The sequence below is a fragment of the Pseudopipra pipra genome, chromosome 5 (genome assembly GCF_036250125.1).
Source record: "Pseudopipra pipra isolate bDixPip1 chromosome 5, bDixPip1.hap1, whole genome shotgun sequence".
NCBI lineage: Eukaryota > Metazoa > Chordata > Aves > Passeriformes > Pipridae > Pseudopipra > Pseudopipra pipra.
In genome coordinates, this window is record NC_087553.1 from 42,101,872 (window position 1) to 42,390,229 (window position 288,358).

At 40.2% G+C, this 288,358-nt stretch overlaps 3 protein-coding genes across 5 annotated transcripts; 1 reads left to right on the forward strand and 2 right to left on the reverse strand.

The window, feature by feature from the left end:
• Positions 1-799: 799 nt before the first annotated feature.
• Positions 800-140,094, reverse strand: SRGAP1 (SLIT-ROBO Rho GTPase activating protein 1). Of its 3 annotated transcripts, none has more exons than XM_064655789.1 (22): positions 139,432-140,094; positions 70,179-70,374; positions 67,484-67,646; positions 61,238-61,300; positions 51,633-51,815; positions 51,115-51,243; positions 43,753-43,974; positions 42,875-42,976; positions 41,198-41,395; positions 40,994-41,078; positions 36,866-36,893; positions 34,380-34,482; positions 30,636-30,696; positions 30,408-30,485; positions 29,279-29,413; positions 20,356-20,461; positions 16,227-16,451; positions 15,058-15,137; positions 6,819-6,999; positions 6,126-6,260; positions 5,655-6,000; positions 800-3,876 (listed from the first exon to the last, which is right to left on the reverse strand). In XM_064655789.1, the coding sequence occupies exons 1-22, from the start codon at positions 139,496-139,498 to the stop codon at positions 3,499-3,501; spliced, it is 3,264 nt and encodes a 1,087-aa protein (XP_064511859.1). In that variant the 5' UTR covers positions 139,499-140,094; the 3' UTR covers positions 800-3,498. The 3 variants fall into 3 exon arrangements, with proteins under 3 accessions (XP_064511859.1, XP_064511860.1, XP_064511861.1); XM_064655790.1 differs by lacking the exon at positions 34,380-34,482 and adding an exon at positions 33,833-33,866 and having other exon boundaries at positions 139,432-140,093; XM_064655791.1 differs by lacking the exon at positions 139,432-140,094 and adding an exon at positions 138,763-138,779.
• A 38,338-nt stretch (positions 140,095-178,432) lies between these two features.
• On the reverse strand, positions 178,433-189,651 carry RXYLT1 (ribitol xylosyltransferase 1). The gene is made up of 6 exons (XM_064655798.1): positions 189,452-189,651; positions 188,946-189,122; positions 187,834-187,936; positions 182,293-182,607; positions 180,456-180,626; positions 178,433-179,361 (listed from the first exon to the last, which is right to left on the reverse strand). Exons 1-6 carry the CDS (start codon positions 189,594-189,596, stop codon positions 178,944-178,946), a joined length of 1,329 nt encoding a protein of 442 aa, XP_064511868.1. The 5' UTR covers positions 189,597-189,651; the 3' UTR covers positions 178,433-178,943.
• An 80,086-nt stretch (positions 189,652-269,737) lies between these two features.
• AVPR1A (arginine vasopressin receptor 1A) lies at positions 269,738-273,370 on the forward strand. The gene is made up of 2 exons (XM_064655811.1): positions 269,738-271,145; positions 272,871-273,370. The coding sequence occupies exons 1-2, from the start codon at positions 270,110-270,112 to the stop codon at positions 273,152-273,154; spliced, it is 1,320 nt and encodes a 439-aa protein (XP_064511881.1). The 5' UTR covers positions 269,738-270,109; the 3' UTR covers positions 273,155-273,370.
• The last annotated feature ends 14,988 nt before the right edge of the window (positions 273,371-288,358 follow it).

Genomic DNA, 288,358 nt, shown 5'->3' on the forward strand with positions numbered 1-288,358 from the left:
CAGATGGTGGCCCTCAACAACAACCAGAGATGACTTTTTTTTTTAAGCAAGGACTGGAAATGCATTTCCAAATAGCTCTTCTCCCCCTAAACACATGCAAGTTGGGGAGCACGGTGAGCCAGTCTGGGCAGCTGTAGTCCAAGCCCAGGAATAGTCCTTCCCAGCATCTGATCCATAAATGGCTGAACATCTCTTATGCATCCATCAGCCTGACACTCACAGACCCCCTGGTTCCTGGAGCCAGCTGGGAGGGTGTGTGTATATTGCAACCATTTCTTGGACATAAGGTCACTGAAGATAACCTTGACCTGCGGCACTCCCCTCTGACTCCACTGTGGCATCTCTTCTGCTGCCATAAGAAACGTCCCCAGGTAGACTTTTTCTATTATTTTCATTCTGTTTTTAAAATATGTAAGCTGGATTGGCTTTTGCACTCCATTTTTCCTGCAGGGAGCAGGAGGGGGAGTGGCAGGGTGCTGGCTAAGTGGGTGGCAGGGTGTTCCTGCAGCCAGTGGGAGTGGGATTGGCTGCTCTTGATGGGTGCTCAGGCAGAACTGTGAGGTTGGTGGCTCCTTGTGTGGGTTCTTCAGGTACAGAGGGACTTGAGTGAGCTTAAAGCAATGGTGTAGGAGCAACTTAAAGCAAATTAGGTAGGAGCCCATCTGGGAACAAATGCTTCTTCAGCCAAGAGCGTGATGGGACTTGATGCAGTGTGGGGTAGCTGGGGGTTGCTTTTGTCCCCTTGTGTGGGAGGTAAAGGTAGACAGGCAATCCATGTTGGAAGACATGGCAGCAAAACTACACAGACAGAACTATTTTCTTTATTATAAAGATACACTATGAGGAACAAACTTGAATGTATACTGAAGCTTGTAATGGTACATGCCAAAAATGTACAGTACTATACATAAAAGTGCATTGTCACAACAGATTAACAGTACATTTCTCTTTGAGAACTGTGATTTTTTCATGTTTTTATTTGTTCTTCAAGAGTGGAAGGAATGCAATGGGAATGCAGCCATACACAAACAGGAAAGGATGCAATGGAAATGCAACAGTACAAGAGCAAAGCTAAAGCTCCTCTAAAATTTAAAGGCACTTTCACATGTACATACTACAGATGTACATTGACACAAGTAGGTAACAGTCAACAAGCAGGAAGCTACCAGTACTGCAATTCATCAAACTTGACAGTAAAGGACAATACTGACTGGATTAGGTGTGCAGGAGTTACCCTTTAGTACGCCTGTAGTTGTAGCAGTCTCTCCTGTTACATATCCACTTACTATACTTTAAAGTATCTATAATAACCATCGAACTACACATTTAACTGTGTGAATGCACTAAGTGGATGCATTCACTAAATGCACTGTTTCTAATATTTTCTTTTGCTAAACAATTTCTAATATAAGCATTATGGAGTCCAGTATAGTTATTTAAACATACAAAATTCCCTATGCAATTTAAAGATACATGTATCCATCTCAATTGTGCCAGGTGGGTTAATTTAAAAATGCTAGACTAAAACTGCATGTAAATGAAAGCTGAAATTCCAGTTTTGTTCCACTGAGTCTAGTAAACTGGGAAAATACTTGAAAATATCTCTGGTCCTAACCAAGTGAGTAGACCCTACAGACTAGAGTGGTCTGCAGCTGGTCTGACTTAGGTTCTGGCCCTGGTGTTAGGACTGGGCAGTACAGTCGAGAAGGATGGAGGTTCACTGACTGATGCTGCACAGCCCTTTCTGGTGGCTTAAGACTTAGCCTTTAACCTAGATATGTGTGAAGTCTGGGTTGAAAAGGGTTTGCAAATACAAGCAGCAGTTTGAGACTCAGAGGTTCATGGGGTACTTTTCACACCTGGGACTTTGTATTGCATCATCTGTCTAGAGGGTGTAAATCAGAGCAGGAATAAGCTCCTCCTATATAACAACAGGAAATTACTCCTGTCACCTCAGCAATTATGTCTATCAAAGTTTGTCACTACTCTTCTCCCCCCAAACTCAATTGTTTATGTACAGTGAGTGGTACAACTTCAAGCTTTCCAACAGTGAGATCGTACAGAATATGTGGAAAGACAGATCTCAGTTACATTCAGTTGTACTCCTGTAGGTGGACCACATGTGATTTTTTTCCCCATTTTCTTCATTAGAACTTATTTTATGGATTGGATATTGGAAAATATATTCACAGAAATAATATTATGGCTTACTGTTGCAATGTGCAAAAGAGCTGTATGTTTAGTTCACGCTTTGTTAGGCGTGGGAAAGTTGACAGTTGTCACTCACACAGACATAAGAAAGGTATTGATTTCTGTCATTTAAGAAAGAGGGGAAGGGGAGGGGAAAGAGGTTATGGAAAACTTTAGTCAGCTTGAATCTAGGCAGTATAAACTCAGCTGTCCTGTGAGTGACCCCTGCACTACTGGCAGGATGTAGTCCCTCTTCAGGGTTCCTGCCTTGCTGCCATCAGCACAACTGAGCGTTTGCACCGTGCAAGGCAGTCAGTGCAGCTGGGTCAGCTCGAAACTCTGACTATTACAACTCAAATCGTGTCTTTAATTGGACATTGAGCAATAAAGTCAATGGGACAGTTTTCTGAATTACTGTGTAGTTGATCCTTTTAATCGCCTATCAGCCTGCCTAATGGACCAACAGGTTCGTGCACTCCCCAGAGCCTGGCTTGCTTAACTATGAACTTGAAATGAATTTAGCTTTCATGAAAAATGTGGTATCAGGGAATGAAGGTCTAGCTTCATGGGAAAAGGTATGCTATTACAGAGGGCAGCAAAAGTTATTTTCTAGATATATCCTGGAGATGTGCTTCAGCTGTGTCCTGAAATGCTGCTTTGTATCGGTGAGAGCCATGTGAACTCCAGCTCCATCCAGTGCTTGCCTCTAGTGAGACTGCCAACAAGAAAGCTAAAACTCGGTGCCAATTACGAGTTGTGAGGGTTTGGTGGTTTTTTTTTGTGGTGTGTCTTAAATTTAAGAAATGTGGCCTGAGATGACTTAGACATTCCATACAGACACTTAATCCTCACGTGCTAGATTTCAGTTCTTACTAACCTGCTTGAGATTTGGTGACCCAGAAATGAGAGGCCCCACCTCCCCTGAACCTCCCCCACCCCTTAGTTTTGTGCAGGATCTGTTATTATATAGCTACAGTAAGACTGTGAAGTACGGTACGACATGGCAAGCCGTTTGTGATCTGTGTTGGTTTTATTACAAATGGTGCAGCATCAAGTTTTCAAGTAAGTCTATGTTTGTTTTTTAAAACTATGCACAGTTGTCCAGTTTTTCTTTTAATTGAAACCATACAAAATACAAATGCCCATGTTAATGTAGCTACTTTCATACAGTACATTCAAAAACACTGAAAAACAAAGCCTCTCCAGTTACAAACATGAACAAATGAAGTTATGGAGCCCTGACTTCTATTGTTAATCCATCCTTTTCACTAGCATACCACAGCTGGGCACCATGGGTGGCTGAGCTGTCTACATTGTGCAAGATTTGTCAGCTGGACCCTGGGAAGGAGGGGAAGGTCCTATGCTAGGATTTGTTTTTGGAAGAACAATAGGTTTTGGCCTAAGAGCAGGAGGTTTCAGCTGCACTCCCATTCTAGGGGCCACCATGGGCTTGAAAGTACTCATGGTGTCACTGGAAGAACTAGTGCTACGGCGGATCTGAGGCTCGGAGCTCCTTAAAACAACGCTGTGGAGAGGGCTGAGCGACTCCGTAGAGGTGGCAGGGATGGGAGTGTTTTTCATTTGTTCCAAGGTGTCCAACACGACATCAGGGGCGTGTTTTGCTGAGCTCTGCCTCTCCAGCTCACGGAGCTCGTTCAGTGCCGTGTTCATCGTCTCCTCGATGTCCTGGGTCAGAGCACAGAGAGAGTGGCACATCATTCCAATTGCTACTGAATGCACAGCACCAGAGGAGCAAGGGGAGGGGGCAGAAAATGTATGAATTAATTTGCCAATCATCCTCTAATAATTATTACAGTGCTAAAACCAATTTCCACCAGACTTCTTTAAAAGACACTACAACTGATAAGATGGCAGCTTTAGCTGGACATTATAAATATTTAACCTGTTTACATGAAAGAATCAAAAAAAATACAAAAATCTGCAAGCCATTTTATTAAGTGACTGTCAGGGCAATGAATATTTGCTTAGCAGTGTTTTAGTGGTGAAGATTTCTGTCATCTCTTGGGTACTGACAACTGTAAAGATTCTAGTCCATTTGCTAACTCTTAGCTAACTGCTCCTCTCATCTAATGCTTCAGGTGTTCAGGATCTGTATTCTCTCACATGGATTATAAAACCTGGTTTTCTAAGAAAATAAAGCTTGTGTGCCTATCAGCTCTTGTCTCCTCTAGTTTCACCGAGTTAAATTTTAAACAGAAAAAACTTCAAGATATTGTTCAGTATGCATGCCTAAGAAAAACTATTTTTTTCATCAGGATTTCTGGCATTGAATGCTAAAAGAATGCACCAAGACACTGGTTTACTGCTTTTTGGTGGTACTGAGATACAACTAAGGTTAAAATATCTGGTGTTCCCTTTCTGCTCATGGTAACTTTCACACAGTTCAATCAAAGTTTGGGTTCTCTCACTGCTAAATAATCAGTAGTCTAGGCATAAAAAAATAGATAGTGTAAGACCAAACACCACTGTATGTACTTCCAGGAAAGTAAATAAATAACTTATAAGAAAATAAAATTATAGCAACATTTACAGTTTCTAACCCTAATACATGGTTCAGCTTTCTGACTAAGCATGACAGTTCCTTCTATTCCTTGCTGGAAGCAGAGTTTGAAAGCAAGAATTACCAGTACATTAAATTTTAAAACATGAGTGTCAGCGTTATTGTAAAATGTGTTTGCAATCATACTGCACCCTCACGGTGCCCCTAGTAATGTTATCCTGCCTAGACAAAATGTGAGTTCTGAAGACAGAGGTACCCATTTGCTCAAGAGCTGTCACTAGCTCAGTACAACAGACCAATGTGATGATTGGGGTCCTCCCTATTCTATCCTTCTCACCTCTCCACTGCCAGGAATAAGACTGGTAAGTGTTCACACAGGGATAAGATGGCCCATGATTTACGCAGGTGCAACATCTTGCATATTATGTTCTACTACAGGCACCAAAATAACATACAGTATGAACTATACATGACCTATATGAAAACCATGTAAAATCCACAGGAAGCTGGACAGTCAATCAGGGCTTTGAATGGTAATGGTTCACTACTAGCCAGTCAGAGCACTTTTCTCCTTACCACAATACTGAGAAAGAATTGAACACTAATTATATGCAAGTCAGAATAGGTCAGCCTTCAACAGCACACAGCAATCTACACAGCATTGTAATCATATACTGTCTTAGTATTCTGTGTGGCAGAGGTAATTTCATTACAGTATAATGGGAAACAATTTCTTTTTATTGCTTTTGCAATCTTTACTCCCCCTTGTGCTTCTTCTATTCAGGATCGCTTAATACATCTTCTTTCACACACACTCTGTTTTGAAAGCTAAGTAAGATATTCCCCTGCACACACCTTCCTACCAGTGCACGTGCTCTGTGTTACTCAATGAGATTTGCTTCTCAGAAAAGCAAGCAGTGATATAAAGAAAAAAGACACAAACCTGAGCTATTGACTCTGGGTCCAGTGGTTTATGGTCATTGAAACCTGTGTACTGACCAGATGATGTAGACCTTCTAATTGGAGGGCTATCGATCTTCTTCAGAGAATCGTGCCTGCTGATGTTGGTGAGACTGCCGTGTCCAGGCCTGCGCCGCCTTTCAGGGCTGTCGGCATTGAGGTTGCGATTTTGAAGGAGGGCTCTGGAACTGCAGTGAGCTGCCAGGTTGGGGGAACCCAGCTCCATGGCTGAGTTGGAGAGAGGGTGAGGTGGGTGTACTGGGCAGTGGCTGTCACTGCTCCTGCCCGGGCGTCTTAGAGGAGGTGGAGGTTCTGATCTCTTTCTTTGCCTGCACCAATGAAGAAGTGGTTATAGGACAATTTGTAGCGATCCACCATAAACATGTGGAGGAGCAATTACTGTGTTACCTGAGCCGTGAGCAATACTAGTGAAACATGTCATGCTGAAGCTTACCTTCCTAAATAAACATCAGAGTGACGGTCAGTAGGAGAGTTCATGTCCTTTGATGATGACTTATCCTCAGTTATGGGTCCACTACTGGCCTCACTGTCTGCTTTTTGGCTCAGTGTATCTGAGAAAGTATCATCCCTGAAGAGAAGACACATGATGAGGTGAGAAGTCAGTGACTGAAGTGGGACAGAGCACCTTGGTACTCCCAGCTTTTAAGTCCCTTAGGAAAGGCAGGCACGTTATAATGCACTAAGCCCTTGTATGTCTCCCAAAATTGCTTATAATCCTGTTTACTGAGCTCTTTACACATTGAGTGCAACCTTTCTGTGAAGAAGAACTTTGTCATCCTTGGCAAAACACATGCTTAATACTGTAAAACAAGAGTTCAGGGTTGCATTTCTCCAGTTTTTGCTATTCTGAAGTTAAAAGTCAGCAATTGCTACAAAGAGATACTCAAAATAAAATAGGTGCAGCAGCATCTCTCTTATACTGGGAACATATCCATAAAAGTAGCTTAGCCTAGTAGTAGTTTTTGATTGAGCTGTCAATTCAGGGCAATAAAGACAGAGGTATCTTGCCTAGAAGGCAAATGTTTAATCTGTCTGAGCCTTCACGCCACTGACCCACTTGGAAAACACTGCTAAATGCTTCAGATTTTACATACCACCAAGAACCCAGTCACCAGACATTACTTACATATCCTGCACCACTATGTACTGGTGAGGGACAAGACCATCAATTCCATTGTGCCTTCCTTCCCACCAGTCTTCAGATGCTCGGTGATAGAGCAGAAGGGAAGCTCCTTTCTTGAAAGAGAGTTCTCGCGCAGATCTTCCCACGTAGTCGAACTTGGCAATAGCTTCTATGGGCTCGCACTCTGTGTGGGGAGGGAAGAAGAACAGATACCAGATTTCACTGGTTTATCTGCTCATTTTGTTTTCATAAACCCAATTTTTTGCATTTTCTCAGTGCTCATTCTGAGCAGAGATGACAGAGATCAGCTGAACTAAGGCAGACTTCAGGCAGCAGTTATAATGTGCCCCTTACAAAGAAACATAATCAACCTGTGTCCCAAGTGAGAAACATCTGGCTTGCTTCACAAGCTGCAGAAAACATAACCGCATACTCAAATGTTACAACAACTGTTGCTGTGAGGGCTCCTGCATTGCTGGGGGGCGGGATGGAGGCCAGCCAATGAAGACCTCTGAAACTAAAATGAATAATCAAAGGTCCGAGGAACCAGTGTGATAAAGGAAAAGTAAGTAGGAGTGCCTTTAATATCTGCAGCGGCAAAGGAAGGAAGACAAAATTACCCTGTGCATGAGTAGGGATACTCTGTGTAACTGGGTTATGGGACTTCTTTTACGTGACAAATGAGCAGACCTAGGGAAAAGCTGATGTTTTACCCAACGCCGAAGCCTAGTGCTTTAATCTGCTTCCTTAAAGCCCTTTTTGAGCGAGACAGACGGCTCCAGACTACCTAAGGATGACCCCTCCACAGGGGCAGACCCTGTGTGGCCTCAAGTTGCTTAAAGCAGCTCTGCCTGCTCCAAAATCCCGAGCTGCCCTGGTTTCTGCAGGGGAGGCTGGTGTTTTCTGAAGCCAACCATTGGCTACAGCAGTCCTGGCTAATCTTCTGTCGGTATGTTGGTAAATTCAGCCCCACACTGGAAATGGACTCCACCCCATAACCTATGCCTGGGATGGAAACCTACTGGTGTCAGCACATGGCCCCTGTAGGTATCTTGAGAGCTGTGTGTGGGCATCAAGGAAACAGCCTTTAGTTTCTTCTACACAAAACCGAAAGCACCTGAGCTCAAACAGATTAAAATTTGTCTTCACAGTCTCAAACATAAAGAACCTGCAAAATACAGTTCTAAAAATCACACACTTTGATTATTCCAACAACTCAAGAGTCCCCTAAATGACTAATTTCTTTATGTAATTAGAGCAATATTTAGATGGAAATTAACATCTGGGCTAATGACTAGCATAGCAACTTTCTGTCTGGTGCAAATTAAAATCACTGAGGTTGTAATTCCCCAAAGAACCAGGCTGGTAATGAAAGTCACTGTCCCTTTAGGACAACATTTTGCACAGGAATGTCTTTTTAAAATTAACTTCATGCTGCAGCATGAAAACATAATGATAGCACCTTACTGAGGTTATAGTTTGCAGCTCATTTTTTTAATAACTTGTCGAGCCTGCGGAAGGCTATCTTGTGGTTTGCTGCTTCTGCAGTCACGTTAAGAGCTTCTGTCAGTAACAAACTGCAGAGTGTTTAGAAGTTACCAACTCAGAAACTTTCCAGAGATGGAACAGAGTGACATGGGGAATTCACTGTTAGAAACGCAAAAGTAATGTACGGTGGCAGAAATTACTTCAATTACATAAATACAAATAAGAACCTGCCACTAACAGTATTAATTTCTCAAAATGCATCCCTACTGGATACCCATGGAAGACCAGACCTAAGCATGTTTTGTCTCACATGTTCTGAGTATTGCTGCAGGAAAGGTGTGATCACAGGAAGGGCAGCACTGTGCTGAGCCAACTCCCTACTCCACCCCAAGACTCATGCTCAGTACCCCCCATCCAATTCATCCCCTGGAGAAGGGCAGGCTATGCACATGTGAACAAAACGCACAGAAGTCTAATTTACCTAGCAGGTTGCACCAGGTGAACTACAAAAGGGAGCAGATTGGGCCCCTTCGCTCTCTTTTTTTGTCTCTCTTTTCTCTGTCTCTTTTGTTTTCTTTTCTTGCTACCTCAGCTCTGGACCATCAATGCGGCAGCACCAGCGTGGGATCTGAGGACTGGTGATATTCTTTGTCTTCTTCCCTTGCTTTGCCTGGGCAAAGCACACCTATCATATCCTACCCCATACTCCATTTTGAAGTTTGTTGTGGGAGTGGGCAGCTTGTGGAGGTGTTTGTGGCTTATAAGCCAACACCCTTGAATATTGGTTTGTTGTGGCTTGTGAGTCAGCACCTTTGCTTGTGTGTTGTGGGAGCTGAGAACTTACTGAAGTGTACAGTACAAAATTAAAGGTTTGTTCACCTCCACTCTCGTGGAAGGAAGTCTATTGTAAAAAATTTAAGGGTATGTTAGCCAATACCTTTTGAGTCTAAATATTGGACTGGTTGCCAAAGCTATGGAGACTGTACAATAAAACAGTTCTCTGACATGTGTCTGGTGTCTCTTTTCAGCCTGATGAGAATTTATAATGAACATCATGGCTCCTACCAATGGGTCATCACAATGGCTTGCTGACAGGCATTCCTTGGTGGGTGGGTGGGGGCTGACAGGTTTCTTGGTTTTATGATTTTAAGCAAAGAAAATGTATTGACATAGAAAGAAACATTCTGGAAAACTAGGAAATCTTTAATGGTGGTATGATATTCTAATACGCTACCTTGTTGTCATTTCTAGATATGTCTACAGTCTACCTGAACAGACAAAGGGACTATAAACACAGAAAGACATTATTGCCAAATGAAAAGAAATAAAACCAAACATGCCTTTATCTTGCCTTATCTTTAAGAGGGCAATATGAAATCAAACAACAATAATTTAACACTGACCAAAGAACGCAGTTTTTACACATATCATGCGTATTGCTTATGGAATTTGTTATAACAAGGTATCACTGGAATCAGGTAAGATTGAAAAGGAGCAGACATTTGTATGAATCGTTCTCAGGCTGCAGCTAAGCTATGGGTTATGGTAGAGGGAGTCAAGAATTCAGAAACAAATCTTCCCAGGTTTCAGAGAGCCAGTCACTCACTAACGGGTAGTACTTTAAAATGAGAAAAAAAAAAATTCTACCGAACAAAAAAACTTTACAATAAGTCCTAAGATCCCAAATTTCCTGCACATATTTTCCTTTGACATTCTCCGAAGTTAGGTGGTAGTGGTCATGAGTACTGGATTGATTGATAAACCCCTACACAGAATAGCTATGGAATTTCCCATTTCTCTGCTGACTTCAACAGATCATACACTATCCCATATTTAAGTATACAAATCTTTTTATTTACAAATTAAGTTCTATCTCCCTCAGTGGAATTATGCTAATCTAAGTATCGTGTACAATGGGAATTGTATGCTTCCACTGCCTGAAAGACTCAAATACCTTTTCAGAGGTTGAAAGGAAGTTCTCCCACTAGAACCAGCTGTATGAACTGGTAATGTACCCAAAATGGATGTGACTTTTGAGATGTGTAGATCAGATTGCCTGGGTAACAAATCCCTCCTCCTCAGGAAGGAGTGCCCAGGAGATTTCACACAGATTTCTTAACAGGACAAAAAATAAATTCAGCCAGTTTTTACTATGTTGAAAGGGGCATTTTCTTTGCTTGAATGTTGCTTTTAGGCAGAAGAAACAGAGATAAAATTTCCTATAGCAAACAGTATTGAGACTGTACTTAAATAGTCATTCACCTTGCTACAAGTCAAGCCTTAATAGTGGAAATCAAAGTACCATGACAGTTATTCCGAGAAATAAATGCATTTTGGAAAGTTAAGCCACTTAATAACACGGTTACTGAATGACAGACAAGAATTTCCAAAAAGCTAAGGTGATGAAAGCTAAAATTGGGATCTGTAACTCAAATTCTGTGTGATACTGAGTATCTAACAGTAAAATTGACAGCTGAGAGGAAAGTGTAATTGCACTGCTCTGTCCATACCTGAGGGCATTCACCAGCAACAGCAAGAAGTATTTGATGACATACAGGATCTCACCAGCTATCATCTCTAGTGAATCAGACAATGCTATGGAAGTGAAAAATTAGGACAAACTGAAGAACTGTGGGAAAAACTTCCACTGCTTGGAAGAGCAGAAAGGACAGAAGAAACATAAGTGTTAATTTTAATTTTGGGATTGGAGTGCCAGATGTAGGACTAACCTCCCAACAGAAGTGACAGCACTAAAGTGGCACTTGGCTGCCTCTACACCTCAAGGCACAAGGAGAGAAAGGAGGGGAGACCATCTCCTGCACTTATTTTGGGGGGGTTGCTGTTGCTCTGCTCTGTATTTCCTCAGTTTTCCCAGGTGTACTCTGTGTGTCAGGAAAAAAGTATGTCTTTGAACATCCTGGGAAAATTGTATCCCCCAATGTCTTTATCCTCTTCTGCATCCCATCAGAGAATAGAGTGGCTTTGCAACTTCAGAGTCCTGTCCTCAGAACAGCAGTTCTCTCTCACTGGCAACAGCAACATCAAAGAAACATTGCAAGGTGTTGACAAAGCAGAATTTGGCAAAGTGTTGATGACAGCATGCACTACTGAAAAGCAAGAAAATGACTATGTGTTGGGGACACAAAAAGGACTTACAGTCTGACATGTCCCTGTAATTTTTGTTTTCAGCAGAACTACCATCTAAATTTTTACTCTACATTTATGACATATCTGTGAAGAGTATGATGTTAGTTGCATGTATGTTTTCCTAGGAGAACTCCATCGGTTTAACTTCCTCAGGAAATGCTTACTTCCTTTGAAAACAAATCTAGTCAGCCTTTTCCATGTGACTCCAATAAGAATAAAAAATTTCCAGCAATTTGAAGGTAAAGGAAATATGCTAAAAACTCGTTCAGCAAAACAATGTCCTTTGAATCTTTACTGTAGAGGCACTTTCAGGTAAAGGTTCGTCTGCAGCAAAATTACAGATCGATTTTTTTTTTTGTTTCTCAGCTTAAGTACAAATGTACTGAACTTCACAAATTAAATTCCATTTCCAGATTTAGGAGAAAGAAAAAACTCATGTGTTTTCCTTATGGGATACTTTCTGCACATATAAAAGAAGACTGAAAATACTACAGTAAAATGCATCTCCTTTTCCTTCCCTCTTCCCTTTCCAGTGATCAGCTGAAATATATGAACATCAGTAACCTTAGGGAAAAAAAAGGCAATTTATATGTTTAAAATAAAGCAGTTATGAAGTATTTATATGCTCAGTTATAAGTTCCAGCTCTCTTTCCCCCAATCTACCGTATTTTACCTCTGCACACATAATTTAATTTTCAATTTTCATAAAGTCTGGTTGTTTTCTAAATTATAATTAAACATTTCTAGCACTACTGCCACAGCCTCTAAAGATGGGTTTATTCTAGTAGGCACAGAAAGAGTCACTTGTAGTTTAACTTTAGAAAAACAGTAAGTAAAATAAATCCTTTCGCTTTTCACCATAGCCCCTGGATTATATTTCAATAACCCTGTAATTCCTGTGGGGTTAGCTGCTTGGTCTTCCATATGTATACATTTATACCTATCATTTTAGCATAAAACTAATCAGATTTTCAACACTGAAAAAAAATCCTTCATGTTTATAGAATCTGCTTCTTCCATGTCCTAACAGAGGGAAACGTGTGAGTAGCACATGTCAGATCGACACAGCAGCAATGCTGCACCTCCCTTTCTCTCTCTCCACATACAGCTGGTAGTGATGCATCCAGCATATAATCGATGAATCAATCACATTAAACCCCCAAAATACTCCAGACCTCTCAGCAAAAGCTTTTTTTTTTTTAATCCACCACATGTCAATCAGTGACTGACGAAGTTCAATATGCAAATTGAAAAATTCTCAGCTATTCTCATATCTGGAGTAAAAAATAGTTTTAAAAGGAATTGTCCAAAGCACAAACACATGAATGCATGTGCAAAGAGACGGTGAGTGCATTTAATTTAAAGTTTGTAACCTACATTAAAAATGTGCTATTACAATGGAAAGCCATATCCATGGAGCTTACAGGCTGGGAATCGAAGATCAACACTGTTTTGTATACAATGCAGGCTTGCCAATCTTTATCTTTGCAGCAGTATTTCCCAAGCTTACAAATATATTTGTGCTAACTATTATTTCTCTGTAAACACAAATGTCCGCTTCCTTTCAGCACTGAATTAATTAAAAAGGTGTGATGAGGCAACAAGAATTAAACTGCTGGCTGATCTGGTGAGCAAAAACCCATGTCTTGAGCAGGTAAATATTTTAACAGAACTCTGTCCTGTTAACAGCTATTCTCTTCAGGGTTTGTCTCCACCAGTGACACAGTTGTAACACAAGTAACGCTATGACGGGAATGTAAAACTGGTATTATAACAACACAGTGGTGGGGCAGAGCCCATGATGATCGAGGTACAGGTGATACACCATGTGTTGTCATGGTCCTGCTCCTCTGTATCCTGCTGATGTTTTCATCCTTCCTAGGCATGGCTTTGAAGTAACTGCTTTTGATTGCTGCTGAAAAGCTGCACTTGTCTCCATGCTTGCTTGCACCTTCATCTCTCAGTTTGGTCATGGGACCCTGAAGTTGGCTCCAAGATATTGAATTGTTGTGTCACCTGCATTTCACTACTTCACTTGTGCTCTAAATGACAGACAGACAGACTTCCTCATCTTCCACTCTTGCTTAATACCTCCAGTGGAAGAAGGAGCTCTTCTAAAGTAAAGCTATACTGTCTCAGAAAAATAAAGTGCAATTACGAGTTTGTCCACACTATTTAGCAGAGATGAGTTGTACAAAGATGATGGGTTTAGTCCTGCAGAGCTGGTCAAGAGGAACCCATGCACAGGCTGTCTTGTAGAGCTGTTGGTATTCCTGACTGTGGGCACAGCACGGCTATACACCCCAGGCAGAAGATTGATTTCTCTGCTATCCTCAGTTTTTCGCCCTTCTGTAATGCCTGCCTATACAACTTTCCCTCCTCTCCAAACAGCTGCATTGACAGACTCTGCCTGCCCCTCCTCACCTCGGCAAAGTGGAAGAGACAGACAATCTGTCACTGACAGCCTGTGTACGTGACAAAGCAGATGGGTACAGCTAGAGTGGAACTATTGCTTACATTGTTCTGTGTGCAATGGGACCACTGTAGCCAGGTTTCCTATAGATACATCTTCCGGTTCCCCTTCCCTATGGCAACCGTCCAGCTCCTAAACAGCATCCCTTATGACATTCTTTAAAAAAAAGAAAAAAAAATTCCTTCTCTGCTGTAACTGTTTTCCTCCCCTTTTGTCCCCTCTGTCTTTTCCTCTTCCTCCTTCCACACATCCTCTGAAATGGACAAAAAGCTTTTGTTTCTGCTGCTGCTAACTGCATGTGTGCTGGTTGCTCTGTCTGGGTTGCCTGCTGGCCTAATATGCAGTGAGCTCACACTGCAATATGCTGCTCGTCTCTACAGGGAGTGTTATTCTGAATCCTTCACCTCTAATGGGCTACTAATTCTCACAAAAATGGTAGTTATTTAACAATTTTGATATTTCTTTCTACCTGTTCAATTTGTTTGACACTAGGCAGAAGTTACTGTGAGTGACATCTGAAGGATGGTTCAACTGTCACAAACACACCTTCATGACATGTGGTTAAAAAGAATTAATATAATAGAGATGCATCAGTGTTTTCATGGATATCTACTGTACCCAGAACATATGTCAGAGCATATGTGACTGATATTTACAGAAAATTACTACTGTTTCGCAGTTTCACCGTGGGGGGTACACACATGTTTTTTGGTTGTCATAAATCCTTTAGACAGAGCAGCTTTTAAATTCATATAAAAATAGAGCCTGAATGGCAAATATCCCTTAGCTGAAATATTTAAAGGCAAGCTTTTGAGGAGTTTAGTTTTTGCAGACAAAGAGTCACTAAAAATGTAACATTATGTCAGAAAATAATATGTGCTGACTGAAATAGTTTCTCTCTTGCCCTTCCTGTGACTGGGCAAATCAAGAGAGAACAAGGAAACAGCTGGTCAAACACAGATGAATCAAGAGTGCAAAAGCACACAAACAAAGATTAAAGATTTACTACTGAACACCAAGACTGAAATTTCCTTCTTTCAAATGAGACACAATTAGGAAAGGAAGAAGGTCTCCTGCAATGGAACACCTGTAAAACTTACTCCCATCAAAAGCGCAGTAACGTAACAGACGTACCGTCTTCACTGGTGTGGGGCTCTGTACTGGCATCCTGGTCCACTTCCTCCAATGTACCATGTTCGCTGTATGGGCTGTCACTGAAGGGAAACAGAAAGTTGAGCAGAGAGTGAAACCACACACACCAAAAATATGTCACCCCCATGAGATTATTTAAAATTATTCTTATAATGTTACAAAGTTACGTGCAACATTATGGAAGAAGCCTACATACCCTTCCTTGAAACAAGATCTTCCGGTATTAACAAGTCCTCAGAACATTTGAATCCTTTATTTATAAAAAGTGTGTGTGTGTGCTGTCAAAGGAATGTCCCGGTTTTGGCTAGGATATAGTTAATTTTCTGCCTAGTAGATGGTTTTGCATTTAGGATGAGAATAAGGTTGGCAACACACTGATGTTTTAATTGTTGCTGAGCAGCGCTTACACTAAGTCAAGGACTTTTCAGCTTCTCGCTCCACCCCGTCAGTGAGTGGGCTGGGGGGCACAAGAAGCTGTGAGGAGACACAGCCAGGACAGCTGACCCCAGATGACCAAAGGGATATTCCAGACCATGTGGTGTCATGCTCAGTATATAAACTTGAGGCAAAGCTGATCAGGGGCTGCTGCTCCGGGACTGGCTAGGCATCAGTTAATGGATGGTGAGCAACTGCACTGTGCATCACTTGCTTTGTATATTCTAATTATTATTGCTATTTGCCCTTCCTTTTCTGTCCTATTAAACTGTCTTAATTTCAATCCATGAATTTTACTTTTCTCCCCCCAGTTCTCTCCCCCATCCCACTATGGGGGGAGTGAGCGAGTGGCTATGTGGTGTTTAGCTACTGGCCCAGTTAAACCATGACCGAGAAAAGGAGCAGGCATCCCAAGCTGAAATTTGATAAGGTGGTTCACAGCCAGAGTAACAAATTTCCTATCCGTCTGTGTGCTCTGCACAGTACACCTGGAATTCTGGCTGTGTCTGGCTGAACATATGCTGTAGGGAACCTCATCATAATTGACTTTGCTTCACTTTTTTATAGTTAACACTTTATTATGTGAACCTAAATGCTCTTCTCATTTATCTTCATAGTTCTATTGTGTGCAAAAATAATTCTGTATCACAGGAATTATCCAGACAACAGCCTAATGATTTTGTTAAGATGATAGGAAGGGCAATATTCTGCCTTACCAGTAGTCATCTCCAGCCATGCATTTTTCATATACAGGTCCATCAAGTTCCTTCACATCCGGAAAAATAGCCTCATGATGGATGATGATAGTTTTGATTATCTCATTCACATGCGCCTGACAAGACACTTGGTCTTGTATGTCTGGAACAGGCATCAGGGTTGGCCCAAAACAAATGGCCAGGTTGTATGGATCCATCATGTTTTCATCACTGTACTGTGAAAGGCTGTTATAACAGAAAAATCAAGAAAAATTGACTTTTCTACTGTGACTAACCTTAACCTGAAAACTGGAGGAAACTGTATGTTCGATCACAACTTAGAGATTTCCTGTTCTCACTGATAATCCTACATAAAGTAACAAAACAAAAAAAGATTTCTTCCATAGGCTATGCCCTTTATGAAGTGAGTTTATACCACATATATGTATGTAAATGTATGTGTTCCCACACTACCATGTTTAGTGTACACTGACTTAATAGGCTAACATAAAATGCATCAACTGGTGCTGTTTCTATCTCATCAGTGCTTATCCTTGGAGCTCCAAGTGAACTGGATGCAAAGTGGGTATACATTTCTCATCGGTGCTTGATGCACCGCTCCCTTCAGCTGGCTATGTAACTCAGGCAGACTGAATTGCCTTATGGGGGCAACTAATTTCCTGGATCTTGCAAATTCTCTTGTGACTTCAGGTTGCTGTTTTTACCATACAGCCTAAAACTCCTAAGGACCTTAACTTCTGCCAACAAACTTCTACAATAGTTTCATAATGGAAGTGTCCAAACAAAAGGCTTCGATTGTTCTTATTAATCTATCTTTGCAAATTCTCCGTTCTTCCAGAAAATGCAATGTTTTCAGTTTTGAATGAAGAGTTGCTATGCATTCCCTTTTTTAAAAGCATTGGCATTTCTAATGGAAATGTTAGTTTTTGAGTGGTTCTATGTGGGACCAGTCAAACAGAACCTGAAGTGCTCGGATGCCCTATACTGTGTTGTTCTGCACTCTGAAGCAGCATACGAATTCTGATGTTTGGTTCTGTTCAAATACAGCAACGTATTTCCCCTAGAAAGGGAATTTTAGAGAGTGGTTTCCACATACAAACTATACAGATGTATGAAGCAAACCTTCTAAATTACTTCCCTCATAACTACTTCGTAAAATTAATCATGTTCCCCCTTTTTAATGCCATTTTATCCTGTCCTGTATGTTAATTGGAGACATCTTGTTCTACCAATTTATAAGGTGATTCAGCCTTTAGATGTGTGCAAAATTGTGTAAAACATTATAACTATCATCATGAAATGTGAAGTTCTGCTGATGGCTGGCAATATGCAGGGCTCAATACTGGGGCTGATGCTATTTAACATCTTCATGAATGACTAGCCGAGGGGATGGAGTGCACACTCAGCCAGCTTACAGATTATGTCACACTGGAGAAGGTGCAGTAAATATAAAGGTCAGGATTACCATTTAGAAGGACCTTGACAAGACAGAGGAAGGGACAAACCGGAATTTCATCAAGCTCAAAAAGGATGAATGCAAAGTCCTGCCTACAGGATGGACTAATTCCACATACTGTTAGTCTGGAGCTGACTGTTGGTTAGCAGCTCCCAAGGAAAAGCATTGGGAAAAGCCCTTCTTGGACAAGAAGTTGGATGTGATTCAGCAATGCATCCTCCTGCAAAGAAGTCTATCTCAGGAAGAGAAAAGCCAACAGGTCAAGGGAGCTGATTATTCCTCTTCTACCTGATGCTCATGAAGCTGCACATGACACTTCTGTATCTAGTTCTGAGAGACTGGCAAATTGGTGCAAATCCAGAAAAGGACCACTAAGATAGCTGGGGAGCTGCAGCATACGGGTTATGAACTAAAGTGGAGAGAACTGGGTTTGTTCAGCCTTTGCAAGAAAAGGCTACTGGAGAATTTCGCTGCAATCACCTACTGTATACAAGATTATAAACAAGAGCGAGACAGACAGGTGCAAAGGGATGAAAGGCAACAGACACAGCAAGGGATACTCCAACTGAAAGCAGGAGAAAATTTCTTTACTGTGAGAGTGACCAAGTACTGGGACTGACTGCCTAGAGAAGTTATGGAGTCATTGCCCACTGAGGTTCTTGACTCCACAAAGCCTTGAGCAACTTATAGAATCATAGAATAGGTTGGGTTGGAAAAGACCTCCAAGATCATCAAGTCCAACCCCTGATCCAACTCCAATTCCTATATCATGGCACTAAGGGCCACGTCCAATCTCTTTTTAAAAACCTCCAGGGATGGTGAATCCACCACCTCTCTGGGTAGGCCGTTCCAATGCCTGATAACCCTCTCTGTAAAGAATGTCTTCCTAACATCTAACCTAAACCTCCCCTGGCAGAGCTTGAGCCCATGTCCCCTTGTCCTATTGTTGGTTGCCCGGGAGAAGAGACCAACCCCCACCTGGCTATAACCTCCCTTCAGGTAGTTGAAGAGAGTGATGAGGTCGCCTCTAAGCCTCCTCTTCTCCAGACTAAACAACCCCAGCTCCCTCAGCCTCTCCTCATAGGACTTGTGCTCAAGTCCCTTCACCAGCCTCGTTGCTCTTCTCTGGACCCGCTCCAGCACCTCAATATCCTTTCTGAACTGAGGGGCCCAGAACTGGACACAGTACTCCAGGTGTGGCCTCACCAACTTGATGTAACTTTAGAAGCTCTGAGAAGTAGGCTACAGGAGGTGAGGTCTGCCATGAGATCTGTAACTTCATGTGGCCAAGCAGGCATAACTGCATATGCAAAAAGCAGAATGAAATTTGCAGAAAGTCAAATCATGGGAATGTTTTTCCTCTGGATGCACGAGGAGCAATTTGGAGGCAGTAAGAAGGAAGTAAGTCTACTTCCCAAATTGCATTCCTGTGGAGAGCACAGATGTAGCAAACATGACTGTGTAACAAACACCACCCCATACAGCTCTGGTCAATCTGTATGTTTAAGCAGAGGAGAAGCTGTGATAAAAGCCCTTACAACATTTACATGGTGTCACTTTTGGGGGATGAATTCTGTTTCAAATGAATAGTTATTTTCATAAAACTTTAGATCTCTGCCCCTCTCTTCGATATTGCTTGAAAGCGGTTCAGAAACTGCTAGAAGAAAGGAAATGGGAACAGCTGTGAATACAGGCATGAACAAATAACCCAGCTGCAAAGACCCTGTTACTATAGGAACAGACAGGCTGGATGAAATGGGGAAGGTCGCAAAGACAGAATGAATCAGCAAAGGGCAAATTTAGGGAAAAAAAAGAGGAAAAAGGTGATATGAATACAGATCTAACAGGAAACAGACAATATGGCAGCAGAAAGAGAAAAGCTAGAATCAGGGCAAAATGCACATAAGCAAATTTTTCTGTGAAAACACTGGGGGTCAGCAAAAACCAGAGAGGGCTGTGCAAGAGTGGAGGGAAAAACAGTGCAATTTCCCAACTTGTCTTTTATTTTCTCTTCCAGAATGAAGAAGTTTTTTCTGGGATGATGAAGACATGAACACCACTTTCCCTTTCTCACACAACTCTTCTTCCAGCCTGTGTTTTGCAATGTGACAACAAAGCTCCTTCATATCAAAGCATACACAGGAGATGTATGTTCTTTATACTCATACCCCTGTTATAAGAAAATAGAAGCAGCCACAGGAAGTCTCACGCTGGCAGTGTCTAGCATTAAACAGGTAGTTTGTAGTGCCTTTGTTCCTTGAATATACTAGGGTTCTTTTTTCCCATCAGGAGATAAAAGTCAGCTTAAGATAAGGAAAAAAAATTTTTTAAATTGCATAAACTATTTTTAATGTAGTTACAGTAGTTTTGCCATTTTTCTTATCAGCTTATTTTGTTGTCAGCTTTAATGCTGTAGCCTGCACTTCCCATTTCAGACAAGATTTTAATCTGTCTAAGTATAACCTTGTTCAGTTTTGGACAAATGAAATTTTAATTTGAATGAAAACCAGTGTTTTCGTTCTATTTTCATTGCCAGTTAGAAGACCATCTTTCATGTTAAATGGCGCTTAAATGTAAATTCTACATAGAGTATGAGTAAACCCAAAGAACTTCAATACCAGGAAAGGAAGGCAGATAAAAATACGATACACTGGGTAATTATCAAGCACTTACTGATTGAGGAAGGCGAAGAGGTATCTCATCACTATAAGGACCGACCTGGGCAAAGTAAGAAGGAGTTTGCGGATGTGAAGAGCCCTCTCATAGAGATTGTCTATTCCTGCAAACAGAAGAAAATATTTTATGTTCCCTTGCATATGATTGTCTAAAATGATATTCAGTCAATTTACTCAATTTACTTTGACTCTTTATCATCACATGCCCCTAGTTAGTATTGTCTAATTTTGGCCAATTAGAAAAATAAGATCTAGAAGTTCTTCCCCCTCTCATTAAAACTGCACAGTTTAAAAGGTCTTTATAAGAAGGTACAAATCCGCCTAAGTCAAACCCTGGCCACTTGCTGAGCATGACAGCTCACAAAACCACTAAATCAGTACATAAATAAGCTGAGAGAACCAAGGAGAGATGTTTGTTATCTGTTTCAAATAGAGGTACATTCTCTTTATTTGAATGTTCACATCAGATATATAATCTTCCAATCACTGAGCTTCTGTATGAAGTTTTCTTCATCAAATGTGCAGCTATAACTCTCCTACTGGCAGAGTAGGAGAAAGGCCTCCTATTTTTCGGTAGGCAAGAAACACAAAGATCACATTTTTCCCAAACAATTTTATAGCACTCCACCAAAATTCTTCTGAAGTGGGAAAAACACAGTCAGCTAACAAAAGCATCAGTTCCTAATGTCTTGTACCATGGATGCACTATCTTCTGTGTTGGTCAGAAGGATTATGTGGCTGCAAGTAGGGCAATGATGGGATAAAAGCTTGAACTGTTTTTCAAAATCACTAATATCTCAATTTTTAACTCTGTGTGTTTTCTATGTAAACGACACTGTTGGAAACAACCTAAAATTTCAATAACATTTTTTTATGTCAGCCAAGAAAGAGTGCTGGAATTAACAACATCTAGGGGAAATCTTAGCTGACTACATGAGAAATCCTGTCCTGTGGCACTGAAATGGATGTTCAAAAATTTGGAAATCAGAAACAGAAGCTGATTCCAATAGCTGAAAAGCCAATTGTACCACAAAATGTTGTATTTAGGAGTACACAATTAAAATAATCACTTACATAAAAATGCAAGTGTAAATAAGAGTTACTGGTGTGTATTACTTATGTACTCTTTGGTATCGCTATTTTTACTGATCAGCATTTATCTGTAGATGCAAAACATGTGTTGACTTGTGTTTCTTAGAAGAACAATTGTGTCTAGCAACTAGTATTTTGGGACCAAGAACTAAGCATAAGCAGAGCATGTTGGCAGCAAGACTTCTGGTTACCATGCAGAAGTACTATAGTTCATTGGGAAATGCCAGTGTAGTAGATGGGTGTGACATCTGCTCCCACATCAGCGTTTATAGGAGATTCCACTGGCTCAGCACCACTAGTGTGCTGGGAACAGAAGATTCTGGGATGGGGTGAAACTGGGCTCCATGAGAGTTTCTGCAGGAGGAGAACAGTGCACCACTGCTTGCATGAAGGAAGTCCATTTGGATCGTGGTATCTACTGCAGGAACAGCACAGCAAAAACTCTGGCAGGAAGTAAAAACCTATTCCCCAGCACAGCCCCTGGAGGCCAGAACAGTGTCTCTTCTCTGGTGAGCTGCTGTAGAGCTGGTAGGGAAAAGGACTGCTGACAAGCTGGATAATTTATAGCCTACTGAGTCACTCTGAACCCAAATGCTAGACGAAAATCAGTTCAAGTTGTTACACTTTCTCAAGTGGAGCATGGGACTTGAAACTTATTTTTATGTTTCTGTTAAATGTGGACTGCATGAATCAAGAAGAATTATTTCTGGCTACTGGTTAAGAACTGCAGTCCATGGCAGGGATGTACTAAGTCCAGGAGCTGCCTGCACAGTAAGGATGCACAGAGCAACTACAGTTCTCCTTTCCCATTCCAGTGCAGACCACATCTTGGATGTCAATGCTGTACACCCTCACTTCTGCAATGCAGTGCCACACTGCTGTTCTGCACAGCCCACAGCCACCAGTTTTAGTGCAAGGCCTTTCTCCACCTGCCTCATCTAGCCACTCCAAGTGGAAGAAGCCTGCCCGTATCTTCAGTTCCCATTCCTTCAACAAAAACAGCTGTTGTTACAGCTAGGGTGCCTTGTGAGTCTCCAGTTCACCTGACTTTTCTCCTGACAAGCCTGTCTGTGAACCTCTCTATGCAGAGTTGGAGGTCTAGGTGGTTTTGTGCATGGGCACAGGTGGATTTTCTATGGAGTGGGGCTGAGGGAGGAAGGTCCAAAGGAACTTTGGTTACATCTTTCAACACTATCACCTCGGCAGCACCGTGTGCTGCATATGAGAAGCTGGAGAGAAGTTGTGATGCAACACCAGGACTCGTCTTCTGCATTACAGCCCTTCCTGGCTAATGGCTTGTGCTGCAGACCTGCCTCTTCCAGCCAATTCTGGAGACCAGCCCTGGGCCAGGTTCAGTCATTGCTGAATTCAAATCAGTCCTGAGAAATGCACTAGCTGGAACCCCAGGTGAGTCCAGCGGCTCCTTCTAGCAGTGTGCTGCCTATATGGATTCAACAGCTCTGTATAAATGAGTGAGCTAAAGCAGGCTGGGGCAGTCTTGAACACCAGCAGGTAGCTACAACTCAATAGTTATCATACTCTCCAATGTGCTTGTGGTCTGTGCCAACTATAACTCTTCCAAGCAGTTCCTACACATGGTTGACAGGATGCATGAGCCAGGAACTGGCTCCAGTAGGCAGCATGGACATGGCAGAGTAGGTACAGAGAGTTTGGCTGTATAGCCATGTGTTGAGCTATCCCAGCTGTCCTACTAAGAGCATGACCAGTATTAAGCATGTCATCTCTACTGAAGCAGTTACAAGTTATACGTACCTGAATGATGTATTTCCAATACCCTCCTGGTAACCCAGACCCAGTTTCTGTGAAAGTCCCTTTATTTAAAATCCAAACTACTGCCCAGTGGTAAATTCATGTGCTTTCCACACTATTTTGAAAGGCTTTTATTTCCCAGCACTGATTTGGTTTAAAGGAGCTAGGTAATTATGCATATTTGCAATATTTGCATACTGCTTTTAATGAAGAGCTGAATTTCATCGTTGCTTGCGTGTATGCAGTACATGAGTGTTTGGGAACATAGGAAAGATGGAATGAATACAGAACAATCTTTCTGCATCCAGGCAGAAAGAATTTGTGGCTCTGCTGCTTCCCATGCAGAGGAAAGAGAAAAGCATTGCTTGGCCTCTGCTGGCTTTGCTAAAGAGAGCCTTGGGGCAGAAGGGCCATCCAACCTACAAGCTGGTTGCTGCAAGGAACCACTGGCAATCCCAACACTAGAGAAAGCTGGCCATTTCCCCCTCTCCCAGTACTTCTGTTAGAGACCTTCTTTTCAGTACTCTGATTTTCAAGAACTGTAATTAGCCCTACCTGAGTACCCGATGAGGTATTACCCATTTTTCAGCTAAGAAAACAGAAGTGCTGATATTACATGACTTGTCCAAATAAGGCAATTAGCTGCCAAGCTGAAACAGAAATCAGGGGATTTGAAAACTGGTTCATTACTCTAATGATGAGACTCACATTCCCAAACACAAGCAAGAGGACAAGCCTCTGGCAAGGCCAAGCACACTGAGAACTATCATGATTTTTCTGACTGTGAAGAGAAAGGCAGCGAAGAGAGATCTCTGTGAAGGACACAGGAATATCAACTGCAAATCAAGACTTATGTCAGCTAAACATCACACAGTGAAATGGCTATTATTTTTTAGTTCCCAGTTCTCATAGCAGAGCAAAACTTTTGGAGCTCTGGTCTGACACACCTGCCTTCCAGACCTATCTCAGCCATGGGGGTCAAATCCACAGGAGTTTCCTGACAGCAAGATGAGAAGCTGTTTGGTGTGGGAACACTGTGCTTTTACCAAAGCAAAGCTGCAGTGCAGCCCAGAGCACAGAAGACATTTGTGGGGTGAATAGAGAAGGAAAAGAAGCCCAGTTCTGGGGTTTCATGACTACAGTATATTTTGGAAGAGTTGGGCACCTGTGCCCACAACTTTTAATGTATTTTCATCATACCATAGTGGAACAAAGTACCCTAATAATATAAGGAACTTCATTTTCTGTGTATTCATAAAATTAGGCATCTAAGTATCAGAGGTGTTTGAGATCTAAGGAACGTCCACCAGACACTACAAAAAATGAAAACCGGAGAGCTTGGAGGACTCTTCAGAGGTAATTTAAATGTCAGCCTCTGACTTCACTTTAATCACCTCTGAGAGGTGTCTGTTCAACTTATTCATAAAATCCTTCAAGGTGGCAGATCACAAGTTCCATAAGAAAATCCTGTATTGCTCTTGGAGAAGATTTTATTTATTGATCTCCCATGGACTTCCTCTGCAAACACTGCATGTCCTTGAACTGGATGAATGAATCCAGATGAGATTAATGTCATTGCATAAATGAAAGAATTACTTATCAGCTAGCTGCCTCTTTGTCAGCCATGCACTAAGGACTGGTTCTCAATAGCATGAGAGAGACATACATCCTAGGCACTCAAGCCTTAAAAGCTGTGATCTTCAGCTTCCAAGATCACTGGAACCTCTTCTGGAGAGGCAGCATCATCTTCGCTTACTGCAGAGACACACAGAAACAATGAATGTCTACTTTTCTCTTTCATGAGAAATAACACATTTTAACCACCTGGTCAGTCTTGATGAGGTTTTTGGAAAGGCAGACTCTAAAGTGAAACAGACAGAAGTGAACAATCTGCCTCAGAAGACTAAAGGAAACCTGAGAGGGGAGAAAACACAAAAGCCCCCAAACACAAATAAACCAAAACTAAATTACAAATGAATACAGGGATACATTCATCCTAAATAACATTAAGAAATGTAAATTAAAGTTTAATTAAGCAATAATCCTGAAACAGTGGAGCATATAAAAGGCAGTAAATATTCAAATATTTAGATGCAGTGACGGAGAACAAAAGACTTTTGCAAGAGAACAATTGCTGGTGGTTTTCAAGTATTTTGGGACAACTGGACAGCTGCATGCTACTCGGGTTTAGCTAAAAACGCTAAAGAAGCACTGTACTTTTCCTGGTCTCGGTCCTACACATGGCCTCTCCTACACTGGAGGTGAGACATGGTTACCAAACAAGAAGGGTTCAGGCTGGGAACAGAGCTCAGAAACATGAGTTCTGGATTGTCTATGTTCTACCACCCTCTGTTAGTAGCCAGCCTCCATGGCCCAATCTCAGTAGGAACAACAGGATTGCAAAGATTTGGCAAAGGGAAGATATTATTGATCAGAACATACAGAAGGAGAAACCTGGTGTCAGCAACTAATGAACTGTGCTACAACTAACACCCAGTGCTGTGCAAGGTGTAAGCATATTTCACAGGCAAGGGTAGCATAAAGGAGGAAGAAGAAAGCAAACAACAGTAATGTAAAATGTTTCTCTCCTTTTGGGACCACTGTTTTGAAGGTTAAAATCTAATGTGATATCTCTGTGTGGGGGTTACTTGCTACTTCCCCTCGGTGCAGTGCCTACTAGTAACAGCATGAATGCCTAACGCATATTTTACACACCCCGTGAATGTCAAATGGGACTGAGTTACACTCGCAGATGTAATTTTTACGGTCAATTTGCAGCTGACAAGTTATCTACATACATATGTGATAGTGCTGAAGTTAACAATTTGTGCCTCTTTTCGCTTTGGTAGATGAGTCCAATCCAGCTCAAAGATATGTATATATTAACTCAGCCATTACAGCTCCTTCAGATCTATTTAAGAAGGCGTTACAGGAGGACAAATTCAGCAGTCTCCACTGTCACCTAGGGAAGGAAACACTTCCTGTTTTGTTGAAACTTTTCCAGGAAGAGGTGATGATTCAGAATAGTTTTTTACTTTTTAAGTAATGGGCAATAGTTTGGAAAAACAATAAAATAATTTCCCTTTATAACATTTATGCCTTTAGGTAAATGGGCACTGCTGGCAGCAAGGGACTCGATAAAAATCAGAAGGAAAAAAGATGTAAGTTTTCATCCATCCTGCCGTCTTCATATATGAAATTTAAGGCAAGGGAGATGAAACCATGAAGAATTACAATGCTCTGCACAGGAGCTAAGCAGTCTGAATAGCTGAGGTGTGTCTGCTGCTGCAGGGCACAGCTATGTATGTAAAAGGGAGCTGTAAGTCACGTGTATAAGAGCTCACACCAGGAGAGGAACTGCAGTCCCCAGCAGCAAAGGTGAGTTACAGCCGCCCCTAAGCACAGCTTCAGCACCCTCTTACCCCATGTAATTCTTGTTACAAATACTTTGCTTGTCTTTGGCCCAACCTGTGACTAAAGGGCTTCTCTGCAGTGCAACTTCTCCACCTTTCCACTCCAGCCTTGGATTGCTCTCTAGATTACAGAATGCTGCTAGGACCAACCGTAGCCACTCCTTATGCTGAGAATGCAGAATTATGGCCCATAATCAGATGGATTCCTTACATTCTGTTTTATCTTTTATGCTTGCTCCCGCCCAAGCATATAATTTGGTCTAAATTTTATCTAAATCAGATCATAAGCCCAAACAGAATAACACTGTTCTCATGAGTCTAATTAATACAAATTGCCATAGAAGTCACAGTAATTTTGCATTGTTTCCACTGTATTTACAAAATGGAAAGCATTAACTCACAATACTCTATTTCATTTGGAAATATATGCATAAATGCAAAGGAATTCCTTGGTGGCTGTACTGAGGAAAGGTTCATTCTGCAGCTGTAGCCTCAATTATGCTTGACATCCATAAATAACCACTTCATTTTCAAGGGTTTTTTCATTGACGACATTACATTTCCATATAAAATGTGTGACATTCTGCCCTTTTACAGTTTTATGTGAACATTAACTTTATGAATTTGCTTTCTCCCTCCTCCCTATTGCAACAATTTCTGCCAAAGATTAAGAAAGCACACGGACATTTATCTTCAAAAACTATTTGAAAACAACATAATGTTTATTCCTTTCCTCATTGTTTTTCAGACAGTGAATGCAGTTTGAATTAAGAGCATTTAAACCCTTCTAATTAAAATGTCAAAGTTTTCTGGACTTTATGTATGTATCAATTGTGATCTAAAGAAGTTACAGCAACCTGTGTTCTCACAGAGGAAAGAGACTCTGGCCCTGCTCCCATTAACAGGAAAACCAAGATACATAGTAAGTGAGCACAGAAAAAAGAAACCAATGCAACTATGATTGGTTCAAAGTCTGAAATGGAAGAAAAATCTTGCCTAGGCTGCTTTACTTTTTGCAAGATATCCGAAGCATTAAGGTTAAAATATAGCAATGGAAATGGTATTTTTTACCAACAATTTATGACAGCACGTGCCATATAGGTGCTTTGTAAACTAAACTGTGACAGGTAGTATATTTTGAAATGCTTGCTGGATTTTTTGTTTTGTTTGTTGTTTTTCAAAAAAAGGCATCTTACTCCCTGGAAGTGATGCACCACTCAACAAAGCACATAGAACAGGTACACGGCTGTAAAAACACTCTGCCTCAGGCTTCTCAGATAATCAGAAGATGTAGAAACACAGCCTCCTGTTCCCAGCTGGTTCTGGGGCTGGCTTGGGTGCAAGGCACAAGAGTTGTTTCTTTCTTTCCTCATACCATATTCAAATTCCCCTCACTGTGAAAACACAAAGTAAACTCACTCCAGTGTGCTCAGAGAGAAAACCCGCTTTGTCTATCATGGTCTGCACTTACCTCTCCTCCCTCTGCTGAAAGCATTGACATGCCATTTCAGAGTGCCCCTAATGATAACCTTGTGAAAACCAAACCAAACAACAAAATCATCCTCCCCATGCTTCCTCCAAAACCTGCCAGAAAACAGATTTTGGACTCTTACAGTACATTATCAGGAAGAAAATCCTTTGCTTTCTTCTATAACAGCGATAGCAAACGTCAAACCAAGCAGAACTACTCAGTGATTATGCCTCATTTTGACAAATTGTCATAGAGATGATAAACCAGATTTATGACACCCTCGGAGAACACTCAGACTAAACCAGGATCAGAGGGCAACAACTCTTTCTCAATCAACATTTGAAAATGTTGCTGCCAAAAGCAGTGACTTTGTTCCAGGCTATTGGTTGTTACTGATTTCAGCTCTGCTGACCACTTCCAATGTACCCAGAGGGAACAGCAAGCCTACTGATGGTTGGCCTTGCCTCGCCCCTCCTCAACATCTGCAGGAATCCATAAACTGGAAGAGGTTTCGTGCATGTCAGAGCAATTCACTCACCCACTGAGTACTTCCCAAATTACCACAACCTCTCCGTATCTGGCTACAAACACCCACAGTGCACAGATCCATGCAATGCTCCTCCAAGGCCTTCCATTACAACTTGTGTGTGTGAAGGCAAACCAGCCTCTCCCACAGATAACACTCAGCTGCTCCCCTCCATCCCTGCGCTGAAGGGTTTTCCTGGTTGGACCATGGGTTTTAAGCTAAGCACAATAAAGGTCCAGAATCACACAATGTTGAGCAGCTGGTTACTTATTCACCAGTGCTGACTCCAAGCTGTGGGGCATGAAAACTTTTGTGAAAAGTAACACTCTCTTTGCAGGGTCATGGCTGCATCCCCTTCTGTCCGCTCCAGTGCACAGAGGAAAATAACAATGCATTTAAATTTAACTATCCCTTGTATACTGAAAGATATTCTTCCTGCCCTATTAAACAAAGAGTTGTACTGTACATTAATCCCAGTGGAAAAAGGGAACAACCACAGCTGCCAGTATGACTAATAACTGACCCAGACTGCTACAGATGGCAAAAAAATTGTCTCAGGAAAATGTGTGAAGTTAGCTCTTTCTTCAGGTTACTACTGTGTATCTAAAAGTAAAATTCTCTTGAGAAAGAAACAGAAATTTCTACTTACTGATACAAGAAATAAGATCATTAAATCTTTCCTTAGGAAAGACAGGATTTTCCAGCCCTCGGAAATAGAGCTTCAGTACTCCAGCAACTGAGTTAATGTCATGGTTACTTTGGTCATCTGCCAAAGGATTTTCACCTTAAAAAGTAAATAAAGTGAATGAAACACACATGCAGGAGCATTCTTGCATAGAACATTTTTATAAGTGAGTGACATTTTTTTTGTTTGTTTGTTTGTTTTGTTTTTAGTGCGTGGGAGGTGGCAATGCGAGCATTGAAGTAAGATAATAAACACTGATTTAGAAATCCCAGGCTATGATTAAACTAAAAATGGCAGCCTAAATAAAGCTTCCTTAAAATTACATAACCTAGTGATCTCTTAGGTCCTGAACTTCCAGCTAAGTATTTATGGACATGTTGTGATTTACAGTTAGTAAAATTAAAAAGCCAAATGTTTTTAACTGAATAGGATTTCTCAGACTTTTCTTTGGGACCTTACATAAAGCATATGGAGTTAGATCACCCTTTGAATTGGAAATGTGTCTTCATTCTGAAATATTAAAACATTCAGGAACATGTGCAACCATTTTGTTGAAACCCTAACTGAAGCTTCAGCCATGGTTGAACTATTTTATTTGTGCAATTTTAAAGACTTAATCTTTATTTTTAAACACTTTAAAATGTATGTATTTTCCAGGATAACACTACCTAGGAGTAGCAGTTAAGAATAAGGCAGATTTAAAAGCTGCAGAATGGAGGGATGTGACTTCAGCTGGCTAGTAAAAGCAGCTGCTTTACGTATCTTGTCAAAAACAAGATCAGGTTTAACAAGATATATAACAAATCCTGGGGAGAAAAATACTGTGCATATTTTTTCATGCTTTTAGTCACAAGACTTTTTGCTCAAAGGGTTTGTTTCATTAGCAGAGGATCTGCAAAAGTTTTTTTTATTTCCTGGAAATTAAAAAAACAGCTTTTAAGACTCAGGAAAAAAAAAACCTAAGATGTTTAAAAAAAATGTGCAGTACATAAAGTACATACAAACTGCTTAAACAGACAAGAAAATAACTAGAATTTAAAAGATTTTTAAATGTTAGATATTAAGGTGCTCGAGTAAATGAAAATGCAATTACCTCTCTCAAATGAATTTTTAATATCATTGACTTCCACCTGGGAACCAGACACTCTAAAAATTCCCTGATGCTGAAGACCTGCAGCAAAGATGGGAGACAGTGGTGAAAAATTAATATGTTTTTTAAAATACTTTAATCTCTATTTTAAAATCAAAGCTGTGGTGCTAAATGCATCCGACCAGAAAGTCGGGGCAATAATGAAATGACATAGTTTTTTTCAGAGCTTACCGTATAAATTTATAAATCTGATGCAGCTTTCCACAATAAGAGGAATGACTTGCCCTGAATCCTGCAAAAACGAGCAGAAAGAGTGAACTGCAGATCGGAAAGAGGAAACCTCCCTACTATGGTCTGAATGCAAAAATGCACTTTCTTGGTCAATCCAGATGGCCATACAGTGCTGGCAAAAAAACACCTAAGAAAAAACATCACTTCTAAGAGAACTCTCTTTCCATTTAGGGAGGAAGGGAAAGGAACAGATGAAGAGGAAGGATTATGGTTCTTAAAATCATTCAACTGGGAAATTCAGGCTTCATTCTCTACCTCTGCCACTGTATCTGGCTAACACTGTATGCAACATCTAAGCTCATGCATGCATTTTTGATTTTCGAAGCAAAATGAGTTAAAGCAGTGAATTTGCCTTTTAGAAAGCTTATTATTAAGAATAACAATTCATGATGAAGATGATCCCTCTGCATCCAATTAACTTACCTTTCTTTTCCTGGTGGAGAAAATCCTACATGGACCTAATTACACAGGACCTAATTCCTCAAGGTGGGTTTTGTTGTTTGGATGAGTTTGTTTTGTTCGTTTTTTTGGTAAAAAAAGTTTATTGCAAACAAAAGGCTTTTCTGAACTTGTTGGACTATAAGAAATGATCTTGGAGAAGAGCCACCAAATGACACTGCACAGGGGTACCAGAATGTCTCCCTCCTGACCTGAGAGTACCTCTGTGCACTCTGATGATTTGCATGTCCTAACATAGGGCAGATGATGGCCCGGCACACTGTTTCTGGCTGCTCTACATGGCTGTTAGGCCCTGGATAGTGAATTCCAGCTACTCTGAGCTAAGCATGTGGTTCAGCTGTCTCTTCTGTAGGCACAAAGTTACTGGGAAAGGGAGGTCACAGCCCATACGTTTCCACCTGCCACTGGCAGAGTTCAGGAATCATTGCTCCTCGTCTCAGCAATGATACAGGAGCAGGTCTGTACTACATTGTCAGTTACACAGAGATGTTTTAATAAAAGATATAAAACATTTTTGATGGGAGGGGGAGAAGATGATTATCCACTAATTTTCAGTGAGTTACTTGCCTTTTTCTTTTAAACCACCTTTTTCCAAAAGGCATCCTTCTGTTTTGGCATTTTGAAAAATGGATGTTTTAACCCAAGCATGTTAGTGACTACAAGTCATCAAATATCTATTAATGACATAAATCATATGATTAAAAATTATTTGGAAAAGTTGGTGCTTATGGTGGAAGAATTACTGCCTCATAAATAATTTTAAAATTTCTTGTCTTGGAAGCTATAATTTTTTTCCCAAATGAATTTCAAATACATAAGTGCTCAGAGAATTGACTAATTCATCTGCAAGTTTAGTATAAAATCAGTCTGTACTATAAAACCATGAATTCAAAAGCACCCTGCAACTCAGAATACACATTTCCTCTTACAAACTTGTCCTTCATTTTCATGCTGAATTACAGTAATGGGATGTTTATGAATTGAGCTCAAGTAGAATAAAAGCCAACTTCTAAAATAGTTTGAAAAATAACACAATGAAGCAATGAAACATTGCACTTCTAAGGTAACCTAACCCCCTGATCTTCTGTGTACTCCATGCTGTTTTAGTGGGGCTTACAAAAGACTGTGTCACTAATTATGCTATTTAAGTTGTGGCTTGTTTGTCTTTTAATTTAAAAGCTAGCAAAGACTGGCTAGCCAAGAACCAGTAATGTCTGGACAAGCATTATCTCTCTGACTTGTGTTCAGTAACAGCTAAACAAAAAAACCCATGGAACAGGTCAGTTACTAAACCCAGGAATGTTGTCATCTTCACCAATACTGAGCAGCCTGGCTGTCCAAAGAAGCAGAGTATTAGAAAACATGCACAACATGCACCCATATCTTCTGTTAGTACACTGGTTCATGCAAAGAATGTAAAGCCCAGGAAAAGATAGTGTTTGCAGTAAGAAATTATGAAAAAAAACCCAACCAACAAATTACTTTCATACCTGGTTTTGGAGAATCTGTTCAGAGCCACATAGAACTTTATACTTAAGTACTTCCTTGAAATAATCTAAACTAACAGCTTTGGCTTTTGGATCTAATGAAAGGAAAATAATTTGAAGTAACAATCTCTGTTGGTGAATGTCAAGAACAGTGAGCATACTGCTGCTGTGAATTTAATCTGATATGTGTAGTCAGTGAATGTATGTTTGGGACTAATTATAATTTCTTATGATGCAAAACTCTAACAAAAAGCAATTTGGTGAGATACTATATTTCACTAGCTGTAATCCTTTCGTGACTGTCAAAATGACTCATCCCTATCAGGAATTATATGGTCTTTGGGCAGAGATGCTGTCCTAGGGTAGCTCCCACACTGGCAAATCTGTCATAAGGCTACCAGCTTTCTTGACCTCTTCCATTTTGAAAGACTAATTATGTAGGACTCCCACTTGCAAATAAGCCCTGTCACCCACTCTGCCATGTATTATAACCTCTTTCTCTGTGAGGGAAAATTAGGGGGTACCATTTCTCCTGATTTGCTCTGTGCTTCTCTAATCCAGGGACTTTTGTTGTTGAGAATTTCTGCTTTTTTGCTTACTCTTATCCTTGAGCAAGAATCTGTTCATGATACTCATCTCTTTCATCATGTGATGATTTCTGAAAGTCTTCGCACTTCACAGTACCTCCTGCATAACAATAATAATAGTTTTCCCTATAGTTGTATTGAAGATGGCTGAAAGCTTGATTCAAAGACAGCTAAACTGGTATGGTGCCACTGAGCACAGAATTTGTTCTGCAAAACGTTTGCCAATAGCTATATTGAACAAGAAGGAAAAAAAAATCCCCGTAACATTCAAACCCAATTCACAGAGCTTGCAGTCAGGAATTTTATTCACTGCATTTATAAATGTATTTTTATATTTTTTTTAAAGATTTCCTTAGCAGTGTCAGCTACTGTCCAGAGGCACTAATTGGGCAGGTGCTTGAAAATGAATAAGCAAATATCCATCATTTAAGACTACAATCCCTCCAAGTGTTGTGCTCTGATTTAGTTTTGCCTGCTGTACTCATATACTCATTTCTTAATGCAAACTTCTCCCTCCAGGTCTTTGAAAGAACTAATTTAGAGCCAGGCATGAATGCAACCCGAAAGCGAGGCAGAGCTGGTTCTCTTGTCACCAGAACTATACCTGATGTCTTGTGTGAGAGTTCCTTCGGCCTCGGCTAGAAGCATTATTAGAAATAAAAGTATGAGAAAGAGGAAGATAGTAAATACAGCAAAGATACAAGATCCAGAACAGCCGTGGTCACAATTTCACACAATATAATAAATTCCTAAAGTCACAGGAAATCAAAAGCTGGATATCAAACCCAGGGTAAAACTGCTTCTCCCTTTTCCACAGACTTTGAACACTGAATGTAGTGAAAGTGGCAAGTAGGAAATTGTGCTAAGTTGTGAGATGCACCACATCCTATCTTCTGCATGATGCTATGTTTCCTAATAAAAGCAGGCTGCCAATACTATTCCTACTTGATTTACAAAACCGTGGGGAGGCTAACATGAGAAACGAATCCCCTTCTTTCCCTTGACTTCAGGAAGTATTATATTGATCAACCGGGAAAGAAAAGAGCCCCAGGACAGACTTAAACATAATGATCTGCCTCAGCTTCTGTGAGGTGGTGACCATTATAGTAAGAAGTGTTGATATCAGCCACTGGGGTGGCTGGTGCCAGTACCTTGATGAACGACTCCAAATCACCATTAAACAACTTAGCACTATAATGTGATCGGGGTCTGGGCTTCCTGTGTTTCTGGGGCTTAGGGGGAAGATTTGGAGGCCTAAGGGAAGGGAATATGATTACTGAGCAAGGCAGAATTAAGTCACACAATAAAATTAAATGTCTGTAAGCTCATGGCAAAACAACAGAACATTATAAAGGGAGAAATAAACACAGTACGTATCAAATAAAGACTTTCCATCAAATTTAAGTGTAACAGTGATTAAAGAGTGGAGAACTCCCCCATTAAAAATGCATTACTTATGGATAAATAATGACATTCTTTATGAATCCCTGTTTTGTGGTTTTACCACATACATTTATTCCAAACACTGCACAATTGGAATGGCCTTTTTTGTTGTGGTCATTCATAAAATGTGCAGCAACCACTGGAATTCATCCTGCCAGCCGTGGCAGAACAAAGGCCACTCAAAGAACCTCTTATCAAGCTGAAAAGTTGCTTCATGCTGAAAAAACTTCAAATGCAAATTAAAGCTGCTCATCACACTCCTAAGATGCTTCAAAACCAAACTGTCTGCATTTTCAAGTAGAGCCAGGAAGGTTAAAAGCTTTAGTCCTCCACGTCCAACCATCAACAACTTCACACACGAAAAAAACCACCTTGCTAATTAGCTAAAGGAATTAAAAGAATATCAACTTGAAACAAATAAATAAAAGCAGCATAACACAAAAATAAAAAGAAATGGAAGAACACACAAAACTTTGGTCTGCAAAATGTTTATCTAGTGTGTTACACATGTTATGACTACAACTGAAAGAGATTACATGAAATAAATATTGTTCTCTAGGTCACAAACTATTTTGTGAATGTCATGCCAGCAGCTTACTTAGTTCCTATGCACCAGCAGTCCAGTGTTTCTATAGTTTTTTTGGGAATTAGCAAAAAATCAAATGTTTTTGGAGAACCAGTGAGGAACAATAAGGCACAGGGCATTCAGTGGTGGAACTTTGGTCTGTTGGAGTACTATCTGCTGTTTTAAATTCATCTTTAAAGATATCTCTTCCCTTCTACAATTTAACTTTGACCTTGAACATTTCTGTTTGCATGTCTCACATACTGGAAACTTAACTGAACCTTGGGGCAATAGGCAGGTCCCAGCCAGAGCCCAGGAGCTGGTGCTGAGGAATGGACTGGCAGCCTCTACTCCTCAGAATTTATTTCTCTAAATGACCAGCTGTCATTTAGAGAAGATATGACGTAAGATGGATTCAAGCTGCTCCCCCATTTAACTAAGATAAAATCATTGCCTAAGTCCTCCATCTTCTTTCAGCTGCTTGCACAGTAGGGAATTTAGGATGATGTGAGTCTGATGAATCGCCTGCTTTGGAGTCAAGAAATAAGGTTTTTCTTATTAGACATAAATTTGTTGATTTCCGTGCATTCCTGGAATGGTAGCATCTGGGAGCAGAGTTACAGTTGTCATAATTAATGCCAGCAATTGGGAAGAATGCTCTGATTTGTTACTGCTTTTCAACTGATGTCATGTAATGAAAGTAGGTGAGCGAGTCCAACTTTACAGAGCTAGAAAACATCATGGAGTGGTGGGAGAAAACCTTGCGTAAAGTCTGTAGGGATGCCCCCAGGAACATGGGGACCAGACAAGATGGTTCTTGTCCAGGAAGCAAAAAGGAGAAAGAGAAGGCATTGGGCAAGGCATGGAAAGGGAAGGGAGGAGTGGGACCAAGAAAGCTGGGCTGGATGTTCCTGCTATCACCTGGACACACTGCCTGTAGCAGTGATACATACAACTGGCAGCTGCAAATCCAAACAGTTGCCACGGCCCCCCACAGTCTCATACCCTGAGGGCTGCAGTGCTCATCTGGGTTTGTATCTGGAGGTGGCTTTAAAGGTATGGCATTACACAACTGAAAAAGTATGTGCAGCACAAAGCAGGGAGATCTAACACTGTATCTATTCTCTTCTGTGAATATACAGACCCATTTAAGCATCAAACACATGGATGCTGGGGGAGGCAGGTATTCGTGCCCAGAGCTAGGTTACCAAAGACATAGCCTATTGCCTAAACTGATCTTCCTATCAGGTTCTTCTGAACTGTGCATCCTGACCAAGTGAATCACAAACTGTGAGAGGCAAGGATCTCTGACAACTGGCACCAAAGTGCCCCCTGCAGCTTCCAAATTTGACGTGTGATTCACAATTATTTTTAAGGATCTCTCAGCTTGTCACACCCTTGACACTGGCCTAAGCTGCTCACAAGACTGAGGAAGATGAACAGTCTGGTCCTTTATCCATCAGCATGCTGAAACAGGAATGCCGAAAGTTAAAACACACATGGTCTGTACATAATTTATGTAACAAGAGCAACAATGTTATAAACCCTTACAAAGTTAGTCTAATATCTGTAATTTCTAGATTTTACCTTATTTTTAACCCTAAACCAAGTCAGATAAAAATATCTTACCTTGTTGTCATGTATTCAGCTCTGTGACCTAGAAAAGTTCAATAAACAGGAAACAATCATTTGTACATTTTAGGGAGAAATTTTTATATCTAAATTACACTTAGGTAATTATTTTTGACCCTAACTTTCATGTTACCAGCAAAAGATATACGATTACATAACAAACAGTTATCTACTATCTCCACAGTTCCATTTTAAATACAAACACAACCCATGTTATGGAACAACTTTTAAGAAGCCTGCCCACAGATTAAAGAGTCACTTGATACTGTAAATAATTTCAAGTAAAATTCCAAACAATGCCTATTGTTCGTGCTCATGTGTTTTAGTGGCTAAATCAGTATGGAAATAGAGCTGCGCCAAGATTAGATAACATCTGCCCCTGTGTCTTGTGCCTAAACCTGGTCAGTGCTGAAAATACAGGGCTCTAGATACCAGTAGCTATTGAAAAGTCTCTCCTCTCTTTTGTCTGTGCATTGCAGGAAAAAAGTACAACGTTACCACTGAGAAACACCACAGAGAAGAACTGCAGGGAATTGTAAAGAAGCAAATACCATATTCCAGAAAGGTTCCTGCATAACCTTTGCAGATCAACAGACCAGTAAGTCAGGCATATGCATCGTGTCAATTCATCATAATGAAAAGCAAAATAATGAAACAGAACAAAGGCCATGGCATGATGAGTTCCAATGAGCCCAGTTTTGCCAAAGGGAGATTGTGCCCTATTAATTTATTAGAAATCTTTGAACATGACAGTAAAATACTGGATAAAGGAGAATCAGTTCAATTAATTTACTTAGACTTTGAAAGGTCCCTGATAACTTTCTTCCCAAGAGGTGACTAAAGCAACTAAACAACCATGGATCAAGTGGCAAGATATTCTCACTGATCAAAAACCAGGGAAGAAAAGGGAAACTGAGTGTACTTAAATGGTCTCTTTTCATCATGGCAAAAAATGTAACAGCCATTTACTCATTAGGACCACTTATGCAGTCCGTGAGGCATTTATTAATGTCTTGGAGAAATCATAAGGAGGCAGAACATTGTGCAGATGATTGAAACACTTCAGTAACAAGTCTTGGCAAAACTGTGAAGCCCTTCAAAAGACTTAAAGACTACAAAGTGGCAAATGAAATTCACTATTAACAGGTTCAAGTAAGGTATTAGGGAAGAATTAAACACCTATGTAGTGAACAGAACTACAGATATGACTCTGAAAATCACTCTGAGCATCACTTGGGCTAGGTCTAAGTACACTGCTGAATTCAAAAGTAACACCAGAAAAAGCTTGTCAGACTCCAGAAAGAATGAAAACCGGTGATATGAAAAACATTATATTATGTGCAAACGTCCAGATGCACCAAAGTACTGCACAGTACTGAAAACCCTAATTTGAAAATATATTTTGCAGTACCAGAAGAGTGTGGATCCCATGAAGGTGGCACAAAGAATAAGCTCTGGGAAAAATCTCTGATATTAAGACATGTAAATCTTGTTGCCATCCATTTTAAATAGGTGAAAAAGAGAGATGAAAGAAGAGTATGAAATATAACCTATCATAGAAAAAGAGTAAAAAAAGTATCTGGGCCACAGAGGCAATTTCTTTTACAACTCATTGTTTTCTTTCTTGCATTTCCCTTTGCTTTGTTAATTTGTTCTTTCAATAGATGAGGGTTAGGGTTAGGATTAATAAGAGTATCAGTGTGCTTCCTATGTTTAGTATCAATTTCATTTGAGCGTTTCTCATTTACTTTCCAAGTTTGTAGATGCAGACTCAGCACAGAGCATTCCATCTATCTCTGCTGTGCAGATCACGAATATATATCTGCTGTGTCCATAAACAGCAGCAGACTGTAGCAGGCAGGTGATAAACTGGAACAGAAGCCAAATGCTATCAATGTTGTGGACACCAGATGGGAATCTGGATTTATTCAGCCTATGTCCTTATACTGTATAGGTTTGAATAAAAGCAAGAAAGGGTGCCAAAGGAAAACTTAACAGTTCAGACAATCTTCTCCTTCTCCCCCCATTCTCCCCTGCATTATTTAACACAGCACACTCTGTTATTTGTCTGCAGTCTTGCTGACATGAAAATTCCCAGAAAAGGCAGTTTGAGGGGAGCAGGGGAGCAGTTCACTTCCAACAAATTCATTTCTATATTAGCTAAAGCAATAACATTCCTAATATCACTATAATTTGATCCTTTCAATCATCCACATTCAAGGAACTTTCAGAATCCAAGTCCTCCTTCCCAGGCATGTGCACTGTAATGCAGGACATGCCTCAACTGAAGGGAGTACTTGAACTTTTTCACCTGCAAAAATGATGGTTTTTGCTCCAAATATCAACTTTGAATGTAAATGTGTATGTTTGGGGTACTATTTGTATGTGCTATGCAATGATGATGGGACAACAAATATGTGCCAAAACACTGTGGGCAACATGGATTGACTACTTGGGGGTTACAGCTGGTGGGTAGAAGGGATCTCTTCAAACACAACTATCCAAGCATGCCTGAGCATGGCAGAATAGCCCAAACCCTAATGGCAATCTATCATTTAGATCACCCTGCTGAGAAGTTTTTCTTTAGTTTCCTTTCAAATAATTCTTTCTTTATTTTTTTCCAACATGTATTAGGCAACAGATTGTTTCCTTTGATCTTTCTCCCTTTCACTTTCTTTTCACAAATACATTTTCTATGAGCTTTCAGAGGAAAAATTTCCCCTTTTTTTGACTGACGTCAGCTGCACATTGTTTTGTATAAATAAACTGCTCAATGCACACATTCAAAATAAAAATCCTATTAAACGAAAACTTCCATGAGAAAGAAGATAACGTAATTAGTTGTCTAAAACCAGCTACCATCTTCTACAGTCCAGCCTTGCAAGAAAATGCCGCTTATTTTCTACCCCTAACCTCAGTCACTCTCTGGACAAGGGCTTTGTTTGGGCCACAGCCACTGAACTGCTAATAGCTCTTTAGGCACCTCCACAACTGGATTTGTGAACTAGGCTTTTGCATTAAAAGCAAGAAGAGATGTGATTAACAACAGATGCGTTGCAGTAAAAAGAAAATAAATGGATACATCTTTTAGAGACACTCTCTAGAGGACAGGTCTCCTTTCTTGAGTTTAAACTTTAAATTACAGTCCTTAACCTTCAGGAGAGGATTTTTACTCTTTGTGGTGTGATCTCACTTCCTCTCAAGTCTGTAACACTGTGGGGCTAGCCCTCAAGGCTTGTACTGCAATTCCCCTTTTCCCTTTGGTCCAAGAGGAAGTGCCTGTTGGGAGGGCTGGAGCTGTGCATAGTGCCTGATTACTGCCCTAATTCAGCTTTATTTCATTTGAACGTGGACGTCTGCTGACTTGGTTTAAATTTTAAGATGTATTTTTAAAAACTGTGGAGAGTGTTCAGGACAATGGATAATTCTCTGCTATCGTAATTTGTAATGCAATAATTTTATATGCAGTAATGATAATCAGCAGGTATAGAGCTATTCAGTTAGTTTTCATTCATTTCAGTTTACAATATGCAAATACTCGGTAGAAAATCAACATTAAGTCCACAAGAATCTCCCTTCTGACATCAGTGAGATCAGGATTTCACTTTTATCTTTCATAAATGTTCCACTGAGTTTTTAGGTTGCAAGGACATTCATGTCCATGTGTTAGAAATGCTGCATTAGAGCGTCCATTTTAAGTGATGCATCCTGGATAATTCTGTACGCTTAAAAAATATCATTGTCCCCCAACTCTTAAAAAAACCCCAAGTCAACAGAAATCGTTAGGACGCAGAAGTACATTTTTCACAGCTCTTAAATCAGCCTGCAGAGACTGTGTCAGTTCTCATTTCAGACACGAGATTTTTCATTCAACAGTTCTGTTTCCAAATACACTCACTTGTCTAAACATCTGTGCAGCGGAAATAAGTATCTGCTGAAGAAATAAAACCAATTTCTTGTGTGTACTCTTACCACTGCACCAAAACTATGACTAGTAAAAATCAAATCTATGTTTACTGGACAATTAAACTTTAAGTTCTGTAATTCTTTTCCTGCGTACCTTTAGCATTTCAGTGGGCACTGTATAGTCTGGAATCACTTTACAGTTTATTGTGTGATATTTACCTTCTCCGAGTGTTCTCTGCAGCAAGTCATGTTTTGCCTGAAGTTTTGTGATGAGATTACTACCTTCCAGATATTCTCTGAATTTCTGTAGAGATGCAGATAAATCTATTACTATGTATGACACATATATTCTGGGAACTTCTGCATAATGTTTACTTCAGGTGTTTGGTCTGTATCACATGAATGAGGAAGCAACCAACATACCATGAAATAGAATTGCTCTGTTTCCTGCTGGTTAGCTCTTCTTTTTGCAATGCTAGGCTTACTCAAGTATGTCTCAGAGACTGTTGACTTCACAGACTCTGTTGAGCGACTGTGCTGGAAACACTCTGACACATCATAATCTTCAATGGTGACCATATCTTGTATTGTCTGAAGGGTAGCCTCTGTTGTTTTCTTAACCTGGTATTAAAAAGCACAATTTGCCAAATGCAATATAAATATATATAGAACAGCTTAGAAGATAAATATATATAAGGAGCAGCTTAGAAGGGAAGCTTATTACTCATGGTAATTCTCTGGCACATTCCCTTCAAACAAACTGGTGTGTAAATGTGAAAAGTCACTATAACAGCTATCTAAGTAACAGAAGAATGACATGATTAGGTTTCCTGTCTAGTTCTCTGTTTTGCCATGGTCCCACAAATATAAACATATACTTGTGTTGGCTTTGTAGTGCACTCAAACATTTGTTTCCTGAAATTGGAATTGAAACCTGACATGATTTGATTATGAACCCTAATCTGGGAGGCAATAGAGACAACACAGAACTTTGGAGGGTCAGCTCTCCTAAATGTGGTGAATGTGTTATATTGAATGTGTACATTCAGGGATCTGGCTGCCAGAACAACACATTCTTCCAAGAAAAAAAAAATCTGTTACCCTATTCTGTGAAGTGCTATCATGAGGAGCACAGCAATGTTTAGACTGCATAAGTGGAATACATAGCTGAAAGACAGTGCTGGAGCAAGAACAATTTACACCAGCCTCACAGCACTTCCTATGACCTGTGGAGCACCCCTATGCCCTTGCACTTCATTGAAAGAAATAATCTTTCTCCTTCCTTTTGTCTTCGTTACCTTGAGATACTTTCTGAATGCAGGTGTTTTTTTTTAAAGACTACTGTACATGTGTCATGGACATTAACACTTTGTTACAGACATTCAACATATAATCTAAAATGAGAAAAACTGGCATCTTGAAAACTTATCAGTAAAGTACATGAAGAAATTAAATTAGTCCTACGTTTTCGTTTAGGAACATAATTAAACTGAAGAACTTCAACATTGCCTTAACTATGCTAAAAGTGTGGTTTATTCCCACTGGGAGGCCTTTCTTTGTTGTCAGAGCAGGAGAAAGAGAACAGCACGATTTTTTCGTATTTTACAAAAAAAAAGCATTTTATTTTGCCAGGTGAGCTGTTCCCATCACAGGCATTCATTACTTGTGTTTATAAATAGCTGTAGCTGAGAGCATAAGAGATCTTGACTCAGCTACCACAAAAGACAGTTCAAATTCCTTTGTACTACAGAAGTAGCAATTTGAGGACTGGACAGAGAGCGGTCCCAGAAGACAATAACTGTCCTCAGTGGCTTTCTGCCACAAGAACTAAAAAATATGTGCTCTAACAAGTTTACACTGAAGCATCTGCAAAACACAGAACTCAGTAATGTGAATGTATGGACAGGTAAAAAATGAAATTTTCGAACCTCTATAAAATCTACCTTAGCATATTTGTCAGTATTTAATTTTTAAAAATAAAACTGCTTATACAGATTAGAGCTATTTCAGGGTCATTTATGCGCTTCTGACAAGGTAGAAAACACCACACCTTCCTGAAAATGGTGTTCAATGCTTAGCTCTTGTAGACATAGGTCTTACCTCCTCATTTTCGATTTTGAGTGTAGCCAATCGTGACTGTAGTTGTTGATACCTAAGCATAAGCTCTGCTTGCACAGGTTGCTGGGCAGTGACTTGGCAAACCTAACAAAGAATCAAAAAGAGGTGTAAGATGCAAGTAATTAAAAAAACCAGTCAATAGTCTTTGGTTGCTCTCCTTAAAACAAGGTGGATTCCTACTGAAGCTATTAAAACTTCATAAAGTAGACAAAACGTGTCCATCTAAATTTAAAGTATTTGTGTGTTACAAGGTGTGGAACTACATACCACATCTTATGACTACAGAGCACAGCCTTGTTGTACGGCTGTTCTGTATCACTTCTCTATCACACAGAAATGCAAATCCTGGAGTTACCTTCAGAAAAAAAGATGTACACAGGTGATTCTGCATTCTACTTTGCTACAGGCCTTTGGTGTAGCAGACAGGGCACAGCTGGGGTACTCTGTATGCTTGAGATCTCCAGATGATAAAATGGGGGAGGAAGAAGGGGAAAAAGGCTGCATTGCAGCATGAATAATTTGCAGCAGCTCTGCAGCTGCTCTCAAATAGCACCCACAAACTCTGTTCTGAGTGAGGCAGGTAGTAAAGTCATAAAGTCACTCCTTACACTGCTGCTGGCTGAGCAGTGGTTCACCAGGAAATTCACATCCATGTTATTATGTGTGATACAGAATATAATAACATAGCAGTTTTTACATGAGAACTTTGAAGAAACAGACAGTGCTGCCAGTTTTGCAAAATGTTATTGCTGATCCACTGGCTTTTGGGTAGCAATAACAGCTTTTTGTTATGTGTAAAAGGGGATAAATTCTCTATCCTGGTATACAGTCACCGTGGGGATATTTGTCAGTGTACAGACCTCATCACCCATATGAGACTGGAACTCAAATTTCATTGGTGGACAAAAAGCAGTGGGGTACATTTCCATGAATCTCTGCTTGTCACTTCGTGGCTCCAAGCTGTCAACTGCATTTTCAATGATGTCTAATCCCTCATGCCTGGAAGTTTCAAGGTTATACTCTGCAGAAAGGTATGTTCTTAGGGCTCTGTTCAGACTAGCGTGGTATCCAAGATCGCAACACTAAAAAAAAAAAACAAAAAAAAAACAATAAAAGGAAAAGAAAACAAATTTAAAAGGAGGAACACCATTCCAATATCCCAATCCTGAAATTATCATTAAAATTTTCTGTCCTAAAATTTTTCTGTCTCTGAAGTATTTAACAAAATATCTTCTAAATTAAAATACACTATGGGGGTCAAGACAGTAAGTATTTAGTATCTTCATTCTGTTGCAAAGATTGAAGAACAGTTTTAGAAAAGAGATCAAGTGTACATGTATGACAGTTTCCTTATCAGATACAGACATGTAGGTACTGTATTTACATGGAAAAGGTCTGGGACTCCACACACAAGTGGACTTTTTAGTATTAATATAATTTGTAAGCCTCAAATCATATATTTAAACTCACCCCGGCATAACTCTATCATCTAAGTTAATGCGAGCACCAAACTGAACACAAAGCAACTCCTGCTTACCATGTCTTTGTCCAAACAAAAAACTCCACAAATGACTTGAGGATAAGCAATCCATCTAAAATGCTTTCTGATGCAACAAGAATGGTTTTATATCCTTTCCCCTGATAGTGAACATGCATTTAATGTAAACATGCTATTTCCCATGCTCATACAGAGCCAGCAATGTACATCACATTACTAAATGCAGGAAGTCATAATTTATGTCTTTCTTTTTTTCTACAAAATGGAATGTAATTGAAACCTAACTAGTAAAACTTGAAGTTGTGTTTGTTCTTGAATTTTAAACATCCTCAGTTTGCATTATTCATGTTTGGTTAATATTTTAGAGAACAGCTGAATATATTTTAAAAATGTCACATCAGTAGCAAATCAACGGATTGTTTCCTTAATGTTTCCCAACATCACACAGTAAATATCCTCAGTGTCTGCTCAGTGAGCCTCCAGGTAAGGGAATATGTATTGCAAACCTCTCTGACACCTCAACAATGGCAATGTCAGTCTGCTAAGAGTTGCATACAAAGTAATGCTCTTTATTTGGTGGACAAGTGAGTTTTGTCCCAGAGGCCAGTGCCTGGCCAGGGCAGTCAGAGAGCACTCTGCTTTAGGGCATCCCTCAGCCCCCAGCCACTCATCCTGGGTGTCCACCCGCAGGCTGAAATCATCTGTCCCTGCAGGACTCACAAGTTAACATATGGAGTTGGGTAAAGAAGCAATTTGAATTCAGTCCACTGTATGTATATATGCACTGTTTATATGAGTACCTCCCTCACAGCTATCACAAACCCTTAGGAGTCGTGGGATCACATCCCCTCTCTTTCTTGTTACTTATTTGAAAAAGGAGAGAAAAAGATAGAGAGGGAGACAGAGACACAGAGGTACACACTGCATGGGAAAGAGCTTTCAATCTATTTACCATACCAAAACCCGTGTGCAGAAGGGAAAGAAACCCTTCACACCTTGCCTTAGGTGCCATAATGACTAGTGATCAAACTGCTCTCTGAAATCCAACAATAGAAAGCTGTTTTATTCAAACAAAGCTTCCAGAAAGACTAAGCTTTCAGTCCTAGCAAGTACTCCAGGTAGTGACTGCAGATGGGGCAGTGGATCTCCAAAAATCAGTTGCTGAAAATGAACAAAAGATGTCATGTTCAATCAAACACACATATGTTAACCTCTCTCTTTTGCACTTATACACTGGAAATTTGTGTTACATTTACTAAAACAGCCACCCAACTTTTATACTAAAGTGCATCCAAATTTCAAAGACCTCCAGCCTAAAAATATGGTTTCTAAAAGGAAAAGTCCCTTGGTGTTTTTCTCTTGTTCTATGTCAAATCAGATCTCATATCTAATTCACTATCATGGATGAAAAAGACAGACTAAAAGTGCTGATAAGAAAGTGAATTGGGACAGCTGTTTCATTTCATGTGCATTACTTTCAGAGAAACCTCATGGAAGATTAAACTGAAAGGAAATTAGAAATAGAGGGCAATGCCAGGTTTAGCATTGCCAACTATCCATGTGTTACAAAACCATAGCCTGAATTTTGGCTCTAGTGGATTAATCTGAGTATTACTAGAAAGCTTATTGATTTACAATTAGAGCTGTGTGGGTTTCTGATGCAGCTTTTTTGCAAGCTGGAATATAATATTGCAGCCTTTATGCTGTGACTTAACTTCATTGTTTAACTCTTAAGATACTCAGTCACTATCACCACGATCATCTTTGGCAAGTGATGATAGCTGAACAGGGTAACAAATACAGCCTCTCAGACAATAAGAAGGATTCTTCAAGAGAAGCATAGCATCCTGCCAGACTAAGGCGTTTTCTTGCAATGCCAGTGCCAGCAGAGCAAACAAGAATGAAATGCAGAACCTGAACTAGTGCTATGTGACCAGTGGCTCTTTGAATGGAATTAAAAACATATGAATTTGGAATTTTGCTTCAATGACTTCTGTAAAAATAGAATTTGTATGAGTAAAGTTATTTTTAAAAGCAAAACTAAACACTCAGACATCACAACTCTTACTTCTGCCAGACTGTAGTCCACTTTCTCCAAAGTCTGAAGGTGAAGATCATTTTAACAGGGGAATGGCTCTGTCACAGTATCAACTCAGAGCTATGCAGAACAAAACATACTGTTTTAATCTGCTAGTACTAGTGACGGTTTAGAAAGAGACTTGTCTATAATGGAAACAGCACATTACTGAGGCTAAAAATTTAAGGTACTGCCACTAAACTGCCACCCTCACCATCCTCTCTGACCATGCTTGGAAAAATTAATCACCAACCTTTCTGCAAAAAAGTATGTTTGTATGCATACTCACACACAGATATGCATGCAAATTTACATGATTTTCAGGAAAAATCTGTAGATTTGTAAAGCTCAAGTGAGCAACCACACCGTTAGCCAAAATGAATATGTCTTAGAGGTTCACTAATCAGCACACCAAGGGTAGAGCCAGGATGGCTAACGAGATCTGCTGTCTATCTATGGGCTAGAGATATGAGATGTCAGTTGCGCAGTATGACATGAAGATGAAAAATAAGAGAATGAAGTCATGGACTATGAGTTTGATTGCATTTCTGGATTCGTAAAGAGCCTTGGTTGGGCGAAGTGGAGGGAGATGAGTGATACATTCGGGATATGTATGAAAAATTAATTTTGGAATTTGCATTTTATTCGTATTTAGAATTAAATCGGAAGCAGTCTCAAGAGCATTTCCTGCCTTTATTGCACCCCAGAGTATATTTAGGCTTGAACAAAACAAACTGCAGTGCTTAGCACAGAGCTTCAACCAAACCAAGCTGCTCTTCATTTAATTTCAATTCATTTCAGGAATAGTAATAAAATTCTAATGCCAATGGAGAAAAGAACTCATAAAAAAAACCTTAACCCCTGAATAAGTCACTTTCTAAGCACCCTGTTACACAGACGTCCACATTCAAATCAAAGGGCTCTGGCTGTACATAACATATTTATGAGGACTTATGTAATAAAGATAGTGAGCTGCACACACTCTATCCTAGTTTTAAACTTGGTTCTATGAATGATTAATATAGAACCTTTACAGAATAAATTAAGTTCACAATAGCTAAATGTTCCCTAACTTCTTTGCCATCCAAAGCATGCAGACTGCAATTAGAGATTCAGAAACTCCATTTTAAGAAAGACCAACACATGAATATTTTATTTATTCCAGCAGCTGAACTACAGTCAAATTGTTTTGATCACTATTTCCTAGCATCTATCTCCAGATCATACAAGTGTATGGTAAGTCTGAAAAAATGTCTCTACCTTCCTCTTATACCCAGATAAATTTAACGAACTCACTTACATGGAAATCTTCAAGTAAATGAATAAAAGCATGTGCCATATGGACAGATGCTGGTACTAACAACCAGATTAGCAGCAGTGTGTACTCTGTCACGCCTCAGAAACTCCAAGTCTTAGAAAAAAAGCCACATACTAGGTAAAGCTTATTTAATTTAGCTAAAAAGTAATCTTTACTGCTTTTCACAAGATACAAATGAAAGAAACAACTCATTCTGTCCTCCACTTGAACTAGATACCAATCTAGAGAAGAAATACTCAACAGAAAATTCAAATTCCTCAGTACAACATGCAGAGGACAGAAACACTGTGCATATCAAATCCTGTTTATGTCTCTACTTCTTCACAAATGCCAATTTCACCCCTTAACTCACTAAATGCACTAAATCATCCAGTTAAGACTCCAACAATATTTTTATATTGCTTTTACCACAAGAGGTTAAGATGAGCAATGCTTCATCATTTTAAGTCAAAAGCCCTGAGCTTTGTTGATGAAATGAAGGAGTTGAATAGTTCAGACTGAGTTCAGATGAGGAACTGCAATTTAGGATTTTCCACATCAGTCTCATAAGTGGAAAATGGAGTGGAAGTCAAATGAAAAAGTGGTATTCTTTGGTAAAAAAGAATAGTTCCACAAGCCTCCCCAATCTTGGTACAAAAAAATGTACTGCATTCCTTCATATATTTATCCCATTTTTATTAGATGTATTTTTCAGTAACATAGGAAAACATTCAGTTTCATTTATGGGCAACACCAACAGCTCTGGGAGATCTAAATTCTTTCCATGTTAACTGGAACGCCGACACAGAGGAGAGGTAATCCCCTTCTGTACAGGCAAAGAGAGTTCAGGGAAGCATGGAAAATCAGGCAGGCAAAGGAGGACAAAATAGAGAGGGCAAAGAATGAAATTGCCATCACTGCTCTGAAAACTCCAAATCGTACCACGACATTAAGAGATTTACAGAATGAGATAGTCTGGACTATTGCAACATATGGCCACTGGGAAGCATGTCTCACATTCCAATGATATAACTCCAAAATCTTGCCAAGACTCTTGCATTTACAAAAACTTTCCTTTGTCAAGTAGCAAACATGCTGTCTAAATACCAACGCTTTCACAGCATATTCTGCTTAAATACAAATGTCTGAAAGACACTTCATTTAAATAAGCTCACAACTGGATTAAATTGGCTCTGAAGCAAATTCTGCTTGCACATTTACAGCCTACTCTTACAAAACAGTGATGTAAAGGGCAGCTAGATTTTCTAATTTACTCTAAAAGAGTAATTTCTAAAGCCATTTCGCCAAAAGAATTATTGTGTACATTGGTCCATGGCTTTGAAAAAGCCATGCAAACTAGATATAATTTTCCTGCATTACTAAATATTGTAGAATGTCTGTTTTTATTAAAAACTAACAGTTAGGAAGCTTTAGTCTTCATGGTTGTGTAAATACCTTTAGATACACTAACTTCAAAGAGTGCTGTCTTTGCATGTGTATGCACAGAGAGCTTCACTTCTTCTCCCCTCACAACTCTTTGTAAAGCTCCAGGCCCATGGTTCCTCCCCTCAGCTTTCACTGCTACAGCAACCTCTATGGACATCGATGAAATGGTTAAGAATCAGATGTGTTTTCCAACCTGATATGGTTTTGACCAGGTAGAAACACACATTGAAGACATTCACTGAGAAATGTGAGCTCTGAAAGGGAAGGCAGGAGAGATGACAAAATGAGCATCTTTCCATCTTCTGAAGGGGTGCGGGTGCTGGGAACAAAATCAAAGGGACCTTTCCTTTCTTCCAGCAGACAAGAAGAACTCGTAAAGTTTAAGCAGGCCAAAAATGCATCATCCTTTAAGCACTGGCAGGAAAATCATCCATTAGGTAGGGTAAACTTCTCAATTGGGTGGTACCCTAGCAGGCACACTGCTTGTCCTTAGTTTTTTGCCCTGATCATCAGGATCTTGGTAAATGTTTTCATTGCCTGGGCAGGCTAGATGGGTGGAGCAGGTTGTGCAAGTGGATGCAGATTAGACAAGGACAGGACACAGAAGAATAAAGCAGAAGAAATCAGAAGAGATAAAACACGCAGTAGCGACTAGGAAAGGAATAAAAGAGATGTTGAGATAGAGACACCAAAACCCACTGAAAACACAAAAAACATTCATTGCCATCTTTTATAGGAAAGCAAGAAAGAAATGAAGCAAAGGTAGGAAAAAAAGTTGAAAGGGAAAAGGAAAAAGTTCTAACAAAATCAGGTAAGATTTTATAAAATACAGAAAACCCAGAAATGACAAAGAAAACTATCAGTATTTAGGTGACATATAATAAAACACACACATGCAGCTATTTTAGTCTGTTCATCTCACAAAAAACATTTTTCCCTTTCTCTATGAAGCTTTCTTCCCCAGTCAGTAGAAATGACAAACCTTGCCAAATCCTGCATTAATTTATGCTATATTAGAAACCAGAGGTGTATGTAAATGTTGTTTGCTATTGTAAGTAACATACATTACTGTTGCAGTAGAAAGCGTATTCAAATATCTAGGATTTCATATGGGCCACAGGGCCGTACTCATTAACCTAGTTAACCCCACATTGCTAGTGAATGAATACTCTTGAGCTTGCGTTTTTTGTCTCCATATTTTTTCTATCACATATGAAGTCAGCCTATGAGGAAGGTGGGACATGATACAGTGCAGGATGCCCCCTCCGCATCATGTAAAAATGTCACTAATACAGGTTCTGGAGACCAAATGCTGGCACAAGTCAACATCAGTGTATAAAATCATTCTTCTAGGATGTTCTCACAGGAATAACTTAATGAAAATCAGTAACAAGATTGCTGACAGTATAGATCACAGGACTGATTGTGTCTGTTCTTCAAACTACATGAAATAAGAAGCCACTGTATATATGATTCAGTGACTCAATGAATGTAACTAAACAATTTTGAAAACATGGAAGAAATGGCTTCTTTGGACTTAAATACCACTAGATGCTCACTTAAGAAGCTTATTAATAAATAAAAAAATATTTATAGCCCAGAAATTCTTTAATAGTACAAAATGAAAATGTCTATTTTTTCATGGTGTTCCTGTCATATTTTCTATTGACATATGGGGAGAAAACACAATGTTCTAACTTTAAAGGTATGAGTTCAGCATCTTATTGGCATTTTATTTTGTGAAACATAAAAGTTGAAGGGAAAATCTACTGATTATATCATACAATATTATAAATAATAAGCGTACTATAGGCAACCCATATGACTAGTGTATTCCCTTTAAAAATGAAAAAAGTATTATTTCTGAACAGAATGAACATAAAACCAAATGTGACAATACTTACATCAATTAAATCCGAAAGGTCATGAATATAATACTTGAAAACAGAAGCATTGGTTGCTTCAAGGGTGAGCAGGTATTCATTACGGGCCTTAATAGATTTCAGCTTGTTTTCAGAATATTTTGCTTGACGCTAGGAAAGATATTGCATATTAATGTATTTTAATTACTTCATTTTTGGTATGCAGAAAAAATGGCAACAATTCAAGCACACATTCCTACTAACAAGAAAGAATCTTAATTGCCAGCCTGTTACACATGTAACAAATGCAATACAAAGTGAAAACTTAGTATTTTGTTTCAAATGTGACAAAACATATAGTAAGAATTACACTGGGAATAAAGAATTCCCCTCTTTGAACTGCAATTATGTCAAGTTATCTATAAGCCACTGATAGTTTATTATGTGCATCTTATTTAATTTTATTTCCCAGCTGGACTTCTCTGTCTCATACCATGCTAAAGAATGTCAGAAACGCACTGAATTTACTTCAAATGAAGCTAAATAAAAGGACTATTTACTTTTTCCTTCATTTTTTCAATCTTTTTCACAGAGCTCCGTCTCTGGTGCCTTTCCTCTAGTCGAATATGAAAAACAGGGTCTCCTGACCTCCCAATCTGTTTTTCTTCTTGCTTCTCTGCCTCCTTCAGTTTGCTTTCTGCACTGATGCTCTCTGCATGATACATGTGGTATGTTTTCATGACCTGCAAAAGACAAGAGTCAAAGGAAAGTCAGAGAAAATGAAAATATAAAGGTATCTACAGAAAAATCACAGGGTCTTTACGCAAGATGTTGTCTTATAAACTTTAGGAAAATTTCCTTGCCAACAGAGATTGAGGACTTCTGGTTACATTTTTCTTTTCTGATCTATTTAATAGTATTCCAATAGGCATTTTTTCTTTCATTGCGGATAGGAAAGACCAAAAATCATTCTTATTAAACTTTAGAATTCTTGTCTTTCAATGAAAATCTGAAATAATGAACAAAAAGCCCTAAATCTATATCAGTGCCATATCTATCTCATATAATACTATCTTCAGGACTAAGTTAACAGCTTGGCTGTGGACACTGAATGCTTGAAAGCAGAAGGATCCCTTCAGCACTGGGGAAAGGGGAATAAACCAGAGGAAACAGGAAGCTTCGGTCTGGGAGCACACCCACAGCTAGCTGGATGGCACATCTACAGCTAGCTCCAAGGCCTGGAAATAAGTGGATGCCAACTGCAGAGCCAGCAGATTAGGTGCAACATAAAACCAGATGAAAGCTGAAGAAGGAGCTCCCTGATAAATAATTTGTGAAGATGTTTTCATCACAGCCCTACAGTTAATACCATTATCTTCCCTCTACACACATGCTGGCTCTGCAGACAAGAGAGCTTTGGCTGCCAGCATGCAAATACATGCTTGCACAGACCACCAAGAGGGACATGGACTTGTTTAGCCCAGTCCTCCTTCCTTCTTGAAGCAAGAAAAACCTCAACTTGAATGTTGTGTAGTGGGTAGCAAGCAACCACAATGCCCCCACCTCTGCTGGGAGGGCTGTCTGTCCACTTTCAGTAAAGAAAGCTTCTTTCCACCTTTCCCAGCTCTTTTTTGTTGTTGTTTTTTTGTCTTATTTTCAGTCTTAAGTTTCAAGCACTGAACAAAGCAGGAAGGCATCTTCAGGCAGCTGGTGGCCGCCACTCTTCTTCACAGGGTGCCAGAGCTCCAGCCAGCAGATGTTATCTTTGGGTGGAGGCCATGCAAATCATTCACATCTCCTCCAAGAAGCACAGCCAGGGAGGAATCAAAAGGGTTGTTTGCGTGACCCATGGAGGAGACAGATTGGTTTGGGAAGCTGCATTGAAATATTCCCTTGGGAGAGGCGTACTTTTTGTGACTAAGTAGTTAGGCCAGGCTAAGGAGCATGCAACATAGGGAACACTAAAGTTAGATATTGCAAATTCACTGCAGCATGTCTTAGCATGGATAGACACAAACCAACTGCACCATGTCAGTGGGTGGCTGAACTGATGTGTATTTGAAGTCTGGTGCAATAGAAAGACAACACACTTTTAGAGAGCTGCAATATTGCGTAACCCATGGATGTTATACACCTAACTGTGTATGCCACTACTTAATACTGAAGCCATGCTGCTGATAAAAACTGAAATAGCATTGGTATTAAAAATGAAACAGGCAACTCTTCACTAACTTCCTGTAGTAAGGTAAAATGGTTGGAGACGGACATTAAAAAGTGGCCCTGTTTTTATTTTTAGAAACGTATGTTTACAGCTCTGTGGTGAAAAAACCCAAACTGCCAGGAGCACAACTTAATGCTATTGCTGGTGCTCCTTTATAGCACAGTTGTGCTCCAAGGCCTGACCAGAGTGCAGAGCTCCCTGCCTGAACACTGCCTACACCCACTGGGAACAGCTGCTGCCCCAGCAGCTCACAGTCCGCATGGATGACGCAAAAACCCAAAGACAGACAAAGCTGGGCTAGGAAGAGAAGGCAAGCCTACAGAGCCAAGGGCTGCAAGGTTCCCAGCTTAACCAAACAGCACGTTCAGTCTCCTATATCCTGCACTGTTCCAAAGGCACTTGCTCCTAAAGTTGTCAATAATCAATGCCCAGGGAATCTAACTCATATGGCCACATGGAAACAAGAGTTACTGCAAAGAGAAGAAATGCACTTCTTAAAGAAATGGTTTATAGAATAAAACAGAGAAGCACAGAAAGTGATATGGCTCTGATTAAAAATGATGGGGAGAGGAAATTAAAAGCAAGGTTGTGCCCTTCTCTTCTGGTATTTCTATTAAATTTTTAAGTGTTTCTTTACATAAGGCCATAGGTATTTGCTTTTATTTTTTATCTTTTGTCCTGTGTCAGCTCTAGAGACTTTGTAGTTCGTGGGAGAAGGCTAACTCACATATCTTACCATCTAGAAAAGTTATTTTCTTTTATACTCTGCCTGCAGATGGAACAATAATATCTCAGAGTTTTCTAACTGCATCTCAAAGCACATAAGTGGTGAAACAAGCAGAAAGCATAGAAGATTTTTAAACAATTTCTCTAAGTTCTTAGTGGACTAGGCATAAATGTCCTTCTGCAGTGGCTCTGACATTTCAGCCTGCTTCCTTGTTGGAGGAAGTATTCCTTGAAGGAGTACAAGTGTATCACTACCTGTTCTCACCAATGTCTCCACGCTGACTCCAGTAACTTCACTGAAGAGTATTTCTTCCTCTCACTGCTTGCTTACAGCACAAGATACCAAATCCAGGTGTCTCACTCTACACTGATTGAATGGCAAGTTTTGTGGGAAAACTACATGGAACTCATGTCTACTTGAAATCCATACTCCCACAACACACTCTACACGAGTTATTGGTACAAATGATTCCCTAGATAACTAAAATTGAAAAAGCAGCCCTCTCTTTAGCAATACTCAGGCTGGACAGCAGTTAGTCTGTCCTACCTGAGACACACTGGCTTAGAAATCAACACAGACACTCTACAGAGCAGTGATCAGCCCATGCATTTGACTCCTGTCCAGTTTGTTATATTCATAGCACTGCTTATCTCATGCACTAGTGACATCATTATTTTGCAAGCCTCTGGGGAAAGCTTTTTCATGATTTGTCAGTCTTTTTCATGATTTGTCAATGTTGATTTTTTAAGAGCTGATATTTCAGCAGCAAAACTTTACTTGAGAAAGCATCAGAGAGACACGTATGGAAAAATAAATGGGAACAAGCTAAGGAGTTGGCTTCCAAGTATTTCAGGGCATACTTCCTCAACAAATTAGCTTAGAATTTGCATGATAAGTTGCATATATGATTCTTTCCCTTAACACTATACCATCTTTTCACCTTGGAGTTTTTAAGACTGTTAGATATTGTTAAACACAGTAACAGGCTTGCCTAATTCTTGTAAATAGACTTATTATATTAGTATCTGTGAGTATCCAAGAGATCCATAGATCTGTTATTCAAACCACAAATAACCTGATGAAATAAGCAATAATGCTTCTCAAATGTCCACCAAACTGTTGAACTGATAGACTATCCTGTGAGAGTATCCATCACTGAACTGACTTTAATTAGTCCCCAAAGTGCTTATTGATCAGCCATCAAGTATGCACTGAAAAGAGAGAGCGAGGTTGTAATTTTGCAGATGCTGAACTGTCATCATGACATATGCTGCACTTCTCTGCTGTAGTGAACAAGCATTGTTAAATGCTTACTAGTACCTTTCTAAAATTAAACTTCAAGGTTTATATCCTAATAATTTTGCAGGTTTATTCTGCAGATCTAGTGATGTAAAACACAGATTTCTGTCAGATGACTGTGTCAGACTACAAGCAGATGAAAAAGATTATGCTGCCCTAACTATGTACTCTTGCACCTGTAGGTGACAGACTGTTCACTCAGTGGTATAAACATCTCGTTTTGCGTGCCAAAGTATCAGCATCATTCGGGAGAGCTCAGCAAGCAGGCTTAGGGCAGAAGATAGCACTCATCACAGGGAAGGGCACATCAGAGTACAACCTTAGGTAATTATTTTATTTAAACCAATGATTGTTATCTGGACAAATCCATCAAAAAGTCAGTAATTAGCGCTGTACTTCTGTGAACTTCAAGAGAGGAATGTGCCCATAGCAAGGCACTGGTTTTCTTTTTCTACATGCATACTTCTTTCCTAGAGAACTTCTTAACCCAACGTAAGACTGAATGCTATGAAGTTAAAAAATACTGGAATTACCATGTGTTTCCATGTGCTTTACTTTTATAATACAACTGCAAAATTAGGAGCTTTTTAATAGTGTTTCTCAGGAAACACGCATTCCCGGAACAGTAGCTCATGCCTGGTGCAATTACCATGTTTGAATTGTTTCAGAATTGTCTCTGCTAAGCCGTTAGTTCTTATCAGAAGGTGGAGTCACAAGGGTTTCACTAAATTGGGTTACTCAGTACTCTACACAAGAAATAAGTAAAATCTTACGCCAATTTTACCACATCAGTGGCCTCTAGCAGTTAAGTAGGCTCAGTGTCAGCTGCTGTCAGCATCCTGTTCCCTTCCAAGCCAAATTCTGATGTAGTTTTAGGAACTGTCACTGATATATTACTACCAAGAGAAAATTACTGATTTCACCTTCTCAGATCTCTGATGTACTACAGTAAACTAAACTTTACTTTTCTACAGACAATCCAGACTCTGTGTTACTTCAGGAAACAAAAAGGAAAATCTGGCAGCAACTACTTTGAGAAATTAAACAGCCAAGATTTTTAAAAAGTAAGATAAAGCAGTGGAAAATGTAAGTGGCACAGCAACCCTGTCCTATTTAATATTAAATTTGCTTTGGACTGTCCCTACTTTTTCATTTTTCTGAGACTTTTACATTTGTGTTGCTTGTGAAAAGTGTGATGCCAGTAGGATTAAATTGGAAAGCCAAGTGGGAGACATGAAGATGTATTTTTATGATGTGCATCACTTTTCTCCGCCATTTTCCCTCAGCCTTATTACCGGAACAGCTCCGTATTTTTAGCAAACTTGCGACCTCCCTGACTCTTTTAGAGGACGTTTATGAATATGTCCTAACCCCTAAATGAATCCAGTGGAGACCCCCCTCCAATACAAGAAAAGAGTCTGCCTACCTTCTGTTTCCTACCATTTCCAATCACTCAGATGCTATTGCTATATTCCAGTACCTGATCTGACAATGCAAGGTGTTCTAGCTTTCCAGAGAAATAAGAGTTTGACTGGGGAGCTTTCTCTGTTGCAAAGATGATCTATTGTAAAATCAATAATCCGTTGCCTCTTTAAGTCAACATGTAAGAAGATTTCTAAGTCAGTCAGTTCACAGAAAACACCAACCCAAACCTCCTATAGCTTTCAGTTTGACCATCTTTTCTTGCTATAATTGCCAGGAAAAACTCTGATCTGTGATTCCACACAACTAACTGGGCTCCTCTTTCCCCATCTACCCTCACTCAAAAATACACCTCACTGCAGTTTCAATAGCTTATATCCTTATGTGAAACATGGGACTAATTACTAGCCTACACTGGCTGAAAGCGTAGTAGGGAGAGGAGTAAGACAGGAGTGCAGCTGCTGGGAATTGGGAATGTTGCAGATCTGAAAATACTGACTGGTTGGTTCAGCCAGGGAGAAGCCATGCATAATTAAAAAGTGCTTGCCACTCATAGTTTACTGAACTTGCAAAGATACAGAATAAAGCTTAGCTATTCAGTTGTTTTTAGCATGACGTTTTCAGTTATAATTTTAAAATCAGTGCATAAAATATTGAGAATTGAAAATACAGAGTCTTAAAATCCATTTTCCCTAGTCATAAAACATTTAGAAAACATACAAATATGTAATGTAACATTTAAGAAAACCTTTACATAAAAGAGACGGAAAATGAAAAATTGTGGTTTCCCTTACACAATTCTGACTATTCCACCAAAATAAGCCTGCTTTGCTCATAGGTTCTAAGAATATCTTCTGAAGTTGTGGTTCACCTGCTTCTGTTCTTATTTTTTCAACAATCATGTACATGATGTGTAGTTTTAATAAGGATGTCACAGGCCAAAGTCAACAAAAGCTAAGCTACTCCGAGGAGTAAATGAAGACTTATGGTACAAATTTCCAATTTCCATGATAACTCCTAGTAGCAAAATGGGAAAAGAAACTAATTTATATAAAGTGTAAGCAAGGAGAAAGGTCTCTTATTAGTGTGCATTTTTAAAGTACAATAGGTATTTAATACTGCAAATTACTGATTTTTTTTGACACTTCATTGCAGCTGTGAGTCTTTCTACATTAAATAAATAGCCAAAATTTCTAGTCTCTTTCTCAAAAGGCAGAGGGTCATACTTTCACAAGTGAAAAAATATCTTTGAGCAGAAAGTCTTTTTAATTGAAAATCTTCATAATGCACTCAGTGGAAGTTGGCATGTCTCTTAAACTTCTCAGCAATTTCTTGTTTTCTTCTCTTCGAGCAGTTTTTTCTTTGCAAAGTCTACAGCACTGCTTATTGACTACTTTGATTTAAACCCTGTCAAAATCAATGGACATAACTCCCTAACTATAGCACGTTTTAGATCTGGCCCTATGAACAGCTTAAAAAGGATTTTCTGAGGCAAAAGTGCAATGCTAGATATTCAGAGATCGGTCCCAAAGCCATCTGTTTTTTTCTGGCACTTGCTATAATACAGAAGATTAGGACACTTAATAAAACATTTTCACAGAAGAAAAGTCAGTTACTACTGATACTTGGTAGCTTACATTTGAACTTATCTGTTAAAAATATTTGGACTAAATCGGTGGCAATTCCTTTAAATATCTCATTTATTCCAGATCATTCTAGATAAACTGGTTTTGAGATATCTGGTGCTTAAGAAGTCTGCAAGTAGGTTTGTTGAGGCCTCAGATCTGACTGGCATGCTAGAGATGGGAGGCATGGTAGAAGCGGGAGGTAGAGCTTTTCATCACTTGGGTTTGAAACAAGCATTTAATTCAGCCCTTCGTCCCATAGCATTAGAGAAATCCAGGCATATAACCTCTGAATATGTGTGCCTAATGGGCACAATCTTTAACTGAGAAATTCAAGAAGTAACAAATAAAATGTGCAATTTCTTTACACTGACCACATACCTGTGCCTCAGAACAAGCACCTACAGAACCAAGTAGTAGGGAGAGATTTCACTATTAGTATATTACTTGCAGGCTTGAAATTAATTTGCCTTTTTTTTTTGAACATAAAGATTTATTTCACAATAGTAAGACTGAATTCTTTTACTTTTTTCCCCTCTATAAATCATGAGGCTAACAAGAAGATGATGTCTCTGTTTTGTAAGTGACTGAAAAATGTGCCTGCTGGAGATTAGAAGTGTAGATACTAGTTTTGGTAAGGTCACTATGATCTTGCCCTGTACACAGTTAATGTCATACACAATTAAAAATCTGTGCATGGGGTTTCCATTCGTCTAGATATTGTTCTATCTTTATGTACATGAGCAGATATAATACACAGATATGCTGATGAACATTCTAAACATGCAAGTGGTGAAACAGATGCTACTCTGTACCATATTGTCACTTTACTATGTGGGTTGTGTCTAGCTAAATGGGGACATGCACAGTTGACCAAGTCCTTTGCAATCTATGAAAAGCTGGACAATGGAGTTAACAATATAGATCATTTAATCTGAAACAGATTCTTGCATCTGACTAAAGGGGTCTTATCTCCCCATATTAGATCTCCAGTGACTATAACTGGAACCCAGATAGCAAGCTAAGATATTTGTATCTATACTGCAGGTGTCTGAAAATCAGGTGAAGTAAATTCCATCCCAAGAAACCATCTTGCAACAGTAGCCTGACTCAAATTGTGCACAAGTTCGGAATTTTTATTAACATCAAAAATATTCCCATTTTAAAACATCTTAAATTTTGAGGAAGGAATTAGCATTCACTGGAAGCCGTAATGTGGAAGTTAATACCTGAACAAATCTGTAACCATCAGTGGGAAGATGTAGCACTAGTGTGAAGAAAAAGAGTGAAAATATTGAAGTCCAGTCCTGAAGATTTTCAATAGCGATTCAGAAAAGTATTTCAGCACATGCCTCACTGTTTCCCTACCCGGGGAGCACAGACACTAATCCCAAGTCTCATCAGGCATCTGTTTAACTGAAACAAGATTGTATCTTCAGGGCCTATTCACTGCTGAAGACCCACTTGTGCAATGGCTCCTACAGTTGCTGATCCACAGCAGTTGTGTGAATTTGTCTGTGGCTATTGCTACTTTGCAGAAGCTGATCCCAGCATACTTCACTGACCACAGGCCTGAGCCAACAGGGTTTTGCAGTATTGCACCCTACAAAATCAGTGGTGGTTTCAGACAAAAAAGCCCCATAGAAAATCCCTCAGAAAAAAAAAAAAAGTGGTGGTTTAGGTAGGCTTTAGGAATCTGTGTCCGTAACTACAACTCAAAAGAACTCAAGGCAGTAGGACAAGACTACTTTTCTTTGGATCTCCTTTTTGCCGCCTAAGTTGCTCTTGAGTTCAAATGTTCTTCAACCCATCTACTGATGGGTGCACAATTTTCCCTAGGTCAAAAGAAAAACTGTCAAGATGCACAAAAGTAATGTTTGAGCTCTGCCTGTGGAGTTCCTAAACTTCCTTAAGGTCACAAACTGTTCCTTGATATAAATATTGTGAGTTCTTTTTACAGTCCTTCAAATCTTGAGGATGGAAAAGGGAGCAGTCTAGAGGTTGTTATGCAGGGTACTGAGGACCATGTTTCAAGCTCTTCCAAAAGAGAATCTGCATGCACAACTTCCTCAAACAGCAGGAATTAACATGCTTTAATATGAGGTGGATATCATCAGTTCCTCTTCATTCTAAAGCTATGTTTAAAAAAAAAAAGGTACCTCTTGCTTTTTTTCTTTCTCAGAACATGTCCCCTCAAAAAATAAATGGGGAAATAGTTATTAGGTAGACAAAACATCATTTTGCAGTAACAAGTTGTGTAGATTGGTTTCAAACAAGAAAACAGGTCCAGACCTAAGTTCTCTCAGATTTTTCTGTGGGTTAGCAGCAGCTTGCCAGAATGCTTACAGTGGTTTTTTTCTTGACCTCTCTAAATAGTACGGAATGCCTATAAACCCCTCTGTTTTTCTTTTCATTATTTACTTATCCCAGTCAAGGACGGGGGAGGGCACATAAGTAACATTTAGACAGCACAGCACTGGATCTGCAAACACCTATGATTTTTTACTGACTGTAGTCCACGAGTCAAACCAAGCAGATGGCAGCATGGACAAAAACAAGGCAGAAAAGAAGCTTTGCTCTGGTAACCTCTGAGTAGAAATGTCTCATTAATAATCAACAAAACTTAAACTGGTTTAGCAGAGTCTGGGTAGAAAAAAGGGTTGAAAGTAAAGAGTAATCCTGAAAGCGTTAGCATAGGTATTCTAAACAAGTGAGTAGTCTTCCCAAAAATATAGTTTAGACTTGTGTAAAAGACAAAAATAAACATCTCCACTGGGGGTTAACTTACTCGATAAAAGGCCACTTAAAGCTTACAGAAGTAGTTTGATATGTCATTTTTATAAGATAAGCTAAGTAAGTAATTGTACTTACTGTGTAAAGCTCATTAAGTACTTTCATTAAGTCTTCATGAAGCTGAAATGAAATCTCTTTGCTCTGTAATTAAAAAAAAAATTAGAAAAAGTCACATAAAAACTGCAGCATACATTTGTTTCTTGATATTTGTACTCATCATTCATCCTAGACAGTGAATGCAATTTTGCTCACAAAGACCATTCTGACAGAATTACAGTGCCCTAAAAAGAGTGATTCAGAGATGCAGAGGTAGACAGATAATATCTGGACAGAGGCTAAAAGGAAACCCACAAGTAATTTGAGATGTTTTTCCCATAAAGCATCAGGAAATTAGGTGCCAGCAGAAAGGGTAAAGTTCAAGATTAATGTTTTTAATGGAAGAAACTGTGTACTGTTTTATAACTGCTATGATACATACAAATCCTAAACCATTCAGAATGTGATATTCTAGAAGGACATCCCGCCCAATTTTACATCTAGGATAGTCTTTGTTTCTCAGTACATGCAACTATCTAAATATTTATGCAAGAAATAATTGTGGCTCCTCTTTGAAACAGATATCCATCTGCACAATATTCCACAGAGTGGGTTGCTGAACCAGCTTTGTTTAGCTTTTCTGGACTGTGTCTTTATTTTCATTCTGACCCAGAAAAAAAAGAAGAAATATTTAGCAGTAGTTATTAACAAAGCAAATATGTCAAAATAAGAGTATTTAATTGGAGTCTCATTCAAATATATTCCCTTGTTAGTTGTCCACAGCAGTTCAATCTGATGAAAATTGTGGCAATTGTGCAAGAGTTGAAGACATTTGTATCATAGCCTTTGGAAAACAGTTATAGAACAGAGCTACAGGACTTGGCAAACAGCCTGGCTACATTTTTTCTGTTATGCTCAGCATTGTAACATCCATGATGAAAACATCAGACTTTTTTTTCTGTGAATGAATTGATAATTAGTCTGGCTTCTAAAAACTCCAACTCCATGATAGACAATGGCCTTAGCTATGAGAAATATTTTGCATTTGCACAGAAGCCAAAGGAAAATCCTCAGGGACAACTCATCTCCAAAGCCGCTAACACATACTTGGCCATCACTAAAACACCTGCAGGAATAATGGTTTCTGAATGAGAATTTCCAGCACAACGCCCACGCACGAGGAAGAATCACACCACACATCCCACCCACTGTGTCTTCCAGCAGGATGAAACAGACACATACAGTAGCTCGAACAGAAAATTTTGTGGTTTTTTTTCCTCCTATTTCTACTGACATATTCTAACTTTGGGCAGTATTTTAAGGCACCTGTCATATCACTTAGCAGTATTCACTCAATCCTTATATGCAAGATGATTTTTCACTGACAAGAAGCTAGGAATACAATCTAAAAAACACTTCAATGAAATTCTTGTATTCCCAAGGGCATTCGCTGTAGTAGCTAAGGCACAGTAAGGCAGTTGATCTGAAGCTGAGTTACATGGAATTACTATGAAACTTTCCTTATTGCTTATACTTTTCAAAGTCTGGTATTCTTCATGAGGTATGCATTACTACTGAAGGCTTACTGAACAAAAGGCTTACTACTTCCATTTCTTTGCGTATATCAGATTATTTTAATCTAATATTAAGCACAAAACTTCATATAAGTAACAGCACACAGAGTGCTTGTGAAGAATTGGAAAAGGACTGCAGATTTGCAAGCTGCTGTAGGGAAATGCACTAAAAGCTTTAGCAAAAATTCTGAATTGCTTTTCATTACTTTACATTGACACCCTGCCTCTAAAAGTCAGCAGCACAGCTCTAACACAGCTTACACACCTCCTCAAAGCTCCAAGTAGAGGCCACCTGCTTTTTCTTGGATAGCTGCTTCTATAGTGCCGAGTATGAGTGGTCTGTTTTTTAAATTACTTTAGAAGAAAGAAGGGCAAAACATACAAATAAGATGTTTGACATTAAGATGAAAGCATACACGTGTGGGAGGAAACTCTAGATGAACTCTAGCTTCAATCAATTTATCCCTTTCAACTGTTGGTCACATCCATCTCGAGGTTGTGAGAAGTCAAGCCCCAAATAAGTAACAGTGATTCTAAGGCAGGATGCTTTAACCTGGTAGTGCAAAAGTCTGAGAAGGTGAGACAAAAAACACCAAACCAGTTTTCTCTTTATCCCTTGCAAATTTTGTTGTAAGCAAAGCACAAAGCAGTTTACTGGAGGATGCACCCTCCTTTTCTGCTCTTAATGCAGTTACACCTTAATGCAAATAGACACCAGATGAGTTGAGGATTTAGTGAATGATCACTATTTAGTAGGGCCTGTTTCTTCTCTTTGCTCCTTTAGAGCTTTGTCCAGCACTGAAACACAAGCGGTCCAGCCCTCAGTTTGCTCAGGATTTACTGGCCAACATGCACACATGGACTTTTCCAGGGCAACACAGTGATCAATTATTAATTTGAAAGTGAACAGAATAGATCACTGTAGAGAAAGAGGAAGATGCTTTAGAAAAGGACAATAGGCTTTAAAATGGGAAGCAAAAAGAGGGGGGAGGTGATCAGCAAAAAGAGTAAAAGTTGAAAAGAGACAGCCTAGCAATGTCACGCAATCATAGAAGAAACATCCTTTCACCAGTTCATCAGTGGACTCCAACCTACAGAGGGTGTCTGTAGTGACAGATAACACGTCAGTTGTTGCATTTTTCTGATGAAAGATTTTGTAGTCAAAAAAAATCAGGAAATTTGGTTAACCTCAGCAGTATAAAAGGGATTAATTTTCAAGAACCAACACATTTTACATTAGCATTTAAGATAAAGAAAAACTGACTTGAGGGGCAAGCGATACAGGTTTTAGTGTGTAATATACAGTGTGTTAGAGCACCAGATAAGAAGTGCATTTATTTTCAGTGGTTAATGACTCTCCTATTTCTTTTTTATGCTACCTATTCCCTGCAGTAGTTCAGCATGTCTGAATGGCGTGCTCCTCTAGGAGCCTGTACTCAGGGTAGCCAAACAACAGAATGTAAGATGCAGCACTCATTTTCCTGGCGCTGAGTTGATAACTCTAATCAGGCTATTAAAACCTGACAATCAATCACTGAGGTGCTTCTTTATTCACTATGTCCTAGAGAAATGGGTGAGCACCTATTAAACAAAAGAACAAAGAACATAAAAACGTTAGAGCACATGCAAATTCCTGCTAAAAATATTATATATGCTACTAATCTGGTTCAAGGGCATTAAAAGACAGTAGTGTATTTTTTTCCCTGATTGCAGCCATGCAACAGACAAGTAAGTGCATCTAAACCCCCCTTTCAGTATGTGCTCAACTTTCTGCACATCAGTGGTCCTACTGATGTTATTGAGATTTATATGTCTGAGAAACTTAAATTTTTATTCCACATTAATACATTTTCATTGAAGTCTGCTAGAATTTTTCCATCCATTTCAGTTAGAGCATAATTTGGCACTCAAACTTTACTCCCTTGTCTATTTTAACTAAAATTTAAGAGTCAGTTCAGTTCTTCCTGGAACTCTTTAGTGTCTGTATTTAGTATGCATAATGCTAATCCCAGTTACATCATTTAGGGAAAATATTCTGTGACTATTGCTTTTAAATGAGTCTGCTACTGGTCTCTAGTCGAAGTGAGAACCCTTCTTTTGAGGAGTTTTCATAAGCTGACAATGACAATGACGGAACCAACTCGTAGCAAAATTTTGTCCCAGATTTGCCAGTCGATAGCAACAAACAGCTCTGTTATCCTTTAAACATTCAAATGTTTAAGAAAATGAAGTAAAAAATCTCTCTGTATGCCACAATCTTTATAATATCAAATAGAGGTAGCAGGTAGTCATATTCCTTGTTAATAGGCAGATTATGGAACTAAAATATTTATTGCGCTTGGCTTCTCCAACATCTTTAACTGCAAAGATTGGAAGATATGTTCATCTTGGCTCATTTAGATTTCTGTCCAAAGAAAATACATGTTTATAAATTATAAATATACAAATCTGCTCAAGGATTTTGTGGGTATGTGTTTATACAGTTGATTATTAATGCTGGGGTAACCAGAATCACTGCACGAAATGTTCTGCATAATACTTTTCCCTTCTGCTTGACATTTTTCCTTATTACTTTATTCTTTAATTGTCCCCATGAGGCCAGCTACCCCATCTGCCTGAAGAAACACACAAGCATGCAAGGTTTGAACTCTGCTACTTTATTTTTGTAATTCTATGTGCAGCATGAAGGCCAGGCATGAACAGCAATATGTACTGCTTTTATATGCCAGCAACTAAAATGAAGAAGAGCTTAAGTACCTATCTGAAAGTACGAGACCTGACATAATGTCTTCATAGAAATGCTAAAAAATCCCTGAACTAGATCCTATCTTTGTCCTACATTTAGTACATTTAAACAGATGCCAGTTCCTGACCCCTGGAAAAAAAGAATGACAAATAGCTCCTGGGAGAACAAAAATAATGACTATCTACATGTTAAGTAGGCCAGACTAGACAGCAAAGCCCTGTACAATCAGGTATCTGAATACAACATATCCTGTCTCATCAGAACATGTAAGCTAGAACCAGTAGAGACCATTTCCCCAAAGGAATCCAAATGTTGAGACAGAGGTACAGATGCACACAAAAGGAAGAACCAGAATGAGGAAGAACAGAGAGCGAGACAAGGAAAAGGTACAAAGACTAAGGGGCACAGACACCCTATCACTACATTTCATAGAGACCATCATTGGGTACTGCACACACCTTTTACAGGAGTAGAGAAAGGGGTTGCTACAGACTTATGACTTGTGCTATATCCCACATAGGAGAGGGAACAAAACAATACTCTAGTGGTAAGCATGGCCAGGAAATGAGGAAATTGTTTGATTTTTTTCACTACTACAATTCAAGCCGGAGCCAATCTCAAGACAGAATTCAAGCTACATCCCTCTAGAAAATGTTGTGGTCACTTCATGGAAAAGTTTCATTTGAGAACAAACATGCGCCACCAGCAAGATGGAAAAAGCCAGTAACAGTTAACACTGAGAAGCAGAATGTGAAGTCTCATGCTCCTGGATTTCCAGTGACAAAGAACTGAACTACACTGAAAGCAAACAGGCTAATGTAATAATGCACACCTAGTGAAGAAGATATTTCTGAGCTAGGAACATAAGTGATTGAAAAACTATTCCAGATTCAATATCAAAAAAACCTCTACTGGTTTGCAACTCTGAGATCTCTCTACATAGACAGTACTGCAATACGTTCAAATCACTTTTCCCATTATCTGTTCAACTTCTACAATAATCTTTCACATTACTAAGTTTAGTGGTTAGTGAATTATAGTTATATGTATTATATGAACATATGACATATTATATGAACAGACCACTACTGATTGAGAAACTATAAACTTCAACCAGTTCCCTCTTTTGAAAACATTAACATGATACCTTTGCTATCATTTAGTAACACACTTTATGTTTTTTAACTTTTATTCTTTTTGAACTCTTCTGTATGACACTTGCTTACCGGCATCCAACCGTGACTAATGGATCTGCATTTATAATCTATTTTTTCTTTCTGAATAGTATAACAACAATGACTGCAAATACATTATGTAGATCTCGAGCTAAGGTTGCCTAGAGTGCTTGCTTAGCACATGAGGGATTTACACATTGTATGTGCCATGAAAATATATAACAGGCATGGACAAGGACAAACATGTACAGAAACAATGCTTTAATGACCTAATAGAAGTAGTTATGTTATCAAAAGTGTATGTCCATATTTACTACTAGGAAGGAAAGGGAACACTCTTAGGAGAATTGCAGCATATGCTACCATCTTTATGTCAAAGCACTACACGGCAAACCCTTGCTCTGGCTTCAATCTGTTTCAGTCACAATGAAATACTGTTTTTACAAATAATTCATTAATACAGCATTACTATTTTGGGAGTCCTAAGTGAAAACTGTTTCCTTTCTGCATGGGTAGGCAAGTGTGCTTTTGAGAGAAAGACAGGCTTTTTTCCCTGCCTTTTGGATATTTGTGATTCAGCTCTTAAGGTCACCAGCATATACAGCAGGATCCCAGGCATTTTAGTGCTAAGGATTTGGTTCGTGAGAACAGTCATGAAGAATTTATATGTATGCTAAAACAGATTTTATGCTATGTGTGCTGAATCTTCTCCTCAAAGGCTACCTATTAGGACACTTTTGCCTCCCTCACGCATCTTACAAGTCTGCATGGAGGACTGCAGGAGAGACATTACCTTCTTGAACATTCTGGTGGAATCTTCACTTATCTGCATGAACCTCATGATCACGTTGTTCAGGTAGATATCGCTCAACGTTGCATGGTCTTTGCTTTCTCTTCTCACTTGGTTCAGGAGTAAGTACCAGCAATTCACTGGTGACAAGAGGTTCTGGTCTTTCCTAAGAAAGGAGATACACACATGCATTATGTATAGAAATGAGAAAGTTACATTATTAATACAAACATCTCACTGACATTTACAGTCATAACTTGTTATGTAAAAATAGCTGCTTCTGAACAGTCAATCAATTTTTGGAATAACTCAGGTTAGGTAAGCCTCAGATTACTTTTAAAATGCATTCTACAAGTCTCATGAGGCATGGATGCAAAAACATAGAAAAAGTATAAGAATTTAGAACACTGCAAGCCACCCGAAAGTATAAAAATATCTTGCCACAAAGCTTACAGTTGTTTACAGATGAACTCCATGTAAATATTCAAAATCAATAAAGGTCACTGCCAAAAGAGTAACAGTAATTAATTTTTGACATTAGAAATAAACAAGCACTGGATAGCACATCCCAAATCCTTCATGAGCAAAACTGCAGGTGTAGCTGTTTCCCTACACTGGATTTGTATAACTGCTGTAAAAGTAGAAGAACATGTCACAAGTATCCATATTCTGTGATCAGCATTCATAAATACACTGCTACCACTAGCCCTAGAGGGGTCAATTACAAGACAAACAGCAGGACTGGACTTTTTCCACAGTGATCCAGTTCTGAATTCCTGTGACAGACTTTTTGCAATGTAGGCCCACTCCAAGCTTTCATACAGTGAAAAGTGAAATCACAGATGACTTCTCATTTCTTTCACACAAAGGAGAATAAAAATACAGGGAGTTCAACAACTGTTTCATGGACAACAAAAAACTATTTGTAACATGTCTTATGATTTCCTGAAATTTTATTATTAAGCTTGCCTTTCAACTAACTGCTCTAGAAACTTGCTCCTCTTTTTTTTTCCTTCTTATATAGGGATTATCCTATAGTCAAAACTATCGAGCATATGAAGATAAAAGGTGGTGATGAACTGAAACTCCTTCAACTCTTGGTAAATTGTTCTAATAATTAACTATTCTCACTATTAGAAATATGTCCTTAAATTCCTATCTAATTGTCTACTTTTAGCTCTCACCCTCAGAATCAAAGCAGCAACGAATAATTAACAGACAGAAGTCTTTTCTTAATCATTAGTGTTTTCTTTGCTATCAATCAGAAGTGAGTTAAGGAAACATCCTCAATTTGAGATGGACATCTTAACAGTGTTAATCACAGCAAGGAGCTTCAGGGTTTTATCAGCCAGGTCAGCCAACATGAGCACTCCCGAAGGAGCATGCTGATATTACTTGGTCCTTATTGCTTCTGCATGTCCCAAAGCCAATTCCACAGACCTGATTCTTCTGGAGGGAATGGTGGGAACAGCTCTGGGGACCAACAGCTAAAGTGATTTTTGCAGTAACCTCTTCTCAAAGCAGAGAATTGCAGAACAAAGCCAAAGGCAGGACTCCAGTCATAACCCCCGTGTACAAATGCCAGTCTGGATTTAACATGTTTAAGAACAAGTAAAGATGTTCGTATGTACCAGGAAAAAAGATTTTGCCACAAGCAGAACGGAAGCCAGGGCCCTCTCTGAAAGTGGTGACTTATGCACTTGTTGGCTATTTCAGAGAATCATTGAGTCACTTAAATGAATTTTAAGAAATACATGTTAATGCTCTTTGAACTGTACAAGCTGTATCTGGATTAACCTTTCCTTTGCCAGATGTATTCAGAAAAGACTTTTGTCCTGAAACAACAGCTCTATCTCTAGCACAGCACTGAGTGAACAGTGGAAAAAGGTACTTATTTTTCAATTTTACAAACAGTAAAATATTGTTTTATACCCCTAAGCGTAACAGGGCCAGACAAATGCATTCAGTAATCAGTCTCATCTGGTTATTTTCCTGACTTGAGCTATGTCAGCAAGTAATGCTTGAAATACTTCAGAAAACATACTGTATACAGGTTTAGCCAGATACTACCTGACCACTTCTGTTATGCACAAAAGATACTATGCCATGAAAGGGGATACATTAAATCATAAGCAAGGCATAAAATTCACACCATCCTAATTTCCATCAATCAGAGGTCAAGAGGCAGCAAAGTTCACATGCATTAACAAATCAAAACAGTTTTCTTTATTAATGCCTTTTTTGGCCAAAATCATCTTCTTTTGTTGCAATGTTGACTGACCTTCATTTAGACACTTTAAAATCTTATCAACTCCAGTACAGATCAGTACACAGCTTTCAAGCACTTTTGGGGCTCTGCATCTCTTCTAGATATTGGCTGTATTTTGGGTGGTTTAAAATCCATATGGTAGGTTAGAGATAATATATGTGCAACTTACTTTTTAACAAACTGAAATCATTTGTCAGAAGCATTATAATGAATAACTGCAAAGGGCCAAATCAACAACAGTATTTAGGCACTCATCTAGCTTTGACTGCAGTGAGAACTGCTACACTGCTAAACACGGGTGGGAATTTTAAACAGGCCTTTGAACCTGGGCTCAAACCCAGCAGTAGTCCAAACCAGTGGAAGCAAAGAGTGGTGCAGCACTGTAGCAACAGCTAACATGGGGGCGACAGGGAAGCAAATCTCTCTTACTTGTACTGCTGATGATCCTTTGTACTTCTTGTTTTTGCCATGAACCTCTCTGCCAGTTTTTCCAGGTTTCGGGAGTACTCCATCTCTATTTCTGACTTCTTGCGGAAGAAATCCTGCAGATCCTGAAGAAGTTGCACTCTCATTTCAGTCTGCTGCTCCAGGCATTTCTGCTGCTCAACAAGTTGAGCTCGGATCTCTAATGAAAGAAACACAGAACCAGTCAGGTCAGTGAAAGCAAATGAGAATTGAGAGTTACCAACCAAAATTACAAATGCTCCAGCACACTTCAGCCTCACAGCTACACCAGCTGGATATGGATTTCAGGTCCTGTGGTAGAACGCAGCAGTGGCAGCTCTCACTTCTGCCACCACATGCTTATGCCCAGCATCCTCCACTTGCTGTCTGTCTCACAAATAGCTATGGCAGGGGCTCAGGACTCCGCTGGGCTCAGGTGAGCAGAAGACCGGCTCCACCTTCCATCTTCTTCCAGACCTCTGGCATTAGCACAACATTCAGCTGGGAGTGATCTCCTTGCAGGAGGTGGTGTGCAACCATTTGAGTAGCAGCTCCTTATACTGCCCTGATAAATGGGAGAATAAAGATGCACTGTTTGGGCTAGGATCAGCTTGCTGACTGCCAGGTGGACCGTGCTTCTTGGTATCATCATGCACACCATGGAAACAACCCTGTGATAAACTCTGGAGCCATTATCCACTGTAACTCTGCACAAGTGAGCTTCCATATCTGCCCCATCTCTGCCAGGGAGGGAACTGATATAGTATACATTAATTCACCAATATTTTATAGCAAATACAGAGGAAAAAGTGTAATTATATTTGGAGATAACTACTTGAAAATTTGCACAAGGTCCCAGAGACCACGGTATATTTTTTAACATTAAAAAACTCAGATAATTTAGAAGAGAATATATGCTCACAGTTCTCTGCTGGACCAACAGGGAAAAGCCTCCAGATTTCTTACCACTGTTGACCAAATGCACAATTACTATGTGGTACGGGTTTTATTTTGGGGTTTTGTTTTTGTTATTAGCACTTTTATTTCCTGAGTGCTAAGCAGTTAATCTCATTTTGAGAACACTCAGTCTAGAAACATTCCTGCAGATTTTTAGGGTTCATTACAGTTTTGTCAGCTGTTCAGTAAACATGGGAATACACATTTTGTGGCAATAATGTATGTATATATTTTAAACAGTTTAATACTATAACAAGGACCTATTGATAGTAAACCAACCAGAAGTAATGTCCAAGTAAATGCAAAACTGTTGTCAACTTTTACTTGAGTCTTAATGATGTAACCATGCTGGTGGGCTAGAATATGGTAGAAATCTTAGATGCCCACACCACAGTTTGAAATAGAAGAGTGTTCTAGAAATCATGCTAACATCATATGGAACTGCCAACCAGTAAGTAGTAATAACATTGCCAAAAATGGTCTGATGCAACTAGGATGTAATGCATCCTTACTGATCTTAAAACAGGTATGAAGGCAGAGATCCACCCTGCTGGGATTCAAATGTGTATACCGAAATAAGGTAATACGAGCACAGAAAACTGTTACGCCAACATATTTACTGGAGGAGAGAGACACTGCAGTATTTTCTTCCAGATCTCCTTTGAGCTACCAGCTGCTGTGTTAATCATTAATGAGACCATCCATTTTTATAGTCTGGGAGGGGAACCAAAAAATTCAGGTTTGGTTTTCACTTCATTTCCAATCAGTTTGTTGGAAGAGAAACCATGCCTCCAGCAAGGATGAGCCACTGTAATACAACACTGTATCAATGACATTCTTCCACATGGAGAGGGAAACCACACTGGAGCTGGAAGGTTAACAACAGAAACAAAAACTCAATACCACCTTTTTGGGTGTCAACTACTGTTAATATTGCAATCATCGAAAACTCCTCGTATGGGAAACCAATTGTACAAATTCACTGATCAAAAGCAGCAATTTTGTCCATAAGCTGGAGTTTTTACTAAGATCCATGTACGTGGTCCCTATACTTTGGCCATCTCCCTTTCCAACTAAAGATTTTCCAGCAGTTACTTCGAAAGCAAAGCTCTATATGGAACAACTATGTTCTGATTATTTTGTAGGTCAGTGTATCTTGCTGCTATAATTCTTCTTTTTTAGGCAGGCTTTTACCATAGCAACAGGAATTAGAAAGATTTTAGAAACAGGAATATATGAATAGAAATATAAGAAACAATGAACAAGGGACAAGAGATAAAATAAGAGAAACTGAATTAGGTTTTTGATGCTGTCAGGATTTCCAGTGGACAACAGTGGCTTCCTTCAAACTTGTGTATTAGAAAACAAAATTGAAGCATGATCTCTGAAAGCTGATAGAGATGTACAAGCTCTGAGTAAGGTGGTAAACTGGGGTATAGGGGGACTCCAGCTTTATGAAAAAAGATTTAAAATTTCTGGCTATTTGAATCTTGGCAAAGATGAAGAACATTTTGGTTCCAACAGGCTGAGCCTCTGGCCTCCTGCTGGAGGAGAAAAAGGGGAGATGCATGTTCCACTCATGCCAGCTGACCACAGTCAGTCCAGAAGTGACTTCAATAGCAGTTCTCCTTCTAGTCTTTCAGGTCATTCTGCTCCTGCACTTTCTAATTCTTCTTTTACTAGTAATGTGTAATGCCATACTGGCAGGCTGAGGAGATGGCAATGAATAAGAAATCAGATCAACAAATGTTGTGATTTCCATTTTCTGATAAGAGAGAGCCATGGATTTAAAAAAACCCCAGCAACCATCAAAACCCCCCAACAAACATTGGCAAAATATTCAGGCAGCCTGAGTAGCTGTGTATGGCAAAATCACAACTGTCCAAGCACTACTGACTAACATAGACTACCCATTACCCACTGCTATTGCAAAATGTATTGAGTTCACATGTGTGATTTCCCTAGGGCTACAAAGAATGGCATGGAAAATTGCTGCACTATAGTCAAAGAAACAAATACCCAATACAAGAAGGTACCAAGTTATAAAGCAGTAGACTCTGAACTCCATAGATACAGAGACGAGTGCAGCAGGCAACAGAAGGGTGCCTATCTTTATTCTATTTTGCTGGCACATTTAAATTCAAAATTGAATTGGTATCAGCTGTAATGGACAATGACATTGTCCTTTTCTGTTCTGTGGGGTGGCTGATGTCAAATTGCCAGGCTATTTTGTGCCAGGAACAGGCCCATTTAAACCCTGGATGAGTTAACACCTTCTTCATCCTTTTAGCAGCTTTGAGTCATACTCACTGCTTTTCTGGCCAGGGGCTGGCTCAGAAGGAATCCCATCCATTTATACTGCACCTTGAACAGAGTGAAATCACATCAAGTGGAAAAAGCCCACTCAGACCCTTTGCCCAAGATTTAAACACAAGACCAAAGCAAGAAAGCAGTTAAAGTGACTGCATTTAAATCAATAAACTCTGAGTAAAGTTTTATCTAAAGATTTTCATGTTAAAAATTATTTCAGTTATGCCCTCATTTACACTATCCTCCAGAATTACTGCATTAAGTGTCAAATTAGGTTTTGTTTGTACCAGTCTTGAAGATGTAAATCTAACCTTTCAATAAATCTTTATTTTCTTCTGACAAGAGATTAAATCCATGCACCATGGAAAGCAAAATGAGATAAGATTATAGCTGTTTAGAAAGTTAAGTCAAGGCGGATGAAGCTGAACTATTGACATCACCCAAATCATAACCAGAAATAACTCATCAAGGTTACCTCTTTGCACACAGTACAGTATCACAAATAATGACTTACATAGCACTGCAGTAATGCACCATATTACCCTGGAGAAGATATGTGTAACCACTTATAGGCTAGTGCCTCACCTGAAGGAACCTGTGGGGAGATACATTACCATGTGACACACAATGATGCTGGGTACACACCCACACGGAACAAAGTTCTTCACCTTCACTTCCACACACACAAAAGCACCAGGCTCCATCAAGCATTCCAAAAAGTCACAGGAAAACCCCTCCTGACCTCAGCAACAGCACAACTCATAAATGCACACAATAATTAACAGTATTAACTAAAGTAACCCATTGACAGACCAACCCCTGGCATGCAGACAGCCACCCCACTGCAGAACTCCCCACTGCAAGGCCCACTGGCATCCCTGCCCTGCGGTACTGCAGTGCTCCGGCCATGCTGCACTAGGGTATGCCTTGTCTTTCAGACCTTGGAGACTTTTCAGAACTCTCATTACCAACTCTTGAGCAAAGCAACTCTAATGAATGCTTCATGGTGCTTGCCTGCTGCAAGATGCTTCCTGCCCAAGCCCCAACATAAGCTGTTGTAGCCCTGTCACCCTTAGCTCCCATTTAAGTGGAACTAACTTTTGTGCTTGCAAAGCAGCCCTGGCATGGGTTTTGGTCTTTGCTGAAAGCTCTGGAAGGTGCCACAGAGCTGGATGCATCTCCCTGGTCACCCCCTCGGCTGTACTGCAAGCCTCCCACCTGCTGCCTCATTCTGCCTGGCAAGGAGCTATATTTAAGTCATGATTACAATATACAAACTATGCAGACACATTAATCTAGTAGTATTACTGTAATAATACAAACAGCCTCAGCGCCTCACTCTGCAAAACATTACAAAAGCAAGCAACTCATCAGAACTATTTGAGAGCACAAAGAGGCTCTCCCAAGGCATAGTTATGTTTGCAGGTTTTGTCTGCTCAGGTAACCAGACAAAGCTGTATCATCTCCTATCTCTCTTCAAATACCTCCTTCACAAAAAATTAAAAAAAAATTAGTTTTAAAACACTCAAAAATGTCTCACCAAATGCACTAAAAACAAAACATGGTCTCTTAGACTTTGTATTTCCAAACCATTAGACTTAGTAGGGTTTTTTTACCCCAGTGAGCTATCAACACACATGTCCCTCATTGTCATGCTTATGATATTCGGATCATATTTCATACAAAAAAATTCGGACCTCAAATTCAGCCTAGATATCATCTGGTGACTGACGTGCATTCGTAATTAAGCAGCTACTGGAGCATTAATCATCTTGCAGTTCCTTCTTGAAGACACTTGAGTTTTACATGCCTCTCATTGAGCCTCAGTTATTTAGCATTAATAACTGCTCATGTCTGCGCCTGCTGCTAGAAGCTGGGGTGCTGCATGGGGGGACTGATCATTTCCATTTCATCACGGTCATTGCCTTTATGCAGACTTGCTTTTTTTTCCTCTGCCAAGATGAGCAGAGCTTTGGTCCAGCTGCATGCAGCTGGCCAACATCTGCAGTTTAGGTTTTGTTTCAGGAAAGCACTTATGTCCAGCCCACCAGGGATGCTGCCAGCAGAGAAACCGCATCAGGAATCACTGAGAGGGGACTGGAGGTGTTCCTGTGCGCAGCTAGTAATTCTTAATGCCATGTCACCCCTAAGATCACTGCTCCCACACCTCCCAGGGACATTATCCTTCCTCTCAACAGATAAGAAGATAAAGATGATGAGAGGTATCAGACCCATGGTGGGTGCTGAGTCCCAGGTGTCAATACTTCTCTCTGAGATACACAACCTAAAGGTACTAGTGCTGAGCAAGTCTTTATTTTTCTCACAGCCATGGCTAGAAAGCTTTTTAAATATTTCTATGACAAATGGTGAGGGAAGCTCTGTGGTCGGTATGGGGTTTGGCTCACGCTCTCTCCCAGGTCCTTGCTGCCATCTTCCTTGACCACAAGCAGGAAAATCCACTTCAAAAGCCAGGAAATTCCACCAGACTGACAGCAGAAAGAAGATGTGAGATGCCGGGGTGACGATCTCACAGGCTGCTGCAGAAATGCCTTTAAATAGATCATGAGCATGTACCACAACATTAACCTTCTATGACAGACTAGTGAAAATCACTTCCCTGTGTTCAGCATGCTAGAAGTGTGGCTGCAGAGACAGTGATGCCCTTCAGCTACCAAAGGCAGGGCTTTTATGGACTTTTTTCTAGCCTGACCTCTGACAATTTCACTTAGTACATGGAGCATAAAGCTTTATACATGTCCTCACTTAAAGTGTGACCTCTGCAATGCACATTCCAGCACTAAAGTTAATGTTTGACTTTGTGCTATTTCCCAGAGAATTAGTTTCAGATTTTTTGTTTGTTTGGGGGTTTTAGAGTATGTGGTTGAGGTTGCCTATGACAGAACATGTCTTCAGGCTGTAGCGTAGAAATAGATGGGGAGTGAGAATCATGCCCAGTACGTGAAGGGCTGTTCAGGAATCTGAAGCCTCTGTTGACATCTGTCAACCCCTTTAAAATCTGTAAACCACGTTCATTCAAGCACTTTGGCATGCTTTAAGATAAAAACGGCCCTTGTGCAGCCATTAGCAGGAAATCTCATGTACAAGCCATTTGCAGGAAGCAGACAATTGTTTACAGGTCACTTCAGTTGTCGTGCTGAAATAAAGAGAGCACAGAAACAACAAGCTCTCTCCTTGCAGCTGCAAATTTCATTCTACACCTTCAAGCAAAGAAACTCCTATCTACTGCAGTCACAGATGAGCAACATGTCCCCAAACAGAATCTGTAACTGGGGGATCCCTGTGGACAGGATTCAAAAGGGGCAGCTGCATTAGGGAATCTTCCACCTTCCAGCTCCCTTTGAAATGGGAAGACATGTCTGGAAGAGCCAAGAAAACCTCTAGATATAGCTGAAGAAACTTTTCTTCTTGTTGTTCTTGGACTAACGCCCTCCTGCTATTCACAGCCACAGCTGCTGGTCACTTGGCTGCCTACAGTCCAAGTCTAAATGGAGGGCAGTGCGCCAGCTCGTGACTTGGCACGACACTTTTGCCACAGTGTCACTGCCAAGCGACTGTGGATTTAAGCAGGCAGTCTGCCTGCACCACATTTTGAGTGCCACTGCTTTTGCGGCAACTGCTCCTTTGCACACGTAACTAAGTGCTGGCACTATGTCCTACCAAATATTGAGCACTGCCTACTCTGCCCCTGGGGTCACAGGAGCTAGGACTCTGAGGACAAAAACTTCTGTCCCTCAGAGGAGAGAGAACTTTGTTGTGCCCACCAGTGAAACCTCAGCTCATCTCACAACAGCACTAACCAGAAGAGCAGAGAGCAAAGGGCAAGATGCCTCCTCTGCCTCAATGCTCTGATGTAAGGTCTTCCACCAGCATGACCCAGCCCTCTCCTCCTGCTGCTGGAGCAGATACAATGGCCTGAGCTCTACATGAGCAAATTAGCTCTGCAAACCACCAGCACACAATAAATAAGCTCCAGAACACATGTAGGAACAAAAGAAAGCAGAAACCACCCCAACTGTGGTGTTCATGGCAAAGGTCTGTATCCTGTCATAGGAAATAAAAGGAGAGGGAGAGAGAGAGGGCATCCATACATCTCTGTCTTCCAAGAAGACAGGTGATCATTAAGTAGGTGTCTAAAAATCCATTTAGGGTATCTAAACTGTCAAGACCTATGTGAAAACTTACTCTGAAGCTTACGAAGATCTTCGATCATCCCTTTTTTTTATGTTTGTTAAAGATACCATGAACCTTTCCTTGCAGACTTAAATTTTCAGCATGTGAGAAAATGAAAAAGAAACTCAGTATGCCCAAATCTTTCTTGTCTTCTCACCAGTGAGGTATCTGCCAGTAGAACAGAAAAATGACTCATGGTTCTCCTCTGAATCATTCTTTGCAAAATATCTGGAATGCTGGGTTGACATGAGCACTCTACGAGAAAATCAAAAACCCAACCAGGGTGTCTAGTAGGGAAGAAAACCCATTTTGTCACAATCTGAACAGGAACCACAGTGGCTCATCTCCAATCTCCCTGCTCAAGCAGGGTCATCCTAGACCACACTGCATGACTGCATCCAGACCAGCACCATTTCATTTTGTTAAGCTCTGTCACAATAAAACCCTTCCTTCCTTCTTAATATTGCAGGTGTCTACCTGCGATACCAGCTGACAAGTGTCTGAAGGCTTTTTGTAGAAATTAAGTCTTGAGAAATGTGTCTTGTCTTGACAAAAATTTAATTATTCTGAACCTCTGGCAGGTGACATAGCTCTTAAAACGAGAGTTATGCTGGCAGTAGGGCAGGGCAGGAACTCCTGAGCAGCAGAATGAGAAGAAAGCCATCAGTCAGATACGGCATCTCCTGTTGATGATTATCATTGCAATAAGACTCAGGAATTAATAACTAGAGAAAATACCCTCCCTACGTCCTGTGAAAATGTTTCTCCATGCATGGCACATCATTAAGAGGTCAAGAAAACATTTTTAGGACACACACACCCTGCTGCATGTCATAAATAAGAGCATGCATTTGACCCAGCCACGACTTTCAATGACAGCTCTTTAAGTCCCAAGGTGACGTAACAGTCCAGTTAAAGACAAAAAGGAAAGTGTAATCTATGCTGTGTGCCAGGATTTTACACACATACAGTAAAACGCCATCACTATTGCTCATTTAGCTTCGACACATTTAACTCCTAAACCCCACAAACTTAATATATTGAGCACCTTTGTGTTTTTCCTCTTAAACAAATTTGTATTTTTTTTTGCTGCAACAGATCCATCCAGATGCCTCTCTTTTTCACTGAGACAAACAACTATGCCACTGAGATATGCCATTAACACCAGTTTTAAAACTTTGTGTCCACATCCCATGCTAATTACTCACCTGAGGACATTCACATAGTTACTTAAGGTCCTGTCGACCCTAGCCAATCAAGGGGGCAAAGACACTGTCTTGGGCAACACACCAGAGCTGCGGTGTGGTTTGGTCACTGTCACACTTCTGGGCAGAGCATTACTCCCTGCCCATAAGCATCCTCCTTGCCAGCAGCACAGACCAGGGACTGTCCCCATCACCCTGCATTGGTGAGGTATCCCTGTGGCAGTGGGGGATTAGAGCTCCTCCGTCACTCAGAAGCGTGGTGTCTAGCACACAGCAAATATTTGAACTAAATCATATCACCACGCTTCATACGTCTTGTAAAGATTTAACTGTAAAAATGCCAGTCTTGCTGGGGAATATGTCTGTCAGACCAGATGGACCTTGATCTGCATAATTTTTCAGCAGAGACTTGACCGAGTCTGCAAAACTCCCAGTGTGGGATTACTGGTCTTCTGAGCATGACTGACATTATCAAAAAATAAATCTCAGTGTCTTGTCTCATTTTCAATAGCAAATAATACCGAATTTGACTAAATAGATGATTTAAGAAACAGGACAACATTGCATTCTGGGAATGGGAAAAAAAATGTCTGTATGCCAAACTTTGCGCAGTAGAAGTTTGTATTTTTAATAATTAAACAAGAGAATAACCCTTATAATGATGGGATAACTTTTTCCATCTGTGGGAGTCCTAATAAATGTAAAAAAGATAATCACCCTGGTGGTTGATTATAACTATAAAACGAGTAGCTGTAACAGACAGGTGTTCTTATATAGCACGTAACTAATAAGATGATATAAATTCTTCCACGCTTCAAATACATGTATGTATTTGAATGTATTTTAATACATGTAGTGATCTGATTTTGTAAAAGGTGTAATTTCTAAGTGAGAAAATAAAATGCCTACCTCAAAGGAAGGTTTTCTGACAAATTTGAACCCAATTACTCAGAGCCTCAAATTCCACTAGCAGCATCTGGGAAAAAAACCAAATCCTTCAGTGTCACAGAGCAGATTCTTCCTGCTACGAGAAAGTATAAATTTAGTTGTGGACCACATTTAATTAAATTGATCTTCAGATTGTTACAGGAGAAGAAAGCTCTCACCACCCAAGGTTCCTGGTAATGGGAATAGCAAAAAACATACCCTGTGAGACTGTAGGTAACTGTTGCTCACTCACTCAATAGTAAGATGAAGAATAGTGTCTGCTGGTAAATGAACTTTTGGACTAAAATAATTTGTATGTTTCCTGGTCCCCTGGAAACAGTCTTCAATCTGTTAGTTTTACAAAAAAGAAAAAAACCACATTTCTTTAATGAAATGAAATATCAGAACCAAGAAAATTTGAAGTTGATGATTTGTAGAACCCAGTATCTGCATTGTCTTCCTATATTAATTCCCTACTTTGTCTATTCTGCAAATGTTTCTCTCCAACAGACACAAGGGTGGTTAGGGTTTCCAGCAGGGCTCTGATGTCTGCTCTATGGAAGCAAAGACATCAAAAACAGCTGTAGGAAACAGATGTGCCACTTAAGGCACCTTCACTGAATGGCAAAGGGACGAATGCTTTACATGCTAATACTTAGTTCAGGATTCCTTTATAGAATAAGCCCATAAAAATCCTATTATTGCCTATGTTTTTAGCCTAGCTCCACTTGGAAGCAGACATTCTTGTAGCAAAAGCCCTGCTGGAGTGAGTAAAGAAGAAGAGTTGCAATGGGCAGGGCAGGATCTGTAGCTCCTAGGCCCCTTGCAGCACTAAACTGAAATTGAATCTTGATTTTTGTAAGTATAAAGTGCTAGCTCTGAGAAGCACATCAGCAGCCACAGCAGCTGGATGGCAAAGTGGTAACCTGAAGAAATAGTTATTCATTATTCTGGGAAAAAACATGGGTAATTCACAGAAAGTGGTGCGCAACTCAGTGAAGAAATCAAAGTTGGGACATCTACAATGGAGTAATCTCCATCCTGTAAGTAGCCCATCCTCCAGAAATAAGCAAAATACTAGGGAAACTTTTTGAAAAGAATAAATGCAGTAAACACAGATACCAATCAGGGAAAAAAGCAAGGGTAGTCAGATGGACAAACCAGACACGCCAGCAAACAATACAAGTTTCATAAGCTTCTGACAATTTGCTAAAGGGGGTTTTATCCTCAGGTTTTCTTAATCAGGAATACTCTAAATACTCCTGATACCGGTTTTTACAATGGTGCTAAATTTCCAGATGTTTACCTTAGGGGTGCTCTTTTCTTTTAAAACAAAGATGAGTTAGAGTTACTCAGGAGTACTGGGAAAAGAGTTGAAACAGAAAGATTATCTAAGATTAACTGATCGCGAGGCGTGGGCAGCGCACACCTACTCAGCCTGGATGAAGCCAGGGGTGCAGTGGCCAAACTGCCACTACAGAATATATTCCCTCTCCCTGAAAGTGACCAAAGAACTGGAGGAGAATCTTTCCTCCTGGAAAGGCTGAAGGGGAGCAGAGAGAGATGCCAGTGTGTTCTAGGTAAGCAAATTGCTATTTCTGCATCAAGTAAATTGCTGAAACTCTCATCAGAAATATTTATAAAACAAAACCAGGTAGAGAGATAAGGAGAAACTAGGGCAGTTCCTGGAAAAGAAAACTGTACAGTGGCAAGCCATTAGAATTACTTGAGCTCATCAACAGATAGTGGATAACTTAAACTCAGCTGACCTTCAGTTTCAAGTTACCTGCAGTCCTTTGTCTCAAATTATTCTATTCCTGTTCCATTTCAAATCTATCAACAAACCTTAAAGGGTACAAAAATACAGATAAACCAGTTAAAAAGCATTTAATCTTTCCAGTTTTGGCAAAACCTGCATTTCGGCCGCAGCTTCCGTCCTGTACCTAATCTGTCAGTACAGAGAGTGTTTACTGAAGTATCAGCCCTGTCCTCTCTACCTGGACATACATTTTCATCTTAGTGCTAATCTACTGCTTTGTCACTTTGGTGGTAATCTGTCATAACTCTGTCATGTGAACATAACAAAGAAACAACGACTACATTCACACGAAGTTCAAGTCGTCCTGGCTGACTCAGTTGAAAACTGTAGATTATCATGTCCAAACTGGGTATTATCTGAAAGACCTCCTCTGTGGCTTCTCTATCCAACAACAACCATTTCACAACTAGCTGCACCTTCCTCAGGACAGCTTCTACATCCAACTTACTGTATGCCCATTCAGTGCTGAACAAAGTGCCAAACTCAGATGAGACTGTAGGCAGAAATACAGCACATATCAAATACTAATGGTGAAACCATGGTGGTCTGTAGTTGCCAGGTGCCATGACCTGTTTGGGAGCATGTGCACCAATACTGCTCAGAATGGTACAAGACTATTACAGTAAATTTTGTTCTACCTTCACGCAGGGCTGGAAACTGTATGATCCTGGTGTCACGCTGTATTTCTAAACACTATCCTACTGCAAATAGCAAGGTCCAAATGACTGAAGTCAAAAGGCAAGTTACAAATTCTAAACAAGTAGTGTAATCAAAAAGCTTGGAGATGTATTTTTACTTGTTTACACAGATGTTCAGGTTATGAGGAACAAGAGTAAGACAGTCAGGAGATTCTGTGAAAGGGTTTTGAGTATCATTTGCTTTTATCTACTTTGAAGGAACAAAATGCTGATAGGAGGAAAAAAAAAAGAAAGAACTTTTTACCTAGGATGAAAAGCAAAGAAGTATTAAAGTGTTCTGCAAGTCAAGTCTTGCTGACATGGTGTTCCAGGTAATGGGTCTTTCGTTGCCCATAAAACCCAGTTTCACCTCAAATTAGCACTGGTTTTGACCAATGAGGTAAAATTTTGAGAAAATAAAGAACTTCAGCTGTGACAAAAGGCTCGTCAGAAAACCCAACAGAATGTAATACCCAGATCCTGCTGCAGATGAGCACAGTTAACCTCACCACGAACCTCCTCTCTTAATTTCCAAACAACAGTGAACCTGCTTGGAGAACAACCAATCCTGCCCAAAACTGTGTCAATCCCATTGAAACTGCTTGTAAATATAACAGAAGTCTAATGAGAAATTATAACTAGGCATATTTTTCCCCCTCGATCCATATTTACAAGATTGCTTGAGAGACACAAGTTGGCAAAAGCCTCCCTTGGTCTGGAATATCACTGCACACAACATCCAGACAGGCTGTTGAGCTCAGCCTCCTTTTCCCACTGAGCCAAGCAAGCTTTTCTCACTTTCCATAGAGAGAGTCCCCTAACCACACAGGTATATAGCACTCTTGACGGAGAGATTCAGATCAGAAAAGCCAGCAGCCTGAACAGAAAAAGCTGGTTGTAAGCCGGCTTCCTAGGAAGAAGTTTGCCAGCAGGCCTACAGGCAGTTCACATTCAAGCCAAAGAAGCTGCTTGAGCTCCACAGAGGAGGCAAAAAAGCCACCCAGAATTAGTGTAGTCTCTGACATAAGCAACATGAGGAGATGGCAACTGGAGACCTATCTCTCATTCTTGAGTGAGAAGTACATCTGCAACATTTTAACTCTTCTGAATAATTACTTCTTTCTTGCATCACCATTAAGGCTAGACATAAAAACTGCATTTTGATAGAAATGCACCAGATTTCAATTTCAGGGTAGGACACTTAAAACTTCCAAAAAAAGATCCTTCCTCTCAAAAAAACCTTCTCATTGCTGTCCTATCAAGGGTGTCACTGACCTTGACCTGCCTCCGTCCCTCAGGTGTTTTGCTAGGAACGCCAAGATGGAGATCCTGACTTCTGGGCTCTGCCTGCACAGTGCTCACTTCTGCAGACAGTATCATTGCCAGAGCTGCAGACCCACCAGGGTTGTGAAAGAACAGGAAAGATACTTTCAAAGCATATCTCAACCCATGAGGATGCATGGACAGTGCAGACAGAGGTGATTTAAAAAAATCTAAACAAATGAGGAAAGCCCTTAAGCACTCCTATTTAATGAAGGAGAACAAACACATTTCAATTCTAAAGCACCTAATGATTTTAATTAAAATTTCTCTCCTCTGCAAAGTTTCAGTCTTTTGATTTATTAAAACCTTGTAATTATAATGTGAACTAAAGTTCCAAACATTCCCATTTCCTGCAGGAGGGAAATTCTGATTATTTTTTTTAACATGTCAGTATGATTTAGATAGAAATTTTATGATTTAAATCTCCAAGTAAAAAGACCTAAACAACTGCTGCCAAAGGAAATTTAAGGCAAGAAATGAAAGCTTCCAATGACATAACAATACCAGATGCAGGAGAATAAGGAGCCTTGCAGAGGCTGCATCTGGAAGTGGAATACTTGACAAGCATTCTCTTGAGTGCCAGACTTTTTCCAATTTGCACCTTCAGATCTACGCATTTCTTCACTGAAATATAGTAAGAAAAAGTGCTGTCCTTGTTCCTTGTGCTGCCATGCAGTGCATACTCCATTAGCTCAGCACAGTCTGGCCTGTCTCAGGCACTTGGTCTTATTAGAAACCTGTACTCATTAGCTATGCAAGAGAACACACTGTCTGGCCAGTCACTGCTTGTATAATGCCAAATACATCTGCCTCTGGGCAGATTTGGGCTGGATTCACCACCACCTACATCCTTCCTCTGAACTCCTCTGTGCATGGATGTCTTCAGGATGGTGCTCCCAAGCAAGTGAATCCAATATCACCTTGGTAACAGTTTCAGGTCTCCTTTTGAAAATGGGTTTTTGGATGCCTTCACTATGTTCTCCCAGCCCTATACGGACATCCCAATACCTTCCGCCATCGCTCAGGAGCCTCTGTTGATGCTCTCTGAATGTGGGGAGGGAGAAATAGCAGGAATCTTAATTGTTTGAGGGCAAAATGAAATACTTTCATTATCTTTTTACACAGGCACTAGACAGCCACGTACAACACTCTGTTTTGCAGGATGCTACTCTCTATTTACCAAGATGTTTTACTTAGCAGGCATATGCTCCCTCTGTATTCCCCACATGCTTTTGCGGATTTTAAAAAATAAATTCAGAGAAGCAGAATCATTTGCTCCATTGCAGACAGCTTAAATGGGAAACATTTGGATAATAAGAAGAGGATAGATAACTCTATGTGATGACTACATGAGATTTTTAACTGAAAGACTGACAAACTCTTCTGCAAAAATACAGAACAAAGTTTTGTGACATTAATGGCATTCCTTATTAAAGACTATAGACATAAACATCTGAACAGAGGTATGCTATTTAAGAAAAAAATACAGTAAAGATCAGGTCAGCTCAGAAAACTGTACCTTTTCTGCATAAAAATATAGAATATTACACTCTCTTCAATATAAGACATCTATTGTTAAGGTCTGGTCTAGGAAGCCATTTACAGCTCTCAACAGCAGCTGTATTCAACAACTGAACGTATGCGCAGTCGTGCTCACTCTGCGCGGTACAGAATGGTGACCTTTCTATCAACCATGTCCATCTAAATCTCAAACCACTGTAAATGCTGCACATACAGGAACAATGTGTTTTTCATGTGGCATTAAGTATCCCATGCCAGAACCCATGCACAAAAGACAGAAGCTGCCTGGATGATGGTGAAGACGATACACAAACACAACACCTGGGAAATGGGGATTTTATTCTCAGCTTTCACTAAATTCTTGTGTGATCTAAGGAGAAGATGTTTGGTCTTATTTTCTTCTGGGACTGAATTCACAGTGGCCCTGTAATTTATCCATCCTTTTCAATTTTTTTTTGTACTCTCAATTTTTAAATTTCTTAAAAAAAAGAAACTGAAAAAAAAAGAAGTGAGTTGTTTGGTGTTTTTAAGTCAGAAGGGCATTTCAGTACAAAGTCTGATTGTTACAAAGAACCTAAAGTACTTTTTTAAAAAAGCAATTTTAAATGAAGGAGTATTAGCTCAAGATGAAGGCATCTAAGATTGGTCATTGTGAATAAAAGTAAAACCCTTCAGTTTGACAGGACTGTATTTGGCCATGCTTTCTCTACTATGGGCCACTTAAAATCCAGCTGACCTCAGACAGCAGCAGGGAGGCAAACCCAAGCTCTGACATTCAGAGAAAGTAATGAAGGGGAAGGATGAGTTCACCTTTGTGTTCTAGAAACAAGACCTATGTGATTCTTTGAGGAAAAAAGGAAATCCATCAGAACAAAAATCCAGCAGCCATCCTATTTGCCATAGGCACTATCAAAAGCAGAACTGTTAGTAATATTATAGCAAATTTGGTTTTATGAGAGGTGAAACCTTACTGCCTATTTTTGCACTTGCTCTTAAACAACAATCTCCATCTGACTTTCCTTTGCACACTGCAGTGGTGCAACTTAAGCTGACCTAAGCTGGATCTAGAGCAGCGCATCTGTGCTAACATGTGTTAGGGTGTTGATCTCGCTAAAAATTAACGAGGTAAAAAAGATTATCCTTCATATCAGCTCTCAATACCACTGTGAGATGAAGCAAAAGGCAAGAACATATGACGGGCTAAGAAGGCTACTGCAAACCAAATCAGTCATAGACCTAAAGTGCAGATGGACTGAAGCTCTGGTTGATCTCTGTTAGCTGATTGATTATAGGTTGTTAAGGAAATATATGGGCCCACCTTCCCTTCTCTCCATGGTTGCTCACCCCCTTCTCTTTCCTTCTAGACCCTCCAGAGATAAGACACATGTGGGCTGCATGATCTGTCAGATCAAGACCTGAATGCAACCAGAAAAAAAATCAGGTGAGGGTATTGAAGGTAAGGTTTGTTTTCCATCCATGCGGCTTCCCTTATAAAAGGGTTACATTTTCATTCTGTCCTAGAATAGTTCATCTTTCACCCTGCTTCTCTTTCAGCCACTGATTCAGAGCAGCAGCCAAGTACCATGTGCTCTGGTCTGCTCTGCTCTCCTCTTTCCATTGAGGACTGAGGGAACCCAGAGAAACCAGCCCCTTTCCAAAAAAGATTTGATGTCTACAAACCACTAGTCTCCATACAATCCATTTTTTTGCATCAGGAAATAGCACCTGAAACAGCAAGTGGCAGCCCCCCATACCAGTGAGTCAGGGAGGGGCAGAAAGAACAACTGAACATAGGCACAGCAGCATACAGATGAAAATTACCCAAATTATTCAGATATGCAGTTGCATGTCAGAAAAAAAGGGTCAAGAATAGTCCTCTTTGCCCTGCACGATACACTGTCATTTGATCATGTGCTCTGCCATTTCTGGCAGTGCCTGGCACAGGCACTGTCTTACCTGTCAGGTGTGTATTAGACACCTCAATGAAGTACTTGCAAGGATGCATTTCCCTACAAGTGACACTCCAATGCCTTGGCAAGAATACTGGCACTAATGCCAAGGGCTCACTGTCTTCCAGTCCAAATCCTACAGCACAGGGGCGATTTCTACTACTGTCAGCCATAAAGTACAATGGTACTCAAGTACAAGCACTTGAGTAAAAATACCCGTGTAAAGCATTAACATGAAGGATGATACAGCTTCCTCTTTGATAAATGGCTCTCTTGCCTAAAGCCTTCATCAGGCAGAACCACATATTTCACCTTACTTACTGTGGAAGAATTTCCTTTTGGTTTTGTGGATCAGACCATCATTTAGCTCACCCACCTTGCTATTCGGTTTGCAGCGGTACAGAGCAGCAATCCACAGGATGCTGTGCCTCAAAAAGGAAAGCACCTGTGTTAAGTATCTAAGATAGCAGTGCTTAGTTCAGGAATGCAATTAATTATTCCTCATGCAGTCAACTATGAAAGAAATCCTCCTCCAGGAAATTCAGAGCAGGTACAATGCCCAGAGTGAATACCTCCTCCACCACCTTTCTGCATGTTACCAGTCCTGAGGGTCTTGGGACGCCTGTGACAAGGGACACGTCAATCAGTGCTGAGAGGACATGGGAATGTGAAAAAATTGCATCATGGAAGCCAGGGAGGAAATGGTCTGTCATATAATTGCTTCTTCATGTGTGCATTAAGCCTGAGGCATGGAAGTATCAGGATGTTATTCAGTGTCAGGAAAAGGAAATAACTTTATCCTGTACGTCTAGTTATTTCTATTGGAGAGGGAGAAAAGACTCCCATTACACGAGCTGGCTCTCTGAAACAGCTAGTCCCAGAGAGGTAGGACATTGATTTATACCATTGCTCGGGGCATCTCCCTCTAGTGAACAGCTGGGTACATGATTATCAATGTATGAAAAGGACAGATTTGTCAAGCAGGAGCTTTGCTAGGTCATCAGCTGGATAACAGACATGCTAGACAGGGACACATACTGATCTTTTCTGAAGAAGTAGAAACATGCCTCCTTGCTGTGTGCCAAAGCACACTGACTTGAGACAACTTCTCCCACACCAGTGGGATACTTTTTTTAACTACAGTGACACTTCCCTTATTGCTACTGGTCCTTCCAAATCTTTTTTTTCCCCTCTGTAAGGAAGACAGAAGGCAATATTTGATGTCCCAAGGCAACTGCTTAAGTAAGAGCTCCATGGTAGATGACAGCCAGCACTTATTATGGATCAGAGGCACTTATCAAAGACCTCTAAGTCCAGATGTTGGAATGTTAACACAAAAGAAGTTACGAATGCCTACAAACATACCAGCCAGGAAAGAGTGTAACTATGGCAATTAAATAAGGAACAAAACCAAGTATCTCTTTGTTCAAAGGGACTTAAAACTATAAAACAAATATATCAGAAAGGAATTGCTGTGGCAAAAAAACATCCACAAGAACAAAACAAGGAGCTGTCTCAGGAGAAAGGAATTACAATTATTATGTCACATCAAATGCAACAGATAACTTACTTTCACAAACAGACATATTTGAGGGAATTCTACATGGAACTGAATTGTGTGTTAATGCTTTCCAGGTGTAAGAGGATAGCTAGAAAACCACAGTAATAACAAGACCCTAACTATGGCAGAGTAAGGAGCTCTAATGGACTGATAATCTTCCCAGAATTGCCTCGACGCAGAGCTCAGCTGGCCTGGCTTGATTTCCTTCATCATTTCCAATCTTAAAGGAACACCACCAACTTCAACTCAGTCAACCTCCAAGCCATCAGAAGGAGTCACCCAGGCTAAGATCTGTGACTTGAACTTTATGGGTTTTTTGGGTTTTTGCTGACATGTTAAAAACATACTCCCCCCAAAAAATGAAAAAACTCCTGGAGAATCAATGCTATAAATGAAAAGAGAAAACTAACTAGGTGTGAAATGCACAGGGATCAAAAGCCAAGAGACTGAAAAGCATTGCACCCTCCAACCTCCTGAGCTAACTGTTTCCCTTGAGGATTCACTGCTGCTGTTTCTGGGTGTCTGTCATGACCTTGCACCAGCTGCTGGTCAACAAAGCAGAGCATGTAATGGACCCCTGGCTCAGAGCTACCATATTACACACAGCCAAGTGCCAGGCAGTGTTACACCACTGTTTTCAAGTGTTACTCTTCCTGTCCCTCATGTCCTCTCCTTTTTGTGGTCCAAAGACACGGTTGTCTATCTTGAAAGCTCATGTTCAGTCCCTTATGCTTCTGTCCCCTTAATTTTTTCCTCGGCTTTTCTCATGCTACTGGACATGGAGAGCGTGTGGGAGAAGGCTCACACATCTCATCTCTTCCTCTCTGCCTGCTGCCAGGGAGCAAAAAAGAGATGACACAGTCTCTTTCCTCTTGCTGCCATCATATACTGAGGACGAAAGAGTGTTTTTGTCACTCCATACACACTGCAGTAGAGGAGAAAAGGTGTTGAGATGATCAGAGTATTTTGTTTCCTTGTCCTGACCTTAATGAAGTTGGGCAGAAGGGACATAAGAGCTACAGAGATCACGGTGCATCTCACTGTCAGAGTTTGCAATCAATTCCCCTTCATCAGCTGCTCCCCTCCACCAGGACTCTATTCTAGTCTCCTGCGGTTAACACGAGCCTCCAAGCTACAGGTGCTCATCTGCTGTGACTCACAGAGGCAGCCCTTATTAAAACAACATACAATTAATATCACAGTAAACTTCTGCACCGTCTTTAACAAAGCACTGTATAAAGTGAGGCAGCTATTGGTATGCTGGCGCAGTGCCTGGGGAACTAAGGCAGCCATGGGCAAGAGGACTTGTCTGATGTCCCACCAGAGGAACTGAGGGCACAACAATGAAGAAATAGCTGAGCAGCAGCACAAGAAGCTGTGAATGAGAGCAGTTCTGACACCAAACCCACCTTCTCCTGCCAACTACAGGCTTGGCCCCATAGCATGCTGACAGACATACTGCCTGGCATTGACAGCAAAAGAAATCCAGGAGGAGCGAACAATTTGGTTAAGAGAGAGAATATGAGACATGTTTACCTGCATACTAGTACTTCTGAAACATCTCACTTGAAAGCTCTAATGGGGGTTTGAATACTAATAACTTCCTCCTGCTTCTTAAGGAAAACATTTTGTTCTGGGTGTCAAGAAGCCCATTTCTACAATTCAAATATGCAGACATCTGCAGGATGAAGAGAGGAAATTGTGTGCAATGCTGCCTTCAGTGTAGAAAGCAAACATCTGCATAGTCACAAGCAGTTTATTGTCCAAGTTCAAAGGCAGGAGAGCCCTACAGCTCTGTACACCTCTACTTTCAGCAGCTGGGGCTACAAGAGGAAATAAGTGCTACCGTTAAGGAGAGTGCAAGACGTTCCAGCACAGATGACAAATAGCATGAAAACAAGAAAGGAATAAATAAAGGAAAAAAGGGAACTACACAACTAGACAACAGTCATTTAAAAATATCCTCAGTAAATTGTGAGGCAACATTTCAACCAATCTACACTTACAATATGATTTGCTCATAACTCAGAACTTTACTCATCTTTGAAGGCTCCAAAACAAAGTTGTAGTTACTCTCTATTGTCTTGGGTGCAAGTCTAAAATGCTAACTAGAAATTTAAATTGTGCTTTTGAATAGTAAGAAGTTGCCTTACCATTTTCTGCTTCCTGTCTGAAAAATACTATCTGATCTGGAAAGGAATTGATGCATATGTTAGTGAAATGAAAAGTGGCAGTTAAAGACAAATCTGATCTACAAATAAAATTTATTATTAAACTGTCCTCCTGAAGGTTTTCAATTTGATTGAAGAAACTCAGCCAGGTGACTGCATTTTTCAGAGCAGAGAAGGTATTGTGGAAAATTCCCAAGTTAAAAGTTCAAATCCTTAGACTTACAGAAATAAAGCCTTCTGTGACTCTCAATCAAAATGCACATCTAAAATGTACAGTGATATTCTCACTGCCTCCTATAGAGGAAAAAACATATTTGCTTCAAAAGCAAAATGATGTTTTTCTGATTACAAGCCTGCCTGGTGACTTGCACTGTAGCAGGCAGCAGAGCTGCAGGGTTAGCTCCTAGGCCTCTGTGCCTCTTAGTAAGAGTGTCATTGAACAAATAACATTCCTGTTCACTTACTTGCAAGTCCATTGCATCTCTAATCCTAATTTTCCCAATTTTTTGCATTAATATCCTAATGTATTTTTCCAACAATCAAGATAATCAGCAAGAAATATTACCATAAAAGCATAATCCCATCTTAGAAATTTTACTTTTATCAAGAGATCCAGAATTTAAGGCTAGTCCAAGCTCAGCAGGAGTGTCAGAGCAACAGAAAAAAACAAAGCAATTCAAAAGACATTGAAATAAATTTTCTCTTAGAAAATCTTGACCTCACTAAACACAACACAGGAGAAGGCTGTTTCAGTCAGAACTTTTTAAAAGACATTATCAAAATATTCGTCCTGATTTTAAACCGTTCAAATGTTATGCTGAATTTTGACCAACTATACAAAGATCTTGTTTAATACACTACAAGGCAGAATTTCTGATTTTCCTGCAGTGTGGATATTAATTTCTATAGATGCTGACATGATGAATAAGAAGGAGAAAACACAGGATCCCAGACTCCAGATTTGTAGTAAAACTCTGAAAACATCCAGACTTGCAGTAAAACTAGGATCTCAATTTTTAGAGGCATCGCACTGAATAAATTCAACATCTTTTAGGAGTTACATCATCTACAGCTGCATATGTGACATCCAAATCTATCAGTCTTGAACATCGTTAGGGGCACATGCACCTTAACATGCACCTATGCAGAGCAAGGCAGCACTGCTCTTACTCTTGATAATTTCAAAAGGAGAAGAGTCATGTTCATTCCAACTTCTCTTAAAGGAAGGTGCCCTGAATATTCTGAATGAGAATCAATCAGATTATATCTTTTACCATATGGCCTAGACACAAGGACATGAAGATTTACTTATAAATTTCCCCTTCCAAAAATAGTAATGTTCATCATCGGACTGAGACACTTCCTCCCCTTTACTCTTCTTCCTCCACAGAAGAGGTAAAAGCTTTTCCATAAATTTTTTGCAAATAAATGTTGTGAAGCACCTTTGAATTATTCACTGTGAAAGCTATTACATTGTGCTCTGACAGATGTCTTCAGGAAAAGTAAAGCCAGAAAGCACCACCGATGTTGTGGAATCACATGAGTTTTATGGATACACAGTGTGTAAAAACTAGATGCTTTATTATCTTTAGTCAACATATGTTCACATGCCTAATATACAGAGTGCTGAAAACGACAGTGGCAGAAGACGGTTAACACGGAGTAAGGATTCTGATTTAGCTCATTATCAGCACTTCCTAGGAGGCTGGAGAAAGTGTGATGGGAAACATCTAATTAAGAGGCTGAAGAACACCTACTTAACTATCAGTCAGCTGGGAAGAATTAAATAGCTAATGCTATCAGAAAAGAGGCAATAATGGATGGCACAAGTGCTTTTCAGATAGGCTTGCGAGCAGCAGTCTGGTGCTCAAACTTCTGTCAGGTTCCCAGTGCACAGCAAGTCTGGCTGGAAATCCTGAGGTGCAAAAGAAGGTCATTCTTTTCTATGACTTCTGTTTATTTGGTTTTGCAATCCTTGAATCACACAGATGAAGTTTCAGAAGGTTTTCACTTCTGCAATGCAAACTGGAACCATCTAAACTTAAAATGTAACCTCTGAATTTCTTTCTTAACGGTAGTAGAAATTTTGGGAGTAGCAAGGCCACCCAACACTGACTTCGACAGCTGTCCCAAATGTCCTGGGTGCCCAGTCACTCCTGGAGACTTCTAGAGTTGCAGGGAAGCACTGCGGGCTAGGCTGTAGTGTAACAAGACAGTTTTAGGTGATTTTTTTCAGGAAGTAGATGCTACAGAAGACATCTGACAACCCTCAGAAGCAGAGCCAGGATTTAAATTAAAAACCTTTGGGCCTTTCACCCCAAAAACAGTCCAAACTCTGCATTATCAGCATTTTACTAACAGCATTTCCGTTGGAGGATCCTGTTGGTGGAACAATGCAATTAACCTGAGAGTAAAAACGTAAAATCTATTTTTCAAAACAAGAAAAGCAGGAATCAGTAAATGCAAACTTGCTGAAAGCCACCCATCTGCAGTGGAGTATTTGCTGGTGTGTAACCTAATGTTCTACAATAATACACTTACAAAAGTTAAGATCTATTTTTATGCTGCTACTCTTGCAACAAGACTGTAACAGCTACATCAGAAACACACAGTTCAGCATAGAAGAAAATTAGTTTTTCAATGAACTAAAGCTGTAGCCAAACGTAAACCACCACATTTCCTAGAAACCATTAAATATCCCTATGCATTGTTAATATATTGCACCTGGAAGTAACAGTCTTGGCCCTAAATTTTCATTTTTCCCAGTCATGCGAAAATAATATACAGTTACTGCTACAATAACAGGTCTAATCATTTCCTTAGGCTGTCTCCATTCTCCGTATGTCAGCTGTGCATAATTCATAGGATGTGCCATATGTTGTCTGAAGCAAGTGTCCTATAAGTGTTTGTGGTTCTACTCGAAGGCATGTCTTCATAAATTACGTTGTGATATATTTGACATTAAAAAAAAAAAACAAACAGGGAAAACAATCAGTGTAACATAATCTGGTTAAAGTTTACCACTTAGCCATTTGTTGAACATTCAAGCGATTAGCTCACCGAAGTACATCTTTTTCTCAGCGTGCACAGACTGCTCCTGCTGGCACCAGTTTCAAAGGCAAGAAACAATTGATCTGCCTTTCAAAATAAGGACTTGGTCCAGCAACTCTTTACAAACACAGATAGCTTCTGTTGACTTCTCAGAGCCTGAGCACTCTAGGATTAGTCACTTGACTAAAGGATGGCAGGATTAGACTTTCCACTGGTTGCAGCCTTGCAGCAGAGAACCCCCACAGTGCAACTTGGGTTTCCTGTTTCCTGACAGACCTCACAGCTCCGATGGCTTTTCTGACTCCCAGCTGGTTTCCCTGCAGCATCTTCAATAATTTTTAGGTAAGCAAAGTTCAAAAGATAAGCAGCTGTGGAGCGAAGACAAGACTATTGTCAAAATAACAGGATGACAAACAACAGGATCTCCCATGAGAGCAGCATTGTTCGGAGAGGGGAAATAAACAGCAAAAAGTATAGGCAAGGGCAGAGGAAAAGGAAAAATAAGAGCAGAAGTGATGTAACCTGTTTGCTTCTGTCTCCTGATAGCTAATGAAAGATGAGCTAATTAGCACACCCCTCAGCTGGAACAGGAATAAAACCTCCCTCCTACAGACAGCTATGCATACTGCAAAAGCTCTAAGGAGCATCCTGTCTCTCAGACTGCTGACCCTCTGACCCATCTGCCCACAAGCTGAAAAGGCACTGGAGAGAGAAGGCCAGCAAGCCAGAAGGATGGACACAGCAGGATCTCATGGTACCTATTTTCTTGGGAAAATGTTAAAAATCTGAAGGATAAAGGAATACAAACAGGCAAGTTCCTCTTATACTAAGAGAAAACAAATCATCATCTGAAGCTTGTAAGAGGAAAATGGAAACTGGCTTTAAGAGAGGTAAACTGAAATGCTGATGGTTAGCTTTGCATATTTAAAAACTGAAAATTTTAAGAGAGCTTCTCAAAATGCCAGCATAATTGTGTTTGTATAATTCCAGTATATTGAGGAAGTCAGAAAAGCAAGTATGAATTTAAACTCCAAAGTGATCCACATTTTCTAAACCATAATTTACTTCTGATGCTCATAGCAATAGTGTCATCAAAATCCACTGGCAGTTACCACACAAAAACTTTCACACATAATATAAAAATTTCTTACACAGCCATGACCCTGTGAAGAACCATACATTTACAGCATGAATAACACAACTATGTTGGCACCAGTGGGGCTACAGGCACATGCAGGGAAACATATGCTCACTGTTCAGTTGGTCAATGACTCAGGAAAGTCTGACCCCCACAAAAATTTGCTCCCCAAATCCAGTGCAAGAAGTGGGTGCTCCAGACTGCAAATAGAAATATTTGTGTTTTAACAGATTTAACTAGTTTGTCAGTATGATGCAACGAGAGCAGAAAGATCCACACTTTCAAGTGCCCCAGGCAGCACTATGTTTACATTCTTACATTAAAAAAAAGAGTAAATAAAACAAGAATAATAAAATTATAATGGTTTATGTTATTGAAAGTTTACCTTTAGGAAATTTTTCCATGCATTGGAATTTAGTTAATCCCACATAGATCACCTAAGCATCTCAGTTTTCATGTATGCAGAAACACATTTAAGATTCAAGACAAGCAATTCAGAGACAAAACACAGTCTTGCAGAGGCACCACTGACAGTTCAGTACAAATCCAGTGCACAGTTCCTTCAGTATTTCAAGGATGGTTCTCACTGTGTTTTGATGCTTTTTTTTGAACAGTTCTATGAATTAATATGAATTAGAACTTAAAAATTTCCAGTTCAGAAAACAATGAAAACTAAAGCCAAGACAAACACAGAAGAATGAAGAGACTACTGTTCACTTAAGATACAGTTTTGCATCAATGAAACCAAAGCAAGTTCTACTGCTGCCTCTGCTGAAGGAGGCATCAAGTCCCCACTCACGGTTCCTCATCTTCACATCTTGTAGCGATACAAATTTAAAGTCTAGTAACACCCAGAACTAGGTCTTGCCTCTGGCCATCAACACAACAATCATCATTACCTTTCTTTTTCCTAGACAAAAAGTAACAAGAAAGGAGATCCAGAATTACAGATGTGAACACACCAGTTACTATCAACCAACAGTATGCTCTTTGAAACTTTTTAGAAGACAGAATACACTTTACACCTGAACATTTGCCATCTAATAAATGAGAGTTGAACTGTTTAAATTTGTCATCTCTTATCAGCAGCTGGAAAAAAAATCATATAAACAACAGCCCTATTCCTGTGGCTACTACCTCACAAATGAGGAAGCAGCACAGCCACAGGCACCTCAGGGACAACTGCTGAATACAATCAGAGATATTAAAACCGGAAGGAGGCTCAGATGGCTTCTGGATGTCACAGGGGCTCAGGGCTGCTCAGAGCTGGAGAGCTTCAGGAAGAAGTTTGTGCATAAACAGCCTGTTGCCAACAGAGTAATTTATGTAGCTGCCTCCCAGTGGCTGTTTTTCCTGAGTGTCCTGTGGTTATTGGCAGTTTTCATGGAAATGTGTTCCTCATCACCTTCTTTCCCGAAGCATGCATGGTTCCTTTATCTTCTGTATCATCATGACACTAGAAGTAGTTCAGGTCAGAGGGTGTTCAAGCACTGTAGCAAGCTCCACAAGGAAACGGTCATGGCCTCAGGCCTGTCAGTGGTCAAGAAGCATTTGGACAATGCACTGAGATAAATGGTTTAACCTTTAGGTTGCCCTGTGTGGAATCTTGAGTTAGACTCAGTGATCCTCATGGGTCCCTTCCAACTCATAATATTCTGTGATTCTATAAATGGCAATGCTGCACAAGGACCATCTTCATTTTTGTTACATGATGGAGACAGAGTTGGTTGCTTTTATTGGAGTAGCTAATCCAACCTGCACTATGCTCCCAGCGTGATTCTTAGAAAGCAGGTAGAAGAGAATATACCACAGCAACCTCATGAAGAAGATAGGGGACTTCTGCTGTACTGTGCAACACACCAGCTTGATATCCCATTATTACACACAAGCAGAACTGGGTTTTTTTGATGCAAATCAGCAAGAGGTTTTTTCTAGAGGATGTTGATACTTACATGAGAAGCTTGATTTCACTCTAATCCCCTGGAAGATTTCTACTGCACTCTGTAATTAGAAGTTTTTGCCCAGTTCTGTCAATTGGAAAAAACTACAGCTCACCTGATTAGTCAGTGCCCCCTGCAAAGAACATCTTCAGTGTGAATACTCTTGAAATGCACTGATACTGGCATCGTCTTGATATATTTTTTTAATGAGATTTATGAATATCATTTAATAGCCTCTTTCCAAATTAGAGGACTACAAACTCTTTCTTTCAAAGAAGGTTTTGAGTGTAAAAGATTTGGTGGGATATTTCCATTCAAGGATAATGTTCTTCAGTATCTAGTGTATATTTAAATAAGCTAAGTGTATTAAGTTTTTTTGCATGGCACAAGAAAAGCTAGCTGTCATCTTAATTTTTTTGAAGATGTGCATGGTTTAATAATTGAAGTAAATAAAATTATTTTATGCCTTTAGCATAAAAGCTCCCAGAAACTCCAGCTGAGAAGAAACACCACTGTACTAAACAACGCACTAATAGAGAGTAACACATGACATTCTCCCAAAGTTTACCATCAACAAAAGGCAAAGAAAGTACCATCCGTACTTCATATTGTTCAAGCCGTGCAGGTAAGCTGAGAAAGAAATCCACATCTACAGAGACCTGATACAATGAATTTAACCACAATCTCCAGCCACGGTCAGGATGAAACTGAGGTCTTCCCTCAGTGAGTGCTCTAGCAACTCTCACAAAGTATGACCTCCTTTGCCCCTTTTCACCTTGTATTGCCAGCTTGCCAGCCCACTTTCCTCTTTCCCCCCCGCCCCTGCCATACTTATGATTAACATACACATTTCACTGCGATTTTGTCATTTTCTGTTCTAGTTGCAACTGTTTAAGCTTTTGTTCTGGGTAGCTTATTGTAATGATTACTAATGTCCATTTTTATTGGAGATGATGAAAGCAGTTTACCAGCAGAGATAGGTCTCAATAAATTCCAGTAGATGCAGGGCAGAGATCAGTCTTCACTTTTATAAAGACAGAAGTACGACACATTTTGCAAACTAGTTATAAAGAAAAACATATTGTGTTGTTTGAGTCCAGCACACTTATTAGAAATGTCATGACAGAATCATATTCTGCCCCTGAAGTAACAAATGTATCAGTTAATCGGCCATGATTCAAATGAGGGATGACACAAACTGTGAAACAGAACTGATACACAATATAGCTAAGAATACACAACAAAGCTATGTGTACTAAGAAAGCTGCTATGCAAAAAAATTGTTAAGGCATTGCACCGTAAGTCAGTTGTTGAGACTCCCTTAACTCAGCAGAGTCTAATAGAGCAGTTATTGTATGTCTTAAATGCTGAAATTCAATGGGGCTGTGGGAAGAACAAACATGGAAGCAATACAATGGGTTCCTTTAAGTGTGCTCCTGGCCAAGCTGCTTCAAGGAATTCATTTTCTGTCTCCAATTAGGTGTAAATGTTGCTTGGGAAGAGCTGGCATCAGCAGACCAAAGGCTTACCCTATAGGATAAACAGCACCTTTGCTGCAAAGACTGGATGAGTTGCCAGGGGTTCCCAAAGGTGTCAGCCCTCCAAGAAACAAGGTAGCAAAGAGGGGAGCTCCAACGAAGGATCTGAGTTCATCCAGTGCTGGCTAAACATTTACTAAACATGCACTGCATTTTAACAATTTTACTCTTTTTGAAGCCAAAGCTTATTTTGTACAGGTTTTGTTCTAAATCCGGTGTGTCCTTGCTCCAAAAAGAACAAAATTACACAGTCTAGGGAATAAATTAGGCTTGCTGAGGAAACCAGAACCTATCATTGAAGGACTGAAATGAAGGGTCCTGCCTAAACGTGGGAGAGTTGTAGGCTTCCTCCTGGAGATGGGGAGGGTTCAAGGTCTCCTGCTCAGACAGGGCACAACTGGAGATGCCAGGAAGTCACAGGCAGGCTGTTGCCCACCCAGCAATCAAGATTTTTTACGATGTGTGTTTTGTGGTGGTCTCTGCACCATATAGTATCATTTGAGGCAAGCAAAATGAGCATTCAACAGGAATGAAGTCTGCTATGAATATGTGTGCAGGTGAACCAACTAGCAAGACTCAGTGTAAACCCACATGAAGAAGAATGTTTGAGATGCAGTTTATAAATCCAAACTAAAGCAATCCTCTGTCATTAGAATTGGGAACACATAAATCATCTATGCAATTAATTTAGTAATTTATAATGATTATAAATTAACCAATAACGTGACAGTGCCAGCTCAGTCCTTTTTAATTACAGAATTATCATGTTCTCCCCATTAAGAATCAAGGCAGAAAACAATCAAACACTTAAAAGGCAAAGTTAACAAACCAACTCAATTCACGGAATCTTATAACCCTGACAAGCAAACTGATGATGGCTTATGAGCAAGTTAGTGAAATGCAAGATTTATTTTCCTATGTTCTTCGAGAAGACTGTAATCTATCTCAAAGAACATACTTCCACCATCACCATCAGTAAAATAAAAAATGTCTTTTAAGTCACAAGCACTTCCTCTCATTACTGAGAACAAACAACATACTCTTATGCAACTATGCATTCTTTTCATGAGCATTTTGTTATAAAGCTAAAATATTAAATGGTACAAGATGTATTTCTCAGCAAATGTCATGATATTTCTTTGATTAGAATGGGCAGGTATACCATTAAAAAAGGCATACTATAGGCATTTATAGAAGTCTAATAAAAAGCTATATCCTACTCCTCTGTTTTGCTCTTCTACTATGAATATCCAAGGTGAACCACACAATCCATCCCCTTCAACGAAACCCCAAAGCTTTGCAAATGACATAAGAGGTACTAAAATTCAGATTTTTTTTTCTTTTTTGTTTTACATAAATAAAAAATTAAGGTCAAGTCAGCTTGTTCTTTCATGCAGCAGGAAAGATCAGTATTAAAAATATTTCCATTTCTGCAACAAAATCAATTCTTTCCTTGAAAACTTTACAATCCCTTGAATTAAGGTGTATATGTAAGAGCATCATTAACTTCAATGAGAAGTTTCAACCTTTTTCTAAGCTGAAACGAAGATCAGTACAAAGGCAGCTGGAGATATCACATAACACAATTACGATGGTGGCCCCTGAAAGTCACCTGAGTTTTAAGGCATAATTTAAAATATCAGGGATAGTTTGACTAAGACATCCCTTGTAGACATTTATAGCTCTGAACTATACTGAGTTTTTTGTACACCAAAGTTGAATGATTTAGAAGTATAAGCACATTAAATCTAGTGGAAAGTGCCATAAATCCTTTGGTATTTACCCTGCAACCACAGGCATAAAAATATCTCTAGTGTTACACTTCATCCTGACACTGGAAACTGATACAACACTAAGACATCGGATCTAGTCCATTCTATAAGAATGCATTCTGCTTTCCTTCTATGTTTTCTTCTTACAACCACCATCCCAAGGAAAGCAGATCTATCCCAGCCCTTTAGGAACACAGCACAGGTAGTCACCTGTTCCTACACAGGCCTTCACTTGTTTTGCCTTCCATTCGCCAGCCTCACCAGTGTTCCTGCCTGGGTTGGCCTCACTCGGACAGGTGACCCCTGCACAAAGCACTAAGTCCCCACATGGAGAGGCCCGCTCTCCATGTCTGCCCTGGGTTCAGCTGGGCTGCAGCAGCAGAGCCGCTCGGCAGCTGCTCCCCAAAAACTGCAAAACCCTGTCAGCTTCTCAGGGCATTTATGGGGGATCAGGAAGGCAGCAGCAGAAGGGCATCGGCATTCAAATAGCATGCTCTGCAACCTCTTATTAACAGTGGCATAGGTCATCTCGAAGACCCTCTTAGCAAAAACTTAAATACAGCAGTCACTACAGTGAGATCTGATTTATTCCTGAATGGAAAGGATACCCCCACCACAGAACAAATTGCAATGACTTTTCTACTTGTTTGTTTTCCATAGAGCTCATCAGGCCACAGATCCGTGAAACCAGTGACAACACTAACAGCTGCCACGTCTTTCCACTACTGCTAAGTTTCATCAATACAGGCCAGACCGACTGATCCAGGCTGCAGCCCAAAGAGACTCATTTGGCAAGGTTATGTAAGAAATGAGCTGCTGGCTCGGCTGCTTCATTTTTGTTTATCCACACAAATTAAAAAGTGTGGTCATGCGTAAGTTAATCAATAGCAGAAAAGAGCTATCCCCACTTTTTTTGCCAGTTGGCCTATTTATTGCTCTCAATTTAAAAAGCAGCAATAAAAAGGCCACAAAACAGAAGATGTGTTGGATGAGTGGAGGATGGCGACCAGCTGGAGAATGAGCCAGAGTATGACGTCCATTGCTGTGCATTTCCCGGAACTCAAGTATAAAATTGGCAAAAGCTACAGATAAACCTCAAGTCAGCAATATACATTAAGACTTTTTGCAATGAAATAGAGTGAAACCCTGGACAAAGCAAAATAAACTTTAAAAAAAGAAGGCAACTAAAAAGTATGAAGAAAAATGTGCAAAGGCACTCTCTTTCAAGAATGTACCAAAAGAAAATAAAAATCTCTGACAATACCACCAAGAATGTCATACACACTGTTTAAAAGTTTACAGAGAAAAAGGGCATTTGGATCTAGCAGTCATCCTTTCAAAAATCATGAAAAAATGGTCTCAGAATTTGCCAATTACACATTTTGAATTTCTAACATAATTTCTTACTTAATATTCATGAGAGTGTTGTGGAATACTTCCTCCTAATTTACAAGCTAAGATTAAAACAAACACAAACAACAAATTCTTCAGCATATCTCCAGGCTTTTCATTTAACAACTCTGTGTCATGGTACCCAAAACAGAAATTTGCCGATGCTACTTAAAATTTCCCAATAAGTTTAAAAAAAAAAAAAAAAAAGTCAGTGCCTGCAGGAGATGGCCATTATATGTTAAAAAAGAAGCTGCAGGTTGTTATACTGTGGACTCATGCCTAATATGCATTAACTATGTCCATTACAGCTAATTTTCACAGCCATTTGGTATCCTGACAGCTTACTCTGAAGTCTGAGATCATTACGATGCCAGCCCCATGCTAGCCTTACGTAATACTGTCTGTATCTGTGTAACCTTTTCCAGCAATGAAGAATTACTTTATTCTAAGGCACAGTGTTCTTCAACCATTTAAAAAAAACATTGAAATGGGGGGGAAAGGGATTGTTTGGTCCAAAGCCCAGTTAATCAAGATGGAATGTCTCTTGGTGCTCGCATCTGACCTCAGGGTTTTTCAGGATTTCACTGGTCTCCCTGGTGATAGTTGCTATGAGCACTTTCAGTGTGTGTCATGAGAAATACTTGAAAAGAAATTTTCACTGCTTTCACACAGTCCTTTTAACCTTAGCTGTATTTACTTTTATCAATGTTATTACCCATAAAAAATAAGTTGTAAAATTCTTCTAATGTTTGCTCTCATTCCTTTGGGAATCCAAGCACTGGACAGCATTTGCCTCCTCCTGCCACATTGAGTCATTTTAAAACCTTTCAAGATGAAAAGACTTGCACTCCATGGAATGAGCTTGAGAAGATGAAAGTGTCTTCTCCTCTTAAAAGGCTCAAACCAGGTAAAACACAACTAGGTGTGATGCAAAGTAAACTAAAGCCATAAAGCCATGTTCATCAGCCTCAAATACTGGGCCCTAAGAATCTTATTATATTTTATGAATATGAACAAGTTGAATTTCACTGTGTGAGGGACCACAATAAATCATATTGGATTCTCTTTCCTTTTACTCATTTGAAATACCAGCATTTTCTATGTTTTAAGTCATATAGTCATCCAACATGCAAACGAAATGTTTCTTTATAAACTTTAGAAGATAAAACCATCTTATTTAATGTTTGCTCTGTAATACCAAGGCGGTCAGGTCCTGTTGTCGAAGTAGTGCAGGGTGTATATTTATGCATGGTACGTTTTGAGCAGTTAAACCTGTTTGAATCCATTTGACAAAAACAAACACTGCAGTTCAATATAACAACTTCCCCTTCCTTTTTGTTTTGCTTTATCTCCTGAATATTCTAAAGAAAGTTCAAGTTTAACACTTGAAAAGCACACAAAAACTACACTCATTTATGCTTCTTGGTGTGCTAGTAAAGAAAAATTAGCTGGTTATTAAAAACAGTCAACAACTGCAACCTAATCAAAATTGGTTGGAACATCAGAAACTGACGCAAATACACAAAAGATGAACTTTCAGAGGGCTTGGGAAACATGATTAAGATCATAATGTTCAAAAAACACTAGGGTACAATTCCTCTGGCAGCAGTAGAAATGCATTCAGCTGTATTAAGATGCATTAGACGTGCTTAAAAGCTTCCTGGCAAACTTAAGTCAAAACCAAATTTTATATTGAGTGGCAAAGCTCAAGTTTTTCCTATAAAAGATTGGTTTAAATGCAATCTTCTTTGTTGGAAGAGAGCCTGAATAAAATCTGACACTTCAAGCTGAAAATATCTGGATTGAAAATGGAACTGTAATTCTCAAGGAACTGTAATTCAAGTGCTTTATGCTTTCCACCACTGTCTAATGGACAACTTCAACTGGGATACACTTCAATTCCTACAGGAAAACCAAATGGCAACTTGAATATTTTTTCACTTTCACACTGCAGACTAGAAAACAAGGGAAAACACTAGTGTTATCCTCAGCTGCCTAATGGGAAGGCATACATACAGAAGGCAGGCTCTGGTATTCCCAGAGGTGCAGAGTGATGGGGGAGAGCCAGTAGATACAAACTACATGACAGAAAATTCTGATTAGCTGCAAGGAAAAAGTTTTCTCTGTGATGGTGGTCAAACAAGGGAACAGGTTGCTTAGAGAGATAGTGAACTCTCCATTCTTGGACATCTGCAAAGCTCAAGTGCAAACAGCCTTGAGCAATCTCATCTAAGGGGCTTCTAGGAACATGCAAGATTAGATGGCCTCCAGACGTAGCTCCCAACCTAAATTATACCACAATTCTATACAGGGACTGAGAAATAGACTGCCTGTTCACAAGCAAAGTGTACACACAACTTCTCCACATACACCTACTTCTCAATAAATAATTTTGCTACACAATCACAGTCAAAATAAAATTAACTGGACTGAACTCTTCCTTGGATTGTAGATAGTGTCCTAGACAAGTAAGAATTTTGTTCAAATGAACAAAATCATATACTAAACTCATTTGGAAAGAACAAAAATAATTCTCCAAATAAAAATGCTCAATATTGTTGTGCACACGATTTGCCCATATCAGGAGGACACCTAGACCTCCCTGAGAGTTCTGTAAAGGCAGTGACTGTTAACTATGCTTACTTGAAAGGCACTGGGGCAGATTAAAAGCTTTTTTGAACATTTTTAATATTGACAAGGTCATCAGCCACCGACTCATGCTGCTACGTGTATTACACTTTCGAAGAAGTGTTATCCAAAAACACAAGCACAATCAGATCAGCCTAACAAAACTCAAGGTAAAAATCTTTGCCTCTGTTCACGTAAAAATGTTTGTGCAGGAACATAGGACAGTTTTAGGATTTAGGAAGAAAATTCTTCCAGAATAAAAACGTGAATGTATTCATATTAAAGTAATATGTATTCTAAGTTTTACTATTCCAGTATGTAATCAACATACTGCAAATACCAGCAAAATTACTTAATGGGAGGCCAATTTAGAGGAAAAAAAAGTTAAAAGGAAAGCCCAACTGCTCCCTGAAGATCTATCCAAAGAGGTCCTTCCCATTTCTATTATAAAGCAGTATTTTCAGGCAATTTGGTCAAATGCTAAGAACACCAAGAAAAGTCGTTTTAAGAAACCTGTCAAGCAAGTGACCTTACTGAAGTACAGAAACACTGAGAAAACATGCTCTCTTGAAAAAAATTAAAATTTAGCTTTTGAATTGGTGGCATTTTTCACAGTAAAAGGCTTTCTAGCATTTCAAATACCTGTTTTCATCCTTGAACTGAACATTCTCTTCCTAGTAAGGAATTAAATGTAGCACGTCAGAACTATATAACATTGACAGGGCACACACATTTTTTTCAGTTGGTGGGTGAAGACCTTGCGAGTTGGCAGATGCTTCCCATGTTACAGATCGCCACTGTTCACACTGGACACTTCTAACGAGGGCTAATAATTGTCTAATTCCCTCCGAATCCCATGCATGCTCCATACTTAAAATGTCCAGGAAGAATGGACGCCACTTCAGTCATTCCTTTTACACGATCTCAATTGCTGACTTCAGCTACACACACTTTCCCATTTCCCTCCCCAGCCACTTGTTCCCAGGTTATCTAGAATCACCTTCACACCAAAGTGATTCCACTTCTTTTGTACAGTTTCAGTTATGCCATCTTCATTATGAGATAGACTACAATCACATACAGTGTTCAAGAAGTTCTGCACCGTGGTTTATATAGCAAACTCTTTCTGATATGTAGCATACTATTAAACCTGGAACACTTACAGAAAACACATTAAACCAGAGCCATAGTTTAACAGCATAATCCATGGTTTAATTCATAGTCTATTATGTATTTTACCCTTTCCGTTGCTCCTTTTAATATGCCTTTGATTGTTTCCTCATTTTTATCTACTTCCTTTCTGAAATATTATAGTGGGAAATGAGGGGTTTTTTGGGAGGCCTTTTCATTTTTTAATGAGAAAACTGAATTAAAACACATTACGTCATCTATTACAACTCTTCAGCATATAAATTGTGAATGAATGAATGAAGCCCCAGGACAAAATCAGAATTTTTCTTGTGGGTTCTCCAATGAAATCACTGATATTTGACTATTATTTCCACATCATACCCTTTTTAACTTCTTCCTAATACGTGGAGAAGTAACTGAATTCTCTGGACATTATTGTTTTCTAACGTCACAGCAATCCTCACTTTCCTCCATATTCTGCATCATGATCACCATTCTGTGTTACAACTGCTGGTATATTTCCAGGATAATTGCTATATATTCACTCAACTTCTATCCACGTGGACTGAGTCACCTGTTGGTGACATTTGGCTTACTAATGCTATCCAGTTTCATTGTCCTTAAAAGCACAATGACATCGAGTCTCTTCAGCTGGAGGCAACAATAACCATGCCCACATTTGCTACATTTGTGATTAAAACTAATTGCACTTCTGAACTAAAAACACACAGAACTTTTGTGAACTCTTGCAATGTGTAGAATGAATAAAATAGTTTACCAATAGTTCCTTCTCAAGTGCAAAGAACATGTATTTATCTCCTATGATTTGATTCAAAAAGCAAAGCCAGTTATTTTGAAGACTGTCATTAGGGTTTTATAGTCTTCATCAAAAAACAGAGAACATAATTTCCATTCTATCTTAGTGTTAAAAATAATAAATAATAGTATGCAATGATATTTTAGTAACATGAGTTAAGGCAAAATTCCAAGTTCAGTAAGTCCTCTTCACCTTTCTGATCTATTAAAGTTCCTACCACTGTTTTGTTTGGGGTTCCTCTTTTTAATCCTGATTCTGTTTATTCGAGAGACTGTATTCCTAATTTTAAAGATGAGAAACTAGACCAGAGTCTAAAGGCCAAATAAAAAGAATTCAAGGCTGGAAGACATTAAAAACCTGTGATAGGTTTGTATATATATATAAAATATATACATTACCTACATTTTTATATATATATATGAAATTTAAACATGATACTGAAATAGCTTCTGTGACTTCTGTTCTTTGAAGTTTCTTAAAAATTGAGGTAGCTACAAGTAATGTATAATGAAAGAAAATGAACACTTGTATAACAATAATTTTCTTTTCCATAGAATCATAAAATCATTAAGGTTGGAAAAAACCTCTAAGATCATCAAGTCCAACCATTAATCCAGCACTGCCATATTCACCACTAAAGCATGCCCTCAAGTGCCACATCCACGTATTTTTTGAACACTTCCAGGCATGGCAATTCCACTGCTTCCCCAAGAAGCCTGTTCCAACACTTGAAAATCCTTTTGGTGGTGAAAGTTTTCCTGATATCCAGTCTAAACCTCCCCTGGCGCAACTTGAAGCCATTTCCTCTTGTCCTATTGCCTGTTACTTGGGAGAAGCGACTGACCTCTGCCTTGCTACATCCTCCTGTCAGGTAGTTGTAGGGAAATATAAGGTTCCCTCTGAGCCTCCTTTTCCCCAGGCTAAACAACCCCCGTTCCCCCACCCACTCTTCATAATACTTATGCTCCAGACTCTTCACCAGCTTTGTTGCTGTTCTCTGGACACACTTCAGGACCTCAATGTCCTTCTTGTAGCAAAGGGCCCAGAACTGAACACAGGATTCGAGGTGCAGCCTCACCAGTGCCAAGTCCAGAGGGACGATCACTGCCCTAGTCCAGCTGGCCACACTACTTCTGGTATGTTTCCAGGATACCTCCAACTTTTTGCCTATAGCAGTGGCGCTCTAGATATTCCTCCAGTAGAGAAAACCTTCTGGAGGAAGAAGTGTTAAGTTCCATAGCTTGCAGGCATTCCTGTACCCAGGAGGTTGCAGGAGGTGCAGTCGGGCATACAACTGGATGTTGCTTGTAATTACCATCTGCCCAAGTGCAGGTGTCTCGCACATATATCTGCCTCTGTGACAGGATGCGTGTTTGGCACATGATGGCAGAGCCTTAGCATTCTGGTGGCAGCAGAAGGGAAACACGTCCCTTGGGACAGAAGGAACCACAGTGTCATCTGTGACAACTAACTGGCCTGCCGCCTACCCTCCCTCCTGGTCCAAAAGAGAAGGTGAAAGATGCAAGCTGTGGACTCTGGGAATTATTGCTTTGGTAAAATGACAACTCCTAATCCAGAGCATTTCTAGAAGAAAGTTTTGCATCTCTTTTAACCAAGCAATCTACCAGAAGATGTTGTCCTCCCTGAATATAATTAAAACTTTCTCTTCTCCAAGGAGTCCACATGTACCTTGTGACTCCAGCCTGCCAAAGATGTTTTGGCACCTGACAGGCACCAGTTCCCTGGGGAGACACAGGAAACACTTTACTCCATGTCATGGCTTCAACATAACACCATCAATCTGACCAGAAAGACAAATCTGGTAACATCTGTGACCAGTTGCACCTGCCATTTGTTATTTATCGAAGTGTGTGTGTGTGTAGGACCTTGTAGAATTTACTGGGGCACCCAACAGTGAAATTGGAAATGGGTATAAGAGGATGATCCTGGTCTACTTAAAAAAAAAAAATCAAAATGAAACTACTGACTCTCTAGGGCTGATTAGCAATTGTCTTCATTGACAGTAGCAATAACAATTCAGTAAAAATGCAAAGAAAATTATCCCAAAGAAGCAATGAAATCCTTATCAGGTGCTCCCACAAAGATTTCCTGCTCAGTAATACATATTTTCCTATTCTGCATGTGCACAACACACATATCATGGTGAATACACAAAAATACTTCTCCTTCCTCACTTCATCTATTATTCAACAAAATATTCTCCAGTTTTAATTTTGGCAGTGTGTCCTTACTAATCCCTATATGGCAACACAGGGATATTTTCTTGTCTTCCACTTATCATATGTAAGTACCTGCAGAAAACACAAATGCAACTGCTAATAGACTGACATGTTTATTAATTTTTCTGTTTACAAGCAACATGAACCAATCATTGCCACTACAAAGTACAAATAATGATTTTACATTTTCAAATTGAAAAGGCTTAAAATTAAATTTAAAATATTTATTGTCTTCTTTCCACTGTGTCTATTCTACAGTGTTGATAAGTGCCTCTTTCCTTTGCAGATAACTGTGCTAGTGTACCTTTCCCAGATGGGCAACAGTGATAAACTGTTTAACAAGCAAGCAGACAAGTCACTGTCAGACCGGCTTCTTGGGCTTCCACCAAGATTTATTCTGTCTTCAAACAAGTGAGGAAAAAATACAAAGAAAGGTGAGCTGGAATAATATTCAGTATCTGCCCTTCAGCATCTTCACAGCAAACATTAAACATAATTGCCCAGTAACAGTTGGTCTGATACCCAGAAAGGCCAGTACATGTCCCACCTTCCCCTTCACAGCCTTTGGGCATGCAGCCTTCAGCAGGCATCCACACAAATGATGTCAAGAAAATGCTGATACAGCAGGCTTACCATATGAATCCCAAGTACACTAGATTATTTTTTTAACTGTTTTTCTGGGCTACCACAAACATAGTAAAAGAAAACCATATGTTTAAAATGCCATCATCGTACTATAAATCTCATATATATATATATAAATATATATATATATATATATATATATAAAATCACACACACAAAGGAATATATGTATTAAGTATCAAAAGAAATTGTGGGTACTGTTCCTGAGCAACCAAATGCCACACAGGAAGGCCACCATGGTAATATGGAATCCAATGTTTAATTCACAATCTGCAGATGCAAAGCCATTCTTCACAACTCATTCATTAAGCAGTACTGAAAGAAAGGCCAACAACCAGCATAATAAGTGCTGATGTTATACACAAATTCAGTGCATGTGGTAAACTGTAAATAGCAGAGCTTCCCTTTAAGCCAGTAGGACACACACAGACTTATACACACTGTGTAGTTTCAGATATCTCACTTAAGGTCATGGAGTTGATAAAACCTGATCTCATTGTTGCTAATGGCAAATTGTCACTTTAAAACTACTTTAATTCCTTAAAGGCAGGTACAGAGCAAATTATCACACTATTTTAGTACACAGTTGCAAAACTTTACACTAAAGTCAAATTGTAATTCAGATAAGAGTATGCCAAGCTGTGCCTGGCACTGCTTCCAGAATTTCAAAAGAATTGTCAGTCGGAAGCCCAGGAGCTGTAAATGGAAACAGGCTACTTGTATCTTCTGAGCACAGCTAAGTTTTAGTTAAATGGAAAGGTTCAGAAAACACAGCATACGTGCACTAGGTGCTTTCTCACAGACCGGGTACAACCTGTTGCTCAGATTTAGCTGCGATATTATAAGTGACTGGCAAGTAAGAGAAATTGTAGCCTGAGATAAGCAGTGCTTGGCAGACTCATAAATACTGGATTTTAGTTTTGGTTGTGCTGTGCAAATCGATAAATACTGTTTAGAAGAGGTTATTCACCTGGTGAACAGACATGTCTAGAGACCAAAGAAACAGGAAGCATGGAAATGGTACCCAAGCTAGTAAGACCCTTGGAAAGGTTGAGAAAACTTTATTCCTCTCAATGAAGTACTTCTAGGACTTACCATAAGTTGTCAAACAATTCCTGCTGGGCCAACACACCTACAGTCTTGATAAATAGTGTATGCTACTATCCTCACCCAGAGTACAACGTGCAGTATGATATGAAAACCAAAGGTGAAAAATCCTTTAGAGGAAAAGTTGAAAGACATAACCTCTATTCTTAAATGTGCTGCAAGATATACAGTACTTTTAAGTTGTTGTCACTTTAAAAGCCTGTGACACCTTGTGTTCCAAGTAAGATATATTTTTAAAATCTATACTACTTTTCTCTATGCAACTCCAAATAGCTGCATATGTGTATATCTATGTATATATCTATGTTATAGTGAACTCAAAAGAGATAAAATTCCCTCTGCAACTACCCAACTCCAGTAATAAGTAGAACACTTTTCCAAATGATTATCCAGGGACAATCTGAGGATTGTGGAAAGAGAGAGCGAGAGTGAGCAAGAGAGCGCAAGAGGAAAAACTGTATCACATTTTGTTTAGAAGTGCCTTTAAATTCTGCCTTATTTAACAGATCATTCAATTCAGTGGAAACGTTGTTGGCTACAAGTTCTATTTGCTTCTGCAAACTGTTTACAGACCCATCTGTCTGTAGTGACTCCAGAATACTGTTCTATTTTTTCAAGATAAGTACACAATTGAAATATATGTAAAGCAGCACAGAAGGAAGTCCTCATGTAAAACATACAGAAAAATTCCTTAATGGTTTGCCTCTTATGATTTTGCTTTAATATTAAAATATTCAATCAATTAAATGAGACATATGAGATCCAAGTATCCCCTCAGTAACATACAAATGAAAATCCCAACTCAAGTAAAGACTGAACTGCAGAGACATCATATAGAAACAGCTGATGTGATAGGTTGGTATGTGTAACACGAAAACATGGCAAAAGGGTGTGCGCTAAAAAGCAGGTTGAGTCCATCCATACAGGCCTTTTGCATATACCATCTGTTGGCTCTCATGATGCTGGGGGCCTGCAGTACTAGGCTATGAATACTCTGGAAGAAAATGAAGCACACCGACTCTACCAAGCAGAACTGCTGTAGGTGTGCCATGAGATGACTTCTTCTCCTTTGAAAAAGAGCTCTTTAAGCTATGGTGTCTCAGAATTGCCAGAGAGAAGCAGAACTATTCCAGGTGTAAAAAAACTTTTGCTTCTTAGACAAAAAAAAAATATGCATGGGCATGAGCCCAAGCAAATCCAAATGACAGTAAAGTAATACAAATAATATCACTTGGAGTAAAAGTAAAAACTATAGAGGAATTAATCACTCTCCATTGTGAACACTGTAGTTGAGCAGAAGACTTACAGAGAGTACACACCAGCAACCTGAGTCAGTAAACACACTCTTACCCATATTTCATGATGACAGCAGACCACAATTTGGACTAAAGGAAGAACAAAAAGGTGTTAACAACTTAAAAGCACTGAACCCAAGCCAAGAAGTACCAAGGAGGCCTGGGTTTGACCATAGTCAGAAGGTTGCTTGGTCAGCTTGGCTCTGGAGAAAAGCAAGCCTGCATGGTGCCACGACACAGGGTGAGCACATCTGGATGACTTGCCATTAAGTACAGGCAGGACATGAGGAAAAGGTACAGGCTGTTAGCTCAGTCTCTGAAGATCTACTGTAACGTTCGGTGATTATATTTTAACTAGGAGTAAAAATATATGCACTCTATCCTAATAAAATCCATAGCATAATTCCAACCTTCACTGCAGTTATGGCAGGAAGCTCTGATTTTACCAGTCAAACCCAATAAAACACTACCACGAAGATAATGTTGCAAATGAGTAGCAGACAAGAAAAACACTGGGAATTTTATTTAACTAAAGTGTTATAAAATGAAGCTAAATTTAAGGAAAAATAAATATTTTCAATCCTCTTCAGATTCAGCCATGTTTTTAGAGGCAAAATCCAAGTGTTGTTCCGTGTCTTTCCAAACTCATCATCTATTAATTCTGAATCAAGCAAAAAGCCTACAACCAAAAGTCACTAAAGTCTAATTCAATATATGTATTATTTTTCTCACCTTCAGTAAGGTGGAATTTTTAATTGCACAACTCTTCTTTTATGAGAGTTTAAAAGTGTAACCAGGTTATGTATAGGCCTTATTGTGTTAAAGGGAAAAAAATTTGCCTTGCAGTCGTCGTGGCATCACAATGTATCCATTAGCAATTGATGATTTTAGCTTTTAGCAGTCACTATAGCCATAGCAATTCATGACGCTGACCTCTGTTTTTCTGAATGAATTAAGAGGAAGAGAAAAATGTGGCTTCCACTAAGCTTCCATTCCAGCACAGGAAATTCTGTGTGGTTAGATACAGTATGTGTCGTGCTCAGAGATTTCATTCTACTCCCCTTTAAAAAGCCAACATGAGCAGCATGTCACAGGAAATTCTTCCTTATTTTGAGTAGTTCATAGGATAAGGCTTCTTTGGAAACAAGGTCAGCATGAATAGAGCATTGCTCCCTTATCGCTGCTAAGCAGCTGCGTTGAGGATGCGAGACACAACGCTGCACCCTGTCCCTGAATACCTCTTTTCATAAACTTTAAGCATATGCAGCTCAAGCAGTTAGAAGTTCCTTTGTGCTTTTTCATTTTGAGATTTTTATATCACACACTTTCAAAAAATATTTTTAAAAAAAATGTACTGAGCAACTTTAAACTCCACCGTAAAAAAAAAATTAAAAAAATTAAACTTCCAACTACTTTCAAACAGCACCACACAGCAAGGCTGACAAAATTAAAGCACAGAGGTTTGGTTATCTCTTCAGGAAGCGTGGGGCTCAATTCCAGTTCCCATTGCAATGTACCACTTTCAAGGTGCAATGTATTGCTTTCAAGGTATTACTGTAAGTTTCTTACTCTCCACAACTCCTCAGTTTTATGTAAAGCTCCAGCTGTAATTAATCATTTAACTTAATAAGCAATTTATGCAGGAATTACATGCCTCAAGAGTGAAAGCAAATTCCAGTTTTTCCTGATATAAACCACTCATAAAACATGCATTTTTCCCCTGTGCCAGCAAGACTACTGTCAAGCACACTGATGAATAAGGTGTTGCTAATTTCCCTCAGGAGAATGCCTTGAAAGGTTTGCATTGCTAACAACAACAGTACCTGAAAGATTTGCATTTATTTTTTGCATATTTTTGAAAGGAAGTCAAGGGATGGAGGGAAAACAGGTTTAAAAGTAGCAGCAGTTTGTCACACAGAACTGTCTAACCAGTGATAACCAAGAGCAGACACCCCAAAAACACAGGAAGACATTTAAAACTAAGACACTTAACCCCTCCGTGGCCAAAGAGACAGAGTGGGCATCGTCCATTCATGTTAACTCAGTGCTCTTGGCATAAGAGACGCAGAGACAGCATGCTTGCTCTCACGCTGCAGACTCTTTGATTAAGGATTTGGATGGAGGAGTTCAGAGGTGAGATTCTGCCAGCATTCCTCAGGCAAAAGGGTAGCAACAGCCACCTCTGAGACACAGCATGCAGAAGGAGTGAACATAAAAGAAAGGAAGCATCACAGAACAGTGAGAAATGGTCCTAGCAGTTAAAATATATTCTAGGCTGAGGCATGCAGAAATATGCAGCACCTTGGCCGCACTGCATTTCAGTCCCATTTGAGCTGAGCAACTCCACAAGTATTTTGCAGAAAAGGTACATAAAAACAGCAAATATAAACCCGTCATCAACAGCTTTGTCTTCCTAGTTTTCTGGTTGCAGATCCCCTTAAAAGTAGTTCATGAAGTCCCAAGTGTCCTCACATTGAAAGCGCTCATGTAGCAACAGCCCCAAGCTGATGAAGTCTAGGATCTTGTATTTTCCTGCTAGGCTGGAATGCTAAACATCCCTCAGGTTCCTAGACAGTATGAAAATGGTCTGGGTGAACGCAATTACCTGGAGTACAATCTCTCCTTTCCCTCCGAAGAAAAGTCATAATGCAGGATAGGTTAATGGAAATCGGTGTCTTGAAGGAAATGACACTGGTAATAATCAGCAGACAGAACACTTAACAGACATTTTAAATCTGTTGTAGAACGTAATATCTCTCCAAAGGTGCTGCAGGGGCTTTAGCTATGTCATCAGATAAAAAATCCTATACCGTTCTGGGGTTTGTGAACATCCAGAAGCCATTTTACAATCTACAAAAAAGTTACCATAGAGTCTGCTGTATGCGGAATCGCAAACTTGATTTTACAAGTAACTCCTAAAAGAAATGGCACAGGATAAGAAAATAACATTTTAATAAAACCCACTAGAACAGTAAGGAAGTGCAAACATAATCTCTTTGAGCATTTAAGTAGGTAATTGGTAGAATATTCCTATGACACTGGGACAATGTAAACATGCTTAATTTTGCAGTGTGAACAGCAACACATTGGTTTTGCTCTAAAAGCAGAGTAGTAATTCCTCACAAAGGAGGAAGAGTTCTCTTCAGGTATCCAAACCTTAACCCTCTTTTTTTTTTTTTCTAAGATACTGCTGTTCTCTTAAACCTCAATATAATTTATGCAGCTAGTACAATTTAATACCTTAACATCTGTGAGATAACTAATAGGATAGGTTTTCCTCTATTGCAATGTAAGGCTAAAAAGAAAATACGATGACCCAAACCCCACCTAACCCCTTAGATCTTTTAAAAGTTTATTTGGATTTGCTGTTCCATCTAACTTACAGCTGTATTGGAAACCAGACACAGAAGGCACAACCGGTCCAGATGCAGCAGAACTATTCCTTCACCAGAGCATACCGTACTCCAGAGTTTTTTGTTTATTCTTAGAAATCTGACTCTGTGTGCAAAGCCAAAAAACAACATCTTGAAATGAAATGCAGTAAGTACTTGTGTTGGTGCAACTCATGGACTGAGGCTGAAAAGGCAGGCTGAAGTGCCATTTCTGTTCTGACAGTGACTACAAAATATCCAAACCAGTTCTTTTTCAGTATTACTCAAACTAGTAATTAAACCTGACCAGTTCACTGACAGATTGTTTATCCATACCTGGTAGGGTCCCAGAACAAAGAACCAACTGGAGTCAGAAAAGCCCTTTCACATATCAGGTACGTGCAGGAGGTGGGCACAGGGGCTGCTGAAGCAGCTACAGCTGGTTCCAGCTTGCTTTGGAGGGGCCAGGCTCTGGGATCACATCACCCAAGTGTCATACCTAGCATTGCCCGCTCCCATCCCTCAGAGCTCTGCAGTCCACGGCCTGCAGAGGCGGACTTGTTTTTGCACACAGCTTTCAATTTGTGAAGTCTGTACTGTTTGGCTCAAGCACATTTATGGCTTATTCTACCAGCACCTGTTACATCAGAAACAATAGGAAAAATACACAGCATAAGCTACACCGACATCCTAATAAACACATACTAGCTATGAGAAAGGAAACCACAAGCCTAGAAACCACCCCTCCAACAGGACACAGCTTCCAGGAAGTCCTATTGAGAAATTCTAATAATTTACATCACGTTTGTTTAAGGAATTATTTGCAGGCAGTATACTGTATGGCAGAAATGAGAAAATAATACCAGAGCTGGGAGCAAGCAAGGCAGCAGAAAGCATGATCATAGATGCGAGGACATATTGACCAAAGTCATTAAGAAGGACTAGTTACACAAGTGACTCAGTTTAAGGTCAGTGTCAAATTCCTTTCAGTTCTTACAAAATCTGAACATCATCAGTATTCATCCCTTTCCTGGCAAGAAGTCTCATTCTTTACATTACCTTGTTAACAGAATAATCAAGGCAGAAGAAAGCTGAAAGTTTCTTTCTGGAACAGTCAAATCAATCTCTGTGCAGATGATTTTCATCTTATGGAAAAAATATTCCTATTTTTCAGTTCCATCTTCGGCACAGAAGTATTTCATTCTAGTGACTGTAAACTGAAGTACATTACCAGGTTCATTACCTCTCACATGCAGAAATATACTCTTCTGTAACTTATACCTGTCTGGCTAAGGCATTTCATGTCGCTACAGACTGCCAGGCCAGAGGAAGGGACACGACCAACCAACCGAACATTCATGTACTCATAGAGCTATGAAATTCCTGGGGCAACAGGCCACTCAGAAATTACTAAGGGCCTTGGGAGGTTGAGGAGGCAGCCAGTGGGCAGCCAGTGGGCAGCTTCAGTGGAATATGGGGGGGAGGACCAAAACAAACAAAACCCACCCAAACCCCCCATACCCTAATAATTAAAGTACAATTTCTAAACTTTATGGGGTGAATAATTCAACTGGTCTCCACAGAGGCTTGATATTTCGCATTCAAGAACAAACATCCATTTCATCACTGTGGCTGTTTGAATTTTAAGAGTTCCTTTGCCAGTGGTAAAAGGATCCCATAAAATAGGAAGCAGTTTTATTGCTTTTTATTGTTCTTTCAGGCAAGAACTATTTTAATCTCACCAGAACTTTCTGTAGGCTGTTAACAAACAGGCGGGTCATTTGTGCAGAGCCTTTCACCTCATCGTACCAGAAAAGAAAGAAAATGATACTTAGAAAATGGTAGTAGGAAAATGGAAAAAGCAGTTCTGTTTAAAGAAAAACAAAACAAAGAGCACATTCACATTGCCAATAAGAAAGACTTGGAAGATTCACTTCCTAGCTCCAAAACCTTACATTTTTATAACATGAAAAGCAAGATGTTTGGTACTTGGTTAACCAAGTTACATAACTCAGAGTGACAACTGGCCAAGCTTCTTTAATCTGTGTAAGGATACTAACATTTGAGGATTGAAAACAGAAATGTAGCAATTAAGGCTTCCGACATTTTTAACAGTGTACAATCAAAGAGATTTTCTTCTAATGGAATTACAAATCAGAAGTGTGTCTTCTTTAGGCATATTAACAAGCTTGCATTTACTGCTGTCAGCATTAGACCTCCCAGTACAGCCATCATACAAATAATCAATGAAAATAGTTTGCAAAATGCCAGTCCGATATTAGTCAGAGTTTAGCAAGGAAAGATCTCTAAGTTCAGCGAACAAGAGTAGCATTTTTCAGCAAGGAAACTGGTTTGTCAACAACCACTCTTCTCCCACACAAAACCTCTGGCAATGCTGGCTCAGAGCAATGCTAGCTTCATCTACTGGCGGGAAAAAAGGCGTCCCTTTGTACCATCACTTTTGTGCCCTTTCAATAGCAGCTCTGGCGGTAGATTAGTGTGGACAATCACAGTGACCATCTGCAACTATGAGACAGTTCGATAATTGCAAGACTAACTTAGGTTCAGCATCACCACATCTTGCCCCGCTGAGTCTTTCATATGGCTTTGAAAAACTTAATGAAAATGGATACATTCAAAGCTGAATAAAAAGAGGTCTCAACAGGCTTGACCCTCAACCTAAACAATGGAACTGTAATGCTGGCACCATTGTAGCAACACGACAGATGTAGGTCGTGTTAGCTTTCATCCATAGCTGTGACTGATAGCTTGCAATTTGCTGACAAGACGTCTAGTTTCCATTTTCATTTAGTTTGTAGGCATGAATTTCAAGGGTTCAATTAAGATGGAAGATGCACATTCTTTTTCCCCCAGTTGTTCGTAAATTCTTGCAAAGACTATAATCAGCATGTGTCACTGACCTAGGAACATTCTTATACTAAATGCACCCTGAAGAATTTATTCTAAAATTACTCAGTGCAAGGTTGGTTTAAAAAGTTTAGGGAGAAATATTACTGCTTGAACAAAAGGTTAATTCACAAAATCTTTAGTATCAGTGCAGTATATAGCTTTAATAGCTATATACTAGTATTTTCCTGTTTGATTTAATCATGTAATCTAAGTTGTATGAAATTTTGTTAATTAGCTGCATAAATCCATCCATCATAAGCACACATTCACTGCCAGTACATCCTCACCATGTGATCTGTCCTATTTGGATCAAGGTGAGAAACTGCTTTATATTGGAGCTGGGGAAAAACAGGCAAACAAACAAAATCTCCTAATCTACACAGATACTTGAAGAGCAGTCACAAGACCCACCTGGGTCAGGGCAACCCCCAGTATCAATACACGCCAGGGGATGAACAGATCGAGGGCAGTGCTGCCAAGAAGGCTTGGGGTGCTGGTGAATGAGAGGATGGACATAAGCCAGCAATGTCTGCCTGCTGCCCAGAAAGCCAGTGGTATTCTGGGCTGCATCTAAAGCAGCAGGTGGCCAGAAGGTCAAGTGAGGGGATTCAGCCTCTACTCCACTCTGACGAGACCCCATCTGGAGGACTGCATCCAGCTCTGGGGTCCTCAGCACAAGAAGGACATCAGCCTGTTGGAGCGAGTCCAGGGGATGGCCACCAGAGGGATGGAGCACCTCTCCTATGAGGGAAGGCTAAAATTACTGGGATTGCTCATCCTGGAGAATTAAAAGCTTCAAGATGACCTTACTGCAACCTTCCACTACCTGAAGGGAGCCTACAAGGAAGATGGAGAGAGACTTGCTACAAGGTAGTGACGGGACAAGGTGCAATGGCTTCCAACTGAAAGAATGTAGGTTTAGAGTAGATATAAGGAAGAAATTCTTTACTGTGAAGATACTGAGGCACAGGTTGCCCAGAGAAGTTGTGGCTGCCCCATCCCTGGAAGTGTTCAAGGTCAGTGTCTAGGTTTGAGACAATCTGGAGAGGTGGAGACCTTGGACAGAAGTCTCCTCCCTTGGATACAGTACCCTTGGTTTCTCCAATAGAGAGACCAAATAAGCCCAGATGAAACTGAAAAAATAATTTTTTACCAAGAAGAATGCCAATAACAATACTGAAAAACCTGGGTTAAACCGACCAATGAGAGGGAACTTCCCAAGTTCTATCCACTGGGATAGAACAAACTGAGATGGCAGCTGGAAAAAACACATGTGGCCACAGGACAGACAAGATGGCCACCCTTCAACATAGTTTGCCTCCCCCATGCTTGGAAAACCTGGCAAGAATAGTTGGAGAGTCAGCACTTTGGAGCTCTGAAGAGTCAATGGTTGGAGTGAGGCTGCGGTGCTAGTACAGGCAGCTGGAAGGGTGCAATCCAGGAGGTCTGTGGACCACCTGGATAACAACCTCCTGACATGGGTGATCAAGGGGCCAATTAATGGGAGATGCTGTGTTTGACTTCATACTTTCAAATCAGAAAAAACTGGTCAGGAACGTGAAGGCTGGAGTGGTCATGGCTGCAATGATCATGAGGTGATGGAGTTCAGGATCATATGATGAGGGAACGAGACAAATAGCAGGACAACAGCCCTGGACCTCAGTAGAGTAGACTTTGGTCTGTTCAGGGACCTGCTACCAGCTCACAGAACACTGTCCTGGAGAGAAGAGGGTCTAGGACAGCTGCTTGGTTTTCAAGGATCACCTTGTCCAAGCTCAAGAATGGTCTGCCCTGATGAGCAGAAAGTCAAGCAAGAGTGGCAGGAGGCCTAAACAGATGAATAAGGAGCTCTTGTCAAAACTTGTCAAAACTCAAATGTAAGAAGGCATATGAGGGGAGGCAACAGGGACAGGTGATCCAGGAAGAATACAAAGACACCATCCAAGCATGCAAGGAGGAAGTTAAGAAAGCCAAAGCCTGTCTGGTGTTGCATCTTGCTAGGGACATGAAGGACAACAAGAAGGGCTTCTGCAAGTGTATCAACAACAAAAAGAAGATGAGGCAAAAATGTGAGGCCACTGCTGAATGGAGCAGTAAACATGGCGACAAAGGACAGAGAAAACACGGAGATGTTTGATGACATCTTTACTTCAGATTTGAGTGGGAAGATTTCCCTTTGGCATTCTCAGGTTCCTGAGACCTAAGGGAAAGTCAGGAGCAACCAAGACTTACCCTTGGTACGAGTGAATTAGTCTAGCAAACACGCAAACTGGATGTACCTAAATCCACCAGACCTGATGGGCCACACCCATGAATGCTGAAAGCTGGTTAATGCCACTACAAGGCAACTCTTGATTATCTTCGAAAGGTCACAGCTATTGAGAGAGGTTACTCAGGACTAGAAAAAAAGCAAATGCAACTCCTAACCTCAAGAAGGAAAAGGAGAAAGATCCATGAACTACAGTTCTGCCAGTTTCAACAGGATACCAAGGAAGGTGAAGGAGAAAGTAATTCTGGAAATAGTTTCCAAACATATTAAGGACATGAAGGTGATTTCGAATAGTCAGTATGCAATTGTGAAAGAAAATCAGGCTTGACTAAACTGATAACATTCTACAATGAGATTACTGCCTAGGCAGATGAGGGAAGAACAGTGGATACTGTCTATCTTGACTTTATTAAGGCTTTCAGCACTGTTCTCCTACAATAACCTCATGGAAAAACAGACAGAAGTATGGGCTAGATGAACAAATACTGGGGTGGACTGAAAACAGATTGAACTGTCAGCCTCAAAGGTTTATGATCAGCAGTATGAAGTCCAGCTGCAGGCCAGTGATCAGTGGCATACTCCAGCGGCTGATACTGGGGCCAGTACTCTATAACATCTTCATTAATAACCTGGATGACTGGTCAGAGTGCATCCTCAGCAAGCCTACTGATAACACAAAACTGAGAAGAGCAAGTTGATACACCATATGGTTGTGCTGTCACTAGGAAGGCACTGCCAGCAGGTTGAGGAAGGTGATTTTTTGTCTCTACTCAGAACTGCTGAGATCTTATCTGCAGTGCTGTGTCCAATTCTGGGATTCCCAGTACAGTGGGCACGCGAGAGCGAGTTCAGCAAAGGATCACAAAAATGATTAAAGCACTAGACCATTATTCATTCTGAAGAAAAGGTTCCAGATGGATCTTAACCATAAGCAAAAACAGATAGTGGGGGACAGAGGGAAGGGAGAGAGAAGATGGAGCCAAACAATTCTCAGTGATGCCTATGGAAAGAACAAGATGCAACATGCACTAATTGATATTTGGGGAAAAAAAAGACCTTTTTAATTTGCACTCTTAAGTTACTAATATCTCCCTTACATGAGGTTACTGTACCAATCCTTGTGACAAACAAGAACCAGCCATGATCAAGTCAGGCAACAGGAAGAGCCATTTAGTCGCACATTCTATAAATGCAACACAATGTCCCTGCCTCTCCTTCCTGGTAAAGAATCCCACATGCCAGCTGAGGTTGTTCCAAGGGAAGACAATAGCTTTCTTTGACAAATATATTACTCATTTGGGATGCAGTAAAGGGGATGCAAGATGTGGGTCAGAGCAGGAGATTTAAATAAGTTTCAAGTACACTGCTACTATGAAGTATCCTTTACACCTCTGCAACTAAGATGCACTGTGTTCTGCGCTTAAATGGAGTTTGCTGCTCACACCGTAAAAATGGAATGTTATATTTCTAGAACAGTCCACAAAATAAAGTTTTGAGCAACAAAGATCACATCAGTTATTTAACATAAAAGGCTATGCCCTTCTTTTTCAAAAGCCTGACCAGAAGTCCAACGAAATCAATAACTGCTTTCTTCTGAATTTAGGAGTTTTGTTAGGTCCTTTAAAGGGACATGAATTTTGCTCTGGAAAGTACTCTCTTGATAGGAAAGAGCAGAAGGCAGTAAAACACCCAGAGATAGATGATTAGGGAAATGGACTATCTCAAGCCATGTCCGAGAGCTCTTCTACCCAAACAAGGAGTAGAATCAATCGTTTCCCAGACAACAGCAGTCTTTTGTCATTGTTGGATTTGGTGTTTAAACTGCAGAGGACAGGCATAGGACAGATGGCCAATGCTTAAGCACAACCATCTTTTTGAGGTGTTCCTTTAAAGAACTCATTTAAGACAGGAGATTACTCAATTGTCTCATCACACATAATAAGCCAGTAAACGTTAGATAAGCCAGTGCAAAAGAAAATCAGCTTCAAATCTGCTAGGCTTCCTCCTACCAGTATCTGTTGAGAAGTGGAGACTATAGTTCAGGTTTTTTGCTGAAGGTAATTTCGTAGACAAATTAAGAAACCCTTGAAGCTACTACGTATTATTCCTTAAAGGTGCCAGTTTTATAATTTATTGCTCACTGGCAACTTGCTGAGACTGTACAGAAGGTTATTGACTTCAAGACCTCAACAAAACAGAGCAATGTATACCCCAGAACACACCAGAAAAGATTTATTGTCATTCTTCATATTTAAAGGAAATACTGCATTGTATTTAGATTACATAAACTAAGTATAAAGATGAGCAATGGAAGAATGCAATTACAATGTATGTGACAACCTAAACCCAAAATATTATAAGTTTAAACACTCCTATTAATTTCACATTGCAATAAAGGTATTTCCTACATGAAAAATTAAAGCGAGCAAGAAAACTCCAAGCCAAAACACTGAATAAGTTGAAAAACATTGTAAAATACCTTGACTCAGATGCTCAGGATGGGGACAAGGTAAATCTTATTTTAAGAGCTTCCCAAGTAAAAATTACTGGTTTATTGTAAACTCAGCACTTAACTTTGTAAACAGACTTGCTTCTTTCAAACTTCCTTCACCCCATCCATTGTTTTATTTATCCGATTTAACACAAGTTTCTCTTACACAAAGCAAAAAAGAATGCAATTGAAACTCCTGTCCTAATTAAAGGCTTCCTTTTTCTATTATGAACCTTACTTGACTGTTCAATACTATTGCCCAGAAGAACAATACATATTTAAATCTCTAATCCCCACAAGGGAAGAGAGTCCATTTGGAGTTCTGCAGTAACTATAACAACCTTGCTTGGGGACAAAATACTATTAAAAAATGTGTTAATCTAAACTTTCTTCCCAACTCTAACACTCCACACCCACTGATCTTTACATTTCTAAGATTTTGTACACTTACAGCCATGTGCAGCTGCCTCCTGTACCAGCTTGCGAGGTTTGAACTGTGGAGAGGGTGGACGTACAGACGATTATGAGACAGAGTTACCCAGAATTAGACACATGTCAGTGTTAGAACACACCACAGGATTTGCACTACCACCCACGAGACTTTCGGAAACAAAAGGGACCTCCGCAAACAGCTGCATATCTCAAACTCTAGCCCTGGCAATCAGTAGCAAGACATTTAGGACAGCAGCTTTCAGACAGGCTATAGATTTTGCACTCAAAGATAAAAGAGACCAAAAAGTTCACACCACTCAAAAGAAATGCAAACCTTACTTTCCCAGCTCTGCTTTTCGTAGGCAACCTGCAAATATGAGCCTGCAGCTAACTGAGCTATTTAGCCTGCAGGATGATAAAGAACCACAATATCAATACCACTCATAAATTCCATAGGTGGGAGCCACTGACCACAACAGTGTCGACCCGCTGAACACATCTTGTTAGAAATTTGCAGATGACTACTGAAATGGTGGTGTTCAGTTCTGTTTGGAGACATAATATAATCTAAGAGGCTCCCAAGGGAAATGCCTTACAGCTCCTCATTCATCTCTTGACCAAGCATATTACCTTCCTACATGTAATTCCAAGTTTGATCATGATATAGGCAAGTGCACATTCAGTAGTGGAACAGCATCTGTAACCAGTCCCAACCACCTAATGTGGTGCACACATGCCTCAATTACGTGATATGCATCTCAGGTCACAAGACAACAGTAAAGGTAGTTGTAACAGAAGGAAGGCATGTAGGTTTGTGAGGAACTGTGGCAGACAAAGTAAGAATCTGGTTACACAAAAACAACAACAAAAAAACCAAGCTAACAAAACAAACAAAACAACCACAACCACCCCCCCCACACACACACATTGTAATAATAAGTTGGTCCACAGCTTGCCCCAGAATCCTACCCAGAGCAGCTCTCTGGATGGAGGTGATTCTGATAGCCTGGATCTGGTCTAGGTTGGCTATGTTTGTTCAAGGCTACAGAGTAGCATCACTATGGATTCAAGGTCTTGCATTACAAGTAAAAAAAATCATCACTTTCTGTTTAGTGTTATGTATTTTATACACAGACAATGTTCAGCAACATAATCCTGTCACCAAAACACTTTTCCTATGACAATGTTTAGAAAAATAAATAATTTAGGGAATTAATGATACACCTGTAAAGCAACTCAGCAAACTTATTTGAAATACAAACTCAAAGCTGTTTAATATTAACACAACTTTTGTTCAGGAAACAAAAATAGTTCTTGTCCAATATTCTATGGAACATCCATTCCATCAATATTGCAATTTCAGAGCTAAACATATTAATAGGGTCATAAATATTCAGATTATGTAATAAAGACAGTGAAAGCAGATGATAAAATGCTGTTAACATTCATTTACAGCAGCTGGGAAAGCCCTGCCAAATGTTGCTTTACATAACAGGTCGTGATGCTCTGACTGCATTAAGCTTTCAGATCACTCTTCCTTTATCTGCTATGATTTTGAACACAATATGAGACAGAGCAGACTAACCAAGGGATTTAGAAGCCCTTTCAAGCACACCAACATTTCAAAGGTTTAAAAGATTAAAACATCAAAAAGGGCCTTGTGGTTACTACATTTGTGCTTTTGCATTTCATAGTGCAGACATGAAAGGGACATTCACATCTTTCTCCACTACCTCCACAATTCAGTGCTGCCAATAAATTTTAAAAGCAAGTTTATTTTATTAAACCATGCTTTAGTTAAGCTATATGCAAAAAGGAAGTAAGGGTCAGTAAACTGAAAACATCACCACTACAGTTTTCACAAGGCATATTGAGTACTACTGAAATGTTCTATAATGTCTGCACAATCCTGTCCACTACTTACACTGATTTTATCTTGGAAGTTGCATCTGAGTCAAGTGATAGTTCTTGCTTTGCTCCAGTATATTCTGCATTACATTTCCTTTGTTTCAGAATAATCTCTGCTGCAATTAAGAAGTCAGGATTTCCAAAGCATGGGTCAGATCCAACAAGCTCTCAAGAAAGGGTCAGCCACACACATCAACTGTGGGACTAGGTCTGAATGTTTTACTGTAAAAAATGATGACTCATAGTTCATTTGTTTTTGCATATTCCCACCACAAAATTAAGCCCAATTCTGCAGACATTATGGAGATTAGTAGCCCTAGGAAGGTTAAGAGCTCTAGTGAGGTCAATAAATTCATGTATGTGAAGTAAACAAGGCTATGCATAACAGGACACACAGCAGCTACTATTCTGCTTGTAAAAGCAGTACCACTTCATTCGTCCCTCCAGTCCTACATTAGTTAGCAACTATTCAGAGCACTGAATACATTCAAAGCCTAATGCTTTAACTGACTGAAATTTTACTGCAGTGGGTCTCAAGCTTTTCCTGTAGCCCAGGCTCAACAGAGAACGCTGACATGTTTATACACAATTAAGAAGTCTCCTCAGCACTTAAGGGCTCCGGCTCCACCTCATCTATGTGGAGCACTGCTTCAGCAAGGCCCACCTCATCACTTGGAAAACCACCTAAATATCAGATGCTGGCAAAAATCTTAGCCATCACAGGAAAAATAAAATTCACAAAGAAAAACATCAGTTTCATCAATACTCATTTAATGTTGTGAAGTCTGTATCAAATTACAAGGAACTTGGTACTCATTTTTTGATGCAAGTACATCTACCTTCAACCAACTTAAGGAGACTCTTGTCGGTCCATTCAGTCCCCTGAAATTAATATGTCTCTTTAAATTAAGTCCTCTTGCTCAAGTTAGATCAGAGTCTGACTTAGAAGAGACCAAAGATGTTTGGGGGTTTTTTTCCCCTAAGTCAGGTCTGTTTGCACAAGAACTACAGAAAAGGTATGTTCTCCTAAAATCACAGACTCTTAAGATGAGATTCAAAGGGGTAATTCCAAGGTTATAAACACACTGTAATAGGAACAATGGCTCATATGATCCTAGTAACAGGTCTGAATCCCCACTGCACTACACAATGTTCAAGCTGCAACCTAAAAAGCTCTTTCTCAGAGTATCTTGCAAACAGACCTACAAGCAAGGCGGAGTTTTCAGTGATCATAGCTAATCCCATGATCTCACATACTACTGGTATCTTACAAACTAAGAAAAAAACTAATTACAGAGACATAATAAAAAAGTATTTAAATTAACTTTCAAATATCCTAACATAAGCAATGCTAACCAAAAATGAAGCTGCCTAATGTAAACAGCATGTCTCTGCAAGCCAGATATTACAACTGAAAAGACGACAGATTACATGTAAATACTTAGAGATCTGAAGTTTCTATTAAGTCTTCATGTATATGTTATCTCCTTATTTACAGTATCTCTGAAGCTTATAAGCATACTCTTATCCAGTAGGAACTACTTCTGATTCAGGATGCATCAGCTATTCATTTAATCCAACAGTCAATCATAATTTTTTAAAAAAAAAAAGTCATCAAATGAATAGTGAGATAAATTATTGGATAACCAAGTGAAGTGCAGAACAGAAATAAGAACAAATTGTTCTTTCCAATGCAAAACATGCCAGTGTACAAGTTCAGAAGAATACCTGAAGGGTCGTCTTAAATCCCCTTTTAAATGAGGTTAAAAAGAATTTGGACATTTCCATCATTTCCATCTTCTTGCCTGATTCTTAGCTACAGTACTTTGCATACGGCTGTTCACACGACCTGACTTCACCACATACAGCTGCAGCAGTACAAGTAAAGAACAGGCATGTTAATACACTCAAGTAAAGCCCCAAATCAATAACAAGTACCTTGGCTTCTTGAAGGACTGTCTGCTGCCCTACAATACAGTTCTGCAAAGGAAATAACCTGATCAACTGTCATGACTGGTAAAGAGTTCTTCAGTTGTTCTTCACAGTTCCTCCTTACAGCTATATTAATGTACTGTAAACATTCACCTCTAGTCTCTAAACCCCAAAACATTCACTGCTATTTGACTAACAACTGCAGAATTGCCTCAGTAATATTTGCAGACCCACTGCCCTTCTTTCCTCCTTAAACATCAGTTGAGGCAATTTTTCTGCCTTCAAAAAAACCCCTAAACAAATTCCTGCTCTTCACAGATATGAAGTAACTCAGGAATATTTGCAGAGTAAGTTTCTGTTGGCTGCAAAAAAAGCTGTTTGTGAATCTGCAACTCAGGTACCTGGGGAGCAGAACTGCCATAGGACAGAGGACTGACTATGCTGTATGGGGAATGTTGCAGGAAGAGTCATTGAAGCAAAGGTTCAAGCAAACAGACATTCACTTGTGAACCTTTCAAACAACTCTGATCAAACGTTTTCTTCACAGATTGTCAGCAAAACTAGAGACAATCTGCCAAAAATTACCATAAATGCTGGTAGGGCATTAAGATTAAAAATCATTACATAGGAAAGGGTTGGGGTTTTTTTCTGTATACTGTATACCACATGCGATGAATAAATAAGGTACCCGCTGAATAGTTCCCCCTCCAGGTTAATAAAGTATTCTTAAATTAGAATGGTCACATAAATATCTCAATTCCACAGTCCTCCTCCTTTTTCATTTCTTTAAAAAAACAAGTAGAACAGGAACGCACTCTGGCTGGAATACATAGCAAGACCCATATCTCTCAGGTGACTGCTTTAACTACCAGGCAATGGATTCATAATCACTCTGTAAATAATTAAATATTCATTAAGTCTGGGAAAAAGCAGAAGAGCTTAAACAAACAAGAAATCAGGGAGACTTGTACCAGAATACTCAGTTCCTTAGTTCTCAGACCAACCATCTGCAGAGTGAGTGAGCTGTGTTCAAAACTCAGTTTTGAGTAAGATGAAGGTGTGAATAATGTTTGAGTAAGATAAAGATGTGAAACCAAACTCCTCATGCAAATGCTCTCTGATCACTAGGAAGGATGAACTCCTCAGATTCCTGATTCCTCAATTTCATACAAATTTTCACATGGTTCAACAGAAGATAACATTTTTAGGTCTGCTCTGGTGGCAACTCAGATGACATCAGCATGGATGAGGCTGGCACTTTTGTCTCTGCCAGCTGGAGGCAAGGCAGTTTCTGGTCTATAAATAAGGGAACAATGTTAGAGATGCGGTGTGTCAAATTATACTGCAGAATAAACATGTAGGCCAGTATATGCAGTCACATAAACATACCCACAGACACCTCCAAAGTGAGGCAGCAGCCAAAGGGGAACTAAATGTGGCATCTGAAAGGCAAAGACAGGAGCTAGAGTTCTTTTGTGTATTTAATTCCATGGAATATTTTTCACCCTAAGCCTCTTTCAGCCCTCATCAAAGACTGAAAACTGCTACTGTAGCCTGAAAGTCTGTCCTCTTAAGCCTGAGCAGAGATCTCCCCTGTGTACAGAGTCCATCCCAAAACCACAAGGAAACAACATAGAGCTATACTGAACTGCCCAGAAGTTGCTTTGCACTAGCAAAGCATGTGCTTAGAATCTCCTTGAGCCAACCATCTGACAATCCATCCCCTCTCACCAGTAACCCACTACTTTGCTAGTCAGGGTGGTATATATATTGGAGGAATTATACTTTGGCTCTTATTTTCATTAATTTTTACCCTTTTTATATGCAAAAGAGGGTATGTCTTGCTTAAGAAAAATGTTTTTGCAGGTGTCAGGGTCTATCAGTGCTGGTCACTTTTTAAACATCACCTCCCAAGGGCACAGGATCAGGCAATTCCCAAATGTCGTATGTCAATCAGGTAAGGCAGAAGGCTGGCTTGGCTGAACAGGAATCTTCTCTTGAAGATAAGGCAAAAAAAGGAAGGTGTATGCCCAGTGGAAGTAAGGTCAAGAACATGGGAAGAATTCACAGATGCTGCTTGCTGCTGTAGGGAGAATGTTTGTGTGGCCAAAGCTCAACTGGAGTTGAAGTTAGCCAGAAATATGGGGGACAATACAAAGAGTTTTTTCAAATACATTAATGGCTGAAGGAAGTATAGAAATATCACTGGCCTGTTCCAGATAGGGCTTTAAGCAACCTGGTCTACTGCAAGGTATCACTGCCCATGACATAGGTCAGAACTAGATGATCATTTAAGGTCCCTTCCAGTCCAAAGCATTCTATGTTCTGAAAGACAGGCAAAAGCTGCAAAGCAAATTTTACGCACATTAACTACTTGGTCTTTGGTAGTTAAGAGTTATCCTTGTTCTTTCATCAGGCTCTCAGTACTGCATGCCTCATTGCAGCCCAGTCTAATATACACCAGGTATTTTTAGACATAAACATAGTGTCATAAGGAAAATGTGTTACAATTTTCTGTATGTACGTACAGTCAGCCGAAGCCACACATAATTCAGTATTCACCTCCCTGTGTTCTGATATGTTAGCAGGTAGATGCAGCACTAGATTCCTGCTCAAATACAGACTATTTGTCTTGTCCACAGTTTTTCCATTAACATTTTCATATTTTTCTTTACTTAAAGTACCAGAGACATCTCCAAAAAGCCAGATATCATACCTTCCTCAGGTGCCTTTATTCAGAATGGTTATGATAGTGCATTAAAACCTTAGCAGAAGACACCTGAAGTGGGAAGAAGTCTCACAGGAGGGTTGTAGGGAAAACAGTAAAATCCCAAATTCTCATACCCTATAACCTCTCAGACCCCAAAGAAACATCAAAAAGTAAAGTTTTATTCCATATTCCCAATTTATATGTTCTAGCTTAAGCAAGTTTGTTGATGGTTGTCTGTCTAGATTGCAATAAGCTACAAGAAACAGTATGTTCCTGGCTGCTTTTTATCTCATTAAGGCCACATGATCAAGTTCACGAGGTGTGGTGTATTTTACCATCCCACAGGCAAAGTTAAAGATGGCAGTAGGAATACTGCTTAAGAAGCAGGGGATTTGACCCACAACTACAATATCATGTCATCAGAAGTGGCTGGCAATTAACGGATTACAATACACTCAACGATAATCCGATGAGCTCAGCTGCAGATGCACATAGACTGCTCATCACAGGCTGCCAGGGAAGAAGTGATAGCACTCGCTGTCACCGGGCCCCTCCATGGCACCCTGGGAGGAGAGGAGCCTCTAACAGGTGAGGACCTGCTTCCTTCACTGGGCTCCCTCATCTCTCATCATTCTGCACAGGGGAACCTTCTCCCACTCTGCATGTGGTTGTGACTTCAATGCAAAGGTATTAACACTTTGGTTCTATTTTCTGTCATGACATTAAGAATCTCACTAATTTTATGCACTGTTACTTGAAAATTAGGAAAGCACAAATACATGAAGGCAACCTTAAAATAAGGCACGTAATGCACACAACCCTATTACATTGGTCTTCTCCTCAAATAGTCCGCTGGACAGCAAAACCAGCAGAGTTGTCAAGTTCTTAAACTTCAGTCAAATTCTTACACATATCAGTTATCCATTTGCAACACAACACACACAAAAGCTAGTTTTCTGTTACACAGTTGGAATTAGCATTATTTATGCCAATTTGCCATATATACAAGGCACCTATGAACAAGAATTTATCCACTTTTATTTCTATTCATCATCAAATTAGTGATTTGCAAGAGGTAGAGCTTGCTGTATTGTCTAAGCACTTGTAACAACCTTGGTGTGTTAAGTATCCTACAATAAGAGTAAAAACTTTTTTTCTTTTTAGTATACCTTTGGAATGCCTGCATAAATACTGTCAAAGGAATAAGAGTAAGTTTATGCCTAGCAACTTAGTCACAGCCTGTTTTGGTACCCAGGCTCATAGTGAAGTGTATGATGAAAGGCTAAAGTGTGGGTTGGTGGTTTTTTTTTTAGTAGATAGCAGATAATCTTACTCTATAATATAAAATAAAATATAATATAAAAACTTCAGTTAAGTGGCTGGTAATAGTTTCAGTTGCTCTGTTATTGTATAAAACAGTAACTTAATTGTTGAGTTAGAAAGTTTCAGTTCAGATGCCTGCTTATTTTGGTACTGAATGAACACTTATTTTATCTTGCCTCTGACCTGATGCTTTAGATGCTGTTTATCCTCTCTTCTCTTAAAAAAAGAGTCAGAGGGGAAAAGCAGAGAACAGCAAGGCTTGAAAGAAGACAGGTTGTTGAAAGAACAGAGCCATACAAGAGCTATCACTGAATCTTATTAGACTTCTGCTGTACTCTGTGGTTTGTAAACATGAGCAGATTCCTCTGATTTTCAGAAAGCAGACACTCTGGAACTGGGTAGAACAGTAGAGACTGGTTTCTTTTACAATATGAAATAATGTACACTGGAAAGTGAAAGGGGATCAGCATGTCTCCTTATTTAGTTTAACATACAGAGAAAAGCCAAAGGTGTGCACCGTCCCACTTCTGAAACCCTAAGAGAAACAAGCAGCATCTTGAAGACTCCCCACGTAAGACAGGACCAACAAACTGCTAACGGATTCTACACACAGTGTAATTCAGATGAGTAAGCACTGAGTCAGTTAAGGAGTCTGGATAGTTTATATGAATCTGCAGTAGTCAGTTACGTTTCCCACAACAGCTAATTATGTAAAGGGTTACAATCATTATTTCCTGGAAGTCATCATCCGGTAAGCCAGCTGCATTTGTTTTTTATTCCCAATATAGCTAATAAGAAATACCGTACTATGTTCTAATTATACTTTTTGTAACTTCTATTTCACAATTAAAAAACCCTTATGTCTAGTGTATTTTGAGAATGTTTTGGTTAATATGCTAATACATTTCCCTTGTCAGCTCTAGTACATCTATAACAGGAAGTCTCGGGAGGTCACAACTGAAACTCAAACAGGTCTTTTATCGGTCAATAATAGATAACATAACAAAGTTAACAGAAGTATTCTAACTGATGAATCCATGATCACACTTTTAAGCAAGTTCTACTGAAACTTCTTCTAGATAAATAGACAAAGAATTTTTTTTCACCCTTCTCACCACTCTAATTAAAATCAACCCCCCAGATGCTATGATCAAGGTAAACACAGGTAAAGAACCCACATGCCTTAGGAGGGACTTCATTAAAGTCGGATCAACTGCACTGTCCTGCACTGGATAGAGTTTGAAGTAAATGACACAGGTCACCTTCAACTCATTTCACAGATACGATTATTACAGACTCAAATCATAATCACAGACTTTCTCCACAACATTTTGTGAGAGCATTTAGTGGTTTTTCCCTTCCTACTTGCAACACCTACCTCATAAATGGGCACCTAAAGCCAGGATTATTTTATTGTGCCAACCATGAACTAAAAACAAGCATGTAACCCTTCTAGAGAAGACAAACTGTTCATTATAATGTCTGCATTCACTGACTACGAGAGAGTAATATGAAGTCATGGTCATGCCCATATACAAACTAATTCTTACAGTTCTTAGAAACAGAACATTAGATTTGCTTGGGGTTATTTCCAAAACACTCGTCATTTTCCATAATGAGATTGCATCTCAATCTCAGGATTTATCAAACAGTAAGCTCAGGTAAAATCGAGGTCCAGCGGGTTGTATGATGCAAGACTGAATACTGCATCTTGAAATTCATATAGATATATGTCTGAGAAACAGTGACATGAACAGAGGGGACAGAAGAAGTTCTGGAAGAGATTTTCCTTGATCAGTTACTAAGCTAAAGCTAACAGAAAATGGCTCAAGAATATGAGTGCTTTGTCTGGACAGGATGAATTAGCAGGTAGAGCATAGGTAAAATGTAATACACTACCTTTAGCCTACCAGGTGGCTGTAACTGACTTGTGACACACTTAGGATAACTTCAACAAGCTGCAGAAAACACTAGATTCCAGAGGAAGTAGTGCCTCAGGATTATGGCTCCAGTACAACAGATCAAAGTGAATTTTTTGTTTTAGAGCACTCCCATAGGACCAAGCCACCACACAAATGGCCAGAACAGTCTGCAGTTGTTTAAGTCTTGGAAACAAAGGAAAAAGCCGCGATAACCAACTCCTTTGGATTTGGTGCCAGATATAGCCTTGGTAATGTAAAAGACACGCAGCAAGCAGTCTTCCTGTGCAGACAGCTCTGCGTCTTACCCAAGAGACGGTCCCGTGCTCTCAGCTATGGTCCTCTGTGCTTCATCCTATCTGGCATTGCTTAGGCCACCAGCCTCATCCCTGTTAGTGGTACACAAGCAGTGATGTCAGTCACTGCACCTTCAATCACTGCCTCCAGTTTTCAGCTGTTGCTCTTCTTCCACATGCATACATATGTACAGACACACATACCCCCACAATCTCTTGAACCTCAGGGTGTGTGGCATTGTGCCTGAGAAACAAAGAGTGGGGAAGGAAAAGACAAAATCATTTCAGGCACAACAGGCCATTCATGACTCATAGCTCCCAGGCTGACCAGCATAGAGCAAGGTCAGCCAGACTTGCCTCAGAGACGGTCAGCACTTGTTCACATCAGCCCAGATAGCTCAGAGCGGAGAGCACACGGCAGAACCCTGGAAAGGGTTGGGTCAGTACGTGGCAAGGTGGGAGAAGCCAGTCACAGAGGAAATGCTGCCACGAGGCAAAAACCTGCAGGAAGCAGAGGGGGCAGCACCCAGAACACAGGAAGCCCTGGTACACATTTAGCCTAGTCACTCACACACTAAAACAAACCTCCACACTCCAAAGCCTATTTTACTCTGTGAAAGCCAAGCAGTAAGAGTAGATTAGACTCTAATAGGGATTAATACAGGCTAAAGTAGCAGCGGTTTCCACCAGGGAGACCAGAAAGGTTAGATGTGGGATAGTATGACAGGTAGATATAACAAGGGCTTGAAAAAAAAAGATAAAAGGAAGAACAAGCACCATAGGATCTTTCACTGACACCTGCCTGGCTCCGTTTGAGCTCTCCCCCACGTCCATCCCTGTCCAAAACAGAGATTACACAGGCTGCGCTGTCAAGTCATGGTCAGTGATTTCTAACAGGCTGTGTAATGGTCAGCAGGGGATTTCTTATCCAGTCTCAACAGCACTGACCCACTTTTTTCCAGCACTACCATCCATCACCTCTGACTGACAAGAAGAACAGTTTTCACAAAAGGCAAAACCTAACCCAAGTGAAATCTGAGGCAGAGAATGGGAAGAAATTTGGATCCCATTCTGCCTTACTGCAACCACTTCAAAGTTATAAGTTTAATTTTATTAGCAACTTCAGTTCATAAAAAAGTGACCAATAGAAGATAATGCAGGAAATTCAATGAACCTTTGCGTGATTTAGAGCATCACTCTGCAACAGCAAAACTGCACTGGAAGTACATTTGGAAAGGAAAAATAAAGCCTCAGAGAAGTGATCCTAAAAAGTTTCCAAACTGCTTCAGAGTCAGAAGTGAATTAAAACTTTCTTAGAGACTAACAAAAATATGCAAATATGCACAAAACATACACATTGAGTATGCATTAGGATTGCCATACTGCCAGAAAGAAACACTCTTCAGACAATCCATTCAGTGCTTACCTTTTCACGTGTGCTATAGCCATCAAGACTTCATTCACCTTTAAACTGAAGTAAAACAATACATGCGGCTTCACTGTGGTGCAGGGACATACCAGCTGTGTGGTCAAACCAGGAAAAAGAAAGTGTACTTTCCTGACTCTTAGCCATATTTTCAAATGGTATCAAGAAAAGGCATTTTCTTCTTTAATTATACAGAAAGACTACGAAACCAAAACATCTCAAGTTCCTCAATCATGACCTTCGGGAAGCAGGCTTTTTGTAGGGCTCCCCCATGCTCTAAATAATTTGGTGCACAGTGTTGTACTAAACCAAGTTTCTTAGCTTCCATTCCAAGAAAGCTGTGAGAATAATAAGAGTACTGAAGATGCTGGTTAACAAAAAAAAAACAAAACAACTCAAACTCCAACCCAATCAACCAGAGAAACCCCCTGGTTGGTTTACGACTGAACTACCTAAAATTACAGATAACCCTTTCTGCTACATAGTCAACTGCAAACTCATTAACATTTACCTAGACAACTGAAGTCTGTACTCTGCAAGGAAGGATCAGAGAGCAGGAAGAATGGCTGAAAAAGGTAAAGAACTAGCCTTCATTACACAGTATGTAACTCCAATTGAAAAACAGCATAGAGAACAATATCTTTTCTGTATCAGACAAAGTTCTGTGTGTGGTCAAGATCTTGGACCAGAAAAATTTCTACTAAACCACACGATAAACTTGAACTTTGGAAACTGGCATCTATTCACCAGATTCTTTTTGAAATAAACCTCAAGAATTCTGACATTGTCCAAGGTACCAAATGTTTCATTACAAAGATTTTTTTCAAAATAGCTATCAGTTTACTAAAATGACAACCCAATTTGTACTTCAGAACTCAGCATTTTCTCAGAGAAGCTTCTAGTGTTGTTTTTAATGTGAAGCTGAAATTCGGTTCACAATTCAGAATTTTCATTTTCCACAAAAATTAATTAGGCAATGTAATACAGACTGCTATCAAGTTGTTTCTGGTGGAAAAACAGGAGTATTTTGTTCCGAAGAAGACTATAAAAATATTGATTTTAAGGAAACGTCTTCTTTTCCAAACTGCTTTTGGGCTTGTATTTACAAGCCAATTCCAAGTAAAAAATGAAGGCGGAAAAAGGAAGCATCTAAGTAGCTCTTCCCTCAGCCCACTGCAGTTGGAGATCCTGTTGCATAAGAAGGCCAAAAGACTGTTAAACTCCAAAGATTCTCAACAGTTCAAACCATACAGAGGATCTCACTGAATAGACACGCCCCGATAATTAGTCAGTACGATGTTTGCCTATTCAAAGAACATTTCTCCTGTGCATGGAAGGTCAGTTACAAGTCTTAAGAAGGTAATGTCAGTTTAATGCTTGAATGATCATAAGGCTATGAAGCAGTACATTCCCAATCCTCCACTACTACAACAGATTTCTTCTTCAGAGGGATAAATTTGTGAAGTGAGACAGGTATTCAAGATCTCGCTAACACACCCTTTACCATACTCAAGACACCCACACAGCCATCAGAGGATGCTCTAGTATCTCTTCACTGCTGTGGACTGCTCAGTAACTTTATCAACAACTGCTCAGTAACTTTATCAACAGACACAACTTGACATTATCAGTGGTACCAAGGAGCAGGTGGTTGTCAGAATACAAAACATAAAATAATAGGCTACTATAGTCAATTGAGCTTAGAGTTAAGGAATGCTGTGTATTAATCTAAGCAGGGTCATATAGCAAAAAGTTAATAGTTGGCTCAGAACTATACTACCAGTCTGTTGCTCATCTAAAAAGTATCTGTCCACCTTCTAGCTCTAGTTCCATCACCCACCCCAGTTGCAAGGTTGCTAAAACTACCTCTAATGACTTTAGAGGGCCTATAAAATTATCACATCCTTCAGAAAAACAAACAGATACAACTGATACTTTGGATGATCAGGGATACTTTATTAATTATTTTACTTCCCAGGCACCTTTATGTCTACAAAGTAAGGTACCTATGGCACCATAATATTCTTACATCCCCCAAAACAATAGGTATAAGTATTCAGCTAGACAGATCTAACTTCAGTATTAAGACATCCATAAGAAATACCCTGCTTTCGATATGATGTGCAGGGAAGTGAACACAATTACCTTACCGCTACAATTGGGATAGTTCTTGACAGAAGTTAGGCTGAAGAACAGGGATGTTGCAAAAAATATGTATTAAAATGTTCTGCCCAGCAAGTCAGAAGTACTTTGTCCACTTCGGCTTGACAAACAGGTAACATTTGCAGGCTTTCTACTGCTCCTGTATGACCTCCACTAAAGCAAGAGCCAATCTAGTGATACTGCTAAAAATCCAAAGAGAAGATATCAGTTTACACCACTCAGGAACCAGGCAGAACAATTAACATCTGTTACTGCTTCCTATTTGAGGGGTTAAGAACAGAAGAGCTATGTGAAGAATGGGAATGTTAAATCCTCATTTCCAAATATGGCACCATATACATACCCTATAGGCCATATATGTTATGGCCTCCTCTTCCTCCAGTATCAATATTCAGATATCTTAGGACGGGATTTACAAATGCACACATCAGTGTCAGTTTCTGAATCCATCAGGCTGATGATCAGCAAGCTGAGCTCAATGCACTCCCACAACAAGGTAAGGGATACATGTGGTGTTACACTGCTCTGTGCACGCCTGTCCAGAGGACCTCAAATGGCCAGTTTGCTGACCAATTGTGCACATCCTTCAGGCAACTAAACACATCAGCAGTGAGAAATCAGCTAGGCATTGTAAGCACCATAAATCACAAGCAGCACAAGCTGTTTGGCCACACCCTCTCTCCTATCTTAATATACGAAATTCCAAGCAGTATACAGGGATCTGACTTTCCTGCATTTACATTCCCTTAAAGTTACCTTGCTGGCTGATTAGGACTGATTCCTTAGCCCTTGAACCCCTCAATATAAAAAATATTTTCAAGGTATCACGCAGTGGTATCACTACTTTTTTACAGTATCACTGTAAAAGACATTTCTCAAGCAGACATGTCTTAGTACAAACAGTTCATACCATGTGAAATACAATTGCTGTGATGCTGGTTAAAGAAAAATCATCTCTGGCTACAGTTGCAAGCCCAGCATACTTTTTCAAACAGCTGCTAATCAACAACTCAGGTGAACACACCCCAGACCACCACAAAGGAGCAAAGCAAGTTAAAATTTCTACTAAACTACAATTACAACCACCACCTCCCTCTGCAATTATGATGGGGGACCATGACACCAAAGGAGAGCCAAGTTATCAAAGGTACTTTATACGTTAATCTTCAATGTCTTTTGAAATGATCTATGTAGCTGAAGGGATGGTATTTTTTCTTCATTATTCAAAAGAGAAGAATGACTTACATAGCAACTGGCTGCAGAAAATAAAGGCTCAGCCTGCAACAATCAAGTTAGGAGGAGGCAAAGAACAGTCTGCACATCTGCAACGAGCTTAAGATCTTGAACATTTTTTCTGATCAGTGATGAAGACAAATCTGCACCATCTCCACAGAGAGGCAAAAGCACCAATCCTCCAAGGGCTCGATGGCAGTGAATCCACCAGCTATGCCGGAGCTGTCTTGGTCTTGCCCGTATCAGATAGACACTTGAAGCATGGCCTCCCCGCCAGCTCAGAGAAGACCCCTCACTGCCCACCTGTCTGGTAGGTCTCGTATTTCAAGCCTAGATCCTTTCCTGGACCCAAAACGACAGGTGACAGGTATTTTTCACAAAAAGTTAAGCTTCAGAAGAAAAAAAACCCTCAAAATTACCTCTTTCCTTTTAAGAGGAAAAACCCCAACAAAACTCCAAGAATTGTCTTTAAAAATTCATCTCATAGGATCAAGTAAGAGGAAAAAATATTGTGCAATTATACAAAGTCAATAAACATTTGAACAGCTGAGGAGTGGTCCCTCCCATACTGTTTCAGATGCCTCGCTTAGAAGCCCTTTGCCCACATGGCGCACGAAGGCTGTTTCCGAAGCCCATGGACCTGCGTGAGGGCACGCTCTATCTCTGCACATTGCAGACCGTGGGAAGCATCAAGGAGGAAACACCCTATGTGACCAGCACACCCGCATCATTTTAATAAACAGAGCTCAGGTGTAGCATAGCTTTTTAAACACTGCATTTAAGGTTTGCATGCATCCTCGGATTTACTGCAATTTGTGTATTATGCAATATTTTCCCCGAGAGCACCCAGAAAAAAAGGACGCACACCAAGAGACACACACCCCACTGCCCATGTCGCTACTTCCCCAATCTCTGTTTCGCCCAAGCCACCGGCAGAGGGAAAACGATAGGCGAGGAAACTCGAGGCTCTGGAAGCGCCGGTAGTTCAAGCCAGGATCTACCGACGCTGTCCTTGGCACAATAGTTGGACGCAATACAGCCGGGAGATGCGAGGCTGAAATACTTCCTGGGATGGCTGAATGGGTTCATTCAATAATCAAGGATAATTCTTTATTAGCCATCTTACAGGCCAGCACAGAAACTACAGCCCTGAGGGGAGGGTGGGGGACACCAGCCATGTGCCTCAAGAAAGGGGTATGGCTTACTATTGTCTCTCGCTTCAGTAATTGCCAAGCCTTTTTTTTTTTTTTTTGTCCTTCCCCCTTCCCCCCACCCCCGTGTTACCGAAGTCGGTGGAGGAAGAGAAGGTACTCGGCCGGGGCTGGGCAGCGGACAAGCCGCCGCCGCTGCCGCCCGGCCCCTCGCACCCACCGGCGGCGCTCGCAGGGCAGCGCCCGCCGCCCCCTCCTCGCTTCCTTCCGCCACGAAGTTCGGGCAGCTGGGACCGGCCGCCCGAGCAGCGCTGGGGGCTCGGCTGGCTGCCCGGGGAAGGGGCTGGCACAGGACGCCCCACTCCCGCGGGGGCTCTCCCGCCGCCGCCCCGCGCTTACCTTTCACTTGACTTTCATACTCCGCTATAATCTCTTTGTCCTTTTTGAATCTGCTCGGTGTTGACATTATCCACTCGCTTCTTCTGCTTCTTCCCTTGTTTTAAATTATTATTATCACTAATTACTCTTGCTTTTCTGGAGGAGCTCCCAAGTTGGGTCAGACGGCCGCAAGCCCGAGGAGCGCGGCCGGGGCGGCGGCGGGCGCTGGCCTCGCGGGAGCGCCGCCGGCACCGGAGGCGGCGAGGCGGGGAGCGGCGATCAGACTAACCCCGGCGCGGGCACCATCGCCTCCCGGCAGCGCCGCCGGCAGCAACGCGGTCCGCGACCCGGGGCCGCCGCAGGGCGGGGCGGCGGAGCAGTTGCCGCGGGGCACCAGCTTCCACTAGGCGAGGGCGGGGGCCCGGCGGCTGCGCCCCACCATTGTTATCTCTCCTCGCGCGCCCGGGAGAGGGGAAGGGAAGCAGGGAGAGGGCGGTGGGCGGGAGGCGGCCGCGCTCGGTCCGTACGCCAGAGGCACTAGTTACTGCTGCCGCCGCGCTGGCCTGGGTGGGAATTCGGGACCGGCACCCTGCCGTGACTAACCCCGGCCGGCAGCGCCGCGGCGCATGTCCCAAGCCCACGGACCGAGCAGCCGCCTACTCGGGAAGACTCCGCCGCCGCGCCCTGGAGAGGTGTCTCCGGGAATAAACTTCTCCCCGCCCTCACGCCGTTGTCTCCTCCCTTCCTGCCTGCCCGCCCGCCTCCGCTCCTCGCTCGCTGTGTCCGCCCGCTCCGCCTCCCCCGCGTTGGCGGCCGTCGGGCGCCGCGGGCGGGCCCCGCGGGCTCAGCGCCTGCCTGCCCTGGCCGGTCCGCGGCGGGAGGCCCGGGGGCTCGGGCTCGGGCGGGAGGAGGGAGATCCCCGCCCCGCCACCCGCATTGGACATATGGTGGCCGGGCCCCCTCAGGGAACGGGGGTGTAAGGTCGCGGTACGGTGACAGAAGGCCTTTGATGCGGCGTGGAAAGTTGAAGTCCCCTGCTGCCTTCAGCTCCAAACCGCGCGGGGAGGGGGGAGGCCGGAGGGGACATGTGTCCTTTGGGGACCCCGTATTCTTCCCCGGTGTCTCCGGAGGCAGGGCATGGCTGTGCTGGGCGGGAGGGACCGCGGCTGCACCGGCGTGCCTGAGGACCAGGACCCAGCGGGACCAGGGCATAGCAGCACCGAGGGGAGGTCTGCGCCCTCAGCACAGCCGCCTCCACCGTCCTTGATCGCATGGAGCTCCCCTTCGCACGCAGCTTGTTCTCGAGGGCAGGAGTGCCAGCGTGCCTATGTGGTGCATTCCCCACAAGCTCCTATGGGAAACAAGCAAAGCAAGACGGGAGGCCACCCAAAATGCTGTTCCGCTGAACTGTTGTGGATGGCACCCATCAAGGCTGGCCCTGTCTGACAGGGCATTAGAAGGACTCCAGCCCAGCAAGGGATGGTGTGCAGCCCTTGCTACAAAGCTGGGGCTGTGAAAAAGGAAGAAGGTGGTCCTGAAGGACAGGAATAGCTGAAAATGGGAGCATGGGGCAAGTTGCCAAAAGGCATAGGTGACCCAGGCATGCCCTTTCTCCTGAGTGCCTCCAGCAGTGGTGGGGACAGCCTCCTCTGCCTGCAGAGCTGGAACTTGGCTCAGACCTTGGAAGCTGCAGACGATGAGAACTGGCTGCCAGCTCTGCAGGTGCAGTTGAGGCCATGCGTGCCAGGAGTCGAGCACAGTGGTTCACAGGGATGGTAGCCACACTTCTCCAAGGTCCCTGGCTGTAAGCTTGGGAATCCCATGCAAAAGGGATCAGATGTGACTCAGATTGCACAAGCCGTAGCCAGAGAAGAGTTTTCTAAAAAAAAACATTGAAAAAGCAGAGTGATGGACACTGCTGGCTTGTGATGAGCAAAGAATGTGGCTGTCACTCATGGGTCAAAGCCAAAAACCAAGCCCCGAGGCCGCAGCTGCAGACTTTGGGCTGCAGGGAGGTCAGCTCTGAGGATGTTAAAGGCAGGCAGTGGACTTTCTGGAGGCACAGAGAGCTTCACTGATGTCAGGTATGTCTAGGAGTGATTAAGCAAAATTGCACACTATTCATAAGGAGTTTCCGAAGATAACTGCTGTATGATTTGTGTGGTGAAAATGCCCAGAGATCCTATCCTGGACAGCTAGTCCTAGCACTGCCAGGACCTGAGTCTTCAAGACAAACAAGAGGGAATGGTGGGATCATCTGCTACTGGGAAAGTTCAAGCCAGCTACCCAGTAATTTGGCTGGGGACCTGGCACTTGGAGGGCAATGGCACAGTTAACTGTACTCATGCAGACATTCTTGCTTCTGTTTATATTTAATTCTTATAAACACATTGACTTGGTGTTACAGTCACTCACTTTCACACCTCTGCATTTCAGCAGTAAGTGTACATCTGTACTTTAAAGCTCGTCTTTCCGTTTTATTAGGTATCATGCTCTCCCTGCTACAGGATCAGGGTAACAGGATTCCTGTTCCCCTTTCCCTCTTCATGTGGTGTTCTCTGTAGTTTTATTACATTTCTTCCTCTTGCCCTCCCAGCACAATCTTTTTCCAGCAATGATCCCAGTTCAGACCACCTAAAGCAATCTTAGTACAGGGGGTTATTGTCTGAAACCAATTTAACTCCCAAGTTGGATGGTCAAATTACATCCCTTGAATAAAAGGCCCAGCCTCAAAAGAGCAGTTATCTCTGTAATCCCAACCACTCTCATTTTCATCTCAACCTTTGATGCCAACATCTTGCGTCTTGGATGTTCCAGTCCATCTGTTTGGCTGGGGACTGGCTGATTTGCAAGACAGTAGGACATGGTCCCTGGAGACATGTTGCACTAACTGCAGGTTAGCTGTAAGTCTTGCCTGGTCTGTCAGAGCACAGTGTTTTTGCAAACAGTGAAGACAGGGAACAGTGGTCAGGTCCCTGCATGAGGCTGTGCAGGCTGACACCTGCAGCCAGGCCAGTCCCTTTCTCCTTTGCTCAGGACCTGCATGTAAACCATGCCCAAGATGTGGCTGGATGTGTAGACCACCCTCCTCCTCTCCTGGGCACTGAAGGACACAGCCCCCTCTTGCCACTGAGCCTATGCTGGGAAAGACTGCCCAGGAGAAGGGTGCAGAGGAAGGCTGAACACCAATGCCTACACCATGATCATGTAGCCAGAGGATGGGCCTAGCTCCACAGAGCCAAACCCGAGGCTGCAGATGGAGCAATTCTGTTACTCTGCAAAGGCAATTGCCCGTGAAGATGCAGAAATCATCTTTTGGCTCTGCAGATTGATCACCCTGCATTCAGTTGCTTGGCTCAGGGCTGTGTCCATGGCAGGACCGCCAAGCAAGGATGGACCAGTGACCCAGGCTTGCATGTGCGGGGCTCAAAGCTGCACAGATCCCGGATCCCTGAGTTAGAGTTGGACTCCAGGACAACCAGGATTGAGCTGGCTGAGAAATCTGATTCCGGCCCCCTGTCCCTATTCTCCCCCCACCCCTCCCCTTCCACCCCCCATCCTTCTTTAGGGATTGGCAAAGGATTGTGCATTATTACATGCGTGTAATCTTCTTTTAAGATGTTCATGGCAGCTCAAGTCTCCAGACTCAATTCCGCACTGATTTACACAGCCTGCAATCCCATTGTGAGAATGGTGATTGCACAGGAACAGACCCTGCCTGGGCTCTGCAATGCCATGTTTGAGGTGACTTACAGGACACAGAATATTATTATAGAAATGCTTGTCATTTGAGACCTGTTCCTAAAGAGGTCCCCACGGAGTTCCCATCAATTTCAAGAGCAGCCAGTGCTAGAGCTGTGGAACAGTCTTGTTATGTGAACCCCTTTGCACTCTTGGCTAATGCTTGAGAAGTCATGTTTATCCAGTGTTGTTCTGTGAACTCTAACTTATTTCTTGTAGAGCATATTCAGGTCTTGGCAGGGAGGATGTGATAGACATTTAAAAAGTATTAAGATAAAGCTGATTGAGGGCACATATATTCTGGCAAGAGACAGAGTTGTATCAATAATGCAGTGTAGTACAGTACTGTTGTGATACAGTACTGGTGCAGGGTTTGTGGACCGTACCTCAGTGTATGGAGTTAGATAATCTACTCCATTGGGGAACTGGAAAACCTGAATTATGTATGATAGAACAGAGATGTATTTATACAGAGAGCAGTTCCTGCAGTACTTCATACACTTAGTGCAAAAAGGGAATAACGCGGGCATTCTGCTTGCTTGAGAACTTCACTATTACATTTCATTTACACAGCCTGATGAGCTGTGCAGTATTTGCTTTCTTGTGCTGCTAATAAAAATAGTCCATACAGCTGGCTGCTGGAATATCACCGAGCTGTTCTCTGTGAGCAGGTAATGAAATGCACAAACCCCCTTAAACAATAAAACCCTACACCAATTTTTTTTAGTCTGAAGACAAGACAGAAATAATTCATCTTTCTTTATAATTGTAGTCAATTAGTAATTTTAAAATTGGACAGTAAGTCTCTAAGTGAAAGACCAAGCTTTAATTGAAACAATGGAACATTTGATTATTATTGAAACATCAGTTAGAGGCATCATTGAAAGGGCTTGTTCAAATGTTTGTCACTGATAAGATGCATTTCTATAGAAGCAAAACTATTTTCTTTGGAATGAGATTATTTTAGCAAATACAGTTGCTTATCTGCAATGTAAAAACCAGTGAGGCTTTTTTTCTCTCCCCTACCCCCAACCAGTGCGGCACTTAATGCTGCTCTATGCTTATAAACTCCTGAAACATGGAGATGAAATCTGGGCTTATGGGGTTTGTCACAGGCTGCAGAAGAGCCGGGACCTCACCCTGGCTGACCTGAAAGTGAGTGGCTCTAAAGCATTCAGATGGACCTTCACAGCAATGAAATGAGGATCAAAAGCTGCCCAAACTTCAGTAGTTCAGGAGAGATGTTTCCCTCACCTGTGTTTCTCTGTGAGCCTAAGCTGTCACTCACCTTTAATTTCCAGGAATAGTACTCTGACCACTGACTGTCCTAGTTAGAACAGCTGGGACCAGTTCATCACTGTGTGGGTGTAACCTAAACTGTATATTCTACACCCTCTGTGTCATTTCCCAGAAACACTTAACAATAGACCATTTGCAGCAGCTGCCCAGAGCACACCTGACCCCTCAGGCTATATGCTGGGTGTTAAGAGGCCTGTGAGATAGGAGGATGTTCCTGTCCTCACACCCATGACCCACAATCACCCACTGTGGAACTCCCTGCCCTGGGGGAGGTACTGGGCATTCCTGCCTGAACCTGAGGGTATACAATCTTGGGGTCTTGGGACTTCTGGTACCACTTGTAGGATCCAGAGGAGGACCAGAACCTTGACCAGACTGCGACCACTACTGTCAACCGGACTGTGACCACCACTCTCAACTGGACTGTGACCACCACTCTCAACTGGACTGCGACCATCACTCGCACCAACGGGTTTTTTCCTCTCCTTTTACTTTTGGACTCAGGGGACCATGTGGGGCTCAGCATGGGGGCCAATGAACAACATTCTGTTCATGCCCCAAGGTGCTGGGTTATACATCTGGGTTTTTGTGGGCTAAAACCAATTGTTCATCTGTATAATTGTATTTATTGCATTATTTTTATTAAATTGGAATTCTGACTTATAATCTCTTTTGAGTTGGGTTCATTTCTCCTGCCGGTTTACCTTTACACCAGCACACTGACACAGGTGTATTGATTGTAAGGACACATGAACACAATTTCTTCCAGAAGCAGAATAAAGGAAGAGAAGGCATTCTTACTTCACAGTAAGAGTGTCTACAGGTGGAGTATGTAGAATTGATAATATGCTTTAAATTCATGCTATGCCAGAGTCCATGACCATTTTCAAGCCATAGACTTTACTATGTACCCCTCAGGTTGCTTTTTTTTGTCTGTTGAACTGAGTTTCTTTTGGACATAATTACACACCTTAATTTAGGCAACTGAAGTCATATGCCCAATTCAAATGAGGGCTCCTCAGTAGACAAGAGCCATGAAGCTCCTGGAGCGAGTCCAGTGGAGGGCTACAAAGACAGTTAGGGGACTGGAGCATCTCTTTTACAAGGAGAAGCTGAGAGAGTTAGGCCTGTTAAGCCTCAAGGAGAGACAACTGAGAGGAGACCTCATCAATGTGTATATAAGTATCTGAAGGGAGAATGCCAAGAGGATGGAGCCAGGCTCTTTTCAATAGTGCCCAGCAATAGGACAAGAGTTAACAGACAGAAACTGATGCACAGGAAGTTCCACCTGAGTAGGAGGAAGAACTTCTTTACTGTGAGAGTGACTGAGCCGTGGAACAGGTTGCCCAGAGAGGTTGTGCAGTCTCTTTCTCTGGAGATATTCAAAAACTAGCTGTCTGGACACAATCCTCAGTAACATGTTCTAGGGGACCCTCCTTGAACAAGGAGGTTGGACTAGATGCCCTTCAGTGGTCTCTTCCAATCTTACCCATCCTGTGATTCTGTGATTTAACTAAGTCATTTAACCTCCTTCAAGAGAAGTGGGCATTTGAAATTCACTTATTTTAGACACTTTGTTTAGAATGGATTTTGTTCCCATTTTCCTTACTATCATAACCAGGGGTCATATAAGACAGGGATTATATCCTCTTCATAAAACCTGAATGTAATATGCTGAATGTTAACAACTGTCTTTTAGGAATATTTGTAGTCCTTTGAATAAAATGCACAGCTAAGAGTATGCAGACTGCATTTGGTCATTTACTAATTGCAGTTATGTAGGAAAGTAATCCTGTTGGCCTGTGATCTGAAGGAGGATTCAGGAAAACAACCACTTGGTAACCTTTTTTATATATGTGTGTGCATTCATGTGTGTATACAGCCAGTTTGCCACATTCACAGAATATTCTTAGTTGGGAGGAACCCACAAGGATCATCAAGTCCAACTATTAAGTGACTGGCCCCTACAGGGATTGAACCCACAACCTTGACGTTATTAGCACCATGCTCTAATCAACTGAGCTAATCTCAGGGCTCAAATGCATGTAATAGCTCTCTCAGCATGAAATACATATGAATCCAGTGGAGAATTGTTCAAATCACAGGAAAAAAAGAATCTTCCAAGTGAAATCACTGACTTGAAATGCTAAGAGATCCTTCTGGCTCAATAAGGTAAGATTTCGGCCCTGGAGGACTGAGAGAGTCTGGAACATGAACAAGCATTGTGTTTCTTCTAAAGCAGAAAGAAAAGCACTAAACCCAAACCTTCTCACATTAGTCTAATTGCTATTTTGTTTGAAGAAATTAATAATTGATATGTCAATATTTAGTCCTTTAGCTTTACAGTTGCAAAGTGCATTTAATGTTTCCTCGTTAACTTGTTCATTCTGAGCAATGCTAGTAGGACTAATGACACAACTAACATATAGAAAGTGATGAGGCTACTTTACATCCTCTACTGTTAAGAATGTTATCCTTTCTTTATATGGTGTTGCTATTCACTTCCCAATTAGTAATTACAAAGCGTAATGAATTCCGAGTACTAACTCTCTCACTTAATGAGTAGAGACCGAGGCAGTCTTGCCATTTTGAAGGAGAAGAAATATACAAGTCATTACATCCTCACTGCAGGGTTTGTGTTCTTTGTGGGCCTACTTTTGTTCTGTTGGTAGCCTTTGAAACTCTAGTATTCTGCTTCTGAACATAATATGCTGAATGCTTAATTTGTAAGCTTCACACACCTAAATTTAGGCAGTGGTATGTGCCTTACACCTGCCACTTTACATGCACTAGCATTATTCTGGATCTTTATCTTACTCTTAAGAGCTATATTGTCCAGAGAAGCATTAAGATTAGTTTTGATTTGGGTTTTCTTTCCAAGCCTGGTGAGGCAACACCAGTGAGTCGGCAACACGGACTCTTCAAAGTGAACCTAAGGGTCTATGTTAGTGGTATTTAAAGTCTTTGATGAGCAGATAATTGCAACTCTGATAAACAGCTTTTAGTTTCAAAACTTGGATTTAGTTTTCCACTTGCATTGTTTGTGTTTGTTCCATCCGTTCTCATCCAAAATCAAAATACTTCTGCTACTTCATTACTCCTGACCTTCTCATGCTAATGGCTTTGAATGGAGAACATTAGAAGCTGGGTTCAGTTTAAAAGGAGAAGAAATTGCTTGAAGCAGCATCAGATAATTAAGAACATCACATTTTTAAAAATCAGTCCTATGTACTTCATCAGGCTGCTGTTATCTGATTTTAATTGGAATGCTTCTATGAATAAAGGCTGCTGGATTTTACCCTTGGGACTTAGATAGGGCAATGCAACTCCTGGTCTTGCTATCCTTTTATGGGCTTCATGGGCCATCCAGATTTCCCATCCAGGAATCTCAGCTTTCTGGGCTACTTTCAGTCTGTGCCAGTAGTTTAAAGGTTGTGAATTGCCCTCATTTATCTCAAAAGGGCATTAATTTTGAAGCCCAGCAATGACACTTCAAATGTCAGCCTTGTTCTTTTTCTCAGAAGCATCCAGATAGTCTGCTTATTCATTAATGTGGCTAGAGGGGTGGAAACAGCTGCAGCCTATCTGGCTAAAAAAGTGCCTGGCTATTAATGGTCTACCCAGCACACTGCCATTTCTCTGATTCAGTCCCTTGGTCTACCCTCTGGCTGATCCCTTACCAGAGAGAAGGGCATATGTGGAGAGGAGCAAGAGTGGAAAAAGATGCTATTTCTGTAGCATCTTATCTTTTGATTATTGACAGTAGCGTGATGCTGCTTTCCTGAGTTCTTTTTTTCCCTCTGCTACTTTTGCCTTCTCAGTGGCAAAAAGACAAACCAGACTTATGCAGGAGGGGTGCCAGACAGCTAAAGATGGTGATACCTCGGCAAATAGAGGTAGGAAGGGATACAGGCACTAAACTGAGCCTGAGGAGGCCCAGTATTTCTACATTTTGCTTAATACCAGTTTAACTTTACTCAAAATCCCATCTGCTAGCATGGCCCAAGAACGCTCCAGGGTGAGCTGGGTGGTGTCAGCTGGAAAGATTTCAGGCTGCTGAAGGAATTGAATCCAGACCTGCTTCTTGGCCTGCTGTCCCCCTCTATTAAAAGACATACCAATGTCTTTCTCCTGCCACTGGATTTTTAAAAGACAAGGATTAACATGAAAGTTGTTCTTTTAAAGATTCGGTGCTAGTGTGATTCTATACAGGGAAGGCACTCCTTGCTGCAGTCTTCCTCTCCAGTTGAATCTTGAGGTGCCAATGATTCCTGGAGTCACCGGGGGCTGGGAGGCAGGCAATACTGGGGGTACCCATGTCCATTGTTACATCTGGCTTTCTGTCATATCCTCAAGTTGCAGCAGACCCTCTCTGCACACTTGGGCTGCTGGCTCTCATCAACAGGAGACACACAGTAGTTCAAAAGTAAAATATAATGGTCTCAGCCTCACAACTGTGGCTTCAAAGTGAAGCTTTTAAGCTTTTGTTCCAGTGTCCAAGAATATGTGCCCCACACAGAAGAAAATCAGTAAGGAGTTCAAGAGCAATTTTTCTTTCATTTTTGGCATGTGATTGAATGTTTCTTAGTCATAGCTTCCTTTTGTTATTTCTGTTCAGCAACCCAATGTCACAATAATTGGATGGGCAAATATCGCAAACTACACACGGATGCTTGTTTCCAAATGAATAATTATTTTTACAGAATCTGTTTCTCAGACACATGCATATAACAAAAAGCTTTCTGTTAACACCGACTACTTCAAAAGTTCATTTTGACCAAAGATAATATCTGTTGAAGGTGATTTATAGTTTTAAAAAGTGTGTAAGACAAAAGATGTGTAGAAAATCCTTCCTGGGGGCCTCCGGGGCAGTTTCCTGCCGAGGCTGTTGATGTATTTCAGATGTCACAGCTCCCTCCAGCGGGAAGAAGTGGGCAGAGGGCTACTGCCACTGCAGGCACCAACCCAAAGCTTCCAAACCTCAAACAGAAAATATTCATACAACTTTTTTTTTTAAAATTTAATTTTATTTTCCCCCCTGAATGCAGTACCTGATTCTCTCTTCTCTCTTCACAGTGTAAAAATATTTGAAGCAAAGATTTGTATAAAATCTGAGAAAATTAACATACATGGATCAGATTTTCATGAAGACTCAAACCAATTATTTCCTGTTGACTGCCATGTAAATACAGTTGTTCGTATGGAGTAGGGTGGCATGGCCTATGAAATCACAATGCCCGAGATGTAATAAGATAAGGAGTGTTGCCTATATTTACATCCTGCAAGTATTATTCTCCAACATCAAACAACTGCAACAAATCCAACACAAATGACATGTCATTCATTTGAACCTATGTAACTCAATGTAGGTTTGCTTTCATAACATGGATTACTGGTATTTTTGAACCTTTACAGGAGCTGATGCCTTCTTTTATGAGTTCTCAAGTGTGACAGTGGATGAAGTCATGTCCATGTGAATGACAAAGTCTAGCCCAAGCTAACAGATCAGAATGGAAATGTGTTCTTTCTTTCCAAGAAACCTGAAAACACAGAACAATTATTTTGAGAGATCTGGGTGTCATTTTTTGTGTGATTTTCATATCCCATGAATCTGGCTTCTGGGAAGATGATGGGTTGTGATATGAGCATTTAAAAAATATTTTAATTTTCACAAATACAATAAACCCCACCACCTATATTAATAATTTTTGGATGGATAATTTCATATTAAAAGAAAAGTAATGAAAGGAGTTTAATGCAGTTCATTACTGCTCCATCCCAATCAACTTCTGTTCACATTACTGACTGTTCAGCAGTGATTCAAGCTGTAGGTTTACAAATGGGCTTTACAAATGGGTGGATGGTGCTGGCAAACCAAGGAATAGTTTCAGCATGACAGTTATAGACAGGTGGTGGCTGAGCCTATGAGAATCTGCATTAGATACAATTGTATCAGCATCTGGAGACACAGCAGCAGCACTAAATAAATCATGTGCAGTGTTATATGTTCTCAGGGCATATAATATGTTGCCTGGCAACTACATGTCTCTCAGCTTGGCAAAGTAACTGTTTTTACTTATGTCCCTGTGATACTGTATGACCGTAGAATTAAGAACACTGGCTCTGCCTGATTGCTTTTAAAATTACATTTATTAAAAAATAAAGCTCCTTTTCCCAATCATCAATATGCCTTGCCTCAATCAAGCATTTTGTGCTTCTGGTATTGTTCCTAAATACAGATTACAGTATTGCAGTTCAAGAATAATTATGCAGAAGCTGTTTTCTTTTCTCTGAATATTTCAGGATTTATAGAATTTATAAAGCATCCTTCATGTAGTCATGGAATACCATTCCTTCTTTTTTCTCTATCAGTATATTCTTACATCTCTCTACTCACAGAGACAAGAAAGTGGGGCTATTTTGCTCTCATATGGCTTGGACTTTACCTTGTGTAAGGAAAGCCACTAATATGCAGACCATCTTGGCACATATCAGTAGTTTACAATACCCTTCATCTAGATTTAGATGATCACAATTTCACATCTCTGTTTTGTGGACTCTGCTTATTTTAGGGCCTTAAATAGACTCTGAGACAGCCATTTGGACTGACCTCTTAAGATACTTAAAGAGATGCTTGGTTGCTTATAGGCAAGAAATCCCAGATGAATGGGAAAATCCATGGCTAGGCTTCGTGAACTTGGGAATCACTTCGTGATTTGGGAAGGGCTCTACCCATGTTTGTTACAAGCGTGCTGGTGGCTAAAAAGGCCACCAGCCACTTGTCTGCGAGACAGACAAGTCCGGTTGCAAAAGGCACAGCAGAAGTACTCCTTAGGTGGTATATTCAGCAAGACACGATTCTTTCTGCATTGTCTTTTCTCCTCAAGAGTGATCCTGCGTGCGTTCTCAAAGGAAGCAGCAGTGTTATAGACAGTTTGTCTCCAGGCCTCCTGACTGAAGGCCAGAGTAGACCAGTGATGTTGATCAATATGGCCAAGGCTGAGATGTGGTTTCAGGGAGTCCTTGTATCTTCTCTTTGGGGCTCCTCTCTTGCAGCAGCCGGTGGCAAGTTCACCATAAAGCAAGGTCTTAGGGAGGCGGTGGTCCTTCATCCTGGAGACATGTCCTGCCCAATGCAGCTGTGTTCTCAGCAACATGGCCTCAATACTTGTAACTGCTGCTTGTTCTAGAACAGATGTATTAGTCTCATAATCTGACCGGTGGATATTTAGGATTGTGTGGAGACAGCGTTGATGGAAGTGTTCTAAGAGTTGCAGGTGGTGGTGGTAAATGACCCATGATTCGGATCCATATAAAAGAGTAGACAGCACTATGGCTCTGTAAACACTGATCTTTGTACTTCTCTTCAGGTGTTTATTTCGCCAAACTCTTTTATGGAGTCTTCCAAAAGCACTGTATGCCTTTGCTAACCTGTTCTCTATCTCTCCGTCAATCTTACCATCCAAGGAGATGAGGCTACCTAGGTAATTAAACTGCTGGACTGATCTGAGCTCTGATTGGCCAATGGTGATACAGGGATGATGGAAGACTTCCTGAGGTGCCGGTTGATAGAGAACTTCTGTCTTCTTTAAGCTGACTTCCAGCCCAAAGAGCTCAACAGCGTCTGCAAAGCAGGATGTTAAACGCTGCAGAGCTACTGCTGTGTGAGCAATGAGGGCGTTGTTGTCAGCGTAAAGCAGCTCCCAGATAAGATGATTTAAGGTCTTAGTATGGGCCTTCAGTCACCTTAGGTTGAAGAGGCTTCCATCAATATGATATCGAATGTAGATACCAACCTGATCATTGAGGTCTGCCGTGGCCCTTTGGAGCATCATGCTGAAAAAGATTGTGAATACGGTTGGTGCGAGAACACAGCCTTGTTTCACACCATTGGTTATTAGAAAGGGCTCAGAAAGTGCATCGTCATATCTGACTTGGCCATGCTGATCCTCATGAAGTGAGATGATCATTTTAAGGGACTTGGAGGGACATCCTAAACGTTCCAAAATCTGCCATAGACCTTTTCTGCTCACAGTATCGAAAGCCTTGGTGAGATCAACAAAGGTTACATAGAGACCTTTGTTCTGTTCCCTACACTTCTCTTGCAGTTGTCTGAGAACAAATACCATGTCTGTGGTACTCCTATTGGCTCTGAAACCACATTGGCTTTCAGGTAGAATTCCTTCTGCTATAATGGGAAAATAGAGCTACACCAAACAAAAATTGTCAAGGTCCATGGGCAGGTTGCTAGTGAAGCCAGGTGCCTTCAGGATTACTAACCAGCTGCTGCAGTGTTCTTTGAATTGAGTTCTTGGATATAGGTATTCAGTTCTACCCTATTTCTATATTTTATCAAAACCCTATTTTATTTTGTTAATTTATTTTATATATGGGCCCAAGTACCTATTGAGACTGTGCTCTTTTGAGTTTTTACACCTAATTGTCTATTAAGAAACCTTTGAGAAATAACTGAGCAGTAGATCACTCCTTCTAAAAAAATAACCCTGGGAAATCATCTAAGAGAGGATGGAATTAAGAGTACTCTCTCAAATCATACTCGGTTCTGTACAGCTTTTTCACTGTATGGTAACATAAGAACAAAGACCAGATTTTGTGAGACACTATTGCTTCTCAGTCAGAATATTGAACACTAATTTCATATTACTTTTTGGGTTTTTTTTATTCTATGTGGATGTAGTCCTCACCTAATTTTATAAAGTGTAGGAAATGCACTAAACTTAGTATAAATATGAACATATACTTTATTAAACTCAGCACTGGCACAGGTTGCCCAGGGAGGTTGTGGAGTCTCCATCCTTAGAGATAATAAGAAAATGTTTGGACATGGTCCTGAGTGAAACCAAACAAGAGTTCTGAGATGCTGGAATTCTATTCTCAGGGGATGTTACAGACCCTCTCTCTGAGGAATGCAACATTAATGTTAAGGGACAAGTGGTACCCTGTTCCAGAGCTCTGCCTACGTATGTTCTGTACTATTGAAAAGATAACAGAAAGGACAACTTAGTAGTCATGAATTAGATAGAATGGACATCCGGGGAGATAAGCGAGCTGAATCGGGGGGGTTTTGCAAGCTCCCGGTGTGTAGTCAGGAAAAGTTGATGACAAAGAGGACCCTCTTGAGGCTGAAGGACCGGAAAGACCACCAGAGGACTCCCCTAAAAGGACAGCTCCGTCTCAAGCTCTGCCTAGACTCCACCTATTATGAATATGATAATTAGATTGTGAAATTAAATGAATATGCATGTATAGATGTTGTAATCATTCATAAAAACTGTATAAATTACCTGGCTTTTCACTGAGAACTTCGGAGCTAGTTTGTCCAGTGCGAGCTGGCTGGTTCCCCAATGTTGCTCAAAATAAATACCTTTGCTGCTTAAAGACTCAAAACTGCCTCTGAGCAGTCTCATTTCTGCCAATTTTGGCATCATGAGCAACCAGCTGTAGGTGTCCCTGCTTGAGCAGGGGGGTTGGACCAGATGATTCCAGAGGTCCCTTAGAACCTCAACCATTCTGTTTTTCTCTGAAACATCTAGTGAAGGGAATCTGATCAGAAGACCCCGTTACTATCTGCCTCTTTCTCTCCCTTCCTCCCAAACCTTCTAAGCTAACTTGAAAGTACTTACAGAGAAAAAAGGAATCAATCTCAAAACCCAAACCCATGACAATAGGACATGACATGGCAAGTTCAGTCTGCGGAGAAGAGCAAAGAGCCAGTTCTTAAATCCAGAGCCTTCTGGGCAGGTCCCAAAGTCACACTGAGCTGGGGGACTAGCAGCTGATGCATCCCTGAGCAGTCAGGACAGAGCAAGATAGAACCACCTAGCACAAGATTATTTTTTTTGTTGTCGGAAAATTTCTTGCTTTGGTTTGAAATTGTGTTAGACTAGGAGGACTTTATATCTCTTTTCATAAAGAAAACTATGAAGCATAGATACAAGATTATCAGCACACTTCAGAAGTTGTCTTTCATATATGTCAGATTGGCCCAGTGTAAGATTTTATTCCCTACAACACAAGCACTGCAGTGTCTAATGCCAAATGCAGTCCTAGTGGTTCACTCCCCTTTCATAGTGTGTGGGGAGAAGTGACTGCCCAGAAAATCCTGTGTGCTATGTGGGAGCTGCCTTGTGTAGGCCAGAAGACGTAGGCATGGGAGTAAGCCTGGAATCCCTCCTCAGCTCTCCAGCATGGGAGTGCGAGTACTCCCTTAGAAAGCATACCTGCCATAACCTGGGGGAGTCACGGGCACATTTCTTACTGCCCAAGAAAGTAACTAGAAACACCAGACTGTAGGCAATTGTGTCCAGGGAAGTAGCCTCTGGTGCACCTGTTAAAGTTGTGGGGCTGCTCAGACAGGATAATAAGATTCACTGAAGAAGAAACTGGCAGGACCACAAGAGAAAGAAAATGAGAGCAAGCATTACTCTGCAGCAAGTCTGGTGAGAAATTGAGGTGGAGGAGTCACATCTGCTCTATAAAGATATACGGAGATGAAGTAGAGAAGAGATTATCTGATTAAATATGTCTCCAGTGCTGAGGACTTGGAGGGCTTTCAAGGTTTAACTTTGAAAATAAGTGTCCTGTTTTGTACCTATAACTTGTTTTTGCAGCAGCAGCAGCAACAGCTAAAGGGAAACTTGATGAGCTTTCTATTATTTTGTAGGAGTAAAAATACAGGCTCTTATCATCCAGGGCTGACTGAACTGCTCACTTCCTGAAAATAGATCGCAGTGAGAATCTGCACTAATTAGGAAAAGCTGGCAAAAACAATCATTGCAAGTTAAAAATGTGTGTCATATCCATTTTACTTGCATAGTTGAGCTGGAGGTGATGTAATGAAAAGGTTTTGTACCAAAGCTGGACATACTTAACAGTATGACTCAATTCTGGGAGCCACAGGGAATGAGTTAAATCAGGTTCATTTTGCAGAGCTTCAGCTTTTGCTGATCACTCAAGAACATCAGCAACTGCAGCTGCATCTTCCCCAAAGGCCCCACAGCATATTGACATTTTTCCATGCAGCTAAAATTTTCCTTTTCTTCTAAAGTCCAATTTTCTGTTTGATGGATTTAAACTGCTACTTCCTTCGGCTGAATTCAAGAGAGGACTTGAGTGCTGCTGAGTCAGATAATGTACTGGCCTTGAAGTATTTGGGGTGCAAAACAGGCTTGTGACAGGCATCTCCCAAGTTTGTATGAACACATGTATGAAGCTATGCAGTGTCTATGCAGAATGAATTATATCAGGCTGGAGAGCTATAAAACCAGTGCGTGAGTAGGACAACATAGTAGTAGCCAGTAGGAAATGGGATGTCTGACTAACTCTGAGCATTCAATATGAAGCTGTAGTAGAGGCTCCTGGACTCTGTTTTGGGGCCCAGACATCCAACACTAAGCCCCGCAGTGCATAAGTTTGAACTCATTGTATAAATTGTAGACATTAAACCTTCTGTTTCTTCTTCTTCTTTCTCTGAGTAAGCAGCCTGTATTTTCTGGATCTGTTTTATTACAGGTCCAGAACACTCGTTTTGCTGCTCAAATGAGTCTAATGCTCTGTGTGTCCAAAAGCAGGAATGAAAGGGACTGTTAGGTCAGGCAGATGAGTGTGTATGCAGCAAGGTTAAGTGTCTGACCAATTGTTTAATCCTCTTCTAGGACAGGACTCTGTCCAGATTGGAATTTAGAGGTAGGCTGTCTCTTTTTCTGAATTTTCATTATTTTGCTAATGAAAAACAGGAGTGATTAATTTATCTTTAGTGTTAAATAAGTATTTTACTTTCCTTTTGCTAGAACAATGTCCTGGATAAGTAATCACACAAAGCAGGTACCAACATGGAAGGAAAATTTGAATTGTCTTTATATGTGTATTCCAAAGCTGCTGAACTAATTTAAAATAATTTTACTGACTTCAAGAGGCTGTAGGATTCTGTATCTTGGTGAGTATCTGGATGACAAGAGAAGATGCATTTCTTTTTTAAACTCCCAGCATTATTTCATTACATGAATCATTTCAGTACGCAAAGCTGTCATGAAAATTTACAAGCCTAGGCACACAGTCCAACTCACCCTATATTTACTATGATGAAAAAAAATAATCATACCTTACTCACACATCAAAAAAGCTGACTGCCTCAGGCAAACAGAATTTCCACCAGCTTATTTCCATTAGCTCTTTTAAAAAAACAGAGATAGTGAGAAAACCTTCTGTCACTTTTCTTTTTAGCAGTTTCTATGTTAAGATATCTTGAGTCAACCCAAAAATTCTCTGAAAGTGTGGCTACAACTTGAACTGAGAAGAAAAGGCTTGATACTAGTTTTTAGAAAGGAATACAATAAGTCTATATCTAATGTTTAGAAAGCATTTTATCCAAGATGCTTCTTTCACTGCCAGAAATCTCATTAACATTTTTGAACGTGGCAACTGAAATTGTAACATGAGTGTGAAATAACTACACTGAAAATGAACATTTTGGAGTTCCTATATTGCACAGCTCAAACTGTTGTTGACTTTTGCCAAGGGAGTATGAAGCTATTGCCTTTTACAGAAAGCAGGCTCAAAGGTGAAGAGAAAATTACACTCTGGTGAGAGCAGTTCTCTATTTGTCAATATTCTCTATTCTCTTTGCTGGGAAAAGCATATTTCCATCTTCAGCTATGCCATCAGTAGCTCATACACTAAGATATTAAATGAGACATTAAATAGTAATCACAACATCCCAGCCAAACCTCACTGTCAGAACAGAGCAAGGGAACTGCAGTGCCTGCGTGAGGTGGCTTTGCTGGATCAGGGCCCTTGTTCCATTTAGCTTCAGTTCAGTTACCTGAGACCTCATCTCATTCTCAATCGCTGTATCCTGTCACAACACTACAGCTTTCACATTGCTCTTCAGAATTGTTCAAATCTTTTCAAAGTCCAATTCTTATATGCCAGCCAGAAAGTATATTTTCTTTCATCTTATATCAGACTAAGTAGTAAGCCTTTTTAATCCTTGTTTTTCAAGATGACTGAATTTCTGGTGAGTAAGACAAAATGAGAAGTAGGACACAGGTTCCTGTCTTCCCAGCACTGCACTTCCTCACTGGAGATGGCTCCTAGGGTGACCAGGAAGAGAAGGCAGGAGGTAGCTCTCATAACTCTGATCCTTCTCTCTTCTTGCCCCCAACACTACCCTCTCAGGAGAAGAGCCCATAAGTGAGATTTCTACCAGCCTTGGCACTAGCATTCTGCCTCTTTGAGAGAGAGTGTTCCATCCCCACTTTGCTGCACCTCTAGGGCTTTTGCAAATGTCACATTACCTTTAAACCTTCCTGTCACACTGTACCCCCAAGAAATTACCCCATCACCAAGCCAGAGTCAACCTCTCTATCCCTCTGGATTCCTGCCTGTAGTCTGTCACACAGACACACTGCATTCACAGACCCCTCTTCCCTCAAATCATCCAGGGACAGGGCTCTTGCATGTTTGGGTGCTGGAAAAACAAGGGGCTGGATGCCAAATGGCTGGATTCCAGCTGGAGACATCAGGAAGCTCCATTGCCTGAGCAGCCACCTCACACATAAGGATAGGGGGGGTGTGTGGGAGAAGGTATGTCATGGAGGCCCAGGTCAAAATACTGTGCTGTCTGAAGTGTTGCAGTGCCATAGTGGCTGAGATGATGAAAACTGGAAGTCCTTTATTACTGAAAGTAATAAGAAAAAGTTAAAAAATACCAGATCCTGTGATTTCGTTCCTTTTTTTTCTTAGTCCTCAAAAAGAGGAAACTAGAGTTGGCTTTGAAAAGAAAGCAAAGAATAAAGGTTGTACTGCCCAGGCACTTGAACTGAACTTGGGCATGTGAGGCATTAAATGGGAAGTAAAGTCACTTTAAAAAATCTACTCTGCATAATATATGACCAAAACCAAGCAATGTGATTCAGCATGGTTACTAACTTTAATAAAAAAGAAAACACATATGCTTTAAAGAAGGAATTTCTCAAGGTATAAAAATAATTAAAGAGAGGCAGTTTTACTCATAGCCCTATGTAAAAACTTTTAAGGATTATTGCATGTCATATTTAGTCCACTATACCCTGTAATCTTCTCAAGCAAGATAAAAGCTGTCTGATGATAAAAAGATGAAGTAGATGAGGAATAAGGTCTTGCAATATGATTTAGAAAAAGAGAGAGCCATGACTGTTTCTGAGTTGTTGATATTCTGGGCTTTATGTACAGATGCACAGCAAAGTCTCCAATGTGCTTTTGTATAAGCCCACTGAAAGTCTTCATGCACAAGTCTTAAATGAACTTTTTGAAATGAATATTTATTATTTTCCTTGCTTCTCCATGATCCTTGGGGAACAAGTAATGAAGGAGCACGTAGGAGAAAAAGGTAACTTTATTCTGAGTTACTGAAAGACCCTCATAAATGGCTTCAAAGCAATATGAAAATGCTTAGTACTCAGCCACCAATAAGTTTAGCACCACTGTGTTCAAAAAGATCCTTCTGCAAGTTAAGCTTTAGCTCACAGAGGGGGAAAAAGTCTCATTCTATGTGGGCGCCATTAATAATGGCAAACACCAAATAATCTCCTTTTTAGTAGATGAATCATACTGGGAGGACAAATAAGATCATTTTCCTCAGAGTACCAGGTAAGCAGAAGAGACTGCTGTGCCTTAGCTAAAAGTTGATTAGGATATTGGTGTAGATTTTTTAAATTGAGCGCACACTGATGTATGTGCTTTATCCCAGCATCTTTTCATATTTTAATAACTTCCTTCTGTAGTGGGAGCAATTAAAGAAAAAACCCTTTGAGGAGAGGCTCTAGTGTTAGATGAATAATAATTCCTCTTCATCTGAAGAATCTGTTTCACTTTTCTTCTGTCCTACCCTCTCTTCTGTTTATTTTCCCTTTTATGGGTATTTGTGCCTCCATGGGCACACACCTGCCATTTTACCTCTCCAGGTATGTGGTAAGCCCAAGTCACCAGGTCTGTAAAGTCAGTTCAATCCCTCTTCTGACCTTTTCTGGCCTGTATATTACCCACAACGCACCTACCTTGTCCTCTTCATTCACTGGGTGTTACAAAGGACCATCCTCCCCTGGGAGGGAAAGAAGCATGTTCCACTTTCTAGAGGCACATGAGGTTTCCTGCTAATTGCACTAAGTGGTACCCATCACCGAAACAGCTGCCATTACTGCCTCAGCAGTGCAGGAGCAGCGAGCAGGGCAACATGTCTTGCTTTACCAGGCTGGCTAGTATGGTGGGCAGAGGCTCAGCCAGCTCTGACAGGTACAAACCGTCAGAATTGGGGGCATCCACCCATCCAGGGGGTTGAATACACCCTTGGGCCAGTGCCACTCTCTGCTGGGCTACCTGAGTTGCATGGAGGGTTGCAGCAGACGATTGGCTTTCACCAGACAATGGCACAGAGTGAAGCAGAGCATGGTAGGAAGCAGGGAGTTTGGCTGGCTACAGGCTGATGCTCTGAGCTAAGATGACAATGCAGATATACCCAAAGCATCCCCTAAGTGTCTGGCTAGGAATTACAAGCCTTGGGGCACAGTGGCACAGGCTTTGCTATCAGAGAGCGGAGCAGGTAGCACACACCCATCCCTCTTTACTGATCAAGGATGGCGCTAACCAGGTGATTAAAGCAAATTGCACATTCAAGAAAACAGTTCAGAGGAAGCAACAAACCTTTGAATATAAGGAGCAATGGAGGTACTTCGTGTCTGTGGTACTTACACAGCCATTACCACAGCACCTCTTGAGCATCTGAAGCTCTTTCAGTGGCAGTCCTTGCCAAGGCCTGGTGAGGAGAGACAAGTTCTGCAGTGCTCCATTTAGGAACAGCGATCAGAGACACAGAAGTCATGTCTTCTGTTTAGTTAGTGCTTTGGCCTCAGGAAGACACCAAGCTGTCACTATGTGCTTTCTGTCCGGACCGAGGACCTGTCAGCCTGGCTGTAACGTCTTTGCTGTACTCAAAGCTGAGCGTGGGTCAAATGATTTACTAGCCTGTACTGTACCAGGCACAGCTGGAGCTGGCTGCATGCATGCTATGAGGATACCTTTGTCCTGCACTGATGTTTGGCTTTTCCTTCATGACGAACTTGGAGACAGGCTGAATCAGTCATGTTGCACACTCGCATGTGAATAACGGCTTAGTCTCCACGCATGCAGTCTAATTCGCATTTCAGTCTCAAGATATACCATAATCTGGATCCCTTTCCCCCCATGGCGTGGGGCGGCCCAGTTATAGTTCCATTTCCATCTGAGGAACCATTTCCAACGGCTTGAGGTGGATAGGGAAAGGGAACTCCAGCACCAGGGGTTTCTTCAGGTCCTGGGCCTGGAGGGGAGAGGTGCTCTCCCCTCCCCCCACCCACAGAGACAGCACACCGGGCGTGGAGAGGAGGCAAGAGAGAGTTTATTGTTGGGGGGTTACATTTATAGGGTTTAGGAGGATTCACAGGGTAACCAATTACAGGTCGCAGGAAGGGGTTAACAGCCAATAGGAAGGGGTTAAAAGGGGCCAATGAGAACACCTCAGGATATCTTCTCAGGACATTCCTGCATGGGATAACACTTGTCGTGGGGGGTGTTTGGAAGAAGAAGCATGTGTTTGCAAAGAGACCACAAAAAGCCATTTTAAGACATGTTTAAACAACAGTTTTCCCATATAATGCAGGTTTACTGCTACACCATAACATATGGCCATTTCCAGCTTGCCTTCTAGAACTTGAGCTTCCAGCAAGAAAACTGACCTATTGCTCATGATGAGCAATCTGCAGTGGGTTGTACAGGTGTGGTGCTAAGCAGGAACATCTCCCAGCCATGCAGTGGTCATCTAAAAGTCAAAGTTGGAAGCCAGGATTTAGTAAACAAAATGTTCCACCAATTTTCCTTTCCCAGCTTCTAAAAGATGCAGATCTTGTTTCCAGTGATTTTCCAGAGCCCACTGATTTAACCAAGACCTATTGCCACCTACTGTCTTCTGGTTTCCATCATTCAAAAGGGATCATGAACTTGGAAAGGTTATCCTCTTTCAAGATCTCCTTTCCATGGATGGACTTGTAAATTCTCTGCTGATACACAGCAGCTCAGCATTCATTTTCAATATTCAAGAATGAAAATTCACTGAGGAAGAAAAGGAAGAACAGAGAGGTTTCCTCTCCTTTTAGATCACCCAGAGCATCTTGCTCTCAGTGGTCTCACCTTGCCCATGATCTTGAGGAAGGCAATATAATCATATTTTAAGAGATGTAAGAGGAACAGGAAGGAAGGATGAATTTTAATCAGCTTCAGAACTAATTGTCTGAAACAGTTAGGAATGCTGGTCTAGTGTTCAAGCTGTGAATTCCTTTTTCCTTTCTTCTTGGCAGGACTTGTTTTGATCACCTAGCCTGAGTGAAGAACTGCATACGTTAATTAGGAACAAAATGTCATCTCACTAGAACAAAATGTCATCTTACTAGAAAACCACCTGCCATGTGGAAAGTTGTGCCGTGAAACAACATCTATAGTGTAAATGCAAATTTAGCTGTCTTGAAAAAGGAAGCTGAGAGAGAGCTGGCACAATTGAGCAGCTACAGCAAGCCAGCTCAGGCTTGGATTAACAGTGTAGCTGTACTTAATACATGTAAGTTATGGAGACCCTTTGGCAGAACTACAAACTGTCATCAGATCTGGGTCTCTCTCCACCATCCCAGTTGTTTTCATAAAGTGATATGAGACCCTTCCCTGTGCTTAATTTGACCTTGTGTTTCTGAAACAAAAAAGTCTCCATTGCCAAAAGGCTTAAACTTCTGCAAACGCCGATTAAGGTTGGGGCTTTGCCTTCCACTTCAGTGGGGGCAGATTTCAGCCCTTGAGCACTGAGCTGTGAGGGAGTGATCAGGATGATCAAAGAAAAACAAACTTGGTTCTTGATATGCCCAAGGCTGGAGGCCAAAGACTTTTAAGCATTGAGGTGTGTCAGTGGTAGATTACAGATATCCTGTCACAATTTACAGTGGGGTTAGAGCATTAATCTCTAAAGAATACACATGAGGAATATTTGTAAGATGAGGAAATCTACTACATTTCTCTGTTTATATCAGATAAATAAAACTGTTTTTTAAATTCATACAGCTGAAAAATAGCAACGATTAACTGACTTTTCAGCTGTCTTTTTTCTCTGAAGAGTTCTAACAGCAAGGTACTGCAGTGGTTCCTCAGTGGCTGAGAGTGATGTGCTGTGAGCACCGCTGCTGGGCTAGAGATGCTAAGGGAAGCATCCTTTTCCTCCAGATGCCTATGCCTAGTCTGCTGTCATCCATTAAGTCCAGTAAGTAACCAGCAGAACACAAGATTAAAAAATAAAAATAAATTAGAAATAAAACAAAAATAAAATCAGTGCATTGTTAAGTATACTATTGCTAAGATACATGAAATGCTTCTGAAGAGTGTTTCTCCCAGAAAAGACATAATCTGTTTTCTTCCACTTCAGGGTGACTTGACTTTTCCTCCCATGAATGTAATTTAAGAGACCCTGCTAAGCAAGAATAGAGTCTGAATACTATTCAGCGCTTTCTTAAAGCTCACTTTCTTTATATCGTTATCAACATGGTCCTCCTTATTTCAAAATGGCTCAAACTGGATGTTTTATATAAAATTTTATGTTAATTTTTCCTGTGACTGATTAAAATAAAAATGCATTAGAAAGTATAGTTGATGAGAAATATAGAATATGTTGTTTTTACAAGGTCAAGGCAGTATTTCTGACGTCACTGAGCAGTGTAATAGTATCTTCTAAAAGAATGGTTCAAAAGTTACAGACTAATAAAAGACCATTTGGAGTTTTGACTAGCTGATCTGGTCGATTGATAGACAAAGGACCCTGTTTTGCCAGCTCTACTAATCTTTCAAGCTCCTTTTGGTATTCATCTGTAACAGTAAAGCTCACATGTTGTTGATTTAATGATATTCTATAAAATCTAGGTATCTCAATGCTAAACTAGAGTGTAACTAGTTCATCCTCACAATGCTGAACCTACAATGTCAGACTAAAGTTGTTTGATTTTTTTAAGAGTGCATAGTTTCTAAATATTTGGTTAAAGCTCTGGGGACCTGACATTTTGTCTTGCCTAGGTATAAAAAAGTTAAAGCTGTCAAAAGAAGACAATGAAAAGCAAGTGACAGATGAGTGTAGGTTCTAGAGTGGCTTGACACTGTACTGGTTCCTCCTTTATTTTTGTAAACATGCTGGCTCATGGTCCTTGGGGATTACTTATCAATAGAGTATTGACTCCCTGGATGATAATTCCCTTCTTTAGTCTTACTTGTATGAAAACAATTCTCATTATACTTGCCATGATACTTCACATCATCTGGGTGTTAGAAAAGACTTCTAATCTCTGTCCAAGTAATATATAGCCTATATAGCAAAATGTAAACTGAGCCCCTCCTACTAAAGGCAAAGGTTTATAAAGAATCTCAAACATTACAATTAAACTGCATTTGTAAAGTTTAGTTTATAGTGTTTCCACTGAGAATATAAAGTGCTCGGGCATATGGCATCACCAGTAAATTATGACACTTGCCTACATTAATGCTCATAGTTATTAAGTCTGAGTTACTAAGAAGTCACCATGGATCTCCTGGGCTGATCTGCTGCATTATAAAGAGCATGAGATTTCAGGAATTAATGGCTGCTTCAGGTCCAGTAGTTCAGACTGGAACAGAACATATTTTTCACAAAAGGCTCCAATCTTGGTTTAAATATTTGCAGTGCTGGAACACCCCCAAACCCAGACAGAGTTTTTTTCTGGGGGGCAATCACCAAAGTCTGCAGGGTTGAGATTCTGCTCCACAGCAAACAGGCTGTTTATGGCCAAAACACTGTCAGTGTAACCTAAACAACTATTGCTTTTTTGTTGTACAGTCTTTTTTCCTCTCTTTTGCAGGATGAAGTTTTTACAAGACTAGAATCCCCTGATAGTGGTTGCAGTATTTTGCTAGTTAGCAAATCATCATTTACAATGCTGAAGAATTTCAAGGATATTTCATTCTGGCTTTATGAGTCTTTTGTTTATATTACTCATACTGAAATCCCTCACAGTAATGCTGGTTTTTCTCCCTGCATCTTACAGTTGTTTATGTGATGGTGGTTGTGTTTACCAAAGTGATATGATGGTCTGTGGCAAATACCAACATACAAGGCTCTTTCTGTCTTCACAGAGCACCAATCCAGTGTAACCATGGCAATTTATTTTCAAGCTGTTAGTGACTTTGAGAGAAATGGTGACATGTCCTCAGGCACATTGTATGACTCTTGGGAGTGTCCTGTGTATAGGGCTAAGAGTTGGACTCAGTGATCCTTGTGGGTCCCTTCCAACTCAGCACATTCTGTGATTCTATGTCAGACACAGAGACCTACTCCATTTTTCCCTTTTGCCTTCTCTGTATTTCTTTAGCAGGCTGTAAGATGTTGTTTTAATACTCTAATCGTCTGAATCATCCTACAGGGTCTCAAAAGCACCAAGGAGCCAGAATTTATCTTCTTAGAGGAACAGCTCTAATTCCTCTTGCAATTTATTTCTTTCTTTCCTTTATATTCTGTAGTACCTACATCAGTTCTTGTTCTTGACATCCTGAGTTCAGGTGAAATGGGTGCTCATTTTTATGTTTTTGAGAGGATGCAGTGGGAACTGGGGCAGGAGAGTCAGAAGTCAGGAGTGTCCCTGGCACTGGCTGTGCCTGCACCAACAATTTCCATCACATTGGGAGTGCCTACAAAAGAACTTAATCTTCTTCTGACTACAGAGGCACAGAGGAAGCTTCAAAGTGGTCTCAATATTCCTCTGCTTTCCATGTTTCTCTGAGGGCCTGGGCTGTGCAGGAGGCCATGGCACATGGCCACCAGCGCAGCCTCACTTTCTCAGCTCAAAATGCATTCAGCCCTGCCTCAGCCAGCTCCAGGAACCCCTCAGCACCCTCCTGCTATCTGCTCATCCCATATGAGATGATCTGCTTTGCTCTTTCTAGCAGAACACATACCCCAGGAGAGCTCTCCTGCTTGACTGGCAGCTGCTCTCAGACAAGCCTCACAGAGGATGTCCTGCTCCACTATCCATGCTGGACATCCCGTGTGCATCTGGCAAGGCAGATCCTCTGCTCTCCTCTCACCGTGGCTCATTATGTCCCACTTCATGAGTGTACCTGGTCAACAGTACAGCCAGTGTCCAGCCTTACTGTTGTTTGGTTTAATCTAACAGGTATGAAGGGTAATCTCGGGCCTTATTGAGACACCCATCAGATCTGCTATATTTGGTCTGCACAGGTCTTTTTATTCCACTGTGTGGATGAGTCAATATCTGCGAGAGCCTTCAGCTATTTATTCAGCCATTTATTAGCTGAAATAAACAGCTTGAATTTGTTATGTAAATAAGCATTAGATAAATGAGATTTACACCAAAATATGTAGGGAGAGAGGATTTCCAGAAAAAGACACATAAAATTTCTGTTGAAAAGTGCCATGTCATAAAGTGCTATTTCCCTCTGGAGAAAAGGTGTTGTATGAAAACTGGCCTGGCTACACACAATTTTGCTAAATAGGCATCATGGAAATGCTCTATTTGCAAATTTGGGGATAAAAAGAAACCCAGAGCAACTTCAATGTTCCCAATTGGTACCAGCATTTTTTTCTGTAACATCTGAAAGGATGTCTTTTCTACTTATGCCACATATAAAAACCTGTATTTCAATATCCTAGCAGTTATGGGGATTCCCAAAAAGACAAGGATAGCACAAAAAAATCCTCTCCTGGTGTGTATTTCATAATCTTTATAGATACTATTCATAAAACAGTTCTTAAAATATTCCTCGTGAACTAGAGTGGTTCCAGGAGTAAGCCAACTGGCAGGGCTGCATCTGTTTCTGTTCCTTAAAAAAATGAAGGCAGAGAACATATCTCCCAATGTTTCGCGGAGCACTCTTAATACACAAGCATGTGTCTCATTAGCTTCCCAGGAGTTAGACATCAGTAAATGTGATTATCAGAGGAAAATTACAACCTGAGTAAATGGTTCCAGCCAGACAGAGGACATCTTGCTGCGTAGAAGCAGCTCATACATGTCCGCCCTAGGGGATCAGGAGCTGAAGAGAGCTGAGCAAAGGAGGGTTGGAGAAATAGTTCTGTAACTACACAGAATAGTAGATCAGAATTGCCAAGTGCTCTTTGCAATACTCTTCCACACTGCTGCAATTTATTATCTTGCACAGCTAACTTACTGGGATGAGGTGACGAAGGAGAATAGATGCTCCCAGACAGATGATGCCAGCTCCATGTCTTCTTGTATAAAATCCCCATGGGCATTTTTCAGAGGGAACTGGGAAAGCTAAATCTAAATGGACTTCTTTAAATTGAGAACTCTGCTATTTTCAGGAGATAATAGTGGTTCTGCAAGATAAACTAGATATATTTACCTGATTGTTCCTTTCTTGACAAATGTAGCTCTTCTTGGAATACAAGGGTTCTACCAGACCATTAAACCACATAGTTGTCTCAAACTTCCTTTAATTAAGGATTGCAGTATTGCTTTTTTTATTGCTTAAATTAAAGCTCTGCTCTCTGCAATTTGTTTTTATTCAGTTTCTCGAGCAAAGCAGTTCTTTCTGTGAAAAGTCTGTAGGGAAAAAAAGGGTGAGCAAGAGTTCATCTACTCTCAATTAAAGGAATTAAGTGTGACTTTAAACAAGAAACCTCTGAGAATTTTTTCCTCATTCCTGATTCAGCTTTTATCAGGAGAAGCACAAACCAGAATTACCAGCCATAAGTACAACAAGAACAACAAGCTTGGATGATAAACAGGGAATGGATGTAGGAGCACAGCTGGTATCTTCTTCGAGTTCACATTGCTCCCTCAGATACTTGCTGTGAAGGACAGGCAAGCATGTAGTGTCTATGGTGCTGCCCATGTGACAAACCATCTATCTGTTCGATGTACCTACTGATAATCTGGACTGGTTAGTTTGGAGTCCACAAAGATCTCATGCTGTGAAATGTCCAACTTTTCCTTTGTTGTTCCAAGTGTTGTTTGTCCTTCTTGTGGTTGCCAGGGATGTTTAAACTGTAAAAGACTTAGTAGTGGGCCTGTGATGTGGAAGCACTTCTTGATGAGTTGAGTCAAAGGCATTTGTACATGGGGTATTAAGATAAGTTAGTAATGCTTGTTCTGGATCACTGGCCTTCTGTAAATACCATTATGTTCACTGCAGCCTCAGTGGACTCAGTTTTCAGTGAACAGCAAGGGATGACTTCATAAAACTAGTCTTTTGCTACTGCAATGAATAGAGAAACTTTTGTAATTATTCCAATATGGCTTCTCTCCAAAGTCTCCTGGAAATCACATTTGGCAGAGGTCTTTGACTTCCTCCACCTGATTTTACATGAATAGCAGTTAGCCATGAAAAGCTACCAGTGATCATTTTAGGAAAGGAGAATGCTCAGGGAAGACAGACAGCAGAAGATATTGTACTGGCTCTGGCTGGGATAAGTTAACATTCCGCATAGCAGCCCCTGTGGTGCTGTGGTTTGGGTTTGCAACTAAACCAGAGTTGACACTACCCACATTTTGTCTGTTACTGAGCAGTGCTTGCACAGGGTTGATGCCATCTCTCTTTCTTGCTCTGTCCCCTCCCCTGCAGTGAGTAGGATGGGGGTGGGTAAGAAATCTGGTCCCACACCTGACCCAAACTGGCCATAAAGATACTTCCTTTGAGATGATGCCATTCTCAGCACTGAAAAATGGGGCATTTTTCTTCCAAAGCAGCTGTTGCTCTGAGACTGGCCCAGTATTGGTCAGCTTGTAGGAGGCAGTAAATGAATGCTGTTGCATTACTTGATTTTTTCTCCTTTCTTCACTTTTTAAGCTGTTCTCATCTCAACCTATGAGTGTTCTCGCTTTGATTCCTCCTTTCCTCTCCCCTGTCCTGAGGAGAGGTTCTGTGGGTGCTTAGCTGCTGTCAACCCACAACAACTGTCCATGTCTGTGGTTCTCTTTATGCAGATGTATCAGGGAGTGCTGATGAGTGCTTACCTTCCCTTCAGAGCCTATGTACCTACCTTTCAGCCAGGCCAACACAGGAGTTCAAGCATGTCTGGGATAAACCCAGGTAAAATCTACTCAAATCATGGCAGTCTTTTGTCTCTAGCTACACCATATTATTGAGTCACTTCATCTGTAACTATAGAAATAGTGGTCTCTAGGATATACACTTAATGGGGGTAGTAAAAATTCCACGCTGCCAAATTTCTTAGAGTGGAAGTGAAGCTACTGTCTTGGGCAGTGCTTGAAGATATTCAAAGCAGAGCTTGCTACTGCTGTCCCCAGGCCTCATTTCTCCCATGCCGTTGTGGCCTCAGGTTTCTGTCCTTCTGTTGTTCCTTCAGTCTTATCCCCTAATCCCATCCATGTGAAATGCAAGCTACAAAACACTATCAACAAGGTCACCAAAACTCAGACTGCTATTTGATTGTGGGTGATTAGAAAACATAAGGGTGAAAACTTCATATTTGTTTTGGTGCAGTAGTATTTTTTTCTTAGCAACTTAAATGTTTCCATGTCAAGTGTTGCTACAAGTTCATAAAATATGCAGTGAGTGCATGTCTCTCTCTCTCTTTTCCACCTCCTGAACTGTTGTAAGTCAGCTGTCTTACACATCCTTCATGTGAACATTTTGTTACACTTGCTACCTTAAGCAAAGTTTTTGAAAGATTTTTACTTCTCATACTGAGATTAGGAATATCAAAGTGATGTGTGGTCATTCCAAGACTTTGGATCATAACAAAATCATGTCTCTCTTCAGTATCATCTGTTACCTCTGTTTGTAGCAGAAGGTAGCAGAAGGATAGCCATGATCATGAGCAGACTTGCAATATGACTTTGCAGTCTGAGGAAGTAAAATTAGTCAAAGCCCTGAAGGAGAAGAACCGCCTCTAATGAAAGATCAGAGCAATCAAGATGCTGGAGGGAAGGGTGTTACTGGTAGTTGCGAATTCAACAGGGAAAAGTTATTCTCCTTTGATAAAACAATTTAATGTTGTGCGAAGGAGGTTCAGTCAATAACTGAAATACTCTAATTAAAGTCAACAGAGGAAAAGGGGAGATTGGTAGTTGCAGCAGAAATGTCTTATTGATTATAGACCCAGAAGCAAGTTAAAGTGCTTGATTTAAGTATTAAACAGTAAAGTACTATATCCAGTTGTCAGCTCTGTTTAAGAAAAATTGTTTTATATGCATTTGTGAACCATATATAAAATCAAAATCAGAAAATACTAAGCAAGTACAATACTAACCAATTGCTGGGACAGTGATAGAAAGGCATGCTCAAACTCCCCAAGTTTCAAAATGTGTAGTTGTCCAACACAAGGATCGCATGTACAGATTTGTACAACGCTCTGAATCGCTGACCTAGTGACCAAACACCAGCAGATCAGTACAGCTTCAAAGCAGCTGTATCCATGGTAAGTGGGGGAGATACTACTTTTCTACAAACAGGAAAACTGGCAGAGAGGGTTTTGTGGAGCCAGAGCTAAACTCAGGAGTTTGTAAGTTGCTATTTAGGTACAGTCCTCCTGCCACTCTGTTTCTTTCTAAAATGTTTATAAGCACATTTTTATTAACATTATTTGACTCCACATTTACATTGCCATTATTTGACTCCACATTTACATTCCCATTGTGGGCATGTTGCAAGAACAGGAGCCAGAGGCAACCATGATAGCCAAGGGACTGCTGTGCACATCATGCTGCTGCTCCTTGTGAACCTGAGAGGCTTGTGCACATGATGCATTTGGATGCACGAGGGAGGTAGTGTTACAGCTTTCAGATCTAAGCTTATAGCCTTGCCCTGGTTTATGCTGTATAGGTGTAGTGTCCCTTGCTTATACTGGATGAGAGGCAAAGAGATGTGCTGGGTTGGGTTTGGCCAGGACATTGCTGTGGTGTCACACTCAGTGTTGTGGTGTTCTGCAGCTCCCAGAACTGAGTTATGTGTCTCAGTCCCTGAAGGACTGAGTTGCCGTTCAAAGTACGGGGGGGGGAAGCAATAAGGGATGGGAAAGTGGTGTTGTCTAATTTTTATCCTATGTGAAATACATGAATATCTGGAACAGAGACGGGAACTTGGGATGCCTGTCCTCTAGGTGGATGCCATAACAGATACATGTGTATTTGTGTGTAAGTTTGGAGCTGGCTCTCTGCCAAATTGCCAAGACCCAGCGAAAAAGCCTACTCCCTAGAGAGGGAAGGAAAAAAACCCGAAGAGCCAAAGCTATAGCAAAAATATATATTTACAATTAAAATACAATTTGAATATATTGTACACACAATATGGAGCTCCCGAGGGGAAAACAGGGGAAAAGGGAGGGAGAAACAGGGATATAAAAACCTAAAAACAAATATCCTCCAAATACACCCGTTAATAGAGAGCTAGCGAATAAATACAAAACCCGAATTAAATACTTCCCTGAACGAGACAGCAGAACTGTGCGAAGCACCAACCAACTCCCCCACACCTCCTGGAGGGACCGGAGATAACAGCAGGTCCGAGCAGGCAGGCCCTGGCCTATACAAGCAAAGACCATCTGCGGAGAGACCTGTCGCCTTCAGCCACCAGAAGAGAGAAGAGAGCGAACTCTCTTATCTCCGCCTTATTTATATGTTGTGTTACAGAAAGGGATAATATGGAATACTTCTTTAGATTCCTGACCCCTGTTGCTAAGGAAGGCCTAAAAAATCCAAAAGCCAACCCACTACAATTTGCTATTCCAGTAAGTACTGGAACGTTTTGTGAACAGTGGGGTGACTTTAAATGGAGAAAGACCAACTCCAGTCTATGATGACATCTGGTGCATTTTTCATTCTGTGAGCTGGAACGTGTGGGTTCAAGTTTTCAGAGGTGGAGAAGGGAAGTGAGCCCAATTCACACATGCCTTGGGGAAGTGCTCTCATGCCTGAACAGTGATATGAAAGAACAGGCACAATCCCCTCCTTTGGAGAGGTACTGCTTTTTGAACCAAACCAATTGCCTTTCCTTTTTGCAGAACCCAACCCAAGAGGTGTGCCTTAGGCATACTGTGGCCACGTGTAAGGGCTCTGAGGGAAATGAACACAAGAATGAAGTCTGAGGAGTGACAGGTGGATGGAGAAAAGCAAGGATTTGTTCAGCCCTGACCAGACCAGCGGACTCGGGGCATGTGGAGGCACAAAAAGTAGGGAGGTTTCCACTGGTGAGAGCTGGGACCTTTGGAATAACCAATAGGTTTTAAAGGAGCACACAGCTGCACAGCGGAGGGAGAGCCTATCCTCTACCTTACATCATACTTTTTGATGATGGGGGAAATAACAGCAAAATGCTTTCCAGATACGTAATTTTTTAATAAAGTTGTATGTCGGGTTTGTAAATTCTTTAATGAAAACCAATAGCAAAGGAAGCGATCTTGTTTCACTACAAACACTGGCAGCAGGGGAACTTCTTGTTTATCTGCCTGTGAGGAATGTGCATTTGCTATTGAGAAACAATAAAAGCTACAGTTTTAAGGACCGCTTTGTGGTGTTTCACAGCTCACCAGCAGGCCAAGCACCACAGGCTGTCTTAGCAGTAGTTGAAAGACTGGGCCTTTGGAGAGTGAATCTATGCAGAACTGATCTGCTCTAGGCTTTATACTGCATGTGAATACCCTCTGCTGCATTTGGCCCTTGGTTCCTTGTGTGGAACTGAATTCAGATTCCAAAAGTCATGAACCAATGTCTAAGAATTTGGTGTCAAACACTATGAGCTGTGGTCAGCTATTTATAGTTACATGTGAAGTTTCATTCAGGGAATGAGGAATATTCCTTGCTGCAAAATGGAAGGCAAAGACATGTTTGAAGTTAGTCCTCTATACTCTCCTACATACATAATCCTTTTCATTGAACTCTTAATACGGTCAGTCAAAAATCTTAAACAACAGACTAAATGTTTAAGAAACAAGCACTCAAATGACATAATAGCCTACAGAGAGATGTTTTGGCAGCATGCTGTGAACCAGCACGAGTTTTGCTATAGTAGAAATTCAGTAAAAGCCTAATTACATCTATACTGAGATTGGGTACTCAGTGGAAGTTCTCCATGGGGACAAGGAAATTATATCCCTACCAGATAGAAAGTAATTTGCTATAATCTGAAAATAACAATGTGAAAAGAAGGTCAGCAAAGAAAAGAGACACACAAGAAGAATCAATCAGTCTGATTAGACAGGGGAAGGAAGGAAAATTGTTACAACATGGCATAATGTGCAGATCCCTGCTTGTGTACTCATCAGATGGAGTATTGTCTTCAATTTTAGCATTAGTAAGACTATTTAGTTTTCACTGTAAAACAATCATGATACTCCACAATCACCACCAAGGGCTGCATTGACAGACATTGATAAAACACTATTAAATTAATAAACTGAACCCTCCAGCAAAATGGGATATGCAGTTAAAGACTCCATACCAGAGAACACAAATCACTGGTTGTCTTAAAGCTATGCTAGCATTTGAGGGAAGTGTAAAGGACCATTTAAATTCCTACAACAATCAATAAGTACACTCCATTTAGCCTTGTGGGAAACAGAGCTGTCCTTAATTCTCCATTTCCATATTCAGAGAGAATGACAATACCCCAGTAGCCTATTACTGTTCCTCTCCACCCTTCCCCGCCCCCTGTCAAAGGTAGGAGTAAAGAGATTCAACACAGAAATTCCCAGTGGTTTTGTTTCTGAATTGGCAGCTGTGCAGTGGCAGTGTCCATGTCCAAGCTGGACCAAAGGCTTGAACGTGGGTATCTCACATCTCGGAGTAGTTTGTGCATTAATATATATAGCACCATAGTAGCCCCATTGCTGACCATTAGTGACAAGGGTTGTCACAAATACTAAAATATAATTAATAAGCAGCCACAGAGGAAGATGTTTCAGCATCTCATATTGGAGCGGATCTCTACTCATGGCCATGGACTACCTTTATTCTTCGGAAAAGAGGGAAAAACATGAAAAGAAAGAAAACACTTATGGAGAAACTTTGCATTTTAGGCCCTGAAAAAAACCCCTTTGATATAGCAAACTTCAAAATATGACTAACTCTGTTAGATATATTGATGCTGTTTGAATAACTTCATCTGAAAGAACCAGGCTAATTTCAGTCATTCAGAGATTTTGTTTTTATTTGTGGCCACCTGCACAACTTGCCGTCTTTCAGTAGGTTGTGTCTTCATCTGGATCTTAGTGAATGAGTAATTTCTGCTTGATGCATTCATTTTGTATCTCATATCTTCTGAAAGCACATATTTAATGGAAACACTGTATAGTACTTCAGTTCTGTTTGTTTTAAAATGCAGCCCAAGCTACAAATTATATACTCCTGAAGATGGAAAAAATGAAGACCATAGTGGTGAATGGTGTCATGTGAAACCCAGAAATGAGACTGTGCTGAATACGGGAAGCAATTTGAGGATACTTACCTAAACCTATCCTTGTGTGATTATAAGTCTGGCTAAGAGCATGAGTAATGTTATATCATGGCATGCTTGACAAATCTGTGTTGTGAGAACACGGATCAGAAATATCTTGTATTCTACTATAGCAGCACTCACGTAGTTGCACTCAGGTCCCAAGGGTGTTCAGAGACAAAAATGTGAATAGCAATGCAGGAAGGCACTCAACACAATTAGGAAGTAAGAGATGGTACTGTACAAATACCTGGCTGTGTGGCCAGCTTCTCAACAGCAGGCACCTACTTTTGGGCACTGAACTACAGCGATCTTAACAGGGTCTTGATTCTCAACATGTGTAGCAGTTTCTTCTGAAAACCCAGGCCTTTTTATGGGACCTTGAATCAGAGACATTTAAAATATCAGTCAAACTAGCCACCAGACCCTAGGGGACTGATGTTACATAGCATGTTTTGAAACTCTTTGCTTCACCATTTTACTGCCATGTAGTTACAGTCCTCAAACAGATTTTTTCTTAAAAACCTTGAATTAAATAAATCCAAAATGTATGTAGGCATCCATCTTTTTCTCTTTAGCATTCCTCTTGACCCTCAGATTTTACCTCTAGGGCCTTTTCAGCTTCTACATTCTTTAAAACTAGAGTCACATGAGAGATTTTAACACTCAAAGCAGTCCTCCATGCTCATATTAGTCGTAAAGATGTGAACAAAAATTAGATTCATAAGATATACTGACAACCATTTACTAGTTTTTATTGTTCAGGAGACACTGAAGAAATCCTGAAATTTGACCCATCCAAAAAGTTTAAATATCAATCAGTAACATAACCTTTTGTAGCTATTTCTTTATCAGATTATCAGACATGATTTATGGATTGGCGAGGAGTAAGAAATCCATGTAATTCTTTCTAATGGCATAAGCTGCTGGAATTAGAAGAGTTTGCTGCATGGCATGGTTTTTATAGCATCACTTTGGAGTGCTCCCAGAAGGGCTTACTGTACAAACTATTTAACTTACCTTTGTGAATTCAGAGAGCAAAAAACCCGACCAACACGAAGTCCTGGCACACAATGCAGACTGTATATCACCTTTTCAGGCACATTTTCATCAGGTCAGCTCTTTTCTTTTTGTCTGACTCTTCAAATCATTTGTGCAGGATTCACAGCACTACATAAGCATTAAACTCCTTAGCTACTGGGAAATGGCCCAACATGCCTTATGGTAGCAATTTTCTTGGAAGCAACAGTTTCTTATGGCACAGTTAAAACTGCATTTGAAATACTTTTGCCTCTCCCAGCGTCAGTCTTTATGAACAGTCCAAAACAAGCAAAATTTTGTTCAACCATCCTTCATCTTTCCAATCACAGTAAGAACAATTCCTGGAAATATTTCAGGACTCACTAGCATGGAAGCTGCTCCTGAGTTTGCCCAGCTCTTACTGGTTATTACTAACATGCAGGGCTTGTCAAGAAGTTACAGGATTTTATTTCTGTGGTTTTGCAAGTGTTTTGGTGAGAGCAGTAAGCCAAGAGAGAAACTGGTGATTCCGGCACACGGTATTCCTAATTCACACTTAGTAATTGCTGTGAGAAAGGCTTCTAGAAAACTCTTTGTTTTTTCACTCCTTGTGTAAGTTTCAGTCATGGAAGGATGATATCCAAAAATACCAGAAAACCTAACTATTGAAGTACACTATCACAACCCAAATATCCAAGAATGGTAAGCAAATGGCAGTCAGATCCTTTGCAAGCCCCTTCCTCATCTACAGTATTACAAACAGTTGTGAAGACTGGTTAAGTTTCTTTGAAAACATATTGCTCTCTAGAAGATGATCTTTTAAATTGTTTACACCACATGTTCACAGCCACTCTTAATGGGTTCCAAATAATGTAGGAGAGAGAGTTACGCTAAATTGGGACAAGCTGGATCTGTTTCTTCTCATAGCAAGGCAATCCAGCTTAAAGTCTTCATCAGCAGGAAATACTTCAGAAAACAAAACTGGTAGTTATATATTCCACATACAAATCTAAGCATGATGCAAAACACTGCATAATTAACAATCTGTGTAACATTTGATGCTACAAATGGCATTCTTGACTCCAGGCAGGCTCAGTTCTTGCAGAATTCCCTCTCCAAGAGATGCCATGCACAGCTATGAGGCATTATTTTATGCTCTGGAAAAGTTATGCTTCACCATCCCAGACTTGAACCAGAGGGCTAACTGCAAAAACAGAGCATACATTCTCTCTTAGTATTAAACAACTGAACTTACTTGCCATCTTCCCACTGACAGCCGATACTATCTACTCCTACGTGGACGTGTTGTGCCATCTTTTTTTGCCAGTGGCTTAACTGCTTCTCTTCAATCAGTTTTGTCTATCACTGATAACACATCCTCTCTGATTTCTTCCACTCCTTGGTGTCTTTCCTCTCTCAGTCTCACCCTTTCTTTCCCATAGTCCGTTTTGTTGTCTTTCTCATCTCTGGATCCAAACAGAGCACAGAGTAGACAATTTTTCCAATGAGTAAGTATCAGGGAATAAAAACAGGAGAACTACAATCTCTCCCTCAAGTTGGACAATGGAATAAGAAAACAAAATAGTCACAACCTACCTAATGCATTAGGAACCCTCTCTTGGCTTCAAGATGTTTTGCCCTCTTTGTTCCATTAGCACTGGAAATACAACACAAAAAACTTCCTTCTGGTGCTAATTCCTGTTGGTCTGAAGAATATGAATTTGAAAGTCAGGTAAATGCCAGTCATTTCCCTTTGAACTCGCAAAGCAGGCAAACAGCTGCCATGTGAAATTCTGTGAAAACTTTGGTGCATCTTGGCCTCCCTTAAGAAAAACTCACACATTTACTTAGAAATGAACGCATGAGTAGCAGCATGTTTCTTCTATTGATGACCAAGTAACACACTGAACTGTTTTTCAGACTTCAACCTCCATACCACTGTTTTTTAGGAGCTGCAGCCTTTTTTATAAGAATCTCAGCTGACTGGTAAAGACCTCCCTCTCGGAGTTTTTTTCTGCAGTTCCTTGAAATCCTGGAGGAGTGCCAAAGGATCTGCTGACAAGCTGAAAAATACTGCTCTAGATCATTGCTCTGCAGTTTTGTAGCTTGTGTAGAAATAAAGATTCTGCTAAAAGGAAAATACAGCACTGACATTACATTATTGCAGTGGTGAGGCACTGGAACAGGTTGTCCAGAGGTGTGGATGCTCCACCACTGGAAATGCTCAAGTCCAGGCTGGATGTGGCTTTGAGCACCTCATCTAGTGTCCCTGCCTATGGCAGGGAGTTGGAACTAGATGATCTTTTAAGGTCCTTTCCAACCCAAACCATTCTATGATTCTACGATTATTACACATACTCAAGCTTCCTCTAATCCTCCAAGTGCTATGTACTACTGATGGGCTACTTCAGATCCTTGGTGTGGAAATTTTTGCTAAATTTGTTCTAACAGGGTCCACCTCCAAGCAGTGCTCATGAACTCAATGATGAGCTGTGAGGGCTGTACTTGCAGTTTCAGCTGAATGGGGAATGTTTGCATTGTATTGCAACCGCATGATGTTTCAGATAATATGGGTGGATGATAGTCACTGGATATTCACGTTAGACATACAATTCAGATTATTTGGATTTAGATTATTTATCTTCTGAGAGCCTCTTCTAAGCATATGGAATACATCTCCTAAAAATACAAGTGTTCTGAAACATACCTTATTCCTGATCTAGAGCAGCCACCGTGGGTATGATCCACTGTTAGCAAACTAAAACCCTGTGTTTTTATGTTTTGGGTTTTGATTCAATTTTTTGTTGGTTTGGTGCCTTTTTTTTGATGCTACACAGAAAGGATGCAAGAAAACTGAAAGAAAACCACAGAAATGCTCTTATGGCACATATTTCACCACCAGATAGTATCATTACACAAATGAGTATTACTTAGCTGTAGAGTTGCACCAGCCTTTGAATTCCTGTACGAGAATGAACCCATATGTCATGCTGCTGTAAGATGGAAAAATGTCTATGACACACTCTTTGGTTATGCCAGTGGTGTGTGTGCAGTCACACTGCTCAGCCAAACACACAGGTAACAGCACAGACTCATTCCTGATGGGCAAGAACAGTAACAGATCACTTCAGCTGTATTTAACAAAAAAAGCATTGAAACTGTTTGTGGTACATGTAGCTCCATAAACATACAATATTATACTTCTTTTGGAGTTGACAAGTTTCAGCAGATCTTGAGAAATCTGGTAAGCTACAAACAGGTTCATGTTTAAGGCCCGGTGTTTAGAATGCACAGCAGCAACTGCAGGTAATGAATGTTCCTGCAGCAGAAATGCAGAAAGGTACGTCCCAAGACTAAATAGAAATGAAAGAAAGCCATTTTGATAACTGAAGTTAAAGGGGAAATATATTGCTATGAAGTATTTTTAAGAAAGAGTTCTCTATTTTTACCTTGAAATATATATTTTTATTTCACAGTCTTTATAGCCACTTTCTTGGAAATGAAATGTCAATCAAGTAAACGGTTCACATTTTCAGAACAAGCACTTACTGGGATGTGCTAAACCTGACAATTTTGCTGTAATACTTTTCTGCTTCAGTCTACATAATAAATTACCCTGTGCCATACAGCTTTCATTCTCCTCTTTTCTTCAAACACAACTGATATTTTTATGTTGGATTTTAAAAAGTTCACATGCTCAAAGATATTATCCTAAAAAAATTTTATCAGGTCACACAGGAACATGGAAATTGTGAAAACAGTAATGAAATTGTTGCCATCCTTGCAGAGTACCACCCTACTAAGTCAACAACCTCTCTGCAAATCGTTAAGCAATTCTGTTGACTATAAAAGGAACGCATCCACCCTGTGAGATTACTTTTCTGTACAAGCTGCCTCAGAAGGTTAATGGAAATTAAGCTGGCAATCTATTCTAGATTTTCAAAAGGGACAATTTATCCTTTATCACTGGGCAAAAATGAATTTTCCAAAGTAATAATGAATTTCTGTTTCATCCATGCTTTGAAGTTTTGATACCATTCTAAAAGCTTTCTTCTCCTTTGAATCTTTTCTTGTAAGCTCATTTTTTTTTCTTTCTCTAGAACAGCAGGAAGCTCATTCCAGTTTTTAATAAAGATAAATGGAGCCCCCATGGTTTTCAATAACTGTAATGGAGCACTGTGGTACATTGATGAATTTCCGCAATCACCCGGTGTCATTACATCTTCTATAACAGGCAGAGATCCATATGAACAAGCTTCATAAATTCTGTAACATTCTGTATTTATTCCCACTGGGCACAATGTCAAATCACTTTGCAGCAAGGCATCTTGATAGTTTTTGAAACTTTCATTTGTTTCTTGAGGCTGCCACCTAGGAAAGTAAAGGGGGTTAAAATTAATATTTTTCCCACAGACACTGCAACGAAAAAATAAGTGATATGCTTTAATTTCAACTATGCATAAAGATGAAAATGCTGTCAATGTAAGAATTTTATATTACACACACAATCAATGGGCTTTTACTTTTAGTCTTAACTGCTCTTAAGAGTCTTCTAAAAATTTATTGAAAATGTCACTGTTAAAAATAGACTGTAACCATGTTAGATGTCGTCCTTTTAGGAAATTATTAATACGTAGAAGTGTAAGAAACAACCTGAAATGCCATTTTAAATCTTCTGCATGACCTGGATGATGCATATGTCAATTTACTTCACAGCACAGTTCAGAAACAGACCAACAGGGACTTGATGGACTTTTTAATTACTTTGTTTGGCCTCAAATACTTTACATGAGTAGAGGCTTGCTTTTCAAAAGTTAGGATGTAAAGCAATCCATGTAACCAGAATCCATCTCCTGAAGTGCCCCAGAATGTCTGTGAGATAAGAGTCTATGTCACAGATACAATCCATCTCCTGAGACTCTTCATCAGGGTAGCTGAGGTCTTCCTAAGCACTGCTGTGCCTGCTATCAAACATTTTATAAGTGTTGCTTTTCAAAATTAAGAAATACAATCAGAACCCTACTCTTGTCAGTCAAAAGATCTGTTCCACCTACTTGAAATAAAAAACAACCATGCTGTACAGATTAAATCCACTCTCTTATATGGAACACAACAAAATATGGTTGTCTTCTTTCTTCTGTTAAAGACATTAAACCACAAAAAACACAAGACAAATATTTCTTCTCCCACCATAATCAAATATATTAAAGAAAAAAACCTGATGATCTTTGATGGTTGTATATGTAGGAGATTTTTCTATGCATTTAAAAATATGCTTTATGTAAAATATAGCAACAGAAAGACTGTTATGAAGACCTACACAAAGAGTCTCAGCAATGTTCTCTGATTTAATTAAGACTGATTACCTTTATTTGTACTATTTTTTAATGCTCAAGAAAAGATTAGTAATAATGAACCAGGCAAGAAAATCTTAATATTTTCACAAAATAAATTAAAAGTCTTACTGTTCTCTGGCTGCAATCCAGCAAAGTTTGTCAAGCCCATCCTGCTTCAGAATTTCCATTAGGGTTTCTCTAGAAGAGTTCTTATAAACTGTCCCTAAGAAATTACATAGATATGATCTTGGATCATGTAGCATTGACCAGCTGGGTTCTACAACTGGAAAATTTCTGTAGCTGTAAAAACAATGTATAATTAGATAACTATATGTTTTATGTCAAAGGAAAAACATTTTGCACCATTTCATCTTTACTGAATCAGATTTTAAGACTAAAAGCACCTGTTTCTTGCCAATCCACATATATAAACACAGACAGCAAACCACACACAAGCAAACCACTTTAAGTCCTGTCCTAAAAGTAGGTCTTTATTCTCTTTGCCCCCACCACTCTCTTCAGAGACTTTCCAAAATACTTATGTCTTTTTTCAAGACCAGAAATACTATGTGTGCATATTACAAAGTGTCCTTGAGTAACATGCTTTTCCAAAGCAGCTGCTCTTGATGCAACCACAAGTTTTGACTGAAATGGCCAGGTTAATGGTAACTATGGTGTTTAAGTCTCAGCTACCTTAATCTCTGGGCATGCCTATCAACTGAAAATACCACTGGTAACCTCTCAAAGCAAAATCTCACTTTGATCTGAGTGGACTTCAATAATCTAATCTTTTGGCTACTAAAAAGCTTGTTGTACATTATTTGATGGATGGTCCTTTCCTCATTCTTCTCCTGTGGGATGAATGTTAATTCACTTACTTTCTGAGAACCATTCTTTCCTTCATGACAAATATTTTTACAGCATTCTACATCTTCATTTTCTTTCTTCACTTGGAAAATCTGGCACACGTTCACACCTTTAACCACATTTTTTACGCTCCTTGGTGTGCAAGGGCTGCAAACCTCCATTTTGATACCATATTTATCTTTCTCCACCCAGCTGTGCACCTTAGTTTATTGTTGTAAATGTTGTTGCTTTCTGTTAACTGTCACCTTAATCTCTGCATCTCAAAATTCAACTTCTTTTTGCTTAGGAACTTCCAATGCCAACAATTTTCTGACACCATCAAGAATCCAAATTTATCATATTTCAGAGACACTGTAAGCAAGTTCAAGCTATATATAAAAAACTCCATACAGTTTTCCAGATGGAGCCAACTGGTTCAATACAGGAAATTGAATTCAAATTCAACACAAGATATGAAAATAATCCTGTGCTCCTTTCAGCTTATATTACTGTGATAAGTAGCTAAACCACTATTAAGTCTCTGTTAATAAGAAGTAAAAGTGCACCTAACTGAACCAAGCCTTTATTTACTCCACACAAGTAGTTTGAGCAGATAAGTATAATAAAAATGTTTTTGTAAGCATGCAGTTAAGCCATCTTATGCTGCTGTGATACTGGAGTATAACAACTCAAACCAGGAAGCACACAACTGCCTTTTAAGAGCCATAACAGGGGTTAAAAAAAGTACCACCAGAATCACCTTTCCATTTCTGAACAAGGAGTACGTGGAGCTTAATTACATAAGTATCTTTTAAATCCCCCATGTCACTGGTACATATTACATCAGCAGACATGATAAATCTCAAGAGCGAATCTACTAAAGAAAAAACAAACAGAAAGCCTTCCAAGCTCCCTAAACACTGCCATTCTTTTCCTATTACCATTTTTATTTCTAAATGCAATTTCAAAGGATCCCAATGTTTGATTTATAAAACGATTAATAGGATCACGTTCTACAATTTACTTGCTATAATTGTTTTGGGCATCAGCAGTAAGTCATATTTTCCGTACCTCACGCACAACAATTGTTTCAATTGCAACCTCTGTCTACAACACTTACGTAGCTACTCCCAAAGGCCACTGGAAAATATCTTCTTCATTTACGAGCGCATAGTCATAGGTAATAAAGAGTAGATTCACAAATCCTCCGTTTCTTTTCAGGTATGGCTGAATCCATCCGTTGTTGCAGTGCTCGTTTCCGAGCAGCACCACCGCCACGTGCCGGATTTTGCGGGTCTGAATCAGCGTTTGTGCGTAGTGCAGCCACTGGGTGGCGGCGGCCACCTTCGCCTGTTCCCTCCCGTTCAGCACGAGCACCACATGCTCCGCTTCCACCGAGAAGTAGCCAGGAACTACAGATGGGCCGGTGAGGAAGCTGAGAAAACCAAAATGAGAACAGTAAACACCCGTAAAACGAATTATTGACCTTAATCCTCTAAACACCCTTACTACACAGTCTGTAATCCTGAGACTATTTTTTCATCAATAAAGCAGATGTAACATACTGCGAACTGTAACCACCTCTGTTAGTATCTACTGCTTAACACAGGACTAAGGTTGCCTTCATCTTTGTTGGGAAAAAGGAGATTTAAACTTAAATAAAGTATTTTGTCAATAAATCAGAACTAGTACTATACTCAAACCTAAAAACATGTGTAAATCAATCACCTCTAAAAAAGTGGTGTACTTTGATGTTCACTAAAGGTCTTAATTCCAGTAATAACCAGTGACTGCTGTATTAGAACAAGAGAAGGTCCTCCCAAAGACCTGGTGAGTATACTAAACCAGGTATCATTAAGAGGGACAGTTAGCTGGTCTGGCATACTACTTTTCTCAGTAATTTTGGTTAAGTTTCTACTGAGTAGAATCAGTAACACAAGAGGTATTTATCTAAATGTAAACTTAGGTTTGCTGTATATGCTAGAAAGCACAAACATTCTAGGTAGAAAATGGCATTTCTAGATCTTGCACAATGTATTTAACAGAGAAATTTCAGTCAGGTGGCAAAATCATAAAATATTTAATAATTTTAATAAGTTTTCTAGGTCTGCTGCACTAGTTTTTCAGCTACCAGCAAAACTTAAGTTATAATGAGCATGAGTTTTAACTCATGAAGTGCTGAGACTGACAGCTAGCTTCAGTTCAAGTGTACCTAGAGAGGAAAAAAAAATTCACAACAAAAGCTGTTGTGTCCCAGTGAGGTTATCTGGAGTAGACTGACCTTAAACAAGCGTATTTTAAACCTGAGTTAAGCTGACATGCTGCTGGCTTGGTGGGAGTGGCATATTTTGGAGCCAAGATTCATGAAACTCATGACTTGAAATCAAGACTTCTAATAGATTAAATGTAAGTCAGACCAAGACTTAAATCCAAAGTTTAACAGACGATCAGAACAGAATCACTGGGATTCCTAAGAGAGAATACCTTGAGCTTCAGAATGCCTAAAATAGTGACTAGGATATGTAGATGGTCCAGTGATCACCTTGCAAAAAGAGACATGGGGGAAAAGGTTTTATCTACGACACAGCAGTTTGAGAGCATCAACTTTACAGAAATAGCAGGATGTACAGGTCAGGAAGTACTGATTCGTGTGTAGAAAAATATGAAGTTTAAATGCATAAAATTACAGTGGGGAAAAAAGGTAACACTATGAAAGTCTCATAAATCCCATACTTTAATAATAAAAACACAGTGCTAGGATTGTACTATTAACTCCCAGTCAGAACACAATTGGGATTGGGAAATGTAAGGGAGATTACAAAAGCTGCAAAATTAAGGCAGTAGTACTAACAGCAGTAACTACTCACATGAAGGTTAGATCAAAGATGGTATGGGGAGATTACATTTTTTTGACTAAATACATGACTTGCTTTCTACAAAGTCCTTGTTTTTCCTTACTAATCATAGAATCCATACAAAAAGATGGTATTCTAGACTGGGTCTTCCAGACCCAATTCCAAAGGTGTTAGTCACACAGTCATTCTGTAACAGCAGTATGATTAAGTTTAGCACTTGCAGCACGAGAGATCATACCACATAGTGTAGAGATACTCCATATGCAATAAAGGAATTACATAAAGATGAAAAAATCAGGATAAGAACTTGGGAAGGAGCAGTACAAATCACAAGAAGCTTTCAAGGAGTTTGCAGACTGTTCCCAAACACTGTATAAGAAGCCCAAGCACTTTAATCCAAAAAGTAAATAACACATACTTCCCAAACCCCATATGAATTAATCGAAAACTAAGGAAGATTCCTACATGTAAACTCATTCCCTTCAGAAAGAAATACAAGTTTAAACATAGTAAGTATTATATCAAACAGAGAATTTGGACCTGGATGGCATTCACTTGAGAGTTCTGAAGGAACATGAAATTGCAGAACTGCTGGCAAAGGTGTGCAGTGTCATTATGAAGAGACATATGGGTCTACCCATCAACACAGAACTCCCATTTACAGAAACAACTTGAGAGGACCCTGGAGGAGACCAGTCAGCATGAATTCCATCTCTGGAAGAGTCTGTAATGAATAGTAAGATCACTGCATCTTATCAAAAGGTAAGATCACTGACCACATACATGGATAAGCACTGCTGGAAATTAATTATCCTGTTTTACTAATCTGATGAAGATCTACGAGTGTGTCAATAAGAACACAGATAAAGAGGATCCAGTAGATGTAATGCATTTGGATTTTCAAAAAGCTTCACCAAAAGGTTTTCTTAAAACTGAATTGCCACAAGGTATCCCTGGTGGAATCCTTCGACAGATAAAAACCTTTGCTGGTTGATTTTTTTGACCAATATGCTTTCATTCTGGCATGAATCCAGATGGTTGCAATTTGTGTACAGAGGGTAGGAGAATGGCAAATAATTGCAGAACAACTGGGGTTAACAGGGACTGAGGCAAGGCAGCATTGAATGTTTATAAAATAGAGGGTGTTAATCAGTGGAACAGAAATTTAGGAATGCTTTTACTTAATAATAAGAGATAAGTAGTTTGGCACTCCGTGCCCTACAACATCTTCCTAGATGACAGGAGAGAAGGATGTGAATTGCTCTAGGCCTAATAAAGTGCTAAATCCTGCTCTCCTGCCTCTTGTATGAACATGCCAACATGACATTAAAATCCACAGCTATGTAGTTCCTTCTCCACTCATGTTTTTTTAATAAACATCCCTGCATTTCATGGAGAAGTTGATAGTTTCAGTATTCTTTAGGCAGCTTCTTTGGTGAAAGCTTGAAGCCAGCAAAATCTATATTAAATAAGTTTATTCTCCATCATAAATATACAAAATTCATGCAACTATGTTCAAGTGATATTTTGGCATTTTTGTGTCTTTAGAGTTGATATGCTTTGAAAACATTTATTAGACCTCTATTTTTTAACAATCATTAGACTTACCACAAAAACTGCAGAGCAGCACATATTCTCCAAATAGGTCACCTCAGCTAGTTCCCTCTAGCCTCATCTAGTAATCAAATGGAGATAATTTACCTCAGCCAGGCAGTAAAGTCAACATTCTAGAAAATCTTATAACCAGTGAGCAGCCAAAATCATGTACTAATTCTTTTTCACAACAAAAATGCAAAATAGTATTTCCAATTTGAGCAAAAAGTAGAACTTCAGCTATTTCATTTCAGAAGCCTAGTTGTTAAACTAACAGTGATATTTGCATACTTTCTATACTTTGCACTACAAGTTCCTACTAGCCTTTCAAAAGTTAAGTTTTGTTATGTTGGTACCAAACTTAAGCTTTGTATTTTATAGGATCTAGCATCCAAGCTGAAATTAAAATAAGGACTCTATTATCCCTGGTCCATCTAAACACAACAAGAAGATATTTAAATGCAAGTACAGAACTTTTTCTTTGAGACATGCATACCCTAAGGAATCATATGAGGTTATCAATCATTTGAAACAGGCACACTAGAAGTAAAATAATAATAATCAGTCAAGTGACAGATTCATTAAGTGCAGCAAATTATTTTCATGTTATAAACATGGCTTGAAAAGCTTGAAAGAAATTCGCATGTGAATACCAAGAGGATAACCTATCTGGCAGAATGTGATGGATTTCTGTAGATTTAAATTCTGGACTTCTGAGATTTTAATTCTAGGAACAACAAAGTCTCTTCCACCAAGACAGCACTACAGGCACTGGTCCTTATTCAAAGAAAGCATTGTATTCTTTCTCTACATTTGTGAATGGAAAGCTCTGTCAAGGAGACTACCAAGATGCAGTAGCATCGTTCATAGTTGATTCTCTAATATTGTAGGATCATCTTTTATTTGCAGACAAGGAATACAGCTATTTTTTTTAAGAGTACACAATTTCATCAGTTTCCTTAGATATAAGACAGACTCTTTAATAATTGCTGTGCATAAATCAAGCCTATATATCTTTCTAGAAAACAGTTTTAATCTCTTATGAATGTGATGCAGGCATTACTGAAAATATTCTATGGCCTGTTTCGTGTTCAACATTAGATACATCAATAAACAATTCAAAATGATAAAAAACTTTTGTGATCACTTAAAAACCCCTTTCAATTCACCAGCACATATTTACTTCAAACACTACCCACAAATTTCAACTAAAACCACATCTTATTGTGTAAGAAAAAAACACTCTTTTGAAACAAGATATTTTTCAGAAGTTACACTCACTTAAGTGTGTATTTTATGTATTAAGAGAAAACTTTTTTAATAGGTGAGTCCAGGTGCAAGTGACTTAATGTTGCAGGAGATCTACTATTGCAGACTGGCTAACTGGCCAAGTAGATAAAAAATCCTTCACTGTATCTTTACAGAAAGCCTTACAATGGTATTAAATAGGACTTCTGAGAAAAGAATATATGATTCACTGAATAATATAAAACATTTGACATCACTCTTAAAACATGCATGATCACAGATTAAGCACCATTTTTAAAGCAAACAGTGCTTTAAGTGTAATCTTCCTTTACATATAAAATTTTGTCTTGCAAGTCAAGAAGCTACACAGATGCTAGTCCTCACAGATTGCCTTTGTTATAAACAGAAACAAAGTTTTGATGCAAGACCAAGACCCTTTTCCCTGAATACAGAGAAACCAAATAGCAGGAGACCTCCTCTTGCCTCAAAATTCCACACTTGTTGTCGTCAACTATGAGCCCCCAAACCCCAGTTCTTAAGACTTTTCTGAGGATTTTATGTCCCCCCCCCCCCGGTGCCACTGAGGTCTCTTGGCTGCCCTTCCTCTCAGCATTGGTAGCTCTTTCTCTATTTTTTTCAAATAACACAAACCTTCATAAAACAGATGAAATTGCTCCCTGATTTTCTGTTTTGTAACAGTGACTTGTTTAGGCTAGGATTAGCTGCGTTTATCAAGTATGTGTTTCCATGAATAAACGATATGACTGAATGAATGAGAAGTTGTGTACATTTTACATAGTTATCAAAACACAAAAAAATTAAAAAGGACTTGCAGCTGATACTGAAATAACTACAACTTTGAGACAGGCAAAATAATCCACCTGTGCATCTTATAATGTACTTTAACTTTCCAATGCATTATTTGTTAAAGTTTACACAATTGAAATCAGCATCATGAACAACACCTGAAATATGTTTTTCCTGCTTTTTGGCTTCCTTCTCTCCACTGTGCAGTCCCATCAGCTGGCTCAAGGTGCCCTCCAAAAATATGCTGCCAAAGGTAAAGACCTACACAAAAGAAGACATGATGGAGAATTTGAATGCACAGATCATGCATACTCTAAACTCCTAGCAAATAAAATAACTTCTAGGAAACGAAAAAGCATCACAATGTAAGAACTCGGGAAAGAAATGTCAGAGCTTCTTATATAACAGGAACACTGCTTCTCAAAGTCTGTATGACTTTGAATTAGTTCAGATTAATTTTTCCCGTATTGGGGCACTTTAAGATATTCTCTGGCTGACAAAATATCAGTAGATGAAGATATACCACTACTTTTGTTAGCATCTCTTTCCAGCACACATACCACTTAAAAATGAGCAAATTTTAATCAGCATTTTAAGGACAAGCATACTTCTCTTAAGCTTTTGTGAAACACACCATTTTTTTTGTGATGGAATGTGCCACTGGCTAATTTACCAATGTGTTCTACAATGCTACATGCAAGTTTACCTGAAGCTGGAAATTTGGCATTTTCAAAAAGCTAAAATAAGAAAAATGTTATGTCGTCGGTAGTAGTTAAAGAGCTTGAGAAGACTTTGGGTCCCAGTTTATGTAGAGTAAACTCAGTGTCTTCTACAACAGAAGAATTTCCAAGCTCATCACTGGCCGTAGTACTGCACTACAGAAAATGGTTTATTTCTCACTGTGTGATGCTTTATTTCAGGAAGTGTAAATGTGACAAAAATATATAGTCTTGTTTAACCAAATAAGAGGCCTGTTCTTGTGTTGTACTGTAAACCAGACTGGATTAAAAAAGTAACTGTGTTTCTCTGCTATTTGAGACATTTTCTTTGCCAGATGCAAAAAACAGCCTTGAAAAGAACTGATAGAAAGAAACTAAAGTGTAACTACTCTTACATTGGTACAAATTTGAATAACAGCTACCATTTCCTTAACAGTCTTCATGTACAAATATACATACTATTTAATCATATACATAGTCATTAAAAAGCAGGGGAAAATGCTATATCAGAAAGGTTATGTGATTAGTAGACACTGGTTACATCTGCTTACCAATTGCTGCTTTTCCCCAAATCTGTACTCTAAGACTGGTCTGTTCTAGGCGAGATCTCGCATATTTTATCATTTTAAGATTAGCTTCATATCTCTGCTGAGAAGCAGCCAGCTCGTTCTTCTCGTCTTCTTCCCATGGATTCCATTCGTTCCCCAAGGCAACATGATTTGTGAAACCTAAAAGCGTAATTTACGTAAAACGGTCAGATTCACGGGTTTAGAAAAACTGAAGAATTTTCTGGAATCCATAATTTCAAGCATCACCTGACAACCCTCCCACGGCCCCGGGCCAGGCACACCCCCGCCGCCACCGCTTCCTCCTCCTCTACTGCCGGGCCGCGACCCGGGGCCTCCCGCGGCACTGGGGAAATGGCCGCGGCCTGCGCAGGCCTAGCGGGGAGCGGTGGGGCTCCGGCCCCGGCCCTGCTCTCCCTCAGGAGCTCCCTCCGGTCCCCGCCCGCCGCCCCGGCCGGGCCGGGCCGTCGGCCCGAAGCGGCCCTGCTCACCTCGCTGGCCGCGGCGGTCCCGGTGCGGCGGGCGAGGGGCGGCCGAGCGGCGCGGCCGCAGGAACACGGTGTAGGCCGCGTAGAGGGAGAAGAGACCGTACGCGAGGATCAGGGCGGAGCAGAGCCGCCGGCGAGCGCCCCGCATCCCGCCCGGCGCGGGCGGACGGCCCGGCGGGGGGCGCCGGGAGGCGGCGGCGGGAGGAGCCTCCGCCCGCCGGCCTGGGCTGCGTCCCCTGCCGAGCAGGGTCAGAGCCGCCGATGCCATGGCCTGCCCAACAACACCGGCGCTGCCGGCACGGCGGTGTGATAAGGTGTAACCAGGTTGTAAATGGATAGGTGAACAGCACGGTCATGTCATAGGAATATTGTATAATGGGGAGAGCTGTGGACCGGTCAAACTGAGTCGTGTTCCATAGTAAGAGAAAGTTGAAGCTCTTTTTAGGCTATCCACCAGTCCTTTCTAAGGGTAGGTGTTACAGCTTCTGCAAAGCCTCTGTCAGCCTATTTGCAAACACCATGATCCCAATGGTAGCCAAAAGTACAGTGACCTTTATCTACCCGAACGGGGGGTGGGGGGGGTGGGGGGGTGGGGAGAGAGAGAGAGAGAGTAGAACAGTATACATGATAATGCACTGCACAAACCTGCAGCCTGTTCTGGACCTAAGTGGGTTTTTTCTTGATCTGTTTTTTACCTTATCTGCACTGAAGTTTATTGTTCTGACCCTGACCTGAAATTCATACAATGGGCATATGCTTATTCTCAACTAAAATGTGACATAGGCTTCTGAAATAGGCTTGCAGTCAGCCTACTGCCAAATCCTTAATTTAATTTAATTACTTATACACTCACTGAATTAGAAGTCCAGCCTGATGACCCACAATGACAGGCAGTGACATGTTCCACTAGATCAGGTTGCTCAAAGCCCCATCCAACCTGGCCTCGGTCATTTCCGAGAACAGGACACCCACAATTTCTCTGGGCAACCTGTTCCAGTGTCTTACCACATTAATCATAAAAAATGTCCTCCTTATGTCCAATGTTTTCCAGTTTGAAGCTATTGCCCTGTGTCATGTCACTCACCCTGGTAAAAGGTTTTTCTCTATCTTTCTTTTAAGCCTTTATATATTGAAACCCTACCCATCAAAACTGTGCATATAATGCATATGACTCTTGTCAATACTACTGGTAATCTGTTGCAGAATTGCAGGTCAATACACTTGTTCCTGTTAGATGTGATGGCCTCTTTGCTTTGGTTATAGTAATTTATAATTTTATGGAAAAAATGCACCACAAAAATGCTTTCAAAATGAAGACCGAGCTTCTCTCCTGCCTTTCTAGCTTAGTGCATCTGTGTGAATGCACAGTGAAGTGGTAGTTACAAACCTCAGAAAGATCAGCAACATGATGTCTGCAGTGGTCAATACTAAAATAAGCTATTTTCAGCTTTGAGTGCTGTCTGTTTTCTAGACTGTATCAGTAACTGAGTTGCTAAAATTCCTAGAAAATCTTTGTACAAATACTTTAATTTAAAACAGAATATGACAATGAAAGTATGATAAACATAGAACCAGAGGGAAAGAAGACAGTAATAAAAATTAATTAAAAAGGGCAAAGAAGAATGTAAAATGTTAAATCTTTGGGAACACAGATGTCCTATTGCACAGCTTCACTGCTTTGGATAATGATTAGAATGTTCTCTCTTCTCCCCATACAGATGCAGTTAATTTCTTATAAAAATTACAAAAGACACTGGAAAAGAAGAAGTCAAGAAGGATTAATCTGAGAACAGTTTGCATTACTGACCATTCAAAAAATAGTGTCTTGAAAGTCTGCATTGGAATGTGTGCATTTCAATAAGAAATGAGAAAGTGAATGTGATTTGGAATAGTAGTGATCATTGCTTTTTTGGTCAGATCTTTCACAATAGTGATGATACTTCATAGTCTTATTTGTAGCAGAGAAGAAAGGTATACCAGCCAAAGTGAGGTAAACAGGCACCTCGAGTACTGTGTCCAGTTCTGGGCGCCTCAGTTTAGGAAGGATATTGAGCTTGTCCAAAGAAGGGCAATGAAGCTGGTGAAGGGACAGGAGCACAAGTCCTATGAGGAGAGGCTGAGGGAGCTGTGGGTGTTTAGCCTGGAGAAGGCTGAGGGGAGATGTCATCACTCTCTACAACTACCTGAAAGGAGCTTGTAGCCAGGTGGGTATCAGTTTCTTCTCCCAGGCAACCAGCAGTAGGACAAGAGGGCACAGTCCTACTGGGAAGGTTTAGGTTAGACATTAGGAAGAAGTTCTTTACAGAAAGAGTGATTGGGCATTGAAATGGGCTGCCCAGGGAGGTGGTGGAGTCACTGTCCTTGGAGGTGTTTAAGAAGAAACTGGATGTGGCACTTACTACCATGGCGTAGTTGACAAGGTGGCGTTGGGTCAAAGGTTGGACTCGATAATCTCAGAGGTCTTTTCCTACCTAGTTGATTCTGTGATCCTGTGATTCCGTAATATCAATCAAAGTCTTAGAACAACTGTAGTAGATGGCAATGTTTGATCATTTGGAAAGAAATCCAAATACAAAAGTGAAAACGTGTGAGAAGGAAGAGCATATACTTCCTGAGCATAGCACCTTAATCTTACATTTCCTTCCCTTATTGATTCATTGTACATTTTGCAAGTTGCATCAGCTCATTTCATGAGCAAAAGAGGATGAGAAAAGCTATACATAATGTAAAAAAGTGTATTCATTTTATAAAATTTTGTATTCTTTTCCAGCCAGTTCAGGACAAACTCAAATAAACGGTTTTCTTAGAATGCAAACTCAAATCACATAGAAACTTGTGGGAATTAAGAATATAATGTTAAGAATGCACTAAGGATGTGTGGGGGAGGGGGGTGTGGAGGGGGGTGTGGGCTTAAGAAAATGCCTACATGAATTAAGATCTTAGAGTAGAAGGTTTATCTAGGGATTATGGGAGTAAAATTTACAGGAACATTAAACTGAAAGAACCACCTTAACCATGGTATCCCCTGAAATCATGAAAAACTGTGTAGCAGATACCAAATTTAGGAAATGCCTGTATTGCATGCATAGTGTCAGCAGGGGCCTGCAAAGGCCTAGCAAGTACTACTTCCCAGCACTCTATAAGAAACTTCCATTATGTGCTAGAAGGCCAAAAGCCAAGTGTTATGTCACAAGAAAGGAGAAGAGATCAAGAGCATCAGTGGTCTTGGTCCTCTGTGCAAACAAGATCATTATATCTCTAGATGATTTTAAGAAGCAGACATGTCCTACAGTGTCAAAGAGGGTGAAATGTCCAACAGCAGCAGCTACTGAGACTTGGAAAACTCCCGAACCCAGATCTGATATATCAGGAGGCTTAGATTCTTTCTTAGCTCTGAGATAGCTTGCTGTATGATCTTCTGGCAGATTATCTTGTCTCATGGGGCTCCAGCTGACTCCGTGTAAAATGTACATAGCTGAGCTTCTGGGAGTGTTAGGAATCCTACTTGATATAAAATAGTTGAAGTTTTCTTCAAATGAAAGGTACTCAATAAAGACAGGAAGAGTTATAACCAAAAAGGAGGATCTAATTAATAACAAGGACTCTGAGAAGTAAACAGTTAAACTTTACAAGTTCTTTACAGTATAAAGCATCATAAATTTGGAGACACAGGGGAAGGATGTATCATCAGGTTCAATAACTGTTTAGAGATAGGAAAAAAAATTTTAAAAGCACGGAAATGTCAAGTATATTAAAAAAATGTCTATGCTGTTCAAGAGTTCATTAAGTTCAAATTAAGACTGAGTGCAGCTGCAGGCCTAAATCAAAATACATTCTACTGTACATCAGGTAATTTGAGTAAGCACCTGTGAAAGTTTTTTTCTCTGTGAAAAGTATTTTTTTCAGTACATATTATGATAAAACCAGTATCTCCTGATACTTGTTTTTACTCCTTATGACTGCCTTCAATAAATTATGCTTTGGTCTCTGTTACTCACAACACAATTCTGGAGCATTACTTGTCTTATTTGGTCTCTACTCATTGACTGTTGGGTTAGAATTGACAGATGTCACTGGCAAGTTCTAAAAAGCTGTATTGACCAACATGTGACATAGGCAGACCTGAGCAAGGTTTTAGAGCAGCAGTTAGACATCTAACCAAAATATGTAATGAAGACAGTTGTTGCCAGAATCCCAGCAGAAAGGTGTTGAGGTTCAGCTGCTGCTCTGTTGAGCCTGTTTTCATTAATTAAGCATTTGCAGGGTTTTCTACTGCCATCTGCAGATTGTTGTAGGCAGCTGCTGTTACAATTTTTCTGTAAAAGTCTGAATCTTCTCTTAAGGCTGCACCATACAAGGCTGAATGGAAGTGAGAAGTCTGCAGAAAGCAATTAAAGATATGAAGCCAAAGAGGTCTCTCTGCTGGCCACAGATCACAGTGACCATTCTTATACTTTGGCAGAGGTTCTGCTCTGGATAAGTCTCTTGTGATGAGAGAGGTAGCAGTCTCTGGTGTTCATTACTGCTTGTTTAATAGAAATACTCCATTGTGCTTGCTCTGGTTTGTATGTGTACACCCTGACATCATCCTTCAGGCAGAAGGCTCAGGTTAACTTCACTTTTACCTGAAACTAATTACAGTGGCTGAACAGTCACCTCAATGGAGTATTGCTTGAGGCAGCGACGGCAGCAGATGGTAAGGAACTTCTGATAGTGGGGAAAAATTAAGGGCAGTGAGCTCTTATTTTTTGGTACACCTGGATAAATAAGAGGGTGTCCACCTGTGGCCTACTAACTTCTTAGTTTAGGTGAGGACAGTCTCTTCCTGAGAAAATAATGCACTGCAGAAGCATCAGAATAAAGTGATTTTTCAGCCTTATGAAATTACAAAAACAACTGCCATACTTAGTTCTATGTCACTCTCACATTCAAGACGTAGCTATGTGAAGGTGTTTTTAGATAACAAAGGGTTATCTTCCCATGTGGCATGTGTTACATTTAGAGTGTCTCCAGGTTTAGACAAGTAGTATATTCTATTCTAGTCTAGTCTAGTCTAGTCTAGTCTAATCTATTCCATTTCATTCCATTCCGTCAAAGCATAAGCCTTTCAGAACAGTGTCTCTTCCTGAGACATAGAAAGAAAGGACTCAAAGCTGCTGTTTCCTAGGCTGTTTCATGTCTTACACATTTTTTAATATCTGTGTCAGGACTAGGTTAGACCTTTCCAACAACTCAAATAGGTTTGATATAAGCCATGCCTAACCAACCATACCAAACTATGCCTAACCATACTCCCTCTTGTTTCCTGAACTGTCACATCTCCAGCATTTTGTTAAGTTGGTATATAATAAAGGAAGGCTGTAAAGTCAGTTCCCTGCTCTTTTAAAATGTCTTTGGATATTCCCACCCAGATGAAAGCTTTATGGCTCATTTGCTATTTCAATAGGCTAAATACACCCTCTTACAAATCATTGTTTTCACAGTCTCTTACTATCTTAAGTACAAATCTAAGATAGATGTGTTAAATATATTTATAAACCTGACACTATTACATCGGCTTTTTGCATAAATCTTCAATGTTCTCATGGTTTAAATGACTGCATTGTGGACAGATGGGATTATAATATCTCCTCACCCCATTCTTACTTTGAGTAACATAAAGACATATTTGTATGTCACTCTCATCTAACAGATTCAAAGGGAAAGATTTTCTTCTTACTTACTGTACTAGGTTTTATACTAGTAGGAATTTTGGCCATATTTTGAAATAAAATCATATTAGCATATCACATTGCAGTGTGAGTCATCTGAGTTTTTCTGTCACATGGCTTACATAGGGAGGAAGGGGTCATTTAAAGTCTACAGTGTTAATTAAGGTGGTTGCAGTACCATTTAAAAATCACTTGAAACTGCAATTCTTTAAAAAAATTTCTGGAAGGCAAGCAATGTAATCTCTCATGGAGGAATTCTAGAGCTGTAGTTCCCTTTGGTACAGGAGTAGCTACACTTCTGGCATGTGATCAGACTATTTTCTGTGACATTCAGGTATGGGCCTCATTTACATGGCAGTTTCACAGGTGCTAAGGGAAGGAACATGGGGCACTTGGCAGAAAACACAGTGTGTGACCTGTCTGAACAGTGAGCTGCAGTTTGTTTACTGCCTGCATGTGGGGACTTACCAGGAGACAGAGCAGACCTGTATGAAAGCTGTTTAGGCTCAAAGGTTTATAGCCTGGGTATCATTTTTGTTTGTTTTTGTTTGTTTGTTTGTGTTTGGGGTGGTGGTTGTTTGTTTGTTTGGTTTGGTTTTTGTTTTTGTTTTTAATCTGTAGTGATAAAACAGAAGAAAATACTCTGAGAGGAACAAAAAGAAACTTCTTTTCTTCCTTGAGAGTGGTGTCCACTCCTCCACTAGTCGGGCTAGCTACCAAGAAGAGTTACTGTCACAACTGTGTTTGGGTTTCATGTTAGTGGTCAGCCTTAAGGTGGTTTGAGTGAATCTAGTTTACTTCCTCCTGTCTGTCTTAAGAAGACACACAAAATCAGTTACTTACTGCTTCTTAGCTGAGAATCAGCTACTTTTAGTGAGAGAAAGATCAGTTTTTGAAATACTGGCGCATCTTTTTTGTGTGACAGCATTGCTGTCAGTTATTTATACCAGAATTACCTAAGGAAATGCAGCTGTGCCCTTCTTCTTATGTATGCAATCTAAATCAAACCCTTTGTGTCTAATTTATCTTCCTAATTTTTGATTTTTTTTCCTACTAGATATGGAAATAATGGAAGCCCTAGGCTTTCTGAATATATCCCAGTAGGAAATGAGTTGAAAGGACTGAAAAAGAAGCTAATCATGAAAGCTCTAACAAGTATTTTTAGAAACCACCTTTTTAGTTTTGATCATCTGATTTTTCCTCTTCAGCTCTTTCACCACACTAAAAGGTTTTATTTATATGGCAAATTCTCTTAGAATCCTCAGATAGATAGTAAACAGAAGACTATTAAAACTGTTTTTTAGCTTCAGAACTTCTACAGTTCTGAAACTTTGAATACAGATCTGTCATGAAATTAATTTGCTCCTTTTTTAGAGATTCATGTAATTCTCTCTTTCTTGGCCATTTATATGACCTACCATCTACTGTTGCTTCTAAAGTGGCTTATATGGCCTTCAAGGCATCTGGCTGTGTGCTGGGCTGAGAAATTGTGTGAATTGTACTTTGAAAGCCTACTTTCAGCAGTGTAATTTATTGTTTGTTAGGATGGCATTTCAAGATATGTTATCTTTGCTTATCATCCTTTCAGATGTACTCTGCCACAAGGGAAAAAATAAAGTGACTCTGGCATTTATATTCTGAATGGCATCTATTTATTCAATCTCACAGTTCCCTAATGATTAAATAAATTATGGGGGAAGTGAAACTATTTAAATCAGAACAATTAATTATTATTAATTAATTATTAGTACTTGTTCCCTTATTTTCCAGTTAATTTTAGAGCAGCTTCTGTTTTCAAGATAGCAATTCCTCACAAAATCTCGTGCAACTAATAAAAAATCTTTTGAACATTTTCATTATTAATGGTTTGGTTTTATCAGTATTCAATAAGATACAGTTTTTCTCTCTGTGGAGAGATTTTCATTTCAAATACAGTATTGCATGAACACTCCTCATATATGTTTTAACAGTAAAATGAATAGAGATGGCTTTATTTCTAATTTTTGTCCATTTGAAGTAACTGAAGGAATACAGCTGATTAAATTTGTAATGTTTGGTGATAGTGGGTACAACTTGATGTTTTTGAACAAAAAATCCTTTTCTGCAATATTCTGTGTAAGACAGGAATCCACCTGGTAATAAGAGAGAAACAGAGAAAAAAGGAGAAAAAAGAGAGATATTTTTCTTAAAGTTACGTCATGTTTAGTCTTTTGAATTACTATAATGTGTGTTAAACTGCAAATTCTTATCTTTGGCTCTGCTGTGTTTTACATGATGTCTGTACAAAGATATAATAGGATTAATTTGTTTGTTGTATGCATTATAATTTGCTTCATTTAAGGTAGAGAATACTTCATCTGCACAATTGCACAGCAATATGGCAGATGAATTTCAGTGCCAACAAGGGCAGTTAATGCTTTTGGTTTGAAAAAAGAAAGAATCTCTCTAACTAGGCATGCAAAATGATTGTTTCTGAAGAAGTTATTTTGATACCTGGAGAAAAGATCTGGAGTTGCTGCAGCTAATATTCTAAAACCATCAGAGAATGTCAAAAAGACCTCACGTTAGAGATCGCTAGGGAAGAAGTAGAAAAGCAAACATCATTGTGCCACTGAGTAAATGAATGGTTTTATTTTCTAGTATTGGGAGGAAAGACAGAGACTTAATGACTGTTGATAGGTTTCTTAATCAGATACTGAAGGTCCACCACAGGCATTCACTTCCCTTTTATAATAGTTTTACAGCGAACTCCCCAAAATAATTATCTTACTGCTTATTTATTTATTCTACTTAAAATTAGTATTTATTGTGTCTTGATACTATTCCAAGCAGATTGCAAAAGTAATTATAATGTAGTTAACAGGATTTAAAACTTAACTTTCCAGCATCTCCCTTATACCACATGTCCTGCCCTTACACTGATGGCATCTATGTTAACATATGACCTCTAATTCCAAATTTAGTTCACAGATATAAAATTTTGGGAACGGCTGTCTTGCAGTAAGGTCAATATGCCCAAAGGCAAGACTGCCTATGTATGGATCAGATGAAAGATCCACCTTGTCAAGTGTCCTACCACTGATAAAACTACCAGTTGAGACATGGTGAGACCCCACAGTGGATAAGACTCTATCAAGTTGTCTGCAGCCCTCAACAGACCATTCCAAAGATGAGCAGTATGCAGTTTTACTGCTTCCTGAACACAGAACCAAATGAGTTCTTCCCAAATTCAGCCTCAGCCCAGACTGCCTGCAAATTATAAAACTTCCAGCGGGAGTGGTCTTTCGTGGAAGGCAGGGACTTTCATGGAAGGACCCTGTGTCACTGGACTATATGATGTTGTTGCATACCAGACAGGTAGCCAGTGCATTGAGTATCATATACAGATATGGGGCTAGTTAAGGAAAACCTAGAAGTGCTGGAGAGCATGTTCTCAAATCCCCTCTCAATTGTCACCAGGTCATGATGTACCCTGCAACATAAAATAGACAGCAGCAGTTAATTTGGCTCTGAGGCCATGTGTGGAGCTGGCTGTCCTTCACAGCAGTGTGGTTGTAGCCTCATGATCCAAGGTGAACAAAACTCATTAACCTTTCAGCATAAAATACCCATGTGTGATCTGTGTCTAACTTAGCAGTGCAGAGTTTACAGCTTTTTCTGTACATCAGACATGTGAGCCCTTTGGGCAACAAGCTTTGGAAGCTGTGGGCTGGTTTAAATGTTAAACCCACCACCTTTCATTTTATTTGGAATACAAGTGGCAGCTGGCCAAGCCGACAGGGCACAGGGGCCAAGGACTTGCTGCAGAAAGCATTTGTTAACATATGACAAGTCAGACAAAGTCTTTGCTAATGAAAGCTACATACAAATTTCAAATAATTTTTCTGATTATAAGGAGACTCTCTGTGGAGATATTCCAGCAGCAAGAATATAAAAGTTTCTAAATTGCTTCTTTTTTTTGCTCACATTCTTAATAAACTGTAGAAGCACTACCATAGCCTATTGGGTGGATGTTATGATCAGGTTGTTAAAATTATTAGAGAGATGCCTCTGTCCAAATTAAGGTACAAACAGAACCATATGCTGAAGCCAATAGTAAGGATTTTTATTTAACTGTAAATGTTAGCTAGAGGGTGCTGCCCAGGCACATCAGTACATCCGGGACTCCAGCTCGTTGTGAGAAGCATTTTCTTCTTGCCTCTTGGACACTGCACAGAGCCTGGCTTGCAGCAGCCTCACATGGATGACTGCAGCCAGTGGCTTCTGTCAGCTCTGTCTGGCCTTCAGCTTGCTCCATGCACATGGTGCATCCCAATGTGCTTAGCAGAAAAAAGGAATTTTTTTGGTTACAAAGCTCTGGTACCTGGTCTCTTGTTCAGCACCCAGGCCTGCCTTTCCAGCAGGCAAGGTGTCCAGTGAAGATGTTTTTCTAGATTTCTCCTTCTGCTTTCTGTGGCCTTCCGCTTTGTGTCCTACCTTTCTTTCATACAGACACATGCCAAGAAGTTCCTTCCCTTAGTTTCTACATCTTCAAGAGCTGACAGTTATATCTCTACCTCTGTGCACACACAGGGATGTATAGGAAGCCATGGGTGAAACCAGGAAAGGCCTAGGACAGCAACATGTTCTGAGGGATGGCCATGCTGAGGTATATAAGGGAGTGATCTATGGTAGTAGAGCACTCTTCCTCTGCTTTGGAAGTTGTGTAGGAAATTCAGTGAGAAAATTCTCTGTTGGGATAGAGAAAGATGTCAACTGCCCAGTATGAGCTCATTCCTACTCTAGCTCGTATAACACAATTCTGCATGCTCCGTCTGAATGTTTTTACTCCCTTGTAACCAACTGGTAAGATGACAGTGATACTTTTTCTGCTTAAAAGATCATAGAGGAACCCAGGAATTGACACTTTTAAAACTGAAACTGTTAGAAAAAGCACCAAGGTTGCAAATTCAGATTATTTATAACTAAGAAATACCAGAACTGAAGAAAAATTCTCTACAACCTCATGGACATGCATTATACTGTGCCTTTATCTCCTCTTTGTGCATCATTTTCTCATAGTACCTTTATGAGACTGACTGAGGTGACAGGATATATTCTAAGGATTAACTAGGATTGTGCAGTGAAGGGGACTGCTATTTATTGTCTCTGCCTTCTACACTACAGAAACAAAATGGTCTGTACAGATCATAAGAAGGGATTTCAAAATGGGAAAGGTTGATCTCTGAGTTAAATCTTTGAACATTGCCTCAAACTGTGTTTGGACACTGAGTTCCTGCAGTGCTCTACTGCAGGAATAATTTGAAATAAGTTTTCATCTAGAAGTGGTAATTAACTTTGTGATATCCATTTCTGAGTTTCCATGTGAAATGCTCGAGTTTGATTTGTGGGAATACTGAGCTTTCAGAGCCATGACTGTTGCTGGTAGGAGCTATGCTTTATATATGTGAAGTGCTCAGAAGTGCAACGTATTTTGAAAGATCAGGTACAAACCTTTCAAATTGTGCATCCACAGTTAAGAGATGCTTTCAAATTTAATCTCATATTGGTGCTCTTTTCCTAAAATACCCACAATTCCACTTCTCCAACTTGAACTGTCCTGTTGTACAGATTAATGTTGGTGCCACACTCTAACAATACAGGCAAAGAAATTCCAGGAAAACAGAATATTTTGGAAGCATATAAGATTTTGAATAATGTACTGTAAACAAGATGTGGGCCCCCCAGTCAGTGATGAAATGAAGCAACAGTGTCCTAGATCCTAAGTTCAGAGCTAATAGTTTACTCTGACTTCCAGTGTAACATGGGTCAGCTCCTTTCTGAATTAGTTTTTGTTTAGCTACAGCATCTCTTTTTAAAAGTTAGAAAAACTCAATTTAAATATTCGCAGTATGAACAAGCTATCATTATTTTGTTAAATTATTGAAGTGATTAATTTTCATGCATGTAATTTCTATTTCTAAATGTCTCTGCTTTCAACTTCCAGGCACTCGATCTAGTTATGTTCGTGCTTTTGAGACTGAAGAGCCCTCAACTATCAAATTTCTATTCCCCCTAGAGGTAATTAGAAGCTATGATCAAGGCACCCTTTAGCCTTTTTGTTAAGATAAACAGACTGGACTTCAGTGTTCCACTAAGGCAGGTTCCTCAATTCTTTGATCTTTCTCCTGGTTCATCTCTGAACCAGAGGGACCCAATTTATTCCTTCTTGAGTTGTGGGTGCTAGGACTGTGAAAAGCATCTCAGAGGAAGATTTGCTAGTGCCAGATTGTGTAACCTTTCTAACAATTTTTTTGTATTATTCTGCTCATTTATCCCAGGATTGGCTTTTTGTTTTGCTGTTATACCCTTTGCATACTGCGCTAGGAGCAGATCTCCAGCTGACTGACATGATGCCCCAATCATTTCAGTTACTGTTCCCAACACAGTGCCTCATTATGTCTGTAATTCCTGAATATTGTTGAATTACAATTATCTGCACATGTCATTTGCTTGCAGAAGCTTATCAGCTCATTTGTTTCAATGCACCCTCTTCATGAATCACATGCACACTTTAATCAGTAAGGATTCTCTCCTTTCTTCCAGAGCATTAATAAAAATGTAAAGGCCAAGAACTGACCTCAGCATGGCCTTAAGAATACATGTCCTTAATGAGACCTTGCTGTTTACAAATGCATTTTGAGATATGTCAACAGCTTTTAAAAGTTCATTTTCTGTGTACCACATTGCTTTTTTTAATTATCAAAATGTTGTATATTGTCAAGTTTAAAGGATTCTGACTTTTCCATATAACCTCTATTCCCTTTCTCAGTCACTGAATGAGAGCTCATTAGTCATGCATGGGATGAAGTAGGCATCTGCTGGGAAAAAAGGATGTGATCTTGTAGTTAGTATATCACAATGCATTGAAGTAAGACAGGTGATTAGAGATGCTCAAGCCACCATAAACGCCACATATCTAACTTTTTGTATGCTGGATTTTAGGTCCTAATTTTTCCTAATATGAAGGAGTTCTCTGTGTATGGGTGAGAGACAGAGAATTTGATATAGCTTTAAATATTAGAATACCACTCACTCATTCAAATGTAAATGTATAAAATAAATTGTATGAACTGCATTCCCTAAATGCATATTCCTTGCTGCTCACTAGAGAGAGACTGTATAACCAACTCAGATGTAAATGCTGATGTGACATAGCCAACGTTAGATAAGATGAATCCCAAACAAAACACGTGGAATTCCATCATGATTCTTGCTTTTCCATCCTGATAATGAAGTCTATAAACAAATTCATTTTTATGGAAACTAAGAAAGAATTCTCAATGCTTTGCTTTACTAAACAATGTTTTATTTGTTTATCTGGAAGCTATTTAATAACTGGATTGACTAATTAATCACCATTCAGTTTAACTACAGCATTAATCAATAACATTGCACACTGTATAGTCCCAAAGCCCACAGAAAACCGAGGTGTCCCTGTAGAGCTCCAGCTCCCTTTCATCTGGGAACTTGGGCCAAAGAAAAGAATGAACAGATTAAAAAAAAAGTTTAGGAAAAACATCTGAAGACCGCAGAATATGTTTTTCAAATTTTCCTAAAATAACTCGTAAGAATTATTTGAGGGAGAGATTAAAAAAAGTAGTAATTGAAAATATCTCTCTTTGTCTCATTTGTGGGTATGATTTTCTTTCTCTGCTAGGGTTTCTGTTTTCAGAATGTTCATTAAGGGACAATATGTGATGAAACGATCCAGGCACATTTGCATATGAATGCTAGATGACATGGCATAGAAACTGATTAGACCTCATCTATCTCACATGCCTGGAGATTAATGCTAATAACATTTAATACATTAATATTCAGATTAAACTTGACCAGAGAAAACGAAGTGAAAAAGAACTTTGCTAAACATTTTGGAATTCACAGATTTTTTTCCTCTTTTAATCTGGATAAGAAAGTTTCTTCATCTCAGCTATTGGTAACTTAAACATTCTTAGCAATAATAATTTCCTAATCACATACACAGTCTAGAAATGACATGAGGAAGATAACAGTGTTTATGATGGGAAGGTCTGTGAACATGTCTGTGACTTTTCCATTCTTGTGTTTAGATAAGGCAGTCAGTAGGAGTGAGGGTATGTGCTTTCAACAAAATTTTCACCTCTATAAACGCATGAGAAAGCAAGCAATAATTTTCAAGCCTTGACAAGAAATGCTGAGGAGTTACATTAAATCTTTGATAGTGTGATCATTTGTGTCTGATTTAAACTCTCAGTATTTTGCTTATACTAGAATGGTCCTAGCAGCTGATCCTGAGATGCTATCAGTGGTATATACTATATGCCATCAGGATGCCATGAGAGTTTACTATTTGAAAATTCACTGGACAGATTTCAGAAGAAAGTGCTCAAACCATGAATAAAGTAAAATAGAAACAACTTCAGATTAAAATAAAAAAAAGTAAATTAAATTGCACATGACTCTTACCAGAGACCAAGCTTTATTCTCTGCAACCTGCCTCATGGTAGGGACAACCTGTCTTCACTGAAAAGAGTAGGTCCTTTGTGACCTCTGAGGTTCACCTTCTAAAGTCCAATCATGTATAAAAGACCTGGTTGCCACTGGCAAATTAAACTTGGCTTGAGATCAAAACACTGCATCTCATCACTCCTGAATACTCAAGCAGTTGGGGTACATCTTGAGCTGAAATCCTGGATGCAAACATTTATGTGTGAGAAGTTCAAGTACAGACAAAACTCATCTGCTAATTAATTCTGAGGTTTTCTCATTTTCTAGCAGAAATAATTTTGCAACGCAGTACACGTGTGCCCTATGTAACATTCCAGAGCAGAAATGCATTGGTCAGAAGAAGAACAGAAGTTGATACGCACTGCATCAACTGAAAAGGTTATTTACAGTTTAAGGAATGCATACCTAGCCACTGCTGATGCAATGAAGAAGAAAATGTCTGAAATATCTTTAAGTAAAACCTTAACATCTTAAAGTTAGTGCCTTCTTTGTGGAACAGAAGGCACTGCCACTATTTTTATAGCGCAATTGTGTAATTTTGAGCATAGACATGTATGTTATTTCTTTATTTTGTTTAGCTTCTGCAAGTCATAACAGCTGTAATGGTGATTTTAGTTTTATTTACTTTTGAAGATTTTATTGTGGGCTTTTTTATAATTTTATTAGACCTCAGTAACTTCATAAGACAAATTCAGTGTCTCATGTTAATGTAACAGGAATTAATGTAGTATCCACAATAATATAAAAAATATCCTTTTTAATACCTTAAAAAGTATTAAACATAATGTCTCTCCCTCCAAGACCTTCTTAACTGACGAGAAGCAATTAAAAAAATATGTAATATACTCTTTGAATAAAATATGTCATGTGGTAAAACTGAAATTCAATTATGTTTGTGTGTGCTATGTTCTGTCTCTTGTCATAGCTGTTGTGACATTTATGGGGTGCCACCCACCTCATAAAAGTCCTTTTGATGTCTTCAGCATCTACTGCCTACCTCTGTTGTTTCTGTCATTTGAATGACAGAGAGAGGACTGGCATCATCTCATTGCCAGAGGCTGGAAATATGCAGACATTTGTGAGAGAGATTCCCATCTATCTTTCACCAGCAACTTCCCACGGTCTCATTCTTTTCTCCCAGAGGCAAAATTATCTGAGCAAAGCAATGGAAGATCTTGGAAGCTTCAAGAATCATGCAGGAAAAAAAATAGAAAAAAGTTTTCTTGATTTTCACATTGGATCATTTTTTTCTTTGCTGGAAGGTATATAAGAACTTACCTGCATATCTTAGATCTTTATGTGAATCACTTTCAATAGCGGTTATGTAAATTATAGTAGTGTAATGAAATAGCCCAAATCATCTGTTGTTAAATCAGCAAGTTTTTGGTTTCATAAAAGTTAAATAGCAATTTCTGTTCTTACTTCTGCCAGAAGTAAGTTATGAAGTAGGTGTTTATTCATCACCATCAAAAAGAGCCCTTATGGAGGTGATGTTAAAAATACCAGGCTTCAGGCTGTGAGTTACATGTTCTTTCCCTAAGTCCTATGATTGACATGGAAATAGACCTCAGAGCCACAAAAAGTGGTCTCAGATTATTCATCCTTATTGATTGAATGTACTGAATTCATTAGGTAGTAAAGCAAATTAGTTAGAAAGAGACAAAGGTGGTGTCCACTGAAAAGCAGCAAAAATCCCTCTAAAATAATTGCTATACAAAAGGTATGTGTCAGAAACAGGTTCAACATTTTTTACGAAGGAGGGCAAGAGCAGATAAAAGCTTCCTCACTTCCTCGGTCTGACTTTCTCTCTCTTGTGTTTTGCAGCAGGTCCTCCCCAATCCCTCTGGGGTGCTTCTCAGGCATTGCCAAGCACTTGTGAAGAGGCACTGGGATTCACAGCAAGACCTACTCCACACGCCTGCCCCATGCCTGCCTCTTGCCTCACCCTCTCCGAGACAACTCCTTCCTCCATCGTGCACTGTGAAGGGGATCTGCATGGGGGAGACTCTCCGTAGATACCTAATAATGATAGTGAATGAAAACATTCTTGTGGGAAACTTGTAACTTTTCTCTGTAAATCACTATATTAGATGTGGAATTAGCTGCTTGTAGGCAGGCAATGGAACTGTTCCTTTAGCAAGCACCAAATACAAACAGGGTATAGTTTGCACAACATGTCCCCAGTTCTCTTTATAATAATTCAGCTATTGAGAATGGGGAACAAAAATAAAGAGCTTGATCCATACCTTTATATTTGAGAATACCACAGCTGACACATTGGGGATTATGCCTGGAAAAAACCAGCCTGATGTCTGCCTCGAGATCTTCAGACCTGCTTAAAGGTTTCAAATACCATGGGCTGCTATCTGTGCTGGAGGCTGACACATGTTCTTATCAGACACTGTCCCTTGTTTGAGAAACATTGTTTTAGGTAATGCAGATATGAATGATACACCACCTCTTTCAACTAGGGGATGAAAAAATTCTCAACCGCCTTCAAGAAACAAATACTGGTCCCTACGGTACACCCGAGAAGTCAGAGAATAATATGTGGTAGAGAGAAAAGCAAGAATAGTCTGGGGACAACATGGAAATTTAGTGATTCACAGATGCAGCTTTCCTTGGAACAAACCAGAACACTATATAGACATAGATTTCTCCATCTTTTTTAAATAGTTCTGTTGAATTTCATTATTCGCAGGGCAGTAGAAAATGTGCGTTTTGAAATTCAGTAGTAAATAAAATCAGGAAAATTGAGGCTATAATTCTGTGACCTCGTTGCACTTTGGCATCTCGTTATGCATTTCAAAACTGTATAGAAAAAGGATGCCTACAAAAATGTGTGAAAAAAAAGAGGGAAAAAGTAAACAAAGAAACAAATACCACAAAAGAAGCAGTGTAGCATTTTGTTCAGGCTGCAGAAAGCATTAAGCATTATACACTGATGGAATAATTTTCAGAATTCAGCTTTAAATGAGTCAGAAATATAATTGGGGAATGAAGTGGGAGAACTTGTGGCACACTTGATTTCTACTGGCTTGAAGCAGGGTCTGCTCCCCTAAAATTCAGAATTCCGTCTCTGGCTCTCTGCTCAGCTGTATCTAGTGAAGTGTCGTTCATAATATCAGGATTACGTTCATACAACAGCAGCTCCATATCACTAGGAACATTGAGCAAAGGCTGATACCAAATTTCCATAAGCAGATTTTAAATATGAGAGGTCTAGGCTGGACTGCTGAAGTGGTTGCCTGTTACAGTGAGTTTGCATGGCAAGGTTTTAGTAGTGGAGGGCTGGAGGGGTGGCTTCTATGAGAGGACATCAGGAACTGCCCCATGTCAGCAGGCTCCAAGATGGACCTGCCGCTGGCCAAAGCCAAGCCCCTTAGCAATGTTGGTAGCACCTCTGCGATAACATATTTAAGAAAGCGTAAAAAAGTGCTGAGCAATAGCTGTGATGGAGAGGAATGAGAAAAAAGAGAAAAACAGCTCTGCAGGCACCAAGGTGGAGGAGGTGGTCCAAGCACCAGAGCAGAGATTCCCCTGCAGCCTGTGGTGAAGACCATGGTGAGTCAGGCTGCCCCCCTGCAGCCCATGGAGGTCCATGGTGGAACAGAAGTCCACATGCAGCCTGTGGAGGACCCCATGCCAGACCAGGCATATATACCATGGAGAAAGCTGCAGAGAAGGGTCCTAGCAAGATATGTGACCCTGCAGGGGACCCACGCTGGAGCACTCTCTTCCAGAAGGGCTGACCCTGTGGAATGGGACCCGTGCTGAAGTGATTCTTGAAGAACTGCAGCCTGAAGGACAGACCCATGCTGGAGTGGCTCGTGCAGGACTGTATTCAGTGGGAGGCACCCAATGCTGGAGCAGGGTAAAGGTGTGAGGAGGAAGGAGTAGCAGAGACAGCATGTGATGAACTAACTGCACCCCCCATTCCCTGTCTCCCTGTGGCCCTGTGGAGGAGGAGAGAAATAAATTGGGAGTGAAGTTGAGCCTGAGAAGAAGGGAAGGGTGGGGAGAAGGTTTTTAGATTTATTCTTGTTTCTTGGTATCCTGTTCTGTCATGAATTGACAATACATTAAATTAATCTTCCCCAAGTCGAGTCTGTTTTGCCCATGATAGCAACTGGTGAGTGATCTCCCTGTCCCTATCTCAACCCACAAGCTTTTCATTCTATTTTCTCTCCTTGTCCTGCTGAAGAGGGGGAGTGAGAAGGTGGCTTGGTGAGCACCTGGTGCCCAGCCAAGGTAAACCCACTATGCCCTTTCTCCCCTCACTTTATCATTACAGAAGCACGGAGCCACTAGCCACCACCCCAGGCAACAACTAAAGGTATAAGTTAGAGGAACATGGTAGCTGTGCACTATACCCTCATGGCTAATATCTGGAAGTTGTGTAGGGTGTGAAGTTAATTAAACTTTGCCTTTGTAAAATTAGGAAGATTTGGTTCTCAACGGCTCGTTTGCCATTTTAAATGCAGACAAATCTAGGGCTATCTGATTTCAAGATATTATCAAGTTCTTACCTCCATTTGACCTTATGCCTAATTTTTTTTTTACAAAATAATGGTTTTGGTCAAATTATTTTGTAACATGGTTATGCATAAGTACTATCCTGCAAAAGAGAGACAAGAGAAAAAAATATCAAACGGTGACTCATTCCTATGAGTTTTTCATGTTTCAGTGGGAATGATGCAGCAGAAAATGCTGCATGGACAGATCAAAGGTACCTGATCAAAAGGGTCTGTTGAAGTATTTGTTAAGGGTCACTTTACTGCATTGAAAAATGCCTGAAATGTGGACACACTTAACTGTCTCAACACTCCTCAGTCTATACTTATACCACTGGGCAGAATAACATGTCATTTATTACAGATGCAGGAAAGCTGCTACATTTTAAATCTTGTTCTCACGTAGCTCATTTACATTGAAATTGCCTTTCAACATCACACCATCGGTTATATTTATGTCATCCATTGGCAGGTAAAATGTTCTTTGGGAAAAATAGATGCCTGGCAACATAGTGAAACCAGCACCTCATGACAGAAAATTAAAATTTTTTTTGTGTCCATGTTGAAAAATGTTCAAGTAGATTGTGATGACAGGGCAAAATTAAAGTTGCACCTAAATGTCTTTAATATTGCATGTCTACCTCTACAGCCTTTGAAAATGTCAGATTCATGTGGAGTATTACCTATTCTGAAGAGGAATCATTTCTATTGGTAGTAGTATTTTTAAAGAGGTGGGACTAGATGCATCACCACTGCAAAGTAGGAAATTTCCATTGACTTCAGAGTGGGAAGATAAGTTCAGGCCTCTTAGAGTATTGTACAGGAAAAACTGAAAGGGCTTTTCTGCCTGTTTGAGCAACAGATGAGAGAAACTCAGATTGCACAGTTTGTAATGTAGGGGTCTGGTATTTCCTTGACATGCTTTGCCTTTTGGACTGATGATCAATGTACATAATGACTGTGATGAATGCTGCCTTTTCTCGATGTCTTCTCTGATACTGCACTGTAAGTCATCATTAAAATACACAGCCTAAAATAAAAGGCCTTTCTCTTCAAGAATTAAAAATAAGAAACAGGATTCTACATGAGGCGATCTCCACTTTCTTACATAGAAGGTTATCTTACTCATTTAACTGCAAATGCTACATTTCCTCTGCTGACATTGCCTTTGCAGATCACTTCAAGGATTGACTTTCATCTAACTTTCCAGGTATGTTTTATGTATATCTGAAACTGCTTTTGAATTATAGTATGTGGGAGTAAAGCTGAGTCTCACTTCTCATATAAGGATTGTTGTTAAAAGTGGTTTGCCCAAATTGCTCTGCTGTGATTATTTTTTTGGAGCTGCTTGGCCTTTGCGTTGTGTGGGGGAAAGTGGCAATCCCTATGCTGGTAGTCAGCTTTGAGTCTGTGACCTACACATATTGCTGTTTATCTGTCTTTGAGTAGTGTGTGGGTGATAAATATGTGAAAGTATTCTCCTGGTCTTTTCATTTGATTGAGATAAAACCCCAATAATAATGCATTTCAGAAGTATTTGGTGAGGACATACCCATGTTAAAGGTCAGTAGTTCCAGCATGTCTGGACAGAGCTGGTGAGATGAAGCCTATAGGGAAAGATGATGGGGGTCTGGAAAATTGTATGTCCTGGAGAAGCAGCTGTTCCACTTCCCACATCTGAGGTGATGTCCCCAGTGACCTTGTCCTAGAAAAAGAAAAGCATAGCAAAACACCTCTTTGCCATGTTTTCATAGAATCGTGGAATGGTTTGGGTTGGAAGGGACCTTTAAAAGTCAGCTACAGCAACTAGTTAAAAGCTAAGGTGGAAATGAAGTTCCTTCCAGCTTAGCACACTGCTTCAATGACAGCAGGAGTATCCTAAGTGGTCAAAGGGTTTTCATTTAATCTCAATAAAACAAGTTTGGAGCTATACACAGCAGCATATATTATCACAAAATTTTGGTTATGTTTGCAGTACTTCAAAAATAAAGAATAACATAGGTATTTAACCCATCTCAATATCTCTCCAGCACACCAATAATGTCTTAATTTTTCAGATGCTTTTGAAAATTAACTGTTTCCTAATGTCATACAATATCTTCCTAAACCAGAAGATGGAGCCCTGCAGCCAAAGCCTATCACCAATTGCTGAGTCTACATGCAGCAAAAATACTTTTTAATGGCATTTGAGGAGAACATGAATCAGTTCTGCTTCCTTGTGATGAGATTTGATGTGTGCTGTTGCTCAGCAGATTTGGAAATGGTCTGATGGGCTTTTGTCTTCAGAATAGAGCCAGCAACAGGAAGAGAGAAGATTGCAAATAGTCTATTCAGTTTTGTACAGGTGGCTAGTGATGGTGCTATTAAATGCTTCAGGTAACATTAATAGAGCTGAGACGAAGCTGTCTGGTTGGTGAGCGAAGGGAGTAGAGCAATCCCCCCATGCCAGGGCAGTGGGGGTCCCTGGGCTTGCACCCCTTGGCCCCTGTCACTCCAAGGGTTCTGGCACGGGATGCCTGAGGAGGCATCACACAGCAACAGGGGGGTGGCACAGCTGGGCTCAGAGTGGCTTCCTTGTCATCCCCAGGGCTTCAGGGGCTCTGAACCCAGCACCAGCTGTTGAAGGCTCTACTGTTCACGTGGTATTTTTATTGGGCCATGCCGTGACAGTTTAATCCATTAGCAGGGCAATCAGGAGAGGGGGAGGACCTTCCTGCGAGCATCTGGCATGGCCTAAAAGCCCTCTGTGTACTCAGTGCTGGATTTACCCAGCTTTGTCAAAGTCTGCCATAACTGGCCACTTCCCTTTTCCCGTTATTAGTCAGTTATTAACGAGGACAGTGCTTAGCAACTTAATTCAGCAACATTAGCCACGATCCTCCTGGAATACAGATGTCTAAGTTCCACTCATCACCTACAATTCTTGATTTCAGTGCAAACGATGCACCATAGTGGAAGTCTGCTGCCTAAATGATGGGACAAGCAGGGGAGACTGTTTATGACATATATATACATACACACAAGGAATCAAGGAAAACTGTTCACTTCACTGAATACATACCTGCAAAAGAATATGAATCTTGCAAAACTGTTTGCTCCCTGAAGTATATGTATATTAAAAAAAATGCAGAGCAGGGAAAACCATTCGCTGCAGTTATTTTGCTTTGTTTTGGCAACACAATAAGCTGGATGCTAGCTGGCTCTCTTGCCAGTTCAGACAAGCACAGGGCTGCCAGAGCAGCTCAGAGCAGCATTTCCCATGCCAGTGACCCTCATCTAATTCTGCGGAGGTGATTTCAGGGCAAAGGAAGGAAAGGACAGCCCCAGTGTCAGACTCCAAACCAACTAACAAGATTTCAGCTAGAGATTTTTTCTGTTTGGGTAAAGTCTTCAGATTCGTAACAGTTTAGAAGTACACTTAGAAGATTATACTGCTGTTGGATAATTCATTGATTCCTCTGAATTTCTATTCCCTGAATCCAGATTCCATTGTGGTATAAACAGTGAACAGTGCAGAGTAGATTAAAAAATGGAGGCTTGAGTTGTGATGCTTTCAAAACCCACTGGAGCCCTCTGAGCTTGATGGCAATAAACACGTTTTGAAGCGTTTCTAATATGGTAAGAAGGGATCCCACTGCCCTAACTGCACTAGAGTTTCCAGCTCCTGCAATGCTCATCAGCACAGTATGGAAAAAGGGTGTATGGTGCAGAAACTCTTCCCAAAACCACTTATTTAAAAGGCAATTAAATGTTGCGCTATGTCTGCTGGTTCCCACACTGGGTATTGAAAGCATCCGATGGCACCAGGTGGCTGCACTTCTCCACTTGCTGCTATCCCCTTCCACACCAGTGAAGAAACATGGCACAGGGAAAAGAACAAGGTTGCTGTTCATCCAACATGATTAATTAAGATATCAATTTCTTGCCTCTGTCTCAATGAAAGAAGTTTTAGAAATTAATTGTTGCCAGTTGTGCACAGAAACAGACTTGATTTAATTGTTTGGCTTTGATGATTTTGTCTAAATTTACAGCCTGTAAAGGGCACTTCACCTGTGGAGTTACTGTCAAAGATACCCTAAATATTGAAAGTGATGCTTCAAATGAATTTGAGAGTGGAGAATTGTCTCAAAAAACAATGCTTGAAAGCAGTCAGCACAACAGCCTTCACATACCAACCTGTACAGTCTGGCTGTAGAATAATTAACTCAATAATCAGCTCATGGCTGCGAATGCCAGACTGACATCCGGAAATGACAAGGTGTTTGCAGGGCTCCCTAGCTGACTGTTAGGGAGAGTTTGTTCTCCCCTTCCCTTTTTATTTTGTCTGTTACAGACACCAGACAAACTACCCTCACAAAAAGCCCTAACATAGGCTGTTATATGTAAACTGTAAAGATTTATTGCAGGTAGAGGTTAGGAGCATCTTTCAAAAAGTGCATTTTTCATATGTTTAGTAGGATTTGAGTTGTGAGAAGTAATGTCTTTTATTGACTCAACTTATACAGCTGGGTAAAAAAGATGAACTTTTGACATACAAGCCCTTTTTTATTTGGCTGTTCCTAAGATTTTGGCCCCAAGGAAAAAACAACGGTTTATATTCTAAAAATAGATATACAGTGTATGAAATATGTACTCTAATATATTTAAAGGACCTAGCTTCATGCTCCACCACTGTACACATTCCATGAGAGTGTTAAAAGTGAGGGAATGCTTTGGTTTGCGGGGTTTGCTGGGTCTATGTCAGATGATTTAAAGCTGCCTTGTCAAATATGGAGTGTTTCTATTAGAAATAATTGGTCCACAAATGCAGCTTCACAGCATGTGGATTTCTTTGGAGAGTGTCAGAAGTTCACTAGAATTCATTGTTTTGCAACTGAATAATTAAAACTTGTGCTTTGAAATGATGATCTTGTCATCATTCAAGACAAAACCCTGGTATTTTAGTTAGTTGATATCATGATCAAATGCTTTTCTGTTGCTATTTATAAAGTGACTCTAGCTGTCATTTGACTGTTATCAGGGAGGATAAAAAGAAAGGCCTGACACCTCCCTTGTGATTCCCACAACTTCTGAACAAACAAAAATGTCCCTTTTCCTGCCTTGCTGTATTTTCAGCAGCAGTACATTATGTTGAAGTGAATGTTTTTCAGCTGAAAGTTGTGGAGATTTAATACATTTAGCTGCAATAAACTCTGTTCAAACAAACATGTGCAGGGAATAATGCTATGCTGTGAGGTGTTCTGGATTATCCCAGATTTACTGAGAACAAAGCTCTCCTCCTTTTTCTAGGTGGTCTCTGGACACCAATTAACAGCTGTATGGGTTGATCTTCAGGATGAACTGAGTGGAGCTTTTTACCACCTCTTTTTGAAACTCTCATGAAAGTCTCGGAAATTATTTTCTACTCAAGATCAGATTTTTAGCGGACACATTTCAGTGTATAATAGATACATTTTTCTGTACTGGACTATAAATGCTATTCTTAAATCTAACTGTACAGAATTTTCAGCCTGGGGACTCATCTTTATGACACAACATTGATTTTTCTGAGAGCAAAAGGCAGGCATATTCTTGCTAGTATTAATTCAGCACAATGAAATTGATTATATATGGGAAGACACTGCTGGGAGCTGAAGTAAGGAGGGTGAAAAGCGCTATGATGATGAATGAATAGTCCTGGATGTGACACTGGGTTGATATATGTGATCCAATTGTGGAAGGAGAAGGGCATTTGTTTGATGCTGGGTGAAGATTTATCCAGGGTTGATTGTAATTCCAACTCGGCATATTCTATGATTCTGTAATTATCGATTTTAAAAGGTCTTTCCTTATTATTCCAGTCATAGCAAAGGTCAGTCTAAAGTTTCTTCTGACACAAATTTGGGCAGAAGATATTTGTAAAAAACAAAGATTTGTTAAATGTTCCTCAGTTTCTTTGTTCCTAAAAAAACTTTTTCTGATACACTCACTTCATTTCTGTTACTGCTGTGGCTACTGGGCAGGAAACTACTGGTCACAAGGGCCGCCGAGCACCTTGTTCTGGTGATCAGTCTCTCAGCTGAGTGAAGTTGCAGCTCTGACTGAGTTAGATGAGTTGCCTGGGTAGCTCTGAGGAAAGCAATCAGGATGGAAATCCTCCTCAAATCTTGTGAGGCTGAATGCCCTGCCCAGCAGCTGAGAAGGAACTGCTGCTGCCTCACTGATTTTTCCTGTGACGTGTCTCTGTCTGTGCATATTTCTGCTGAAAACTTAAAACTCTGAAAGCAGAGGTTTCAGGGGAGTTATTCCTTTACCATTAAGGTTAATTTCTAGGACACTCTTTGTGGGGTAATAGGGACTATGAGAGAGCATCCACAATGAAGGTCAGTCTCTGCATATGATGGATGTTTCAGACTACAGACTTCAGATGTTTAATCTGCGTGAAGACTTAAGAACCCAAGAGCATGTGCGTCTGGTTACCTGACACTGTGCAAGGGATGGGGTATTTAGCAACTCTTGCTAAAGATTTCTTGTGTACCTTGAGGAAGAATTTTGGAAAACTTCTGGTGGTGGAAAAGTTTGGGTTTTTTCTCAATTATAGGAATAAAAGAACAATTTATCTACTGTGCTTTAGATGATGTGGTTCAGAACAGTGTTTTTTGGTGATAACCAATGTGGTATACATGGTGTAATTGTTATCAGTAATTATGTTGACATATTGGCTCTACTTTTGTTGACTTCCTTTTTAATTTCATTTGATTTATTAACACTGCTCAGGCACTGACTGTAGTATGAAGAAAAATGTGCAAAGTGGTGATATGTGCCTAGTAAAGTTTTCTTTTGAAATGAAGAAAAGGAAAGAAGTCCCTACTTCCTTTGCTTGTCATAACCCTTGATACTGACCCTCTCAGTTTGTGAGAACACAGAAATAACGAACTCTGCTAGTCATGCTTTCACAAATTTACTGGAAAATTATGAAGGTCCAGTATTGCATGTAGAGACTAGGATGGTTTAGTTAATAGCCTTTTATATACATTTTATTTTATCTACCTTTTATTGAGTTCAATAGGCGTTAGATTAGAGATTTCATATTTGGAATTATTTCCTCCCAACCTTCTTGCATATTTCTTTGAGATCTTTTTCTTATCGTGATATTTTTATGTATATATTCTGTAAATATTTTTATTATTTTAAGGTAAGACTTAAAGGTCTCACTGATGATTAAGATGGCACCGAATGGTTTACATGCATTGACTTCAAAGCCCCAGAACATCATTTTGTCATCCAGCAAATGTAGGTGTTAAGGGACAAAAAAATTTCCAACAGGAAGCACATGCAAGTCGCAATAATTCTGCTGTGCTCTGGAAGTAAATTACATAAAGCTAATAACATGAGGTTGAAATAAATTAAAAATATTATTGCTAGATAAAATATGCTAATGATGTATTTCATAAAATAAAATTATTGTTTCTCATTTCTGTTTGAATGTCCTATTTCATCTTCTTGTGGCTAGATTCTCCTTTGTATCGTATTATGATCAATAAGGCTAAATAAAAAGAAGTATCTCTGTGGACCACATATTGAAAAAAAAATTCAAAATATAGTTTTTGTTAGTTCCCGCTATACTTCCCATCATGTGTCAGCAGTCAGTGGTGCACTAGACAGGAGGTAGACTAGAGATTATTTCTACAGAGAAGGGATTACATATACATATTTCAACATTAGGCCACAAAATATTACACAGAAAAAAAATGCATTCCATACCTTTTACCTCCTAAAAACATATCTGAATAATGAAACATCACATTCTTCAGCTTTGTCTGAACTTTTATAAAAAGTTGGTAGGAAACATTTTACAGAACAAAATGTGAAAACCAAGCATATATAAATATTTTTGGGTTTATATGTGTGTAAGATAGCATAGAAATACTTTAAAAGCTTAAAAACTCTTACTTCACCAGTAAAGCTCTGTCCACCCTTACAGTCCATTTTGAAAATGACCTCTCTAAAGAGAACATTATTTGGAAGCATAATTGGATCTGCCCTGAAGTTACAAACTTACTTTCTTAAAGCTAACATTGGCAAAATATTGATAAGGAAATACACCATCTTTGAGAAACCACTAGTTAGCATTTATTCTACATGTCAATGATAGAAGTATTTTGATTTTAAACTAATAGCAGTCTCATGCACAATAAAGAACAGTGAAAAAAATCCTGCATATATGAATTAGGATGGTATAAATTTTTTAGACTCCATGATCAAATGCACTAAAATCTCACATTAATATAGGGTTGGTCTTGGACTTTCAGTCTTAGATGACCTTTTCTGAAACACTCAAAATGACATTTAAAGTGCAGATGATATAAATGATCCCTTCTGTTTACTAAACTTGCTTAGTTTTTTGTAAACCCGGAGTTTATATCCAGCCTGCACCCGAAGCCCAGAGAAACTCCCTGAAAACTGGATAACTGTGCTGAGAAGGCAAAGGAGAGGAGAGATGAAACTGTGGTAGTTTTGGGTTTTCAGCTGTGGATGTGTCTTGCATAGGAAAGACCTGATAGGCAAGAGGGAGAAATATCTGTGGTCAGAGGAATTTGTAGGGACTGAGCAACACTGGAAATTTCCCCATTGTTGGCACTGTCCACACAGGGGAAGCAGCTGGAGAGGCTTTACAAGTCACCAGGACAGACACCCAAAACTTTCATTTGTCACAATCCACATATTTTTGCAACTTGAACTGTTTTGACCAATTGCTTCTAACTACTCCTGAGTCTGGCTAATTAATCTTAGAGATGTTCGCAGGTGAGGGACAGGTAAGGGTAGGTTCTTTTCTCTCTGTTTCCAGCAACAAAGTAACTTTCCCTAATTCCTCAGCCTCGATTCCAAGTGATTTTTAGTGAAGAAGCTTAAAAAGGCATGGTGCATATCTTTAAAATACTATTTAAAAACTCCAACAGAACAAACAAACCTGTAACTTTATAGAGCTGTGGTATTTTGCCATTCAGCTTACAAGAAAGATCGAACACTTGCATGCTTGCAGACACTGTCCTATTCTTGGAGTTGTTCACATTGTCATGGCTTTCTGACACAGAGAAATACTTGCAAGTTGTCCTGGAGGAGGATCAGGTGTCTAATGTAGACATAGGGTCAGATAATCTATGGGAGGACTTATGTCCAGGTGGTTTTCACTGGGCGGAAGGAGCTTATCGAAGGTCAAAATGTCAAGAGCTGTCTCTGTCAGTGGCCAGGGAGCTGGACTAGTAGATATAAACCTCTTTTGGAATCTGAGTTTCAGCCAGTTTGTGGTCAAACATAGGAAATGAGCATTGGGACATCTTAATCAATACTTCTCTTGCTTCAGAGAGCCTTAATCATGGAAAGGATGTGACTTTTGCATTCTGCTATAGTTGTTAATGCTTAATTCTGTATTCTGAATGATGAGGACTTCAGTTGAATTGTCTCTTCAATGAAACAAGGGAAACCAGTAGCGGAGGTGCCAAATTAACCAAACTAAGCCTGTTGACTTTCATCCTTTATGAAAAGTTGTATCTGTTGCTTTCACCAAAAAAAAAAATCTGCAAATCCTTCCTTCAACTAGCTACAGCATTGCTGAAGTTAAGCAGTGGTTCTCATTTGAAGAAAGCTATTCCATTTCTTAGAATATTATTTTTATAAATTTTTGAAAGAAATCCAGTCACATGCATAAAAAATGCTAACAAGAGAAGAATCAAACATTATAATATGTTACAAAACCAGACTTGCACTTGTGAAGTTTAATGAAGTTTAGTTATAGATTAAAGTGGAGCAAACATTAGATCTTATAAACCCTATTGAGAAGATGTGAATAACTTCTAATGTAGTGGTTATCATAAAATCATAGAATCATTGAATCATAAAATGTTTGGGGTCGCAAAGGACCTTCAAGATTATCTAGTTCCAAAGCCCCTGCCTTGAGCAGGGACACCTTCCACTGGACCAGGTTGCTCTAAGCCCCATCCACTATGGCATTCATAAAATAGAACTGGGAATATTTCCTGAACGGTCTAACAGCTAAGATCCTCAGGAAGTCTCTTTATTCTACAGCTGAGGCTTTATTAAGACTATATGATATTATTGAAAGAGTAAAGTTACTATGTCCAGAATTAGTCCCCCAAAAATAATAATTAAAACCCCCACAATAATACTTTGGCATGATCAGGTTTTGCCTAGTTCTGTGGGTGTTTTTTTGTACTAGGAATAAAAACTTGTAACTCTAGCTTGTAGCTATCAATCCATTTTAGCGCTGAGTGATTAGAAGTAAATTAATCTCAAAATTATGTATTTTTATTACTCTATATATTTATTATATATTTTGACACAAAACTCCAATAATTAGTGTTTGGGCTACTTTGATACTTTGGTTAGGATTGTCAGTAGTTCTTAAAGTCTGTGAGCTTAATTGTAACTCACACATATATCAGTCCAAACTTACTTTGAAAATTCTGGCTGAAAAAAATACATTCTCTTCAGAATAGTGATGAACAAACCAAGAAAAAAGTAAACCAGAAATCTATGTACTTCTTTTGATGTAAAAAAAAAAAAAATGCCACATGGAAAGATTGCAGCTGGCATGAAACAATAAAGTAATTTCACATTTTAGAAGAGAAATTAAGGAGAATTGTAGTGGGGCAAAAAGCAGAAAACAGTATTTAGCAACACACATTTTGCACTAATGTTTTCTCAGAGCCTGTATTCTTATTTTTGCTAGCAAAAATAGAATTCCACATAAACAGTTAAACAACCGATTTTTTAGATACTGACATGAACTACTGCTATTCAGTACTACTTCAAAGGCACTGAACTTCAAAGTTACAGATTCTTCAGCCCCCATTCTGGCATCCTTCTTCTGCAGCATCTTCTGCTTTTTGCTTTTTCTGTTTTTGAAATAAAAAATATTTTAAAAGTAAAAGATAGGAAAAAACTCTTCAAAATACTCCTGTTCAAATGAGTTTGCAGTTCTCTTGACAGCCCAAATGTAGTGTTTAAAGACAGTACTTTGCAATTTTAAGGCAGTATTTTGTAGCTCTTTGAAGATTCTTAGTCTAATTTGATTAGAGGGGTTAGTTATAAAAGATGAAATTATAGCATGCATGAGTACTGAGAGACCCTTATTTTCCTTGATGAGTGCGTAAACTGCTCTTGCTGTATGTCAGAAACTCTAGCATAACTTTTCCTTTGCAAATTATGGTCTTTATACAGCAGATGGAATGGGATACAGATGAAAAGATACTATCAGATGAAAATATATAACAAGATGAAAGCAGTGAGGACCATAACACTGATACTGCTGTTTCTAAATACAAGTGTCTTCTGCTAGCCAATACACATGTGAAATCCTGGACATGTGCTCTGTCCTTACCTTCAGGGACAAACACAGGTTACTACACCCCTTACTTCCCCTACATCTACTTTTGTATATGTAGGCATTTGTACTTTAGTACCAAAGACCAAAGGAAACTCAGAATACTTTGGCACAGGAAAAAAATGAGAAGGTAGGTGTTTCTAATGCCTTAAATCCTACTGTTCCTACAGATCATTGGAATATATCCTACATTGACTTGTAGGTTTATTATAGTGATACTTACCACATAAAGATGTTGGAAGAGGGCAACTATTTGAGTATTATTATCTGTCTTTAATTTTCTCAAGATATTAAAGTGCTATGCTGTTGTCCTACTTTCTGCAACAGCCTGCTGCAAACTTAGTGCTCCCAGTACTGGAAATTGAGCAGGCATAAATAAATTAACAGTTAGTAAGAGATATTGTAGACCATTTCTTTTTCTGACCCCCATTTTGTGAGACTGAAAGGTTTCTGTGTGCATCAGTGGAAACATATTTGAAATCATGAAGTACCCACTTTCCTTGTCCTATTTCAAAGAGGAAGACTTTGTCTCCTAAGCGTAGGCATCTTTGTAGGTATCTAGTTGTAATCCCTCATCTGAAAAAGGGAAAAAAGTGTATGGGAATGGAAGCTTTTAAATATTACCATAGATGCTCTTGCATGCTTTCACAAGTGAAATAAAGTCATGCAAGTTTGATACATCCCATTCAAAAAAAAACCAAACCAAAACATTACCTGAGGGCTTCTCAAGAGAAAAATAAGGAAGAAAAAGAGGATAATTTTTATTTCAGGTGGAGCTATGAAGGCAGAAACTGGACCTAAACTGCATTAGTGGAGTAGAGGAAACAGTCAAAAGTCAGACAATTTGTCAGGGACCCTTCCTGGCTCCTGCTGGGTACCATAGGATGTTACATGGGTCAGATGGCAGTTTAGAGCAACCCATGAGTTGAAATGTAGAAAACTACTCAGGGAACACCATTAATAGTTGTTCTGTGTTGCCTTCAATCTGACAGCAACTCTCCCAGCTACCCCTGGCTGCAGTGCTAGGCACTGCCAAAGAAAAAACAGAAAGGCCAACTTTGGTTTGAACAAAGAACTTGCTGATAATTTCCGAGTTTCCCAAGAACTGTGGAAATTTCAGGAAAGGCCACAAGATGTGCAAAATTATCTACAGTTCACTTGCTGTTGGGACTTTACAGTCTGCTCCATACATTTTCTCTAACTCTGGAAAACTGAGGACAAAGGAAGTAAATTGCATCTGAACATTCAAGGACACATATTAGCTGATATATCAAATCAGTGAAATACTACCCCAAAGCCCTTTAGCTGGGCTATATCATGAGATTAGAGAAGCTTCCAACAAAAACACAAGGCAAACACGGACAGCCCGTTCCCAACAGCAAGCACAGTGCCATGTGTGATTAGTTCTGAAGGAAATCACAAGATGGGATATGGCAACTGAAGATCTGGACGAATTTGTTGATATGAAGAACTTGTTAAACTGTGCACCATGACAATGGGCACCTTCTCACTGAGTATATTCACTATTACATCTAGGTAGGGTGCAGTTCTGGATGTCCCTACCTGCAGGCATCATCTCCACTGTAATTAACCCAAGATTTTAAACACTAGGAAAAAAAGATATTGAGGTTCTACACATTCATAAAAGCCTTCTAAAGTCTGTAATAGTTTGTTTCCGTCATGGTTTTTTATATCAGCCACTAAAGCAGAAACAGTCTTAGGTTCATGTGGACTACTGTGAATGGCCAGAGGCCCAGTAGAGCTCCTGGGTGTTTTTACCTTTGAGAGGTACGATTTGCTATGACATTCACAATGGAAAGGTCAAGTGGCTGTCCTGCAAGCACAGTTCCACTGGATACAAAATTTAGAATACAAATTGCATTTTTATTTGATCCAAGCATGGATGCAAGTGAGCCAGAGTACTAACGAGGAGAGACAGTATGTCATTTGACTGTTTACTGCATTTATTTCTGACATTCAAAGGGTGATAGCTTATCTTCTTACAGGGACCGACTTATATGTTAAATCAATAAGAAAAGGGGAAACACCAGCCTCATTACTTGTATTTACTATAAATAGCTTGGCCCAGGTTATCAAAATAGTCAGTTGCATATACAGTTTAAATTTTTCAAATATTCATATTTACTGACAATTTCTAGCACTGTGTGGGATGTCGTAAGGTTTTTCTCTATAATTAGGCAAAGAAACAGGCATAATGGCTGACATATAGGTAGCAATAATTAGCCATGGTTTTAAATTTAAGTAATCTAAGTAATTAGATTGAATGGAATTAATGGGCCACTGCTTATAAAAATAAGTAAGGATTAAATTTTGAGTTGTCTTACAGAATAACTGTATGCAGCCAGTATTTGTTAGCTTGCATAGTCACTGAAAATTTAAGCCTTTACAGCTACAGCTACAAGAGAAAGGCAGTTTCTGAAGGGTTCAAGTTGCACACAGTATGAAGGGCTTAGGGAAAGCGCCTTAGCCACTACAAAAGAAATTAGTTACCTTGCTGACCACAGGAGTAGGGATTCTGAATATGACTTTCGGCACCTGCCTTTATCACCACAACAGAGAAAAAAAGGAATGATGCTCATAATTGAAAGCCTAATCACAACCAAGAGTGCAGACAGCACTCCTTGATACCCTGAAAAGATGTAATTTACAGTCTCTAACAAACATTCCCATTAATTTCAGATGGGTAATTGGTCAGAATAAAGGCTGTATATTTAAGAGAGATAGAATACACACCTTCAAATGCCTTCCATTGCTCAATGCTGCAAGATACAATAATCTTTCTGATTTTTAGACAAGTCAGTGAGTGAAAACTTTATCCTTTTTAGTACTGCTTACTGCCTTTTTAAAAAGAAAAGGTGATATATTAGCAAACTGCCTGTGTGTTGACTGTTCAGTACAACACAGCCTTTTGGTGACTGATGGGACAGGGCCTAGCACTGGGGGGCAAATTTTGAAAATTTTCCTGTACTAAGTAACTGTCAGAATTTGTAGTGGATCAGTTTAACTGCACGATGTATGTATGTCATACAGGAATGAAATTATTATATTCTATTTCCAATGCAAAAGACAAATTATTCACTTTATTTTATTTGACATTTAAAGATCAGTCTCCTAAAAAGATTTGGTTCAGTTTAATCAGCCCACTCTAAAAATTAATTCTGATCAATTTTGTTGAATGTTTTCATGTGAAGAAGCCCTTTCTTATTAATGAATAGCTAGATAAAAACATAGAAATGTATTCAATACATTAAAATCAGTAATTCAATCTATCTAAGTAATTAAGAGCAAGAAGTGTTTATCTCAAAATCATATTGGATGTAGGAATATATGGGTAGCAAAATGTTATAGCAGTTTGGTGGCTTCCTTCAGCAGAGTTTAGGCCATCTATGTCTCAACGACTGAATGTGAAGAACCTTGGTTTTTTTAAGAGTAATTCACGAAGTTTCCTACTTTATCCAAGTTAATTCAGAATTCCCTGTAGTAATTTTGCTCAGTGTTTACTTCATGGCTCAGAGTTTGATTGATATTTTTGCCCCTACTTGTTAAGACAGATTACTATTGTATACCATTTTGCTCACAGTAAAATAATGTATCACTTGCTTTTAAGAATAACTTCATTAAGGTTGCACCCTGATGGTTTTGTTCTTGCTGCTCAAACTTCTCCTTTGGGTGTAATATTTCCAGACTAAACAGAGTAACCTTTTTGTAGTTCTAACAGAATTTGAAAATACAGAGAAATGAGTTACAGCTAGGAGTTCACAAGTGTTTTCCTTCTAATGCGATGGCTGCTGCCATTATAGCTGTCAATCTGTGAGATTAACAGCATCATAATGACATTACTAACTTTCTAGAAGATCTATTTATAAAATAAATTATCTACTGGAAAAAAAAAGGTAACTTATATGTTATAGTTTCGGATACCAATGCAAAACCCTTTAATCAAAATTAACACTTTCAACTTCAGACTTAATGTGCTGGTTGAAAGGTAAACTGGCAGGGGAAATGAACCCAATTCAAAAGAGATTATAAATCAGAATAACAACTTAATAAAAATAATACAATAAATACAATTACACAGACAAACAATTGATTTTAACCCACAAAACCCAGATGTATAACCCAGCACCCCGGGGCATGAACAGAGTGGTGTTCTTTGGGCCTCCCCTCCCTGTGCTGAGCCCCACGTGGTCCCCCTGAGTCCAAAAGTAAAAGGAGAGGGAAAACCTGTTGGTGAGAGTGCTGGTTGCAGTCTGGTCAAGGGTTGTGATCACAGTCCATTTGGGAGTGCTGTTGCAGTCTGGTTGAGAGTGGTGGTCGCAGTCCAGTCCAAGTTCCGGTCCTTCTCTGGATCTCATGGGTGGTACAGAAGTCCCAAGACCCCAAGATTATATATCCTCAGGTTCAGGAAGGAATGCCCAGTAGCTCCCTCAGAACAGGGAGTTCTACAATGGGTGTGAGGACAGGAGCGTCCTCCTATCTCACAGGCCTCTTAACACCCAGCTTATAGCCTGAGGAGTCAGGCATGCTCTGGGCAGCTGCTGTAAATGGTCTATTGATAACAGTTTCTGGGAAATGGCATGGAAGGGTATAGAAAACAGAGTTTTGGGCTACATCCACACAGTGATGAGCTGGTCCCAGCTGTTCTAACTAGGACACTTAAGAACTATTTTCATATTTTGATCAGGAAAAATTTGAACTGGGAAGAGTATTGGCATACATATCTTTTAACTGATTTTGGATTCTAATACTTTCTGGCAAAACTGTAGAGGTGTTGTACTGCTTTCTGCTAAGGTATGGAAGCCATTTCTCTAAGACACACACACTCTGGCATGATCTTTAGAAGTATGACCAGTTTGACTTACTTTCAGTGCATGAGATGACCTTTATGCCAGTGAATGCAAAGTTCAGCATTTTTTATTAAAGCAAAAGATTGAACAAGACGATAACAGAGTTTAAGGAGTTTCAATCATCAGGATTTTCTGAAGTCAACTTGCTTTGTACTCTTCAGGGAGCTGCAACCCATAACGGTACTTTGATAATGAAGCAGGATCAGGCCTCACCTCTGTGACTCAGGAAGATACTTCAAATATCTTGTCTCAGCTCAGCAAATACTCTTTAGTTATAATGATGAATAATCACTGTTATTTACTTCTATTGCTGCATAATAAGCTGGAGCTCTACAATAAAGAAGTAATTGGATTTTAATTTTTCAGAACGTTTTCTGAATTTTTGTTACTCATATTGGGACCCATGCATTTCCAGGCCTTACATATTATAGTAGTAGTACATGTTGTAGTCCGATGTGAAGAAGACAGCAACTCTTGGACAACTGAGTCTTCACTGATCAGTGCAATAACCTGGCTCACGTGAGGCGGCAGAAAGATTAAAGCAAACCAAGTGAGGAAAGAGGGGAGGAAAGTTCTCCCTCGTGATGAGTAGGAGATGAAACTGTCACTGCTGGAACAGTTTGGTTGCTATCCTCTTCCTGAAGCAGTGTGTCTTCTTCGCTGACTTTACGAAGGGTTTCACCATGACTGGTCCTTGCTTTTAACAGAAGACAGTAAGCTTGCTCCAGTGCATGCCCCTGGGGTGGGCTATGCTGAGCAATGGGCTTTGCTCCCCGTGCCACAGAGGCTGGGTGGCTGTGCGAGCATCCAGGTGCCGAATGCGGTGCCCTGCATACAGCACCGGTGACGCAGAGGTGCTCATGTCCAGCCTCAGATGTGGAGATCTTATACGGGCAGCAACTCCAGAAAGATTCTTTTTCAGCAAAATTACACCCTGATATGTGCTTTTGCTTGTGGCTGTTCTTCTTTACTCCTGTCCTTAGAAGAATACTTCAGAGCATTACAGGCAGCAGATTAGCAGTGGTTTCTCATTTATTCTGTTCAAACTCCAAAGCAATCAGAATGCAGTAATCAAATTTATTGATTGCCACACAACATAGAATTCTGCAGTCAAATAAAGGTTACAATAGTCCCTATATACTCTAATAGTCCCTATTAGTACTCTAATACTATTATTTCTTTTATAACTTCAAGAACTTGTTTAGAAGTAATGAATGCTCAATTCCTTTGGGTATCACACTGTGGTACAACTGGTCCAAATGATGTTATCGGTTCAAGTTTTGGGGTTTTTTTAGTGTATTTTAATGCATATAGTTTTTTCAGAAAGCCTCAGAAGGTTTAACCATGCATGTCTATGAACTAAAAGAATAACACTGCTTGCTGTTTTGTAAAAGAGGCTTGGAGCAGATGTTAAAGTTAATCATAAGGAGATTAATTTGGTGCTTGGATTGAAGGTAGTCTGACAGACATCTTCTTGTGAAAACTAGGCAGGTGGTTCAGAAATTAAGGAGGGGACATGGAACATTATATGGTTTTACTATTACTTTCAGTAACTGCTTAGGGTATATACAAGGCATATGCTCCACTGACGCAAAATTCAAATTTGAAATAGAGATTTTTGTTTATTACAAACAGAACTGACCAGATGTTTTTCATATTTTTCATGTTTTACATGATTGGAAGTCTTTCCTATCATGATCTTTGATGATGTTTTGAGCAGTATAGTAAATATTTATACTCAGACACAGCAAATCTTAAGAACTATCTATCTGTGGTTCAGGGCTGATTAAAAGAGAATCAAGTAATATTACAAATATCTGTTTCTAAAAATAGTAATTTCTCTTAATGACTCCTCTTGCAAACTACCTTCATTCTCTCTTACAAGGTCTTCAAACATTATCTTGCATGACTGGTTCAATAAAACAATCTCACAGAACTGGCCATCTACAGTAACTATTGCAATGGAAAGGTTTATCGTATGTCTGAGTAATCTTCCATTTCTATTTTGTATGTTTTAGCTCCCCCCAAAACAAGAGGTACACTAGAGTAGTGGCATTGTAGCAACGCCATATAATTGATAGAAGCCTGCAAACATACTGACTTTACAGATGTTAATAAAAAGACAGCACCAGCACAAGTAGGATGATGATGATGATGATAATGATGGCCAAGTTTGCCAAGATCTGGGTAGGGCTTTGCTTTTTTTTTTTTTTTTTTGGCATTATAGCCAAAGCAGATTCTTCTCCTTTGGATTTGGAGGTAGGATCATGGGTTATTAATGTTATAAATGGTTTATAAAGAGATAATCGATGATTAATAATTGTTGATAGCAAGCTGTGAATTTCAGCAGAACATTTACACAACTCAATGGAAAATGCTCAAGGTCTGTGACGGCCAGCCTTTTGACCAAGAGAGTATCAAAGTTTTCGAGTGGCAGGAAAGGCCTACATGCCCTCTGTATTCCCTTTGTGGCAGGAGCACATGTGGGCACACACTGGCTTCAGTGGAGCAGGGCTGCCACGCTTCCCTGGGGCTCTGGGCAGCTGCAGCACAGAGGCTATCTCAAAGAGTTTTGCAGTGTGGCATTCTTACACACTAAGAAAACTAGGCTACACTGGGAAGGGAGGGTTTCTGGGGAGAGGCAGCTGCTACCCAGCACCATTCACATTTTTCTCTTGGTCCCCACCCATCCTGGGAGACCTCCAGGAGTGAGCAGGGTGTATGCTAGATCTTCAGAATTGCTTGTCAGCAGCAGCCCAGGGTGAAACACTGGCTATTCATATCCTTTGGGATTTCCAGTGAAATTTATTGCTGCTGATTACCCCCTAAACAAAACAGATTATTTGGTTATTATTCCTTAGACTCAACTTTAAATACATGTAAAAATAGAAACTTAAATATAACTCTTTGTTGCTGTAGCATTGTCTTTCTATTTCCACAATATATAATCTAATAAGCAGATCAGTCTGCCATATTGTCAGTAATAAAATGACCTGTCAAAATGAACAAACAGAATATACTTTTTGCATATTACGCTTGTTTGTTTTAATTAGCTTTTCTTCAAGGCCAGTTTGGAAGGGGCTTTGAACAACCTTGTCTTGTGGGAAGTGTCCCTGCCCACAGCATAGAGGTTGGAATTAGATGATCTTAAGGGCCCTTCCAATTCAAACCATTTTATGATTCTATAGAATGTGTGTCTTTTAGTCCTTACTGTTAACTATACTAAGATCCTAATATTCTTTTACATAAAGAGGATTATTAGAGTGGGTAGTAAAAATAGTCTTAAGTGATATTTTCATATACAAGCAGAAGCACCTACAAAAATTTTTACAAAGTAGCACCTGAAACAGTGCCACAAATAATCCAATGAAAACTGTAGCAGAAAGCAAAGTGGTATCTGCACTAAGAATTACTTTGCTGTAAATCAGAATGAAAATATCAATACTGTAAAATTCAATATTGAAATAAACACCTGTTTTTTAACTGTGCACAGAGGCTGCAGCCAGCACAGTTCACTTTTGTGGCAGCAACGAGCTTGGTCCTGGAAATGTGAATTACAGCACAGGATCCTTATCAAATAGGTAGATTCTGCACAGAGTGTCTAGACAGAGACCCATTAGCTGTATTTTAAAGAAAGAGAAAACATTGTTGTAATATCTAGCAGCTTATGGGTGATAATATTTTTATACAAATGTCTGAAATTTAACTTTTGTAAAAAAAAAAGTGCCATCCAGGAATACCTTCAAGAATATGCTTAAATTTAAGCACAAGCATTGACCCAATTAAGCAGATAAAACTAAGGAATTACGTGCATTTTCTTCTGAACAAGAAACTCTAGTTTTTGCCTTTTTTCATGCCATCTATGGTTTCTCAAAATCGTTATTTTTTTTTTCTGCCTGTTCATCCAAATATGGCCTGATTACGAAACTACCTCTGTGGCTATTACACATAAAACCAAAACTGGTTATTTCAAGTTTATCTGTAGCTTAGTTTGCAAAAGATGTGGCATAGGTGTCAGCACATTTGCAAAACTAGAAGTGGCAGGACACAATATGAATCCAAGTAGCCAAAACGCAGCAAAGTATTAAAGCATGTGTTTAAATATGAGAATGAATTTGTTGCTTTGCTGAGATGGAATCAAAATCAGAGCTGTATTAGATACTTGCTAGATCAATTCCTTTTATGGTGACCGTCTGGCTGAACAACATTTGCAGAGTCTAATCTTTATATTATCTTCTTGCTGACTTGGTAATGACACCTTCTTTTCCACATTAAATAAACTTCTCTTACTTAGTGTTTGTTCACCATATTTGGCTGAACAGCCTCTCCTCTCCCTTCTCTATTGAAAGGGCTGGGGATTTCTCTCCCAAGAAAAATTTTCAGACCTAGTCAAAACCTAGGTAGAATCATTGTATCATTACAATTTACAGGAAGCTCTACTGCTGAAAATTATTTTGTGTTTTAATCATCATAAGTAGACTTAATTTTGAATGAATGACAACATAAAACTTAAGGAATTATTTTCCTTAATTATCTGCATCTGTTTCCTAGTTGGTGATAATTGTTGGTTCTTGCAGAGCTTTTCAACTAAATAACCCCATAAACCTTTCTATGGTGAAATCTTAAGGATTTTTTTAATCCTTAGTGTAATATCATCCCAGTAAAAATATTTCAGAAAACATTTTATAAATGTTTGTTCTACAGTCCCACAACTTGACATTGTATTATATGTATCATAGTTTTTGCTTTAGCTTGATCATCTGCTCTCTTTCTGTTTCAAAGCTGCTTGGTAGTTGTAACTGAAACAGTTTGTCCATAGCTCAAGACCACTCTTGAGACCAAATTCTACTCTCCATACATATATGGTTCCATTCATTACATGGATAGATCATGTTTTCAGCAAAATACTTGCTTAAAGCAGCTACACTGATGAAATTACTGGAGTTTCTCTTGAGAAACAAGTCCTAAATAATTCTTGACACTTTAAAACATTCTATACAAAACTCTCTATGGAGCCTATACATTTAATTTTTTATTTTTAAGCTGAACAGTTCAGGATGCCGTATCAAGGACAAAAGTGCAAGATGGTAAAGTGATCTTCTATTTTGTTAGCATATTCCTAGTGGTGGAAATGTCTTGAAATGTAATAATTGCTTCATTTCCTCCACAATGGATTAATTTAATTTTTTTTTAATTGTGGGTATTAAAACTAAAATAAACAGTAGTGAATTCCAGTGTACACACAGTCAGACAGACCAACGTTGTAAATCCTGGATTGGGCTAGTTCTTGAATGTAGTGTTTGTATGAGTGACAGCTATCTAATTCTCTTGAGGAAAAACTAAATCCTTCTGATTTTGGGTCAATTAATTCTGTCTATGAACCTAGATGGAGGATGAAATTAATTAAATGCATCATGAAAACTCTTTCTCCTAAGCCTCAACAATAGTTGGACCACGCAATTACTTCACTTTGAGCTGTTGTGGTGGTGATGTCGGTATCTGTTGATCCTGCTGTGCACATGTAATGAAGGTCTTTACTCAAACTTCACACATACTCAACCACTGGAGTTTTTTCAGACTCAGCGGGTTTTATTCCAAGAGATGCTCTGTTCAGCAGACAGCAGGGATGTGTTTTTAGGGTGGCACCCAGACGGTGCTAGTTATCCCATCTGTCTGTACACGTTCATGGGGGAAAGCATAGTGGTCCTGCAGGATGGTAAAAAGCCACCATGAGAAAAATGGGTGATGTCTTCCCTCTCCTTGTTGACCCACTCCAAACAGTGGGAATTGTAGGTGCAGAGATGCTCTTCCAGCACTGTCTGGAGGAGGAAGCTGGACCAGCAGGTCCTGGTGACTCCCAGAACCAGTTATGCTGGGCCTCCTGCTCTGTCTCTGTGCAGATTTATCACCGCCTGACACCCCTCCCAGAATAGCACTGAAAAAAGAGATTCATTTGCTCACATGCCACACATATCACACCAAACCTGGAGAAAGGAGATTGGTGGAGTAGGTAGGATGTCATCCCAAAAAGGTTTTAGTCACCCCAATGTTTCTTTCTGATAGTCATTTTTATGTGTTGGAATGATGTGAGATCATGACGGGAAACAGCAATGTTTGTACATTACGTTAATAAAAATGTTCTGAGATAAAGCAGCTCTGGCTTGTTCCTGGTGTTTCTCATATATCTTGTGTATATTATTTATTTGTATATAGCATAGGCTGAGGAATTTTCTAGGTTTCTTTCTTGGAATATGAAGCAAGATCAGGAAAGTGCCATTTACTTTTTTATTACTGACTCAATGTAACAGAAAATGTAAAAAAAAACTACTTCACACCCTCTACCTTAGGATTAACATTGTTGGGCAGGTGAGGGAAACAGGGGGATCTGCTGCTCTGCATTAGTAATGTAGGAATTATGATTTTACAAGCAGTGCCAATTTATAATGAATTTTCTATAATTTCATTATTATCATTGGTCATAATCAAAGAAAATGCTTCATTGAGCACAACTATTTTAACTGAAGCTTTCAGGGCTGTGTTTTATGCAGTCTGAATATGATTTAAAATGAAGTAAGGCAACATTTCTAAAATGAAAGATAGAAGAAATCTTCATGGAAAAGCAAAGAATCAAACACATTTGCTCACTGGAAAAAAAAAAAGATAAAATTACAGAAACTTTTATCTGATATTCTATTGCTAAAGATGATACTGCCTTTGCTAGTCCCATCTCCTCAGGCCTTTGTAATGCCTCAGAATACAGCAGCTAAAAAAGGATAGATGGAGCTGGATAAACTAAATGGAAGACCAGAATCTCATAAAAGAACTAAATGTTCTCCAGACACAGTTGTGAAATTTCTGTGCTTATATGTGTAACAGACAGCAGGCTCCAGAACTTCTGAAAAGTGCCTGGGAGAAACCTTAACTGTCTTCACCACTTAGTACAGTGACCTAATCAGTTGTTTGTCAAATTGCTGTTTACATTTCAAGTTGATATTAAACTTCAACTTGAAAGTATGATTGAAGCATATAGAAACTTCTGGTGAAAGAGTGCAGCAGCCAGAGCATCTTTGTGCAACTGGGAGCCAAACCTCAGTCCAGAAGGCTTGAGTCAGTCTGTGACAGCTTCAGAAAAGGCCTCACCATGCAAAGACCTTAATTTTTCTAAATACCCTTGACTGTGAATGAATTCATAGCTATAAAGCTTTACTTTAGAAAACTTAGTAAAATTACTGTAAATGCTCAGCATTGGTCCAATCTTAGTCCTCCATTTTCTGAGTTCTCCCACTGATTTCAAGCTCCACAGAGCAGTTTTGGACAGCCTAGACCCAGAAAGATAATATTGCCTTCTTTATAAGGTCCTGCACTATCTGCCAACCTTCTTGATAAAAAGGTTATGACACCTTAAATCTGGGATTCTCCTTTGAAACAGGAAATGGAGACTAGTGGGTTGAGTTTTTCCAGCACTTATCTGCTTCAGCTTTGTTCTCCATGCCCTATTTCCAGTATGGACTTAGTTGAATCACCAGCACTGCACAGTGCATGCACAACATGAAAGGGGCTCTGAGCTGGGGAGTCCCTGCTCCTGCAGTGCTGCGTTTGTCACGATTCTTGGCTGTCTCCCTCCTATGAGAGCCAAGCTGCTGCTTCCACAACCAAGCACTAAACACGGACACAGCTCTGGCTGTGTGGTGATCCTATTATTCCAGATCATCTTTCTCTATCCTGAGTAGACATGCCCTACCCTTTGGCTTGTTGGGGACTTCTGTACACTGCATACAGAGCAGAGAGTCTCCAGGCTCATGTAGAGATATATTTGAATGATAAATGCAGTAGCAGAGCTCTGCTCTCAAGGAACCTGGTCTGCACAACTGTTTAAAGGAAAGCAATACATTTTGGTAATGTCAAATGTCATATGTCATTTTAAAAGAATTTAACAAGCAGTTTGTGGATACACCAAATTTGCCAAAAGCACTTGCTAGCTCTGACTAAAATTGTAATGGCTGGAATATTCACAGATCGTTAAATCAACTCATGCGCTTGTAACCATCACTTTTCAGAAGAAGATATTAATGAGCATAATAAACTCTTAATTTCCACTAACAGTTCAGTAGGTCAATAGATTGTACTTTTGTTGCTTAGCTGGTAGGGGCATAGAGTATAATTCAGGAATAGTAAAGTAGATGAATAGTGGCTGTGCCTCTTTCTCATACATGGGAAAGTTATTTGTTGTTGAAATGACTTTTTTCCAAAACATTGTATTATTCAACCTCAAAATATCAACCACATTAATTATCTGGAGACATTGAAGGGCTTCACATTCTTTGGATTACTACCCAACATGACTTAAAAAAGAATAGTTTACTGGTATTCTGTGGTGTAAACATTTTGATTGGTAAGTCATGTAGATTTCAAAATTGAACTGGTTACTGGTTACAATTCTTGTTTCTCTCCTGAAAAATCCTGTAATACTAACTGTATGCTGGCTAATCGTAAGGAATTCAGTGGGATAGAGGACTTCCTGGAATGTTGCTGGAGGATGATCTCGAGTGGCAAGAGTGAAATATGATGTGATTTATAGTCAAACACCAAGTTTCAGTTTTTGGTACTGCCTGGTTTATAGGCAGACTTGAGTGACTTACCACTGTGGACAGTGCGAATGACTACAAGATCTGCAGCAAAATAGGAATTTGAATCAGAACTAGGATCTAACACAGATGTTATTGCTTTCAAGAACAGGGATGTTGTACAGAAATTAGCAACTATTTGCCTAAAACTGTGATCTTGGTCTGGTCCAACCTTTATTCCTCATGTGGTAAGATCTAGGATATTACTAAGGTAAGAGTTTTCATGGTTCAGACACATACCCCAAAGTGGGACAGAGAGCATCAGCCAGGTACATTTTATTAACTTAAAACTATTTAGGATAATTTCACTCTTCAAAAGATAAATTCTGCAGTGCTTAAGTAAGGCAGAAATTAAAATCCTCAGCAATATTGTTTTCTGAAGTTCACATACTTCCCTGCCCATTCTGCTTGGTCAAAAGACTTCTTTTCTGCTTTAGGCAAGAATAAATTTGTGTTTACCATGCATATATATGTACCAATATGCTTTTGAATGTCTGGGATCAAACAAAACAACAACAGCTTATCATCCCCTTCTCAGTGCATAAGAAAAGGCTATGTAGACACGTAGACAGAGCCTAAAATAACCCAAAAGCGCTTTTTTTTTTCCCTTGAAAATTATGTATTACTCAAAGGTCTTCTTAGTGTACTCCACAGAAAGTCAGCAAACTACAAATCTTGGTTTATCTGGCTGTACATAACCCTGATATACTCACTTCTCTTTATTTGCCGAACATATTGGCAAGAATCTCTGTGTCAACATTTATCAATAAAATTGGCTTCTGTGAAAAGCAGCTGGTCCAGTTTCCCCCCTCTTTAGGCATCTGAATCATTCAAACTGCTATTAAAGAGGACTTAAAGTACTCCTTGCTGTTTGATTTTATTAAATAAATAAATGAATGCACACATTAAAAATGCTATAAAGGCTTCACTTTTCTCTTCTGCAATACAAATAATTCAGGATTTATCTATACTCTGGGTTTTTTAAATAAAGGAAAGGTAGGTCTTTGAGGTAGTTATTTTCTTTGCTATTTTATTACTATCTTGAGTATTACTCTGCAATACCAAGGCTTTTACAAAATTTTCCAAAGGCTTTTTCTACCTCATCTGTGCTAGTTACCAGCTCTCCCTCATCCTTATGGGCTCACCATCCTATAAGAATTTCTTTAGTTTGTTTGTTTCTGTTTGTCTGGATTTTTTCCTTTTCCTCTCCTCTCCTCTCCTCTCTGAACCTCTCCTCTCTGAACCTCTCCTTCCCAAACCTTCCCTTCCCTCCTCACTTCCCTTTCCTTTTCCCTTCCCTTCCCTTCCCTTTCCTTTTCCCTGTCCTTTGATTTGCTTTGCTTTGCTTTTCCCTAACCTCTTATCTGCTTCCTTTACATTCTCATAATTTCATGGAAGATTCCATTTTACTCTATTTCCAGTATTTTCTCATGAAATTTTGGAATTTATATATTTTGATGCTGAGTTGCAAAACAGAAGGAACCTTATTCCTGTTTCATTCACCAAGATGAAATCTTTAGTAATAATACTTTACATTATTGCCTTACTTCTTCTTATCTTTTGAGTCTTTACTGTTTTCTCCCGGCCACTTTTAGACACCTGTAAATACCTTAAGTAGAATAAGAAGTTACTATAGGTTATAGTAGGTTAATTCCCAGCTGAATAGTGCTACATATAGCAATGATTAATTAAATCCTCTCACTCTCTTAAGGTTGTGGTTGATTTATTTTCTAAGATGCTGGAGAAACAGCGGATACTGATCCTGGTATGTGAGTCATGTAGCTAACAAACACAGCCCTTATGTTCAAAATCTGATGGATATTGAAGTCCACCTTTATGGCTTCATTCAAATTCTCTTCCTTTTCCCTTCCTGTTTCCAATATTTACTATGACCACCCAAAAATGTTAAGAGGGTTGGCCTTGTGTGTGGGTACATGTAGAGGTTATTGTTAGTGTTCCTTTCAGGGTTACCTTTGATACAAACATACCTGCTATCAGTATCTAACTGCTCACCTTTTACAAGAAAGGGCAAATGACAAAGCAATGAAAACGAAAATGAACCTTTCCTACTGACAGGTCCCAGAATCAATGTATGAGTTGTTCGTGTGTCGTCTTTGGGTATTTTCCATCACTGATCTGAAAATTGTTTTATTATAATAAGATACTGCTGTATTTATCTTGCTATTATTTATTACTGTTTTCATTTTAAAATCCTCCTTCTTTCTGTCAGGGTTTCTTTAATTTATAGAAATAAATATATGTTGGCTGACTTGCTGCACTGGCTTTTCTGCTCTCTGGGTAGACTTCTCTACTGTTAGTCAGCAAGGAGGGTTATAGGTTGCTGAATACTGGCACCTATGAGTGTGTTGGTACTCAAACCCTTAAATAAAATATCCTTTATCCCTTTGAAAGATAAGAGATATTTAATATACAAGGCAGTTTTTTGGTCAATCGCAAATACTGATACTACTATTTGGTCCTCATTTATCGAGTGAAAAGGAATGTTTCACTCTTCTTTACTGTGTTTCAGCCTTCCTTACTATTTTTCTTGCAGTGCCAGCCTGGGTTAACTTGAGGGAACCTGTCTGAATATTCATAATAGATTCACTTTTCAAAACCCTTGCTTAGAGACATAAGTCACCTGAATTATTAACCCAGCAGCACAAGATGAAGACAGATATTTCTAAAAGGGTATGTCTATTAATATAATGGGGAAACAAAGGAATGAATTATAAGGAGCAATAAAAAATAGTAAAATGTAATCATTATGTGTCCATCTATTTGAGTCATGTGCATGTCTCAACTGGGAGAGGAATGCATGCCATTCTGTACTCTTTCCTTCAGATACCTTGGTTTACAAAAAACTCATTCTTTTTGAGCTGACTTTGGAGTTTCTGAAGTGCTCCATGAAACTTAGCAAAATCCCAAACTTGACTATTATTACTGAGACAATGTGACATTGAAACAAGCCACATAGAAAGCTTCAGTTAGAGCTGGAGAAAGCAGGGGCATTCAGGAGAGAATTTCCATTTCCATTTTGCTAGACACAGAGAGACAGAAAGCAAATTGGAATGTGTTTGTAGAGAAAGTAACAGCCAAGATCAGCTGGGAATGCCCAGTGCTTGTGCAGATGGAAATAGAAACTGGGAGATGATACAGCTGGTGAAGAACTGTCTTGCCACTTAGAAGTTAGGATTTTTTTCTTCTCTTCTTTGGGAGAAGCAACACTTTCTTTCTCAGAAATTGCAAGGACAAGGACACAGCAGCAAGACCTCCTGGAGTCTTAAAAATGACAGTTTATATGTCTTAGCTGCAAGATTTTTGTTTAAATTCATTGGTAATTTTGGGGTATGAGAGGAGATTTTTCCCTGAGATTAGGCAAATAGGTCTCATTTTATGTTTTGTTCTTACAAAACTCATTCTGTAACTGGTGGTCTAGCTTGTTCCCCAATATCACATGGGAAAATTTTGCATGTCAAAACACCCATAAATGCATTTCAATATGTCAGTTTTGGCCCCAGATAGCACTACCCACAGGGATGAACAATTAGCTGCCAGCAGCTAGTACTCAGGGATGTAAAGGCTCTGAAGTGCTCTGCTGGGAAGTGTTCCTGCTATCCTACAGCAGCAATGCCCCTTCCAGGCCCTGTGCCTGTGGAGAGGAGGTCAGCCATACCCTCTGGAGCCTCATCACCTTGACCCCACAGAAGACTTTGCTGTGATGGAGGCCTCGGAGGCAGCCTCAGAGGCCTCAGAGGAGCTGCAGCCACCCTGGGAGTGAGGTCTGCATTTACAAATGCTGCTGGGACTGTATGGCTGGTTTTGCCTACTGGAGGTTGCTGTTTCAGGTCAGATGTCTGCACGCAAGACTGAATAACCTCTGGGGTATACTGCTTTCCTAGACTAAATGCCACTCATGTTTGTTTGACTAATAAATGAGGCATGTGTGTACTACATGTACTAAAATTCACAAAGCATGCCTCTTTGAGTGTCAGGTCTCTGTGTCTTCTTTTTTTTTAAAATGTTTATTAGCAATTTAAACATTAACAAACACCAAACAGATTTATGACTAGTCCTCAAAGAGAAGTTGACTACCAAATCAACCCTTCTGAAGGTAATTTAACTGCCAAAATCTCTCCCATACTTCTCTTCTGAGGATACTCTAAGATACACTAAGTTAATGGTGGAAAACTTAAGTAGACTTAATTAACAAGGGGAATTTTATTTTTGCCATTTACCCATTTAATAGAGGCTCTTATCAACAGGAGACACATAAGAAGCTCAGGTGTATAATCTCGGTCAGCTTTTATTTCTGTATTACGGACAATATACGTGAGAAAATCCTCTAGGATTCTACATCTGCTCTAATCTTTATGGTATTGCCTTGTCAAAGAGACACTGGCAGCTCTGTGCTGTCTAGAATACATCCCAAGTGACTAAAAGCAGTTTGAAGATGAGCAGTGTCATAGGATCAGATATATTCTTACTGTGTAGGAAAGATACTAGAGCTATTGCACAACTTGGAAGAAAATGGTATCAGTTGTACTCCAGAGTCCCTTAGGAAATTTTTTTGACCAAGCGACTGCCCTCACACTGCTGCCTTTCCTCTGCTACTCCATCTGGTTAGTCTGCAAGGCACACAAGTAACAGGACTGCTGCTTGGCATCTCTCAGAGCAATATTTTCACAGCATGGCATGCAGTGAGCTCCTCATATTTTGAGAGTGTGTGTGAGCTATGTTGGTATGAAAGGCTGCAGCACTTGCTATAACTGCCAAGAGGAGAGTTGATACTTTGTTAGTAACAGTAATGAAGTTACTTTAGTCTTTACTGAAGTCTTGAAAGGGCATAATTCTCGTCCTAGTGCCCTTGCAACCATTTGTTATTCCCTGGCTAAGGAACATCCCTGACTGCCTTTGAACCCCTGATCTCTCCCACTTTTCCTGCAAAGAGAAGCCTGTGAAGTCCTGAGCTGACCAGAGCAGTGGGCTGGGACATGCTCCCACATGTTGTCCCCTAGTCAGGTGACTGCCTTGCAGATCCTCATGCTTGCCATGCCACTCACTGCCCCCGGCTGGTCAAGCTTCTCCATGAGAGCAGCCAGCCCTGTGCCATCACCACTCAGGTGGCACAAATTCCTCCTGTCACCACAGCTCCAGCCTCACTTTCCCACCATTTACCTCTGCCTCACAGAAGTCTCCTCACCACTGTGCCTTGCTGCCTGCCCACAGCAACACTTCCAAACCTGCTGGCTCTTCCCAACCTCCTTAATCCGATGGCTTAGTCATTGGTACATATGTGCTTTCCTGAGGAACAAATATATTTGCTGCTTAGGCAAAGAGATGGAGCAATGGGCTCACTTCCAAAACAGTCTGTCTGGAGGCTCCTTAGCCATGCCTGGGGGAGAGGCATGGGACAGAGATGAGGCAGGAGCAGAGGAGTGGAGGATGGGTGGGGGCTGCTGGCAGGGGTAGAGAGAATAAAGGGGTCTGATGAAGAGGCAGGGAAGTAGAGAGGGGCTGAGGGAAAAGGAGGTGTCCTTTGAGGCCACATGGGAGGTTGCTGAAGGCAAGCTGCCCGTGGCTGCCCCTGATCTATCCGGCTGCAGTGGCGATGGGGACCATGAACTAAGCTGCCATCGAGGCCCCTTTGTGGGCTAGGCTGGACTGAAAGTGTCTGTCTACATTGAGGTGGTGGTGGGTGCTTGATTTTGGTAACGCGTATGGCTTTGTGACTGTGGATATGTGCTACTGCTTTCTGGGGTGACAAGAGACACCCTAGCTGGAGCAATGTCCCCCACTTTTGGCATACAGAACCCAGCACTTCCTTTCTTCCCTGCCTACTATGTTGTCCTCTTGGAGCCACCATGCTCCTCTCCACAGCCATGAGGGTGTTTCTGGCTGCTGCTGCTGCTACCTCTGATGTGTCCTGGGTGGGGTGACAACTGGGGGGTTGTTCTGCAAAGCACAGCCTGATGCTATTTTACTTGGTAGTGTGGAAGTGTTCACGCATACACCACCAATATTTAGGTGGAATGTGCATACAAGATGTAGTTGGCTGTTCAGAGATGTTAGAAGTGTCCAGTACTTGCCCTGTGGCAGGTCAAAGGTGCTCTGACTGGCTTCCAGACAGTGATTTAGATATTATCTACAACTCAGAAAACTCTTTTATCGTATAAACTGTCCAGGGGCTGGTCTGAGATCTCTAGATCATGGAGAATTGGATAAAGAACTCTTAGCTACTAGTAGATGACTGGCATAGAGACATGAGGAGAGGATAACAATCTGATTGTCACAGGGAACTGGGGAGCTTTGGAGCTGAGCCAGGACCCTGCTTCTCAAAGGAGTGAGCATACCAAGCATTTCACTTAACTTCTGCTGAGACCTGGCTGCAGACCTGGACTCCTGAGCAAGGTGAGTTGTCTGGTTTTAGATGGCATTTCTTGAGGAGTCATCTTCCCAAGCTGAAAGAAGTAGAGCTGGCAAATCAAGGAGAGAGCTTGAGGCAGATTTTCCAAGGACCTGTCCTGCTCTCCTAAGCATGTTGCTTGGGCAAATGCCATTGTTTGTCTCAAAGCTGTGCAGGGGAACTGCTCCTACTTGAAATTCAATTCCTGGACCTTGATGGTAAACCATTAAACAGTATGGGAGACCAGGGAATAGAGACATCATTGTGTTTTCATTTTGAGACCAACTAATGAATAATGTCGCTACAGTTCCTGTGCTGCTGTTTCTCCTAATAGCCTACTGATTTAATAATGTTAATGGCCTTCTACCTAAAATAGGGTTTACTGCAACTAAAGTCAGTTTCCGGTCAAGATGTATAGGCTATATTTTGGCCACCATACGAAAATTAATTGTGGTTGCCTTCAAATTTCTTCTTAAAAGGCTTGTTCATACTTTGCTTTTACAGATGAATTGCATCTTCTCAGAATAATACAGGAAAGGGTACAGTTACAGCAACATGTTTTGAATGTTAATGGCTTAAAAATAGAGGATCACAATTCCTTCAAAGTATTTTACAATTTTGACTGTACTTGTGAAACATCAATGCTATGTAAAAGAAGCAAAAGAGGTATTCCTATGCCTTGATTGTAGGTCAAAAATACACCAATATATTTTGCTACTTTGTTTAACTTTCTGCTCGCAACAATTAGTCTGGTAATGTAAGGTTCCTCAGTCAGCTTGCAATGCATGCTGACGATGTATTTCAATCACAATATAAGCACTTGGAATATGTTTATAAATTAACTTTGCACCAAATTGTCAAGCTTCCTGCAATTGTGTACAGTAAAACCAAAATCCTAGTAGTACTGGGTTTCATATGCACAGAAATTACTTTACTGGAGGATTCTACTGAGGCACAGCATAAGATTCAATACACAAAGTTAAAAACAATTTAAATTTCAATTCTGTGTGAACTGAAACATCTTATGTTAAATGACTTTACTCTCCTTCCCTCAATATGTATATTTAGTACCATCACAATTTTATCCTGGATTAATTGATTTTTGGTGATAGAAAATATTACATTTGTTTAATTATGCTTTGGGAACTATCTCTGGTTTTTGGAGTAAGGCAAATGGCTCAACATGGCCCTTTGTGCTGTTTGCTTTCTGTTTTTCCCTAGAATCTTCACTTGACAGTACTGTGAAGTGCATATCTAGTAGCATTTTGGTTGTGTCAGCTGGCAGGCTCCTGCTCCAGTACTTTCCTGGCCTAACATTTCTCTCTGCAAAGCTAGAGCTGCCTATAGATAGTTTGTGGACAATGAGATGTGCTGCACTTTCATTTTGCTGTACTAGGCTGTCTGTCCTGCAGGTCTGCCTGGCAGAGGGTCTCTGTAGGAGGCTCTAGCCAATTCTCCAACACAAATAACTTTAACCAGGGTTGGCGTACTCAGCCGATGGAGACTGTAGGGGCAGGGGCTGTTAGGGGTGAGGTGATCAGTGGATGAGGTGAACAGTGGTTGGCCCAAGGAGTTGTGTTAAGTATGGTCATTCTTATTGCAGGTTACTTCATGGGGAAGGTTTGGGTGTGAATAGGAGAACTGATGCCATCACACATACAAGGAATAATTCACAGTGGGTCCAAAACTTCTATACGGACAACTGCACTTTAGGAACTTTTCTGAAACTACTGTGGTAAATGAACCCATTTCTGTTACCAAAAGAATAGCCACTGTTTTAAAGAAACTTGGAAAGTAAAGTTGCAATAACCATGGCAACAAATTCATCTTGACCTAGAGAACACTGTAATGACTGTGGTAGTAGGATAAGAACTGTAGAGAAATATTTTATGTTGGCTCTATGGGCAATTAAATAATTCTGTGCTTCACAAAACACGTAAAGATTTCTTAGACTTACATTTATATTTCAGTTCAACTGTAATGCGCTATGGATTTTTTTAAACAAAAATGTTTGGGTCAATCATTGGTTATTGCAAAGGAATAAACAAGACAGCCCTGTTTTGTATGGTCCGTCACTTAGCTGTGAATTGTTAAATTGAACAGACAAGACTGCTTAGTATAACCCTCACCATCTAGAGGCCTTTTGCAGTCAGCATTTCTATGTTAAAAGTTATGATTATACCTCCTTTATTTGAACCCTGGAATTACAGGTCTAGATTATACAAATTTTACTTCAGAAATGTAGCCATTGACCCCAAGAAGAGTGGATATTGGAATGGGAAGTCTAATGGATTAAAAAAAAAGAAGAAAGCTATTTTTTTTCTAACAGATTTTTAGATAGGATTAGTCCACAGCAGATGCTATCAAACAGCTCAGCACAGAGAGTTGCCAGAGAGGTCCTGGAAGCCTGTTAAAGGTAGCTTCCATATAAGAATTCAGTGCAGGCAAGACAGTCTGGGCTAATTCCAGCAACCAAGATCGTCACAGCACCTTGCAGTGTGTGATTTCCTCCTGGTGATTCCCTGGAAACCAATATTAGAGGGATTATCACTTCAGCCACACAACCACAGTCCAATTCCTGAGTCTTGACAAACGCAACAACTAACAATAGCATTTCCCAGCGATTTCTATATGGGATTCATCTGTCCTAACTCAGGCAGTCAGAGATGGCCCCCTTAAACTGGTCCTCTGCATTCCTCTTCTGTGTGCCCTGGGATCAGCAGCAATTCCTCCACATGGTTACTGGGACCTGTCCCAGTTCCTCATCCCTCTGACACAACTCCCTTCAGTCTGTTCTCGGGCCTAGGTAACCTATTATACCTACAAAGTGATATCACACACAGTTCATGGCAGCATAGGTCAGCAGAAGCTGCACTTCACCCAGACCAAAGGTATTACTTCCACAGAAAAAACAGGGAGGTGATGAATTCTCAGAGAGGACAGGCAGCAGAGATATTTCTTCAGAGTATCTCAGAATTGCAATTCAGCATTATAACTCTTGTGTGTGACAAGGTTGGGCACAGGAGTAGCTGAGTTGAAAAACATGGGCCTTGTCTAGATTCAATTTGCTGGGTGAAACTTTTCAGAATAAAATATGACTGGTTCAATGTCTGTATCTGCACTTGTCTTCTTACATATACTGCTATAAAACTGCAAGTAGTGAAGTGATCTTCTTTCCTTGGATGATGGCACTCTGCTTGGCTTTGTGACCCTGGATATCTTAGGGGTTTTTTTCCATTCAGAGAGTTTGACTCTCGGGAACTCACCTGTCCTCCAGTGTTCTCCATTCTCATCTTCCTTCTGTCCCTCGGTATGAACATAGACAGAGGGATTTCCCAGATGCCTCAGAGAGTGTCCATTTTTTGTTGCACGACTTTGCCTTGGCTGATTTCTCTGGCAGACACGGGACACCCTGTTGCTCTTGTTAACGTCCTCAGGGCACTTGCCACAACCTTGTCCAATTCATAGACCTCTATAGGGAGGTCTCCATTTTCACTGAAGTAGTACAGTAAGTAGAGTCTTAATCACCCAGGAAAAACTTGCATGAAAGATGCTTGCCTTAGGGTCTGAGTAGACCCATTACTCCTAGATGTAGTTGGGAATGCAGGAGGCACTTTCACTCACTGACAGTGCCATGCTGTTACTGGGTTTGATTAAACTGGTGCTGCAATGGTTGAGCCAGGTAATTGGAAAGCAAGTGAAGAGATAGTCAACTGTGGTGAACACTGAAAGAAAGGAGTATGTATGTAGCCTTCAAAATGAGAGCTTCTACTCTGTATCACAATACTGAACTCATAAATATCTTACACTTCATTCATGCCCTGGTTCCAATACTGGTAGTATGTGTGGGAAAACTCTTCTCCCTTGACTCAGCTTCAATATTTCTTGAATGATTCAGGGAGGTGATCAGCACTCTCACAGTTGTGTGAAAGTCTACAGGCTGTTAGATGATTATGCAATGTCATCTATTTTAAAATGGCATTTCTCATACATTTTACAGCAAAGCAGCATTTTTTGCATTTATCTGTTCCAATTCAGACACATTTGTTGGGTATTTTGGGTATTTTTAGCTGCACTAATTCTGATGCTACCTAGGTGATTTAGACACAGTTTGTCAAGTTACTGGATTTGCCCAAAGGGAAAACATTTAAGAAATCCCTTTTGAGAATTCAGTTTTACAACTGACCTAACAATCTACAACTGCTGCTCTTGCTACCATAAGTAGGAGATCCTTAAGATCCTTAAGATATAAGTAGGCTAGAAGGGTTGGGGAGGGTGAAGTTGCCCCTTTTGATGGCAGATTGTTTCAAAACAGGTTACAGTTTCATCATTTCCCTAAACTTCAATGTACAGATGAGAAGGCGGCAGACTTACCTTCTTTGGCTTTGTTTATCCTATTATTCACAGTCAAAGCATTAGAGGATTTCTTTGGCCCTGTGCGTTATAGACATAATAATAATGTGCACTACTATTTTCTGTTCTTTTTCTCTTCTGGGACTTCAGGTAGAATTTCATTCTATTGTAATCAGTATGCTAGTTGTAATAGCTTGATAGTCTTCTGCCTTGGTCTGTGTCCCAAGGGTTCTTGTCTGATCAAAATTCTGCATGATATAAGCATTCTTTTATTTGTGTACTATTCATCACACACGATGGAATTCCTGTGTAATCAGGTGCACTAGTTATGTCACTTAATAGACTTTAACCATTCTCTTTTTCCATCTAAGAGCAGCTTTCACTTTTATCTTGCACATGAAAAATCCTATGCTAGTTATTATGGCTATGTGATGAGAACAGACTGTGATAATATGGACTTCATTCTATTTTATGTGTGAAGTAGATTAAAGTCCCCTTTTTTAAATTTATCAACATTTTACCCTTCAGATTTTAAAATTCTGAAATTGCAGCTGAATGGCAAAATAGGGCAGCCAAAACTTCCTGTTTGCAAATGTTTATTTTTGGATTAACAGAGGCAAAAGTACTTAATGCTTGTTTACATTTCTTTCAGAGGGCTTACATGATTACCTTTTTTTAACTTTCTTATAAAAGTTATTCTTGTAAATGTATTTTGTATACTGAGTTTGTATACTCTTAATTTCCCCCCAAACTATGTTTCTGAAAGAAAAACTGACCAGAGTCACAGATAAAGCAGAAAAGGAAAGACAAGTTATATATTAGAATTACAAAAAACTTTATTTGAAGAGGAAAGCATTTATATTTTATAAGCCATGATTAAATTTCTTATGATTCATTTTCAGCCTGAAGCTTTTTAACCAGACTGATGTGAAGTCTGATTGAATGACTTCAGTCTTTCTCCTTATAGGAAAAAGTAGCATCTCTAACAAATGTGTTATGGGTCATCTGGAGACATCCTCCTGTGCCACTACAGAACACCTTCTGTGTTAAACCAGGACTGGTTTCATTGCATTATCCCAAACCCAAATTAAAGCCTTACTATAAGGGCAAAACCCAATTATAAATAAGGTCCATGATTAAATGGGTTGTTAGGTTTGGGAAGGAGAATTAATTTTCTTTTTTTTTTTTCCATGGAGTTCCTGCTAATCTAATTTCAAGCATTTCAATACAACAAGCATTAAGAGAAGTCGTTGGCTCCAGGAGTAGTAATTATCGTATATGAAAAGGGACAATAAATAAAAGCCCAAAACACACCTCTAGGTGAAGAGCATTTTCCTACTAATTTAGTATTTTTCTGCTAATGAAGAACTAAGGGTTTTCTGCACATCTCAATTTTCAGCCTACATGTCTGATTACTCATGGCAATCCCAAGAACCTAACAAACAATAGAAATGGAAATGTCTGTGTTCTGTTTCCAGTCATGCCTCAGTTTAGAGACTGGATGGTTGTTTATAAACCTTGCTTTAAGGATATTCACAGAGGTGCACAGAGTTAAACAACCAAAGTTGTTTCCTATATCCCAAAGTTTTTTTCCTCCTTAGACTGTCACAGTTGTCTGGAAGACTTAAGTGCTGGGCCATACTAAACTTCTCAAACTTTGGAAACCCTTGGCTGTTGGCTCTGTGCAGTGGTGACTAGAGAAGCAGTTCTTGCATATATTGCCAACGGGTACAAATTATTTGCCAAACACTGTAATGGACAGGGCAATCAGCGTGAAGGTTATGAATCAGAGGGAATATCTTCTATATTCAGTCTGAAAGGCAGCCTAGATATGTGCAAGTTGAGTCTGTCCCACTCTGGGTACCATTCTCAACTTCCATGGATGGGGTTCTATGTTATTATGCCATGGCATATTAATCTGGAACTATGCATTTTGCCTGAATTATAGGCTTTTGGGATGATGAATCATGTCTTTTTCTTATCCTGTGTGTCTTCTTTCTCTCACATTAAAAATAGGTACACATTGTCCCTGATACACCTACTTGTCTGACATGCAATGTGACATAGTAACACATTTTTATTATGAGTAGTTCATGTTTTACAGTACATGCACATAATGAGCTGTGCTTTTACTCTGTATTAGTTTTGGCTTTCCAAAATAGAGACTTCTCCAGCTGAGCCCATAACTGATCTAGTATAGTATGATGTGCACTCTTGACAATATATTGAAGAATTTCCATGTTGCAAAGACATTAGTATATGGTGCAACAAGGATTATTTAAGCTTGAGTTCACCTAAATTTCTTTTCATGAGGACATATCAAGGAGAATTAATTGAATGATTCACTGGTAGGCAACTACCAATAAATATTAATAGAAAAATACAACAGTGGCAGAAAGAACAAACAGAACACCCTTTTTAGGAATGTTTCTGAGTGAGAGAATATTTTTCAATAGACAGCCAGCTTTAAATTGATCTCATTCCAAAGCGAAAGACAGTATACACTAGAGCTGCTAGATTAAATTACTAGTCTCAACTTTAATTCACAGTAATGTATTTGTAGTAATATAGCTGGTATATGCATTTACATAACCTAGAATTACAGTGTGATAAAACTTTCTTGGTTTGCTTTAATTAGGAAATTATTAGACTAAAAAGGGAAAAGACTCTGTTCTGTCTGAAACAGTAGGTCTCCTCTCCAAAGGGATATCTCAAAATTCAAGGTCTCACAGGCAGTTACTGGATCCCACCTCTTGCTACAGAGGTCTTTGGCTGTCTATAATAGACTTCTACCTTATCCTCATGGCCACAGTTTACTGAGCTTGTTATGCCTAGGCTGCCAGCCACTATATTAAATCGTAGCTGATGATGTACAGAACCCCTAACCTTGGGACTCAGGGGATGCAGCAATTTTCTTGTTTGTTATGTAGACTTTCTGGCCCAATTATTCCAAGAAAGAACATATATTACAGCTTTTAAACATATTTTGCTAGATTCTAAAAAGGTACCCTGCTTTTCATCTTTACACAGAGGACTCGAGGATATCCTTATGTCAAGGAAGGTATACAGCTCCCTGAAAACTGACTTATGCCTGAGGTACAAAATGTGCTGGAAAGGGGATATGTTTGCTCTAGTGTGGTCAGTTTTCTGTTCATAATGAGGAGCACTAACACAGGGGGAACTCAAAGGTCAGTCCTTTACAGCGCTGTGGCATGTGCCTTAACCGTCCCTGACCTGTCCAGAACATGTGAATGAGAGTTCATGTGATACACCATGGCTCAAGCTTTCACTTTAACATTTCCTCCTTTTTCTGGACCTTAGTTTAGATTTATATCAGAGGCTGTCCTAGATACAGGGGCCAGGACCAGTTTATCACTATATGGGAATAACCAAAACTGTGTATTCTACACCCTCGATGTCATTTCTGATGGACGATTAATAACGGATCCTTTGCAGCACCTGCCCAGGGCACACCTGACACCTCAGGCTACGAGATGGGTGTTAAAGAACTCTGCAAGGAGTGTTTCTTTGCCGTCATCCCTGTGACTCAGCTGTGATAACTCCCCACCGGGGAGGCATTAGCACCTTCACATCCAGCCTGAGGGGTCATCTCTGCTAATGGGCCATACTGGACTGGCATAACAGGCAGCTACAATGACCTAGACCATCAAAGACTCCAAAAATATCCCATGACTCACAGAGTTAAATCACCCATTGTGGAACTCCCCACCCTGGGGGAGGTACCTGAACCTGAGCATATATAAAGTTTGGGGTTTGGGACTTCTGGTACCACTTGTTGGATCCAGAGGAGGACCAGAACTTCAACAGGACTGCCACTGCCACTCTCAACAAGACTGCCATTGCTGCTTCAACAGAAATGCGACCATCACCCACACCAACAGGTTTTCCTTTCCTTTTACTCTGCACCGGGGGGTGCCATATGGCGCTCAGCACACGGGCTAACAAACACTGTTCTGGTCTTGTCCCAGTGTGCTGGGTTATACATCTGTCTTTGGCGGATTAAAACCAGGGTTTTTTTCTGTATCATTGTATCTATTATAATCTTTTTAGTAAGTTGTGACTCTGACTTGTAATCTCTTGAGTTGGGTTTATTTCTCCCGCTGGTTTACTTTCAAACCAGCACAGAGGCGTAGGCGAATTATAGGGGTAGGTACAGATTTGGGAGTAGGTTAAGTGATATTTTTGATCCTGCTACCACCACCTCCTTAATGGTCAGGAATAGTCAGAAAATCACTTAGGGGAGATTAGAAAAGAACATAGCAAAGTAGTTATGCCACTCTAGAAATTGATGGTGTGCTCTTATCTGAATGGCTATGTTATGTTTCTTCTCTTCCATTTCAGAATGCATGATACCATTGGAAAAGTTATAGATGTAGGCCACAAGAGTGTTAAAAGTATGGGATATATTCTGTACAAAGAATGTCCAAATTAACTGGAAAAGAACAATAGGGTAGATGAGCTATTACAAAAGTCTCTGAAATCATGAGTAGCATTAGAAAAACAGTTCTTCAGTGTCTGTTCAGTACAAAAATGAAAGGCATTGAGATAAACTAGTTGGTAGTATGTTCAGTATAAAAGAAAGTCCAAGGTTTGGTTCTTCCAACATAAGCAAGTGGCAGACATGCAGCCACCTTAGGTCTTTTAAGGAGTTCAAATGGCAACTGAACCAAATTCGCGGAAGAACCAGTGACAGCCATTAAACACGTTCATCCCCTCTGGGTCAGTAAAGTCCTTATTCCTCAAACTGCTGGAGGGTGGGAAAATAATTGTAAAGTACAATGGCACACATCTCTTTGGGTGTTGGCAACTGGCAGCGATAGGGCGCAGACTCAGAAAGGCCCTTATTCTGACCAGTAGAGCCATCCTAATGCTAACTTTTTGCAAATGCAGGCTTGTTAAAAGAGGAGACAGAGAAGACCTGGTCCATCAGGGTGCAGGACAAGCCACCGAAATGGAAACTGGCCCTCTGGCTTGGAGAAATTGCTTCCTTGAGGAACCAGCAGAGGCCCTTTGGACATCCAGTGTAGGAAAGATTAATCTGGAATGAAAATGGAAAGATAGATTCCATCTTTCCACTCAATAACGACACATTAAAAAAAATTAAAAAAGGGAAAATAGAGTAAGCTGCCACAAAATATCTCCTTTAAGTAGAATGACTTTGTTCTCTTTATGAGCTTATACAAAATATACAGGACTCCTGTCATGTCAGTATAGTAGGAGTCTCCATAAGCTTCTTATGGAAAGAACAAGTTGTTTCGTGAATATAAGGCCATTTATTGTTATAAGAGACATGAAGAGGACACAGAGCACACATAAGAATGCTCCCTCCTATTCTGCACAGTACTACAGCTACACACACTCCGCATATGAACTATTCAATCTGTTTCTGTTTTTTTTCTTCACAGAATCACAGAATATTCCGAGTTGGAAGGGACCCACAAGGATTATCGAGTCCAACTCTTACGTGAATGGCCTGAAGAGTTATTAAACCCACAGCCTTTGTGTTATTAGCACCCTGCTCTAACCAACTGAGTTAGTCTCAGGGTCATGCGCAGTAAGGAAACAACAATATTGTGTTGCCTTTAATAGTGGGGGCGTTTGCAGTCAGCAAAAGAACCTGGAGAAAAATATTAGTAGGATAAATGGGCAGATCAAGGCAGAAGGATAAGCTATTTTAGTCTATTTTCACAATATGCCTTATAATCTGCACAGATCATTACCTGGGTCCCACAGACTGTTGGTCTGCATGAACTTCTGTTGTGCTTTAACACAGGAGAGTAGAAGCAATGTGTGTGTAAACTCAACAAGACACGTGAATCCACTATGTGTTAGTACTTACACAAAGTAATCAGAAGCCTTTAGGTAGAAAGAGAGATCTGGAGATCATCTGGTCCAATTCACCTGGTCAGGCAGGGTCACCTAGAGGAGATTGCCAAGACTGTGACTAGTCGTGTTTTGAATCCCTTAAAAAATGACAACTCCACAACCTCTCTCTGTAACCTGTTTGATCATGCTTACAGTAAAATTTTTTTTCTTGTGTTCAGAGCACCCCTCAAATTGCAGGTTGTGGTGTCATGTCACGGGTTTCCCTGTGTTTTGTGTGTGTTTTGCTGCAGTGCATTTATTTTGTATCCAGTTGCATAGATGTTTCAAATAGAAACACCTATGACAAAGCTATATTTAGCTTTTGCACGTGTCCTCCTGCAGTAAGTCATCAGGTAACTGCTCTGCTGGCAGACAGGACAGGGAGCAGATGACTGGTGAAAAGGCTTTCTGAGTTTTTATGCCCAGTAGATAACTTACCACCTCATTTCCAAACTTCTCTAGTATCATTCATTTGCCTAAAGATTGAGATATATAGATATATATAATCTTCTCGGTACTAAGTTTCTTTCCCCTAAAAGATTTCAAGTTAATAAGTCATACTTGGTTTTGGTTTCCCTCCCTGTTGAAAACAGGGTACAGAGAAGTGACAACTGTATCAGAATTAAGTATTGATAAAAATGCTTATCCTGCATGCTTAGTTCCCTGTGTTGGCTTGAGAAATTCATCTGTGATGTGCTGGTTTTGTTTCTGACACTGCCAGCTCAGTACAGGCAGGTATCTGGGTAGCTCCATTCCTCTGAAAAGCCAGGTCAAATTCAAGCAGGAATATCTCTCACAATTAAGACAATAATTATTTCTTCCAATAACTGGGTCTCATAATTTTCTCAGCCACGTTTCTGAACTCCCACATCAGCACAATCAGTCTTGGAACAACAACTTTTGAGTCATTCAATACTGGCAAAATTTAGAAAATTCATCTATATTTTATTTTAGATACAAAAATTGTCCTTCATGCCAGAAGCATGGTATCAAATTTACCATCTGCAAAGAGAGTGTTAGGAATATGTATAGACCTTTGGTTTGAAAGTCATGTAGAAGCAAAGTGGGTTTAGTGCCTCAATTATTTCTCAGAAGTTGCAAGCATCCTGTTCTCAAATATTCTGATGCAAATATGAAAATTAATTGCAATCTACTGCAGGGTTTGAAAGGATGGTGCAGGTTTACCGAAGAGTATGAGAGATCTTTCCTTGTTTGTGGTGTCATGAAGTGGAAAGGATGCGTAAAATTCAAACAGGTTTCCTGCATAAGTGAAAGAAAACTAGATATAGTGCAAGGCAGCAGTATAGTACAAGTGCCCAAGATGTTCTATTTTTTTCTTTTTGACATCTGGATAAGCAAGCAGAACCTTCAGGTCTGACAGGCACCAATACTGGACACTGTGTGAACTGAATATTTTAACAAAATTGCAGATGAATGAGGACAGGAATGGTCCAGCATTTCTACAGTTTCTTTCAAAGCTTGTGAAATTTGATTCTATCGTCTTTGATCACATACTTCAGTGCAAAGTACTCCCAAAAGCAGGCGACGAGATGTGCAAGGGGGAAAAGGAGAACACAGTCCTGTTCACTGGACTAGGTTGATTCTGGAGCTCTAGGTGATAACGCTGTGTGTGAAGCCTTGATTTCACCAAAGGAAGTGAGTAAGAGCATGAGAGGCATCAGGAAGAGCTGAACCCTCAGCTCCAACCAAATCAGCTGAAAACTTCTCTTCCATGCCAGTCCTGATGATAAATGGGTAATATTTGCTGCACCCTTAGCTAGCCACTGGCAAAAACACAAGGTGACATGAAGGACTGTCATTGCATCCAGGTCCCAATTGTTTTTCCAAGCCAGAATTCAAGAGTGTTTGAAAGAACATGTGGGTTATTGCTCCTTTTACCATTGTCCTTCCACCCCATGAGAAGTTTCTCTGATAGATCTCCTGGTGCTGTGCACTGTCTGTGGAGAAGCATCACCCAGCTCTTCCCTCTCAGCACGACCTCCAGCCTTTAGAGGGGCTCCTGGGGTTGCAAAAGTTTCCATCTCCGGGTGCATAGGAGCCTTGAAGTTTTGTGAGATGACATTTACTGAGACCCCCAGTGGATTCTTTATGTTCTGTGATTTAAACGTGTCTTGTGCTTGATTTGAAGCTGGGAAATTTTTTCCTCTGGCAATGGCACTAGTCACAGCTTAAGCCCCTTTTTTCTTTGGGACAAGTATGTGAGCCAGACCCTGTGCATGCTATCTCCAAATACACAAGTGATAGATTTAAACTTCTGTTTATCATTTGTTTCCTGGATCCCACCAAACAGTGCAGGAAAATTGTTTATACTGCCTGACAGCAGAACAGGCAGAAGAAGGGAATGGGTGATTTAGCCAGGAGCTATAGGCCAGGGAAAGACAAGGAGGGAGACATTAATTTTTCCAGTATATATTAATAGCGGAAAACTGAAGGTTACCTCATTTCTGATGGTAGGGGAGAAATGAAGACTATTTTAGTGGAAGAAAATGTAAGAATTGTTATGTGTCAAACTATCTGCATTCAGTAACAAATCATTATGGTATTATTAACATGAAATTTTGCTTAAAATCTTCTAAGTCATGCATGTAAGTGTTAATAGTCTAGAAACTGCAAGTGCATTTCCTCAGGAACCTGTGTTGGGATTGCTCATATAGAACTGGAAGACGACCAGGAATACTGGTAAAGGAATTAAAATATTACTAAGTGCTTATCTGTGAAGTCATTTGGATAACGAATGGATCTGCCTCCCATTACTGTGGCAGTTATCAATCTTCACAACAAAGCATTTGGGTGTCAGTGAATCTGTTGAAATTGACTGAAAGAAGAAACTTGTGTAAGAATTTTGGACCTTGCAAGCTTTGGCTTTGCTATATTTATTAATGGTGAAAGGGGCTTCTAAACACAAAGAACATATTTGATCTTAGTTCTTCTCTACCTAGAGCACTGACAAATACTTATTTTATTCCACAGTGCAGAAGAATATTACCTTTTATTTAAATAACACTGGCTTGAAGTATTTTAGCTTATTTTTATCTGAGAAGATATCATAATCCTACTTGAACAACAAGGAAGGACATGAAATGTTGCGTTCTCGGAAAAAGTTATTTCTGCTATGATCTGGCAGAGTTGTTCCCTCTGAGTTGAGTTCTGCATACATTTCTGTGATCAATGAGTCAAGCAGAAGAGAAGAGACAAGAACTTGAAAGAAAGTGTCAGGAAATACGTTGTGTGCATGTGCACCTGACATTCACCTGCCACTCACAAAGTATCTCCTTTTCCCTCTTCTTCTTTGTTTTTCATAGACTCTGAAAGGGTGATCTTGAGCAAGGCAATGCTTTCCACTAGGATTATTGCTATAGTAGTACCATGCTGTATGTACATACATTGCTGTCACTTTCTCTCCAAGGTCTACACTGACACAGTCACTAAGCTATTTTAACCCCTTTGCAACTTCTGAAGGGACAAATGTGATGAGAAATTTAAGGCAACACTTTTTCATAGGTAACGACTGAAGTTGTGAGCCAGCAGAATGGACTTGGAGGCCTGTATAGAGGTAGATCAATGCAGGTATCTGCTGAGAGGAAATAAAACCAGCCAGGTGGTGCAGCGGAGAGTGATTCTTTCCCAGATAAACTCAGTTGCCTGCAAGAGGACCATGTCTGTAACCACGTTGTAACTAGAATGACCATGACTGATTTCTGACCATATGGCCAAGAGGCAAGCTTAGCCCGTGTCTGTATACTGAAAATTGCTGCCTCCAAATTGAAGTGGCTACATCCAAACTATGTGTTTACTTGTCAGTGACCCTGGCAAGAGTCCTAAATACTTCTGAGCCCAGGCCACTTACACATTGAAATTGATCCTGCACCCTGCAGGGTCTCAGTGGAATGGATATTTGGACAGCTGGACACAGACACTGGGAGACAGACATGCAGTGGTCACTGCTAATGTCCTAACAACCCATGGAAGAACCTCACAGCAGAAGCACCACTAATGCCTTCCAGGCCCTGTGCATCTACTCTGACCTTGCTTTCCTCCCTTGTCTCAACAGCAGACACCATCAAGAACTACATGAAGCCATCTGTTGCCATCACAGCCCTAGCAAACACTGCAACAGAAGCCATAATATCCTTATGCCTTACCCCAAGAAGGGTCAGGAAACAGATCGCTGTTTTCTCTCCCTTTGTTCATATTCCTGACATGTGCAACCTCAACACCTCCTTACCCTGCTGTCTCCTATTTCTTCTACCTTTTTGATAATTTAACGCTGCCCACCATGGTCCCTACTTTCACATCAGATTCTTCACTTTTCACTCCCTACTTGCTTCCCACAATTTCTGTCCACTACTATTTAGTCTCTTCCTGCCTTTTCTGCAATTCCTTTCTGAACTACACAGCAAAAACAAATTCACAAAATGTTTCCTGTCCCCTCCAAGCAAGACAAGATTTTCTAGGGCTACTGTCAGCTTGCTGAATTACTTTATGCCCCCCCAGGATCCCTTGGACTCTCTACCTCTGCCATTCCTGCACTGCACCTCCTGATTACTGTTGCAGCCACCTCTGCAGCTTGTCCTGCCTCAAAGGCTCTGCCCAGCAATCAACAATTTTGTGTGGCCTCTGCACAGAAGTTTCAATTGTATTGTTCAGGGAAACCCAGGTCTGAGTTTTGTCTTCCCTAGACTATGAGCCTGCCATGTCATCCACAGGGTACATCATCTTGCTCCTAGATGATGGATCGTGTGTAGACATTCCCTCCTTGGTAGGCCAGGGCATCAGAAGCTCCACAAAGCCCAGATAAAACTTACTCTGGTCTGAGTAACACTGGAGGATGGCTGGGGCTTAGAAGATCCCCAGCCCCGAGCGGAGAAGAGATGCTAGGTAATCTTCTGTCTTTAGGGTAACCCTGAGTGAAGTAGGCATGCCTGATGGATTCAATCTTGTTTGGGAGATCAATGCATCCATCTGAGTTTGTTCCCTGTACTCAGTGGGGACAGCATCTTGGAGGCAGCAGCTGTTTCTTCATCTGCTGTAGTTACTGTAGGAGGCTTTGTAAAGCTGTAGTGCAGCTCCCACCAGTGGGACCCCTATCACAGGACTTTCAGGGTATGTTTAGTGTGATTCCCCTTCCTCCATATCTTTTTCTCTTCTGAAGTAGTGTTAGGAAATAGTCACAAATTAATTCAGCAGTCAGGCAATAAAAAAAAAGTTGTTGTGAACTAGGGCAGTTCTTTTAGGTAGAAAATTGTTCCATTGATTCAGTAAAGTGAGTTGTTGATAATTTAGTATGTTAAAGAAATGACAATGTACTAAGGACATGACAAGTATTGTCATGTTCAACGACATTTAATGGAAAATTATATATATTAAAATCACTTAGCAAAAAGGAATGTTAATTTTCAGTGATGTTTTCTGCTGCAAGCAATATTAAATTTTTCACAGGAAAGTGAAATGTTTAGATTCAAGGATTTTCCACAAAATCCTGAAACATTAGAGGTGAACATTTCCTTAATATACTCGCAATAAACAAAAGCAAATAGGCAAAACCCCAAGTCAGCCAAACTTTCTGACAGAAAACTTTCAGCTACTTCTGGTGGTTGCCAGTACAAGAGGCCACATTGGTAGGCAAAGATTCATTAAAGCAATGGACACAAATAATTATTAATGATATCACCTACAAATCTTACCTCTCCTCTATCCTTTGACCACTACAGTCATAAAAACATAGCTATTTCACCATTATGGGCAGTGTCCCCTTATTGGCGTTTGATCTTCCCTCATTTCCCCTATTCTCTTTGCCTCCCTCTTTCCTGTTTCTTGTCTCCTCTCCTGCCACTCCTCCATTTCCTTTGCCATAGCACTGTTCATTCCCTCTCTAAAATATATTTCACCAGAAACATCTTGTTACCCCTTAGTAAAATGATCAACAGTTGCATACATGCATATTGCCTCTTGAAGTCGTAAATGGATTTTAATTTTGGAGTCTTTAAAGAGAAACTCTCTTCTTTCAGATCCACTGTTACATAATGTCTTCAATTTCAGTTTATAAAGTAGCTCCCATGCTTGAATACCATATACTCTCATACCTACAAAATCTATGTATTTTTTATTTGTAAATCCAAGCTTGAATTCTGAAAACTGCACATTACAAGCAGGACAGATTTCAGTTGTTTATGTGACATTTGAGTTAGTGTATTAGACACTAGAAAAGAATTGGGATGTTATATTTCTAAATTTGTCTCAGTCCCCAAAATGCTAGGCATGTATCATTCTGGTAAATAGTTCACATCTCTAAGTGATTTCATCTCTGAGTAAGTATTTCATCTCTACAGTGCTCCTTATCTGCTGCATGGTGCTGGTTTAGAAAATAAATAGCATTTACATAGGGACTGGCCATCAGAACTCATAACATCTCTGTTCTCATAACATCTCGGTTCTACAGTATCATTTCACCTGTCTTACTGCTGTCTTGATTCAGGGCACAAATGATAAAAACAGGATAACAACTCAAAACTCTTGGTCTATTCTACATATTCTTCTGTAAATTGCAGGCACACAGGGAGGCTGCTCCTCTGGCATCTGCAATGCGCACACAAATTGCTCCAAGTTCTTGTATATTTGCTTTTTCATTTTATAAATCCAGAAAGATAGGAAATCTATGCAAGAGAAGCAAAGGGAAAATGCTGCATGCATTTTTTGAATGGTTGTATACATTTATTAATTTTGTTTGAGGAAATTAATTTCCTCAAGGGTTCTCATAAAAAACATTTGGATATGGTCATTGCATCGCAAGGAAATCTGCAATGTTCCTTAGCAAATGTTGGGTAGCGCATACATGGGACAGCTCAGTCTGCCTATCTTTGTATCTTCTGCAATCACTTGTTACACAAATGCTCTCTTTGTATTCATAGATCCCAAAGCACTTATGAAAAAATTCAATTCACATTCTAAGAAGTGAAACAAAACCACCAAGACTTTAGCTTATATTACAATCCATTCTGTTTCTTCCTATTGCCCTGGGTATCTCCTGGTTTCACTGCAATGTGCAATATGCATGACAGTTCCTTGGCAATTGTCTTATTTGGTTCCAGGAAGTCTAAAGAGATCTATATAGTCCAACATAATTTTTATCTATGTTTATTCTTACTACAGAAGAAATATCCTCATTCTGCAAATAAACCAAATCTTTTCAGAAAAAAAGGTTTTGTTACCAAGCAAGCCTGGTAATGGAAGAGAGAATTTTCCTCTTCATGCAGAACAATCAGGCAACATTTTTGTATGATGCACTTTAAAATCAAACTTCTTGCATATTGATGAACTAAACTATGAACATAAAAGAAAAGTACATAATGATACTGTGAAGGACTGTATTGCTTAATTAATCTGCAAGCCAATATTAATTTGGCTCTCTGTCATCTTAAAAGAACATGTACAATACAATCAAAGATAAAATTTATGAAGACTAAGCCAGTCCTTACTGCACATTGTGAATTTGTCTGGAGTTCTTCCCTGATGATTAAAATAGGAATTGTATTAAGGTTGTCAGGCAGGTGAGGATGTGTTAATGTAGTGCAGAGTAATTCTATTCAAAGCACATGCATCATCATCATCATCATCATCCAGAGAAACAAGAAAGAGGAGATCAAATCTTAACGACCCCTCTGAATGCCTATTCAGGCACATCTGTCACTTCTCTAGTTAAAATTAGTATTCCCCAAAGCATCTATGGAATTGTCACTGTTAAAGCAGTCACTCTTAAGGGGACATAAAAAAATTATTCAGCAAATTAATAGTTGCTGAGAATTTCTACTGAGGTTGGTTCATGTCGGGTTTCAAGATACAGTTTTGTTAATGGCCATTGCTATTCATAGGTAAAATAAAGTGGCATCTTTAACATCACACTACAGCTATTTAAGGGAGTTCATTAACCTAATTGCTGGACTGGGTTTTGACAAATTCATCTGGGATGTTGCAGTCTGATAGCTGAAGCTGAAGAAATAGTGACAGCCTAGGTATTTGGCTCATCTTGATGCTCTGTAGTTGTCCTCTCTTCTATTCCTGCTGTAGAAAATGAATAAGACAGTTTTATTACAAGGAGGGGTTTCCACGGTTGCCTTGTGCAGAGATACCTGGAGGCCATTTTATTTGGGGAGTTGGGGAGCCAATTTTGCGGCCAAGGACTGGTGGGCTGCTCACTGTTCTGCTTACAGTCACCTATTGCTGATTACTGTTCTGCTTATAGGGTTGCTTACAGTTAGTTACTGTTACTTACAGTTGGGGTGTGAAGGCGGGCTGGAAAGTATGTAAGGCAGTAAGACCAGTCTGGGCTCACTGCCAAGGGACCATGCGGCCGGGGGCAGGGAAACAACTTGATAGGTTGGTTAAAACAACTGCAAGAAGAAGACTATATCACCTTCTAAGGAAGAAAAGAGCGAGTCTCGGCATGGGAGGAGCAGGGGAGTGTTATGTAAATCAAAGGGTCTTAAAAGGGCTTACCCCTCCCATTCGGGGTGTGCTCGGACCTGGTCACGAGTCTAGTGCACTAAAGTTCTTTGTTCACTTTATTTGGCCGTCTCTGAAATTTTAATTAGAGATATTTCTCACACTGCCATTCCTGTAGAAATATATTGTGTGAAGAGGAGAAGGTGTAATGAAGAATTGCTTTTTTAGCTCTGGAGTTTCCATAACTTTTCACGATATTTTGGGATTTGAAAGCTTATATTGATCTTGTAGCCTGGCTTGATTTTAAAACTCCCTTTTTGTCCCTTCTTTCATTAGTTTAGTACCTCCATGAGAAGCTCATGAATATGCAGTTACTTTCTATATATTAACCAGACTTATCATTTTATCTCATCTTCATGGTTACACTGCCTTTAACCTTGCAGTTGGAAATTCCCAGGCTATTTTAAGCTTAAAATTTCCCTATTTCAGTGTTTTGTAGTTCTGCTGGAAATAACTAAATCTGAAAAATCTGGTTTAAGTAATTCCAAATATTTCTAGATTCCTAAGAAAGTATAGTAACTTCAGAATAATCTTCCATTAGTAGTCAGGATCTCAGAGTTTTAAACTTGAATAGATGCTCCAAATTTTTAAAGCCTTTGAAAACTCGTGTCTGGCTCTTGTTGCTGAGTTTGGCAAAAACTTTGTTCCTGTAGTCTTTTAAAAACAATTCCCTATCACATTTTCTTGGCATAAGATTCTGACATTATCTTAAAAAACAGAACAAGATTAAGATATGACTCTTGTGTATGTATAAGACCAAAAATAACTGATTTGCAACCTACTATTTGGGGGTTGCCTTCTTGCAAATGAAAATCTCTCTTACATATTTCTATAAAGACAATTTTCTCTACTAACACATTTTTCTAAGCAAATTATGAAAGAGTATGATATAGAAAGTAGCAACAAAATGTGCCATAAAAGCAACATTTTTAAGTTTGTATATATCCATGAATTTTAGGGGAAAACGAAATGTCCCAATACTTAGCCTGTCCTAGTATAATACAAAGCTAAAACCTTTTGGAAATAGTTGGAATAATTGATCAAAAATCATGTGAATGCAATTTATTATAAGCTTCAAGCAGCATCAGAATATTTTAGTACAGGATCATGGAAATGATCCATAGAGTTGGGTGAATGTAAAAAGTTTATATTTTCTAGTAAACAGCTCACGGTTTGATATGAAACCACAGAATACTGTAACAAATAGGTCTCAGTACCTTGCTAAAGAGACATTTTCCCAAACTGCAAATCTAGACTTGCTCTGTGTTCCTTTCCAGCATTTCAGCAGTACCCTTTAATGCTGCACCTTGTTGATGTAGTGACCTAAATCTCTACCCTGCATTGTAGTCATGAAAAACATGAATTCACCATAGGAAACACCCAGGTTGCAGACACTTCGGATACTGATGTGAATAGAATGCTTGAATGTATTCTGGAATGCTCTTTCTGATGACACTGTTGAGTGGCGTATGAGGATGGCGTCAAGGACCATGAAAAGCTGTGTGGTGTTTTAAGATTGATTGTTGCCAGTTGTAGAGGATGGGAAGAAGTTGAGATGAAGATCTCTCATTGTTTCTAGTAGTCTTTTCCAGGATTTCTTGTACGCAACAATGTTACCAGTATCTTGTTCAGAATCATTCACTGGCAATGAATTTCTTTTCATCATTCATACATGTGAGTTGCCGGTCACATCTCTAGCTAGGAGGGTCTCATTGATGACTAGCTTTAGTTTCAGGATCTCACTGATGACTGAGACAACACTGAGACAGCACTGAAGTCTTGGGGCACTTCCTGAATTTGGGATTACACTCCATTTGCCTTTTTTATTCCTGAACTTGTTCCATATGCCAAATAACTTGCAAGTTGACTGATATAATCTTTTTATACAATTACCAGGAAAAATCATATGCACCTCTTGCACTACCAGTTCCCAGTTTTTTTGTTTGTCAGACTCAGCTCTGCTAATTTCAGAGAGCTATCCAAGGCTTCCTTCTAAGAGGTTTAAAGCTGTTCTTGGGAAAAAAATTTTATAAAGTCCCTCCACTGACCATTAAGCCAAAAGAATACAAATTTAAAATACTTAATTATTTGTGTTAAGCTATTTTATTATGTAAAATTAGTGCAGCCCATGGTTATCCTATTGCTTCAGTCCATAAGGTGTCAACTTGACAGCTCTAAATTCCATGACAACTCACTTTAGGCACTTCATCCTTTCTAGTTGTTGATTTCATTATCTTCTACAGCTACCCTAAAAATTTAGAGTTTTTCTAGTGAGTGGACCTGAACAAAGCTTCTGGTACAACACTTCTGATTCCTGTTCATAAGTATCCGCTAGTTCCATAACTTGGAAATGTTTGTTATACACAAGGTGATAATGAAGTAGCAGAAAGGAAGGCTCTATTAAAAAGGTGCTACAGTAAGTCACACTACAACAGAAACTGTATCCCTACAAGAGCTGAAGACATTGTACTGTTCAAGAAGTGAAAATGGCCGTCCACTCAATAATTTCAAGAAATTTATAAATAACATTAGTACAAATCAGCATGAATATTAACCAGAAGTACATTAAAAATATAATTGAAAGCACTAATTTAATAGACAGTTTAATTACTTTACTAGGAATAGGGAAGTGAACAGGTGTGCTCTGTGGCAGCTGCAGGGATACACTTGTCCCCTAAAATAACAGACTTAACCTTCTGGGGAAGATCAGATCATCTCTCTTTAACTGGATCTTCTCTCATACTGCTGGTGGTGTTGATGAAAGTATCAGAAACAGAAGAAGGATGCTGACTTGATCAAAACAAGGACAAGCATTTCCTAGAACTCACTTGAGATAGTAAGATAGCAATGACCAACGAAATAATGAAATTAACTAGTGTAGTGTTTGAAGACTTGTTGTGGATGACATTGCTGTTGTATTTTTATAGGACCTACACTATTCCTTATACATACTCTCCTGGTAATTCCCAGGACTTCTCTAGATAAAATATGTAGCACAATGTTTTCTGTACCAGTTAAAACAGATTCAGACAAAATCACAACCAGTATGAAATAGTGCCATTTACTTATCAGTAAATGATACAGGCTTTCAGGAGAGGCCACTGGGAGCAAACATTGATGGAAGCCTTCTGAAAGGATCAGTTCTAGGAAGATTTCATTTTTTTGTTTTGGAGAAATGCAAGGAGAAGTTTTTTCTTCTTTCCTTTTGAAAAGGTTCATATATGAATGCTCCTTGAAGTCTAAGAGTTTCAAGAAACTCCATGTCTGGCTTCTAACTGTAGAATTCTGTTTCGAATTTTCTGTACTCCTCTGCTCTATCTGAGTGTGATCTGGATCTAGCTACTCCACTACAATCACCTCTGTTCCTCCCTATACAGCTGACAGAAAATTAAAACTATAAAACCTATTTTCTGTAGCCCAAAAAAGCTATCTCACATGGTTTTACTAATCCTGCTATTGGCAAATCAAGCATAAGCAATGTAATGACAAAGTTTACCCAGAAACCATTAAAAATATTTATTCACTGGAAATAAAATGATACACTTTGGCTTATAGCTTGGCTGTATCTCACGAGAATGCTTTTCCTCTCATGTCATGCTAGCCAGTTTGTTAGTACTTCCTGTCCCCTAAAATTTATTGCTTTATTATCCTTCTTTATCCAAGAAACATGCAAATTTTCCTCTGGTCATAAAAGGAACAAGTAAAATGTTCTACAATATAGAGTTGCTAAATATGATGATAAGGGAAGTGCAAAGAGAGTCTGCTTAAAGCTGCCAGGAGGACAACTTGTTTGGAGTCAAAATTATAAACTGTACTAGGTTTAAGCATAAAGCAAGAATATCTCAAAGGGCCTTGAAGCTGCAGTAATTAATGTCAGTAAGTTCTCTCCATCTAAGTACTTGCCATGATACAATTTGACTTACAGCAATTTGGATACCTGCACAAAAATCATTCCATATTTGACATAGGGCTGCTAATTACCAGTCTGCACCCACAAGCATTTAGAAAAACCCCACAATGAAATCAGCAGCCAAGATACTCAGTGCACTATCTAAATATCATTGATCGTTCCCTCTTTTTCTCTCTGTTTCTTCTGGTCTTCTTCAACACCCAAATCTACCTCATCACTGTGTGAAACTAAGGTTGAGGCACCAGGGCATCTCTTCTGTGCCCATGCCTGAGACACAGAGCTGCTGCTCGGATTCTCCTGCGTTACCCTACAGACCCTACAGTTACCCTACAGACCCTGCGTTACTCTCATGCGTTACCCTACAGACAGCTCCAAGATCCTTGAACTGTGTTTAAGCTTTCTTCTCTCTGACTGTCAATGTCTGTTCCTTCTCTGCCTTCTTCAATGCCGCTATTTATTTCGTTTTCTCTCTGGAGAGGCCTAACAGACAAGAGCCTGTGCTGTCTGGACTGCCAGCTTGTTGCGGGCTCAGATAGGGACAGGAGATGTGATAAGAGAAGACACACCGGAAGCAAGTAGGGAATATGCTCTTTGCCTCTTCTGCATGTTGACCACGCTGTAGGCCACAGCTCAGGTTAAAGAGAGCAATACATCTGTAGCCTTCGGGATCCTTAAATTGGCATTATAATTAAAAGATTTTTAGCCAGCTTTCTTCCAGAGGTGATTTGGCTTCATATGGAAAGAACAGTCTCACATAGGATAATCCTGAAGAAGCTGGAAAATGAATGTGTTTTAAACATCCATAAGACTAGCTGGCATTTGTACCTCCTCTTGGTCTAATAGAAAGACTGAAACCTATTTCTCAGGAATGCAGTGGTAAAATGACTGTGACAGTAGGACCCTGAACTTGTGAGAATGCAGCTGCCACAATATTTTCAGTACAGATGATTTGAGAGGTGTTTTCTTTACATCAGTGGTTACATCAGTGGTTACATCAGTGGTTACATCAGTATTATGCATCAATCATCAATATTCCGTATCAGCAGGCTCTTCAAAATGTTCACCATGAGAAAAATTACATACACAGTTTCAAAATCAATTAACTTTAAAATGCTTTAAAATGTGTTTCTTAATGATAGCTACAAAAATAAATTTTGCCATAAACAGGAGCATTATTACCTTTATTCCATAAACGTTAAGTGTCTTTGTCTTTCAATTAGAATTATGAAGCAGTAATGCTCTGCCAGTGTATTCTCAAACACGGTATGCTTTCTGTTCTTGGCATAGTTCTGGGGTGCATAAGGCAATGTTGTACAATGACTAGCTTTTACACAAATTCACGATTTCTTAGAATCAGTTGATAGTGTCATTGTCAGACGCAGTCAAATTCCTCATAAAAATTGTCATGCATAGATTGTCTGTATTCCTTCCTAATACCTTAAATACCTGATGAGAACCTTTATTAGTACTATAATATTTTTGTAAGAGAGTTTCATCTCATTATATCAAGTATTTTCTGAGAAGAAATCACAGGAATAACCCTAAAGTTCATTTTACTTTGCTTATACTGATCACTCTTGCCACCAAACTCTGAGAAGTATTTTCTTTTGCCTTGGCTTAGTGTATATTAACTAGGAGAGAATGCAAAAACCATTATTAATTTGCCTCTTGATAAATCAAAACTTGCACTAGGAGTAAGGAAGGTAGGTGTTAACACAGTGACAGAAAGAGTAGGTGCATCAGGTTTGTGTGGCAAAGTTGGGGTGGTAGGACAGGGGGAGGTTACGGCTTCTGTGAGGAGCTGCCAGAAGCAGACTCTAAGGTCACTGCAGAAGGAAAGGAAGGAGGTGCTTTAGGCACCTCTGGCTCATGGAAGACCTCATGCCAGAGCAGTGAATGCCTGATGGAGATAGTTACCCTGTGGGAAGCCCCTGCAGGAGCAGGTTTGCTGGCAAGACTTGTGACCCCACAGGGGACCCACACTGGGGCAGCCCGCTCCTGAAGCACTGTACCCTATGAAAAGGGACACACGCTGGAGCAATTCATGAAGAACTGCAGCCTGTGGGAAGGACTTACATTGGAGAACTTCATGGAGGACTGTCTCCCATGGGAGTGACCTCACACTGGAGCAAGTGAAGAGTATGAGGAGTCCTGTCCTGCAGAGAAAGGAGCAGCAGAGACATGTAATGAACTGAACACAGCCCCATTCCTCATCCATGCTGTCAGGGAGGAGGTAGAGAATTCTGTAGTGAAGTTAAGCCTGAGAAGAGGAGAGGGGCGGGGGGAAGGTGTTTTGTAGATTTGGTTTTATTCCTTGTTGTTCTACTCTGATCTGATTGGTGATAAATTAAACTGATTTCCCCAAGTCAAGTAGTGTTGCCTGTGATAGTGATGGGTGAGGGATCTACCCCTGTCCTTATCTTGACCCACCAGCTTTTCCTCATATTTTTATCTCCCTTGTCCACCTAAGAATGGGAGTGATAGTGTGGCTTTGCTGGACACCTGACATCCAGCCAACATCAGCCCACCACAGTAGGTTATAGATGGAATGAAATTATAGATAAGAGTAATTTGGAAACTGGCTCAAGGCAACAAGAACCTTTTACATCTCTGAAATAAGAGAACTGAGAGATAAAACTACTGATTATGAGCTTAAAGCAAAAACATGGATGTAGTATCTGTAGAAGTGCAAAATGCATATTAAGTCTCTTTCAGCTCTGGAAAGTCTGAGGTTACACCATTTCACCAGGTAGATATAATGTGAGGAAGCTCAGTTCTAAATTTTTCTTATTCTACTACTAACAGCATTGAATGAATCTCTGGATTTATGCCCTGATGATTTTAATACTTCAGATTTAATGAGATATTTGCTGGCTGAAGCTCTAGTTAAACTGTCTCAGATAGATTTTTATTGTGCCTTGGACATGATGGAAGTCTCAGTAATGTGGTGCAATGGGGAAGGCAGGAGCTTTCCCCATGTTTTTTTTTTTAATGTTCCTTCCACAATGTTATAAACATGGAAAGGCTGAGCATCCCTTCAAATGCCCATCTCCTTCACTGCCTTGAAATCCAGACAGGCTGGAAAGCTGCTGTGTTAACTTTTTTTCAGGGCAATGGTTGAAAACTCTGAATCCTGAAGGCCCTGACTGCTGTCAAGCCAGGTCAACAAGGATGCAGGGAAGGAGGGAAAGGGAAAAGGAAAAGGGTAACATGCTGCCTCTTCTGGTGACATTTAGCTGCACAGGCTGCTCTGCAGTACTACCTGAACACTTCAGTCAATCTCCATGTGCTGGTTTGGCTGGGATAGAGTTAATTTTCTCCATAGTAGCTTGTATGTGGCTATATTTTGGATTTGTGCTGAAAACCAGGTTCAGCAAATGGAAATGTTTTTTCACTGCTGAGCAGTGCTTACACAAAGTCAAGGCCTTATATGCTTTTCACAACACCAACAGTAAATGGGCTAGGGATGCATAAGAAGCTGGGAGGGGACACAGCTGGGACAGCTGATCCCAACTGACCCCATACCATGTGGTGTCTTGCTCAGCATATAAAGCCTGGGGAAGAGGGAAGAAGGGGAGGACGTTCAGAGTGATGGTCCCAAGTCACTGTTATGTGTGATGAAGCGCTGCTTTCCTGGAGATGGCTGAAAACCTGCCTGCCCATGGAAAGTGGTGAATGAATTCCTTGTTTTGCTTTGCTTGCGTGCAAGGCTTTTGCTTTACCTGTTAAACTCTTCTTATCTCAACCTATAAGTTTTCTCACTTTTATACCCTTCCAATTCTCTCCCCATCCCACCAGGGAGGACTGAGCAAGCAGCTGGTGGTGCTCAGCTGCTGACTGTGGTTAAACCATGACATGCCATCATAAAAAGAAACACAGTATAACAGGGGTGGTCAGACACAATTTCCTGTGTATACAAATACCAGAATCTGGATGTACTTTCAGTTTAACAAGCAAAGGAAAACCTGGGGCATAACCTTAAAGCTTTTTGTTTCCTGGCCACTTTTAGACATTTCCAGACAATGAACTGGGCTTTTGCAAACTGAGTCCTGAGGACTAATCTTCAATTCCTGTCTCCTATGGATCATTTGTTAATTCCGTGTTTTGTAGAGTAGGAGTTTGCCCTCAGTCTTACTCATTTCTTGGTCTTGTACTACAGCCTTTCCAGAACCCTGAATTCAGACTTGCAAACTGCTTTGAAGGCAGTTTGGGGCAATTCTCCATTTAGTTCTGTTTTAGTAGCCAAAAAGCTAGACCAATACAGGTTGTAAACGAGGCATTTTTTTCAGGAAGCTACTTTGTGTCCCAGATGTTCTCCTGACTGCCTTCAGGTAACATTTCCTTCCCAGAGATGGCAAATGGATGGGGCATCTGCTTGCCTCCCTGGTGACCCCAGCTTCTAGCAGTCCCTCACTCAGCACATGGGCTTTTTTCCCATGCTTGGTTCCCACAGCTCTGAATTTGAAGGTTGGGATCTGCAGCACCTAAGTCTTGTGGCTCTCTGGGAAAAGCTATCAAACTCACCCTTACTAAACAGTGTTGGTCAAAGGGAGCAGTGCAGATACTTTGAACTTGGAGACAGATCCCAGGAGACAGCTGTTTGTATCTATGTAGATGGTTTATGTGCTTTTTAACAAGGCAGCTGAATCCTCTACAAATAAACAGGCCTCCTTTTTTTAGCTGTGCTTTAACCCTTTTCCTGCATAAGGGATTTATTTGGTTAAAAAGCTTGACTTTTTTTTTGCTTATATTGCTTTTCTGCAACTCTAGTGAATAGAGCAACTCTTCACAAAACCTGGCAGATAATCATGGTTTGACTACCAGTAGCTACAATTCAAAACTGTCGGTTTTCCCTAAGATTATGCAGAAAGACCCCTACTTTTTTTGTTGAGGTTATCTTGCAGAATACAAATCATCATCAATTTTCCAGTATTAAAATTCTGAGCCTTTGACTTGCTCAGAGCATTTCTTTTGCCATGGAAGAAGAGGCTAAGACTGCAGCTTGTCACCACCACAACAGCAAGGGATGAACAAAAACCAGCTGCATTTGGCAACACATTGGATCATGTTTCAGTTAAGTTTTTGAGTACTCGACAGAAGCCATTCAGTCTTCAATGAATTCAACATTCACAAAGATATCTGGCAACCTTTAAGCACCCATATGGCATCAGAGAATATACCAGAAACCCTTGCCATTCTCAGACACTTTTACAGAAAGCTGTGTTCCTAGTGAGAACAAATAAAGATTTCTTGTAACAGCAATCTCAGTTTTCTTTACTGAGAGCCTCCATCTCCAAGCTGAGCTCCAAGTGAGGCACAGGGCAAAGATGTGCATTTCATCTAGCAGCCTTCCCAGTGGCAATTTTTCTCTTTGGAAAGGAATTCTGCAATTTTCCCCCGTGTTGATCTCCATGTTACAGATTTCGGCAGGCAGAGGAACCCTCTCCATGTCTGGTCACTCTGGTCAGATAGGCGAACATTTCTCATTCAGCTAGACAAGGACACCTACTTGAAAAACTAGAAATTATACTGATTAATTTGAAGAACACCAACATTGTTAGAATTAAGCAAACAAGATCAGACTAGTTGCTGATTAAACGGGTATAGAAACCTTAAGAGTCCATAATTTGCTTAACATCTAGAGCAGGAGGACATTTTTTAACTACTAGATATAAATAAAACTCTCTACTGAATTACTTAGTTTTGTTGAAACAAAAAAATTTGCAACAGCCTGGTTAGATATATTACCTATAAAAACATCAATATTGACTAATTTTGAGAATGGAACAAAAAAAGGCACAAAGACTAGCCCTAGATTACTTTTTTTCTGATAGAATACAACCCAGCAAAAATTATTATCAATGTCATGCTTAATATTGCGAGTAATCTCTAGGTAAAGCCTTGTGCAATGATGCTGAGGTGAGTTTCCAGCCCTTTGCTCTGGAAACATCTTATAAATGCTATTCTGAGGAACAGAGTATGGATTGGATAGGAATATTTCTGAGATGATATGGGCTTGACAAACTCTCAGTATTCTGAACAACCACTCTTATCTTATTGTCTGGCTGTTAAAAACATGTCTTTGTCAACCCTGAAGTTTCATCTCTTCTGTTAATGGATGACATACCCAGAAGCGAAGGGAGCTTTATAATCCTCACACAGTTTGCGCAGCAGAAAACCTGTTAGCAGGGTTTCCTGAGTGACACCGTTCATTTACATAGGATTCAACTCCTGTAAAAGTGTGTCAGAGAGACGGGCAAGGAATGTGAAAGAAGCCTTGGTAGTGGTGCAGTATTGTGAGATCTGTGATACGTAGCTTTAATTTCCCTCTCTGTTTGACCTGAAACATGCTGATGTGTTGTGTGGTGCACAGTTCCTAGGTCTAACACAATGAAATAGTCACTAAGCTGTAAATAATGCACTGAACCATTCACAAAAATCAGGCTTTGGAACAAAGTCAAGTTTAAAAAAATAAGTTTACTAGAAACTTAGGACAGCTATATTTACTGTCTGTATTTCCAGGTTTTGGGGTTTTCTTGCAGCTTTTTATGGAAAAGCTCTTTGCACTGTAGGAGCAGGTGTACTCCTAGGTTCCTGCCATTAATCCACAAGTGAAGGAAGGATCACTATTCCAGTGATAGACTGGGGTGGGTGCACACACCTTCCCACACGTGAACAAGCCCAGAAAGTGATAAAAAGCCTGGAGTAAAGCCTTGCACAATGCTAGCATGTTCAGAAGCATATAATCTTCTTCTATTTTAAACTTCGATACTATTATGGAGTCAAAATTTTTAGAAACATTTTTAATCAAAGTAGTAAGATTTAATCTTTCATTTTTCCCCATCGTTTCTTCTCTCTGTAAACCCACATTTTTTATAACTAAATTTAACTGCAATTACATATGAGCAAACTCAGACAGTTTGATTAAAACCAAAATAGGGCTGGCACCTAACATAATATATCTTTGTTGTGATCTTATAAATTTTTGTGTGACAGAAGGATGGAGTTTCTAAACGAAGGATCAAATTCAGATTCTGATAAAATCAGGGTGTAAAACCACACTCAAGACAATGGGACCAGAATTTGCACCAAGTTCATTCACTCTATCAAGAGCAGGAAAACTCCTCAGCTAAAACATGTTTAAAACTGGGATTTAAAGGACTCACTGCCAGAAACTCTAGCAAATGTGGAGATTTTGATTGTATTTGCAGAAATGTGTGGCTTACACCTGCATGCCAAGGTCTGGATGACACTTATTGTCCTACGTGAAGTCCTGAAACCTTCAGAAACATTAGGTTGCTTTAAAACTCTGTACTATTTTTTCCAATCATATGCTTCTCTGGGGTTGATCCGAGCATGACTGGGAAATGCCAAAGGCCCAGATGGAATCTCTCTCAGAGCCAAACCAGCACTTCTCACCGACAAGCCACTATGCCTTGGCTGGAAGCTGGATCGGGGTGTGAAGACTGATGCTGACAGACCTCCATCTACTCTAAACGGTTACGGTAACAGTTTTATTCTCAATCAAACTTCTAAGTGCTGCTTTACTTGGCCGTAGGGGAGCTCTCCGGGCGCACCGTTCCGGCTCGAGCAGCCCTTCCCGCTGCTCCGCCCTGCCGGGCTCCGCGAGGGCCGGGAAAGGGTGTCGGACCCCGCTCCCCCCAGCGCAGCTTTCTGGGCGGAGCGGCCCCGGTCCCGCGGCGAGACCAGCCTCCCTGCTCGGAGGGGCGGCCGGGAGGGGGACGCGGAGCGGACGGTGGCGGCAGCGGGAGGAAGGAGGGGGCTGGCCTCAGGCGCTGGGCAGCCACTGGCACGGGAGCTCCCCCCGCCTCGCCTCCCGCGGCGGGAGGATAAAGGCACCTGGCCCGGCGCTCCGCGCTACCGGAGCGGGGAGGCGGCGGCGGCGGACGAGCGGACGTGCGGGGGTCGAGCCGGGCCCCTCCGCGTAGCCCTCTCCATGCGCCTGGCCGGCGGCGCCGGCTCCCCTCGGGCCGCGCCCTCGCCCGGGAACGGCAGCCAGTGGCGGGCGACGGAGCCGGGCGGCGGCGGCGGCAGCCCCAGCCCCGAGGCGTGGTCGGGGTCTCCCAACGGCAGCCTGGGCGGCTGGGACCCCTTCGGGCGGGACGAGGAGCTGGCGAAGCTGGAGATCGCGGTGCTGGCCGTCACCTTCGCGGTGGCGGTGGTGGGGAACGGCAGCGTGCTGCTGGCCCTGCGGCGCACGCCGCGCAAGGCGTCTCGTATGCACCTCTTCATCCGCCACCTCAGCCTCGCCGACCTGGTGGTGGCCTTCTTCCAGGTGCTGCCCCAGCTCTGCTGGGAGGTGACACACCGCTTCCACGGCTCCGACGGACTCTGCCGCGTCGTCAAGCACCTGCAGGTCTTCGGCATGTTCGCCTCGGCGTACATGCTGGTGGCCATGACCGCCGACCGCTACATCGCCGTCTGCCATCCGCTGAAGACGCTGCAGCAGCCCACCAAGCGCTCGTACGGGATGATCGCGGCGGCCTGGGCGCTCAGTCTGCTGCTCAGCACCCCGCAGTACTTCATCTTCTCCCTCAGCGAGGTGGAGCGCGGCTCACAGGTCTACGACTGCTGGGCGCACTTCATCATGCCATGGGGGCCCCGCGCCTACATCACCTGGATCACCGGCGGCATCTTCGTCGCGCCCGTCCTCATACTCATCACCTGCTACGGCTTCATCTGCTACCGCATCTGGCGCAACGTCCGGGGGAAGACGCGCCCGGGGGAGGCGGTGGCGTCGGGGGAGGAGGCGGCGGCGGTGGCAGCGGGTGGCGGGCGGCGGGCGGGTAGCGGCGGCCCGCGGCGGGGGCTGCTGCTCGCTCCCTGTGTCAGCAGCGTCAAGACCATCTCCCGCGCCAAGATCCGCACCGTCAAGATGACCTTCGTTATCGTGTCGGTGTACGTTGTCTGCTGGGCGCCCTTCTTCACCATCCAGATGTGGTCCGTCTGGGACCAGCGATTCCCCTGGGTCGGTAGGTGACGCCTTCAGTTCCCCCACCAGCCGCCCCGCACGCGTTAGGGTCCCCCGGGGGTGCAGCCGGCTGTCCCGGGCGCTGTACAGTCCTGAGCCGAGCGTGGGAGAGACGGGGCGCGAAGTGGAGAGCGGGACGGGGCGCGAAGCGGAGAGTGGGACCGGGGCGCGCTCTCTCGGCGCCGCCCGGCCGAACGGGCCCCTCTCCCTCTGAGGAATAGCGGCTGAACGCCCTTGTGCGGGCAGGTGAGACAGCCCTCGGGGCCGCCCCGCCGGCACCTCTCGTACTCGCGGACCTGGCGGCGCCGGGGGCGGCGGCGGCCGCGACGCTCGGCTCGGCCTGTCCCGGGAGCAGCTGGGCCCCCGGAAAGGAGCAGCAGCCGCTGGGTTCTCATCCAGAGCAAAGCGAGCGAATGGAAAATGGCAAATATTTGCTGCCATAATTTGAGCCAGCAACATTTTCGTCCGTTTGAAGCTGCCGATATGAAAACTTAAGAAACGTTTTATGTTACTGTGGAGCATATACACATATATGTCAGGAGCAGTTATAAGCCTTCTTTTCTGTATCTGCTATCTAATAATGGGGTTGAGTGCACCCTGAACCCTTCCTCTCAGCAGGGCAGCCACCTCTGAGTAGCCCCTTTAGTCAGTCACCAGTTTGCATGAATCAGTGGCAATGTAGATTTTGGAGTTACCTGTCCCACTGTTGAATATGGCTAAAAATAATTCATGAATTTAAATGCTATTACATAGGTAATGAGCAGGCAGCATTATATGGCAGGCACCATGTACTCTCTTTCCTCATAATGAGAAAGAAGTAAATCAAAATGTTGGAATGCATAGGTTTTTTATTTTTTTTTAATATACCCAAATTATTACTTATAATTAATTGTTGTAGTGAGAGCATTGATTGCTTCTAGCATGGGACTAAAGTCAAGCCTGAAGACTTCTGGTGTGCAAATAGATTTTTCTTTTTTACTTCAAAAGAAATGAAACCTAATTGAATAGATGGGTATTTGCTAGGTTTGTTTGAAGATTCTTTAAATCTATGGAACTGCATAACACAGCAATTACACTTCTTTGGAGATTCCATAATTACAAAGAAAGATCACTAATAAGTGGTTAGACTAAATATATATTTAGAGTATTTGATCTAACTATCAACTAGTTATTGAAGGTAGAAGACAACAGCATTTTCATGGCATAGTGCTAACTTCGATTTTCCCTTAGGTAAAATTCGTTTAATCTCCAAAATCCAGATTTGATCAACAAGCCAGTAGTCAGTTGAGCATTCAACACTTTTCAGCGTGATGATGTATACAGCAAAATTCAGTGTTATTGAAAGCAGTGGGAAATCAGTGGGAATTTTGCCATTGTCTCCCAGGGTTCTGGATAAAAACTGTTCAATATTTAAAATATGAGCTTATCAACACATTGATACACATCAATGGAAATGGGACTAAAGCAATATTTTGGATGGATTATGCCATAAATTATTTTGTCACAGCTTTTTGAAGTCTGTTCAGACAAATTCCCATTGACTTCAATGGCAGCCTTACATAAATAAGAACTTTTCTGATTATGTTCTCATTACTCATTTCAAATGCTGCAGCTCAACTTTTAGAACTAGAATATTTAGGAAAATAAATCCAACAGTTAATGAAGCAATTGACTGGATGGTGCAAATTCTTTTGATGATTAAATGTCTTTCTTCCCCCCTCCCCAGACTCTGAAAACACTGCAACTACTGTTACGGCTCTGCTGGCCAGTCTGAACAGTTGCTGCAATCCATGGATCTACATGTTCTTCAGTGGGCACCTCCTGCAAGACTGCATACAGAGCTTCCCTTGCTGTCAAAAAATAAAGCAAACGCTGAGTAAAGAAGATTCAAACAGCAATAGCAGGCGACAGACTTCTTTCACCAACAACAGAAGCCCAACCCACAGCCTAAACACCTGGAGGGAGATGCCCCTCTCTAAATCAACGAGCTTCATTCCCATTCCAACATGAGACAGGCTGTGGGGCAGAAGGGCATGACACTTTATGCCTATCAAAGGCACCAGTCACGGTACCAAGGAATGACTAACATGGCTGTAAGGCTAACACGCTGCCTTGCTCAGTAAGCTATCCTGCAGCATGTAAATTATTTTCTGAAAGGTATTTAGAACTTGGACAACTGATAAGGAAGGCACGGCAACAATAAAGCAATTATTTTTTTAAATAGAATTTATTTTAATTTTTTGTCTGTTTCTAAAATAATAAGTGCATTGTTTGCTTGCTGTTTAAAGCAGTAAAAATAGTAGAGTTGTCATGTTTTGGGGTAACTCCACTCTGTAGTGTTAATGCATAAAAATTCTCACGATTGTCGGATGAAGTCACAGAGAAAGAAGATAATATGAGCAAGACTACAGATTAGTATTAAACACAAAAAGAAAGAAGGTGGGAGAAAGTCCTGGCTGTCTAAATAAAGAACACAGACTCTGAGTTGTTGGAATTCAGTTGCTCATACTGCTTTATCTTGTAAAGATCCAGCAATTCTCAGATACTGAAATTTAACAGCCTTACTAAAGACAAATCCTTTAGTATTGTCAATGTATGTGTGTGTAGGGTGGGTGAGCATTTTTAGGGTAACATTTCTTCTTCCCTTTATGTTGATGTAAGTTCTACAATATGTTTGTGTGTGTATGTGTTGTTGCATCTACCTTTATTTTTTTAAACTAATTTGAAAAATATATTGATAAATATGACAAGCTATGACTAGCTCAGCATTGTTACAAATAAATATACCAAGAAAATGCATAATGAATACCAGGACAACTTGCTTTATGGGTAAGAATTGCATATTCTCTTTTTTTCTTCATTAAGATCAAGCTAGGATCAAGCCACATTTGGTTGTCAAACAAATACCCCATCAATTCAGTAGAGTGTGGCATTTGGTAAGAGCCACAGAACCAGTATATTCCAAGACAGAAATCTGAGAATCAAACTTACAAGTCTTCTTATCTTTAGTTTTAAGGAGGGAACATATAAAAATTGTCAATGTTGTCGGTTTGTCTTTTTTTTTTTTTTTAATTACCAGATCACAACAATATAGCACTCAAAATTGGCAGTAAAGTGCAATAAAAATTAATCACAACACATTTGCTAATTACAAAGCTTTCAAGGTGTGCTTGTTTTCTCTACAATACATGCCAAGTAGTCCGTAGTTCATTCAGATGCTAAATAAACCTGGTAAGTCTTTCAGTGGAGTATGTAATTTATCTTAAGGTTGGATTTTGAAGCTCCTTGAATAAGTTTTGCTGTGATTTTAAGTCTTGAGGATCATTTTGAGAAGTACAGCTACCTGTCTTCTCCATTTTCCTGAGCATTCTGGATCCTGAAATCCAGGTGTTCTCCTGCTGCTGGAGCAGTGGAACATGTACCTGGCTACATAACATGCATGCAAGGAGGAACCTCAACAGCAGGTTTCTCTTTTTCCCACTGAAACCTAACAAGATTGCTCTTCTAATTGCTTGAGGAGAGTAAAAAATGGGGTCACCATGTGGCTTTCACTGAGAATAGTCCCCATGCCTGTCCCAATAATGGCAGCAGAAATTAATAGAGCTAGATGCTGGATAAGATCATATTAAACCTGTTATCCAGTCCAGAAGCTTCCAGACGTATCATCCGGTCAAAGAATAGGGAATATTATAGCTAAAAAAATTTTTTTTAAAAAATCGATTTTGTAGTCACTAAAGAAAATCTTGTCTCTTCTCTCTACTTTCCTTGTTAGCATTTTCTGTTCTTCAGGACAGAAATCTGGTCTAATGTTTTGTGGTTGTTCAAAACACTAGAACCCAGAGGACAGCATGGTGGAATAGCTTATATTTAACGACTATCTTTTTGACCACCTTTAGTACCCAAATGTGACTACAACTCTCACCAGTTCTGGACGAAGGTTTGTGAATCTAAAGTTGTATTTAAGTCCAAAAATGCATGCAGTGGTGTTATGTGTGTATACTTGTGCACATTATATGTACTGCATATATTTTGCAAGTAGGTAATTAACAGTTACTGAAATTGCAAATGTTTCAAATTAAGTACATTATCCTTTGCCTAGTTTTCTCTTAGTGCTACTACTTTCTTTGTACATGAAATCTATTAAAAAGCAATTAGCTGTACTAACAGAATTTTCATGTTTGCATAATTGAATTGTTTTTCTATTGGGCTTTATATTCAAACAGAAAAGATAATGAGAAAACATATGAAGAATGATGTTGATAATAAAACTGAGCTAATAGCCAATGTATGTATTAAAGCAAACAGACTCGAAATTATGAATTTTAGTTTCTTCTAAATATGTTATAAAATCTAGGCTTACACCTGAGGCTTTCTGTAATTAAATTGACAACACAGTTTAACAGTATTTCGTTTTCAGGCATCTTTTGCAAATACTGAATTTTTCACATAATTGTAGCACTAGAAGATACAGCCCATATTTTTCAGTTGTTCATCTGTGGAGATATTTTTTAACAGCTGTTTTGAGTTATCATGAGGGCACACTAATGGAAACAGAAGGAAATAAAAAATTGTGAAACCATTGCATGTTTAAAACATGGAAACATGCTCTAATAAACCTATATATTTGTTTGATCAGAAGCTTTCTGGGGTTTTTTTGCTTATCTATATTTTGCAGGACCAGAAATGTATGTGGTAATACAATACATATTTTGCAAAATGTAAAATTTCTTTGTTAATTTTAATAAGTTGTTTCCATGAAAAGCTTTAAAGAGTGAACAAAACTAAAATGTTTTTCTATTACACATAGTGCATGAAGGACATGAACAAAGAAGCAACATGCAGTCAGCTTTTGACTATATGCTGCTAGTATTGTTAAAACATGTAACTTAGCATTTCTATAGCTGTTATTTTGATATTTTTTTTGTTTTATTTTGTTGTACTTTATTTTATTTTAAATAGTCAGCTTCTAATGTAAAACATGATTGAATGGATAAGCCTACACTCTGTTGTTTGTTCTGGTGTTACCAGAATTGCAGCATTTTAAAAATAATTAGGTGGCAAAAGTGGAGATGATACAGAAAATGGAAAGGATTTTGTTCTTCTACATATGAAACATAAGTTGCTAGAAAGCTTCTTTTCATTAATTTCTTTTTAAATTTGTAGGTAAATATATTGTTGGCTCAGAAAAAAAAAATATTCTGTATTACCACATCACGGCCAAAATCTACAAGAAATCACAGGAGACACAAGTTCATGTGTGCCCAGTACTGCAAAGACAAAGCTTTTGTCTCCAGAAAATCTTATGGCTGGTTCCAAATTGCCTAGATTGAAGGACCTTGCTAAAGTTCATGCATGCTCCTTTCCAACTCATGCATATGGAAACCAGAGCAGAAGAAGGGAAGGATCTGCAGAGCTGGAGGTTGTTCCAGGGCAGGTACCCAGCTTTGGGAAGTGAACCCAGATTTTACAGTAGAGCTAGTGCTGAGATATAGTTATTGCATAGAAGAAACACTTACAGATTTCTGCTAGACTGAGTTCCCCACTTACAGAAAGGACTAGTTAAATACAGTGTCCTCTCCTAAAAAAGTGTCTGCACGAGTTTCAATTGTGCAGTCCCTTCCGTACAGGATGGGAGGAAGTTTGTTGTTTTCGTGAAAGACTGGGGAGGCAGACAGGAGTTTGTGTGCTAAGCACTAGTTGGAGCTATAGTTATTGTTTTCTGTGTTTTTCTTTAGGAATTGGTTTTGCTGGAAAACGTGTCACTTGCTACTTGGATAAAGGAATTGTAGGATACATAAATGAACAGGTTTCCGAGTCCAGGGATAGATCACAGTTGCTCCACAGGGAGCAGTCCTGGCTGGTTCAGGTAACAGTCCCTCACACAAGAGTAGGTCCAGCTAGTCTTTAAAGAGGCAGGGAACTGCTGAAAGTAATGTAAGTCATGCAGAAGGGTTTATGCAGGTATGCAAAAGCAAGCAAACAACAATCACAACTGGTGCCTGCTGAGCTTTGTTAGAGCCAGCCAGCAAGGTTCTGCCTCTCCCAGACAAGTCCTGCAAAAACCCTGGATCCTGAATGGTGTTAATTAACACTGTAGCACTGTTTTGGTACAGTTGCTCAGTAATTTGCCATGAATTAGTATAAACTTGCTTAGAGTAACAGTTTACATGCAAATTAGCTTTAGGTCTCTATAAGGACATTTTTAGCTGAATTCTTCACACAGTCCATTGGGTTACTTCATTTCCGAAAAGTGAGACTGCAAGGTAGAATCAGGAGTGCAAAGCTCTCTTCTCAGCTGTACGGTGAGGAGACCGGCAAGTCTCTTTAGTTGCAGGTGGACAAGATGTTATTGGGTATGGGTGAACTTTCCTCTAATCAGAGAATAATCTTTTGCACAATTCCAATATTTTTCCCATTTCCAACATTTTTTTTTTCGGGGGGGGGGTGTGGGTGGGAGGGGAAGCTTCGGGATATAGCACTTTGTCTGCAAGGAAAGTTTTAGAAAAAATTGTTGTGATCAGTGGAAGGACATCTACAAATTCCCCATCTCTTCATTAGCTTGTGTTTTCTTCCTTTTACTGATGAAACAAATGCAAGAGTGCCTTTTCTTCCGTGTCATGTCAAATTAAGTAATTCCCTAGCACAGTTTTGAGCTGCTGTGGTTCATTATGGGTTTTTGTAAGGTGCTAACACTATTAACAATTGCATAAGTAGGAATTAAGATTTAATGACCTCCAATTGCAGAAATAAGGACTACTGTTTCATGAGTGTCTATTGTTAAATCGATTGTGCTACTACTGTGGGCAACAGGACAAAATGCTCTTGAGATCACAGTCCTCTTTCCATGGCAGTATTTTTGTGCTTAGGACTACAACATTTTATTTTTCCCGGTCAAATGTGCTAGGCCTAGTTCTGGATTATGCTTCCAAGTGACAGTGGCTGCATATCTAGTATTGGTCATGTTAATTTACTGATGCCTGAATTATCCATCCTCAGTTCAGGGTAATGATATTTATCTTTCTCCATAAGTTCTTATAGGGCACATGGGTAAGAAGTACGATGTACAAGTTCAATATTCCTTTTCAAGCAAAGCACTTGCAATGAAGGCTGTAGGTGTCCCATCAGCTTTTACAGCTTTGTAGCAAAACCTGACAAAACTTCTTGGCTCTCCAGGCATAAAACCTGTTCTGGAAGTCAAGGAGCAGGTAACCAGAGACTGGCACAGTAACTGCCCCAGCCTGTTCCACCACTACTGGTGTGATTGCTCCTGCCATAGTCTTTCCTGACCCTGGTATGGATGGCTTCAGCAACAATGGGGACAGGGACCACAGGAGCAGCAGCAGACGGAGTTGTAATTAAAGCATAAATTCCTTTTGGAGGGAGGAATGTGGATCTTATCAAATAAAAAACCCACAGTGAGTATTGGGAGAGAGATGAACTGGTGACTCAGAGAGCAAATAAAACATGTCTTAGCACAAGGGTTATTTGAAAGTATAAAAATGTTTTCCATTTTTCAATTTTAAGATATGTTTTATATATTTAGAAAAAGACCCTCTTGTCTCCTGGAACTGTAGTGATACGAAGCTTTTACAAATCTAATAAGTATCTCTGCTGAGATGTCTGCAAGTCTATGTCTAAAAAAGGACAATGATCTCCCCAGGCTAAAGCATTCAACATGTGATTTGTAAGTTCTTGGCCCTACAATACAAACTTGTTCTGTGGGAAATATGGACAGACAGAGTTTTCAGGGAGGAGAAAGGAAGGAGCCTAAATATCATTCCTCTTTTTTTGGAAAGAAGTGATAGTCAGGCTGCATAACAAAATCTTCAAACTAAAAGGCAACAATCTTCCTATTATTTTAGAAAGCTTTTGATTGAAGGGGGTGTGGAAGTGAGAAGCAGTGGATGAAGAACCTGAAGGATTAGGAGGCATGTAACTTCTTAGCATTATTATCAAAAGGAGAAACTTGCTTAGGTGCTGCTCAAATGTTTTTCTAAATAAGAGTAGTAACTGTACAAAATAGCGGCAAAAGTAACAAAAAATCGGATAGCAAATTCTCTTTTCTGGTTCACTGTAAAGCAGGCAGAGTTATGCAGTAAGACATCTTCAAACTGGGGTAGATACGGACAAAGGCATCCTCTGAAATACTGTAGGTGTTGGTCACTTCAGAGGAAACCACAGATAACAATTCACAGTATTGTTGGATGATATCACAAAAATAAGGAAATCCAATCATCAGACTGATTTCCTACACAATTAATCTGAGTAATTCTCTTCCAGAGAAGAAGAAAATGTTATTAAATAGGTACCATAATATTTTCTAAATGTGAGACATTTCAGTGTTTCCATGGGAGCAAAGGAGGGGCTTCCGAGTATTAGACTAGACATAGAGCTAAGGATTGAGTTCAGTGAGACATTTGGGCATTCATGTGGATTTCAGTCATTATGTAGTCCCATTATCTCCAATATTCCAAACACTGTGAGGGCAGTCAGGGCAACAAGGAATTATATGAAGTAAATAATAAAAAAAAGCAAAAGATAGGTTTGTGTGACTATATATAACCTCATTTCCCAAACCAAATTGTACTCATATTTTTCAACAGAAAAGAGCAAGGATTTAGTTATGTGTCTCTGATAACCTAGTTCACCATGAAGTTGATGTTCAGAGGCTCAAGAATCCTAAGTTCTGATATATGGTTATAGAAGTTCTTTATTAAAGAGATAAGTTTGAAGTGTTATTAAATTGAAGAGGAGCTGGAAAAATGGGGAGAGAGTTCTGCCTTTGTTCTCTTTTGTTGTTTGTTTGGAATTTGGGATTCTTTTTCATCTATTATGACAATTCCTCTGAAAAGCTATATTTTAAATATACCATACTGGAGATAAGATGGTCAAAGCACCATGAAGATTGACTCACTCTTTAAATGTAATATGTATCATTAACACTTGCTCCTCTGTTGCACAGAGGTCACAGTATAAGCCATAGTGTATTTAAACAACAAAATCTCATTTTTTCCTAAATTTATGACCCAAGTGCCTCAATATTGGTATTCAAAGCTGGAGAACACAAGGGTGGAATTTGTCTGCATGAATGTACCTGCAGTGCAGGTGGGTCCATCTGAGCAAGAGTGATTATTTTTGTAGCCAATGCAGAATTAGTTTCTGGAGTCCAGGGAGTCATTATATGACAGATATCAAGAACACTGCCCTTATCTCCACGGATATATGGATGAGAAAATAATTTATTCATTGTTTTTAATGGCAGGTAGACCACTAGCTCAAATTGGTACACCTGTATTGCAGATAGTGTAGGTTTTAGTGACAGAAGAGATCAGAAGAGATCTCCACATTACTAGTTCAGGATTTTACTTTCTTAAAGGGCAACTACAAAATGTTGCCATCTAATAGCATCATCTTGATTTGAATGCAGTTGATGATGCTATCCCAATAGCTAACCAAGAAGGCTCATATTGCAAAGATTCTGCCAGCCGGGTGTCTTTGTTAGTCATGTCACAAGAAAGACCAAAATCAAAATGAACCAAGAGATCAATTTACCTCCTCACACCCGGATGACATCTCTGGCCTTACAAAAACAGAATAATCTCTGCAGCTAATCTCTCAGTGTGTCCCATCTCTTCATGCTGAACCTTTTACAGGTTTCATCTCCTTTGTCTTTAAAGGTAGATTTGCAAGAAAATCCTTAATTAGGCAAAACTCACTATATACTCAGATAATACAATCCTAAGGGTCAATGTACAACAAAGAAAGATATATCTTAATACTCAGAGTTAGGACGGGGGAAAAAACATAAGGACAATACCTAAAATTCTTAATAATGTTGTGTGGAGGAAAAAGGAATAATAAGGAAAGCAAGAGTGGCATGTTAGGTTTGGCTGCCACATACTGCATATGAAGTCCTGATTTCCTATGAAATCTGCACGATTATAAACTTTGAGAATATAATCAGTGTAAAATGATTTGCACCTGCTCCCAGCAATGATTGTTGTCAACAGAAGCAGAAGCACTGTAAGAAAAAAGGAGGCAATGATCTGGTCAGCGTTATTTCCTTCCCAAGTGCTTAAGTGCAAAGTTAAGGCGACTTAATGGTTTAGTGGAAAAAAATCCCCAGATTTGACCTTTTTGATGAAAAATATCCTTTTTTCCACCAAAGATATGAGGTTCCTGTAAAATAAAGAAACAAGCTCTGTGTGCCTCCAAGTCCATGTACCCTGTGGTTTGTGGGTGAGGGGTGTGTGTGTGCAGGTTTTCCCTGAGTATAGGGAAAATAGGTAGCATGAATCAGACACTCCAAAAGCCTGCTCAGCACACTCCAGCTCTCTCACTGGAAAGACACTCTGGTTTGGCAGTATTAACTCTTCATGTACCAACAGAATTGAGCTCCTGTGTGTATATTCCCATTACAAATTTTAAATCCTTCTGAAGACAAGGACACAAGGGAATGCAGACACTCACTGGGACACTTGCACTTGCATCTTTCTGCATGAACCCAGGAGAAGGGTACAGGCAGGAGTTACCCGCACTGCTGCTGGGCTGGCAGCAGAGCAGACAACCCACACTTTTCTGCACTGCTCCTGCTCCAGGTTAGCAGGCTCTGGGAAACCAGGCAGGCTGTCACCCCACCATTGGAGTATGTTGGAATACCTTCAGGTGAGGTGTTCCAGACCACCAATGTAGGTACCTATCCTCCCTTGCCTCTGTGTGAGCCTGGAGAGAAACTGGGTGTCTTTTGGCAGACCAGTGGTTAAAACCCTTTTCTACATGCTGCTATCTGGGATGGGAACATTTCCAAAACTTGGGGCTGAATTTCTTCAGCAATGAAAAGCCAGATCACGGAGGGATAAGTCTATAAAAATGTCTTGCAGATGAGATGAGAACTAAATAGGAGGGGTTTTTTCTGTTTGTTTTTTTTCTGTTTTGTTTTTGTTTGTTTCTTTCATTTTTTGAATATCAAACATGTGGTAGCTGAGACTCCTTTCAGTGATCTTGTTTGCAGGAGTTGAGAAATAGAGATGCAGTAGACCCACCTCTTTATGTCTAGTGTTTTATGGGAGAATAAGTTTTTTGCTTCAAAACACAGCACTAACCTATCTTAGTCTTGTTGAGGTCTGTGCTTGACCAGGTACCAATTTCTCACATCAAGAGCTGATGAAAAATTAGTCAAATACCTTTATGTATTTTGACTTTAACTTCTTTTTACCAGCTTTAATCATGACGCTTTCAATGTAGCGTTTTCTGGTGAAAGAGGTTTATTACAGAATAATTTGTTAAGACAAAAGTATAAACCCTTTATTTATTAACATTTTCCTGTAGTGTTAGTGGTTTATGACTAACCACATCTTATCATAGAATCATAGAATTGTTTGGGTTGGAAGGGACCTTTAAAGGCCACCTAATCCAACCCCCCTGCAGTGAGCAGGGACACTTTTGACTAGATCAGGTTGCTCAGAGCTCCATCCAGCCTGACCTTGAATGTTTCTAGGGATGGGACATCTACCACCTCCCTGGGCAACCTGTGCCAATGTTTTAACATCCTCATTTTAAAAAGCTTCTTTTTTTTATATCTAATCTAAATAGATACATATAATCTTTTCCCTTTATTTAAAACTTGGTCTGAGAGTATAGTTTCCAGAAGGTTTGGAAATGTTCCTCTGTTTTATCTGATATGAATTCTCAAGCTTTCATTTCAGTGAAGAAGCCAGACCAAGCCAACATATTACTAATTAGCAGAAACACTCATAATATATGCCAGGCATTTGGATTAATCAGTTATAAAAAATAAATATTTTAAAACACATTTTCTCCAGACTCTGGGATTTATAGGTATTAAATGAGAGAAAGAGGGTAGTCTGACATGAAAAGCATTTGAAACTGTTCATTCTTTATCTTTTTATTTATCTTCTTAACTTAAAGTTCTTTTCTCTCTTGCAATCTTGTACTAAGCACAACAGAATACTTCCATCATCTCACAGAAAAAATTTCCAAGCATAATACAATGATCTTTATGCTTATCTGACCTGTAAATTACAGAATGCCATGCTTATTGGAGATACCAATTATAAGAACTAAACCATGCAAACACACCTTCAGTTAATCTACCTTTGATCTTTTGTTTAACTGTTTCTCATCAGAAAGCATTCGTTTCTTAATTTCAGCACTTTTCAGTGAAAGCATTTGTACAAAGAAGGAAATTTGCTTGCTAGACACGCAGCCCTGTTACATGCAGTAAAGCAACAGCAGTGTGGGAATGAGAAACAACAAACACTCTTTGTCGCAAAAGGAAATGGCTGCAATTCTGTCACTTTAATAGTGGGAGAAGATATATGTGAGACAGAAATAATACCAGCTCTAACGCTACTGTATGACTCCAAGGACTAGAGAAGGTCAGCACTGTTTGTCCCCACAGCAGGCTATGTCTGAGAAGCCAGCCCTGGTGTTTCTGGCTCCTCAGTCTATGCTATTTTGGTTGACTAAAGCCATGGTTTTATGTAGCACTGCCTTAGGTTTCCCAAATGGGCATCTGTCACACCTCTAGCCAGGCTGTCCCAGCTCAATTCATGGCTGTTGCTCCTCTGCTGGGAGAGTGGCAATCCTGAGAGGAGCTGGGTTTCATCCTCTCTGCAGCTGCCCTTCCAAGGATGACAGACTGCTGCTGAAGCACCCTGTGGTTCCTCTTTGCCAGAAGAAACAAACCAAATCCCTCATCCTCTCCTCACCACTGAGTACCTTGCAGCCTGCTACTGTGCACTCTTCAGGTTCTCCACATCCCTCTTCAGCAGGGTGCCCAAATGGGACCAGCTATGGCCCTACCTGCAGCAAGCAGAGCTTGATCTGCAAATCGCTCTTCTCAATGTAGCCCTTTTCCCAATTTCTGCTTGTTCCTAGTCAGAGTGTGCTGTTGGCTTGTGCTTGCCCAGGCATCCGTCATGGCAGTCCTCTTCCCCAGCAGATTTAGGTAGTCATTACGGCATTTCCAGAGACTGGGGTACAGCCACATGGCCCACAGGAACAGATGAAGGAGTCTCCCTCAACACTGATCTCTCACCAAGGTTCTCTGTCTGCTCCACAGTCACGTTGAGGCACAACCCAACAGCGGGACAGGGCTGAAGCAGGATTTCCTCAGCCCACCTCTGTGCTCTCCCAGACCAGATCAAAGACCAGAGATTTTGCAAACAGGTGATCAACTTTCCTGGCTTCCTCTGTGTCAATTAAAAAAAACTAGATCAGATATTTCTTTCAAGTCTTAAGCCTTGAGGCATGGTGAAGTTCACACACATAAATTTGCTTTCCCTCAAAAACATCCAATGTCCCTCTGGTCCCTGACTCTTGCTAACCACTCAGTTTTTATTGGGGTTGCCACAGACTACAGTTGTGTCAAGGTCAATGGCACCAATTTCCCAGCACAGATAATGGTGTGTCTGTGCCAGCATCCCAGTGCAGGAGGGCTGACAAGAGCAGATGGGGTCTCTGCAGACTTTCTTGCCTCCTGTCCTTGGACACAGCTGGGCTGTGCCACAGCACTGACGCTGAGATGAGACCTCCCTATCTGTCTGCCTCTCTGCCTGAAGGCAGAGTGTACTGGAGATCTGTTGGGATACCCCAGCACAGGCACCCCCTTCTGTCTGTGGGGTGTTTGATTGGCCTTGCACCTCATCTCTGGCTTTTGTGAGAAGAACAAGGATGTTCTGTGCTAGGCAGCCTCTGAGGAGTTTTGTAAGTTTTGCTTACCAAAGCAACCACATAGGACTTCAACACACATGGCTGATAGGGATGTACCTGGGAGATGAGGCGAAGTCTAGCTCCCAGGAACAATCTCTGGTAGGCTCCCACCAGGCCTGATGTGCCTGTGGGTGCTGGTAGTGATAGTGTCAGCATGGGAGAATGTGTGGGTACCAGCAAGCAGGATGGATAGGGATTACACCAAGTCAGTGCTCAGCCGAGAGGCATTTCTCAGAGCAGGTTCACCCCTCACCCCTGCCCTGCTAAGGGGTGCTAAAGGTGAATAGCCAGGATAGGTAAAAGAGCACTGTAGCACTGGGAGGCAAACTAAGTCCTTGCTAGAGATGTGGCTTTCCACGGCTGTGCTGGAAATTAAAGCAAAGTATCTTATTCCCAGTACAGCGCTTTAACCGTGAGATGATCTCCTCTCAAGAGCTAACCAGTTGTTGGGAGAGAAAATGTCTGAGAAGTTACAAATTAGCACTGAAGGGTGATCTTGATATTTTTCCCTAGAGGTTGGCAATTTTATTTTTTATAAAATGCTGGCACTTTAAGGACAAAATTATCTTTCTTCTGTGGTGTGCACTCTCAGGCATAAGTAAAACTTCAGTTTTGACAACCTGACAAAGAATTAAAGGAATGTGACACATGTATTATTTTCAGTTGTTCTTGGAGCTGGGCTTGAATGAGTGTCATCTGAAGGGATGCAGTAGGTAAATATATAACTAGCAGGCCAAAGGGCTTTCCAGTCTCTTGTGTAGCTGTAGCGAGGACAGCAGGAAAATTCATGCTTACGCATTGAACCTGACACTCATGATAAAGCTGTGGCAGTGGTACAAAGCACAGTCTTCCCCACAGACTTCTCCATCTCCAATTTGATTGCCTCAGGGCTATCTTTTAAAGATGCTTTAAAGAATCTTTTAAAGAATGCTGTTTGCTATTTTTTTACTTTTTATTGTACTTGGTCTTTTAGCCAGGCTTGGTCTAAGAGCTGAACGAGTTCATATTTATGTTCAAATGAAGCATTTCACTTACTGGTTCTAACACAATGCATTTTTATGAGCCTTTGCTCGGCCACAACTGAGAATTAATCATTGAATTTCAGTGTTTTCCAACACAATGCATTTTTATGAGCCTTTGCTCAGCCCAACTGGGAATTAATCATTGAATTTCAGTGTTTTTCTCATCCATCTGAATCCAGGTGGGGTTTTCTGTGACCTTTTGTTTACCTTACATTTAGTAGAGGGGTCAATGCCATAACTAAATCAATCTCATGCAGTCTTCTGTATTAAATCAATTGGAGATTAAAGAAAAGATATTATAGGAGACATTCAAGGATCATGGAAATGCTCCTGGCTTCCTACTGATGTGTGTCTGGAAGTTTGCCAAGGATGTCACTTTTGAAGTGAAATTTATGGCCATGCAGAGTTGTATCGCACAGTCCCTCCACCAGCCAGGGTCCACCAGGTCACATTGGCAAGAGGTGATGGAGTGCCACCCAGAAACCAGCAACTGGCCACAGTCTTAGACAGGACACAGCAGCATTAGTGCAATACTGCAATCAAATGAATTTGTAGAGATTTGTAAGAGAAATGGTAAGACTGATATGAGTTAATTACGGATTGAAATATTTGTGTGGAAGTTGCAGATGAAACAGTAGAACAAAGTTTAGAAGGAGAGGTAAGATTAATAGCTCTATGTGTGTGATTTCATTCAAAGGAAGAGGAGGGACAAACTGACCTTAAGATAAGGTGACAAGAAGATGAAGAACAGGACTGGCGTCATAAAATAACCAGATAAATAAAGCAAGAATTATGAGGGCTCAGTTGGCATACTGAGGCAAAAGATCCCAAACAGCATCTGCTTCTAAAGGGCATGAAGGCAAAGCGACATCAGTTCCTCATTGTTAGCCCCAAGGTACATGTCTTTGTGCTGCTGAGTGTATGTGTGTGAACATGTGAATGGGTGAAAATCACTGTGGAGATATAGTAAATCAAAATCACCTTTCCATTCCACAAGACCTCATAGTCAATTAGTGTTATAGTAATTTGCTACAAATTGGCCTTGCTGAGATGCAGGAGGGAAAAGCACAACAGAACACTCAATGATGTAGCAATTCTGCTTTCAGGAGTATCTGTGTCTCGGCCTAGGTCACATGTCAAGGTGTACCAAGTTGGTGGGTGTTATCTCAAGGGTCTGGACACCATACCCCATGGAGTTTGGGACCTGTAATCTGAAATATTTGGAATAAAATGTAGAAGATTTTTGGACAGTATCTGAATTATGTGCTGGCCCACTGAATATTAAGGGTAATGAAAGCATAACTAATGTTGAAACAGGAACAGATGCACCATATCCAATCTTACACAAAAATAGGATCAAAACCATTTTAGACTTCAGAAATAACAAAGACATATTGTCATCAGCCTTTTCAGTAACCTGCAACAGTTCTGTGTCAAATTTAATTCAATCCAGCTGAGACACAAGCCAAATTTTGATTTTGGCTACATATGTTCTAATTTTGCTGAAAGCTGAAATAATTCTGGTCCCATAGCTCCGAATTTTAGTCCCCCCTTATTTTATAATGAAACTGGAAATGTTAGCAAGCAGTCTTTTAAACTACATCAATTGCAGAATAAAAGTTATCAAAAAGGGAAGAATCTGGGGACAAGGAAGAGATGGAGCAGGAAGATTTTGGGCCATATGACTGACTAATAAATCCCTACAAGGGAAGAAGGCTCAGAGGAGCTGGTCAAGGGTGATGTAACCATGAAACTCAATGAATAATGTAGAATGTGACTGATCACAGTTGTTGCCAAGAAGTCAATTTTTTGCAACAGGACTCCTTTGCAAAGGAGAGTAGTCTTTGTTTCAGATAAACAGCTATGAACAGTTGAGTGGCTCAACTGGTAGTGTAAATGTTTCTCACCAAGTTCATTAAAATAGTGTAAATGCCTCCCAGAGTAAAGCCAGAACAGTGTGAGGGAGTGAATATGTGGCTCAGCCTGACACAGAGCATAAAAACTACACAACTAGCAAAAATATTTTTAAGAAAACAAGCTTGAGTTGGCTTCAACACATGTGTTCCTTTCTGGCAACTGGGAATCATAGAATTATAGAATCATAGAATCAGCTGGGTTGAAAGGGACCTCTGAGATCGTCAAGTCCAACCCTTGGTCCACTACCACCATGGTTACTAGACCATGGCACTAAGGGCCACATCCAGTCTCATCTTAAAAACCTCCAGGGATGGAGAATCCACCACTTCCCTGGGCAGCCCATTCCAATGCCTGATTACCCTTTCCGTAAAGAATTTCTTTCCAATATCTAACCTAAACCTCCCCTGGCAGAGCTTAAGACCATGCCCTCTTGTCTTACTGGTAGTTGCCTGGGAGAAGAGACCGAATCCCCCTGGATACAACCTCCTTTCAGGTAGTTGTAGAGCATTCCCAGCGCCATGACAGTAAGTATATTATAGAG

Coding starts and splice junctions, on each gene's coding strand:
- SRGAP1 (XM_064655789.1), bottom strand. CDS start 139,498: ATGTCAACACCGAGCAGATTCAAAAAGGACAAAGAGATTATAGCGGAG. Junction 43,975..51,114: donor ACCTTTCGGATTTAATTGAT/GTAAGTATTGTC, acceptor TTTTTTTTTTAG/TGTTGCGATCTTGGATACCA. Junction 6,261..6,818: donor TACATAGTGGTGCAGGATAT/GTAAGTAATGTC, acceptor TCTTCTCTTCAG/GGATGATACTTTCTCAGATA.
- RXYLT1 (XM_064655798.1), bottom strand. CDS start 189,596: ATGCGGGGCGCTCGCCGGCGGCTCTGCTCCGCCCTGATCCTCGCGTAC. Junction 187,937..188,945: donor TTGGGGAAAAGCAGCAATTG/GTAAGCAGATGT, acceptor TCTTTTGTGTAG/GTCTTTACCTTTGGCAGCAT. Junction 179,362..180,455: donor TGGATTGCAGCCAGAGAACA/GTAAGACTTTTA, acceptor TTACTTTCCTAG/GTGGCAGCCTCAAGAAACAA.
- AVPR1A (XM_064655811.1), top strand. CDS start 270,110: ATGCGCCTGGCCGGCGGCGCCGGCTCCCCTCGGGCCGCGCCCTCGCCC. Junction 271,146..272,870: donor CCAGCGATTCCCCTGGGTCG/GTAGGTGACGCC, acceptor CCCCCTCCCCAG/ACTCTGAAAACACTGCAACT.